At 53.1% G+C, this 273,583-nt stretch overlaps 14 protein-coding genes across 50 annotated transcripts in view; 6 read left to right on the forward strand and 8 right to left on the reverse strand.

The window, feature by feature from the left end:
- Positions 1-4,435: 4,435 nt before the first annotated feature.
- Positions 4,436-31,154, reverse strand: Anks3 (ankyrin repeat and sterile alpha motif domain containing 3). Of its 7 annotated transcripts, none has more exons than XM_046444514.2 (17): positions 31,085-31,154; positions 27,993-28,164; positions 25,033-25,231; positions 24,710-24,831; positions 23,050-23,131; positions 19,666-19,801; positions 14,201-14,359; positions 12,477-12,614; positions 11,967-12,073; positions 11,476-11,652; positions 9,395-9,519; positions 6,928-7,069; positions 6,350-6,522; positions 5,912-5,997; positions 5,277-5,360; positions 4,939-5,030; positions 4,436-4,798 (listed from the first exon to the last, which is right to left on the reverse strand). In XM_046444514.2, exons 2-16 carry the CDS (start codon positions 28,160-28,162, stop codon positions 4,951-4,953), a joined length of 1,980 nt encoding a protein of 659 aa, XP_046300470.1. In that variant the 5' UTR covers positions 28,163-28,164; positions 31,085-31,154; the 3' UTR covers positions 4,436-4,798; positions 4,939-4,950. The 7 variants fall into 7 exon arrangements, 6 of the variants coding, with proteins under 6 accessions (XP_046300470.1, XP_046300467.1, XP_046300480.1 ...); XM_046444511.1 differs by lacking the exon at positions 31,085-31,154 and adding an exon at positions 30,574-30,636; XM_046444524.2 differs by lacking the exons at positions 25,033-25,231; positions 31,085-31,154 and having other exon boundaries at positions 27,993-28,132.
- On the forward strand, positions 30,704-44,019 carry Dnaaf8 (dynein axonemal assembly factor 8). 9 transcript variants are annotated; one of them, XM_046444570.2, is made up of 10 exons: positions 30,707-31,092; positions 32,102-32,260; positions 33,372-33,515; positions 34,882-35,352; positions 37,060-37,177; positions 38,708-38,849; positions 40,336-40,482; positions 40,896-41,003; positions 42,341-42,614; positions 43,171-44,019. In XM_046444570.2, the coding sequence occupies exons 1-9, from the start codon at positions 31,054-31,056 to the stop codon at positions 42,603-42,605; spliced, it is 1,593 nt and encodes a 530-aa protein (XP_046300526.1). In that variant the 5' UTR covers positions 30,707-31,053; the 3' UTR covers positions 42,606-42,614; positions 43,171-44,019. The 9 variants fall into 9 exon arrangements, with proteins under 9 accessions (XP_046300581.1, XP_046300566.1, XP_046300573.1 ...); XM_046444575.2 differs by having other exon boundaries at positions 43,613-44,019; XM_046444610.2 differs by lacking the exon at positions 43,171-44,019 and having other exon boundaries at positions 30,706-31,092; positions 42,277-42,592.
- A 1,959-nt stretch (positions 44,020-45,978) lies between these two features.
- Smim22 (small integral membrane protein 22) lies at positions 45,979-60,624 on the forward strand. 4 transcript variants are annotated; one of them, XM_046444796.2, is made up of 5 exons: positions 45,979-46,442; positions 59,353-59,578; positions 60,053-60,203; positions 60,289-60,368; positions 60,524-60,624. In XM_046444796.2, the coding sequence occupies exons 3-5, from the start codon at positions 60,068-60,070 to the stop codon at positions 60,563-60,565; spliced, it is 258 nt and encodes an 85-aa protein (XP_046300752.1). In that variant the 5' UTR covers positions 45,979-46,442; positions 59,353-59,578; positions 60,053-60,067; the 3' UTR covers positions 60,566-60,624. The 4 variants fall into 4 exon arrangements, with proteins under 4 accessions (XP_046300752.1, XP_058435569.1, XP_046300734.1 ...); XM_058579586.1 differs by lacking the exons at positions 45,979-46,442; positions 59,353-59,578 and adding an exon at positions 59,649-59,803 and having other exon boundaries at positions 60,289-60,362; XM_046444778.2 differs by lacking the exons at positions 45,979-46,442; positions 59,353-59,578 and adding an exon at positions 59,650-59,803.
- Positions 50,292-55,485, reverse strand: Septin12 (septin 12). The gene is made up of 9 exons (XM_058579590.1): positions 55,190-55,485; positions 54,229-54,354; positions 54,083-54,164; positions 53,422-53,559; positions 53,164-53,281; positions 52,977-53,072; positions 51,238-51,334; positions 50,623-50,674; positions 50,292-50,550 (listed from the first exon to the last, which is right to left on the reverse strand). The coding sequence occupies exons 1-9, from the start codon at positions 55,350-55,352 to the stop codon at positions 50,349-50,351; spliced, it is 1,074 nt and encodes a 357-aa protein (XP_058435573.1). The 5' UTR covers positions 55,353-55,485; the 3' UTR covers positions 50,292-50,348.
- Positions 60,625-60,863: 239 nt separating the features above from the next.
- Rogdi (rogdi atypical leucine zipper) lies at positions 60,864-66,334 on the reverse strand. The gene is made up of 11 exons (XM_046444736.2): positions 66,218-66,334; positions 66,071-66,142; positions 65,146-65,228; positions 64,856-64,910; positions 64,087-64,167; positions 63,222-63,317; positions 62,356-62,454; positions 61,879-61,992; positions 61,754-61,803; positions 61,537-61,663; positions 60,864-61,277 (listed from the first exon to the last, which is right to left on the reverse strand). Exons 1-11 carry the CDS (start codon positions 66,260-66,262, stop codon positions 61,236-61,238), a joined length of 864 nt encoding a protein of 287 aa, XP_046300692.1. The 5' UTR covers positions 66,263-66,334; the 3' UTR covers positions 60,864-61,235.
- Positions 66,335-66,680: 346 nt separating this feature from the next.
- On the reverse strand, positions 66,681-99,219 carry Glyr1 (glyoxylate reductase 1 homolog). Of its 5 annotated transcripts, none has more exons than XM_046444690.2 (16): positions 99,101-99,219; positions 98,033-98,069; positions 97,013-97,092; positions 88,441-88,579; positions 87,688-87,930; positions 82,785-82,871; positions 81,872-81,928; positions 80,777-80,827; positions 80,616-80,689; positions 77,795-77,894; positions 74,302-74,394; positions 73,466-73,567; positions 72,428-72,590; positions 72,009-72,188; positions 71,663-71,787; positions 66,681-68,717 (listed from the first exon to the last, which is right to left on the reverse strand). In XM_046444690.2, exons 1-16 carry the CDS (start codon positions 99,136-99,138, stop codon positions 68,643-68,645), a joined length of 1,644 nt encoding a protein of 547 aa, XP_046300646.1. In that variant the 5' UTR covers positions 99,139-99,219; the 3' UTR covers positions 66,681-68,642. The 5 variants fall into 5 exon arrangements, with proteins under 5 accessions (XP_046300646.1, XP_046300637.1, XP_046300656.1 ...); XM_046444681.2 differs by having other exon boundaries at positions 74,302-74,412; XM_046444700.2 differs by lacking the exon at positions 80,777-80,827 and having other exon boundaries at positions 74,302-74,412.
- A 115-nt stretch (positions 99,220-99,334) lies between these two features.
- On the forward strand, positions 99,335-130,027 carry Ubn1 (ubinuclein 1). 4 transcript variants are annotated; one of them, XM_046444655.2, is made up of 18 exons: positions 99,336-100,075; positions 103,720-104,007; positions 107,485-107,571; positions 108,022-108,117; positions 108,636-108,770; positions 109,447-109,550; positions 110,262-110,700; positions 117,112-117,182; positions 118,444-118,573; positions 118,723-118,841; positions 119,045-119,173; positions 119,355-119,498; positions 122,006-122,056; positions 122,155-122,197; positions 123,221-124,441; positions 125,382-125,631; positions 125,861-125,950; positions 127,760-130,027. In XM_046444655.2, the coding sequence occupies exons 2-18, from the start codon at positions 103,759-103,761 to the stop codon at positions 127,807-127,809; spliced, it is 3,408 nt and encodes a 1,135-aa protein (XP_046300611.1). In that variant the 5' UTR covers positions 99,336-100,075; positions 103,720-103,758; the 3' UTR covers positions 127,810-130,027. The 4 variants fall into 4 exon arrangements, with proteins under 4 accessions (XP_046300626.1, XP_046300611.1, XP_046300617.1 ...); XM_046444661.2 differs by lacking the exon at positions 99,336-100,075 and adding an exon at positions 101,349-101,366; XM_046444670.2 differs by lacking the exon at positions 125,861-125,950 and having other exon boundaries at positions 99,335-100,075.
- A 160-nt stretch (positions 130,028-130,187) lies between these two features.
- Positions 130,188-170,131, reverse strand: Ppl (periplakin). The gene is made up of 22 exons (XM_046444645.2): positions 169,959-170,131; positions 153,026-153,125; positions 148,620-148,774; positions 147,865-147,985; positions 147,100-147,225; positions 146,974-147,015; positions 145,846-146,007; positions 145,653-145,760; positions 144,819-144,914; positions 143,077-143,199; positions 142,816-142,962; positions 142,189-142,340; positions 140,941-141,038; positions 140,580-140,737; positions 139,361-139,539; positions 139,145-139,283; positions 138,292-138,485; positions 136,776-136,926; positions 135,954-136,037; positions 135,017-135,133; positions 134,423-134,515; positions 130,188-133,704 (listed from the first exon to the last, which is right to left on the reverse strand). The coding sequence occupies exons 1-22, from the start codon at positions 170,018-170,020 to the stop codon at positions 131,041-131,043; spliced, it is 5,271 nt and encodes a 1,756-aa protein (XP_046300601.1). The 5' UTR covers positions 170,021-170,131; the 3' UTR covers positions 130,188-131,040.
- Positions 170,132-182,617: 12,486 nt separating this feature from the next.
- Sec14l5 (SEC14 like lipid binding 5) lies at positions 182,618-220,100 on the forward strand. The gene is made up of 16 exons (XM_046444821.2): positions 182,618-182,845; positions 183,543-183,647; positions 201,904-202,053; positions 202,301-202,432; positions 204,300-204,428; positions 205,012-205,189; positions 207,921-208,033; positions 208,791-208,980; positions 211,322-211,410; positions 211,498-211,568; positions 212,759-212,930; positions 213,891-214,025; positions 215,017-215,151; positions 215,560-215,787; positions 216,418-216,590; positions 217,837-220,100. The coding sequence occupies exons 2-16, from the start codon at positions 183,585-183,587 to the stop codon at positions 217,946-217,948; spliced, it is 2,070 nt and encodes a 689-aa protein (XP_046300777.1). The 5' UTR covers positions 182,618-182,845; positions 183,543-183,584; the 3' UTR covers positions 217,949-220,100.
- A 4,613-nt stretch (positions 220,101-224,713) lies between these two features.
- Nagpa (N-acetylglucosamine-1-phosphodiester alpha-N-acetylglucosaminidase) lies at positions 224,714-232,675 on the reverse strand. Of its 3 annotated transcripts, none has more exons than XM_046444848.2 (10): positions 232,551-232,675; positions 232,020-232,475; positions 230,939-231,078; positions 229,925-230,033; positions 228,819-228,947; positions 228,243-228,448; positions 228,106-228,153; positions 227,441-227,542; positions 227,296-227,359; positions 224,714-225,369 (listed from the first exon to the last, which is right to left on the reverse strand). In XM_046444848.2, exons 1-10 carry the CDS (start codon positions 232,634-232,636, stop codon positions 225,222-225,224), a joined length of 1,488 nt encoding a protein of 495 aa, XP_046300804.1. In that variant the 5' UTR covers positions 232,637-232,675; the 3' UTR covers positions 224,714-225,221. The 3 variants fall into 3 exon arrangements, with proteins under 3 accessions (XP_046300804.1, XP_046300801.1, XP_046300792.1); XM_046444845.2 differs by having other exon boundaries at positions 224,714-225,508; XM_046444836.2 differs by having other exon boundaries at positions 224,714-225,528.
- CUNH16orf89 (chromosome unknown C16orf89 homolog) lies at positions 230,967-255,615 on the reverse strand. 8 transcript variants are annotated; one of them, XR_006851745.2, is made up of 9 exons: positions 254,531-255,509; positions 252,941-253,090; positions 251,090-251,240; positions 249,952-250,066; positions 248,297-248,432; positions 246,996-247,100; positions 245,888-245,971; positions 240,155-240,292; positions 230,967-231,078 (listed from the first exon to the last, which is right to left on the reverse strand). XR_006851745.2 is itself a non-coding variant. In XM_046444890.2 (8 exons), the coding sequence occupies exons 1-8, from the start codon at positions 254,730-254,732 to the stop codon at positions 244,173-244,175; spliced, it is 1,125 nt and encodes a 374-aa protein (XP_046300846.1). In that variant the 5' UTR covers positions 254,733-255,511; the 3' UTR covers positions 244,009-244,172. The 8 variants fall into 8 exon arrangements, 6 of the variants coding, with proteins under 6 accessions (XP_046300846.1, XP_046300856.1, XP_058435618.1 ...); XR_006851744.2 differs by lacking the exon at positions 230,967-231,078 and adding an exon at positions 232,658-232,772; XM_046444890.2 differs by lacking the exons at positions 230,967-231,078; positions 240,155-240,292 and adding an exon at positions 244,009-244,338 and having other exon boundaries at positions 246,980-247,100; positions 254,531-255,511.
- LOC131423164 (uncharacterized) lies at positions 235,248-237,846 on the forward strand. Its single transcript, XM_058579608.1, is given in 3 exon segments — positions 235,248-236,456; positions 236,458-236,689; positions 237,499-237,846. Coding segments are annotated over 3 exon segments (1,443 nt in total). The 5' UTR covers positions 235,248-235,593.
- Positions 255,616-256,412: 797 nt separating the features above from the next.
- Positions 256,413-265,188, forward strand: Alg1 (ALG1 chitobiosyldiphosphodolichol beta-mannosyltransferase). Of its 3 annotated transcripts, XR_006851740.2 has the most exons (14): positions 256,413-256,657; positions 257,324-257,401; positions 257,518-257,621; positions 258,654-258,802; positions 259,638-259,727; positions 260,053-260,163; positions 260,777-260,898; positions 260,986-261,024; positions 261,272-261,331; positions 261,600-261,710; positions 262,607-262,721; positions 263,046-263,264; positions 263,883-263,958; positions 264,688-264,706. XR_006851740.2 is itself a non-coding variant. In XM_046444861.2 (13 exons), the coding sequence occupies exons 1-13, from the start codon at positions 256,450-256,452 to the stop codon at positions 264,817-264,819; spliced, it is 1,395 nt and encodes a 464-aa protein (XP_046300817.1). In that variant the 5' UTR covers positions 256,415-256,449; the 3' UTR covers positions 264,820-265,188. The 3 variants fall into 3 exon arrangements, 2 of the variants coding, with proteins under 2 accessions (XP_046300817.1, XP_046300833.1); XM_046444861.2 differs by lacking the exon at positions 263,046-263,264 and having other exon boundaries at positions 256,415-256,657; positions 264,688-265,188; XM_046444877.2 differs by lacking the exons at positions 256,413-256,657; positions 257,324-257,401; positions 257,518-257,621; positions 263,046-263,264 and having other exon boundaries at positions 258,701-258,814; positions 264,688-265,188.
- Positions 264,359-273,583, reverse strand: part of Eef2kmt (eukaryotic elongation factor 2 lysine methyltransferase) — a 10,088-nt gene continuing 863 nt past the window's right edge. Inside the window, exons 2-8 of one of the 2 annotated variants that reach the window (XM_046444936.1) lie at positions 272,453-272,515; positions 270,746-270,826; positions 269,626-269,727; positions 268,576-268,709; positions 268,234-268,499; positions 267,046-267,192; positions 264,359-265,526 (exon numbers count right to left, since the gene is read on the reverse strand). In XM_046444936.1, coding sequence (XP_046300892.1) covers positions 265,426-265,526; positions 267,046-267,192; positions 268,234-268,499; positions 268,576-268,709; positions 269,626-269,727; positions 270,746-270,826; positions 272,453-272,515 — 894 coding nt within the window. In that variant the 3' untranslated portion in view covers positions 264,359-265,425. Of the gene's footprint in view, positions 265,527-267,045; positions 267,268-268,233; positions 268,500-268,575; positions 268,710-269,625; positions 269,728-270,745; positions 270,827-272,452; positions 272,516-273,583 lie in introns of those variants that run through there. The other variant, XM_058579636.1, reaches the window with a different exon arrangement.

Raw genomic sequence — 273,583 nt, forward strand, 5'->3', positions numbered from 1 at the left:
TCCAGTGCCCATCCCCATCCCTGATTCATGCCACACATGTTCACTGGACACTCCTTGTGCCAGAGGAGGGCAGTACTGACGTGGCCCGGACCCTGGGGCACTTGCATTTGCCAGATAGGCTTTCAGGGTTTGGTTACTGTTAAGTCAGTGGTGATAGGATGGAGTCACATGGGGAACTGAATTTAACCTGGTGGTCAGGGAGGGCTTCTCTGAGGACACATTTAAACTGAGTCCTTAAGGATGAAGAGATGGCCTGAAATAGTGCTTCAGGCAACAGCACAGCAGGTGCAAAGGCCTGGCAGACAGAGCCTGGTGCAGCTGCTGGGAGAGTCAGGAGATGGGGACAGACACCAAAGACCCTGTGAAATAATTGGAGTTTGTTTTTTTGGTAATAGGGACTGAGCTCTGGTGCTGCAGTACTGATCTACACCCCCAGCCCTTTTTAAAAATTTTGTGAAACAGGGTCTTGCTGAGTTGCCCAACTTGGCTTCAAAGTTGTGATCCTCCTGCCTCAGCCTCCACAGTGCATCACTGTGCCCAGCTGGTTGGAGTTTTTTTTTAATAAGGAACAGTCAGAAAGGGTCTTCATGGTTATTTTTTCTTTTTGGTTGGGTTTGAGTGTGTGTGTGTGTGTGTTGTGTTTGGTATGGGGACTGAATCCAGGTGTGCTGTACCACTGACCTATACCCCAGCCCCTTTTTAAAAATTTTGAGTGTCTTGCTACATTGCCAAGGCTGGCTTGGAACTTGCGATCCTCCTGCCTCTGCCTTCTGAGTCGCCAGGATCACAGGTGTGCACCACTGCACCCGGCTGGGAGTAGTCTGAGTTTTGAGAATGATGAGCTTTTTAAGCAAGGGAGCAATACCCTGCAGCTGTTAGGTGGACTTAATGGATTGGAGCAATAGGTTTGGCTGCCCAGAGAATATGGATTTGGAAGTGGAAGCCTTCCTGAGCCCATGCTCCCCTGCCCAGGAGTGGCCTTCCAGTAGGGGGCGTCTGGTGTTCAGGGAACTGGCCACATACAGCCCACAGCTCCTTAGCTAATACGGTGGAGGCTGCTTCCGGTGTTCCTGGGGGTGCCTATCCCCGTGGCCCTGCAGCTACACCTGGGTCTTACACAGTCCCTGCAGCTACACCTGGGTCTTACACAGTCCCTGTGGGTAGACAGAGGTGTCAGGGGAGTTCTGTGTGGGCCAAACTGGACCCCCTCCTCACTTCCCCACAGACCCAGCTCCTTTTTAATGTCCAGTGTTGGGGAGAGGTGGGGGTAGGGGAGCCTTCTCCCTGTGCCCCTGTGCCCACAGACCTGGGCTCAGGTATGGTGGCTGCCTGCAGGGGGGGCCTCTGGACAGAGGAGTCACCCTTCACTTGCTACCCTGTGCTCTTAAGACATAATCACACACTTGGAGTCTGGCTTCCCTTAAACCTATGGCTGCCTTGTGTGATCCCTGACCCAAGTGATGCCCACAGCAGGGAACAGAGTCCCTTTCTGGGTCCTTATTTCCTCCAATTTCCTGATGCCACCATAAAACTAACGTGATGCTTTTCCATCAGATCCTGCCAACTGTGCCCCCACCCCTTTGCTCAATGCCACCAAGCAATGGCCCTAGCCCGGGGTACTCATCCTGAGAGTGCGGGTGGGGGTTCTTTTCCCCAAAACCCACGCCCACTGTGGGGCGTGGCACTTGGGCCCTGCCGTTGATTGAGTTCGGCGCAGCAGATGGGTGCTGGATGCTTGCTTCCGAGGCCTCGGGACTTCGTTCTGACAACGCAGGGTAAATACTAACGGCTCCACCTCTGCAGGATACTGGGTCGGGGATTCGATTGTTCCCGACTTCGGGCCTCTCGTGGCAAGTCCCGGCCTGCAGGATATTTGGGGCGCTAGGCTGGGAAGCACGCCCCACCCCCTGAATTTAAGCCACTTGCAGCCCCAGAGGCTGAACCCAGGGCTGCATGGGCACCATGCCGGGCCCTGCTGTCCTTGCGCTCCGGAGAGGCGGGGTGCTGTCGCGGGAGGGGTCGGGTCAACCTCTAGGCGAGGTGACGGGATCTCCGCGCGTCCATGGGGGCTGCCTCGGTTCGCCGCGAGGCGCCCGGGAGTCGTAGTTTTCGAGGGTCGCCCGCCCCTACTTTGCACACTTATTAATGTCCAGTGTTGGGGAGAGGTGGGCTCGCTGGAGGCACATCAGCGATTGGTGGCAGCGAGGCCCACGTCCGCGGCTGCCTTTCGATTGGTGGGTCCCGTCGGGGGCGGGCCTGCGCGTGCGCCTAGACGTCAACATCCCAGTGTGCACACTGGTCCGGAGCTGAGGATCTGCCAGGAGGAGGCTGGCGCCGCGCTGTACGCTGCCAACTCCAGGCAGTTCTTGGGCCGCATCCCCATGCGCTTCTTGGTGCTGGTAGGAGGCGGCGGGCGTAGGCTGTGGCGCCGCGCCCCTTGGAGATGCGCTTGGACCGGCCCCTGGCGCTTCTGGTCGCTGTAGGACCGGCCGAACTGGATGCAGGGCCTGGGCCGCCTGCGCTTCACCGAATCTGAGCTCGCACTTGACCGAGGGCCCGCAGCGCGTCGTGGCGCACCTGTAGGGGCAGCTGACGCTGGAGCAGGTGCCCGCAGTGCACCTCCTGGCCTGGAGGTGGGGCTGCGCCCGGCCCGCCTCCGGGTTGGCCGTGGTTCGCAGGGTGGGGAAAGGGGTTCCGAGTCGCGGGATGGGTCTCCCCTCAGGGTTGCGTTCCATCGCCTTGCTGCCTGCTGTTGCCAATCTGGGGAGTGGGATGGGGAAAATTGGATGCAGAAGCAGTGTCTGCTTGGGGAGGTGGAAAATGGAGAAGGGGACTTTTATGCGGGGCCTCTTTGTCGTCCCACAACTTAAACTCTCAAGGTCACTCCAGGTGAACTAGGCTGCACGAAATAATCACTGAGAGGCAGAGAAATAACTTTTTCTTTGGGTCCTGTGTCGGCTTCTCTGACCGGTAAGTGGAAAAAGAGAGGAGCACCTGCTGAATCCTTTTATTAGGAAGAAGCCATTCAATGAGGCAAGAGGTAGGATTACAAAGGAACAGGTGAGTGTAGCTCAACCCTTCTGGCTGCTGCCTACTCCTAGGGCCACACCTTGTTATCCCAACGGAAATGCCCAATCCCAAGTCATGGCACTACTGCGCCAGACTACAGTGATCCTTCAGATCCGTGTGGTGCATCAGGACTTCAAGGTGCGTACATTTGGAGTGACTCCCCACACTTGGTCAACTTATGAAGTCTGAGGGCTCCTGGGACTGTGGTCTGGAAAGGCTCAGAGGCTGAGGAGCATGGGATGTAGGTAAGGAGACACTTCCTGCTGGGAATGAGGCAGAAGGTGGGGGGTGCACAGGATTGGTGGCAAAGCCTGCTTGAGGGGAGAGTGCTGCACTGCTCCAAGGCGGCTGGCCATTCCTGCCTCACCAGACAGACACTGCTCGGCTCCTGTTTTTGGCAAAACCGGCTGCTGTTCCTAATCTAGGGGCTAACAGGTTCATCCTGCTAGGGCTCTATGGCCGACTGCCCATGCAGGTCCTGGGCCTTGTGCAGGTCCCAGAAAGACCAAGTCGGAAGTGTCCCCAACTTTGTTTTTGGTGGTGCTGGGGATTGAATCCAGGGCCTTGGGCATGTGAGGTAAGCACTCTACCAACTGAGCTATATCACCAGCCTGGGACCAGCAGGCAGCTACCCTATCCGGTTGGTCAGTTAAAAGGGGGCCTGCACATGGCTCTTCAGCTCAGGATGTTGTGCCCTGTCCCAAGGCTCAGACCCTCCTGTGGGAGTTGCATCAAGCTCCTTTAACCTCTGCTTTGAAAGGCGGCCTTTCTCCATTCTCAGCACAATGCATGCAGCTCCAGGGAGTGACCTGGAGCACAGGCTTAATGTTCTGAAGGACAACAGCCACCATGGGAAGGAAGGCCACCACTGGCAGTCTCTAGGGCCCCACACCTAGAAAGATTCCAGTGCTACAGCTGGGAAACCCCCAGAGCCCACATCCAGCCTGGCAAGGAAGGCTGCAGCCAGCTTCCACCTTCAAGTGCACTAAGGCTTGTCAGGTGGGGAGTAAAGCACTTTGCTATGTAGTGTCAACTGAGCCACATCCCCAGCCCTTTTTATTTTTGAGACAGGGTCTAAGATGTCCAGGCTGGCCTCAAGCTTGGTGAATCCTCCTGCCTCAGCCTCCTGAGTCGCTGAGATTACAGGTGTGCACCACTGTGCCTGGTTTACGCTTTAGCTTTCCTAGTAGTCTGCTGTAAGCTGGATTCCACGGAACCACTTAGGCTCTTGCTACAAGGGATGGGAACAGGAAGGGACATTCGCCCAGAGCCCCAGTTCACTGGGGCTAGGATTCTGGTAGGGACTGCCCCTCACTGACCTGCTGGTGTGTAGGCCAGTACTGCACACATGACCAGAACTGAGCCCTTATCAGCCAATGTAAATTTTATTCTCCAACAAATGGCACATTTTCTAGGCATCCTGGTCCTCACCTTGAGGTCAGACCTTGGTGAGGTGCCTACTTGTGTGGGATACCGTCTCTCCAGGGCCTGCCTGGTCTGGACATGGCAGCCCATGAGCTCAGGGCCTCACCACCGGATTCTGGGTGAGAAGCCCTCATCCTTTCCTCAGTGCTGACTTTGCTGCCTGGCAGGGGCCACAGCCCCAGTTCCGCCTCTGTCTGCAGATTGCTCCCTGGGGCCTGATTGTCAGCCCCACCTTGGGCCTGGCCTGCCCTCTGGTCTTCCTGGCACACAACTTCAGGGTGGATCGATCACCCAACGTCAGATTCTGAAAAACAGAAAGGCCCTGGTGAGAGAGGAGAGGAAGATTGAGGACCGCAACACCCACTGCACCAAGGTTGCTAGAGCAGGTCCCTGATGCTGCAGGCTTGTGGCCGGGCACAGACGCAGCCCTGGGCAGACTCTCACCATCCTTCCTGGTTAGGGATCCCGCCACTTCTCCTTCCCGTTGAGCACCTGCAGCTTCTCCAGGCTCTGGGTCACTGAGCACAGTGCTCGTCCTAAGGAGGTGACACGACAGTCTGTGCTCTGCAGCAGGGAGGAAGGGAACTGGGAATGGATAATCTTGAGTCTCTCTTCCTGGGCTCAGGCCCTGCCCCAGAGCAGGAATGGCCCCAGCCACAAGGCCAACTTAAGGGTGGAAATACTCAAACCTGCTGTCCCTGGGAAGGGCTCCCCCTGCCTCCCTCCCACCAAAATCTGGTGCCCAGGTGGGGCAAGGCCTTGCTGCCCTTCTGAAGACTCACCCATCTCATGGACACAGTCTTCCAGGGCTCCCGACAGCTCAGGGAGGCTCATGGCCTGCAGGGATGCATGCCAGCCTTTGGAGTCTGTAGTACAGAGGGCTGTGCTGTTCTGGGGTGTTTTCCCGCCTGGGGCCCTACCTTTGTCCTAAGCTCTAATGACCAGGAGACCCTCCTTACCTAACTACTGGTACCACAGCAATCCCCAGAGGCTGAGGCAGGGGTGGCCTGTGCCTGTCCTGACCTCTCTAGTTGGGAGTCTATGAGGCTTTCTAGAAAGACCCATGACCTCCTACTTGCTGACCAAAGTTCTAATTACTGGTTGGGAAGTGGCCCCAGCTTACCACCCAGGTGGAGTGCAAAAGTCACTAGAGGTTTTGAACAGCACAGTTGGCCACAAAGGGGTCTTCTCAACACTGTAGGGACTGTACCTCCCACCACCAGGGATGGCATCTCCCCTCACTGGTGAGAAAGCAAGCTTGGTTCTCTGGGGAACCTTTCCCAGGACCTGAGAATGGTATAGGGACCTGGGTGGGTAAGGTGCTGACGTGAAAGCCACCAAAAGACTCTGGATGAAGCTCGGTTTGGGGGATTCCTTTCCTACCCCTCTGCCCCTCCAGAGGCTACTGTCTCCTTACCTGCCAATGGGTGGCCTGGGCCCAGGGTGGTCGCACTGTAGGGCTGGTCCTGCCTCACTCGGGCTGACAGTTCAGCTTGACAGGCTCTGCCAGATGCAAAACCAAGTGCTAGTGAGGCAGAAGCCTCCCCAAAAGCCTTTCTGCCCATGTCCCCAAGGGTAAGGAGAGCTGTTTTGTCCCCACAGCTGCTGGCAAGCACCCCAGGAAAGCCCCACTGAGAAGCAGGAGAGAAACGGTCCTTACTGCTGCCTGGGTCTACCCTGCTGGAGCCAGGGCCAAGGCAGAACGGGTGGGGCACTGAGAACCAGGCCTGAACCCACACCTTGCTTGAAGAATTGGTGGGGGGTGATGGCAGTGAGTCCCCACAAAAGCAAGTTCCTCTGCAGTTTGGCAGACAGACTAATGCGTCTGCCCCTGGAAAGCTCTGAGCCCACTCACCGTAGCTGCTCCAGGACAAGGGTGGCACCCTGGGCCAGGGCCCAGGTCTCCTGAAGCTGGGTGTGGACGTTCTTGCGAGCGCCATCCTGCTCCAACAGGCAGCTCTCCACCACAGCCCGCAACTCCTGCTCCTGGGACACCTGGCCACGCATGGCCTCCACCTCCTCACAGCGCTGCAGGGAGAGAGGCTGGGCTGGAGGGAGCAAAGCAAGAGGGAGCAGAGTCCCCTGGGGCTGGGCTTCCCTAAGGAGCCTGGAGTCTGCCCCACCTGACACCGTCCCCATCCTTGAGCTGCTGGGTGTTGCTCCCCTGGTCCCCTGTCCTTTACAACCCAGTTCCTCCACAGCTGTTGTTCTCTGGTCCTCACCCTCAGTGGCTCTTCTCTCGCGTCCACCTGACCTCCTGCCTTCCTCATGTCCCCTCTGAGCCTCCCGCCTTGTGTGGCAGCATCCACTTGTGTGTCTGGCTGTTTCCCTGGCTGACTCTGGGTCTTGCCCCGTCCCCTGCCCATGCCGAGGTACAACTCCAGGTACTGCTAAGCCACACTGGCACACACTCCTTCCCTCTCCCCCACTTGCCTTGTGCAGCTGGATGGCAAGCTCCTGCATCTCGGCCTCCAGTCGGTCAGCATAGGCCAGCTCCAGGGCATCACTTGGGGGACGGGCACTGCTGTGCCAGCGGGCAATGGCAGAGGTCATCTTCCTTTTAGGCCCAAACAACCTGCAGGGGTCAGAGAAGGATGCCTGTCAGCATGTGCTACGTGCATAGGGACTCCATGAGCCATCCCGCCACCAAGGCTGTGCCCTGGGGAACCCTTGGCTCTAAAGGATCACCTGGGATCCTGGGGCAAGGACAGAAACAGCTGCTAAAAGCCTCTGCTGCTGGCCCCAGGGCTATGGACAACAGTGTCTGCCTGCTCATGAGTCCACAGAGGATTCCATATCACCAGGAATCTGTCTCCCCACCACCCAGACACCTGCACTGGCAGAATGTGAGTCTGCATTCTAGAGTCTACAGAAGACCTTGGTGGCAGGTGCAGTCAGTCTAAGTTCATCTCCCAGCACAGTGGAATTACCCAGGCCCAGTCTCTCAGCCCTGCAGCTTATGGCAACCAGGGTGGGCAGTGAAGATCTTGTCCTCCAAAGATCAGAGAAACGGAGGCCGTGACCATGCTGCAAGCCCTGACCTGAATGCTGGCTGCAGTGGCTCCTGAGGGGTTTTAAAGGGTGGTGCCTTTTCTTCGTCTTTCTGTTGGCCAGTTATGACCAGGACATTCAAAAGCAACTACAGAAAATCACCACATGCCCAGACAAAGGCACAGGCTCAGAAAAAGCCCGAGAAGCCCACAGCAAAAAATAAAACACAGCCAACCCTGAGGAAGGTAGAGACCCTGATTTCCAAAGTGACTGCGTTATGAGACAAATGTCCTGTTTCCAACACTAAAAAAACTATAGGACAAAGAGTCAATAAAAAACAAGATACCATCCCGGAAGAAAACCTGACACATCTCTACTAGACAAAGACTTTAAAACAACTATCTTAGAAGTGCTCAGAGAACTAAAAGACGTGGAGAAGGTCAAAACCAAGTAGAACTATTAACAGAGAAACTGAAAAAGAAACCAAAGCAACTTGAGCCAAAAAGTACAATAACTAAAAAAAAAAAAAAAAAAAGAAATCACTGGAGAGATTCAAAGGCAGATTTGAGCAATGGAAATTATCTAGTCTGAGAAACAAAAAAGACTGAAGAAGCTGTGGGGCACCACCAGGGTGCCCACTCCACACTGTGGGAATCCCAGGAGACGGACAGGAAGGCGCCAGGAGAGCACTGAAGAACGAATGGCCGAGATAGTCCAAACTTGATCAAAGACGTGAGTAACACCCGCGAACCTCCACACGACGCCCTCAGCGACACCAGGGCACGCCCACCCGACTTCCAGAAGACAGACCCTTGAGGCAGCACAAGGAAAGCAGCTCACCATGCGTGAGAGCACACAGGGAAGGCCAGCAGGGCTCTCGCCACAGGCCCGGGGGCCAGGAGGCCCATCCACCGCAGTGCCCAGGAGAAAGTAGGCAGCAAGAACCCTCTAACTGGAAGTGAGGGAGGCTGGGGCTGGGGCTCAGCGGTAGAGCGCTCGCCCAGCACACATGAGGCACTGGGTTCGATCCTCAGCACCACATAAAAATAAAGATATTGTATCCACCTAAAACTAAAAAATAAATATTAAAAATGAGGGAAAAATTTTAAGACATTCCAAGATAGTAAAAGTGGAGGGACCTTCCTGCAAGGAAGACTCAGGGAGTCGTGCAGAAAACCAAGGATGCGAGGCAGTGTCTGGACGCCTCCTGAGGACACAGGAGCCGGAGCCAGGGCCTGATGGCAGGCAGGGTAAGGAGGGAGAGCCCTTCACTCACAAGGAAGGAGCATTAACGACATTAACTTCAATTGGATGCAAAGGGGATGTTTCAAGACAAAAGACCTATACTTATTTTGTTTTTATGTTAAAACATTTCACATTCAAGCTCTTGAAAAATAAGCCCATGCTGTGAATTACTACCTCTGGTGGAAATGTGACGATTACCTGTACAATTCTTTTTTTTTTTTTTTTTTTAATTTTTTTTTAGTTGTAGTTGGACACAATACCTTTATTTATTTATTTTTATGTGGTGCTGAGGATCAAACCCAGAGCCTTGCACGTGCTAGGCAAGCACTCTACCACTGAACCCCAGCCCCAGCCCAACCTGTACAATTCTTAATGTTCTGATCATGAGAAAAGTAATAGAAGTAATAAAACCCTAAATACAAAAAAAAAAAAAAAAACCCAAAAAACTGGCAGATAACGTCCAAGGGCCTCGAATGTAGTGGTGTCAGAGGGCCATTGAGGGGCCCTCTGTTTGAGCAAGAGGGACAGAGGACGCTGGATAGAGCAAGTCTAGCTGATGGCATTTCTCTGCCTGCTGGGCTGAGTGCCAGGAAACAAGATGTAATCTGGCTCCAGAATGTTTGGTTGAAATGGGGTGAGGCTGGAGGTGGCCCTTGGGACTTACGTGATACCGATTTCCTTCAGGTCACTCTCAGTGAGGGTCAGGAAGATGCGGAGGTCCACATCCTGCTCCTCAAACACCTGCAGGTACTTCAGGCAGCCAATCTGCTCCAGCAGTGTTGCAAGATCCTAGAGGGCCCAAGAGACATGCAGGAGCCGGAAGCTGGGGCAGGAGCGGCGGCTGCCGAGCAGAACCAGGCTCCTCCTCTCCTAACACCCCCTTCCTCAAGGTGCAACCTGGTCTGAGCCCACTGAATCCCCAAGCTCAGCTCTGGGACAATTTGCCTGTGGGTAGAGGCTCCATGCCACCCCTCTGCCTGCAGTACATCAGGCAGAACAGGGAGTCTGGATGTACAACTGGGGCTGAGGAGGCCAAGAAGGGGCACATTCCAAGACTTCTTGCTCACTGCTATTACTTTTTCTCTCATATTCCCTTGGACATTTGACTGCTGCGTGTGGCAACTGCTCAATTCCACAAAGGTGACAATGGAGCCTTTAAGAATCCCTGGTGATGAGTCCTGGCTCTGGTTCCTTTTGGGAGTCTCCTCTTGGAGGGTTTCATGCCTGCTTGTCTACATGCACATCTCCTACTTGCAAAGCACCAAGCCCTGGTGTGCAGACCCATGCTCTTGGTGGGACCTGGGAAGGCCAGGCTGCTCCTTACATGCTTCCTCTGTCCCTCCCTCCTTGCACGTTGGTGTCTGGTGACACATCACAGTTTCTGCTCACATCTCTTCATTCTGTGTTTCTCAGACCAGACACCCTCAGATAGCCCAAGTCAATTTGCTAATTCTTCTGCCTGCTCTAATCAGCTCTTGGACTCAGCTAGTGAAATTTTTATTTCAGTAGCACTTTTCAACTTTGGAATTTCTATTGTGCAAGTTTTTGTTGCTTTGAATGAAGGACCAAATTTTCCAAGGTGGTTGCTTCACAATTCCACAGGACCATAAACTCTCCAATCAACTTGTGTTTGAGGAACTGAAGGTGCACCTGCCCACAGGCCCGAGAGGGGACTCTCAATGGAGCCAGCAATGCTTACATATTTGTACCGTTCATACTGCCACAGGGCAGGAGAGCACCAGAACTACACTGGTAACCCCCAGCTTGCTCCACAGGGTGGCCTGCCACAAGGAAGGGGCTGCTGCACCTTTCATCATGTGCTATCATGCTGTCCCCACTTCATAAGCATCTCATCACTGACTTCTGGAGGCAGCTCTGAAATCTGTTCCCTAAGGCTGAGGAGGCCAACTTGACGTGGACAGTAAGGGGACAGAGTGCAATCCCGTCCATGAGGAGGTGAAAACCGCTCCATCTAGGCCGCTGACTGTTAGGGAGTTCATCTAGAAAACCCACCAGCACTCTGTCCTCAACAGTGCCTGGCCTGTTACACGTACATAAGAAGCGCCTCTCTTAATTACTGTAATAATTCTAATGTATGCAAGCTAAACAAACAAAAACATCCTAATGAAAACATGGGGGGAGGTGTATTTGGTTTCATTCACTTTGTCCTGTCTGTTGTGGAGATGGTTATTTCATTCTTTAATTACTGTTTATTTTATCCTTGGCATCTGAATACCTTTAATTTATTTAATATCCACTGTTTTGAATTCTGCCATTTCTTGAGTACCTGGTAGTATTAGTATTTATGTGTACCAGGAGTGTGGTTAGTATGTTTTATTTGCAGTAAACCGATCTCCAAAGATTTCCTTTTGAAGAGACTTTACCCCTTTCTTAATTTTCACATTCCTGTTTTACTAAATATTAAGTGTTCTTGGTGCTCATGTGTTTTGGGGACAAAAGTGAAATGACTTTGTCGTTACACCAGAATGTTTGTTTTTAACTCATAGATCAAATGTGCCTTAAGTTTTTTTCATTTAGATTTCAAACAGGTAATAGGCTTGCCATTTTAATACACATCATTGGAGATCTGCTTATTTGTAAATAGCCTATTGCTCATTTGGAAAAATAAACCAGTGAACAATATTTTTATATTGTTAAAAAAAAAAAAAAAAAAGAAGTGCCTCTCAAATCACAAAAGCACCATCTTTCCAAGAGTATAATCACCAGATTGACAAGCGGTCTTACCTGGGGTCCTGTGTAGGATGACCTCTCAGCTTGGGGCACACATCTTGGGGAACAGGCTGTTCCACAAGTCCCAGAGCTGGGAGGCCACTGGCCATCACTGGTGCTGGAACGATTCTTGGTCTTCACGTAACTCTTGGTTTGTCTGCGAACGGAGCTTTTACGGACATGATCTGAATCCTGTGGCAAGAGGTGTGTGTTGGGAGAAATGTGACTGCGGGCTGCAGCCCTGCCCTGCTCCCAGCTCCGGGCTTAGCTGTGCTGTTGCCCTTGTAGGACGGTGAGACCTGAAGCACTGATCAAACACCCCCCACCAGCCACGGAGGCCTCCTTGGTAACGCCAGGGCGAGCCCCCAACGGTGCCTCTGGTGTGTTCTGAGCACAGTGTAGACTGCACTAGATACTCATTATCAGACTGGCTCATTCCCAGTGAACTGTGAAGGAGCCCCAAGACATGAAGGGAGGGGAGTGAGACGGGAGAGGGGAGACATCACCTCATTGCTCTCGAGGGAGGCTTCACTGCTGAGCCCCTGGGCTCTCAACAGGCCCTCACTGCTGCTGCTTCGCACAGCCCCGAGGCTGGCACAGAAAACAGGCTCCTCTGGGAACAGAAGACAGGATGCCTGAGAGGCCTCACCGGGGAGGGCAGAGGGGGCGCCCCAGAGCCTGTGCCTGGGCCTGGTTAGCCAGCTTTCCGCAACTCCTTCCAAGCTGAGCGCTGCTTCAGCTTCCTGCTGTATGTCCTAGAGCCCCCCAGTAAGGTGGGCAGGGTACTTGTCCTTTCTGTGCACTGATAAATCCCAAGCACCGAGAACAGCACCAAACTAAACACGTCTCCCTCCACAGAATGGCTGTGAGGGCCTTCTAGACCGGCCTGCATGGGCTCTGGCCCAGAAGCCCTCCTCACCTGCCCCACAGCAGACTCTGGTTTTCCTCCCAAGAACCAGGGCCTTCTGTAATGTCTCCTGCTCAGGGGAGCCCAGCAGGACGGGCAGGAGGCATACCCCGGCTGCTGCTGCTGCTGCTCTCCACGTCCCGCTCATTGATGGGGGAGGTGACGTCCCGGTAGCAGAGGCCTTCACCTTCCAGGGGGTTCTCATCACTGGTGGTGAAGGTCATGTAGCCCCGTGGAGGCAGCTGCTCTGTGTATACAATGGGGCAACAGACCCACAGAATATGAGAGTAAAGACAGGCCCTTGTTCTAGGGGCACCAGCCTCGGGGGTTCTCAGGTGAGGGGACCAGGACGCAGGCAGCAGGCGGGGAACCTTGTGGCCCCTGGCTATGGCTGTCATCTGTAGTTGGCAAGTGAGGAAAGAGGCTGTGAGGGTTTTAGAGACCAGCCTGTCTCAGTAAGAGCCTGGCAGGGCGGAGCCAGCGGCCAGGGCCTCTACAGTCCCCTCACTTTTTAAAAAATTTTTATTTTTATATCTTTTAGTTGTTGATGGACCTTTATTTCACTCACTTATATGCGGTGCTGAAAAATCAAACCCGGGGCCTCACGTGTGCTGGGCAAGTGCACTACCACTGAGCCACAACCCCAGTCCTCACTGCTGCTTCTTCAAGGGGAAAAGTGAGAACAGCCAGCCAGATTTACAGGCACCTAAGCCAAAGAAGCCACCCACAAGGTGCTCCTGCTAGCTGGGAACACCTACTTCCCCCTCATACCCACCCCCGTACACCAGGTGTGTATCCCCTGTGGCTTTTTTAAACATGGGCATTTATGGGCTGGGGATGTGGCTCAAGCGGTAGCGTGCTCGCCTGGCATGCGTGCGGCCCGGGTTCGATCCTCAGCACCACATACAAACAAAGATGTTGTGTCCGCCGAGAACTAAAAAAAAATAAATATTAAAAAATTCTCTCTCTCTTTCACTCTCTCTTTAAAAACAAAACAAAAACAAACAAAAAAAAACCATGGGCATTTAGAAGTCATCAGTTCCCCTGAATCGATCAAGTCCAGCTAAAAGGATACCTGGTTAAAAAAGAAAAAAGCCCTGAGCTAAAAACTAACAGTAGCAATGCAAAACATGACCTTTGAATACACTGGCCCACGGAAAACAAGTACAGCCAGGCCCGCTGGTGCTCACCTGTAGGCCGGAGCACCAGAAGGTCACTTGAGCCCAGGGGCTCAGGGCCAGCCTGGGCAGCATAGCAAGAGCCCATCTCAAAAACCACCACCACAAAAAAAACACCTCAGGGCTGGGGTTGTGGCTCAACGGTACAGCACTCACCTAGCATGTGCGAGGCCCTGGGTTCGACCCTCAGCACCACATACAAATAAATAATATAAAGATATTGTGACAACTACAGCTAAAAAATAAATATTTAAAAAGAAAAAAAAATCAATACCTCAAGAGGAGCAGAGGCAGAGCCTTCGCGGCCTGGAGGCGAATGTGTCTCTGCCCAGGGGATGTGGGCAGAGCCAGGGAAGGCCCTTTACATGTCCCCAATGTGGACCCACCCACTCACTGAAGGAAATCAGGGGCTAGCTTCATTTCCACAGCAGAAGAAAAACTGCTAGTTTTACCCAATGAAAAGGAGATAAACCCACACCCAAGAGCTAACCAGCAACTCACACCCTCATCACTGGGATCAGTTCTGAATCTCCCTGAGCATCAGAGGCTGTCCCACCGCAGCCTGAGGCCAGGGTCTGAGTGTTGTCCCCTCTCTGTCAGGAGAGAATCCTGAGATGCAACACCAAAGGGCCCTCTGGAAGTATGGACTGCTCACCACCGTGGGGCTGCGGGGCCTCGCCTCCAAGTCCAATTGCTGTGATCCTGGCCAAGGCGCGAGGCCCCTCGTGGATGCTGAGGCCCTTCTTGCGACAGGGCCTCTGTCTCTGAGCAACAGGGTAAGACTCATCCGAAGAGCTCAGATCTTCATATTTTTCTGTGGGCCAAACACAAAGTTAAGATGATCTGTTCCATGATGGACTGATTCACTAGTCTTTACAGTAAAATGGGAAAAACAATCATAACTAATATTCCTAAATAAAGAAGGGAAGTGTGTTTACCAGAACTTGACTAGTGACAAATGCCAGGACTGGCCAGTCCCTGCTCGGGCCACAAGGAGCTGTTAAGTTAGCTGTGACAGGGGACTTGAGTTCTTACTCCTCTCTTTGGGTTTACAAAATTTTTTATAACAAGTCTGTATTGTTTGTGATTAGAAATTTTGAGGGTGGACCTCAATGGTGACGGGTTTGCCTAGCATGTAAGAGGTCCTGGGTTTAGTCCCCAGTATTTCAAAAAGGAACAAAATTTCATTCTAAGTTAAAGGGATAAGTAAATACATTTCTTCATAAAAATATACTAATATCAGACACAACTTTTTTATTTTTTTTGGTATCAGGGTTTGAACTCAGGGATACTCAACCACTGAGCCACATCCCCAGCCCTATGTTGTATTTCATTTAGAGACAGGGTCTCACTGAGTTGCTTAGCGACTGGCTTTTGCTGAGGCTGGCTTTGAACTTGTGATCCTCCTGCCTCAGCCTCCTGAGCTGCTGGGACTACAGGTGTACACCACCATGCCCGGTTTAATCATGTACCTTTAACACAAAATTTGGGGATTTAGTTGTATAGGGCTCCCCTTGATCATCGATACTATTTCTTTTTCTTTTAGTACCAGAGATTGAACTTGGGGTGCGTAATCACTAAGCCACATCCCAAACCCATTTTTTTTAATACCTTTTTAAAAAACTTATTTTTTTTTAAATTTTTATTTATTTATTTTTTAGTCATGACAGTAGAATGCATTTTGATATATAATACATACATGGAATGTATATACATCAATCATACTGTCTATTCTATTCTGCTGCCCTTCCTTAAAAACTTATTTTTATGTGGTGCTGAGGATTGAACCCAGGGCCTCACATGTGCTAGGCAAGCACTCTACTGCTGAGCCACAACCCCAGCCCCCAAAACCTGTTTGTTATTTTATTTTTTGGTAGTAGAGATTGAACCTAGGGGTGCTTAATCACTGAGATACATCCTTTTTCATATTTTATTTAGAAACAGGATCTCACTAAGTTGCTAAGTGACTCTAATCTGCTGAGGCTGGCTTTGAACTCACAATCCTCCTTCCTCAGCCCCTCAAGCTGCTGGGATTATAGATATACACCACTGCGCCTGGCCGTTTTTATGTTTTATTTAGAGACAGGGTCTTGCTAAGTTGCTTAGGGCCTCACTAAATTTCTGAGGCTGGCCTTGAACTTGTGATCCTCCCGCCTCAGCCTCCTGAGCCACTAGGATTACAGGTGTGCACTACCACCGCCAGTTTGATTCTTCTTTTGAGAGACAACTGAGGCATGTAAAAGAGGAACTGGCAAGATTATTTGAGCTGGTATTTACTATAAATATGGATATTATAGTATACTATAAATACTCTATGATGTAGTATTTACTATAGATGATCCCGAGCAGGAAAGGTGGCTGGCTGTGTGCCTGGCTCTGGGAGGAGGCAGACCAGCCCCTTCAGATATGAACTGCTGGCGTAAGTGAATCACAGAGCGAGAGACCAGGAAGGCCACTCTTTCCTGTACGTGCAAAGACCTACACTGCGAGGAAAATATGGTTCCATCTGAGCAGATAAAGGAAGTTATGTGAAAACAGAAACAAGGAGGAAGTGAGTGACGTAAAGTGGCTATAGGAAATGGAACATCCCACACATTCTCAGAATGGTTCAAAATAAATGAATGGGCAAGTGGGGAGCAGGCCAATGGAAAAAAGAAGCCAGGGTGGAATCATGCCATCAGATTAAAATTAGGCCAAGTCGGGCCTGCTGGTGCACGCCTATACTCCCAGCTACTCAGGAGGCTGAGGAAGGAGGATCGCAAGTTAAAGACTAGCCGGGGCAACTTAGTTAGACCCTGTCTCAAAATAAAAAATAAAGAAGGGCTAAAGATGTGGCTCGGTGGCTAAGTGTCCCTGGATTCAATACCCAGTTCCAAAAAAATATTTTAAAAAATAAAAAATTTTTTTAAATAAAAAGGTTGTAGGGGCTGGGGATGTGGCTCAAGCAGTAGCACGCTCGCCTGGCATGTGTGCCGCCCAGGTTCGATCCTCAGCACCCCATACAAACAAAGATGTTGTGTCCGCCGAAAACTAAAAAATAAATGTTTAAAAATTAAAAAAAAAAAAAAAAGGTTGTAGAAATAGGGCTGGGGTTGTGGCTCAGTGGTAGAGTGCTCACCTAGTGTGCATGAGGCACTGAGTTTGATCCTCAGCACCACAAAAAATAAAATAAAGGTATTGTGTCCACCTACAACTAAAAAAAAAAAAAAAAAAAGGTGGGGTTGGGGTTGTGGCTCAGTGGTAGAGTGCTTACCTAGCATGCATGAGGCACTGGGTTCAATCCTCAGCACCACATAAATGTAAAATAAAGATATTGTGTCCACCTAAAACTTAAGAATAAATATTTTTTTAAAAAGTTGTGGAAATAGCTCGATGGTAGAACACCCTGGGATCAATCCTCAGTACCAAAAAAAAAAAGGATTTTTTCACCAAGTGGGATTTATGCAAATACTGAGAGAGCTACAGATAAAATTCACAATCATCTCCACAGATGCAGACAAAGGTCCTTGACAGCCAGGCACAGTGGTACACACCTATAATCTCAGAGACTCAGGAATCTGAAGCAGCAGGATCACAAGTTCCAGGCCAGCCTCAGCAATTCAAGTGAGACCCTGTCTCAAATTTTAAAATTTTAAAAAGGGCTGGGAATGTAGCTCAGTGATGGAGACCCCTGGGTTTAATCCCCAGCATCCCAAAACAAAAACCAAGAAAAGAATAAGTCCTTATCAAAATGCAAAGGATATTCCTATTTTTAAAAACAAAACAAAAAACCCTGAAACATACAGGAATGGATGGAGACTTCCCTAACATAGCCAGCCTCTTAATGTGGCATTGTACCAAGACCAGGACCAAGGTGAAGACATGCACTAGTGCTCTGTCATGCTTGAACACTACAGATGAGAGGTGTCACCAAGATCAGGCACGAGAATCAAAGCAGAGGATTATCTTGATTTGTAGTTTGTACTATAGTAAACCTGGAGAGTTCCAGAGAATCAATAATAAACTAATTTGAACAATGAAAGAATTCAGTAAGGGCAGAGTACAAAATTAGCACAGAGACATCAACTGCCTTCATACACACTGACAATAAGCAGTTAAGAATACAATGAGGGGCTGGGGCTCAGTGGCAGAGCGCTCGCCTAGCACGTGGGAGGCCCTGGGTTCACTCCTCAGGACCACATAAAAATAAATAAATAAAACAAAGGTATTGTCCAACTACAACTAAAAGATAAATATTAAAAAAAAAAAATAATACAATGGTAGCAAAAACCCCATTTAGGACAGCAACAAAGACAGTCAAATACTTTAGAATAAACACAGGCAAAATGCATATGAAAAAAAATTTAAAACCTTTCTGAAAGCCCCAAAAGTACAAGAGAACCAAACACATTCTTTTTCTTTTGGATGGGATGATGTAACCACATAAAGATATAGTAAATCTACAAATTTATCACCATCTGAATAAAAATAGTACTTTTCAAGGAGTTGGATAAGTTGATACTCAAATCCACATGGGGGAAAACACACCAAACACACCCAAAACCTAGAGAAACATGAAAAGGTTGAGCTGTGAGGGGAAACAGCCCTAATCCAGAGTGAAACTAGCTACAAAAGGCTTCTGGTCAAACAGTGTGTGGCTCGTGGGCACAAATACAGAGACAGGTGGAACAGAACACAGGTAAAATGGAAATTCAGTAGATAACAAAGATCGCATCTCCAGCCACTAGATCAAAGCTGGCTTTTTACATAAGTGATACTGGTGCAACGTGGAAGAAGAAAATTGTTGGACATGGTGGTGCACAACTATAATCCCAGCTACGTGGGAGGCTGAGGCAAAGTTTAAGGACAGTTTGGACTACTTAGCAAGATCCTATCTCAATACAAAAATTTTACAAAAAAGCTGGAGAAGTAGCTCAGTGATAGAGCTTCCCTGGGTCCAATCCCCAGTGAAAAGGAAAAAAAATAAAAAGATAAAACTGCATCCATACTTCATGACATGCGAAGAAAAAGTATAAATGGATCAGGGATCTAAATGTAAAAAATGAAACCATAGGGTTGGGGCTGTATTCCAGTGGACAAGCACCTTCACAGCACTTCTGAGAGGCCCTGGGTTTGACACCCAGCACCAAACACACAAGGACTAGCAGTAAACCTGGAAAGTCTTGGTATTTTCCTCTTGGTATTAGGGATCAAACCCATTGGCACTGTGCCACTGCACTACATTCCCAGCCCTTTTTATTTTTTGAGAAAGGGTCTAAGCTGCTTAGGGCCCTGCTAATTTCTGAGGCTAACCTTGAGTTCACCATCTTCCTGCCTCAGCTTCCAGAGTTACTGGGATTACAAATACCACAAGGGTACCTCACTCATGGGTGAATTTTTATACAACTAGGGCCTAGGGAGACTGTGTTTTTACAATACCGAGGTTTGGACCCCAGGGAGCTTTACACTGAGCTACAACCCTAGTCCTTTGTGTTTTGGGTTTTGAGACAGGGTACTGCTAAGTTGCCTGGGCTGGCCTTGAACGTATGATCTCTGTCTCAGTCTCCTGAGTAGCTGAGATTACAGATGCGCACAACCATGTCAGACTGGGAAAAATTTTCTGATTCAAAATCCACAGGCAATAAAGATCAATACATATGGCAATGAACACTATCAGCAAAATAAAAAAATAAAAAACAGGACTGGGGATATAGCTCCATGATAGAGCTAGTACATGAAAGGCCCTGAGTTTGATCCCCAGCACCACAAAAATATAAATCAAAAATTAAAAAAAAACAGGGCTGGGGATATACCCCAGTTGTGTTTGCCTTGCATGCACAAAGCCCTGGGTTCAATCCCCAGCACCACAAGGAAAAAAAAAAAAAAAAAAAACCCAGAAAAGAAGCCTTTGTGAGGCTCCCCTCCTACCCCACTTCCCAGGGGCTCCACACTCCCTGTGCTATGCACATTAGCAGGCCGGCAGGGACCACTCTCCACATTAATTGACTGTCTTTCTCTCCTTAGAGCAAGAGCTGGGGGAGAGAGGGCCTCCCAATAGGGAGGCCAGCTGTCTTCTTCTGAATGCCTCCACAGCCAGAGAGAGACCCAGAATGCATAAAGCAGAGCAGCAAATACAGGTACCTGGGCTCCGGTAGAGGTTCTTAGGCAGAGCAGGCGAGTGACTATCTATCAAGGCCACAATCTTCATGTGTCCATATTGCTTGGCCAGCATCCGGGCCGTGGCTCCACTATGATCTCTCATGTCCACTCTGACTCCCTGTGAAGGTCAATGAAAGGAGAGTTAGGAAGCTCCCCCTCAGAGTCCCCACGCTCCCTGGGCCACCCAGGAGGGATGAGAAGACAAGGTTTGTAGGCTCCTGATCATTCCTAGGGTGGGAAAGACACCGTATGACAGGGAGAAAGAGGTACATTTGGCCAACTTAGCAAGTTTTGCTCTCACTCTCCTTTTTTTCTTTTTTTGTAAATATTTTTTAAGTTACACCTGGATACAATATCTTTGCTCTATTTTTTTAATTTTTTATTTTTTAATTGTAGTTGGACACAATACCTTTATTTCACTTATTTTTATGTGGTGCTAAGGATTGAATCCAGGGTCTTGTGCTTGCAAGGCAAGCGCTCTACCACTGAGCCCAGCCCCAGCCCCAGCCCCTCTTTATTCTATTTTTATAGAACCCTCACATGTGGGAGGCAAAGTGCTCCGCCACTGAGCCACAACCCCAGCCCCTCACTCCCCTAATGACAAGAGAGAGGTTTTGTGGCCATGTCCCAGGAGTAGTCACCAAGCCACCTCACATATGCAGCAACTCTCCCTGCCAGGTTCACAGTCGTGCTGGGCAAATGCAGAATGGAGAGGGGCTGCTGCACTTCAGTGGCAAAGCAGAAGGGAGTGGCCGGCAGCTGCCACACAGGACCCCTCCTCCACTCTGCACCTAGCTGTCTGGCTTGCTCCACTTCTCACCACAGAAGCAGCCTTTTAGAGAGTTCTCTGAACAAGGACACCACCCTCTGAAACTGAACTTGGCACTTTTATGCAAAGCTCTAAAATGTACTTAAAGTCTTTCAGTGCAAAGATTTCACGTGTATGACTATCCTAAGGACCCTAAATACAGAGTTTGAAGCACAAAGTGCTCAGCACAAGAGATATGCAATGGGAACCTAGAGACGAGAATGCTCGTCACAACCCTCAGTGGAGACACACACTCACAGCTGGTCTGGCCAAGGTCAGCAAGAACCAGGCCAGGAAACCACACACGCATCACAACCACAGCCTCACACAATGCCAGGGCAAGAAAGCAACACCAGGAGGAAACATGCCGAAAATGTTAACTTTTGTTTTTGTTTTTTACCTTTTTTTTACGTGGTGCTGAGGTTTGAACCCAGGGCATTGCATGTGCTAGGTGAGCGCTCTAGTGCAGAGCCACAACCCCAGCCCAATGTTAACATCTTTAAAGCAGGAAGATGATGGGGATTTTTCCAATCTTCCTAATTTTCTGTATTTTCTAAATGAACTACATAACCTTATTTACTTATGAAACTGAGAAAGTCCAGGCTGAGGCTGTGGCTCAGTGGTAGAGTGCTTGCCAAGCACGAGCAAGGCCCTGGGTTCAATCCTCAGCACCACATAAAAAATAAAAGAAATAAAGGTTTTGTGTCCAACTAAAAAATAATTAAAAAAAGAAAAGAAAAGAAACTGGGAAAGTCCAGTAAATTTTCAACTTTAAAAGCCTGTCAAGGGCTGGGGTTGTGGCTCAGTGGTAGAGTGCTTGCCTAGCATGTATGAGGCACTGGGTTCGATTCTCAGCACCACATACAAGTAAATAAAGATCCATCAACAACTAAAAAATAAATAAATAAAATAAACAAACACATAAAAGCTTGTCAAGACGTGGTGGCACATACTTACAATCCTAGCTACTTAAGAGACTGGGTCAGGAGGATCTCCAGTTTGAGGCAAGCCTGGGCAACATAGTGCAACCCTATCTCAAAAAAAAAAACCACCCAGATGGGTCTGGGGCTGGGGCTCAGTGGTAGAGCGCTTACCTCGCACATGTGAGACCCTGGGTTTGATCCTCAGCACCACATAAAAATAAATAAACAAAATAAAGACACTGTGCCCATGTATAAGTAAAAAAATTTTTAAAAAAACAAAACACCCAGAGCTTCAGCCATAGTCTCACATCTGATGGTGGCAAGCTGACCACCAAGCTGGAGAGCAAAGGAACAGGAGGAATTTAGAACATTAGAAGTCTACAACCCATGACCCAGCAATTCCATTTTGGGAATCCAATCTAAGGGAATAAATAAGGACACATACTAAAATTCAGGATTTTTGCTGCAACATTTAGCATAGTGAGAACCAGAAAGAACATACAGAGGTCAGTGAATTGAATCAGAACAAACAATGGAGCACCTCCTGTCCATTCCCAGGAGGTGGGAGAGCGCAGCAAAATGGACAGGTATGCACGAAACACCACTAAGAAAAAAACCACATAACAAAACACCAGGGTTTCCACTTTGGGCTCCTGTGAGTAACACTGCTCTGGGCACTCCCGATCCCTAGGAGCTCCCTGAAAGAGCTTCCATGCAGATGCAGGTTTCCCATTCTCCCAGGTATGTGTCTCAGGCAGAACTGGCCTGGCCTTGGTTAACTAGGTGTAACTGTCAAGAGGAACTGCCAGCCTGCTCTCCCTCAGCAGCCTCTGGGGCCCCATCTCTCCACACCCCAACCCCTGGTATTGCCCTCTTCATCACAGACATCTTAGAGGTCTAAGGAAGACTACGGATGTCGATCATTTTTTCACGTGCATATCTTCTTTGCCCATCTTTTAACCGTCTCTTCATTTTTTTCTTTTCTTTTTTTGCTGGCTGGGGATCAATCCCAGGTACTTCCCCAGCCCTAATTTGTTTTTTTATTAGAACCTATTAAATTTAAAATGTGAAGCCAAATGTGATGGTATACACCTGTAATCCACGGACTCAGAAAGCTGAGGTAGGAGGAGAGCCTGGGGATGTAGCTCTGTGGTAAAGTGTTCCCCTAACCCCCATCCCGTCCCCAGTACCAAAAAAAAGTTCCAAGTGATAAAATTATGAGTGCTATTCACTTTTTAAAACATTTTCTCTTAATATTTTTTTAAATATATTTTTTAATTGTGTATGGACTCAATGCCTTTGTTTTTATGTGGTGCTAGGATCGAATCCAGTGCCTCACACTTGCAAGGCAAGTGCTCTACCACTGAGCTACAATTCCAGCCCAACTTTCCCTTAATATTTAAAGAGCATACTCAAAATCATTATAGGAACAGGTGTTGATTTTAACTCACCACTGTACCCCTAATGCCCAAGGCACCACTCAATAACTGGCATCAATGGATGTACAAGGAAAATGAATTGACCAAATAAAGAAAAGTTACATCTGTGTAAAAGAAAATTGTTATAGTTCTTATTTCCGTGATGATTCCTCATTTGCTGTGACAAAATTATAAGCTAACAAACTGGATCACTTACGTGATTCAGAAAATACTGCACAATTATCTCATGGCCAGCAGCAGCTGCTTCCATCAAAGGAGTAAATCCATAGACTGGCTCCCTGCAAGATGGCACAGGCAGGTGATTAGTAGAAATATGTTCTCCACGCAGAAGTGCCCCTGCCAAAGACAAAAGCAAGCCAAGACCCCTGATTGTAGAAAGCGGTACATGCTAATGCCCATGCGGCCTCTTGTGCTCACTGGCACACATGCACGCACTTTCTCAAGAATAGGTTGGCTAGGTATGATGGTGCACACCTGTAATCCCAGCAACTCGAGGGGCTGAGGCAGGAAGATCACAAGTTCAAGGTCAGCTTCAGCAACTTAGTGAGGCCCTAAGCAACTTGGTGAGACCCTGTCTCAAAAAAAAAAAAAAAAAAAAAAGAGGCCTGGCATAGTGGTGCACGCTTGTAATCGCAGCAGCTCCGGAAGCTGAGGCAGGAGGATCACAAGTTCGAAGCTAGCCTCAGCAATATAGAGAGGCACTAAGCAACTTAGTGAGACCATGTTCCTAAATAAATATAAAAAAGGGCTGGGATGTGGCTCAGTAGTTAAGCACCCCTGGGTTTAATCCCAGTACCCACACCCCAAAAAACTAATGAGGTGAGATTAAAGAGTGATGCACGAGTTTCATTAACTCTCCTGAGTCTACTGCCTCTCAACTTCCCTCCTCTAAGGCTGTCCTCACTCACTTCTCCTAAACCCCCGCTGTAATCATGGTCACCAAGCAGCTCCTGCTCCTCATTCCTCAGAAAGCTGTCTCCCTCTCATCCACCCAAATCCCATCTTCTGCACTCAGCATCCTCATGAGCTGCTCAAAAGGCTCCCCTACTAATAACCCACCTCTCCTCCCTGAGCTTAGCACCCTCTGGCAGCTCATTCTTCTCCCCACACTTCCTGCTGCTCTAGAAGCCAGGAGACATGCTAAATGCTGCTTCTCATCCATTCTAAAACACACATATATTTTTTTCACCCTTTAACATCTCTGAAGTCAGAATGTGTTTTAAAATCAATAGGCAAGTTAAATTTTAGCACAGTTTTTATTTATTAGAGTCATTAGAAATTATGGTGTGTCTTAAATGGATGACAGCAGCAGCCAGAGGGCTGTGCACAGCATCAGGGGAATGGGTCCTCCTCCTCAGCTCTGGCACTGCTGGGGCCATAGGTATACCGGCTAAGGATAAGCATTTCATTTTTGCCATTTAAATTCCACTCACAGCTGGACTTAGTGGCCCACACCTGTCATCCCAGGAACTTGGGAGACTGAGGCAGGAGGACTGTCAAGTTCAAGGTCAGCTTGGATAACTTGATGCAAACTTGTCTAAAACATAAAGGGCTGGGAGTGTAACTCAGTGGTAAAGTGCTTGCCTAGCATGCACAAAGCCCAGGGTTTAATCCCCTGTACCCACAAAAAAGAAAAAATGAAAAAGAGGTCAGGAGCCTAGAAAGATGCACCAAATGTCCCAATAAATAAGTGTAAAGTCACATATATGGGTAGGCCCACTCATTCTGTCCCTTCATCTTAACCTCTCACACCAAGGCAGGGTGGCCCTGATGTCTGGTTAGCTGCCTCTATGGCTGCCCTCCTTAGAGTGAGGAGACCTGCCTACTCCTATGTTCAGTTAAGATGCCACAATCACCTTACGTTGGCGTTTGCTCCGCTATCCAGGAGGAACTTGACCATCTGCTGGTGCCCGGCACTGGTACAGTGGAAAAGTGCAGTCCAGCCATGAATGTCTTTCATCTCCAGCTCTGCACCTTGCTTTGAGAGAACAGAGTGCAGGTTATGGACCATTTCCCCACGTGGGTGGGCGGACAGCAGCGCCCTTCAGGCTGCAGGCTGAAAGAATTGAAAGTGATTACACACGCGTGCACGAACACTGTGGCCTGCAGTGCCTCATGTCCTGCCAGGGCAGCCTGGGAGCCCCTCGGGTTTCTGGGCCTTTGCCCCCTCGTAGCTCACCTGGAGGAGAAAGTAGGCGATGCTCTCGTTGCCACAGCTGGAGGCCAGCATCAGTGGAGTCTGCCCTTCTGGGGTCGGCACATTCACACTCACCCCTGCCTCGAGCAGCAGGTGCACGATGGTATCGTGTCCAATGTAGGAGGCATACATCAGCGGGGTCCAGCCACCACCATTCTTCTTATTCAAATCTAACTCTCTCCTAAACAAACGCAAGATACGCTAGACACGCCCAGCCGTCTCACATTTGGGGTTCACCAGAGCCAGGGGCCAGGCCAGGCCAGATCAGCTGACATTCCAGAAGCAGAAGTCCTCAACCCCCAGACATCCCCAGGGTTGGGGAAGACAGGCAGGGAAATGTTCCCCGTGGCTTGTATGCACACCGTTATAAAGTCCTCAGTAACTCTCTTCCTTCTCTAACTTCATATTCTCACCTGCCCCTCCTCCTAGCCCAAGACCAACAATTACCTTCTTTCATACCACCAGCTAGACAGATGGTACTTAACCAGGGGACATTCACCAAGGTCAAGAGCCATTTTTGGAATCATGACTGGGGAAGGAGCTACTGACATGTAGAAGGTGGAGGCCAGGAGGCTGCTAACACCCTGTGGTGTACAGGAAACTCTAAGGCAAAGACAAGAGGCCTGGTTTGTCAATACAGCTGAAGCTGAGACACCCTGACCACCTATCAGCAAATCAATAACCAGTCTGTTAGTGCAGAGCTGGGTGCACACAGGGTTTGAGGAAAAAGGGACTTAGACAACAAATAAGAACCACTGCACTTCAACCTACAGAAACATGTGAAAAATCTGTGACCAGAAAATCCTATTTTTCCACTAATATTCTGAAAATGCATTTCCCTATAGGAGAAATAGTGTGGACTTTACCAGTCCAGACTTTATGTGAGTGACGTTTTAAAATACCACCCACTCCCAGTAGCAAGGTGTACCATTAACACGCCATGGGCCTTTCCCCTTCCACAATTTTTTTTCTCTTCGTGGTGCTGGTGATGGAACCCAGGGCCTTGCCCATGCTAGGCAAGCCTCCACCTCTGAGCTACATCCCAGTCACCTCCATTTTTTTTCATTTTTGAGACAGGGTGTTGCTAAATTGCCCTGGCTGTACTGGAACTTGCAAACCTCCTGCCTCAGTCTCCTGAACAGCTGGGAGAACAGGTGTGCACCACTGCACCCAGCCTCTCCCACAACTGTTGCCTCTAGTGACGGGAACAACTCACAATCAGTCCACATGATGTGTGATCCACATACTAAGTTGCACCAGGTGATTATTTCCCACTCACTAGCAACACCTACTGACTGAGGGACACATGCCCAGGCAGACATTCTAGAAGGTCCTGACTGCAGGAATGCAGTGGCAACCCTGCAGGAGAGCCCCGTGGAGCTGCTCTGGGGTGAGACTTAAGTGACCTTTCCAGCCAAGCACTGCCTCCTTTTGGAAGGGGCAATTCCATGGCAAGGGATGAAGCTGCTCCCACAAAGCATCTCATTCCTCCCCTTTGGCTCCTGTTCTCCCTCCAATGCCACCTGCCTGTAGGCCCCAGTCAGGGCATATGGTGAGCAAGCCCCCCTCTCAGCTTGTGTGAAGCACCAGCCAGCACAAACAATGTCCCACCACTGGCCCTCCTCTCCTCTGTGGAGTCATTCTGGAACATACTTTTTAACAGGACACCCAAAGGTTTAAGTGCTTGAGATTTCCAAAGGAGAATTATAACAGGGATCTTTGTGACCCTGTGAGGGGACATGCGGACCACATACCCAACTACCTATCCCTAAGGCCACTCAGTAAAGGAGTCCTACAAATCCTTTGGCCAGCAATTTCTGAGTGATGGCTATGATTTGGGAGCAGAAGACCTAGGGCCATACAAGGCTCTGCTCTGACTCACCAGGAATTAGAGAAGGCATGGGAGGTATGGACAGACATTATTACTTCACCAAGTTGCCAAAGGTGAAATGGCAACAGTCAGCATAAAGTATGGTGGAACCTAAAGGGGTAAACCCTTTTCCAAAAATCACCTTAAGAATCACACTGTGGGGCTGGGGCTGGGGCTGGGGCTGGGGCTCAGTGGTAGAGCGCTCGCCTGGCATGATGAGGCACTGGGTTCAATCCTCAGCACCACATTAAAAATAATAATAATAATAATAAAATAAAGATATTGTGCCCACCTATAACTAAAAAATAAAATGTTAAAAATAATAATAATAATCACACTGTGGCCAGGCGTAGTGGCGCACGCCTGTTATCCCAGAGGCTCGGGAGGCTGAGACAGGAGGATTGTGAGTTCAAAGCCAGCCTCAGCAATGGCAAGGCGCTTAGCAACTCCGTGAGACCCTATCTCTAAATAAAATACTAACTAGGGCTGGGAATGTGGCTCAGTGGTTGAGTGCCCCTGAGTTCAGTCCCTAGTACCAAAAAAAAAAATCACATTGTAATTTGGGGTCACAGCAATCACAGGAAGATACAGGCCTGGGCCTTATAAAGGACTTTCTGTGTTACTAGGATGAAATATTTGTATGCAGTGAAGTCAGGCCATCCTCAACGGGCATCCTAAAGCCTGACCTCTCTCTTCTGTGCAGAAGGGGAGAGGAGGGCCCCATGGATTAAAATGGGAAAAGAAGGCCAAAGGACATTGCTTTCTATCTTTATTCTTATTTATTTGGGCATTTCTGCATTCAGTGAAAACCCCAAGGTTACTCTGGTTCAGGTAAGCTATAAATCAATGTTCATAACCCTACAATAAACTTTTAAACCATCTTCTTCTTCATCGAAATCAAAACTACCTTCTTTGCCAGCTCCCAGCAAAGTTACCACTGACAAAGGCTGGCTGGTGGCCCCCCAAGGATCAGAGGTCTACACCATGTACAAGGCCTCACTTTGAGGGATCCAACACCACTGGGACCCTACTCAAAAGGTGAGGCAAAGGAACACTCCCCAAGACCTCTTACCGCTGCACACACTCCTTCACCACCTCATACTGGCCAATAGAGGCAGCTGTGTGAAGATCCAAGTGGACATCCAGTTCCTCCCGGCTGACCTGTGTGCCCAGCCCATGCCACATGGACAAGCTGCGGTTCAGGAACTCCGGCTCGCTGGCTTCATCACTGAGTTCGGACATGGCTGTGGAGGGAGGCCCAGGGGTTAGGTCTTACTTCTACCTGCAGTAGGCCACCAGCCACATCACTGCCCTGAGAGACCAAGGGCCCTGGCGACCACCCCCAAGACTTAGTTTTCTTTCATTAACCAGCAGCTCCAACATGCTGACACTGGTGAGCCTGCTGTCAGACTGAAAATGAGGTTAACTATAGTGTATTTTCTCTTTAATTCACAGGACTCAGAGTCTAAAAGGGATTCTCCAGCAAGCTCCAGAAAACCTGAAAATCTCATGAATGGGTTATTTAAAAAAAAAAAAAAAAAATTTAGCCGGGTCCTTTGACCCAATCAGTTCCTGGGAGTGATGGGAAAGAACTCTGTATTTGGGGTCACAGCAAAATTTAGCACTGTATGAGGCATCTCCAGTCCCTAATTCCTGTCTAACGAGTACAGGATATGTCAAAGGGCTATTATTAAAATCACATGGGGGCTGGAGATGTGGCTCAAGCGGTAGCGCGATTGCCTGGCATGCGTGCGGCCCGGGGTTCGATCCTCAGCACCACATGCAAAACAAAGATGTTGTGTCTGCCGAGAACTAAGAAATAAATATTAAAATTAAAAAAAAAATAAATAAAAAAATAAAATCACATGGAAGCTGGGTGCAATGGTGCACACTTGTAATCCCAGCAGCTCGGGAGGCTGAGGCAGAAGGATCGCGAGTTCAAAGCCAGCCTCAGCAACTTAGGGAGGCGCTAAGCAACTCAGTGAGGGGGGGAAAAGGATAAAAGGTGGCCATATCACCTTCAGATGTCCTAAAAGTACAATGGCAGCTCACAGAAGCCATTAGAACCTCAGTTTCTAAGACAGGTGCAGTGGCGCAAACCCGTAATCCCAGTGGCTCAGGAAGCTGAGACAGGAGGATCGTAAGTTCAAAGCCAGCCTCACTAAGCAACTCAGTGAGACCCTGTGTCTAAATAAAATACAAAATAGGGCTGAGGGTGCTGGGGTTGTGGTTTGGTGGTAGAACACTTGCCTAGAATGCGTGAGGCACTGGGTTCGACTGCAGCACCACATTTAAAAAAAAAAAAAAAAACTAAATAAACAATGTGGCTCAGTGGTTGAGTGCCCGAGTTCAACTGCCAGTATCAAAAAAAAAAAAAAAAAAAAAAAAAAAGAACCTCAGCTTCTACTGAAGAATACTCCCAAGCATCCTAGCCTTCTTCCAAAAGTCAGTGACTAAACAACAAACAAGCCACCCATCTGGGGTACAAAGACCCTGCATGCCCTTGACAAGAGCACATGCAAAGGTGATGGGGCAATGAGTCCTATCCTGGAACCACCACCTCCCCACACAAGCCAGCATGAAATCACACAGGCCTCTCACAGGCAAGTAAGAATCCTGATCCTGAACAGACCTAGTCAACAGAGCCTGGATAAGAATCCCAAAAAGCTAAGTGCTAGTTCTTTTAATAGATCCCACCAGTCTTCTTTGGGTGTGTTCCTTCTACCTCAAAAGCTTCCTCCAGGCTGGGGGCTGTTGTCTCCCTATTGGATACTCACATCTGACACCTGCGAAGTGCAGAGCACTGATGGACAATAAGAAACAAACAAGGTCTCCAGGAGCCTATGCAGAATTCATAAGCCACAGAACTACAAATCTATTATGATTTATAACATATCACACATAACAGATGCTGCCCAATGTTGAGGAATATATCTCATGAATTATCTGTATGCAGCTAGAAAATCTTTTGCACCTCAATTCCAAAACTTCAGGAAATAGCACTGGGGATGGGACCTCTTTTGAGTGCTGGGGATCAAACCACTCAAGGCCTCTACCATGCTCGCATTCTACCACCTAGCTACATCCTGAGCCCCAAGACCTGAACTCCTGAGCTCAAGCAGATGATCGCGTCCACTCGGCGTTCAGAGAAGCCAGGACTACAGGTGCCCGCCACGCTGGCTTTCACTCTCATTCCGCCTGTCCATTTTGTAAAATTCTTAAATCTGTTACTTTTTTTTTTTTTTTTTTTGTAGATGGACACAATACCTTTATTTATTTTATTTTTACGTGGTGCTGCGGAACGAACCCAGCGCCTCACATGTGCTAGGCAGGCACTCTACCACTAAGTGCAACCCCAGCCCAAATCTATTACTTTTAAAATAAGGAATTTCAAAATCCTGAAGCTGGGGCTGCCACGCCACGGGAGGAGGTCCGTCCAGGAGCCCAGGGGCGACCCGGCGACAGCGCGCGCCCGCGGCCCTGGGGTTGCTCCACGCCTCCCGCAGGCGCGCGAACCCTGCCGCCCCGCGCAGGGCCGTCCCACTCCGCGCCTCAGAGCCAGGCACCGCGCCACCAAGGCCTGCCCGCGGGCGAGCGCACAGCCGCGCCCGAACACCGGGCCCCGAAGCTGCAGGTGCCGCCGCGGAGCCTACCTGCGCCGGCCCCAGCCGCTCCTCGCGGACCGCCGCCCCGGGGCCCGGCTCGCCCCGGAAGTAATTGCGGGAGCGCGCGAGGCATGCCGGGACGCCCCGAGTCCTGGGATGGGCTCCTCCGCCCCCTCCGCCGGCCCAGGAGCCAATCCTGGGGCAGGAAGCAGGGTGGGACGCGGTTAGTCGCCCACCGGCTCTCCGAGTGCCGGCGCGACGGTGCGGATGCGAGGATCTGCCCGCGGGGTCAGGGCCACCGGAGGGCAGGCGCGGGCTGGCCCGACGCGGCTGGGACGGGCCGCGGGTGTCGGAAGGCAAAGGCTGGCGCCGCGGAGCGGCGGCGTCTAGTCGCCGTGGCAACCGGCGCCTCGCGGGTCTAACGGGCTGCCGCTGGGAACCACCTTAGACGCAGCGGGACTTCGACACGGGACCGCACGGTCGGGTCGGTCTTCACAGAGCCCCCCACCTGCCACCTTCCCCCGAAACATGTTGGGCATTTTCCGCTCCTCCGACCCACCTCTGCCGGTAATGCCCCACGCCTTCTGCCTGCCCGTCAGAGGAGCGTGTCGGTCTCTGGTGGCTCCCTTCACCTCGGCGACTCACTTGCCCCGGAAATGCTGAGCCCTGAATGGCCGAGCTGGGGCGTGCTGCAGAAGCCTCCCGCCTCTGCCGCCCCCGGCTCGGGACACACCGAGCACCTGCCCTCTTTTGCAGACGCGGACGAAGCCAGGAGCCCCCAGCCAAGTCTCCTGCCGCTGCCCTGGCCAGTTCTTAGGCTCAGCCGGCTCTCAGCCACAGGGGTTCCCCAGACCTTCACCCACATTCCTAAAGCTCCTTGTCTCCTGAGGAACCCGAGGCCTTTTAGGCTCTAGGATACAAAGAGGCTAATCAGTGTGTGGGTCCAAGGGGCCAATTTGAGCGGCGACACCAAACCAGATCTGTTGGGGATTCCAAAAAGATACAGTAAAGTAATTAGGCTTGAAAATACCCCTAACTTTAAATTTTATTATTTTTATTTATTTATTTATTTTGGTATGGGGATTGAACCCGGGGGTGCTTAACCACTGAACCACATCCCCAGGCCAATTTTATATTTTATTTAGAGACAGGGTCCCACTAAATTACTAAAGCTGGCTTTCAACTTGTGATCCTCCTATCTCAGTCTCCCAAACCTCTGGGATTACAGGCAGATGCCACCGTGCTCACCTGGCAAAATTTTAAAATTTTGATTCAAATTCTCTTTGCCATTTACTAACTTCTCTGTCTATGAAATAGAAAAAACAGTATCTATGTTATAGAGAATATTTCCACGTAGGTGTCTGTATGTGTACATTTTCATATACATACATCATTATGATACACATATCTCTGCAGCCTTTACATGTAGTACACACACATGCACGCAGGCCCTGGCACCCAGTAAATGGGCTTCCTGAACCACAAGGAAACAGGTGGGAGGTGGAGATCTATGAGTGTTTCCATGTCCTGCAGCTGGTGGAAACTTTGGAAAGGCAGCCTCCTGTGTGCTTCATAGGGCTCCTTGGATAATGGCACACAGAAAGGACATCCCATGAGCCTGGCCATCATGACGTCCAAAGACAAAGGTGTGGCACCTACACCAAGCTCCCCCTGGGATGCCATCCTTGAGGCTGCCAAAGACCAGGTCCCATCCCTGGACTCAGACTCCTCCTTGGTAAGCAAGAGCTTTCTTCTGGCGCCAGCAGTCCTTTTTCCCCTGATGGGCATGGTACCAACCAGGGACAGCTTTGGAGCTCCCTCTGCAGACCTCCTTCAAATTTGGGGACTTTGTTTTCACTTTCAATCTAGCCCTATTAAAAGTGTTCTCTGGGTTCCCAGTTCTTTTTTCCATTTCCTTCTATATCCTTCCTTCTGCATTTGTCAGAATTGGTGAATATTGGTGCTCAGCATCCTCAAGGCCACTTCTTGGCCCTTACCCAGAACCCAGGTTGGCTTTTGGCTGAAGCCCTGCTCTTTTCATTCTGCCGCTGTATTGTTAACTCTTTGTTGGGCTGGGATGGGGCTAGCACCACCTCTGAGTGGTCACCTTTCCAGTGCATTATGGTAAGCCCCTGGAGGGATTCTTCAGTGGTGGTTTGGGGTCACTGAGGTGGCCCTGGAAAATGTTTAGCACCAACAGTCATATGCGCACATATAAAACTGGACAGTGACCCTGCAGGGAACACACTGGGAGAGAGCTTCTTAGCATACAGTCTAGCACTGGGAATTTAGAGCAAGGGCAAAGGTTTTAGAATGGTTTGTGCCTGCCTGGGCACCTGCAAAAATGGACATGTCAGAGCTTCTGGGACCTCAGGGATCATCCATTGCACAGTGAGGCCCAGGAGTAGGTGGAGCAGTCCCAGCCTCCGTGCTCCAGTCTTGTCACACCTGCAGTCTCCTTTGCCCCTGTCTTCAAGGCTGTCCCTGAAAGGTGGCGGGAGCATATAAGCTACCTTCATTAGAGGTGGCAAGCCAAGGTTCTTGGTTTAATAGATGCTTAAGGTGGAGAGGGACTAGACTCTGCTCTTAGTGGCTCCCTCATTACTCAGCACCAGGCACAAATGCAGCACTTAATGTGCAAGGTCTCAGGTATGGCACCTCCTGGAATGGGGAGCCCCAAGTTGCACCCCCCTGAGGTAGTGCTGCCAAGCCCACTTCTAAATCAGTCACAGGAGGCAGCACAGGGCAAGCCCTTTAAGAGAGAACTGGGTCTCCTGGATACCCCTGGGCAGGCTGGGCAGCATAGATGCTGCCATATCTCCCAAAGCCCCCTCATTTGTCCACAGTCAGATTGCGGCGAAGAGCCATTCATCTTCCAGCGAAACCAGCCCGTCCTGATTCCAGACCTGGCTGAGGAGCTGGCCGAAGACCCTGCTGATGACAATGATTCTAGGATCTGGGTCCCTCTGGCTGAAACGTCCTTGCCTGAGGTCTGTGGAACACAGACTCTAGGCCCTGCAGGCAGAAGTGTGTGTGTATGTGTGTGTACAGCTCTCAGCTTTCCCTGGGTGCCTTGCACATTTAATTTGTTGTCTCATTTTACCCCCTGTCCTTCCTCCAGATCCCTCCTGCTCTATTTTCTACCAAAACACTCTGCACTGTCTGGCCATTGCCACAGCTGCATGTCATAATTGGTTCTTCCTAATCCAGCTGGCTTCATAGTCACCTGGCTCAGACCTAGCAGGCAAGCAGGAGCTCCTTAAATATTTGTTTAATTACTGATAACTCTAGTGAGAGGCAAGAGGTGCTCCATAAATGGCTGAGCAAATGCACAAGCTGCATCCCTGGCAGGGAGGCCAGGTGGAGACCCAGGACAAAATCAGAAGAGGCCACAGCTCAGTCTCGAGCTTCCTGGTTGTGGTTGTTGCTGAACAGCAGCAAAGCATTTCCATCTCTGTCCCCAGCTAAGACAAATAACTCTATCTAAACCTAATGTCTTTTAAAAAATTTTTTTTTAGTTGTAGATAGACACAATACCTTTATTTATTTATTTTTATGCAGTGCCGAGGGTCAAACCCAGTGCCTCACATGGGCCAGGCAAGTGCCCTACCACTGAGTTACACCCCTAGTCCCTAAGCCTAATGTCTTAATGCTTAAACTTACTGCTGCCTTCACAACGAAAGCCACCTGTCTGCTTTCATCCCTGGGTGTCCTCCACCAACCAGACTGGTTTGGCCCTTCTTGATGTAGTTGTGGTTAAATGTCCTGTTTCCAGTGAAAACACAGTAAAGGCCTTAACCCACTTCCAAAATGGTTGGGCTGGGGTGTGGGAGAGAGGATCCAGTAGGTGCTTTGCTCCAGCTTGACCTCCCTCACCTCAGTTCTGGCCAGCATCATTCACCAAGCAAATGGGGTGCATGAGGGTTGGATTAGATCATCTGACCCATCACAAGAACCATCACCCCCAAGCCCAGCCATGCTGAGAAGTAGGTCTGCCCAATGGGAGAAATTCCAGGGTGCCTAGTCCCTGGGGTTAGTTCCAGTGGCACAATTTCCACATGATTTTACTTTGTGTTTTGTTTCTAGAGTGCCTTTGGCTACTCTTCTATGCAATTTTTCTTCTTTGAGGGGAATGGAGAATGACTGCTAATAGTACAGGTTTCTGTTTGGGGCAACAACAGAGTTTTGGAAATAGTGATGATAGCTGTACAGCATTGTGGGTTGTTATACATGCCAGTGAACTGTACACTTAATGGTTAACATGGGAAATTGTATGTTATGTATATTTTACTATGAAACAAAAAACAAAAGTGCGTTTTTGCAGATGCTAACAGAGGATGCATATTTTCTTGATAGCCAGTTCTGGTGCCTGTGGGACTTGCCACCAAACCTGGGAGTGGACAGAATGCAAGTACACTGGGCCTGGCTTCTCAGGAAGGCTGGTCTCTTAAGAACTGTGCTGAGACCAGCACTTTTCTTCAAATGGCAGAGGAGACCCCCATGTTGCTGGAAGGTGACCTTGGGACCATGTCCTTCAACACCAAACAATTCCAGAGTCCTCCCTGGGACCCACAAGGAGAAGCCACCCTATCCCCTGAAGGAGAGGTGGGGATAGAGCCTCTGAGTGCTGCCTGGCGAGACTCTGCAAAACGCAGAGCCCTCCGGAGAGAGAGGAGAAAGATGATAGAGAAGGAAATGCTCCACAAAGTAACCTGGGATGCCCTGGACCCAGCCTGCAGGGACCAGTGTCAGTCTACTGAGCCAGGTCTCAGGTCAGAGGCACCATCAGAGGGACCTCGGGAAGGACAACTGGTGCTCTCACTCCAGGTGGGCCTCTCCACTGCCCAGCCCTCCCTCTAGCCTGTCCCCTGCAGTGTGGACACCTTTGTAGCACACTGGGGCTAGAATCAGAATGCTAATCCCAAGTACAGGATTCAAATGTGTATAGGTTTTTGTAAAATACAAAATCAGATACTGTCAAAGCAAAATCCTCCAAATGGGAAAGCCCACATTCTCATATAAGAGAAGTACCTATTCAACTTGGATTGGGTGTATTAATGAGAAAACCAGCAGAGTGACAAAGCCAGTTTTGTGGGATTAGGAGAAACATTCCATGAGATTCTGGGGGAGAGAAAGGAAAGTGGAGAAAAGACTGATGCAGCACGTGTGGGGTGGCCAGCACCATTGAGGGCAGCACAGCTGTGATCTTGGGGTACTCTCATCCACTGGACAGAAGAGAAACCACTGAGTCTCCCAGGTTCACAAGGCCGTGAAGTGTGTGGGCCCTAGCCAGGCGCATGCAAGTCACCTCTGGGAGATGCTCCGACATGGCACGGGAAAGCCTTGTAGTCCTCTTTCTGCTATCTCCATAGTTCTGACGATTTTCCTAGTAACTTGGAGGAAACTGGCAGCAAGGTACACACAGAAGCTCTTCATCATTGATGAGCAAGCCCATCCTTCCCTTTTGCTGACCCCTGGCAACATCCTCACTGCAGGACTCCAAGAAGCAAGGTCATGGATAGTAAACACTCACTGTGGCTGGAGCCGGAGCTCGGTGGTAGAGCTCTTGCCTAGTATGCATGAGGCCCTGGGTTCCATCCCCAAAACCATACAAAGCATTAATTCCAGGCTAACTTCCTCCCTCTATCACACCTTGTCCCCAGAACCCTCTTGACCAAGTTCTCCAGTTAGAGCCAAAGAGCAATTTTTTTCTTCTTTTTTTCTCCCCTGCAGTTCTGGGCTTAGCACATGCTAGGCAAGTACTCTGCCACTGAGCTATATCGGAGTCCTTTTTAAATTTTATTTCAAGATGAGGTCTAAGTTGCTCAAGCTGGCCTTGTGATCCTTCTGCTTCAGCCTCCCATATAGCTGAGAATACAGGATGTGCCAAACAAAAAAGAAAAGCTTTTTAAACCTCCAAACATCTTGACCCTTTATAAACCTAAACAATTTTAAAATGACACTGGGTTACCTTGAGATCGAACATCTTTGTGTCAAATGCAGGTCTGTTGACCCACCCAAAAAAGGTTAGGAAGAAGGTGTTGAGGAATGCAGGTTCCTCCTTTTTTAAAAATATTTTTTAGTTGTTGGGGCTGAAGTTGTGGCTCAGTGGTGGAGCATTGTCTTGCACGTGTGAGGCACTGGGTTCGATCCTTAGCACCACATATAAATAAATACATAAAACAAAGGTATTGTGTCCGCTTACAACTAGAAATTATTTTTTTACTTGTTGATGGACCATTATTTTATTTATTTATATGTGGTGCTGAGAAGTGAATGCAGTGCCTCACATATGCTAGGCAAGTGCTCTACTACTGAGCCCCAGCCCTGCAGGTCCCATCTTAATGAAGGGATTTAATCTCTAATCCATTACAGGGAGGGTATGGCCATTAGCAAACGCTGGCATGCATGTAAACCTGTTTCTGCCCTACAGTGTCTCATGACAAGCTGCACTGGTGGTGGCAGCTGTGACCGCAGGAGCTGCTGCCCCTGGGACCCTGAGCAGCCTCATAACCACTGGCTTCGTTGTTTCAGCAACTTGAAGAGTGGGATTTGGATTATATCCTTCAGAGTCTGCCAGGGCGAGAAGACAAGCAGGGAAATGGTGCACCCAGAACTGCATGGTGGGCAGCTGACCTCCAGCAGAGCCAAGGTCTGTCCTTGAACTTCATCAGAGCCCAAGTGAATCCCCACAAGCCCTCCTTCCAGGCGTCTCAGTGACAGAGGACTGCAAGCTGCGCACAGTCAGCCCTGCAGCTGTTGTGCTTGCTCAGCCTGAACACTCGGGTTGCCAGTCCTTCACTCATCATTGAATGAACATATATATGGCTTCCTGCAATGTGTCAGGCATGTCCAGGCCCTGGAGACACAAGTGGGGCCTTCAGACCGGCCCTCGCCCCAAGATCCACAGCTTCCTTCCTTCTCCCTCCACTTCCTCTCTCCCTCTTCTTGGGGGAAAGTTGGTCCTGCTGTGTGTGTGTGTGTGTGTGTGTGTGTGTTTATTGCTGGGGATTGAAGCCAGGGCCCTACACACGTCAGGCAAGCACTCTACCACTGATCATGTCCCCAGTCCCAATCCTGCCTCTTACTCCTCCAGTCAGCTCCTGCTCACACTCATGCTTACACTCCTGCTTACAGAGAAAGCTAAGGATATCATCTTTGTCACAGTACTTGTGGCCTTACTCTGAGAAGTTCTGCAAATAACACAAAAGCTTTCCACCCTCTTGGGCCCAAACAGTGAGTAGAGGCAGGTGTCAGATTTCTAGCCTCTGTTCCAGATCAGACTCCACTAGACCCACAGCCTCTATGCTGTTTTCACACAGCTTTGTTTGTGATTCACACTCTTTATGCAGGATGTGGGGAAAACCTCCTATAGGCTGGGAGTATCTGTGAAATTTGTGCCCTCTGGAGGGCAACATACAGAATCTAGCCTGCTTTATGTATTTACTTGCTCATTTATTCCTTATGGTACTGGGTGTTGAACTCAAGTGCTCTTTACCACTGAACTACATTCGCAGCCCAGGCTGGCCTCAAACTTGTGATTGTTCTGCCTCAGCCTCTCAGCCAGCTGGAATTACAGGCATGTGCTACAGTGCCCAGCTGAATCTAGTCTAGTTTAAAGGCTCACATCCACTGAGCAAGCTATTGCTATTCCATTTTGAAAATCTCTCCTAAGCACACAGTGGGTATTTAAGGATATATGTTGCAGTGCTGTTTAAAACTTGGAAACACCCATATGCAATAAGAGTCTAGCTGAGCTAGTTACACCAGAGTGCTCTGCTTTTTAATGAGGAAAATCCTTACTAATGTAGGAAGATGTAATCTATAAGGCAAGGTAGAAATGGAGTTAATCTATAAGCTGATCCCATTTGCTATTTTAAAAAACACACATGGGCAGTCATTTATCATGATTACCCATGATGTAGCAGATAGAGAGTGGCAAATTTCTATTACTTAGTTGCCCCTACTTTGTGAGACTCAAATATAGTGGTCCCTGCCTCTAAGATGCTGCTCCCCTCATCCCTGCTGAGCTCACTGGAAGCCTGATAAAGGGCTGGGGGCTACCTTCAAGACTAAGGCACACTGCAAGAAGAGGCCCAAGGGGTCCTGAGTTTCAAGCTGCTATTAGCCAAAGGGGACCAAATCCCCACTAAGCAGCCTCCTCTTCTCTGACAATTCACAGCCCATACTGCACCACACTCCCAGGACAGGCTCCTGGAACAGCTGGCTCTCCTGTGTGCTGTACAGTCCGGAGCCCCTGCCCCTGCCCGGAAGCTGCCTGCTGACACACCCCAAGACACAGAGGAGCAGGAGGCCAGAAGCAGGTAGGATTTCTTGCCGGTCATAACCCCGTCATCATTTTTTGTTTTGGGTACTGGGGAATGAACCCAGGGTTGCTTTGTCACTGAGCTATTCCTCCAGCACCTCAGCCTCATGAGTTGCTGGGATTCTAGGCATATGCCTTGCACCCAGCCCCTGTCATCTCTTTAGAACTGGTCCATGATGAGGCAGTACTAATTGGGCCTTTTATGCATGGGGCACTTCATGTGCACTGTCTTATTCTATTTCAAGGATCTCATCAGGCAGGTGCTCCAGTGTCCTCACTTTATAGCTGGGGAACTGAGACTCAGGAAGGCTGCCTCTCCTGGGCCATCTTCCCTGCTCTTTCTCCAATCCCTAGGAAGACCTTCCCTCCACTATCCACATGGCCTTCTTGGGAGTAGGAAGGTTATCACATGATCCTGTCCCTCTGTCACAGTTAATTAGTCCAGCCCTTGGCCTGTGGTCAGCAAGGCCACTCAGAGCCTTTCCCTGCAATTTCCCCATCTGTGTATCAGTAACATTGGAAGACCACCTGCCATGCCATACAGAGAATGGCAATCTGCAGTGACAGAGAGTGCAGATGGAAAGAGGAGGAGGTGGAGACAGCTCAGCAGTCCCCTCAGGCCCAGCGTGTTCCTGCCCTTCTCACACGTTGGTTGTTTCACTCTTTCAGGAATCTGGGTGCTGATGAATCCCCCTTTCCTCCTAACCCAGTTGTAGGTTTCTGTGCCTGGCAAGCAAAAGTATCACATGGCTAGATCTGGACAGTCTAATATGGTAGCCACTGGCCACATGTGCCTCTTTAGCACTTGAAATGTGTCTAGAGTGACTGAAGAACTGAATTTTTTATCTTTTTCTTTTTAAATATTTATTTTTTAGTTGTAGTTGGACACAATACCTTTATTTTATTCGTTTACTTCTATGTGGTGCTAAGGATCAAACCCAGGGCCTCACCCATACTAGGCGAGCCACAACCCAGCCCCTGAATTTTTTATTCACTTGAATTTAATTAGTTTAAATGTAAACAGCTAAGCACATGATACATATCTGAAATCCCAGTTACTCAGGAAGCTGAGGCAGGAGGATTGCAAGTTTGAGGTCCGCCTTAGCAATTTAGCAAGACCCTGTCTCAAAAAATAAAAAGGGCTAGGGATGTAGCTTGGTGGCAGAGCACTTGCCCAGCATGTGTGAGGCCCTGGGTTCCATCCCCCAATCTACAAAACTGTAAATGTGAATAAGCTGTGGTTAAGTGGCCCCACGCTGGACAGCATGGACTCATGGCATCTTATTCATGCCAAGTGCTGTTGGCAGCATGGTCCTTGCTTGGGCTGACTGTGGATAATGAAAGAGCAGAGGGACTAGAAGTGCCTACCTCTGCCTCGTGGGCACGCTTTCAGTGCCTGCCATGGGCGGTGTGACTGGACAAGCCCAAAGGTTGAGTAATCACCTGAGAAAGGAGTCAGCCACCCTGCCTTTCTCTTGTCACAGATGTGCTTCTACGAAGCCAGGCTTCCAGGCTGAGCCCTGCCAGAAGCTGGCTGACGGCATGAGGCTGAGGATGGAGCCTCCCACCATCTTCATGGATCTGCGGCCGGCGGAGTCTCCAGAGCCATCTGACCACCAGTCCTCAGGAAGGTACAGAGAGCAGTGACATTCCTGCAGCAGACTCTGCATTTTGCAGAGTAGCTTGTTGGCTTCATGAGGCTTCTGCAGTTCTTGCTGGAAGAAACGGGGAACTTCACATGGCTTGGGGAGTGACTGGGCTGGGAAGCACTTTTAGCCAGGAATGGGCCTGGCCAGTCCCACCTGGTCTTGGCCTCCTATAGGGAGGGAAGAAAGGGGCAAAGGGCAAGCTTCTCTAGGCTGGCTACATCACCTCTGCCTCCCCAGAAGCTGGCAGGAAGTCCTGTGGCCCTTTTAGCTCAGCTTTTGTACTTTGGCTGCCAGTCCCATCCAGTCCCAGAGGAGCACTTCAAGTCCCTGGTAGGGATGAGGCCTGCCAGAGTGCACTGGGACACATCCAGGGATGGCGTTTCTTCTCTCCCCAGCTCCAGCCACAGCTCCTCTGACAGCGAGGAGGATGAGTCAGAGAGAGAAGCTCTGAAAGCCCCGCATAGCCCAGCACAGCAGGCAGCTACTCTCTCCCAGGATTTTCGGTAACCACCCAAAGACCTTGCACTGCCTGGTGAAGTTCCATCTGTTGATCTGACATAATGGACTTCAGCTCACTACCTGTACCTTAAGAGCCCACACATAGGGCAGGGAGGATGTAGGGGCTGGGGAGGAAGCCAGGGAGAGCCCAGCTAGACCCAGCACACACCTCAGTCTGGCCTGCGGGGCCTGGGACATCACTAAGGATATCCTAGCTCCCTCTTGAGTAGGACTTTGTACATTTTCTATCTGAAAAATAGCTCCCCTGATTGATCTTGATCCCTGCCACTCATGACAGTGGGAGTGAAGAGACCATGTAGGGATGGAGTGAAGTGATGGTGGTTCTCCAGAAACTAAAGGCTTGGTGAATTAAAAAGTGAAGTGTCTTGCAGGGACGTGAGGGAGGCCCCATCCTGTGGTCATGGGCAAATGAGAATTAGGTGCCATGGCATCTGGCAATGCAGGGCCTCATGCAGCTCCTGGGAACATGGCTAGGCACTGTGGGGACAGCACTGGGCCTGAGAAGTGTTGAACAGGCCTCCTGTTGGAAGCCTGTGATAGTACCATGCACCCAGACTGCAGAACTGGAGGTGCAGCCTCCTACTCAGCCCACCCCCCAGCCCTCAGTGGCAAGGCCTTGCTTTGCAAGGCAGGAGTCTCGGTTGGTTGGCTCACTAAGCAAGCTCCCTCCCCTGTTCTGAGAAGCATGGTCCCTCCCAGGAGGATTGAGCACCTCCTGTGTGGTCCTCAGCTCTGGAATCAGGCTGCTTCACTGGCAAATAGCTTTAATATCTTCATGTTTTAATGTCTTCATCCAGAAATGGAGGGATAATTTTAGTTCCTACCTCAAAGTTGGGCATATAAATGATCCTCAGTAACAGATATTTTGTTGGTTCAGGCTTTAAGACATTAAGAACGGGCACATGTATAATCCCAGCTACTCTTGAGACTGCGACAGGAGGATCTCAAGTTCAAGGCCAGTCTAGGCAACTTAGCGAGACCCTTGTCTAGCAGGAATTAGTGCACTCCTCTACAGAGCTCCTTCCATAAGAATGTCACAGACAGGATAGATGGTGACATTTGGTGGGAAGCCTCTGGGGGTGTCCAGAGCCACTGATGGGGCTGAACCCTATCTCCACGTGGTAAAGTCTTACTGTGCCCACCAAGAAGAGAAGGCGAAGCCACGGTACCCGTCACTCCCAACAGGATCCCAGACATTCTCAGAGGTTGCCTGAATCATGTCCTTAATTTAAAGATTCCTTCTTTGCCTGGTTTCAGTGGTGACATGCTGAGAGGACTGGCCTCAGTAGCGCTGACGGAGGTTGGTTTTACTGCATTGCAGGAGCTGTACTTGCAAGAGTCAGCTTCTCCAGCAGCTGAGAGCATTTCGGAAAGGGACAGCTCTGCCCCAAGTACCTGCCAGGAAGAGGCCAGGTGGCCAGAAAGCCCTTGAAGATGCAACTGAGAGGAAGGAACAAGTGAAACTCAGCACTGAGGGGCAGAGCACCCAGACCAGACTCCAAGGAGGACATGCTAGGGCCCTGGGGGACCCTCTTGAGCCAGAGTCAGCTAGGGAGGTCCTGATGCCTCCTCTAGGCCAACTATAGGTGCTTCAGGTAAGGGGATCTGAGGAGCAGGTTGGGGTGGTCTGCTTTTCCATACACTGGTGGGCCCCTTGCTGTCCACGTGTGTCCATTAGCAGGTGGCTTTGTGGGGTAGGGACTCTGACTGTGAACTCACCCTGGCCTTCACCAGAACCGTCCTGACATTTTCATGCACACAGCAAAGACTTAAACACAGATTTATACATGAAGTGTGACAGCAACTCTGGGAAACCACGTGGACCCCAGCTTCTGCAGAGCCAGGAAGGAAACCGCAGGACTCTGTGGGACTGCGAGCCTCTTCCATCCTTTTCCATTTCTATTCTTTTTTCCCTTTATCAAGCATCTATCATTTCCATTTTACAAGTTCTTTTTAGACACTAAGTAAAACGTATTTATATAATTTCAGGGTTGAAAGAGACTTCAGCCTTTTTTCTGGGCCCCTGAGTACTTGCTATTTCAAACTAACCTAAATTAACACAGCTTGTACAAACCCACACATAGGCAGACTTATTATTATTTTTTTTTAAAGGTAACAATTGAAGTTCGCTTTTTTTTTTCTCTACCCAAGATAAAAAAGCTCACATAGGTTCCAGGATCCTTCCAAACTAAAGGTGAACCTAGACAGAACACTGGAATGGAACAGTGCCCACCCACATCGATAACCACCAAGCAGGGTCCAGCTGGTCCCCTGCTGGGCCTGGTCTGGCCTCCATGGAGAAGCCTGTCCCCCCCATCCTGTTACAAGCTTGTCCCCCAGCTCCCCATCTTAGAGCCCTTTACTAACTGCTTTCTAGGCCCTGATCTCTTGCTAACTTGTACCCAGGACAAGGGCCCAGAGCCCCTGCCTGCCCTGTGGAAAAGCAGAGAAACCATGTCAGTCGGGTTCCTCCATGCCATGGCTCAGGAGGCAAAGCTGGCGCTTGGCATCTGGGTAAATGTTCAGACATTCAAACTGAGGGTTTCTGCCAGTTGCCACAACAGAGGGTACACAAGGTTCTCTTTGTATCCAGCCCTGAGCCAGGCCAAGAGCTAGGTAGGCCCTGCCCAGCCACAGCAGCATCACAGACACCAGCTACAGGCAGCCACAACCAGGGCCACAGACTCCTGCTCTTCAGACACCAACTCATCTGGTCACTGGAGGCCCACCACCAGCTCCCACCCCAACATGAGGGACATTTCTATTAGAAGCCAAATGTCAAGCAGGCCTCCACCAAAGCCACCGGAAGCCTCTCCAGCCAGGCCTGGGCTGGACCCCTCCCCCTTGGCTCTGGGGCAAGGCCTAACACCTGGTAGTGGCCAGGCAGCCTCCATCACGGCCACTTAGCTGTCAAGAGCAAAGGCAATTATTTTTTCTATGACTACATTTTCTCCCTTTTAGAATGTCTCACAGTATTTGAAAATAAAGTGTTTGATCCAAGTTCAAATCTGCCTGTGAATTATTGACAGGACAAGCTGGAGGAAGAGGCGGTAGGAGGTTGGAGCTGTAGCTCAGTGGCAAGCGCTTGCCTAGCCTGTGTGAGGCACTGGGTTCGATCCTCAGCGCCACATAAAAATAAAGGCATTGTGTCCATTTACTACTGCAAAAAAAAAGGAGGTGGAGAGTTCAGATCTGTCTAAGCCAGCTCGGCTACCGGGCCCCTCTAGACCTGTTTCCCCACCCATAAAAGGAAAGTCATGGAGGCCCACAGTACACACACCTGGAACTCGAGATTTCCCATCCACATCGTCCTGAGATGATGATGGCTAGGGACACTGAGAAGCAGTGGGAGAGCAGAGGGAGAATGCACGCGTGAGAAGCCACCAAGGTGTGGCACAGGTTGAGGGCAGGAACAGCTGGGGCCAGGAAGAGGGAAGACTGCAGCCCTGGGCCAGATGTGAGAGAAATGAGCCCAGGGCCCGGAGGCTGCCTGGGGAGGAAGGTGGGCAGAACACTGGGCTCTGCCAGCTGGTGGAAGGAGGCCTGGCCACCTCCGGTTGGTTCCATGTGCCCCCAAGGGCTTTCACAACTGGTCTAAAAGGCAAACATCTGGGAACCAGGTAGCTGTGTTCTACAGAGAACATGTGCACAGAATACACAGGCCAGGACAAGCACTGACCTGATCCATTAAGGGATCAAAGAAAGCAGGTCAAACTGTACCAAAAAGAAGCAGGTCCAGTGGCTCGGGAGGCTGAGGCAGGAGGATCGGGAATTCACAACTAGCCTCAGCAATTGCGAGGCACTCAGTAACTCAGACCTTATCTCCAAATAAAATACAATATAGGGATGAGGATGTGGCTCAGTGGTTGAGTGCTCCTGAGTTCAATCCCCAGTACCCGTTCCAAAAAAAAAAAAAAGAAGTAGGAAGTACTCTGCCATCTTCATTTCCAACAGCAAAAGTTGCTCAAAATAAGAAGCTTGAGGGCAGAAGCACAAGCTTGCAGTCCTAACTACTCGGGAGGCTGACTCAGGAGGACCACCTAAACCCAGGAGTTCAAGACCAGCCTGGGCAAAAGAGAAAACAGCAAGACCCCCCCCCCCCAATCTCAAAAAACTAAAAAGGATGGGCTGGGGTTGTGGCTCAGTGATAGAGCACTTGCCTAGCATGTTTGAGGCACTGGGTTCAATTCTTAGCACCGCATGTGAATAAATAAAATAAAGGTCCACTGACAACTAAAAAACATTTAAAAAAATAATAATAAAAGGTGAAGGGAGAAAGAAGAAACATGCCGATGTTTTTGCCTAGGAAAAAAGGGTCTCCCAGGTCGACTCATGCATGCCTTTCCTCCCCAAATAATATCCTTTGCCCTGCTACACCCCCGGACCTTTTTTTTTTTTAATTTTTATTATTGGTTGTTCAAAACATTACATAGTTCCTGACATATCATATTTCATACATTTGATTCAAGTGGGTTATGAACTCCCATTTTTACCCCGTATACAGATTGCACAATCACATCCGTTACACATCCACTTTTTTACATACTGCCATACTAGTGTCTGCTGACGTCTCCCTACAATGCGGAGGCTGGCTTCCAATTTGTGGCCGCCTAAAAGGCGTAGGAGGGGGCTCACTGCCCACGACGGCTTCCGGGGGCGGGGTCTCAAAACGGAAACCTGCTCAGGCCCCGCCCCTTCCACTCGCGCGCCCCTCCCCTTGGCCCAGAGCCACCCTAGCTGTCTCGCGTGTCTTTCTCAAAGCCTCGCGAGGACGGTGCCCCCCCCCCCCGGGAGCGGAAGTCTCGATCGCTGGAGGTGGGGGGTGGGAGGTGGGGGGTGGGAGGCGGGCCGACTACACTTCCCAGGATGCCTCGCGCAGGCCCAGGCGCTCCCGGGCTGAGCACGTGCCGGTTTGGGCGAGAGGCGGGTGTCGTGTCCCCAGAGGACGGCAAGGCTGCCTCCGGTGGCCGCGTCTTTGTCTCCGAGAACGGGCCGGCCCCTTGCACGCCCTGGCCTCGGTGTCCACACAGCGCAGCGCAGGTTGCCCAGGGTGTTGCAGCTCGTTCACCGGCTTAAAAGCTGCTCCTTGTGTTCCCGAATGGGCCGGCCGAGGTGACCCAGCTGTGAGCCTGTGCTTGCTTCAAGTGTTCCAGCAAGACAGACAGACAGTGAACAAAATAGTTGCACGTAATTGTTTACTCGCATCTGTGGTCAGTGCTGGCAAAGGGAGTAGAGTGGGCAGGGGCCGCTTCCTCGGCCTCGGGCCCACCCGGGGAGGCTGCAGAACCGCCTCGTCTCTGTAAGGACCCGGTAGTTTCTGTGCTGTTGAGACGTCCACTTGGTACGACCCGGAGAACGACTTCGCGAAGCTCGGAGGCTCGCTGACCAGGCTACAGCAGGTTTTCAAGCCGGCTTTGAGGAAGGTAGAGGAAATCTTTGTGTCTCAATCCCCAACTCCAGGGCCTCGGGGGGCTCTGAAAGCACCATGACAGAAAAGCGGTGCAGTGGGACACGAGACAGATTTCACAAGGCTCTTGGCTTTTTTCTTCCAAGAAATGTTGTGCTTCCTTGTCTCCCAGTTTCTGTTGCTTCCTTGTCACATCAAAGGGAACAGCAGCTGCTTTTTTTTTGGTACCGGGGATTGAACCAGGGGTGTCTAACCCTGGGCAGCATCCCCAGCCCTTTTTTATATTTCACTGGAGACAGAGTCTTCCTGAGTTGTTCAGGGCTAAGTTGCTGAGGCTGGGTTTTTTTGTTTTTTTTTAAGAGAGAGAGAATTTTTAATTAATTTATTTATTTTAGTTTTCGGTGGACACAACATCTTTATTTTATTTTTAAGTGGTGCTGAGAATCCAACCCAAAGCCCCACGCATGGCAGGCGAGCCGTTACCGCTTGATCGACATCCCCAGCCCCTGAGGCTGGGTTTGAACTCACCTCCTGTGAGTCCCTGGGATTACAGAGTGCACATGTGCTTTTTTTCCCTCCCAGTACTGGGATTGAACTCCGGGGTGCTCTGCCACTGAGCTATACCTCAAGCCCTTTTTTTTTTTTTTTAAGTTGTAGATGCACACAATACCTTTATTTATTTATTTTTATGTGTGCAGAGGATCCAACCCAGTGCTTCACACATGCTAGGCAAATGTTCTACCACTGAGCTACACAACCCCAGGCCCCCTTAAGCCCTTTTCATTGTTTTGAGACAGGGTCTCACTACATTGCCCTGGTTAGCCTTGAATTTCTGATCCTCCTGACTCAGCCTCCCAAGTGGCTGGGATTACAGGTGTGATCACACAACAACTGTTGCATTTTCTTTTTTGATAAACACACTACTATTTAAACTGAGGCTAGGAAAGGCATTGCAGAGGGCCTTTGGAATTCAGCCTACCCCAGAGAGAGGGATGTTAAAGATGTGAAGAGAGATCAGGGTAAGGCTTGGAGCGGAGTAGGAAGTAGCTCCAAGAAAAAAAAAATTTTTTCAAGGAAACATTTTTTTTTTTTTTTAAATATGCCTCCTGGAATCACTGTGTTCTAGTTCTCTAGAATCTAAAGATGTTGTTACCTTATTTGACAAAAGGGATTTGGCAGGATGGAATTCAGGATTTTGAGATGAAAGATTATTTTGGTGGGCCCAATAATCACAAGAGAAGCAGAGGGGGACTTGACCCAGGGGAAGGCAGTGTGGCCCTGGGAACAAGGGGTTAAGCTGCTGGCTTTGAAAGTATAGAAAGGGGGGGGGGGCGCTGAGGCTGTGGCTCAGTGGTAGGGCGCTTGCCTAGCATGTGTGAGGCACTGGGTTCGATTCTCCACGTGTAAGCAAATGAATAAAATCAAGGTCTCCACATCTAAAAAAGTATTAAAAAATAGAGAAAGTGGGCACAAAGTGAGGAACCGAGCTCTAGGAGCTGGGGAAAGAAAGACGTTGTCTCCTCTGGAGCATGTCCTTTCTCAGATTGTGATTTGGGCCCTTTTACTGGAGTTCTAGGGCAAAGACCCTGGCTCTGGGGGTCCTGACAGACCAGTCTCTTCCACCTGTCCCAATATGACAATCAAAGAGACAGGCAGTGGCCAAGAGTGGGACAGGAGCTTTGATCAGTGTGGCCACCGAGGGAAGAGCAGTGCAGTGGCCAGAGCAGTGCAGGGAAGAGGTGCAGTGGCCAAAGATCTGTCTTCAGTAGCTGACGGACACTGTGAGGTTTAAAGACAAAGGGATCAAGGCAGTGCTGGGGGCTGGGGGGCTTGCTTGGCTCTTGCTTGGCTCCGGAGGGAGTTGCATAGCTGACGGAATCTGTCTTGTTTGTGCCACTGTCTGGTCGATCCTTATCTCAGGACTAGTTCTGGGAAGGTCATGGTGGCTTGAGGGCAATTCGCTCCCCTTTGTGGAATGATGGCTCCTGCTTAGGGGGGGCAGCCTCAGCTCCTTCAGAAGCTCCCTCAGCTTCTGTTTAGGGGGCAGACCCATCATGGGGTAATCTGCTGAGACTCACTGTTGCTTGGGGGTAGTTTCAGTCCCTTGTCATAAAGATGCTTATCACTCAGACCTGTGGTTCCTGGAATGCAAAGTGACCACAGAAGAAAGCTGCTCAGAAGAAAAGTTGAAGAGGCAGTTGGAGTCAGAGGGGGGCAACATGGTGGCTAGGTCAGTGCGTGAGCCCTCCTCTGCCCAGTGATACTGATGTTAGACTCTGACAAGCCTCCAGTATGTGCTAATTTGTTACAGCACCCATAGGAAACTAATACAGTGGTATGGGAGTCCGGTGGACAGGTACATTGTTTCCCACCCTTCTCTGGGAACCTTGGTAGGATATTCTGCACACCTGTGCACAGCTATCAGTGATTCCCAGCTGGACATACTGTGTACCCCAGGGGACTTGTTTGGGGTCATTTATAGTTGTCACAGTGGGGGAGTTGCTACTGACATCTAGTGGGTCGAGAACAGTGATGCTGCTGAACCTCCTTCAGTGCACAGGAGAGCCTCCTCCAGCAAAGAATGATCCAGCCTCTAACGTCAGTAGTGCCGAGCAGAGGCTCGCAGGGCTGGTGTAATATCCATCCCTAGAAATGCACTTGCGGTGCCAAAGAGCATGCGGTTTTGAAATACTGTAGCCATTGCCATATTGCCTAAGGCTGATCTCAAACTGGGGAACATGCTATGGCATGGGACAGTGTTTCGTCCTTCGTGTAGCCATGTGCCACCACTAAGACGTTTGTTAGAGAGTGTGTTAGTCCTCCATCGGTGTGACCAAATACTGAGATTAAAAAAAAAAAAATTGAAAGGTTTTTTTATCTTATCGTCTATGTATATAGGGGGGAGTGGGGAAGTACTGGGATGGTCGAGCACCCCTGAGTGCTGTACCACTGAGCTCCGTCAGCCTCCATCATCTGGGGAAGTCAAGGAAGGCTTCATGGAGGAGTTGACCTGTAGCTAGGATAACTGCTCACCGTTGTCACTGAGGAGTGCCTCAGCTCCCATCACGTAAAGTCCATCCCTCCTGGAGGATCTTGGGAGAGGACAACTCGCACACGGCCACAGGTTCTCCTCCCTGGACTGACTCCGTCCGGTTGACTTCCCCTCTGTCCGCGTGCCATTTCTCAGGTTGTGGCAGGCACAACAAGAATTGTGGAGTTTGGTCCGAATACCAACACCACAGAGAGGGACACAGTCACCCCCGACCCCCGTTGTATAGCTGCAGAGCCTGAGGCAGGGGAGGACAAGGGACTCTGCGCTGGGATCTCCTGCTCACCGTGTTGGTCTGCCAGGGCAGGAAGGAAGGCAGGGCCCACACGGCTCAGAGTGGCTTAGGGAGGACAGCCAAAGGTCAGGCCACCAGGGACGCGGGGGAGTCGAGTGCTCATGGCCTAGTCCCAGGCCAAGAGCGAGAGGTCAGGACAAACGGGAGAGCCCAATTTGTGACTGGGCTCTGGCTCAGGACAGTGGGATTGACTTCCTGAGGATCTTGGGTCTCATGCTATTAAAAGAGAAAAACAGAACCATACTTTCCTCTGAGGCTACCTCAAAGAAGTCATTTTCGAGCTGGGCGTGGTGGCACACACCTGTAATCCCAGCGGCTCTGGAGGCTGAGGTAGGAGGATCTCAAGTTCAAAGCCAGCCTCAGCAATGCCGTGGCACTAAGCAACTCAGTGAGACCCTGTCTCTAAATAAAATACAAAATAGGGCTGGGGATGTGGCTCAGTGGTGGAGTACCCTCAGTTCAAGCCCTGGTACCGCCCCCCAAAAAAAGGAACACAGTTTCTAATACAAAGCAATGTCCACCTTTAATAGGTATTGTATTGGGGGTTGGGTGCAAGGACCTGGGGAGCCTGCAAGTGCTTAGAACTCATCCTTGGGATTCTCTTGGACCCGCCTACGGACCTTCAAGGGTGCAGTGGTGGTCAGCTGTTGGGTGGAGGCCGGGCCCAGGTTCACCCAGCCCGGCCCGCTGGGCAATAGGTGGCTCTCGTTGAGCCTGACGACACGGTAGTTCTCATAGTGGACGTTGTGGGTGATGTCCTTCAGGTCTTGGAGGTGGGAGCTGGGTGGTGAGAGGCAGGTCAGCCCTGACCACGGTGGCCCTGCGACCCCTTCCCGGCCTCCCAGGCCTCACCGGATGAGCAGATCTCTCAGGAGAGGAAACTCACAGTGCGCCATATTCTCCACTGCAAGACACGGGCCTGAACGTGGCTCCAGCGGGCACTGAGCGAGCCCTGTGCCCCACCCCGGGCCCATCTTGCCCCTCTGCCCTTCCCTCGGTTCTCTCAGCCATTCGTTCATCCGCTGTCTGGCCTGGGGCCTGGGGCAGTGGCCACTACGGCTAGCTGCTGAGCCAGGGAGTGAGCCCACCTTCACTGCATCAGATTTCGCCCATGGTACCACCGATGGCGGACACACGTTTCTAGCGACAACATGGTAGCTCCTGCTACCCAGCCTGGTCCTTGGCAGGGCCCTTTGGCTCCCTCAGCTAGTGTCCCCCAGTGTCCCTCCCTCCGTGATCGCCTTGTCAGCTGTGTGGGGACTTGCACTCTGTCCCTCCCGGTATTCCAGTGATGCCTATTTGACTAGAGGAGACTGAGGCCAAGTCAGACAGCTCGCCTGGGCCTCCCGCTCAGGTGTGTGTGCTGCTGTCTGTGGACTTTGCCGCCCCAGCCCAGGTCCCTAAGGTGCAGGCCGGGCTCTGGTTCCCGCCCCCTCCTCAGTGTGTCTCCGGGGTCCCCGCACTGACCTTCCACGATGCCCCACTTGGTCTTCCGGCCCAGCACACACCTCCCGTTTACCATGTGCTCTCGGTCTGCACCGACCACGGCAAAAGGGATCCGCTCCTAGGGGAGGGGAGGAGGAGGCACCTGGGAGGAGGCTGGGGCACTGTCCTCCGTGGGAGGGAGCACGGTGTTCGGGGCGTCCAAGGTACAGAGTCTAACCCGTGCCTGCTCTGCCTCAGCTGCACATGAGGGCGCCAGCAGGACGGTCGGAGGCCTCTGGATGTTCGCAAAGCATTTAGCATAGTTCAAGGTTGGCAGAGTAGCCTTGGAAACTGTCCGGTTAATAACCACAGTAATAATATAATCTCGGGGCCAGGGGTGTAGCCCAGCGGCAGAACCATGCTAGGCATGTGCAAGGGTTCCATCCCCAGCACTGCAAAAAAGAAATAAAAGGGGTTGGGTATACAGCTCAGTTGGTAGAGTGCTTGCCTTGCATGCACAAGGCCCTGGGTTCGATCCCCAGCACCAAAAAAAAAAAAAGTATAACATGTGTGATCTATAAACATATATCACATTGCACATGTACCATACATATTCTGAATTCCATGTGTAATCCTTATATACGTAAGTATGCAGTCCTGCTGACATTGAACCTCCAACCTGTGAAACGAAACGGTAATCTCCGCCTGGGGTCATCATGAGGGTTAAAACAGACAGGTGTGCACAGGGTGGTCATGAAGCAACTTGGGCTTCCTCAGCTTTATTCTGGCCTCCTTCTAGCCACGGGATCCCGTTTGGGACACGTCCACCTACCCTTCCTAGTTTCCATCCTGTGTGAGGCAACTTGAGGCCCTCACTAGAGGCCACGCTGATATGGTCACCCTCTCTTGGACTTCTACCCTCTAGGACTGTGATCTAAATAAATCTCATACCTTATAAATTGTCCAGTCTCAGGTGTTGTATTACGGCAAATGAAAACTGACTGAGACACCATCCCAATTGGTGTGGTCTTTCCCTGTGGTTTTGAGACTTGGATTTCCCTAACGACTGATGATGTTAGGCACCTTTGTATATCTTTGTGTGTGTACACGTTTCTGGAGGGTGAACCTAGGGCCTAAACAAGCCCTTTACCACTGAGCTACAGCCCCAGTCCTTTTTATTTTTTATTTTGAGGCAGAGTTTTGTTAAGTTGCACGGGATGGCCTTGAACTTTTCATCCTCCTGCCTCATCCTCTCAATCAGCTGGGGTTACAGGCATTTACCACTACACCCGGCTTTTATGTTTTTTTTTTTTTTTTGGTGGTGCTGGGGATTGAACCCAGGGCCTTGTGCGTGCCAGGCAAGCACTCCACCAACTGAGCTATGTCCCCAGACCCCTTTATATATTCTTGGGGAAATGTCTACTCAGATCTTTGGCCTGCTCTTTTATTTGAGTGCTGGGAGTTGAGCCCAAGTACTCTACCACCGAGTCACACCCCCAGGCTGTCAGCCCGGGCAGTCACGGGCACCACACCCCTAGTCCTTGCCCTTTAGGCTTTTGTTGTTGACTTGTGAGAGTCCTTAGGATACAAGCCCCTTTTTAGAGATGTGACTTGCCAACATTTCTTGCTTTTCTGTGGATTGTCTGATGTGAGCCATTTCTTGCTCACCTTGAATTTGTAGACGGATCAGTTTTGTACCTGCTAGAAGTACACGTGCATTTCCCTGAGTTGCAGAGAGAGAGCCCAGTTCCACCAACGTTCTGCCCCCTGCAGCTTCTTACCCGAATCTTGCTGTTGAGGATCCTGTCATTGATGTCCTCGTCGAAGCATTTCTGTGGGTACACATCAATGCAGTGATTTCTCAGGTCTTCCTGGATCTGCCAACCAAACACAGGCGACCTCAGCCCATCCTGCCCACCCTGCTCTCTGCCACACCAATCCCAGCCCTGCCTGGAGCACCCAGATCACCCTACTCCTGAAGGCCTCTCGCTCCTCAATGGTCAGGCTGTCAGCCCGGGCAATCACGGGCACCACATTCACAGTGCGGCACAGTCTCTGCAGGAACTCGATGTCCAGGGGCCGCAGGCTGCCCAGGCAGGGCAGGGACAGTGGTGGCGGGGATAGGGAATAGTGAGAGGCCACCCAGCCCGAAGCCCACACTGGCACTCCTCCTCCTCATGTCTGCCCTAGGTGGGGGGCCCTCCCTGGCTGGTCCAGCCACCTCACCAGTGACCAGTGGGCGGCACGAAGTACACGCAGCAGTGCACCCGCGTGTCGGGGATGTGGCGCTGCCGGGTGATGAGGATCTCCTCCTGCAGGTACCGTTCGTACTGCTCGTTGATGTAGCCCAGAATCGGGTCCCAGCTGGGCAGAAAAGCCCCCTTAGAACAGACCCCCAGAGCCCGCCTGCCTCCCTGGCCCCCAAGGGCGGCTCAGTCCCCTTATGGCCCTTTGCCAGCCCTTTGCATCATGGGAGACAGACAGACCCCTGCCATTCTCCCCCGAAGCCTTGGCTGGTAGCACCTACTTTGTAGGGAAGGGAACGCACGAGAAAGCTGGCTGCCGTTGTCTGAGCCACCCCTGACTTGGCATCGGGATGGAACCCAGGGGTGTTTTACACTGAGCCGCTTCCCGGCCCTTTTTATTTATTTTTTATTTTGAGACAGAATCTCACTGAGCTGCTTTGGGCCTTGCTAAGTAGCTGAGGCTGGCCTTGAACTTGCGATCCTCCTGCCTCAGCCTCCCGAGCTGCTGAGATCACAGCCTGTGCCACCACGCCTGGCTGGCCTTCAATTTTAGATGGCATGGCCAGGCCTCTCTGGAGCTGGGGTGTCTCCCAGGGGTCGGAGGACCGGGGTGGGAGCTAGTGGCCCACCCGGGGACCCACCACTTGTCGTTGTTGATCTGGTCCCCGAAGCCGGGCGTGTCGGTCACGGTGAGCTTCAGCTTCACGCCCTTCTCCTCGATGACTGTGGGGAGAGCAGAGGGGAGGGATCGGACCCAGCGGGTGGGGGCGGGCCGGGGCTCACTCACCGTGGGTCACCGAGTGCAGCTGCAACGTCTGTGGCATGGGCGTCCCCAGGCCCGGCAGGCTCGACTTCCACACCTTGGACTTGAACAGGGTGTTCACCATGGTGGACTTGCCCAGCCCGCTCTGCCCTGGGAGCGACCAGAGGACAGCAGTCAGGGGCCGGCCCCCCTCAGGCAGCCTCTCCCGCTGGTGACCCCGTGAGATGTTTCAGAAAGCAGACTGTTTTCTGGGCAGAGTGTCAACGCAGCAAGTACCCACGGTCACAAGCGTCCAGCTCAACATTTTCCTCCCCTTTGCTTATTGAGGTAAAATTGACGTGGCAAAAATAACCGTTATCGTTTTCAAGTGCACCGTGAAGTGGCAGTACTCAAGAGGCAGAGGCAGAGGACTCCAGTTCAAGGCCAGCCTCCGGCAACTCAGTGAGACTCTGTCTCAAGATGAAACAATATCTTGCTTTTTTTTGGTACCAGGGATTGAACTCGGGGGCACTCAACCGCCGCTGAGCCACATCCCCAGCTCTTTCTTGTATTTGCTTTTCCTTAGAATAATGTTCAGTCCTACTGTAGCCCATGTCCATGCTTCATTCTTTTTCATGACTGAATAATATTCCACTGTATGAATAAGCCAAGTTTTGCTTGCTCAGCCACCCACTGATGGGCATTTCACCCAGTTTTTACAAATGAAACCCAGCCACATCAGCATCCATGACATCGAATCAAGATTGCACTGGGGTCCCAAGTCCAGGAGTCTGACCCTCCCCGCAGTCCCTCCTTGCCTCTTGGTGGGTGATTTTTGTCTGTAATAACAGGTTCCCAGATTTTCCACTGTAGCACTCCCATGAGGTGCCATGGCCAGGCTCCCTGCCGAACGGGGACCCTGAGACTGAGGGATGAGGCGACACTCCCAGGTCCACAGGCCTTGTCCTTGTCCCTCAGTCCTGCTGTCTGTGAGCCCCTCACTCACCCACCACCATGATGTTGAACTCAAACCCCATCTTCATGGCCTTGATCTTCAGTTGGTCCAGCACAGCCTCGATGCCCACAGAGTCAGAGGCCTCGCAGGGCGGGGTCCTGGGGCTCGAGGGTCGCGACGAGCACGGGGAGAAGGATCGCCTCAGGGGATCCATGGGGCCAAGGCACCGAGATGCCGATGGCGCCTGTCATTGGTGTGGAGGGAGAAGCTGCCTGTTGCTGGGCCTTCTCGTTTCTGAACACAGACGCCGCATTCTGTGCCCCTTGCTCTGCCCGAGGCCCACCGTCCACGGCTGGGGAGACTTGAACCCCCACCCAGAGGCTCCAGCCCAGAGGCCTGCCCTCCCCACCCCCAGCGCAGGTGACTCTGGGTCTAGGGGCTCTGCACTCAGGCAGGCCAAAGCCCAGGGGTACATTGTGGCTGATGGGGTCCTGGAAGGGGCCACAGGAAGTGGGGGATGCAGCAAAGGGCTCCGCCCAGCAGGGACCTCGGAAGGGGGCTCTTGGAGGAGGTGCCCCACTCTCCCCTGGGGGACACATAAGCAGAGTGAGCAGAGCTGGAGAGCAAGAGAGACACCGAGAGCGAAGGGGACACAGACACAGAGGGACTGACCAAAGCCCAGGCTGCGAGGGCCAGGGAAGACGGCCTTGGAGAGAGGACAGTGGCCAGCCCAGCAGAGGAGCAAGAGAAAGAATCAGCCTCTGGTGGCGCCTGGCGGAGTCCCTGTGGGAGCCACCAGGGTCCGGGTGCACGTGGTGGGGGAGGGGAGGGTGGCAGTTGACCACAGAATCCAAGCTCAAGCCTCCGCCCTGCGACCCCCACCTGCAGCAGGAGAGGCCAAGGAAGCGGCCGTCCTCCCGGCCCTACCCTGCAATGCCTGGACGCTGGCCAAAGCCCACTACCACCGCTGTGTGCGCCGAGGTCCCCAAGGTCACCAGCTGGGCTTGTTTCCCAAGTTCATGCCCTTAACCACTCTGCTGGGGAAGCACACCCAGACCCCCAACAGAACATCCATGCATTTTCTTTTCCTTCTGGACTGGGGATTGAAACCAGGCGCCTCACTGTTGAGCCACGTCCCCAGCCCTTTATGCTCTTTGAGGCAGGATCTCCTTAAGTTGCTTAGGGCCTCATCGCTAAGTTGCTGATATTGGCCTCGAACTTGTGGGCCTCCTCCTCAGCCTCCTGAGCTGCTGGGATTACCACACCTGGCCCGTGTATTTTCTTTGGTCCATCAGTTGTTGTCACCATCATGTTTTTAACTGCATCAGTTGGTGGAGAGCTTCCTGGCAGGCACAAGGCCCTGGGTTCAATCCCCACCCAGCACCACACACACACACACACAAAAAAAAAAAAAAAACCCCAAGAGATCAACCTAGAAAAGGGCACTTACCCTGCTCCTGGCATTGCTCTGGGGGCCCTGGGATGCGGCTTTGTTAAATAATCGCCACCTCACAGAACGATCTGGAGTATCACCCCTGATTCACAGATAAGGGAGGTCACGCTGGGTGTGGTGGCTCGGGAGGCCGTCAGAGGATTGTGAGTTAAAAGCCAGCCTCAGCAATTCAGCGAGGCCCGCAGTAACTCAGCGAGACCCTGTCTCTAAATAAAATACCACAAAGGGCTGGGCATGTGGCTCAGTGGCTAAGTGCCCCTGGATTCACTCCCCAGTACCAAAAAAAAAAAAAAGAGAGGGGGGGGGTCACACATAATTGAGGAAGGGGCTGGGCTGGGACTGAAGGCAGCCACTGAGTCCTCCTGCTTATCCCCCCCACCCCGCCCTCTTGCTCATGGAAATGTCTGGATTTCCATGTGCATCTTAGAGATGAGAACCCTGGCCAGTCGTGCCCTCTTTAGGCAGATCATGTGTTACACCAAACCTCTAGAGACCGAGGGATCTCTGACATCAAAGGGTTTATTGAGTAATTACAGGTGCTAGGCAGACAAGGCGCAGGTCCTGGGGCAGGTTCCAGCGGCTGCCAGCATCCCTCTACATGGTGGGTGGAAAAGGTCCCCAGACCTGAGTGGAGGCACTCTTCAAGGTGGTGGGAGGGCCGGGCAAAAGTGGGCGGGGCTCTGAGAGAGGAGGGGCGTCTATGCTCCTGGATCAGTGGAGGTCATCAGCGGAGGTCAACAGCCCAGGAAGCTTATGAGTTGACACATAAAGAGGGTGTGAGGGCCCACAGCTGGCTGTGGTGGACTGAAGCCAAGGTGTCCACCCTCTTGCTTTGTCATTGAGACGGCCTCCACGGTGCTGATGGAGTCCACCTCTGAGCCCCACCCCGCCTGGGACTTCTCTGGCCAGGGTCCAGCCTCCCTGTGTTCTTTCTTTCCTGCTTCCTGGCAGCTGACTTTGGAAGCCCCCAGCAATCCTCTGACCCCGGCGCTGGCAGACTCTCTGTAAAGGGGCAGACAGTCCTTATTTGGGGCTTTGCTGGTCCTCAGGTGTCCGTTGCAAGGACTGCTCAGCTCTTCCCACCGCAGGCGGCTGGGAGGGGCCGCGTGTTGCGTGCGCAAGGCTGCAGCCTGGGGTCTGCCCTCCTGCTCTACCCTTGGACTTGCCCCAGCACTGTCCTCCGTGTCCACTCCGTTCCCTGGCCTCCACTTTCTTGTGCTCAGACACCACAGGCTTGAAGCACAGAAACAGGAAGACCAGGCCAAGCCTGCCTGGGCCAGGGTCCTCTCAGCAGGAAGTCTGGAGGCCCCTCTGCAGGGCTCCTGAAGGAGTGGGTGGGGTGGTCTCCCAAAGCAGAGCAAGTGGGGACTTTGCTAGGGTTAGGGTTAGTTGCTAGCAGAGACCAGATGGATCCAGTCACCTGTGGGCTGAGTCTGGGGATGTCCCCTAAAGAAATGAGCCTCTGGGCAGAGTGTTCCCGGGCAGCCGGCCTTCTCCAGGACTCTCTCACCCCTGTGCATGAAGAGTAATTCGGAAGTCGGGAGGGAAATGTCCTGGTGGCCACCGACAAGGACTGTGCGGTGCTGGCGTAGTCCAAGCCTTCCAGCAAACGCCGCAGACAGCGTGCTGACCTCAGGAAGTGCCTCGAGGGTTGGATGAGCCTGCACAGGAGCCCACAGAAGCTGCAAGTGGGAAGTGACCCCACACAGCCATTTAGTACCCGCCCTCATGTTGAGAATGCTTCTGTGAATCCTGGTAACCCACAGAGGTGGACCTGTTAATGCACTCATCTTACAGATGAGGAAGTAGGTATAGAAGGGTCAGGGAACATGCCCAAGCATGAACGGTACCAGGGATTAAACCTAGGACTGCTTTATCATGGAGCTACATCTCCAACCCTTTTAATTTTTGAGACAGGGTCTCCTTAAATTGCTGAGGCTGGCCTCGAACTTGTGATCTTCCTGCTTCAGTCCCCCCAGTCTCTCAGGATTACAGATATACAATACCAAACCCGGTTTAATTTTTTTCTTCTTTCCTGCTAAACATTAAGAACCACAAGAACAAGAACTAGTGTCCACCTGGTTTTTAGTCCTGCCTCTGGTCCCCAGTGTTCAAGGAAAGCAGGGAGGAGTGAGGGCTACTTCTGCTGGGGAGGGTCATAGGTGTGAAGGTCAGGGGCGGTGCCCTAGGGAAAGACCTCATCTGAGAGCATAACCACTTCCTTGTGTAAGATCAGGCCAGGCAGGCAGGCAGGCGGGCAGCGACCGAAGGAGGCAGGTTTAAAAAGGCCGCCAAAGGAGGCTCTATTGAGATATCACTCCCAGGTGGAACTCGATCAGACCCACAGACTGGACAGGAGAAGGGTCTGAGGAGAAACCGAGTGGAAGCCTGACTGGACTGGACTTTTTTTTTTTTTTTAGTTTTCGGCGGACACAGCATCTTGGTTTGTATGTGGTGCTGAGGATGGAACCCGGGCCGCACGCATGCCAGGCGAGCGCGCTACCGCTTGAGCCACATCCCCGGGCCCCGGACTGGACTTTTATGGGGCTTACAGCAGGAAGGGAAGGGCTTGGGACCAGAAAAGGTGTTTTTAGAGTCTCTTGTCCTGCTGGAGCTGGTCAGGGGAGCTGGCTGAACTCCAGGATTGGCCAGGGGGTCCTGCTGATTGACAGGTGTTAGTCAGGAGATCCCGCTGATTGACGGTCGTTTCTGTCTTGCGCCTGATTGATGTTTCTTTCCTGCTCGGGCTGCTTTGTTCTAGGTCACCACCACAGACCCGACACCTTGCAAGGGTTATTTTTAAGAATGAAAGATGTAGTGTGAGGCCAGCCGCATCACCCCAGCTGCCCAGAGAAGGGAGTGGACCCTGGCCAAGCTCCTGACCCCAGCCCTCTGCCTGTGCTCTCTTCTTCCTCTGGCTCTCTGTCCCCTTCTATCCACCAAATCAAAGGGCACTGAGTGCCCACCTGTTCCAGGTTGCTTGTCTGGTATGTTGAGAAAAGGTAAAAATAAGATCTTGCGAAAGAAGGAGCCAGCAGTACAGAAGCCAGCTGGGGCCTCGGCCCCTGTCCCCAGGGTCTGGCAGCCCCGTCTGGCCCTGGGGAGGGCGGGGCTGGTTGCCAAGGCCTCAGGTGGTGTGGATCCGGAAGCAGGAAACAGTCTGTGCTCTCCAGGCTGGAACTGCCTGGCCAGGGGAGCAAGGCTTCCTGGAGGCAGGTGGCACCTGGGGGCAGCCCTGGGGGAAAGAGGGAGCAGGACAGGGCTTCAGGGGGCTGTCTGGGCTGGAAGGGTGGGGCTAGAAGAGGAGTGGGAGGCACGGGGCCTGAGGCAGGGCCGGCTGAGGGACAGGTGGCGAGAGCTGGGCAGTGGCCCTGGCCGGGGACAGGGGGAGCAGAGGGGCTGGGCCACGGAGGCCGGAGCTGGCCCAGGGTTCTAAGGTCACCCTCTGGGGGCTGGAACAGCTGGTTCCTGCGGAGATGGGCCTGTCTGCGGAGGAGCTGAGGCAGGAGCTGGAGGTCACAGCCCAGGAAGTGCTGGGGAGACTTAAGAGTCGCCACCTGTTCCAGTCCGAGTGGGACACTGCTGCCTTTGTGGTCTTCCTCATCTTCGTGGGTGAGTGTGGCCGGTGCCCTTGGACCCTAAAGGCCCATCCCAGGGCCAGGCCGGAGCCCATATCTGCACACCCGTCCTGCTCCAGGCACCGTCCTGTTCCTGCTGCTGCTGGTCACTGCCCACTGCTGCTGCCACTGCTGCTGCCCCTCCCCCAGGAAGGTGAAGGTGAGGGGGGGGCGCAGCCCAAGTGGGGCAATAGTTGTAGCTCTCCTCCTCCTCGGTGGTCCCATTTCCCAGGACTGATCCAGGAAGGGGCTGGGCAGGGCCTGGAGGGGCGGCTGGGAACCCAGTGATGCCCACAGCACCCCTCTGCCTTACAGGAGAGACCTCAGGGAGTGGACAACTTGGCTCTGGAACCTTAATGCCTCTCCCTTGGTTTGTGTCCTGCTGGTGATGGTAACAAAGCTTATGTCTGCCCAGAGCGTGTGTCTTGATTGTTCCTAGCCCTGCTGCCTTGGGATGCCCGAGCGTTCCTCCAGGTCACTCAGTTCATGGTCTCTGACAGGGGGCCTCAGCTCCCAAGCACAGCTCATCCCCTTCCCACTTGGCTCATGGACAACCAGGGGACGGACCACATGTCCCCAGATGGGTGTGGCGAATGGGGTGGGAACCACTGACCACCAGAACCCCAGCTGGCCCCACGCAGACAGAGACCAGGGCTGCAGGCAGCCTGAGGATCTTTATTTTGTGGAGGCTGCCCGCAGGGCAGAGCGAAGTCAGGGCACTAAGCACATTCCCCGAGCAGCTTCCACCTGCTGAGCCTCCTTCTTTCCTGCCATCCTCTGCCAAATGGGCTGGGCTGCCTCTCATCACCCGGAGGAAGCTGCAGCCCTGGGCCTGGGCTGCGGACACCCCTGGGCCATCTTCCCAGCCCTGCTGCCAGAGTTCATCCCGGTGTGCAAATGGGGGGGCGAGGGGGAGAAACAGCACGAGGTGCTCGCTCCGGGGGCACCACAGAGGAGTGTGTATGGGGAAGGGCCTCCATTGGGCAGGAGCCACCCTCTCGGGGGAGAGGCTCCTGGGGCGGCCTGCTCAGAAGGGTCTGTAGCTCCAGTAGCTGGAGAACACGGAGATCTGCAGAGGGAGTGTGTGGTCAGTGGGTGCTGGGGCTCCCCTCAGCTCCAGCCCCCTGCTGCAACCTCCACGACCAGGTGAGAGTCAGGTCACCTGAGGGCACAGTGTGAAGTGAGGGCCCAGCAGCACTGTGGCCCAGCTGCCTGGTGTGTGGGAACAGTGGGCCACTTAGGAGGTGTGCCACATGCCCTCGGGATGCTCTCTCCCCCAAAAGAAGGGGCTCTGCCCTGCTCCTCTTGCCCCACAGCACCCCACACACCTTGTCCTTGAGCTGCTGGCAGAGCTGCAGGGAGACGGTGAAGTACACCAGGGCGTCATTGAGCCAGGGGACCACACACTCCACCTTGTGTACGTGGCTCACCTCCAGGCGCTGGGCACCCCACTCGCTGGAGAGGAGGTGCGGTTCCTGAGGGCTGGCCAGCCCCCGGCAGAGGGGTGGCAAGGGGGCGCCCCAGGACCCCTCTCCCGGTACTTACAACATGGCCCCGGGGCTATGGAGCACGGAGCCTCCAGCTGGGCGGAAATTCTAGGCAGAAACACCAGGACCTGTGAGGCCAAGGCGAGGCCCAGGGCTGGCGCTCTGGAGGCAAGGTCTGCTCACCTTGGTGGAGTTGGGCTGCAGGGCGTGCAGCTGGTACACCGTGAGGCACAGCTTGTTGAGGTTGATGTAGACGTTGACCAGTAAGTCCGGAGGCAGGCTGGGGGCAAACATCCTCTGGGGAAGAAGGGGGGTGAGGCCCCTCCCACCCAGGCTGCACCCCTGTGGGGTGGGTATAGTTCCTGCTGCCTCCTAGGCACCCAGCACCCAGCCCAAACCCGCACCTGGGACCAGGGTTTCCAGACTTTCCCAGGTGCCCTGGGATCCTCCTGTGCTGTTGGGTTTGGAGCCATGGCCCAGAGCAGAGCAACACATGGGGGGGGGACACAGGGTGACAGTCACGACTGTGTTCCCATAAACCACAGACACACAATTCAGACCCCTGCAATTTGGGGTTGGCGCTTGTGTCCTTTCCAGGGGACAAGCTGGACCTGTCGGTGGGACCCCTCTCTTGGTGTGGGGGCTGCCCGAGGCACTGACCGTGAGGCCGCTGGCGGCGATCTCAGGCAGGGTGAGGGTGGCAGGGGTCGTGAGCCGGTTGCGGGCTCGGGTCAGCTGCAGCATCACAGCGTCCATGAGCTGGGGAAGGTGGCCATGGCTGCTGTGAGGGCCACTGGTCTGGTCCCCACCCTCCCTAACAGCACCAGGGAGCAACAGTCGTAGCCCTGCTCCTCCTAGGTGGTCCCAGTGCCCAGGAGCAGGGCTGGGGACAGCCGCCACTCAGAATCTGCTGTGTGGGGATCTTGGGCACCGGCCCACGGGAGTCAGGGCGCAGGCTTTATGGATGGGGCATAGGCAATGAAGGAGCTGAGAAGAGGAGGGGCTAACCCCACTTGGATGCAAGAGGCCAGTGAAGGCTTCCTGGAGGAGGCTCAGTTGAGATCTTGAGTTTTCCCAGGTGAGGAAACTAACCCTCCAAAGGGGTAAGCCAGGTCATACTGCTGGTGAACAGTAGAGGCACTGGGAGCCCTTTCTTCCCTTGCCAGGGAGCAAAGCCCCACCTTCCATGTCTTCTAATATTCATGGAGCCTGTTGGTCATGGAGGTTCAGAAAGGGTGGATGAACCATCCAAAGACACACAGCAAGTCAGAGGCAGAGCTAAAGCATTTGAGTCAGCTCTTCCCACAAGTAAATCTCTTGCTTTGTCTTTGTCATTAATTAAAAGCTTAACTCTGGGTCCCAGAGAGTGAGCCACTACGTGGTAGGTAGATAAGTGAACACTGAGAGGGGAAGGATCATCTTCGGTTACACCTGAGAATATGGGCCAAGGTCCACAGGCACAGGGCTCCCTGAGAGCCTGGGGGCCAATGCTCTCCAGGGGCCTCGGCTAGATCAGGGCAGCTCACCTTGAGGACTTCAGCGCCTGTCTTGAACTGGTAGTTCTCATCCCGGTTGGCGAGGAGGTAAATAGCTTGGCTCACATGGTTCCTCGCATCCTGGATCTGAGAAGAGCATCCATGAGAGGTTATGGGGCTGGGTGTCATCAGCTTCAGAGCAGCTGCATCTCTGGGAGAGGCTGGGCCAGCACACGGTGGGGACCTGACCTCCCAGGAGACAGCATCAATCTGCTCAGCTGAGTCCTCAAGGGCAAGGCCAGGTGGGCCAGGTTTCTGCCCTTGTGTAGCTCACCTTCTAAAGCACAGACAATTGCAGAGGAAGTCCACAAGGGGACAAGGCTGGGGGACTCCCAGAAGGGCAAGCACAGCAAGGTGGGATGCAGAGGATGGGGGTCAGAGGAGGCCCCTAGAGAGGCAACTCCTGGCTTGAGGCCTATGTGATGGGCAAGGCCAAGGGGGAGGGCTCCCGGCAGGAGATATACACACAGGCCAAAGCACTGAGGTGCAGCCCAGCCTCAGAAAAACAGCCCAGGAAAGAGGCTGGGCCCATGGCTTAGTCCCTGATAGGAAGCGTGATCTTGGTCCCAGAGCCATGAGAAGTTCCCGGAGGAGTGAGTGACTAGTTTAGGGGCACCATTAGCTGACCCCGCTGCGCCAGAGGGCCCCTAGGCAGGACAGGTTCTTTCTCCCTGTGTGGAGCAGGCCCTGGGGCTCAGGCACCGCCCACCCCAGCTCAGCTTCGCTGCTAGGCAACTCCCTCCCAGACTTGCTGTGGCCACAGATCCCCATGGCCAGCCCCAGGGAGGCCCAGCGTGTGGGCCTGTCCCTGCCTGCCCCTGCGGCCTGTGCCCTGGCCAGGCAGGGGCCGGGTCACCTGCTGCAGCTTCCACTGCTTGTCCTCTCTGAAGGCCAAGTGTAGCAGCTGGTTGTTCCGGGGCATCTTCAGATTCACATCCTGATGGGCAAGAGTGGAATAAGCAGGGCAAAGGAACATCCTATTTTGGGCCACCCTGTGCCCCGGAGCCAGGGGCAGGAATGGAGTAGCTGGTGGTTCAGGCCCCACAGGGCGAAGGGCCTCTCAACATCTTCACCATGGGGGCTGAACAGGGAGGCAGAAAACAGGAACTCAGGCCCAGGAGGACTCAAGAGAGAAGGAAAAGGGAAAAGAGAGGTTGAGAAAGGGGAAGAACTGTAGGAGAATGTGGCCTTTGTGTGACAGTGGGCAATGGGGAGCATCTGTCAAGGGCAATAGACTGAAGCCACCGAAGAGAAGGACCTTCCCCCATGGCTTGGTGCCTGGTTCAGGGCGGGGCGTAGACAGGCTCAGACATTTGGCTGATTCACCTTTGATCCAGGGCCAGCCTAATCCTGCCAAGGCTCACGTTTCATAGGATCCAGACACCAGGCAGGGCTGGGGGCAAAGTAGTGCCCTTCCCTGAATCCACATGCCAATCCCAGGAGAAGGTGCAGGGGGTACTGTCATTTTACAAACAAGTAAGCCCAGGCCTAAAGAGGCCAAGAGTCTTGCCCAGAGTCACACAGATGGCTGGGGGATAGCTGAAGAAATCAGGAGCCCCCCCCCCCCCCCCCCGCAGCTTTTCCACACTGACAGTATGGGAGAGGAGAGGGCCCAAGGAACTCACCGCCTGGCTGAGGGCATCTCCTTGCAGAGTCAGCACACCCTTCACCTGGTCTGTGCTACAACACGTGGGGGTCAGCGGGTGGGGGGGTACCCACTGTCCTCCCGACTGTGGAACCCTCCCAGTGGGCCACCCTTTGCTGTTCAGCATTCTCCCTGGCTGTCATACTGTGCATTGCGTACCCAGATTAGCTTGCAGGACAGAGCCATGACCAGGCCTCCTGCCCCTAGGTACCCCAGGAGTCCCCCCAACTAAAGAACCCCTCCTCCAGGTGTCTGCCCACCTCAACTCACCCGCAGCTGCCCAGGATGAAGTTCTCCTGCTTGGCAGGCCCCTCAGTGCCTGAGCCTGGAAGAGTGAAGCGGAGAGAGGCCTCCTGCGGGGGACAAAGAGCACCTGGGTGAAGTCTGCCCAAGTCCAGCCAGGATGCCTTCAGAGTGCCCCCAGGCCCCAGGTCATGAGAAGGGGGCATTGTGGGCTGGCTTGACCTGGAGCCTGGGGCTTAGCTGAGGTAGGATGGCCCTACTCAAGGCTCCAGGGCCCCTTCCTGAACACAGCCTGAGTTTCCAGTCCCAAGGGAGCCCAGACTTGCTCAAACCACACTCTTTGAGCACCTACTGTGTGGTCCCTATGGGGAATACAGGACAAAGGGTGGTCCCCCCAGCTGAGCTGAGGTGCGGGGGTGTGAGAAGCGAGTGGTGGAACAAGACAGTAGTTAACCGGCAGTTCTGGGTCATACTGCCCAGGCACTGCGCTGGACATTTTGGTGAGATAAATGTCTTATTTATCTTCACAATAGTCCTGTGAAGCCTGTACTGTTATCTCCCTCGGCAGACGAGGAAAGAGAGGCTCAAAGAGGTTGAGTAATTTGGCTGAGATCACACTGCAGGGAAGAACCAGGGATCCTTCAGCTTTCAGATTAAATGTCATTGCTTTCAAAGGAAACCTTCTTCGCCCAAGCCCCGAGGGATAACGCCAGGCGCTTGCTTGTCATCCTCTGCCCTTGGCTGTTTGCGTAATCAGGTGCCGATTGCTTGACCCCAAGTTCACTGAGGCGGGGGCCTCGTCAGAGTACCGCCGCGCCCTGTTATCAGCTACGGCACGACCGGCGACAGGGGCCCAGTGGGAGGGGGCGGTCGCCGAGCCTGGCAGGGTCGGGGCGCAGAGGCCGGGGGGGGGCAGGGCCGCAGGTGGATGGGCGGGCGGGCGCACACTTACCTTGAGGATGTCCTGCAGCTGCCTCAGCACGGCGTGCACCTCGGCGTGCAGCAGCCAGCGGAACTCCTCCTCCTGCCGGGACAACGCGGGGTCACTGCCTGGCCCGGCCCGGCCCGCCGCCCGCCGCCCGCCGCCCGCGCGCCTCACCAGCACCGTTCGCTCCGCCGCGGTCGCTGCCATCGCGGTCGCCATCGCCGCCGCCCAGCGCGGGTCGCAGCGGTCCGCCGTCTGTCCGTGAGCAGCGCCCGCCCCGCCCCTTAGCGTCGATTGGCAGAACGGGCTGAGGCCCCGCCCCCTAATAAGCGATTGGCCGGCGACTACTGTCCCGCCTAATGCGACCTGCGGGCGCCCTGAAACCAGGCCGGCTGCAGCGTAAGCCGGTTGTCCCCTGCTCCAGGGACCTAGCTGACCGCCGCACTCGGGTGGGACGTTTTGGCCGCCGGCCCCGCCCCACCTCCGTTTAGGGATTGGCCGGCCGGGCGGCCCGCCCGCGCTCGGCCTCGCCATTGGCCCGCTGTGCGCCGCCCCCGCGAGCGCGGAGCCATCCGCAAGCCTGGTCCCTACTCGGCAGGTCCCCAACCCAAGCTCTGGGGCTAGCGTGGCACAGCTGTTACCAAGAAATGTTTTATTTTTTCTTGCAGTAGCTTTGTTAATTGCACAAAATCATGTTTTTTTTTTTTTTTTGCCATTTAAACATTATCACACAATCCTATTCTGAAAGACAAATGTTCATTAAAAACAAAGCAAAAATAAAAATTCACAACCTTAATCACCTAGATTTGTCATTTAAAGGAGGCTTAAAGGAAAAAAGGGAAGGAGGGCTTTCTTACAAGCTTTTCACAAGTGTCACATTTTCTCCTTAAAAGGGAAGGGTTTCAAAACAGATGAAATAGCTTAAACAGAAATATTCATAAAAAGGAACTATACAGAATTGTCAACAATATTAAGACAACATTGACTAACCGGTTTCATTACAGCATCTTCCCCTACCCCACCCTCTGTGTCCTCCAGGACTAGGACAGGCTGTGTTCAGACAGACAACTGTGCGGAACCGCAGGGCGTCTTCTCTGCCCCCACCCCACGTCCTCCATTCTAGAGTGGAAAAGGGCCAAGGTTGTGAGGGGGAGAGACCCCACACCAGTGTGGCCACCTTATATATATAGTTACATATACTTCACTATAAATGCTGACCTCGGGCAAATTGTGACTTTGGAAAACCCAAACCATGAGGGAGAAAAAGCTGACATCCTGTGGGTGACTTCTCCTTGTTCTCACGCAACATTCTAAGCCCTTCTGGTCCCCATCCAAGGAGAAATGTCAGGGCCTTGAGGATACCCCAGCTCCACCTGAGGGTCAACTAGTCCAGGCTACATTAGACCCAGTTCTCTTCCATCCTAACAGACCCGGGGCCCAGGAAGCACCAAAGACCATGATGCTGGCTGGAACGAAGATACCCGTTCCCTATCAAGAGCTGAGCCCAAGAAAAATGCTCATTGTTGGTCAGGCTGGGTCTGGGCCAAAAGACAGGACAGACAGACCTCTGTGGGAGGAAAAGGGGAGGAAGGAGAGTTCCTCTAGAGAGGTGGGGCATGCAGGGAACTGTGCAGGGAAGGCTGGGGCAGGTGGGCCGGTTCAGAGTGGCTCTGCAGAGCCAGGTGAAGAGACTGTGGCATAACGGAAACAGGAAGAAGCCACCCCTCCTCTTCACTGCTCACTGGCGCCCTCAGGACCCCCTTCCCAAGGGCTGGAATGCAAATCCAAACACTAAAACAGCCTGGTAAGGAGCAAGCTCCCACTGCAGGGCGGCCAGGACCCCAGGCTGGCAGAGGCTTGCGAGTGATGGTGGCATCTGTGGCGGGTGCTGAGCAGCAGTGAGGGGAGCCTGGCAGCTGTGCTCACCTACAGGCTGGCCTCTTGCTGCTCTTCTTGTGGAGCCAAAGCCTGCTGTGTGGGACTGTCAGTCTCGTCTCAGTCCACAAAGGCGTTGACAGAGTTAGCTGCGTGCTGATAGCTGGTCACCTGCGGCTGGAGGGCCCGTGGGAGCCTCCATCAGGAGTCTCTCTGCTGGTTCATCTTGGCCCAGAGCCTTTACCTGCAGGGGTCCAGCGGGGGACACGTAAGCCTCTCTTCTGGGGAAGCTGTGGGAAGGCTTCCAACTCTCACTGTTGATTCTAGTTCCTCAACCGGAAAGGGTCTGAGATAAGACAAGCTTGGAAGAAGAAAAAAGCCAGGCAGCAGTTTCTGGGCAGTTTCTATCCTGGGGTGAGAGCCAGTGTGTGCACGTGTGTGTGTGTGTGTGTGTACATGAGCACACGTGTGAGAACACACGGCCTCCTAGTCTGGGGCCCGTGTCCAGCACAACAGCTTCCTCACGAGCCAACCCTGCTGACACCCCTCCCTCCCCAGGGCCACAGGGGAGGGTGCTGCTGTGTGCTGTGCTGACGGCAAGTCTCAGAGTCTGTATAAAGGAAATGGAGACAGGTGGACTGGTCCAGAGCCACGTCCTGGGACCCTGGCCCCACATCAGGAAGAGGGGCCAGTGGGAAGACGGGAGGGGCGGGATGCCAACGGCTTAGTGTATGTAGGCCCGGTACACGGCAGACATGTCGTTGTCAGACTGGTCCAGTGCCTTGGCTCTTTTGTACACCTAGGAAAAAAAGACAGTGGTTCATCTCTGGCCAGAGCTGCCTTAAAGACTGTTCTAATTCCTGCAGGCAGTTCTAGATGTGGCTAAGCAGGCCACAGCTGGGTGCAATTCCTGGCTTGAACTTGGATAAAGTACCTCAGTTTTTCTGGTCCTTACCCACTGCTTAATATGGAGGCAACAGTGCTGACCTCATGAAGTTATTTTGAAGATTAAATAAGGTATGCAAAGTACTCAGTATTGTTAGTAATTGTGCTATGGTCCCTTGCTGCAGATGACCCTCCAAGGACATCCTGTTATCCTTTGGTTGCTGTCTTTGTTTTCTCTGCAAGAAAGACTTGTCCCTCAAAAAGGCTGGCTCCTTGAGGCTAGGGATATAGCTCAGTTGGTACAGTGCTTGCCTCACGTGCATAGCACAAAGCCATGGGTTCAATTTCCAACACCATCAAAAAAAAAAAAGGGACCTTCCGCCTAAGCAGCAGCTGCACCCAGTTGGCCACCTACGGGGCTGGCTGCCAGTCTATCAGAGCCACCACCATAGAGGGCTCACCACAACTCCCAAGCTACCTTTTCAGATGAAAGAACACTATCACCAGCAGACCTGCACTGTAACGAATTCTAAAGAAAGTCTTCTAGCTGAGAGGAAATAAGACCAGAGAAACTCAGTTCTCAATGGAAATGGTAAATACAGGGAGATATAAAAATTATTTTTTCCTTTTTTTGGAACTAAACTCAGGGGCACTTAACCATTGAGCCACATCCCCATCCTTTTTTTTTTTTTTTTAAATTCTTTTAGTTGTAGATGGACACAATAACTTTATTTTATTTATTTTTATGTGGTGTTGAGGATTGAACCCAGGGCCTTACATGTGCTAGGCGAGCGATCTACCACTGAGCCACAACCCCAAATCTCCCCATCCCTTTTTTATATTTGATTTTGAGTCAGGGTATCACTAAGTTGCTTAGGGCCTCACTACGTTGCTCAGGCTGGCTTTGAACTCATGATTTTCCTGCCTCAGCCTCCCAAGCCACTGGCATTACAGGCATGCACCACTGCACCTGGCTAGTTTTTCTTAGAATGTGTAAAATACTTGTAACTGCTTAAAGCAAAAACTCACAACCCTGACTGATGGGTTTTAAACAAAGGCAGCCAGGCACAGCCCTACCACATGGAATGAGTCTCTGCTCAAGGAAGAGTGGGTAACAACTGGATCTATGGGCTTATGTTTCCATGTGATATGTGAATTGGTACAAGACTAATTCTAAGGAGGCTGTGAAGTGAAGCATATACATTGCAATCCTTAGAACATCCAAAAAAAGCAATGTAAAGAAGCACAACTAAAGCCAACATAAGGGCTGAGGATGTGGCTCAGTGATAGAGTGCTTGCAGATCAAGTGGAAAGCCCAGGATTCAATCCAATCCCAGCACTGCAAAGAAAAAAAAAAAAAGGTGGGGTGAGGTGAGGAGGGAAAAAGAAGGATCACAAGTTCAAGGCCAGCCTCAGTAACATAGTGAGACCCTGTCTCATATAAAATAAGGACTAGGGATGTGGCTTGGTGGTTATGCAATCTGTGTTCAATCCCTGATCAAAAAAAAAAAAAAAAAAAAAGGCTTCACATCATTACTGAAAGATGAATTTGAAAGACCCTGATGGCATGCTCTCTGATCACAAGAGAAATAAATTAGACATTTAATAACCGTTAGATATCTAGGAAAACCCCAAATATTGAACAAAAAATTTTTTTTTTTTTCTGAGGTTGCCTAAGGAATTCTCCTGCCTCAGCCTCCTAAGTGCTGTGATTATAGCTGCATGCCACCATGCCTCGCTGGGCTAACTTTTCTTTTTTTAAATATTATTTTTCAATTGTTTTTATGTTAAGACAGGTTCTTTGGGGCTGGGTTTGTGGCTCAGTGGTAGGAAGCTTGCCTAGCATGCATGAGGCATTGGGTTCGATCCTTGGCACCACTAAAAATAAGCAAATAAAATAAAGGCATTGTGTCCATCTACAACTAAAAAAAAAAATTAAAAACAAACCAAAAAACAGAGTCTTATAAACTTGCTCAGACTTGCCTTGAACTTGTGATCCTCTTGCCTCAATCTCCTGAGTAGCTGAGATTATAGGTGTGTGCTACACATCTGGCTAGACAAACTTTCAAGTAATTCACAGATCAAAGAAGAAATAGCAAGAGAAATTATTGTGGCTCAGAAGAAAATTTGTAGCATTCTTGTTATGAAAAAAAAAAATGTCTAGCAGGCCATGGTAGCACACAAGTGCAATCATAACAACTTGGGAGGCTGAAGCAGGAGGATCTCAAGTTCAAGGCCAGCTTTGGCAACTTAGTGAGATCCCTGTCTCAAAATAAAAATAAAATGGGCCGGGTGTGGTGGTGCATACCTGTAATCCCAGTGGCTTGGGAGGCTGAGGCAGGAGGATTGCAAGTTTAAAGCCAGCCTCAACAAAAGTGAGGTGCTAAGCAACTCAGTGAGACCCTGTCTCTAAATAAAATACAAAATAGTGCTGGGATGTGGCTCAGTAGTCCAGTGCCCCTGAGTTCAATCCCTGGCACCCAAAAAAAAAAACCAAATAAATAAAAAGAGCTTGGAATGTAGATCACCCTTGGTTTCAATCTCTGGTACAGGGGAAACAAAACAGAACAAAAAAAAAAAAACCAATAGTCTTCTAAGTTTCCACCTTAAAGGGTAGGAAAAAAGCAAAGATGATCCACATCCTGAACCTAAAGACAACTAGAAACTAGACTGTTATTATGTATGAAAAGCAAGAGAACAGTGCATCTACACGTATGTGATTCCTTCCTTTCCCAGCCTAATGAAGTGAGAATAAAATGTGCAAAAAAGAAAGAGCAGAGCTAAATAGAGGGACAGAACTAATAAAAGAAAAAGAAACTGAAGAATCCTGGGATTTGGACCCCAGTGCTGTCACATTACCTCGTTGGCTGCAGCTGCCATGGGAGTTGGGTGGTTGACGGCATCGCCCAGTGCGATGGCCAAACGGAGATCCTTCTGAATGTATTTCAGGTAGAAATCAGGCTTAAAGTTTCCTTGCAGGATATCTGAGGAGGGAGAGCTACTTAGAAATCCAAGGACCCTCTAAAACAACCACCTGCCCAAGAGAGAGAACTCCCAGTCTGTGCCCCAAATCCCATCCATCTTGTCTATGGACTGACTGGAGAAAGAACACCTTTCACATCCAATGAACCCCAGAAGAAGTACTATCCTGGGATAGCTGACTGACCTAATTCCCCAGGCTCTAAAGAGGTCAAAGGTGACTCACTTTGGCACTTCTGGTCCAGGAAGATGCTGGCTAACTGTCCCTGATTGAGGATGTCCAAGAGTGTCTGCTGTGACTGGCCTGTCACTTGGGCCAGGGTCAGCCCCTCAGCGATGGTGGCCATGAAGCTCCCTTGGACCATATTCACGATGAGCATCATCTTGGCTGCATTCCCAACTTCACCTGCCCAGGGCAAAGAGTCAAGTTCATGTTCTAAGACTGCCCTCACCCCTATACTCTGGGGGAGCCTCTTTTACCTGCCCCCTACAGAAATGGTCCTTCCTCCTTCCAGGTACTGAATGGGCATGTTAAATGAAAACTTCCCCCAGGGTGCCTAGCAGGCAGGCCATGCAGGACACACTGTCACCAGCGTGCATGGTCCCCCCAAACCTGATACACCGACAGGTTGACAGGCACATTACCTAGAAAGAAGGAGGTCTTTCCCATTGCCTGGAAGCAGCTGCTACAGTCCTCATACAACCCCCTGTCTCCAGCTGCCAAAATCACCAGCATCCCATCATTGGACAGCTGCTGATTCCCTGAGACTGGGGCTTCCAGAAAGCGGCCCCCTCTGGACACAATCACCTGTGAGGAAAAGTCACAGCTTCTGAAGGCCTTGCCTTTCATAGGGGTCTCAAGCAAGGAGCAAGGATGTCTTGGGGGCCATGGTTTCTCATCAGACTAGCCAGAACTAGAGGTGTAGAAGCACACAGCATTCATGCTGAGGTCCCAAACTGACACCTGTAGAACAATTACTGTAGAGGGTCTGGCAGGATAACCTCCAGACGTTAGGAGTCACAAGGCAATAATGAGAGAGCATACAAGGTCCACATTTACTCTGGATTTCTTTATTCTCTTAAAAAAAAAAATTGTAGTTGTAGTGGACAAAATACCTTTATTTATTTTTCTTTATGTGGTGCTAAGGATCAAACCCAGTGCCTCACACGTGCTAGGCAAGCACTCTGCCACTGAGCCCCAGCCCCAGCCCTACTCTGGATTTCTGACAAAGACCGGGGAGTAAATGTGAGCATACCAATGGGGTGGATGAACACACTTCCCCTCTGGACACTACCCATCCCTGACTTCAACCATGTTTAGAACATACATGGGTCCAAAAGTCACTGCTTCCTGCTTGAGCAGAAGACTCAGGTAGAGGGATACTCTGCTAGACTCAAAAGCAGATAGCTGCTTAAACCAAAAAGGCCAAACTGGCAGCCTGGATTACTTCTCACTGTAGGACTGGCAACCATGGACCGTTCAGCCGGCAGCAATGTCTCATGGCTGTTCAGACTAGCTGAGGCTTTGATGGTGGAGAGTGAAGACAGGCTAGTTCCAAGGTACTGGTGTCTCTTCTTCTCTTTGGCTTTGTAACCAAACTGCTTATACTCGTGCATGGCCAACCTGGGATTTGAGCACCCACTGAAAGGATGATCTAGAACCAGTCTGAATAAGGCTGCTACCTGGGCCAGCTCAGTGACTGTGTCAGCATCCACCGTTGACATGTCCACATAGCACTTCCCAGGGCGGATCCCTTGCAGTACACCACTGGGGCCCAGCACCAGCTGTAGGGACACAAGGGAAAAGCAATAGCCCAAGCTCCCGGCTAGATGCTTAGGAGCCTCTGCAGACCTGAGATTAGGTCTGTTGCTTCTTCTGGATCACTTCCTGATTAGGAGTTAACTACCAGGGTTGAAAAAGAAAGAGACCCTGAATAAAATAATCAAGGGATAGAAAGTATATCCAGTACGTTCCCATATATCTGTGACCACTCCCCCCACCATTTAAGACAGAAGACAGAATCTCTTTTTTGAGGGGCTTCTTTGCATTGACTTGGATTAGCCTAGGCATTAGGTTAACAGGATGCCTCCTGCACTTGAACTTTTTTTTTGTGTGTGGTGGTACTGGGGATTAGAACCCAAGGCCTTGTGCATGCAAGGCAAGCACTCTACCAGTTGAGCTATATCCTCAGCCTGTGCACTTGAGCTTTTAACACACAAATTCAGTGATAGCTATACACAGGAAGCTGGCTCCTGGATCAAAGGCACTTAACCACAAGCTTCCAGCTCAAGAGGAATCATTTCAGTTGACTTCAATGATCCCAGTAGTTTTTATTCTTTGTTCTGAATTAAAGGGAGTCTGTATTCAACTTATGCAAGTACCCTTCCCAATGGAAGATAGCGCCTCATGAGAAATTCCATCCCCACATGCAGACACTCATGTGCAAGGGAGAAGGGGAGGAGGCCAGCCAGCTCTCCTGGCTACAACCTGAGATGCTGAGGGGACGGGGGATCCTTACGTCCTTGGCTGCCTTTGGATCCGACACACAGGCGAAAGTGATGTCACAAGTTGAAACGACTTCCGCGGGGGTTCTTCCTAGGCGGGCCCCCTCCTGGATGAACAAATCACACTGCAAAAGTCACAGATCCTACCGTGAGCAGCAGGCAGTGCACAACAAACATGCCAGCAGGCCAGAGGTGCCTGGCCAGTCCTCCTGGACATCTCCAGAACAAGGAAAGTTAGGCAAGAACCCCTACCACTGAGCTTATACCCCAGGCCTCACCTTTCAGTTCTGTTTACTTTTTTTTTTTTTGGGGGGGGGTGGGAGTATTATCAAAAAACTATTTATCTTTTTATTTATCTCTTCTTTTCTTTCTTTCTTTTTGTGGTGGTAGGGATTGAACCCAGGGCCTTGTAAATGCCAGGAAAGTACTTTATCAATGAGCCATACTCCCAGCCTTATCTTTTTCTCTTCTTCTTTTTTTTAAAATATTTTTAGTTGTTGATGGACACAATACCCTAATTTTATTTATTTTTTGTGGTGCTGAGGATTAAACCCAGTGCCTTACATGTGCTAGGCAAGCGCTCTACCACTGAGCCACAACCCCAGTCCCTTATGATCTTTTTCTTTGGTGATTCTTATTGTTTTAGGCTCAGAAAGACCTACATTAATTTTTTTCCCTCTGGTTTATTTTTCCTTTAAAAAAATTAATTCAGGGCTGGGGATGTGGCTCAAGCAGTAGCACGCTTGTTTGGCATGTGCACGGCGCTGGGTTCGATCCTCAGCACCACATAAAATGTTGTGTCCACCGAAAACTAAAAAATAAATATTAAAAAATTCTCTCTCTTTAAAAAAAAAAAATTAATTCAGGCCAGGCACTTTGGTGCACAGCTATAATCCTAGTGACTCAGGAGGCTGAGACGGGAGGATTACAAGTTCAACCAGCCTCAGCAACTTAGTGAGAAAAAAAACAAAAAAACCAAAGGAGTGGGGATGAGACTCTGGTTAAGCCAGGAGAGCTGGCTGGCCTCCTCCCCTTCTCCCTTGCTTCAATACCCAACACCAAAATCAATCAATCAATCAAGTACTTGATTTGGAACATATTTTAGTAAGTGGTAGGATGTGAGATTAGTATTTTCCCACATTTCTTTTTTTTTGGAGGCGAGGGTGGGGGTACTTGGGACTGAACACAGGGGAACTCAACCACTGAGCCACATCCCCAGTCCTATTTTTTGTATTTTATTTAGAGACAGGGTCTCACTGAGTTGTTTAGTGCCTTACTTTTTGCTGAGGCTGGCTTTCAACTCATGATCCTCCTGAGCCACTGGGATTACAGGCGTGTGCCACAACACCCAGCAGCATTTTCCCACATTTCTAACCAGTTGTCCTAAACATATTGTTCTGACCAGTCCCTCAATGTGCCTCCGATTCCCAGTATGCTGCCCTTGTCTGAGGCTGCTGAGTCTACCTGCTGGGCCTGGGTTTCCACAACAGCCTTTTTAGTAATGAAGCTTTGGGAGGGTCCTTCTTATTGCTCTCCCTTTTCTGAAAATTAAAACTATGATTTTTATTTATTATTCCAGGAGAATCAGAGGATCACCTTCATTAAGAGCTTTAAAAAAAAAATTCCACAGGGATTGCCATCTGTATTAAATAAGGCTTTTTAAAGATGACACTCACTAAGCAATTTGTTACAAGCACCATGCTTAGTACTTTTAGACCACTGCACTGACTCCCGGCCGGTGCTCTCCTCATGGTCACCTCACTGTTGAGGATGCCGGGGTTCAGGGAAGGAGAGTTTAGCAGAAGAAGGAAAGCGCAGCTAGGACCCGAACATAGGTTTGCCTGACTCCAGCCTAAATTCACAACTGCTTTGCTCTGCTGCCTGTCTGTAAATCTGGAAAGGTCATGTTGATGACACAAGTTTCCAGTCAGGAAGGCCGGATGGCCAGAGGCACTTCTATCAAGGGAAATATGCTCCCTAGACAAAACTGCTGACTCTCCCATGTCCTTGTGACCACATTCGTCTAGACATCCTGGTTCTCCTCGCCTTCAATAGCAGTAGCAGGGGCTAAGAAGAGTGTCTGAGCCACAAAGTCTCCAGCCAGCAGGCCTGAGATCTTGCTCCTGACTCAGGTCCCCACATAATCTTAAATTATTAAAAAAGAAGAAGAAGAAGAAGAGAAAAAGATAAGGCTGGGAGTATGGCTCATTGATAAAGTACTTTCCTAGCATTTACAAGTCCCTGGGTTCAGGTCCCCACAGTGACTATCCAAGCCCAGCACCTGCAGAGCTGCTACCTGAGATTGGCTTTTGGTGCCCGTTTCCCCAGCCACCCTCGCCAACCCACAACTCTGCTGTTTTTGAAAAGTGCTTTATTCTGTGAAGTTAATTTTTAACTTGCCTAGAACTTTTTTTTTTTTTTTTTTTAAGTGCTAGGAATCAAACCCACAGCCTTGCACTGCTAAGTATGTGCTCTCTCACTGAGCTTCACCCCAACCCTTAGGTAGTTTTTGTTAATTCAGAGCCATCAGTCAGAGCTCCACTATCTCCTTGAGCAGTCACACCCCACCTCAGCCCTCACTGCCACTTAATGCTCATGGGGCTGACAGTGTCTTGTTGTGCACACGTAGGCATGTCACAAATACGTGCCAACTACACCACGTGCCTCAAGAGGATGTACTATTTGAGTTTTTCTTCACTCTGTAAGAAATACAGGGCTTTAGTTTCCTAGTACTCAGAATATAGTTCTTTACCTTTTCTTGAATGAGAACTTGATAGGAGCCATGGCCTCTCTCCATTACAAAAGGTACAAATTCACAGATTTAGAATTTCATTTCTGAGCATGTGTGGGTCCCCTGAAGCAAGAGGCCATCAATTTAAGTTCTAAACCTCTATATTTATATGGTTCAATACAGCAGCCTTAGTTACACAAGGGTATTTAAATTCAAATTACATAAAATTAAAAATTCAATTGTGCTATTGTACTAGACACATTTCAAGTGTTCTATAGCCGACTGTGGTCAGTGGCTCCTACACTGGATAGCAGACACAGCATCTCTCTGCCACTGTAGAATGCTCTGCTGCAGGGCACTGCTCAAGAGGTCCACATGGCAGAACATGGAGTAGCCACTAAAAAGAACAAAGGAGATCTACCTACCTGCTCTACACGAATGACACAATACAGTACTCACCAACCACAAATGTAATACATACACATAGTACCTGCATATGCATGAAATAATGTCTATACAAACCTAACAGGAGTCATCCCAGGTAACAGAAGGGAGTAGGGGAAATTACCCTTTGTTTTATATCCATGGGTATTTTTAAACGTTTAGCTTTGATAATAACATTCTAAGTTTACCTATCTACATTCCACCTGCTGGACTAAGTGTGGCTTCTCCTACTTTACTCCACACGGAATGCTGAGTAAAGATGACAGGAAAGATGTCTGTCTTTAGAGTTACCCCATACTCCAAGGCCCCAAAGCCCCATCCTTGATGCTTACTTTCTCTGCAGTCCGGTTCCAGACAGTCACCGTGTGACCCATTTTTAGTAAGTTGGAGACGATGCCACTTCCCATGAGGCCAAGGCCCAAAAATCCTATCCTGAAAGAGACAAGGACTGATCAGTTCTGGGGAGTGGAAGGAACAGGGCGAGGATGTGTCCTTCCTGCAAGCACAATGTTGGGAATGGGACTTCAGGCTGCTAGAAACACTACTAGCAGGTTGACAGGTGTGCTGTGTTCGTTACACTGACTGCTGGTCTACTGAGTCTAAAAGTGTCCCTAAATGCCAGCAGGCATTTCTAAACCCTGGGCTGCAATAAAAGAAGTATGGCTTGGACAGCTTAGGGCAAGCCCTCCAACTGGGCTCCCCTGCTTCTTTGACAGAGCCTCTGAGCTTATAACCACATCACAGTGGGGAAGCAGTTACCTATCTTCAGCCTTCAAACAACTTCCTGCCCAGCCACCTTGAGTCCTAGGCTTTCCAGTGCCACTTTAGAGTACATTAGGATCCAGGACAAGTCACAGAGGCAATATATCCAGAGCCAGGCAACTTCCTCAGTCACAGGAAGCAGGATCAGTCCACATCTCCCCTTTCTGACTTTAGTTCTCCCAGGCTCTGGCTTTCAGTCTTACCTATCTATTCTTTCTATTGTCAGCAGAGGTGAGCCCTGTCCCTCTATTCCAAAGCAAAGTCCTTGGCCTAAGCTTTAGAACCCATCTTTCCTACTGTACAAATTCTTCCCATGCCTACTTCTCCCCTACATCCCTGCAGCCCATCATGATGCTCTGTGACTGAAGCAAATGGCAGCAGCCACAGTCTGCCTAGCTCCATTTCCTCACCTGCTCTTTCCTGCAAACTAGCACAGCTTGGGTGCTAGTTGCTACTATTGCTATTTCTACATGCTTTTGCAGATGACTTTCATCTTTCCCAAATGTCTTTTCTGGTTCTTGAACTTCATCTCTTCTTGCATGGGACAGGCTCAAACTCATAATTCTCCTGCTTCAACCTACTGAGTCACTGGGATTACAGGCATGTGCCACTGGCCCTGGGTCAAAGCCTCTTTATTTCTGATTCTTTCCCATTCTTATTTGGGTTTCCTCCTAGCTCTAGACATCCTCTACAGCTCTCTACTTTGACTCAGAGTTAGTTGGATAATGTTTTAATATTTTTGGTTTTCTGGAATCATAGCTGCAGTCACCCATGCAAACTAGCTTTCCTACTCAGAGGTCCCCAGTTTCCCTGGAATATTCACTGCTTACACCTCCCTGTCCCAGCTCACTTCATTTGAATCAATGTTGAAGATGGAACCCACTACTATCTTCACTAAAACAAGGCCCCTTACCTGTTAAGTTTCATGCCAAGATTTAAAAACACAATGGTATCTTTTGCCATCTACGCTCTCTGGGTAGTACAACATTCCTTGATTCTAGATCAATTCAGGTTAGTTCTTTTTCCTTTTCTTCATGGTGCAGGAAACCCAATAGACCTATAGACAAAGCTTCTAGTATTTCCCCTGCCCCCCCCCCCCCCACAGTATTATGGATTGAATTCAGGACCATGTGCAGGCAGAGAAGTGCTCTACTGAACTGTATCTCAAGGCCCTGGCCCCCACTCCTTTTGAGACAAGGTCTGATTAAATTGCCAAGACTAAGTAGCTTTGAACCTGTAACCCTGCCTCATTTTCCCAAGTGCTGGGTTTGTGGGTATGGACTATCATACTTGGCAAGCCTCCCTGAGGTGTTGATGTGGACAGCATGGCAACACAACTGGTTTTCTTTGCAATTGGCTTCAAATGCCACATATTGGAAAAAGACTGACTAAAGGGGCAACCAAGGTCTTGAACAAGAGTCCTCAGCCCTGTCCTGGCAGTTTTTACAACTTACCTCACTGTCACTAATGAATGGATGACAGTTATCCCCCCTTTTGCTAGCACACAACAATACTATCTCCTTATTCCACAATGGGAAGTTCACTGCTAAATATAACTTAGAAAATTAGTGATTTCAGCATCACAAAAAAATCATAAAGTAAAAGATGTGCTGTTTTTAGTCCGGGAAAGAACTGGGTGGAAGGAACAAATTGGAAATTCAGACTTGTTATTTTGTGCAGGAGACACAACTGGCTTACAGAGGAGGAGCAAAGGCAAGTCCAGGGGTAAGCTCAGGTTGGGGATGGTCTTGCCCCTGACCTAGGCAGGGCAGTTTAAGAGCAGCAAGCAGGTATAGAGCAATGACCACAGGCAACACCATGGAGAGCTAGGGAAGGCAGAACAACCTGCTTTATTTCAAATATCTTAATCCCTTTCCCACCGCCTGCCCCACCCCAGAGGCCAATCTTGGGGCTTTCGTCAAGGGTCTGCTAAGCAGTGGTTTCCAAAGAGGGGCCACCTGAATGGCAACAGCAACAGCAGTGTATCTGCTACTTGTTAAAAATATGTATTCTCAAGGTTCCACCCCAGACCCAATGACCGAGAAGCCCTGGGCAGGAGTAGATGCCAGCAGCTGGTGCTTTATAAGCCAACTTCTAGTGATTATGAGGCACAGCCAAGTCTGAGAATCTCCTGCTTCAAGACTCAAAAGACAGTTACAGAAACCAACCATTAAGCTTATGCCCAAGGGAGACAGTATGGATTTAAACGACCACTTCTGTCTCCTACAAGTCAAACTGCTCCCAGACAAATCATTGTCAATAAGTATTATAATATTCCCTCTTTCCATTTGATCCCAGTAATGGCTGAGACAGAGTGTTGTTAAGGGTCCCTGAGGAGTCACCTCCCATTCCCCAGCAGAACCTAGGAGGCCTTCTTATCAAAGCTCTTACTTTTTGTCTGTGGGTGTGATGCTGCCATTCACGGCTGTGCTGTCTGCTGCCTGGATGGAGGTGGAACCGGTTTCCTAGGGACAGGAAGCACAAATCATCCAGTCAGCCAGCCCACAGCAAGGCCTCATGTGAAAATCAAAACATGCATGGAACCTACATACCTCTTCACATATTTTCAACTTCTTTGTGATTGCCTGGTAACAGACAGCTGGCTAACAGGGAGGAGAAAGAGCATTTGTTAAGTAGAATGGTTAATAGGTCTTAATTACAATTTCCCTGAAAAGTCAGGCCTAAAGTGGGGAGTTAACATCGAATACTATTTGCTATATAATTTTTTTTCAACACTGGGGATTGACCTCAGGGCACTCTACCACTGAGCTACATCCCCAGTCCTTTTTATTTTTTAGGAATAGGGTCTTGCTGAATTGCCAAGCCTGGCCTGGAACTTGCAATCCTCTGGCCTTAGCCTACTGAGTGGCTGGGATTACAAATGTGCACCACCACCCTGCTTGTTTGTTATATAATTTTACTGAGCTCCAAATGAGATGCTAGACAGTTAACACACGTTACCTTGTTCAATCCTCTGTGCAACTCTACCAGGTTCTGTATCTTGTTAGTAAACTGAGAATCAGAGATCGTGTAGTCTTGTGCCCAGACTTACTGAGCTGGTCAGTGTGACTGTGCTTGGAACTCATACCTGTCCAACTAAAAATCTATACACTATCATCCTAGCAAGGACCAGCCTAATCCATGGCTTTGCAGAATGTGGGAAAGACCAGAGGACTGTCTCCCAGGCAACACAGGCTGCTGCACAGAGGTGGACAGCTTGCAATACTTGGCTTCTCCCTGGCCTCTAAAGGTGACTCTGAATCAATCTCTACCATACAGCTGGCCAAGTTTGAAAAGCTTTATTATGGTTTATTTTTTACTCTTTAAAACATTTTTTTTTTTTTTTAGTTGTAGCTAGACACAATACCCTTATTTTATTTATTTATGTGGTGCTGAGGATCAAACCCAGGGCCCTCATATTTGCTGGGCAAGTGCTCTACCACTGAGCCCCAGCCCAGTCCTATTCTGGTTTATTTTTAATCTCAGCATCACATGACTTCCTCATGGACCTACACTGTGATTTTTTGCCAGTTGCTCTGGGTTAGGCCAGAGCCTAAATTTCACACTGGTCAAGAGGTCCCAGTTGAGTGTATTCCCCAGGAGGATGGCCCCCAAAGAAGGGCTGGGCACCTCACATGGCCACTCACCTTCTCTGTCTGGCTCAGCAGGAAATGATGGAAATGAGGATCTGCATCTTTGACAGGCTGAAACCAGAAGACAATCAATTTTAAGCAAGCTACCTTCCACCAAAGGGTACTTCCTCCTACCTGGACCTGGACTCTATTCAGCTGCAGTGCCTCTGATCTAGTCCCTTTCACAGCTATCTAGAAATTCTTCCCACTTTTGACCTAAGCCTGTTATAAAGAAAAGACTACCGTCCTACCCAGGGGAAAACTAGCTTCAAGTGGAGAAGGACATCTGTTTTTGCCAGGTTGGTATACAAATTATTCCAGTAACACTGTGGGAAAATATTAAACAAGCACACTGGTATTTCAGTGTTCAATATTCATGAGGCACTCAGACAACCCAGTAGGCTAGGCCTCAGTGATTCCTAGGACTCTTCCAGTTTGGGAGTTTGGCCTTCCTGTGTCTGAGGCCAGACCCTTGAGGGCTCATCTTCCCATGTGTAGATTCTGACACAGGAACAGAGTAGCTACAAATACAGACCTCCACAGCTGCTCACAACAGTCCCAGCAGCAGGTGGAGCAATACCAGTCATAAAATCACAGGCTATTAAACTTGAATCAAGAGTTGTATTTATGGACAATGAGAGGATGTTTATAAAATATAAAGTAAAAAAAAAAAAAAAAAATGTGCGGAATGATCCCCCTTTGGTGGCGGAGGGAGCAGACCAATGCTGAGAATCAGTTACTTCAAATGTAATGCACACACCAAAGGTCAGGGTTTTCCTTTTTACCTAATGGACTTCTCTACTGTTTTGCCATTAAACAAAGACAACAACAATAATTAAAAAAAGGGGGGGTGGTGGGGAGGAAAGAGAATCTCAGTAGTGCCAGGAAACCTGCTGACATGGCAATGGGACACAGGAGAGCTCTTTACCTCGCTTGCAGTCGGCTGCCATTTAAACGCGGCCATCGGTCCAGCCATCATTCCCTTCACGGTACTAGACTCAGGGATGGTGAGGTCCTATAGAGGAAAGACAGAGCATCAGGACACTTTGCTTCCTTTTGGTCACATTCAGCCCTGAGCTAAGCCCTGGCAAGCCCATGGTCTACATTTAAGTTTAAGCCCATCCCCAGGCAAGATTCTGAAGACTGTTCCTCTGGAGAAACACAGCATGCTTTTCTGGCAGACACAAAGTGAGCCTTTCTTCTCCACTCCTGAAATGATAAAATGTGTTCTTGTGCCTACATTTCACAAGGAAGGAGGTAATCAGAAAGCCTGATATGGCCTGCAGTGTTGCCAGCAAAGTCATAGGAAAAGTTCCTTATAGCAATAATGAATATTAAATGACCATTAAGAAACAGTAGTGACTTCAGAAGGAACCCCCATATCTTAAAAAAAAAAAAAAGCTGCGGGTGAGGCAGACTGTGCAAACTTTATAGCTGCGACATGGTGAAACTAGAACACACCCAGGGTAGTCACCCTGGAGCTACTCCTCTTCTACACTGCCTGGTGCCCATTCCTCCTGGGCAAAAGGTCACTGTTTCAGCTTTACAGCCCATTCAGCCTCTCCCTCCTGCTCAGTGTTACCTCGTACCTCCTCCCTTTCCACCCCTGTGCTCTCCTGACTTGTCCATCTGGGTGCCAATGTGAATCTGGATGTGCCCCAGGAACTCTCCAGCTCCCCGGCCCACACTTCTTTTTCCACTGATCCACCAGGCCAAGGCCTCTGGCAGTCCTTCTTGGTTCTTCCCTCTTTGACCCACCAGCAACGACTGCTGCTTTATAGCTGGCTATCTACCCGGCCCCTCACCATCCTCACTGATAACTCCCAAACTCTGGCCATCACCACCAGTTACTTGACTGGTTACAAGACAAATTTCCCTGCTTCCATTCTGAGTCTCCACAGTCTAAAACTGCACAGCAGCCGGACAATCTTTTTTAAAATTGAGTCAGTCCACGGCACTTCTCTGCTGAATACCAGCTTCCCACCTCACACAGCACAGCCTACACTTTCTTATGGCAACCTATAGGGAGGGTTCTATGTGGTCTGTAATACCAGCCACAGGATAATCTCTAACCTTGAGTCCCAATTCTTTTCTCTCCCTCAACAGTTGCTCACCCACCAGCACTCCACTGGCTATACCCCTTCCCCAAATGTATCAAGTATGCACCTGCCTCAGTGCCTTTGCACTGCTGGGAATATTTTCCAACAGATGTCTGCTTGGTTCACAGGCTACGTCTCTGCTGAAATGTCCCTGATCAGAAAGGCTCTACCTGACCTACCTGTATTTCCCCCACTGGAATGTCGATTCTGACCCTAATAACAGCATGCTTCCATAGGGCTTCCTATGTGCTATATGCATGGTCTCACATAACCCCTGTCACCTCATGACAGAGAACTGCTATCACCTTCATTTTATGGAAGAGAAAATGGAGATGTGGAGAGTTTAAATAGCCTTGGCTAAGGTCACTGAGCTAGCCATTAGTGCAGTAGATCAAATTTAAACTCAGGAAATTGGCTGTAGGGCTTGTGCTATTAAAAGTATATTCTAGAAAAGCAAGAAGTTTGCCAGTTTTGTTCATTCTCTACCCTATGCCAGAAACCAAGTCTGGCACATAGTTGAGATTCAATACTTATTGAAGAAGTGAGGGGCCTCGTCTGTGTCACACTGCTTTCCTTCCAGACGGCTGGCTCGTGGGGGAGCTGCTCAATACACATTTGGTGAATAATGAGGCTTTGAGGAGAAATAAAAGACCCAGGGCAGTGCTGGCCAGAAGAATTTTCTGCAACGAAGGCCATGCTGGATATCTGTGCTTTTTAACACAGAAGCCTCTAATCATGTGTCATATGGCGTACCTGATACCAGCCTAGCACAACTGAGGAGTAACCAAGAAACTGAATTTTAAATCATACTCTGTATAATTTACATGCTGACAGTTCTCCTGTGAGAGAACCCTTCAATGGTCACACATGGCTAAGGACCGTGCAACTCTAGGGAAGATGGTATGGGAGCAAGATGAACATAGCTCTGGGTCCAGCATGAAGTACAATTCCCAAATTGTTGGTCTTTGCATGAGTTTGAAATATTAGGAGAGCCACAGGCTTGGCCACACTACTTCTGTTGTGCTGGTTGGTGCCCACAGCTGTTGCTCTCAGCTTAGGACTAGGAAAGAAGGACCCTAGCAAGAGCATGGGAGCACACTGCCCAGCACACTCACCAACAGAAGTCTAGACATTGCCCACATCCAGCCTGGCCTGCCGGCATGTAATCTCCCAGATCCAGGTCAACCTTTTGAAATATTACCTATGGGGCAGGAGATGATGCCTGGAATGACTCACCTGTGTTTCTGCCCAGCTATCAGCCTGTGCTCTGCTCTATTTCTGAGAGGAGCTTGCCAGTCAAATGACAACTACTATGGCAAAATACACACACTCTTTTGAGGCTACTGAACAGATCAGGTTGGAAGAATGCATCAAAATACCAGTGCCCTGGCACAGCTCCCCTGTGCGTCTGAAGATGCTGAGCTGAGACTGCTGTCTGACCTGTGCCTCTCCCCACATTCACCCCGTCCTCAGAACACATCCTTGCACCACAGGCTAGGCCAAGCACAAAGGCTATGCAGAAAGGACACTGAAAAGGGTCAACAGCAGGGAGAGCCCCTGGACTGAAATATGACTAAATGTTATTACCCTCCAGATGACCAACTCAGCCCTGAGAAAAATGCCTTTGTACTGGGGGCCTGGGGAAAGCCTTTAGAAGGCGGCCTGGGCAGGGGCCTCTGGCTGCACTAAAGCCACCACCAAGCTCTCAGCGCACAACCATCTCCCACCTTTGAAATACCAACACAAAGCCATGGTCAGATGCCCAGTAAGCCATATACTGCTTAGGGCTCGGCCACTGACTCACTGAATTCTCACAATAATGACCAGATGAGGAAACTGAGGCAAAGGAACTGGCCAAGGTCATGCAGCTATAGGAAGTCACAGGGCCACAATTCATCTCAGGGCCTTAGTCCTAATCTCTCGCTATACATACCCTTATACAAAAAGAAGCCAATTCTCTCCATGGTGACATAGGAGTTGATGAGATACTTGCTTTAGAACAATATGGAATGTGAAAAACAGGATAAAACCTGACAGCCCAGATTCCTTCTGGATCCCTGGGAAGACAACTCAAAAGCCACATGACACCTACTGTGATTAGATCACACTCCCTTGAAGTGTCCTGCATACTGCAATTGGCAGTTTTCTCCACCTCCTGGCTCATGGTCACTGGGGAAAGGGCTTTCCTATTGTTTTAGGCCATTTAACAGTGAGACAGACTGTCTCTAAACAGAGACTACATACACAGTGGCAGCCACAGAGATGCTCCTTTGGACCCAAAAAGTGCTGTTTTTTGTTTTAAATACGTTTATTTTTAATTTATTTTTATATGGTGCTCAGGATCGAACACAGTGCTTCACACATGCTAGGCAAGAGCTCTACCACAGACCTATATTCCCAGCCCCTTTTACTTTTTATTTTGAAACAGGGTCTCCCTAATGTTGCTTAGGGCTTTGCTAAGTTGCTGACTCTGGCCTGGAATTGTGATCCTTCTGCCTCAGCCTCCCAACTTGCTCTCCCTGCATTTCGAACATTTCTTCTTCCAATCAGGCAGCTTCTCTTGCTCTCACTGCCTGCCTGGCCTTACTGGTGTTTGAATCTGCCAACCACGCTCTGATGTCTAGTGGTCTGGTCACCCACTGTTCCTGCTGGTCATTTGGGTTCTGTTTCTTCTATCCCACTGCCGACAGTTCTCCTGTGTGAGAGAACCCTTCATCTAGATATTCTCCCTGGGCTTCAGAGACTGGATCTACGTTTTGTCAGCGAGAATGAGAAAGACACAACATTCCCACTGATTTTACCCTGCTGGCGCCTCAGATGCTACCATCGCAGACCACATCTTCTCCCTGCAGAGCAGCCTATGCCTTTCTTTCTCATTTTCCCAAGGCGAGCTCATCCAGTCTCATGAAGTCAATCATCCTTCCTCCAGGGCTGCCTCCCAAGCCTACATGTCTAGTCCTATCTAGACTGCACCTCAAATTCATTCCATTCAGAATAGAACTAGGGGCTGGGGTGTGGCTCAGTGGTACAGCACTTGCCTAGCCTGTGTGAGGTCCTGGGTTCAATACCTAGCATAACAATAAACAAATCAAAAACCCCAATCCAACATGGAACTGCCCTCTTTTCTTTCCTGGAGGGCCAGCTCCATCTCCTGACTCCTCTGTGTGTAAGGATCTTATCACTATTTTCTCAGAAGCGAAGCTGACAATTACCTTCTTCTCCCTTTTCACATTCATCCTTTATACAACTGGTTGCCAAATTGTAGGGAGGCTTCCTCCATTGAACCTTGAGCATACTCTTTTTTAAGACTTACTATTGCCCCTCACGAATGTGTACCTGGCTTCGAACCTGTAATGCGTGGCGCACACTGCCACCTTCACTTAGCTGCACGGGGTCCCCTGCTTAAGAAGACCACAGGCCCTCCACAATCTACTGAACACTTGCCCCCATCTCTGCTTGCCTAACTGTCCTCCACTGTACCAAGACATCCACGCCATCACCTCTGGGGCATCTTCTCCCTTTGTCACTAGCCCTTCCCAGCCAGCCTGTGTACACTGGCTCAGGTGGACTCAGGCCTGTTCGTCCATCTTTCATCTGGGCTGCGGGCTTCTTCAAGGCAGCACTCAGGACAGGACTCCACACCACTGGTGAGCAGAAGCATGCTGCATGGTCCAGCTCTACCTTACACACAAGGAGGTCACTAAATCCAGAAGCTACGGTGGTAAGACAAACCTTCTCATCCTTTGGGGGCCGACCCCGTTTCCGGGGACTTTGCTCTTGGGCTCTTTTCAGAGGGGGTTTGGAGCCTCTCTCTGCAGAGCCTGAAGACACCCTCTTCTTTCCTTCTCCCACGTTCTTCTTCACCTTCCCTTCAGACAGGCTAAGTTTGCGCTTCTCGTCACCTGAGTTTGGCCTACTCCTCTCCTCACTGGAATTACGCCGACTCTTGTCATCAGCAGAGGTGTGGGATGATGTCTGAAAGTTTAATAATAATAATGATAGCCACACAACAGCTGCTGCTGCCACCAACAGGTGCCGCGCACTGCTACAGGCACTTCTGTGAATCATCCTCACAGCCACCCTATGACACAGGTTCCTTGGTCACCCCCAGTTACATTGGGGGAAGTAGATTAAAAAAAAAAAAAAAAGAACTGAGTCACTTGTCCACAGTGCCAAAGCTAGGAGGTGGGGTTTAAAATCAAGGGTACATATCCAGAGGCTATGCCCCTATGCTCTGTGCTGCACTTGAAAGCTAAGCTATTCCTCTTGGTCCACAAAACTTCCCCAACAACAAGCTACTCTGGAAGGTGAGCCACAGGCACGGAGTTGCAAGCTGATGAGCCAAAGGCTAATACCTTAAAACTGAAGTATTGCCTTCTCCAGGCATCTCTGAATAGAGTTGTGGGACTGGGTGACATTTAATCTTCTAGTAACTATGCAAAATAACAGGCCTAGTGTAAAAGGGAAAATTGGAATTTCTCTCACCTGGTCTTTCCCTTTGGCTCTCCTGAGGAACTCTTCAACAGCATCCACAGCTTGCTGGAATCGTTTACCCTTGTTGATCTTTATCATTTCCTCTTTATGAGCATGATATGGCTTTAGCTGTTCCACTTTGATCCAGGCACTAGCAGAAAACAGAGAAAGGGTATGTGATCCATACTGTGAATGCTGAAAACTACCAAAGATCTCACTAGAGCAGAATGCAAACATCCATTTGGTTTAACTGGAATTTCAAAAAGGCTTGAAATTCAAAAAGGGATTTTTAAAAAACATGTACTCAACCATCCCAAACTTTTGAGGCTATAGTATATTTTCTTGAAATAAGTAAACGAAAACCACCACAGCAGCCTCTATAACAAATCAGAACATACCTCACATGAAATTGTATGTTATACACTATTGTTTCTATTCTCATTTACTAGCTTCAACATTCAACCACACATACCCAGCCACTTGCTCAGAACAAGAGAAAGTTGGAGATGGTCTCACTGTTCAGCACAAAAGCCACACATGCATCCCTGGTAATCAGAGTCCCTGGAAGCATCATAAACCATGGCAGTGTAAGTGTGTAAGAAAACACTTGCTGCCTGTCAACAACTTGAGCCAGATTTATGTTCTGCCCATCAACCAAGAGTCAGGGATGTGGTCAGAGATAAAGAAATCCAGCACCTTCTAAAGTTGGTGGCTCTTACAGATATTTGCAGTTGCTGAGCCTATATTTGATCATAAATGATGGTATCCATGGCTACTAAACCACACAAAACATGGTTTGGGATGAGGGCAGCAGTTACAAAAGGAGGCCTTTACTAATGAGATTGTTCTTGAAAGTCAAGGTAGAATGCATTCCTCTGATATCTAATTTTTAATTTCTAACATCAACATGTAACATTCAAACTGAAAAAAGTAGCGAGTCATCAATTCTGGAATACCTGGCCTACCACACTAACCTGAGTGAGTTTGCAACAACTGGCTTTCTGTGGTTTCCCTGAATGACATTTGGCTTAGAAAATTCAAATATAAAAGAGAATTTATAGGCTGGGCAACATATCAGTTAATTAACATATGTTTTATCTTGCAATACTCATCAGTGTCATAGTGTAACCTTCAGAAAAAAATGGGTCAGGCTAAGGATGTAGAAACTGGGCTATCTCACTACTCAAACGTTCTTTCCTTAGAGAAGGCTGGAGGATATGCACTAATATTGAAAGTGCAAACTTCTGTATACAGAAATAATGCTACAACCCACAATAGCCACTTGTACTTTGGGTGTTGTGTAAAAGCCATGATGGTGGGTCAGAACGACATGACAGCCCTGGGCTGCCAGCCTGCAAATGCAAGTCACCAAATGAGAGTGAGACAATTCCTCTATAGCTAATCCAAACAATTCACAGGGACACAGAGCTCTGGCCTCATAGAACAGATGCTTCCCAGGGACTAACTCAGCTTAAAGTCTGCAATTTGACACAAGAAAGTCAATGAGTCCAATCCCAGGGAGAAGAAAGGAGATCTTACCCCTTATTTTTTGAACTGACTCCCCTGCCTCTCCCTGCATTTACAGTTGACTGTAAGGACAGGCTGGAGCAATCAGATGCAAAGTCAGTTAAGCTGCTATATTAACTGTGTGGTATCAGGATGAAGTTTAAGAGCCATGGCATTCAGGACCCACATCACCCTCCTAGGAGCTGCAGGGTAGATGAGACCTGTACAAGTTTCCAGGAAAAGATCAACAAGGTGGTTTTTGTGGAGCTGGGAAAACAGGCTCCAAGAGCTTTAATCCCACCTACTCCTTCCTGCTACTGCCATCACCACCTCCTACCCAGCCTTGCATCAATCTCTGAATCAGAGAAAATGCAAAGGCAAGGACATCTATGGAGGAAGAACCAATAAATCAACACCCCCCCCCCATTTTTTCTGTTGAAGCATTTTAAATGGATTACTGATTTTTGCCAGAAGCAAGTACACTCAAAATTCCATTTACCCTCAAGATAGGAATTTGAGATACTACAATGAAATTTTCCTCTCTACAATCATCTTTGAAATTATAAAATAATTTTCTAAACAGTCCAAATAAGACTTACAAAAAAGACTTCAAAAGGATAAAGGCAAGAAACATTAATAAACTTAGGAAATTGACCTATTGTTGGAGAGGCATCCTGGGGCATCAGAAAGTCAAACACCAGCTCAGCTGCTCCTAGGATTACCTCTTAAGTGAACCCAGCTTAAATCACTTTGGTAGACTTTTTCTCTAAAGGCTATACCACAAAACCTCCCTCTTTTTAAAGTGGATGTGCTTTCCAGCTAGAACTTTAGCAGAGCACCCCTCTGATTCAGAGGCAATCAATAAATAATCATTGATGCCTTCCAGGCATGTGGCGGGGTGGTCCCCTATCAATGGGTTAAAAGGTGCTGGAAGGCTCACTTGGTAAGGCTTTAGCATTTGTTTTGTTGTTGGTTTTTAAATGATTCCTCACCCCCCTTCTCCCTGTGTTGGGCATAGAACCAAGGGCTTGGTTCATGCTTATCGTGCTCTACCACTGAGCTACACTCCCAGACTTAAAAAAAAGACTATTCAGTTTCTTTCCTTGTAATAAGCTGAAACTTGTGATTTTCCTCATATGCTCCTCCCAATGCCTGGGCGGAGCTTTACCTTTTCAGTCTAATTTGCTGTGGGCTGGGAAATCAGAAAGAACAAACTTACCAGGTTGTCTAAAGTGTGAGGATTTGCTTTTATGTAGAAGGCAGTAATTATACTTTGCTTGTGGTAGTAAGCAACTAAAAAAAAAGTAACTATTAATTGAGAGGCCATTACAGAGAAGGAAAAGGAAGGCCCCTTAAACTATCTAAAGGGAAAAGGCAAGAAAAGCAATGTGTGTAGCTTGCAACCACTCATGTGAAGATGAAAAAAATGAATACACACAACTTCTCAATGCCTCACCCATCTCTCTGGAGGGACATGACACAGGAAACACTATCTATCTGGGCAGCTGAGGGATGGGGATGATTGGATCTGCCTTCTTGTTTACTGCTTAATTTTTTTTTTTTTGGAACCATAAATCTGTATTATACATAAAAAACAAGTCAGGGGCTGGAGATGTAGTTCAGTGCTAGAGTGTTTGCCTAGCATGCATGAGACCCTGGTTTAATCCCCAGCACTACAAAACAAACAAAACCCATCAAATTTGTACTAAAGGATCCTGTGTAGAACTTGGGCTATTCCAACTCCAGATGTTCCCTATGATTTGGAGACTTGCTCTGGAGGGGAGCTCCTGCCTAGCTGATGTAATTGCACATAATGCATCCCAGAGCAGCCAACTCAAACTGGTGTCCTAAAAAGTTCCTTCACATTCAAAACTTACCAACGAATATAAAAACTAGCATTTTCAAACACTCTGATCTGCTCTTCCCTTAAATGAAAATCATGTACATAGATGTTGTATTAGAGATGTCAGTCTATGACGAATCTCAAAGATTCTCACATGTGACTTAACCTTCATCTTGACACAATGACCCGTACTGAAATCTTGAAGCTGGGTGGAGGGGTGTGGGGGGATGACATGGACACAGTGAGAAAAAGAAAATGAACATGGGGCACAAAATCCAAAGGAAATTACAAGGACAGGGTCAGAAGAATATGGGTTCCCTTCTTCATATGGATTTGTGAGTAGTACTCAATAAGCAATTTCTTTTATGTCTTTTTAAAAAAATAATTAAAAGACTGGGGATTACTGTGGTGTTATAGGTCCAAATCTAAACTATCCAGAAATACAGGCATCAGAAAATATGCACAGAAAATGAGGAATTCCTCAGTTAACTTCAAGCAAATGTAATCTTAAAGACATTAACAAAGACTTATATAGATAAGACCTTGTTTCAGAACCCTGAAAACATTCCCAAATGCTGGATGAGAATTTTAGGTTATACTGCCTACATTCATAAATGACTGGCAATTTCTTTTTGGGCCAGTTTCTAAAATTCCATCATATGACACATGCTTATCCATGAAGTCCCCAGTAGGCCAGGAACTGCTCCTGCTGCTGCTGGGACAGCAGCAGCTAACTGACACCCTATAGAAGAGCATTTGTGCCCTGGCATGGGGACACTGCTGTCTGAATCTAGAACAGTGGCCCTCACTATCCACTTGCCTCAACTCTCCAACTGTTACATGGTGCTAGATGTAGGGAAAGTAGGCTAGTTGGTTCCAGGTGAAAAGGGATGCCTGCATGGTTCCAACTGTTAGGCTTCTCAGCATTAACTCAGATATCTGTTTCTAGAAGAGTTACTTGTAGTATTGACTCAGATACCTCACACTCGGCCAGGCCTATCCCACCTTAGATGTGGCTTGATGTACAAAGCACCTCAGGCTGGAATCCTGGACATCTTATCACTAAAACCGGCAACCCCCTGGCCTCTCAGTTTCCTCATCAGGCAGGGTGGGGAGAAGAACCAAGACAAATCCATCCATTTCCTAAAAGGGCAGCAATAAAGATCAGAAGTGAAGATTGCTATGGGAACTCTGAGGTAGTTTGCAAGGTACCTACTATTTGTCAATGGTATTTTTGAATTGGTTTGTTTCTGGTAACTTCTAAGGACCTGCAAACTAAACTAACACACTCTCTGTTGTGCGATCCACTGCCACTGATGAAACTTTTTAAATTCTGAGGTATCTCTTCTTTGATGGGTGACCATCACCCATCAAACTGTCCAAGGTTGACTCTCATACATTTGATGCTTAATATTTGGTTGTGGTCACATGGTGGAACTAGCAATGCTATAATAAGGTGATTTTTCCCCTTTGTATTTACATGAAAATGGTTCTTTAAATGATCACGGGCAATTGTTTTGGCTATGTGGCTTGGCAAGTGAACTCAGCCATCTTAGTAAGTTCTGTCCTCACCAGTGACATCTGATCAGGCAGGTCTGGCTCTCTCTTCCTCACAGTGGGATGCCCACACAATTTGTGAGAAGTTATAGTTGAGAAAGAAAATTCGGGATTCTAAAAGTATTAGAATCACCCTATATATTGTTGCAAGGGGCTAACCATGTTTTTTTAAACGTTTATTTTTTAGTTGTAGTTGGACACAATACCTTTATTTTATTTATTTTTATGTGGTGTGAGGATCAAACCCAGGGCCTTGCACATGCTAGGCAAGCATGCTAGGCAAGCACTCTATCGCTGAGCCACAACCCCAGCCCCAGAGCTAATCACTTTATTCTTAACAAAAGTCCTTGCCAGAAGAATTCTAGTTACATATTTTATCCCATAAGTAGTGTGTTAATTTTGAAACTGAGTATCTCTGACTGAATACTATATTTCTTAGGAATACCACGGGGTCAGGTGGTGAGGGTGGAGGAATCAATGGAGCCCCTACTGCAGGATAGGCCACACTCATCCCCTCCCACATGAAGTGTTAAGGGTAAAGTCCAGCCTCTACCACAGCCACTTAGAGCTTTGTCCTTCAAACATCAGTTCTCATCCCTAAAAATCCACTTATACTACCTGTATTACCTTGAAGTGACTCTCTGTATTTGTCCTGAGCATAGTCACACAATATTCCACGTGCAGTGTCAACTCCTAAAGGCCATCCACTGGTTCAAATGTTCCGATCATGCTGTTTTCAGTCTCTGCTTTCCCATATTGAAGAGTCCTACTCTTTTGTCTGCTAGGTCCCTTTGTCTGGATCTTCACTAGTTCTATCAGATCCCCATGGAAGCACAAACTGAACAGCACATGGTATTCCTGGAGAGGCACACTATAGTTTTACATAAAGGTGGAGCAATACATTATTTCATGTTCAAAGCCTTTTTGGTCAGAAAAGCATACCTGGATAACTTCTTTAGGAATTGCCCACTCAGCTTCCTTTCTTTTCAAACATATATATACACATACTCACTTGCTCTCAGGAGCATAATCTGTGTCTCACATTTTTCTTACATCCACTTGTCTGCTTCTTCTTACCATCTTTTTTTCTGTCCTGTAATAGATCTATATCCTGACGTGATGTTGCTGAACACCTGCTATCTACCAAACCACACCAGACACAATGGCTTAGGAAGGTAAATCAGCTTGCCCAGATCACAGAGTAGGTGAGACCAGGGTCTGAATGCATTTTAGGCTGGTGACAAATCCTGAGTTCTTTCCTCAAAGCAATTTGCTGCCACCAGACAATCTGGATATCTTACCTTCTGATATTATGAAGATACTAAATAAGATCTGCCTTAACACTGATCATTAAGGAAGCATTTCTCTAAATCCTTACCTTTTGTTTCTCCAAGTTAACTGTCTTCCTATTAAAAGTCCCACAGTTATCTTAATTTTTAAATATATATTTTTTGGGGTGTGGTGGTGCAAGGGACTGAACCCAGGGCTTCATGTTAAACATACACTCTACCACTGAGCTACACCCACAGCCCTTTTACATTTTTCTGAGACAGGGTCTTGCTAAGTTGCTGAGGCTGGCCTTGAACTTGCAATCCTCCTGCCTCAGTCTCTAGGTCATTGGAATTAAGGTGTGTGCCATCATGCTCAGCCTTAAGTAGCTTTTTATGTAGAGCTCCATCAAGGGAGTTTAAAAGGTTAAGGTTATTACACCTAGCAGTTGCCTATATCCATTTGCTTACGAACTCTCCAAAGAGCCCTAGTCATGAACTTAGAACTCATATCACTGTCATTAGTAGCAGGTTGTTTGTGTTCAGTGTGCACATCCTTTGTTACTGGCTGCACCTGTGTGCTTGGCTGAGCATTCAAGTTCACTCAACTCCAATTTCCTAGGTTTCATTTCTTACATAGGGATTGTAGTTTATTCATCTAGCATTTCAACAATAAAAAAATTATCAAATCATGGCTTGCAGGTCCTCTATAATCTGGCTGAGTTCCCATTTTGTTTCAGAAACATGTAATTCTTCATTGAGTCAACCAGATTTAGCCAAGTATATTGCCTCAATTACTCCCAAGCTCCAGTTACCCTAGGCAGGGAGCTTCTTCCTTCTCAGGCCAGTCAGCTTAGCAGTATCTCCACTGCCTGAACTACCCTTGTTGTTTCTGCCCACCCAAACACTATTCATCCTACAGAACTGGATTTGTGGCTTGTTTCTTCCATCAGTCTTCCTGGACCTCACTGTTTCCTACTGACCTCTCCCTCTTCCAGAAGCCTTTCATAATTACCTGCATCACTAACTCTGCACATAATTTTATCTGAACTATTTAAGTCTTGTCACAACCAAGCATCTGAAAGGCAGGGACCACAACATTCACTTTCCTTGGAGTTCCTTCAGTGTCAATCTCACCAGGACACTCTTCTTTAGGGAATTAGAATTTTCCCTCTTTCACAGGTTCTCCTCTCACAGCTCAAGGCTAGTAACTCCTGGAAATACTGCCACCAGAAGGCTGGTAAATTGGTTTGTGACAGAGAACTGGGGGCGGAGTTTATCAGTATCATGAAGGTCAACAAACTAGGCAAATGTGAAACCCGGAAGAGCACTGATGTATAAACTCCTGAATGAGGAAAGCATACTGTTCATAAGGAATTTTCATATGTAATATTATATATTGTTTTCTAAGAATAAATATTTTAACCATCAGTGTCAGATTTATCAGAAAAGTCAGACCTTTTTTTTCAAACCCAAAGTTACATTTTCCTGTAAGAATCAAATAGAAATACAACTACTTAAAAAAAATAAAAAATCAAGCAAACTAGCTAGATACAGATAATCAACTTGATGTAGTGTTGACAAAACTAAAAAAAATTGCTGGAAATTCAAGTTAATACACATTGTTCCCTTCAGTGTGACTTCTTATATGACCTTAAGCCAAAGAATCTACAATTAATGGTCCTGGATCCCTTTACTTGAGCTTTACTATTAAAATGTCAGAGTATTACTACTGCAAAAGAGAAAAAAAATTAAACAAGTACATTTATTAAGATAACTGAAATTTTAGCTTTCACTATAGACTTCATGAATAAATTTTAATGCCCACTAAAAGAGAAGCAAACATGGCTCTTATAGAAGAAACTGCAGGGGCTGGGGTTGTGGCTCAGTGGTAGAGTGCTCACCTAGCATGCATAAGGCACTGGGTTTGATCCTCAGTACCACATAAAAATAAAGATATAGTGTCTGGGACTGGGGCTGTAGCTCAGTGGTAGAGCGCTTGGCTTGCATGTGTGAGGCAGTGGGTTCAATCCTCAGTACCATATAAAAATAAATTAATAAAGATATTAAAAAAAAGATATAGTATCCACCTAAAACTAAAAAATAAATATTAAAAAAAAGGAAGTGCCAATGGAGTTGGTAAAGAAAGATGTGAGAAACTATCTTAAGCAGAAGTTCTTACTTCTGATCATGAAGCCTAGTTCTTACCTGACACTGCTTTTGGCCCCAGGACAATTTCTGCAAGATGAGAACAGCACATTTTATTTAGGCATGAAGCCAGATGATGTGCCATTCTTATGTACTACAAGAAGCCTGAACTAAGGATCCTCAGAATATTCTTTTGGCAGTTCAGACTCAGGGAAATGCCCAAAGACAACGACAACATGAATACTTGATGAATACCACTCACTGATCTTCTGTTCCAAAAAACTTCACAAAGAAGCATTTCTTTCCACGTGGTTTCTTCAAGTCCTTGGGTGGATTAACAATCTAGAGAATAAAAGGGGAAAAAAAAAAAAAAAAGACTTGATAGCAATATGGCACCCCACTAGAAAAGTTTCTACAGCTCTAAGTTGTTAAAGGGGCATGGGGAAAGAATAGGAATATAAGGCCTAGAACTTGTTCATCTCTGGCACTTTCCAGTTGAGATATGTGGAAATGTACAAATATTCTGGAAATTCCCTGTAGCTAACATGTAGCATTGCTCAGTGGATACAATATCCCTTTTACTGCAATGGCTCTGTTATACAAGCAGTTAAAACTAAGATCAATATCACTTCCCCTCAATGTGTCAATGTCATTACCGAAGAAATATTCTTCAAAATACTTCTGGTGCACAAAGAGTTGAAACATGAAATGGTGAAAATAAAGAACAACTGAGGCACAGAAAACACCATATTGCAAAGTCTAAAGACATTTCCTGGATTCCAAGCAAGAATATAAAAACAGAACACTTGGAAAGCTATGATGGATCACCTCATGCAAAATGTGGAATGCCAACTTCTGCAAAGATGCACTGGAGCAGCACATATGGTAACAGGGGAAGAAGATTTAAACTTAGTCGGGACAAAAATACTTTGGCTTTTCACTAACCTACATTTAGACTTCTCTCTTCCTGGAGAATTTATTTTCTTCTTTTGTTAGATTTCAGCATAAATCTAAAATATGCTGAAATTAGAATTGATTCCCAGGGTTAACAACAAATTTCATAAACTAACTCTGATTCAAGAAATAAGCAATTACTGCAGATTAAATGATCTGGTTCATATTGTATTGCCTTTTTAAAAAATAACTGAAACTACAGAATATGAGTGTTATCTGAATGGGCCCAGTTTCACTCAGTGTTAGAAACTGAGGGAAATGCACTTTACATTTTCCACCTCCTCAAACCCAACTTTAGATATCATCCTTTGAAGAGCAAAACACTCACCTTTCCCGGCCAAGGAGGATACCGGCCGAGTTTCCCCCTAGAGAAAACACAAAGAGTCAGCACTTGCTCTGGAAAAGCCAGTCCCTCTCCTTCAAGCCACTCAACACGCAATTTATGCTTCTCAATCTCGGCTGGCATCCTCAAGTGCCAGACAAAAGCCGGCAAACCAGGGTTCTTAATCTGGCTTCACAGCTGGGCCGAGACCCCGGACCCGGAATGAAACACCGTGTGTGTGTGTGTGTGTGTGTGTGTGTGTGTGTGTGTGTGTGTGTGTCCCGTGCCTTCTCGGGCAGACAAGGAACACTGAACACCCAAACCGTCGGGAGCGGCTCGAGGGGAGCCTCCTGTGCCCTCCGGTGCCGGGCTGGGGCGGTTTCTCCGTCCACACGGACGTGCCCCCATTCCCCAGGCACACAGCCGGCTCTGACAACCGCCCGCGGGAGCCGGTCTCCGGGTCCACACAAAGTAGGCAGCTCGAGCAGGGCGACCACGGTCAGTCTTGGTTCGGGCGGTTGTCGGGGACACAGAAGCAGACCACGAGAGGCACCGGTCACTACCAAGCCATCGGTTGTAAAGGAGAAGTCCCCTGTCCATTTCCTCACTGGGCAGCGCCAGCAATCGGTTTCGACACCCCGGGCCGAGCCGCCCGCACTGGAAGGTCTCGTCACAACGCGGGACTTGAACCGCCTGCCCCGGCGAGATGGCCCCGCGGGTTCCCTGGCTCTCCCCTCTCCCTGGAGCCCCAGCAAGACCCCGGGGACACAGTGTCCTCGGGAGCCGCGCGGCGCCAGGGGGCTACCTCTGCCGGTCGCTCGGCTCCAAGCGCGGCCCACCCCGGGGCGGCCTCGGGGCTCAGAGCCGGGCCCGCCGCGGCCACCCTCGGCCTCGGTCCCTCGGGGCCGGACTGCCCCTTCCGCCCAGCGTCGTTCGCAGCGCCAGCACCCCGTCTTTCTCTCCCTCCGCCGTCTGGACTGCGCAGAAGGGCAGCTCCGAGGCTGGCCGCAAATCTCGCGCCCCGGGAGGCCACTCCGTGGCGCATCTCGCTTGGCCCCAGCCGCCCGGACTTACCACACCAAGTCGCCGAGCCGCAGACTCACAGCCGCCATCTTACCACCCAACCACCGCCGCCGCACGGGCCGCCGGGAACTTCAGGTCGCCGCGGCGCCGCCCATTGGAGTCGGCCCGACCACGTGACGGGGCCGGCTGTCATCGGCCACGCCGCTGCTCTGACGTCACCGCGCCTGCCCACGGTCATTGGTCGGAAGGGAGGCACGTGACTAGAGTGCCGCGGTCTCCCCGCGCCGGAGCCTGGAGACTCCCGGCTCCTTCCCCCTCCCTCGGGCTCGTGACAACGAAGCGTCCGCGGTTTGAGGCGGCGGCGGCGGCGACAGTGCGGCCGGCGGAGCGCGGGAGGGAGCCGGCCTCGCGATCCGCCCCGCCCCCGGGCGCTGGACTCAGTCCCCCGCCCCTTCGGCGCTTCCGTTACGGCCGTTAGTCGGGCGCGGGCCGCGGGCCATCCCCGAGCCCGCGGCGCCGGCCGATCCCGTCGCTGAGCCCGCGAGCTGCTCTGACGGACCTCGGCGAGGCCTGGAAGTCAGCTTGCGCCAAGCCTGGGGCCCTGCGCCCGGCGGGCTCCGCTGACTGCAGCCCGAGAGGCCCCGGCCCCCGGCGTCCGCGCTCGCCCGCTGCCGCCGCCGGTTTCTGCGAAGTGCTCCTGTGGACGGCCGGCTCCCGGAGCAGCGTCGGAGCTGCGGGTCCGCGCCGCATTCCTGCCGGCGCCCCCGGTGGCCGCCCCCTCGTCGTCCCGCGAGTTGCCTCTGGGACGTGGAGTTGGCATTCCTCCGCGCCTTCTGGCCGGCGCGCGGCGCGGCTGACGAGGCCCCCGGGCGGGGAACCGGCCATGGGCCGCGGCACCGGCCGGCCGGCCGCCCGCAAACAGAGCTCGGGAGCCGGCCGCTAGCCGCGCGGCAGCCCAGAATCTGGGCCGGCATGAGGACCGCCGCGGGGGGACGTCCGCGGCCCGCGTCGGCGCTGGGGACAAAGGTGCGTGTGGTTGTCGGTGCTGGGCTCCCGCGTTAGCCTTGGTGTAGTTTGACACTTTGCAAGAAGTTGTGACAGCAGGAAGTCGGCTGCCTGCGCAGGGGGACTGTTCGCCGCGGTCGAGCCGGGCGCCTGCCTAAACTTCCGTAGACAGGTAGCGGCGTGGCTCTTTACAACAGAGTCCCTGCAGCCCGAGTCCAGGTGGACTGCCATAGAGCCCCACTTTTCCTGAGCCAAATGCCTGCTTGTAAAGGTGGCAGATCCACCCGCATTTCCCGTGGGCCATGTGCTGTGCAGAGGCTTTGATGGTGAGGGTGTTTGAGCTTGCTGGGTTGTCCCGGAACCTGATGTTTCTTTGGAGACCAGTTTCGATGAAGTACCGTGAATTATTTGTAGGGACTGCGATGAATTCACAGTGTGTGTATGTTCTTAACTGATTGTTTAAAGCGTATTTAAGATTGTGGGAAATAATCTAATAAAATCGAGCACGTGTTTTCTTTTTTAGAAACTTGAACTTTTGAAGAATTGAAGATATAGTAATGACAATAAAAATGTGAATCAGTTTTACAATTAAAATATATGCATTCCCATTCCTTTGCAGGAACATTGCAAAAAAAATATGTTGTCTGATACCCTAGAAGTTCTAGCCAATGCAATAAGACATGAAACAAAGATCAGTGCAGTTTTCCAGAAAAGGAAAGACAATGATCATTTCTGTGGATGACAGTACTGCTATTTTGGGGAAAAAAACAAACAAAAACCACACTAAACTCAGTAAAGGGGTTAATTACAAAATTAGCATAAACAAATTAATCTTTCTGTTTTATCAATAACCAGTTTGAAACCAGAATGGTTAAAAAGGATATATTTATAATAACAAAATATATATATATAGTTCCTGGGAATAACCTGAGATGCAAAGGAGGCTACCATTGTTTTGCATAATCAGTTGAAGACTTTTTTTTTTTTCCAGTTGAAATCTTTTAAGAGAAATGATTTTGGGGATAGAATACTAAGAATAATTTTAAACTCATTAAAGTTGAATGTTTTAAAACTTAGCTATTTTTAAGACTAAGTTTTACTTACAAATGTTGGTTTGTTTTATTTATAAATCTAAGAATATTCATGTAAAAGCAAAAATATTTGATTTTTTAGTAAGGTTCAATTAAGGCACCAGTTTAACATTAAATTCCCTTAAGCAATTAACTGTTTTTACCAGGTTAATTAAATTCCCTTATTTTTTTTCTTTTTTGGTGGTATTGGGGATTGAACCCAGGGACACTGTGCCAGTGAGGTATGTCCTCAGTTCTTTCTATTTTGTATTTTGAGACACGGTCTTGCTAAGTTGTCTGTGCTGGCCTTGAATTTGTCATCTTCTTGCCTTAGCCTCCTGAGTTGCTGGGATTATAGTCATGAGCCACTATGCTCCGGTTCCCTTAAATGTTATAAATGGCATTTAATATTTTTATACTTTCAAATATTTCAAATTTCGAAAGAGGTGAACTTGTAAATCTAATAGTACAGTCTTTCCAAGAACTTAACATTTGTTAAGTCTAAACATGTAAGTCAGGTTTTTTAAAACATGTAAATACTTTAGAAGTTTAACAGTTCAAATTAAGATTGTAAATCTAACATGTCCTTCTTTAATATATCTGGTACTTGCCAGGTGCAATAGTGCGTGACTGTAATCCCAGTGACTTAGGAGGCTGAGGCAGGAGAGTCACAAGTTTGGAACTTTAGTGAGACCCTGACTCAAAGAGTTGATGATGTAGCTCAGTGGTAAAGCTCTCCTGGGTTGGATCCCCAGTACTGGGGGATGGGGATATATGTGATTCTCTTAAATGTTTCAAATGACTTAGGACAAATGATAGCATATTATGATTGATTAACCACAAGTCTAACTTGTGTTAATATACAATAGGTTGATTTACTTTGTCCTCTGGTTTTATTTATTTTCTTCTTTCTTTTAATTTTCTTTGCAGGGCTGGGGATCAAACCCACGGCCTTGTGCATGCTGGGCAAGCACTCTATAACTGAGCTACATCCCAGCCCTGTCCTCCAGTATGGTCCTGCTTTTATACTGTCTTACACTTGCACAGTTGCTTTTGCAACTTAAGAGGAGCAGTTTTAAGGTCTAGGTGGATTGAAGTTGCAGTCTCAACTTGGAATGAAATGAGGTTATATTTTTAAATTACCAGCTGTACAGGGACATTAGGATCTGGTTGCCATCTCTAGTATGGCCTTTCTTTTTCTTTTTGGTACTGGGGATTGAACCCAGGGATGGTTAACCACTGAGTCACATCCCCAGCCATATTTATATTTTATTTTGAGATAGGATCTAAGTTGCTTAGGGCCTTGCTAAGTTGCTGAGGCTGGCTTTGAATTCCTGACCCTCTTGTCTTGCCCCCTGAGCTGCTGGGATTACAGTTGTGTGCCCCTGTGCCCAGCTAAGGATGGCCTTTCTTCCTCCTATTGAACATCCTGCTGATTCTCTTCTTACAGTGGGACTGTGTCTGCTCTCTCAGTGGGAGACCTGTAAGCTTTCAGCTGGATTTATTTTCACAGTCCAGTGTGTCACACATATCCCAAGAGCTGTGAATGTTTCTTTGGAAGTGAGTGTGTGGGGGGGATTCTTTTTCAGCATCTTTGTGCACATTAGTTAGTAAGTGGTCTGCATACTGGCCAACCTGTTTCACTGCCAGTCACTTTGCTGCCTGATTAGGAAGATTTTAACTCTTATAGTTTTTAGATATTTTTCTTCCTTGTCTGGTCTTAGATCACAATTTTACGATTATAATGAAAAGATTGGATACTGGATATGTACTAATACATCTACATGTATGAGAATATATACAAATCTCCCTGAATTAATTCATATTTGTGATTCATTTACAATCAAAGTATAGTGAGCCTTCTGGGAGAACTTGCCAAAATGATTCTAAAATTGAACTGAAATAATAAATAGGCTGGAAAAGCCAAATATTATTTTTAAAAGACAATAAGGATGAACTTTTAATTCAAGATATTAAAACATGCCAGAAAACTTTTCGAAACTTTGCTATTGATTTGGTTAAAAATCTCTTAAGTACTAGATTAATATAACAGATGGCTTTCAGAATTAGACCTTACATATCTGAGGCTTTACTCGATGATATATGCCAAATCAGCAAGGGGAAAAGAAGATTATTTAGTGATTGATGCTGGGGAGAAACCAAGTTAGAGCCTGTCCTCTTGCCTTATAGCATAGTAAGTTCAACTTGGGTTAAGGAGTTACATGTGAAAAATGTATATATGAATGACCTTATCAGGGGAATCTTATATAAGATCTGATTGGAGAAGGCATAAAAAGAAATTGTAGGCATAAAAAGAAATGGGAAGAATTGTATGGGATAAAAGTTTTAACTGCATCATTCTATCATCTTTTGACCTGGATCATGGGATTTGAGGTGATTATCATATAGTTATGAAAAAAATTATATTTAGAATGAGTATTACTTAAGCAGAAGAAAAAGCAATAAATAGCAACAGAAATAAATCCAACAATGGATTCTTCTTGATAATGAAATTATTTTAAACTTAAATCTATAAAGGAAGTGTTTGTTTTTATCATCTTGGTTTGACCTGGCCCTTCTTTTCAATGTTAACAGAAGCCATGCAGTGACACCTGCTAAGACTTGTTGGTAGCCATGTCGGAGCCCCACAGGGTCCAGTTCACCTCTCTCCCAGGTTCTCTGAATCCTGCATTTTTGAAGAAGTCCCGGAAAGAGGAGGTTGGGGGAGCAGAACAGCATCAGGACTGTGAGCCAGCTGCGGCAGCTGTTCGAATTACACTCACCCTCTTTGAACCAGATCACAAACGCTGCCCCGAGTTCTTCTACCCAGAGCTGGTGAAGAATATACGAGGAAAGGTGAAAGGCCTTCAGTCTGGAGATAAGGTACGCTCTAGCATCCATAGAGTTGCTCTGCAGACCTAACATGGAAGTGTCACTGTGTGCACATGGGCCTTCACAGCAGGGAAATGAGAAGTGAGGCTAGAGAGATGTGGATAAGGGCACATCAGTCATGGAAAGCACCTACAAGATTAGCTGACCTTACCACTGGTCATGAAGGAAGAGAATTCTTCTAGCATCATTTTCCTGATTGATGCTAGAGAAAAACATATGGTTTATCTAAGGCTAATTTGAATTATGGATAACTAATGTAAATAAAAGAAACAATACATTTTTTTCATAATGAGGTTGTAAATGTAACATGTAAGAGAGACCAGTTCTTTGGCTGTTGTGGTGCTAGAATTCTGTGCTGGACATTTCCCTTTGCCAAGGGACTTTCCCTGTCTAGTGCAAGGACAAAGAAAATACACAGACTGCTGCTTATCTCTTCTGAACAGTAATATTCTGGGTAGTTTCTTTACTTGAATGGGTAGGAATATATTTATACACATACATACACACACGCGCGTGCGCGCACACACACACACACATACCCTTTTTAACTTATTTTTTGCCTTCAGGGTGTTTAAAAATCAATTTGATTTCTTTATGTTTTTTAAATTATCTATTTATTTTCCTAGCAAATTAGTTTACTTTTTAGTATGGAGCTTTAAATTTTTAGTTATGGATAGACACAATATCTTTATTTTGTTTACTTATTTATGTAGTGCTGAGGATTGAACCCACTGCCTCACATGTGTGAAGCAAGCGCTCTGCCACTGAGTCACAACCCCACCCTTAGTATGGAGCTTTTAAACAGGCATAAAAGTGGAGAGCAGAGCCCATCACCTGGCTTCAACTATTATCATGGTTTTGGCAATTCATTGACATTTCAGAAAGTTTTTATAAATTTTATTCGAGTCATGTATTTAAGAACAATGCATATATGATAAATGCACAGCTTGATGGATTTTCACAAACTCAACACTGTGGAACCTGCACCCAGATCACAAGATGTAACATTTACTAGAAACATTTGCTAGAAACCCTCCTGCCTTCAGCAGTGCACCACCCTGACCCTCAAGGGCAACCCCCAGTAGCTAAGGTCACTTTTGCATGTTTTTGTATTTTTTGTGTAGATAGAATCATATAGTATGAGTAGGAGCTTGAGTGAAGAACATTTTAAAACTCCTACAGTATTACCAGTGCACTGTGCTAGGTTCTGAGGAAAAGGTTAGGACTGTACACTTGCATCATTCTGGTCTCTTAAGTGGCTCTTGATAGAATGAAAACAAGGCCAGTGTCTAGTTCACAAAACTAAGAGTGTAATGAGATCATGTTGGTGAAGTTTTAGCCCAGTGCCTCCGTGCTAAGTGCTCACTCAGTCTAATTCATGTTTGGACTGATTGGAGGAAGTACATTTGGTTAGTAGCATCACTCACTTTTTTTTTTTTTTTTTGCTTAAAAAATATATTTCCTTGATTGAGATCTTATTGGCTGAATGGAAGCTAATGAATCTGTACCAAGGGTTATCCTATTATATAAGGGTCAGTGGGCAGAATAAGAGGAAATTACTTGAAATCTGTTCACTGTCTCTTTTCCAAAGTAGGATTGGTATCCTCTTCATTGAGAGGAACAACCAGTGGCAGGAGTTGGTTAACATGGGATCAAACCAGATTGGTAGGTCAACTGAAATTAGAACTCCAGTCCTTAGAGCCCACTTTTTTGGTGGGCTCCAAATGATTTTCTCCATTGCAGAAAAATGTATGGAGCATACACAGAGAAATTTGGATCCAGTTTTAGTGGATTTATTCCTGGACTAAAGTTTTAGGACTTCTGAGTCATTATTGTTCTGTTCTGTAGTGTTAAAGTATAATATAACCTGGGCTGGAGTATGTATGGGTCAGTGGTAGATCAAGCATGTGTGTGTGTGTGTGTGTGTGTGTTTTTCCCAGCACCACAAAAGAAAAAAATGTATAATATAATTTGACACATTTGTTTATGGGTCTAGCTTGTATTCCTTATAACATGAAGCACTCTGCTAGACACTGAGAATTATACAGAGTTAGGGAAGACACTGTCCCAGCTTTAAAGGAACTTGCAATCTTGTAGATGTTTTAGGAGAATTATACCAGCACAGGTAACAAGTTACAATGTGATGATTGTTTAAGCTGGCTACAAACACAGGCCAGAGGGCTTGGGCAGAGAAGAACTCACATCCAGGATGCCATTTTGGACAGAGCTGGATCTTTATTATGCTTGGAAATAGTCACTGGAAGACTGTTATTACAAAGCATTAAGGAGCACACCTTGACTTCATTGGTTTTCAATCAAGATTGGTGGGATTTCTTAAAATTATTTTAACTACCCAAGTTATATTGGATCATTGTAGAAAAAGTTGATGATATAAATAACCACATTTTAATAGCCACCCATTTGTGGTATGTATGTTGTATGTAGTGTAATATTCCATTTTACATAGTTGAAAGTCATTTAACAGATCATTTATTTTATTGTTATTTTTTAGTAGGTTTTAGTTGTGGATGGTCACAGCACCTTCATTTTGTTTATTTATTTTTATGTGGTGCTGAGGATTGAACCCAGTGCTCCACACATGCCAGGCAAGTGCTTTACCACTGAGCTACAACCCCAGCCCCCTTAACAGATCATTTATGAGTGTGTAGGTTTTAGTACGCAGAGATGGGAGGGTAGAATAAGAGTTTTGTTTTCAAACAGCATTAGTGTTTGCAAGTCTTAGTGGTTTGGTTTACTCTGAAGTTTTAAAGCATATATTTAGTACAGGAGTCTTTTATTAAAATTAATATATATTTGCCCAAAACACATAAGACTCAACTGTGGAAAATTTACTTGATGAGAAAAATGCAAGGATAAGCTTATAGAGTAAAAGTATACTGCATGGAAATATTTTGAGTGAGTATTGAATTGAAGGACAAGAAGAGATGATGGACCCTTGCAGATAAGCTTCTAAAGACAGGGGAACCAGGTTTGACTTTGGTATCTCTGGGAAAAGTACATTTCTGACTGCTTTGCTAAACAGCTCTCCAGAACTTGTGCTGCATTCTTGGGCCATTGACTACTTTGAAATTCTGGTGAAGCCTGTGGACCTCTTCTTAGTACATTTTCAAGTGCATAAAATAAACTGTAGGGTTATAAAGATAATCACCTATATTGCATACAGTTCTGTAGAGGTTGAGTATCCCCATCTAAAGGTCCTTTGCTGTGTCTCTAGCGCTAGATGGATGATTGTAGGCACTTAATCAAATTTTGTTGAATTACATGAATAAAAGGTTTCCTTTTTTAAACAAGGTAAACATTGACAAGATGGTAGCATGTATTCTACCTTGTCTTTTCTGAAAAATAGTGTTTGTTATGTATAGGTTTTGAGTAGTCAGTGAAGGTTTTATGAATCAAACTAATAATTTTTTTGCTAATTCTTACTTTTGTGAAATGATCTCTTTGCAGAAGAAAGATCTCTCAGATCCTTTTAATGATGAAGAAAAGGAAAGGCATAAAGTGGAAGCCCTTGCACGGAAATTTGAAGAAAAATATGTAAGATTTCTCTCTTGGACAACCAGACATTCTCATTAGATGGAAACGGCATGTTTCTTTAGTGGATTATGAAATAATCAACAATGATCTGGAAATAAGTATAGAACTCAGAGAAAACAGAATGCAGTTATTAAACAAATGCACTAAGGTATAGAAATCTCATATGACAGGAGCTAGTATGTGAGCTAAATGGGCCAATGAACACTTCCTTAGAGGAAGTGTCTTGGCATGAAGCATAGAAGCCATTTAGTTCATTCTTCTGTCTTAGACTATTTTATGCAAATACAAATTGTCCTATTTTCAGAGGTCTTTGGAGAATGAGGTTTTGAGGGGGGATGAGAAAGACCCAATGCTTTACCACTTTTAATCACCAGCTGATGAAATTCAAAGACAATATTTAATTCTGTGTGCTTATCAAAAAATATGTGATCTATTGCTTTTAAATTTTAGGGCGGAAAGAAACGTAGAAAAGACCGAATACAGGACTTGATTGACATGGGGTATGGTTATGATGAATCTGATTCCTTCATCGATAACTCTGAGGCGGTGAGTTGTTAATGAAAATGCAATATCAAAACCTCCACATCGGGCTGGGATTGTGGCTCAGCGGTAGAGTACTCACCTAGCATGGGCGGGACCCAGGTTTGATCCTCAGCACCACATAAAAATAAAGGCATTGTGTTGTGTCCATCTACACCTAAAATATATATTAAAAAAAAAAAACAAACAACCCTTTACATCTTAGCTTCTTCAGTTTGTGTCTGGGAAGCTGGGGGCAGAGTCAGAACAGCATGCTCTCAGTGAGAGGAATGAGCAGCACTGATGTGAGAGGAAGTGTCCTCTTGGACCTGGGCCTTGGTGCCCTCATCTGAGAAATATGACTACTCTGTCCATCACACTTTGTAGCTCTCACATCTGTGATTGGTGGGAGAGAGAGGGCTATCTTCCCATACTGTCTGAAGTATGACAGAAGAAGAAGCACATGTACATCTCTTCAGACCTGCTTTATGCCTTTGGACTTTAAAAACAGAACTTGGAGCTGACAGTATGTTTTTCCCCTTCAGTATGATGAGCTTGTTCCTGCTTCTTTGACCACAAAGTATGGAGGATTTTACATTAACTCAGGAACTCTGCAATTTAGACAAGCATCCGAATCTGAGGATGATTTCATTAAAGAAAAGAAGAAAAAATCTCCAAAGGTTAGAACATGCTTGCTTTTGTATTTCAGAAATGTTTTTTTACATGACCCTGTAAGATAAGTGGGTGACTCCAAAGTGTGCGACGATTTGGGATGGCTCAGGAGGCTGGTGGAAAGGCTGAACTGTGCCAAGGCGATGTGGAATGGGCTTCCGTCAGCCCTCAGTCATCATGTTTGTCATGGATGCCCCAGCAAGCTCAGCAGAGTTGTGTGTTGAGGTGGCTTTGGGGTGGGGATGGGAGCAGTGAGGGTGTGGAGTGAGGCATGTGTAGCACCCTTGCTTGGCCCTCTTCTGTGGATGTGTAGAGGACTTCAGTTCCCAGGGTGTCACCCACTGAAAACAAGCCACCCTTAGGCTAAGAATATTGTAGGGTCTGTCTGCCATTGCCCATTGTGTAAAACAAGAGATAGGGCTCACCTCAGCCCATTCCAAATGAGCACAGTTTCAGGCTTCAGAGAGACACTGTTGTCTCCCCTCTGGGTGTTTCCAGGACACACTCTGGTGGGAATGCTATGGGTTTGTGGTCCAGGGACTGCTCTGAGAGCTTTTTGTTCATGAAGGAAGAAAGACAGGTCTCAGGATATGCCTGGGCGGAGCAAGGCCAGTGCCATGTAGTGAGTGCACTTGCTCCCTAAGTCAGGGAGCTGTGTAACTGTGCCTTGTCTTTGATTCTCAGAAGCGGAAGTTGAAGGAAGGTGGTGAGAAGATAAAGAAGAAGAAAAAAGATGACACTTATGACAAGGAGAAGAAATCGAAAAAGTCCAAGTTTTCCAAAGCCGGGTGAGAGGCAGCAGCTTTTCGCTAGGATAAAGTCTGACCCGTGAGGGCAGGACACCCAGGAGCTGACTCACCTCCCCCACAGCTTCAGAAGAGGCAGCAGGGCCTGGCCCTCCTGTCCTCCCTCTCACCTCCTACAGGGCTGATCTGGGCATAGTCGTAGATGCTCTCATCTCTTGTGTGTCAGATAGCCAGCGTTCCTCTGTTCCCCTGTCAGTGTCGGCAGCTATTTCTGTGACTATGTTATTGCTGACGTTCCTCGTTCTTTTGGGCACTTTTCTCTCTGCCCCAATTCTTCTGTCTCTGCTGTTTCCCTTTGTCTTCTATGGTCACGCTTCCTTTTCTTCACTTGGTCTTACCCCAGCTGCCTTCAAGTTGCTGCTGTTCTCTGCTGCTCCTGCTTTCTCCCTTTAAATACTTTTCTTGTGCCTCCCCTTTTTTTTGCAACCTTTTATTTCAGCCTGGCAGTGGTTCTTAAAAACCCGTTGGATATTTAGCATTACGTGACTCTGTGTTGCTAACCTGTATTCACTCTTAAGCTTTGGTCCAGCAAGAACGAGCTTCATATGCCAAGAGGAGGGAGGAATAATAACAGGGTGGACTGTGACTGAGGTTCTTCTGGAGACCATTGCCCTGGGATGGGGTGAAGGCCTCTTGAGTTTCCCTGTGGAGTGGTCCTGCAGCTTGGGTAACCAGTTTCTTTCTTGCTTACAGCTTCACAGCCCTCAATGCCAGTAAGGAAAAGAAGAAGAAGAAATATTCTGGGGCTTTAAGTGTTAAAGAGATGCTAAAGAAATTTCAGAAGGAGAAAGAGGCTCAGAAAAAGAGAGAGGAGGAGCATAAGCCTGTAGTGGTCTCATCGGTGGAAGCTCAGGGCCTGCGGGACTTGGAGGGTGCTTCTGACCCCTTGCTCTCACTCTTTGGCTCCACTTCTGACAATGACTTGCTCCAGGTGGCCACTGCCATGGACTCACTGACGGATTTGGACTTGGAGCAGCTGCTCAGTGAGTCTCCAGAAGGAAGCCCTTTCCAAGATATGGATGATGGAAGCGATTCCCTTGGGGTGGGATTGGACCAGGAATTCAGGCAGCCCTCTTCCCTCCCCGAAGGCCTGCCAGCACCCCTGGAGAAGCGCATTAAGGAGCTGGCTCAGGTATGGTGACACAGTGTGGCCGGGCTTTCCTGGAAGCGGTCGGGCAGATTGGTGTTGGTTCTGCACGGCGTGAAGCTCGATGCCCAAAGAAATCCTTAGTGAGTTGGCAGTGAAAGTGTGAGCTTTCCCCAACCTCTCCTCATCCTGAGTGAGGAAAACAGTGTCAGCTTTGCCCATCAGGCTTCACATTTAAGCCTTTCTTGGTTCTTTCTCTTCCAAATAATTTATTTTCTTCCTGGGAGATTTTTCTCTTTCCTTTTTCTGCCTGTTAGTTTCTTTCCCACACAGTATTTCCTTTTGTGCATAGACCAACACTGATGTTGACATCAGGCAGCTGAGAGAGAGATTCATCTTATTAGCTTTTGAAAATGCACTAAAGTTTGTAAACATGTAAGTTACACATAGAGCATATGCTCAATTGTCACTGGGTTTTGGTTGCTCCCTCGAATTGCTTATTGTCAGCATCCGTGTTGGTAGCAATCACAGGAATGCCTCCATGGTGCTAAGTAAAAAGGAGCTTAACTTGAATGTTGTCTGTGCCCCTTAACAACAACAGCAACCTTTAGCATAGATCAGCTGTTGCTGCTCCTGTTCTCTATCGATTTGGAATTCATCCCTAAGTGCTGAGACTGTCAATTCAGTAATACTACCTAGAACCAAGCATGGATCATTAGTTAATGATGACAATACCTTTTAGTTAAAATAACATTTTACCTTAGGCATCGTGGTTTGTACTGCAGTTTCAGTGTCGTTTGTACTCAATAGCTGTAGTTCTGAACTAGTGATTCTCATAGCATATCAGAATCAATGCTATGTAATTATCCTTTATGTTCAGGGCAGGTGAAATGTCAACCACCTCTATAAATGATTTTCTCACTTCCAGAAAATATCTGAACATAGTATACAAAGCAAATAAACATCTTATTGAAATCTCTAGTTCATCCTTTTTAGCTTGCGTGCAGTGTTGGGCATAAGTGTTTTATTTGAATGTAATGATTTTAATGAATTGTGCCATGTCAGGGATTCAGAGTGTATCTTAAATATGACATTGAGGTGGAAGGAGTTGAACCTGAACTTGGCATGTTTGAGTGTACTGTCCTGTATTTGCTCTCAGAATTCATGTTAAAAAAATTACTTTGTTCTTTTCATTCCTATGGTTTGTAATCAAATTGTTTTATAGTTTCTGAAAGTCTTGTTAAATAAGTAAGGACTATGTGATGGTAGCCAGGTGTTTTTTTTAGAGAAAAGTCAAAATAGAATTCTTGGATACGTCCTCATTCCCACCATAGGTTGCGTTCTAGCGTGCTTACTTATTATTTCAATCTCTTGGGAAACACAGAGCACATCAAGTGGAACAAAATGCTGTAACCTGAAACAGCATGGGACTGTGGTGCCAGAAAGCTCCCTTGGTGGATCCCCTGTCTGGCAAGCTTCCTCTTGAGTGATTGCTCTTGGGCATGACAGACAAGGGTTCAGGATTCCGTAGGCAAGGTGGGCCTGGGTCCTAGAGATGCTGAATGTAGAGTTTGATATTCTGGTTTGAAAATACAGTGCTCAAGGGTGAAATTGACACTTTAATCTTCATCTGGCCCGCCCTGCTCCTGCATTAAGAAACTTTGGAAAATGGGGTGGGAAGTGTGTGGGGATTATCTATTACCCCACCAGTTGAAAAACAATTTCACTTTGCATATTCCTTTCTAGCTTCTGTGTATGTTTTTATGCAGTTGTGATTATAGTTGTGAATAATTGTTTCATGATTTTTTTCACTTAATAAATATTATTATAAAGCCCTCATTATTTTTAATGGTTGCATTAAAAAGAAGGCTTATTATAGAAAGTTATTCCAGCAGGGCCCCTGCACTTGGGGCACCTGGAACCCCCACATGTGTACACAAATGCTCTGGACTGCAGGCCCTATTGAGAATTTGCTAGGAAAGGTAATCTTCCCAGGGAAAGAAGGCATTTGTACACAAAAACTGCATACAATTCCAAAAGTTGCATGGGGATATTTGGATCCTTAATAAGGAACTCTGTCCTGGATTTTGAAAGATATTGCGTTTTAAATTAATTTTAAATTAAATTTGATGTGTATAACTATCATTAGCAGTGTTATGTGTTTCTCACTTTATTTTTCACTCCCCTTATTTTTCTTTTTTCCCCTTGTTTATTTTTATAATAGGTTGGTTAGATTTAAAATCTTGACCCTAGGTAATAATGTATCCATTTCTATTGCCTTTTTAAAAAGGACCTCAAAACTTTGACAGTTATTCATTTCTCCTGATTGTGGGCTGGCTGGGTAGTTTCTCTTCTGATCCTGCTTGGGCTCACTCTTGTTTTTTTTAAATACCCCTTTGGTACTGGGGATTGAACCCAGGGTACTTTACAACTGAGCTACATCCCCAGTCCTTTTTCTTCTTTATTTTGAGATAGGGATGTCACTATGTTGCTGAGGGTCTCACTAAATTGTTGAGGATACCCTTGAACTCACAATCTTCTTCGTCAGCTTCTCAAAGTGTTGGGATTACAGGCATGTGCCACCATGCCTGGCATGGCTCAGTCTTGCAGCTGCATTCAGCTGGCAGGTTAACTGGGTGCTGACCAGACCTCCCTTTCCTTTGGGCCTTTTATCCTGGACGTCTTCAGGGCATGGTGATCTTGGTTGTGGCAGCATCTCGTGGAAGTGGAATTCTTAGGGCCATAAGATCTGGCTTTTACAGGTTATATGTGTTACACTGCTTCTGCCACACTCTTAGTCAAAGTGAGTCATAAGAGCAGCCAAGATTAAAGGGTTGGGGAGCCTAGGACCTGCTCTCTGGGGGGCATTTCTCCATGAGAACAATCTGTGCTCCTGTTTGCAATCTACCACAGTGCATAGTAGATTCTACTCTGATGTGTAGTGATCTCTTAGGGAAAAACACACTCTTTATAGAAAGCAAAAAGTAGATTTACTTTCTAAGTGAGAAACTTAAAAAAAAAAATCTTGAAAACTTACGTACATTAAAGAGATACACCAAGAGAGATGCCTTGATTGATGTCCATGTTATATTCACTGTTTTCTCGTGTTAGCTTATTTCTCATTTTCTATTCATTTGTACATTTTGGATCCAGGGAATATAGTGATTTGATGGTCTTGCCCTGTATTAACATGTGTTGATTACAGATGTCTTTTGTATAAATGGTTGGAACATACAGGGTGCTGAGAAAGCTCAACTTTGACACCCCCTCAGATTATTGTCTTGATATAGTTTGGCAGCTATTCAGCCTGGTTCTTACATATGACCCAGGTCTTCTTTGGTCCTCTTTAGTTAGGCATGAAGTGGGAATGATATTAAGAACAGAAAGGAAACAGGTCCCGAGCACCCACACCTTTACCCTCCTACTGAGTTACAACCCTTGCATCCCCAGAAGTCCAGGGAAAGAGGGACTTAAAGACAATAAGGTAGGAAAAAAAACCAACTTGAACCCAGGGGTGCTCTACTGCTGACTAATCCTCATCCTGCATATAAATAAATAAATAAATATAACGGTCTATCAACAACAAAAAAAAATTTTTAAAAAGGCATTTGGAGGCTGGGCACAGTGACATGTGATTATAGCCCAGCTAATTTGGGAGGCTGATGTAGGAAGATTACTTGAGGCCAAGAGTTCAGGGCCAGCCTGGGCAACATAGCAAGATAGAAAGATCCCCATCTCTTTAAAAAATATATATATATATATCTTGGAACTGTTATAAGTCAGCATGACCAAGGTGTTTGCTTTAACCTCATTTCCTAGTTAATTTAGGATTGATTAATTTATACAATATCTCAGGCAAGGGGCCTCACTTATTTCTGATAGACTATCAGATATCTATCCAGTTGCTTTTAATTAAATTTATTTTAAAATGCAGTGTTTTGACTGATTAACTTCAGTATGAAACCAGACCCTCTGAGGACAATCTATGCAATTAAGACAGTTCAGAAAGAAAATCTTTTTAAAGACTATGTAGGCAGAAAACTTCTGAAGTATTGGAGAAAAGGTTGATTGGTACTGAAATATAAACCTTATTTAAAATAAAGACAAATTTTATTTAAAAGACTGTTGATGGGTTTGTCAAACAGTGGGGCATTTTAAAATACATGTTGAAGGAATTAGATTGAATTAATTGAGGATCTGGATCTTAGAACTAGCAGTAGTTGAATCAAAAGAATGCTTTAGTTTTCCTGTTTTCTCAAACTAATGTTGTAATTGCAGTACCTTAAAAGTTCTAAGGTGAAATTCTGAATGCTGAAAGTGTAAGAAATTACACATGGATGTAAAGTTTAAAAGCCATGCCTTTCTTTCTTCCATCATCCATCCATCCTTGTCACACCTTTTATCCAAGGCCTCTGGGCTGTCCTTCAACCAAGTCATCTTTAGAAACTTGAGTTTTGTAGCTCTTCAGGTTAGTTTTGGTTAGACAGCATTAGGCTTTTCCTCATCTAGTTTGCCTTTCTATGGCGGTATCTGTTCATTCCTTTGTTCATCCATATATCCACTTCCCAATGTTTACTAAGTATCTATTATTTGGTAGGCAGCTGTGAGGAATGTATGGGCCAATGAGAGTTAGTTCTTGTCCTCCATGAGCATGTTATGTAAATGGATGATACCTATGCAGACAGTGGGCTGCGGCACAGAGCAGGATGAAACACTCTGCCATTTTAGATGGCTGACTAGATGACTAGGTGGACAATCAGGAGTCAAAAGAGAAACTCTTTGAGGGTACATAAGACTGGGACTGGAGGCTACAACGTTGATCAACCTGTGGGGAAGGCAGGGCAGAGCTGAGGATGGGTGAGCAGCTGGTTGGTGGAATCCCCTAGAGTGTGGTAGGAGATGGGAGTTATAGTGGACGGCTGGGGCCAGATCCTGGAGTGCCCTGCATGCCATGAGAAGGAATTTGGGTTTGGGTCTAGAGTTGGTCAAAGCCACTGAAAGAATATGAAGGAAGGAATGGGAGGATTCAAGAAGGCTGGAGTGCAGATATTAGAAGCAGGGAAGCAGGAGTATGAGCAAAAGCCGGCAGGTCTAGTTTTAGGTAAGCTGAGTTTGCATATCAGAGGATTACCCCTTCACAGGGGTAATTGGAAATCCTGGTCCAGAGCTTAGAAGAGAGGGTACAGGGGTTTTAAGGTATAGATTTTTTTTTTTTTTTTTTAGTTGTAGTTGGACACAATATTTATTCGTATGTGGTACTGAGGATCAAATCCAGTGCCTCACATGTGCAAGGCGGGTGCTCTACCACTGAGCTACAGCCCCAGCCCTAGAGGTTTAGATTTGAGGGACTTTCATGTGTGTATATTATTTTGAAGACATGAGGAGAAAAGAAATGATGGGAAGAAGTGAGTTCTAGATAGAAACTTGGGAGTCCTTCAACAGGGAAGAGCTAGTGGGCAGACAGATGGAGTCAGAGGTTGGAAGGGCCCAGCAGGTGCAATTAGAGGAAGGTGGAAGGCTTGATCAGGATTTATCCCTTTCTCTAGACAGTCACCTTATCACCCATTTGTCATTATTACATATCATGTCTGATTTCAGAAATTGTATTTTGCCTACAACCTGAAAATCAGCATCCCTTTTGTTTAGATCACTGGGTCTCAGAGTTACATTTAAAGAGTTCTAATGGTTGGGCTACTTTTAAAGAATACATATTCCTGAGTCTTGTCTCCAGAGATTGTGGTTTGATGGGTGGTTCCCACATGGAGCTACTTGTGAGGGCCATCTTCTCTGACCAAGGCATGGTTTGCCATTAGGATACTTTAGAGGTCTCCAGGCTGCTCTCCAGGTTATAAACTGTGTTCTCATGGAAAGCAAAAGAAGACAGTCTAGTAAATTCCTGTCATATCAGGCAATATGGCATGTCATTCCAGTGATCTGGATGATGGAGAATTTGTGTCTACCCTAAGTAGAATAGAAGTTTCAAAAGATGATAATGACCTTAGATGCTAAAGCTATACATTATTATTTTTATTGTTATTTTTGGTGGATAAAAGCTTTTATCTTATAGGTTTATTGAAGTTCTTAGTTGTTTTTATACTGTTAATGTATGGAAATCTCAACTAACTGTGTAGTTTATGATAGAGTCTGGACACAGGAGTTAATAGAGTTGGCCTCTGACCAGATGCCTCAGGATTGCTTGTTTCTATGTGGCTTTGTTTTATGTGACTGCTGTTTTAAGTCCTGGGATGTACAGTTCAAGATGCTGCAGCATCTTTGAAAAAAATAGAGCATTGATCACAGGTGACCTTAATCCGGGACTTGGGTAGACTCAGGAAAGTGTTGGGGAGGATTTTATTGACAGGTGCTTTTATGGAGCAGTGACTGGTGCCTGCGGGGGTGTGTATGGGATGCGTGGGTAACAGGTTCTAATGGCTGTTACTGTCTGCTGTGAACCAGGCTGCCAGAGCTGCCGAGGGAGAGAGCAGACAGAAGTTCTTCACCCAGGATATGAATGGCATCCTACTAGAGTGAGTATCATCTGTCTGTCTGTCCATATCTGCTGTTACACACCTGGGTTGGGCAGGCCAGGAGTGCATGGGACTATTGCTGACCAGCAATGAACTAGAGGACTTGGGTTAATATAGTTTTATTGATGTTGTTCATTAAATAAAACAGGGACACTAAATACCTGTCTCCAAGAATGATAGATCTTACTAATCTTTGGCCAAAGGCTTTATTAGATACTATATATACAGTCCTGGACTTTTGGAAGAGGATTTCTTGAGTCAAGGGCAAGATGAGACTAGAGAGAAGGGGTTGCTTGCATGACCCTGAGAATCCAGAAGGTTGAGTGGTGGCCTCAGGGCCTGCTCTGTATTGGAGTGTTCCTCAGTATTTGTTCTCCTTTTCTTCTTTCTCTGCTCTCAATGCCAGAGTACCTCATTCCTGTCACATTTCTTCCAAACCTTGAAACCCCCGAATCATTGCACTGTATGAAATGGATTAAAAAGCAAAAACAAACGTAAATCTAAACATATCTGGCCCTCAGGTTTGCAGCTTTTCACTGGTTGCAGTTGCATTATGTAGCAGGAGAAGGTTATTGCTCAACAACTGAAATTTTTGCTAATATAAGAATAGTTGTCAAGACTTGGGAATGTTCAGCAAATGGCCTTGCCCTGGCCAAGATCTGGACTGGCTACTTGGGTCAGGAATCATGGGCTACAAAGAGTACCTGAGGGTCAGGGTGGATGGGAGGTTTGTGTTTGTGTCAACAAGGAACCCACTTGAGCGTGCCAAATATGGAAAGCTCAAGGCATTGAAGAGAATATTTTTCTGCTTATTCAGCTGGAGAAAGTGGAGGGGGTGAGGATTTCCTTGACCTCATAGTCTTGGAGAGAATTGGGAACTGGAAAAAAGAAACACTGCCAGAAAGTATTTCCTGTCAACCCCAAGTACCTCATTACTTCCCACTTGATAGCTTTTATGTCATATTTGTTTGTGAAATTTTGTACGTGGATCTTGTTCTCTTGGGCTCTGTTTTCTTGACTGCCTTTGACTTTGTCCTGTCCTTGACCTAAAAGCCTTAACCCACTTTACCTAGCCAAGTTTGGGAATTGTTTGTTGATTGCCAAAGATTTGTTGCCTTGGCCACTCAGTTGCAGTGTGGCCCAACAGGATGAGGTTGGACCTGCTTTTGGCCCCTAGCTGGCCTCACCATGTAGGCGGATCTAGTGAAGAGAGACGCTGCAGTGAGCTGCAGGCCGTTGATGACTCTGTTCTGTTCTTCAGCATAGAGGTGCAAACTCGGGAGCTGAGTAGCCAGATCCGTTCTGGGGTATATGCCTATCTCTCTTCATTCCTGCCCTGCAGCAAGGACGCTCTGGTTAAACGTGCTCGAAAACTTCACCTCTATGAACAGGTGTGTGGTTTTGGGGCCCAGCTGAGGGGTGGCTACTCAGTACAGAGCCCTATCTGTAGCTGCACTGCTTCCTTTTGATTACCCTGTTGTGTCTCCTTGGTGTAAGTCTGGTGTGTGAACAAGACTTTGCTGTGTCCTGCTCTCTGCAGGGTGGGCGCCTGAAGGAGCCTCTCCAGAAGCTCAAGGAAGCCATTGGCAGGGCAATGCCTGAGCAGGTGGCCAAGTACCAGGATGAGTGCCAGGCACACACGCAAGCAAAGGTCGCTAAGTAAGTGTCTCTTTGCCCTAGTGCACCATTATCCTGTTGTCTCTTCTCTTCACACCTCTCAGTATTTACTTTCATTTCAAACCAGACTCTTGGCTCTTCAGCATTTTCACTGTCTGATCTTAGAAGTCCCAGTTAAGTAGGGAGGAGGAGGAAGAGGCGAGGAGGAGGACTTCGGAGTCCATTTCTTTCTCTTCCTTGTGTAGGATGCTGGAAGAGGAAAAAGACAAGGAGCAGAGAGAACGGATTTGTTCTGATGAGGAAGATGATGAAGAAAAGGGTGGCAGGAGGATAATGGGACCAAGGAAGAAATTCCAGTGGAATGATGAAATCAGGTGTGCCTAAGCTGGGACCTTGCCTCACTGGAGGGTTTGTGGGCCAGTTTCTGAGCATGTCCCCATACTGCTAGTGAAGGTTAGGATCATTTACTTTCATCAGAACAGCTGAAAGCACATGATTAACAGCTTGAAGAAGAGTTGGGTGGTTGCAAGTTTCTGATTTCTGCCTACTTCTCAGGGAACTGCTGTGCCAAGTGGTGAAGATCAAACTGGAAAGCCATGATCTGGAGAGGAACAAGGCCCAGGCATGGGAGGACTGCGTGAAGGCCTTTCTGGATGCAGAGGTCAAGCCTCTCTGGCCCAAAGGCTGGATGCAGGCCAGGTGAGGGTCAGTGTGATCAGACAGGAAGTTGTGCCATCAAGGAGCCACTGTCCAATTGACTCAAATCTGATGTCACCTGAGTAATTCGGGGAGATAATAGAAGCTAGGAAAGATTGTTGTCAGTCTTGCGTAGAAGAGAGAAAGTTCCCTATGGGGTTTTGTCCTTGTCATTCTTCACCCTTCTGTGGCTCAGGATTGGCTGCATGCTTATTGTGCCCTTTCCTGTTTTGACATAATGGCTCCTGCCAGAGGTTGAGAGATGGATTCATCTTGGGTACTACTTTTTCTGGTTGCTCTTTGCAGTTTTGGGGATTGACCTGAACATACTAGGAAAGTGCTCTACTGCTAAGCTACATGTTATTTTGAGATAAGGTCTCACTAAGTTGCTAAGGCTGGCCTAAAACTTGCCATCTTCCTGCTGCCTCCTGGGTCGCTGGGGTCACAGGCATATACCACTACCCATCATGGGTGCTTCTTTTTGTGGTTTTTATTTTCGTTTTTGTTTTGATACTGGGGATTGAATTCAGGGATGCTTAACCACTGAGCCCTTTTTATTTATTTATTTAAAATTTTTTTTTAGTTGTATATGGACTCAATGCCTTTATTTGTTTTTATGTGGTGCTAGGATTGAACCCAGTGCCTCACACTTGCAAAGTAAGTGCTCTACCACTGAGCTAAAACTCCAGTCCCCTTTTTATTCTTTGAGACAGAGTCTTGCTAAGTTGCTTAGGCCCTTACTCAGTTGCTGAGGCTGGCCTCGAACTTGTGATCCTCTTGCTTCAGCCTCCCATGTTGCTGGGATTACAGGTGTGTGCCACTGGGCCTGGCTTCGTGGGTACTTTTTAAAAAATTTTTTATTCTATTTTGTTTTATATATAACAGCAGAATGCATTATAATTCATATTATGTTGATAAAGCATGATTTTTCATATCTCTGGTTGTATACAAAGTAGTATATTCACATCATTCATGTCTTCATACATGTACTTAGGGTAATGATATTCATCTCATTACACCTTCATTTCTACCTCCATACCGAGTCCCTTCCCCTCCCACACCTTTGCCCTATCTAGACTTTGTCTAATCTTCCCATTCTCCCCCTCCCAACCCCATTATAAATCAGCCTCCTTATATCAGTGAAAACATTCGGCATTTGTTTTTTGGGGATTGGCTAAATTCACTTAGCATTATATACTCTAATTCCATCCATTTACCTGCAAATGCAATGATTTTATTCTCTTTTATTGCTGAGTAATATTCCATTGTGTATATATACCACATTTTCTTTATCCATCCAACTACTGAAAGCCATCTAGGTTGGTTCCACAGTTTAGCTATTGTGAATTGTGCTGCAATAAACATTGATGTAGCTGTGTCCCTGAAGTATGCTGTTTTTAAGTCCTTTGGGTATAGACTGAGGAGTGGGATAGCTGGGTCAAAAGGTGGTTCCATTCCCAGTTTTCCAAGGAATATCCATACTGCTTTCCATATTGGCCGCAGCATTTTGCAGTCCCACCAGCAATGTATGAGTGTACCTTTTTCCCCACATCCTCGCCAACACTTATTGTTGTTTGTATTCTTAATAGCTGCCATTCTGACTGGAGTAAGATGAAATCTTAGAGGAGTTTTGATTTGCATTCCTCTAATTGCTAGAGATAATGAACATTTTTTCGTATATTTGTTGATTGATTATATATCCTCTTCTGAGAAGTGTCTGTTCAGTTCCTTGGCCCACTTATTGTTTTTTTTTTTTTTTTTTTTTTTTTTTAGTGTTTAGCTCTTTGAGTTCTTTATATACCCTAGAGATAAGTGCTCTATCTGATGTGCAAGTGGCAAAAATTTGCTCCCAAGATGTAGGCTCTCTACTCACCTCACTGATTGTTTCTTTTGTTGAGATGAAGCTTTTTAGTTTGAATCCATCCATGGGTGCTTCTTAATGGTCCTCAAAAGTCTCATTTTCAAGTAGCAGGATTGTCATCTTCCTGGAGCTAAATACCAGGCTTCTGTTGTAGAGGTTATTTTGTGTCACTTCCCACAAATGGAATATGTCTGCTGTACACAGGGCAGGGAAAGTTAGCTAGGGCTGATTTTCTGTGTTGGGCCCTATTTATTTGTAATTTGCACAAATCATAAAGCCTTGGGAATTGTTCTGTTCTTATAGGTTGGACTTGTATGAAGAAATTTGTTTTGAGTTTCACCCCACATTTTCTTCTTGGCAGTGTCAAGGATAGGCAGTAAGGAAAGTGCTTCTGCCTAGGAGAAGGTGGCCATGAGGTCAGGGACAGAGCCATAGTCTTTTTTGATAAAGTCCATACTCTTGGCTTTTGATGGGCTTTTGAAAGGCTTCCATCCCACCAGTGTGGCTGCTTTGGACTCTCAACAGGAATTCAGCTCACCAGTCAACTGGATTTAAGAGCAGCCACCAAGTACCAGAGTTGCTAGAAAAGCTCTGGAAATAGAATGGTGGTGTCTAGGGTGAACAGAATGCCATGTGCTATTTCTTTCAGGACTCTGTTTAAGGAGAGTCGACGAGGCCATGGACACCTGACATCAATTTTGTGAGTGTCTTGGCGTTTTTCATTTTTCAGAACACTGTTGTTTTATCTCTTTCTGTGGATCTCCTCTGAACCTTCCCTGTGTTTATTTCTTTGAACAGAGCCAAGAAGAAAGTAATGGCCCCTTCTAAAATCAAGGTGAAGGTGAGTCAGCTTGCTCAGGTCATATGCTGGCTGTCCTTTTCTCCCTGCAAGCAGTGCCCAGGAAACTTCTTAAATGACCATGGCAGCTGTTGAGTTTCACTGGTCTAGGGGAATAGCTATTCTTGAACCAGGGCAGAGACCTGCATGGGCCATTCAATCCTCCTGCCCCAGGCTCAAGTCTATAAAACAGTGCCTAGCTGGCCCAGTTTCTGGGGTTGTTGTGGGGTACATGGGGTCTTTGGAAGCCCTCTGAGGAGTGAAGCACCCCTTCAGTTGTGAAGGTCGTATGCCGAGATACACTCCTGGCCAAGTGCAGTGTAGCCTGGAGCAACAGCAGAAAGGAGAGGCGACTGTTGGGCTACCTGCCAGAGTGCAAGATGCTCAGAGACCTCTCAGTGTAAAGAACATTGCTACTTGCCATATTCTTACCAGTTCCTAAGACTTGGTGGTCCCCTTAGCCATACCTAAAGAGATCGTGAGAATAAGTTGTGCCAGTCATTTGTTCCTGAGTATCTGCCAAGCTTCTACAGTGTCTGAGACATACTGTGGTAAGTATCAGAGGTGCAGGAGTGACAGGATAGATTCCTTTCCTAGTCCTATAAGGACCGAGGAGAGATGGGTGCTGGGAGAAATCAAAGAGAAAAGAAAGCTAATTTAAGATAGTTCTTATGCCATGTGTCAGTCTGCAGCAAGGAACACTTCAAGACAGTGTGAATGCCACTAGGCAGTGTGTCTTCTTGCATAGGTCTTGTACTTTTTAGAAACAGAAAAGAGAAGTTTCCCTGTGACTGGGCATGTCCTTAGCAACAAAACATACTGGGGTAAAGCCAGCCCCAGCCAGCCAGACACATACCAAAGGGTGCCTAAGACAAGGCAGGCTTGACATCTGCTCTGTCCACACCTTGTTTTGTAATTATACAGGAATCTCAGATCTTTGAGTTGTTCCCATTTATGTCCTCACAACAGGCCAGCGCTGGCATCTTTGGACATTTCTAAACAGTCATCATTTCTGTTTTCATTTAGGAGTCATCTGCTAAGCCTGATAAAAAGGCTTCCATCCCATCAGGAGGACAGATGGCTGGCTCCACTGCTTTGCCATCGGAACACCAGGGAGGAGGCCTGAACATTGGGTCCACGAGTAGGGAGCCCCCATCCCAGGTGTCTGGTGGCCTCACTAACCCTGCTCCTGTCAACCTGGAGGACTCATTGGATGAAGACTTGGGCCATGATCCAGCCTCAATGGAAGCCGTGTCCAAGGAGCTGGCCGTGTTGAATAGCAGAGTGGCTGGGAGCTCTGAGTTCACAATGGCTGCACCCTCCAAAGCACCAGCAGAAAAAGTCACAGGTGTTTTGTGTGCGGAAGAGAAAAGGAACTTTGTGAAACCCAACCCCTCGGCACCACCACCCGCTAGCACACTGCAGTCACCCCTAAATTTTCTGGCTGAACAGGCTCTAGCACTGGGGCAATCCTCTCAGGAGAAAAAACCAGAGAGTTCTGGCTACAAAGAGCTGTCCTGCCAGGCTCCCCTCAGCAAGGGCCTGCCAGAAGTACACCAGTCCAAAGCAAAGCACCACAGCTTGCCACGGACGTCTCATGGACCCCAGGCGGCAGCTCCAGTACCTGGCCCCCAAGTCAAAGTCTTTCATGCGGGCACTCAGCAGCAGAAAAATTTCACGCCCCCAGCTCCATTTGTCAGTAAACTCCAAGGCCCAAAGGCTTCCTCCCCACAGTGTCATCGTTCCCTTCTGCAGCTAGTGAAGACAGCAGCCAAAGGCCAGAGCTTCCATCCCCCCACACCAACCTCCTCTGGAGGCTCGCCATCTTCCAGTGGCAGCTCTCATAAGACCCCAGCCTCGTCCTCTACTGCCCTGAGCCACCCAGCAAAACAGCACCCAGCCAACTCTGCGGGGCCATCTTATAAGAATAATCCATTTGCTGGCTCTATCTCCAAACATGGGGTTTCTTCTGGCAGCTCTTCCTCTGGAGGAACCCGAGTGCAGAGCTCTGCTTCTGGGACCCTGCTCCCCAGCATACAGCCTCCTTCCACAGGACAGTCCACCAACCAGCCTGTCCCAAGCTCGGCAGTGAAGAAACCACCTATTTCCCAGAAGCTGACCCTGGTAGCCCCTCCTGGTGGTCCAAATGGAGATTCCGGTGGTGGTACCCAGGGAGTGGCAAAGTTACTGACCTCCTCCCTGAAGCCCGCCACAGTTAGTAGTGTGACATCATCTACCTCCTTGCCAGTGAGTATCCCAGCATGCAGCCTGTCCCACCCCTGGGGACTCAGGGACAAGGCCACTTGCTTTGCCCTGAGTGGAGAATGTGATCTGAAGCTGAAGGTCAGGTGGGAATAGTGAGCTCATACTCTGGATGGAGAACTGAGCTTCCTGCTCAGTCTTCCCTTTTCTGGGAGTAGGAAGGCCCAGGATAACCTGCCTGTCTTCTTAGGAGGGTGAGTGGAGCAAAAACAGCTGTCAGTATTGTGCCTGTAGGGAGGCTGGGTCTGCACCTGCACAATGAGCCACAGAACTTCCCTCCTTCCACCTCTGACCTGTGTATCTCTTCAGAAAAGGGGATGGAAATGCCTTCATCTGTCAGGTGCTAAGGCTTTCATGCCCTGGAAATAGCAATACCTTCTGAGAACGATTCTCTGATTGGTTTTGAAGGATTCTGCAGGTCAGAGGTGATTTATCAGAATTCAGCACTAGTGAATGCTGAGGGTGGGGGATAACTATAAGAAGTTTGGATACAGCTTGGGGAGATGGGGACTGAATCTAAGGACTTACAGTTAGTAGGCAAGTGCTATGCCACTAAGCTACATCCTCAGCCTTCCTATTTCTTTTTAAAAACAAAGACTAACCAAATATACACAAATATATGTGTATTTACATAGTAAACATATGCAAAATAAATGGGTGTCTAAGAAGGTGCATACACATACTTGTGGATATCCACAGTGGTGGTCTTTCCTCTCCTCACCAAAGAGACACCTTTAGTGTCCTATGCCCTGGAACGCACTCCATGCCATTTCATAGACTGTCCTTGTTCTTTTCTCCAGGACTGCAGAATAGAAAAGTGCCTTTTCTGGGGCATTTGATGTGTGTGCCTGTTGTGCACGCTCTTAGGTTTGCTATGAGTTAACAGGACCAGGCTTCTGACCACTTGTCTATGTTTCCTCCCCAGAAAGGACCGGGTGGGGCTGTGCTGCTGACCAGCTCCTCTCCCTTAAACCTGCTGTCTTCATCCTACAAGTCCAGCAACCCCAAGCTGCCTGGGGCCGTGAACTCTAACTCACTGGGGATCCTTGCCCCTGTCCCATTTCCACTCCACGTGCTCTCCTTCAGTGCGGAGTCCTCTGCTAAAGCGGGGGTCTCCAAGGATGCCATCGTCACAGGCCCAGCCCCTGGGACCTTCCACCACGGTCTCAGCCACAGTAAGTACCTGTCTTCTGTCTCTGTCCCTGTGTTGTGGTGTGCTGTGGTTCCTGTGTGTGTCTGGTGTGACCATGGGGAATGTCCCTGGGACAATGCTGAGCCCCTCCCCTTTGGGTTTGGTTCCTAGACTGGTCTGGCCAGTCGTCTGGGGCTCTTGGCTGCCAGGGCTGTTTTTCCCTTCTGTCTTCAATGTTCGTGTTTTGTTCTCTCCCCTCCTGTTTCTCTCAGGTCTTCTGGCTGGCTTGCACTCCAGCCCGCCCCATGCAGCAACTCTCCCACATGCTGCCGTGTCCACCCATGTCCCGCAGAGTCTGCCAGGTAATTGCCAGATGGGCCCCTGCCATGCACTCTGTGCACTACTGCTCTCCATCCTTAGGTGCTTTGTCTACTGCTGGACGTGGAATGTCTGCCTTGTCGTTGCTGTGTTGTCGTCTCGCCTTGTCTTTTAAGGGTCTGGCTGTGTGGGCATCGGAATAACATGGCCTCTAAAGTGAGACTGCTGGGTTCTCGACTGGAACCCTGAGCCTTGGTGAGCACAGAAAGCTATGGGACCTGACCCAGAGACAGGGTCTGTCCTGACTCTTAGCATCTTTTCCCTCTTTGGTTAAGAAAGAAAGTAATGGTAGGACTCTCCCAAGGGCTAGTGGGCACTACCGGCCTTCACAGCGAGGCTGTGCGCTCACTGGTATTTGTCAGTTCACGGAGGCTTTCCATACTTTGCTTCTGTGAATGGGAGAATCCACAGAGTAGTGAGGGGCCACAGTACAAGACTCTGAGGAAGGACTCTGATGGCAGCATGGACCTGAATGAGAAGCCACTTTCAGTCTGGCCAGATGTAAAGCCTTCTTGGAAACAGATTTGGGAGCACACCAGGAATGAGGCAGTGTCCCCACAGAATAGCGATTTTAAGCTAGCCTTTGGTGTGTCGCTGCTTAGTGGCATGAGAAATAGGCATTGGTGCCTTAGGCAGGCACTTGGTAGAAAGTAGATGTGCCACATTCAGTCCTGTTTTGGGGACAGACCTCATAGAATTCTAGTATGAGAAGCCTGATGGAACACTAGGATTTGACTGGTGTTCTTACTGCCTTTAGACCTGTGCCAGACAGGCCCTGGGCTGCATTAGTAAGGGAAGAGCCAGTCTTAGCGAAGCTGAGCCTAGGTTACTACCCTGTGGATTGAGGGCCCCTGGGCTATACATGACTTGACCTGCCAAATGAAGAGGGTAGGACCCTTGACTGTCAAGTGGGTGTCTACCTCCTGGTCTGCTGTGGGTCTCTGAAGGCTGGTTCTGAGGTTGAAGCATTGGTAGTGAGTGCCAGAGGCCAGCTGGGGGCAAGAATGAGTTTGTAGGTCTCTAGATGAAAATTTGGCTTCCTTGGGGGCTAAGCCTATGTCTGTAGTTAGCCCTTTTTCCTCTGGAGAAGCAGTGAGATGCATGGATTTCCCCCACATACCGGTGGCTGCCAGTGGGGATAAGTGTAGTGCAAGCCTCCATGGAGCTACCTAGGTGAGATCTTGGGTGTGTGACAGTGAGATGGCCCACCTCTGCCTGCTTTGGGGAATGTTCCTCTCTAAAAGAAACGAAATAAAGAGCCAATGGAAAGAGATTGAGGGTCTGTGGTATTTTCACCCAAAAAGTAGAAGGAAATGAGAGAGAAAGGATGGAAAAGAAAGACATTGCTTTCTTGTAGCATTTTGCTGTTTTTCTTCTGGGTATTAAAAGGCTCTCCGCAGAGCAGCTGTGCTAACGCCAGTGAGTCTTCCCCTCCTCCTGCGCCGCACTTCAGGTGGTCGTTACCTGAGGGGCTGCCATCAGGCTCTGCGTGGCAGCAACACAGCCGCGTCTGTGTCTGCTTTGCTTTCCCTTCCTCTCTGCCTGGTCTCCACGCTGGTGTCTTTACAGTTGTCCCTATACCTGGTGGTAAGAGAGTGAGCACTGCTACCCTGAGATGTGTTTGAACATCAGGCCTTGCCATAGTGGCGGTTGTCACCTGAGCTGTGAAGTGGCCCAAGTCGCATCTCAGGAGCTGTTCTGGGCACACTGCTCAGTACACTACTGGCCTGCATAATGCCAGTGCCTACGTATGGAGTCAGCTCCTGAAAGACTGTTCTGTTCTTATTCTCCAGATGCTTCTCAGCTTCACGGGAAGGGGCCTAGTGTGCCACGGAAGTTGTGACCACTTCAGAGGACAGGCTCGATTGACTTGGGTCCACTGGAAGCTCAACGTGGAGGTCTCAGATGGCGGGCGTCTCCTGCACACTCTGCATACTGGTTTCCTTCCGAAGCAGGCATGAGTTCCCGGAGCGTGTCCTGGCACTTCTGACAAGCCTCCAACTAAGGAGCAGCTCACGCTGCTGGTGAAGCACTTATTGACCTGGTGCTCTGGGCCTCACAGCTCTGTTGCTGGAAGGTTGTTAGAGGGCAGCTCTGGGTGTGGGAGTGTGCTGGGCTCTTGGGAAGCGGGGAGTCCACAAGCTCTGGTTGCAGATCCATTGGCACAGCTGTTTAGGTCTGCCTGGCCCCCAGCACTCAGTCCAAGTACCTCACAGCACCTGATGGGTCTGGGGCTCCTTCTGGCCACATTAGGATCCCTGGATGGTCAGTGTTATCCCATCCCCAGGCTGTGTGCTCAAAAGGACAAGACCCAGGCCTGAGCCACAGGTGGGAGGCCCATCTTGTCTCCTTGCAAAATATTAAGAACACTTACTGTGTGCTATCTATGGGGGACCAGTTTTTCCTCTGAACATGACAATGAAGCTCTTATAGAGAAGAGACCTTTGTAGATTCAATTATGGTAGGATTTTTAAAGACATCTATCTTGGGCTCAGTTTTCGTCATTACCATTAAATGCATTGGATAGAATGGGACTGCTCTTCACACGTCACATTATAGGAAGACTCAATTCCAGTGCCTTTATGGTGGAGCAGAATTCGACAACACAACGTCCATTCAGCCCCCTGAGTGGATCTGAGATGAAGACCTTTTTTTAAAGAGATGTCTGTATTTAGGACATAGCCAGTTTTATTTAATTGAGATTTTTATGGTTGCACATCATAACCTGCGCCGTCCTGACTTGAAAGTCATCTGGGACCCCAACCCCAGGTCCCAGTTGAGCCAGGGCTCCCAGTTTGTTTTTCCAGAGTTGGTACAGGTAGACTGCACAGGAACCCCAAAGCCCTTTGTGTCTGAGGGCTGAGACAGGGATTCCGAGTCACAGGTGACATTCCAGTTTCTTATTCTTAGAAATCCTTCTTAGGCAGAGTTGCAGGGATAGGCCTCTGTGAAGCGTCTGCTGCCTACAGTGGACCTGGAAGTGTTGAGCTCTCCAGACAGTGGGGTTCTGTGTGGACTGGGGTGCTGCCCAGAGGAACTGGAGAGTGAATCTGAGACAGGTGAGGATAGCAACTGTAGAACTCCTGTCACCAGGCTGGTCACACTCAGCCAGTGGCCATTTCACAAGGACTTCGAGGGCCCTTGCTTATTCTGTGAATCTGTGCCACAAGGTGAGTCTGACTGCCCAGGTGAGCAATTTGACATGTTGAGAGAGCATCCTCAGCATGTGCACCTGGGTGAAACCAGATAGTCTTTCGGTTCCTGACTCCCAGGTGCGATGCTCAGTAACTCCCACTTCTGTGGAGGTTGGTGCCCTTCCCGCTGTGCTGGGAGCAAGACCTGTCAGCTACTCAGCCTGGCCTCTGCTCTGACTCTTTTTGTATGTAAGAACCAATCTGTTTCACATTGGGCCACATGGGTTCCTTATCCCTTTATTATATATATTTTTTGCAACTTGGATTTCCAGTTTGTTTACAGAATAGTCTTAGGTAGTAGCAAAAGAGCCAAAGAAGAGATTTGTATAGCTGAGCTCAAAGCCGAGCCGAGGCCGTCAGCGAAGGCTGAGCAGTGGGAACTCTCCAGGCTCCTCTGCCCATGAACACCCAGGTCCCAGCCCCAGCACCCCTCACCTCCCTCCTCGCCCTTTGGTGCTCCCTCCTCCCCGTGTGCCACTGAGTGTGCAGCTGGAGCAGGATACCCTTGTCCTTAGGAATCTAGTGATGCCTCTTGCCTCAGGGAAATGTTTCTTTGATGGGGAGTTTGAGATTTCTTTTTCTTGTTTATGTTTTGTTTGTGGTAACGAAAGAGTGAATGATAAACAGCCATGGCAAGGCAGATCTACAGCCCAGCTGCAGTGGAGGCGTGGGGCAGAGCACGCTCAAGGGGCTGCAGGGGTTCCCTTGGCGGGCGGAAGTCTCTGAGCACTTACCGGACATGGCCGTTTCTTAGGTGTGAGAGGGGCTGTTACTTTTGTGCAGCGACTATGTTGGTGTTGGGGGTGGTGTGGAAATTGTTAATCTTGTATAAAGCAACTCAATAAATTGTTTCAAGGTTTCCAAAAACCTGTTTCTCATTCTTTCTTTCAGTTGTATTCGCTAGTGGTTCTTCCTTCCGGAGAACCTGGTATATACGTGATACCCATTTTGTCTGAAGGTTGAAAGGGAGGGAGTAGGCAAAGGAAGCTTCCACATGCAAGGGCGGAAAAACACGCTCGCTATGACATTAGAATCAAGCCACCAGTTTTTATTTTCATGCTATAAATAAAGTTCCCTCTTATTTGCCATCTTCTTACATAACACATGAGATACAGAAAATGAGAAATTTGGTGAATGACCAGCAGTTTTCTATACCTATATACCAGTGAGATAATAAACAAGACTCGCAAGGCAACAAAACAGGCTATCAGCAACACCAGCCACCCTTAAGATCTTCCGATTGCAGAGCCATGTCGCTGATAGAATGTCCTCCTTGTACAGCATGGCTGACAGGCTCTGTGGTTCCTTGTGCCTTTCTGGCATAGAGCCTGTCTTGTGGGCAGAGTTACTACTGGGGAGGCCTTACTCACAAAGTTGGTTCCCAGTTAGAAAGCTGGAGGGTGTGCCCATGGGCAGCCTGGCAGCCCTGTCCTTTAGTAAATGGAGTGGGTGGAAGGAGGCCTCTGCCTAGATTTTGCTGGCTGGTGTGCCAAGGCCCACGCTGCCCTGAGTGAGCATGTCTGTTGTGGTTGCGCTGTGCTGTAGTAGTTTTCAGACTGTTTCCAGCCATCATAAGAGGAGTCTGTTGATGGGAGTATATGGGGAAAGGAAAAAAAAAAAAAGAAGAAGGGCATGTAGGTGTCAGATCATCGGAGGCCGGAGCAGGTTGCTCACCCAGGTTGAATGATGGCTGAGACAGGAGCTGCCTGGCTTGAGCCAGTGCCGGTTCTGCTCACGTGAACTGCACTCCAAGCATTCTGAGAGGGCTCAGCACGGATTAGGAGCCTGCACAGGACCAGGGATGAGCTACCTGGGAGGCTGCTGAGGAGGAGCAAGCCAGCTTTCCACCTCCCAAGAAGAGATGGGCGGAAGGGCTGAGCCTACTTCTGCCCAGACACCAGGACCGCCAGCTCCTGAATGGACATATCCTTGTTGACATAGCGATCATACTGAGCAGGGGTCAGCCTGCCGCTCTGCAGAGCTTCCTCAATAGAAAACTTCTTGCCAGACTTCCTATCGTGTATCACTGAGGACTCCCCATTGGGACCCTTTACCGATATCTCCTCCCAGTCGCACTCCTGGCTTCTGAGTTTCACAAACATATTCCAGTCGATGAGCCCAGCCCTGTGGGCCTCCTCAGGGGACAGCTCACGGCCTGTGTCGGGGTCAATCACCACGATGGAGCGCCGCAGGTGATTTTCCCTCTGCTCCCTCTTGACGGACACGGACCCCAGGCGCCTCTGCAGCTCATCAATCTCGAGATCTTTGTCCTTGGACAGCCTCTTGAGATCATCCAGTTCTCTCTCCAAGGACCACAGTCTGGAGTCGAGGTTGGTCCTAGAGTCCACCATGGTTGTGTTCCGCAGGTCTCGTGTTTCGGCTGCTGCCATTTCAATTTCTGATTGGAGCCTTCGGGTCTCCAGCTGCAGGTTTTGTCGCTCTAGCTGAAGTTTGTGGTTCTCTTCCCTTAGGAAGTCCAGCTCCTTGGACGACTTAGAGTTGTGGAATTCCAGCTCTGACAGCTTGGCTTCCAGCTGAGCCACCTCGGCGTCCAGCTCCCTCTTGCTCCTGCTCTCCTCTTCCAGGCTCCTCTTCAGCTTCTGGATCTCCTGTTCCGTGTTGCCCTTCTCCACCTGGACACTCTCAGAGAAGACGACCTTCTCTTTGACCTCCGCCTTCTCGAGGGCAGCCAACCTTCTCCGCAGGGGCTCCAGCTCGCCCTCCAGCAGCTGTCTCCGGTGCCGCTCTTCCTCCAGCTGGGCTTGGAGCAGGGCGTGCTCCCTGGCCTGCTGAGGGTCCTGCTGCAGCACCACCTTCTGTGTGCGGGTCACCTTCTCACCAGCCTTGGCCTCCTCCTGCTCCAGCGCAGCCAGCCGCTGCTGCAGGCGCTGCACCTCCTGCTCGGCTGCCCTGCGCGCCTGCCGCTCACGCTGCAGCTCTTCCAGCTGCCTCTCCAGCTCCCCACGCCGCCGCTGCAGCCTCCGCAGCTCAGCGCGCAGCTTGTCGATCTGGCGCAGCTCAGCATCGATGCTGTCAGTGAAGGCGCTCACCTCCGCCCGCAGGCCTGGCTCCTCCTCGTACTGTACCACCTCCTGGCGCACCACCCTCTCCCTCCCCTGGGCAAGCTCCTCCTCCTTGTCCCTGATCTTCTCTTCCTGTAACACTCGCTCCCCTTCCAGGTCCACCTGCCTCTTCTGCTCTTCTGACAGCTTTGCCCGCAGAGATTCCACCTCCTTTCTGGTTTGGGGGTCTTCCTCGAACTGGAGGATCTCCTGGACCACCTCTCTGGTCTGGACCTGCGGTTTTGTGTCCTTCAGGGACTGGATCTCCTGCTTCAGCTGGTAGATTTCTAGGTCACACCTCTCAATCAGCCTGGTCTTGTCCACGATCTCCTCCCTGAGTCGCTGCAGCTCCTTCTCCGTCTCTGGGTCAGTGGTGTACTTAATGACTTCTTTAGTCACCTCTTTGACTTCCACCTGCGGGCCCCGCCTCCGGAGAGCCTCCAGCTCACCCTGGTAGCTCTTGAGCTGCTCCTCCGACGCCCTGTACTTCCGCTCCTGCTCCACCAGCTCCAGGCGGAGGTTGGCCACTTCGCTCTCTGCCTTGGGGTCTGGCCGCACGATCTCGCGGACTTTCTCCTGCACCACCACTTTGGCATTCTCCTCCTCCAACGCCCATATCTTTCGAAGCAGCTCCGTTTTCTCCCGCTGGCTGGCTCGGGCCTTGGTGGCCTCATCCTCATACTGGCGGGTGAGGTCATTGACCTCCCTCTCTGCAGCTGCATCCTTCTCCACCTTGAGCACCTCCTTGACAGTTACCTTGCCCTCAGCCATGGCCCGCTCCTTCTCCAGCCTCCTGAGCTTGGCCTGTAGGAAGCTCAGCTCCTCCTCCTGCTTCTCCCTGAGCTTGCCCTCCCGCTGGTGCTCCTCCTGCAGCTGCTGGTACTCCGCCTCCAGCTGGGGGTCATTCTGCAGCTTCACCACCTCCTTCTCTGTGACCTTCTCCTGTACCCGGCTTTTTTCAGAGGCCAGGGCTGCCACTCGCTGCTGTAGGAGAAGCACCTCTGCTTCCCGGGCACCCTTCTGCCGCCTCAGTGTCTCCAGCTCCTCCCGCAGCTGCAGGACCTCGTCTGCCTGGGCTCTGTCGGGCTCGATGCGCAGGACCTCTTTGACCACATACTCCTGCCCCCCGTCTCTGGTCTCCTGCTCCAGGGCGCGCAACCGTAGCTGCAGCGCCTCCAGCTCCTCCTGCAGCAGCTGGTTCTTGTGCTGCTCCTCCGCCAGGGTCCGCTGCATCTGCTGGAAGCTCTCCTCCAGCGCGGGGTCTGGCACTTTCTTCAGCACCTCCTTCCTCACCAGCGACTCCTGAGGCCCCTGATTCCGCAGGGTCCGGATTTCCTCCTGGGTGCTCTTGACCTCATTCTCCAGCTGCTGCCTTCGCTCAGCCTCCTCGTCCAGTTCCTTCTTGATCTTCCATGTCTCCTCCGCACTGGAGCCCGGAGTGTTTCCTTGCAGGGTCTCACGGGTCACTTCTGTGTCTGGCTGCTGTGACAGACAAGACAATATGTGATTAAAGCCAGAACAGATCTGCTCACCTTGGAACAGGTCAGACTGTCCTGTGATCCCCAGGATTCCCTTAGAGTTCTTGGGCTAGTTTTTAAAGTGGCCAAAAACAACTAGATTGGCTTTATAAAACGAAATGAGGCAAAATATTTTACAACGGCAGAGGAGTCTGAAGTGAAACCTTCTGTCGTCTGTCCTCAGGGGATGTCAGTCCTCGAAGGCGTTTTCTGTGCTTCCTTCAGCCTGTGCATTTTGGTGTGCCCCACTAAACACGTTTACTTTTTCTGCACAAATGTCCGCCTCATCTCCCGTTCTGTACTCTGCTGTTTATGGCACAATCAGAAGGATCCCACTCTGACCCAGAGCATGCAACTCCCTTCCTTGCAGCAGCCAAGCCCTCTGCCGTGTGAATGGGATTTAACCAGCCCACTGCTGACGACTTGGAGTTGATTCCAGTTTCTTGCTACGACAAACAGTGCTGTCATAAGTATTATGGTCTTCTAAAAATAACTTTTTAGTGGGTCCTTAGCAAACATTTATTGAATTCAATGTCAGTGGAACTGACATTCAGCCAGGGTACTGCCCAGAATTGTTAGCAAGAGACATTCCCTCATTCCTAGGCTGTCTGAGGCAGGAGGAAGTTTTCATTTTTCAGCTGGTAGAATAGTTTTAAGTAGGGTTTCTTACTAAGATCGATTACCTGTCTCAGGAGATTTAGTGCAAACTCCAGATTCTGCAGCCTCTGCCTGTTGATGGCCTGGACTTCTGTGAACTTGGCAGCAAGAGCAGCTTCCTACAGAGAAGTTCAGGAGAGCAGTCGGCAAACAGGAGCCAGCAGTAAGTGAGCGAGAGCCAGAGGGCTTGGACACAGTCTTTGAAAAGTCTGGCAGTTGGGGGCAGAGGGGCGCTTCTTGCCCGCTCCTACCTGCAGCTATTCTATAGTCTCATCATTGGAGAGAAAGGTGGACTCGTGTCACACAATCCAGGTTTCAGCCTGACTCCTGGACTTTGAGCAAGTCTCTTCACCTCCCTGAGCCTTACTCTTCTCAGAAGGTGCCTGGGACTAATGGTACTAGCCCTCCCTGGGGGAGCAGGTGGGAACTTCCCAGAGTCATGGGGCCAGCTCCGACCAAGCTGTCCTCTAGGCATATCGATGTCACTGCCCCCAAACAAGTTCTTCCCAATCTGTGCTGGCTCCCCTCCTGTGTGTGCATCACTGAGGCCTGCGTGCAGCAGCCTGAGGCCGCACTGCCACCTTCCCCTCAGTCCCAGACAGGCCAGTGCCTGAGCTCACCTCCTCCTTCACTTTGGCAGCGGGAGACTGCAGCCTGGCTCTCTTGCTCATGTGGCTGTTACTTCCATTCTCCAAGTCAAGAAGCGACCTGAGTTTCTCTGCTTCTAGCTCGTAGTCCTGGGTGAGAGAACAGGGAAAGTCACTAAGAAGAGACTGAAATGTTTGTGCACCCCTTCCAGTGGACCTAGATCTGCCCTCAGTGGGTGGAGAAGGGGTGCTGGTTCCGAGTCTGCACAGGCCTCTCCTGTGGGATCAGTTGCAGCTACTGGCCTCCAGGGGCCCTGAGACTCATCCACACACGAGCAGGACAGCTGCATGGCCCAACATGTGGGGAAAAGCCCCACTCCTCTCCATCCTCAAAGAGGCAAACCAAGTGACCTTCCAGTCCTTCAGCAGGGAGATTTGACACTCTGCTTCAGTGCACACTGGACCATAAGCTTCCTCTCCTGCCTTCACCAGCTGGTAAGTTCATTACCATCAAGTGGATGTGTGGTGATCCACACCGCTGTTTCTCTCTATTGGACACTTAGGCCATTTGTAAATCATGCTATTACACAATTTTGCTTTTCCTTTTTTTTTTTTTTTGGTACCAGGGATTGAACCCAGGTGCACTTAACCACTGAGCCACATCCCCAACTTTTTTTTTTTTTTTTTTTGAGAAAGGGTCTCACAAAGTTGCTTAGGCTGGCCTCCTGAGTCAGTGGGCTTTTCCTTTAGCATAAATCCCCCCAAAGAGTTGTTTACTGCTTCCAAGAGCATACACCCTTTTATGACATTTGGCACCTGGTACCATAATGTTTTCCAGAAGGCTCTGCAGCTTGCATGGCTGTTCAGTGCCTGACGGTGACCAGTTCCTGGCAGGGCCTGTATGCCTGCCTGGTGTAGGGGGTGGAAGGAGGCATCCTAGTGTCTGCTTGGCAGAAACTTCATGGCTCACCTTCACGGCTTGCTGGTACTGCTGGGAATTGGCGTAGACCTTCTGTACTTCCTCTTCCCTACTTGCTATCTCATCTAGCAGGTTCTGTAAAACAAGAGATCTTAATAACCAAAACCAGAACAAACCCTGTTGGTAAAGGGGCTGGAGTCCTTAGAACCTGAGGTTCTTCTCTAGCACAGCACATAACATAAAGCTTCCTCATCTGCATCTGCCTGTGACAAAAGCCAGTTCTGAGGCCCTGTGAGGAAGGGCCAATAAGATAACTAGCTTTTGCCAGGAAACACATTTTGACTGAGTGCTTTGAAATGCCAGGCACTGCTCTGACATTGTCCTTAGATTAACTCATTTAATCTTCAAATGACCCCGTGACTAAGCATCATGATCTCTGGCTCCCACGTGAGGGAACTGAGGCACTGTGAAGTTCAGTAACTTGAGGGCATGCGGCCTATCAGGTAGAGCCAGGATCTGAACCTCAGCCACAGGGTTCCCTAACCCAACACACTGCCTGGGGCATTGAGGAGGCAAGCAGTAGAACTTGGGGACTGGGGTTTTCCCCAGGAGGGTTCCTTTGGTGTTTCGGTAGCCATTCACCTTAAGGCCAAGCCTCCCTTCTCTGTGCTGGGCAGAGGGGGAGAGGGGAACGAGGCACAAGCTGCTCGTTTGAGTTTGGTGCTGGGAGCTGAGGTCCAGGAGGGGGAGGTCAGCCAGGCCTGTGCCCTACTCTGTTCCCCAAAGACTTGGTTCCCTCCACTGACAGGGGCCTCCTAACTTTTGACTCCCCTAGCTTCCATGTGACCACAGAAGCAGATGCCACTGTCTTGCCTTTTGGTTCTTGAGCTTGGTCTCCATCTGGCTGAGGCTGTCTGTCTCCTGGGGCTCATAACTGGGGGTGCTGGACAAGAACTGGAGCACGCGGTCGTAGTCACGGTGGTACTCCTCATAGGCGGCCTTGGCACCCTGCAGGCTCTGGGCCCTGTGGGGCAAAGCGGGTCAGGCCTCCACACAGCAGGCAGAGGCCTCAGGACGCTTCACGTTTTTAAAGGAGAAGGAGAAAAACAAATGTAATATAATTGGACAAACCCTAAATGTTCACCAGAAGGAGAGTGATTATGGGGCGGAGGGCTGCGTACTGGCAGGCAGAGGTGCCCAGGGTACTGTGGGACCTGAACAAGCCACAATCCAGGAGCAACCACAGGGAGGCAGGAAGTCATACCAAGTCACCAAAAATAGTAACTTCGAACCTACAAGGTGGAGCAAAAGCAGGGCTTGGAAGGAATTGTATAGCACTAAAGGCCTTTATTAGGAAAAACTATCTGAGCGCTGGGGCTGTGGCTCAGCGGTAGAGTGCTTGCCTAGCATCTATAAGGCACTGGGTTCGAATCTCAGCATAACATACAAATAAATAAAGGTCCATCAACAAAAAAATATATATTAAAAAAAAAAGAAGGAAAGAAAAAGCTGTCTGAAAGCCACAGTCTGTCTCACCTGGAGAAAAAGAAGAGCAAAAGAACCCCAAGGTGATGGCTGGAAGGAAGGCGAGAAACGGGAATCACTGGAATCAAAAAGCTAGTTTTCCAAGGTGATTGATCAGCCATTCGGCCTCAGCCGTCCGATTAGAAAGAGGGAGAGGGAAGCCACAGACACAGCAGAAGGAGGCATACTGCGCCAGGAGCCAGCAGAGGTCCCCTCCGACCCTGCTAATGGAGAGGCCAGCCGGAGACAACTGGAGGAGCACCAGTGAGTGCCGCTAAGACACCGGGTCCTGGAAGTGTGAGCCACTGACGTCACTCCAGGAGTGGGTGAAGCACATGGGTCATACAGACTAAAAAAGGTTGAGTTTGTACACAAAAACCTCACACACACACACACACACACAATCAAAAAAAAAAAAATGAGGCCCAGGGCTGGGGCTCAGTGGTAGAGCACTTGCTCGCATGTGTGAAGCCCTGAGTTGGATCCTCAGCACCACATTAACAAATAAAAATAAAGATACTGTGTCCATTAAAAAATATATAAAAAAAAACCATCGAGCCCAGATGCCTTCACTGGTGAAGGCTGGTGCGCCCTTAATCAGGGGAAGAATCGGTTCTACACAAGTGCACAGAAGAGAAGGGACAAGGCAAGGCTGCGGCCTGTAAGGCTGGCAGGGTGCCGGCCAGGAGGACTGGTGACGGCAGCATGACTGGGCGCCGTCACCCTCATCCCTCCTGCCTCACCGTGCAGGTGCCTCGGGAGGTGGCCGCTGCGTCAGTCACTTTCTTACTAGAGACAGCCCTTGGGGCATCAGGGAGCCTGCCCTGGCCAGCCCCCTGCGCTGCCCTCCCTGCGCTGCCCTCACCTGTGCTCCACCTGCTGGCGCAGGTTGTCGAAGCGCTGGCTCAGCTTGTGCGCCTCGGCCTCCTGGCGCTCCAGGTCGGGGCAGTGCTCCTGGAAGCGGCTGGCCAGCGAGCTCGAGCACTGTTTGGCCTCCTGCAGGTTCCGCTCCACCTCTCCCAGGAGGGACTTCTGGGCCTGTAGCTCCGAGGCCATGGCCTGCAGGATGGAGGAGACGAAGCCCTGTGGCCCGAGACCCACCTGGAGCACCAGCTCTGGGGGTGGAGTCATGCCTAGGAGCAGGAGGAGCCTTCGCCTCTAGGCTTGCTCCACCTGAGTCACCTCCTCAGAGTGCCTTTGTGTTACAAAAGCTGGAAAATTTCACTTCACTGGGCAGCTCATGCCCACACGAGGAACGGCTTGCAGCCCTTCAGTCACGGGCCTTCACCAGGCCTGTTTCCTTGGCTGAGGCCAGTCCTGTGGTGCAGAATAAATGAAGGCTGTCCCTGGCCCCTGGCTCAGGACCCCAGTGCTCAGGCAGGCCCAGTGAAATGGTGAGGAGAGCGCTGCAGGCCTAGCCTGCCCGGCCTGCCCATGGAGGTCCTGAAACCTGGCTTGATGCAGATCCCTGATGGTCCAGTCCTGGCCCCCGACCCTCCACAGGCCACGTGGCTGGAGCGGCTGGGATCAGGGCTGTGGCCTCCCTTCTAACTCCCTATTTGGCACACCAAAGGCTTTCCAAACCTGCAGGGACTGGCTGCTGGGCCTCTCTGGCCTCAGTGTCCTTGTCTGGGCAGGACAAAGTGGGCAGAAAAGATATGCCTGAGGCCTTCAGCCAGCTCAGAGAAAGGTTCCCAAGACTTGGGCCAAAAACTCACCTCCAGCTCCTGCCTCTTGCTGTCCAGGACACAGCCACTCTCGGGCACGGTGTCGTCCTGGGCCAACCGGTTCTCGTGTGTGGCCAGCAGCTCTCGGCCCTGCTGCAGGCTCCTCTCCAGGCGATTGGCCACATCAACTCTGAGGACACAGGTCAGGAGTGGGTGGGTGGCTCCTTAACCCCACCCCAGCCTCCCCACTGCCCGTCTGCCACCCACTTCTCCTGGGCCAAGTCCAGTAGCTGCACAAGGCGCTCGTATTTCTTGTTGGTGTCCTCCACCCGGGCTTTCAGCAGGGGCGCAGTGCCGCTGCCCAGGAGGGCCTCCACGAAGGCCGCACACTCGGCTGTGCTCTGCGCCTTCTCAGGCTCGATCCGCAGCAGCTCGTTGGTGATGTTCTGTGAGGATGAGACCCGGGTCAGCCACAGCCTGGCAGCCCTCTTCCCCCAGGGATGAGCTCAGGGTGGGCACAAGGCCCCACGCTCCAGGGCCAGCAGAGACCGCTACGAGGCCCAGCCCACACCACCAAGCCTGACCAGGTCTGGGCAGCCCAGGTTCTGCGTGTTTAGTGAGCATCTCCAGGAGCCCTGACACAGAAGGACCGTGACTGATGATGGTGACACAGTGAGGAGGGAGTCCCCGAGGACCTACTGCTCTAAGCACCCAGATGAGCGAAGGGGTCCTGGGGGCAACCCTTCGGAGTAGATAGGTCTTCTCCCATTCACAGGAGCGGGCAACAGACTATGAGGAGCTCAGGAAGGGGTGTGGCCCCTCCACTCCTCACCCCTGTACCAGGCATCCCCTTGGCCCTAACTCGCCATGAGGCCACCTCAGTGGCCACCCTCTGAGCCCACTTTCCCTGTAAAACCAGGGTGATGGTCCCACCATGGAGAGCTTAGGAAAGCACATGAAAGGATGCAGTGACCGATGGGTGGGGCCTGCAGTGACCCATGGATGGGTGCCTACATCACCCTCCGTCCTTCCAGTAGCCTCAAGTAGGAACCAGCCCATTTGACTCTAGGGACTGCGGCTTGGGGGCTTCAGTGACGTCTCACGGAAGTAGCTAGTGATCTGGCTCTGAACTCGCACAGTCCACCGTGCCACCACACTCATGGTCTCCCGCCAGCATAGACCCACATGAGCCCTGGTGGCTGTCATTACGATGGCTACAATCCCAGGCAGTTGACAGGCCACACTGAAGCAGCACCCGGGTCCCGTTTTCCGGGATGTGTCTGGGAGCACCAGCTGAACACCTTGGAGCCTGGTCCTTGATCCAGACCTGGGGCGGTTACAGGAGAAGCCCAGCACCCCAGTGACTCAGGACGTGATTGCAGTGACAGGCTATCCCAGTGGAGCACCTGCCACAGATGTCTCAAGACTCCGTCCGTGGGGTGAAACCTTGGGCATGAGTCCAGCCGGTGTCCCAGTCCAGCAGTACCTTGAGATCCTTGGCCCGCTCTGCACTATCCTGCACAGCCCGGCCCTGCTCCAGTGGTGGCCGCAGGATCCCTGTGATGGCCTTCTCCTGTCGGTCCAGGTCACTGGCCACCTTGTCCAAGCTGGCCAACAGCTGCCGCCCCTGCAGGTCAGAGGCATCTGTGGAAGGAGGACATAGAGTCAGGGGTGGCAGTGGGGGCATGAGGCCCAGGAGGGCTCTAGAGGCCAGCTGAGACCTCTGGGCTGGCTGAATCTCCCTACCCTTCTAATGCCAGGCCCCTGCCACCCCATGCACGGTGCAGACCCTCGCTGTGGCCCCTCCTACTGGTGCCCTACCCTTGGCAGGCAACCCTGCTACCCACCTCCAGGGTTCTCTGTCTTCAGCACCTCGTGCCGCTGTTGCAGGGCCTGCCGGCTCCCCGCTGCCTTCTGCCGCAAACTCCGGTACTGGCTGTCCAGGCTGGGAGAGCAAGAATGTGCTGGACCTGGGCAGCCCACCTCCCCCTCTGCACAGAGGCAGGACCTGGACTCTAGCTGGACAAAAGCCCAGAGGAGCCAAGTGGCTCAGAGAGTGCTTTGAAAAGTTAAAACTGGGATGGGAGCCAGGTGCGGAACACACCTGCACCTCAGTTACTCAAGAGGCGAGGGGAGGATCCCAAGTTCAAGTCCAGCCTTGGTAACTTAGTAACACTTGGAAACACTGCCTTGAATTAAAATTTTAAAAGGGGGGTGGGCTGAGCATGTAGCTCAGTAACAGAGTACTTGCCTACCCTATGCAAGGCTCTGAGTTCATCCCCAGTGTCGCACAGGACAAAGTGGAAGGGCTGGGCCTGGGGCTGAGCCTGGGCGGGGGGCCTCAGTGGTAGAGGGCTCGCCCAGCACGTGTGAGGCCCTGGGTTTGATCCTCTGCACCACATATGAATAAATAAAAAGTTTTTAAAAATGCTTTAAACACATACACACTGGATGCAGTGACGCAGGTCCTTACACTCTGGGGTTCAGAAAACCCTCCTTCCTCTCTCTCCCAGTTTTTTTCCTTCCCCTCCCTTCCTCCCGCCTGCTCCTTCATTGCAGGTCTTGTGACCTAAAGTGATCGGTTCACTAGTCTTCTCTACCAACATGTCACTTCTGAGGGAGCAGTACACAGTAGGTGTTCAATATTTATGGGCTGTATATATCAAGGCATTCCTGCAATCAGTCTCTGATTCAGCAGAGTTCTTTGCATCAGGTGCTAAACTAGGCCCTCAAAACACTGGCCCCGAGGAGCAAAGGCCCAATGAGACTGATCATCTTGGTAAAATGTGGTGCATGTGGCAGGAAACGGTGTGTGAGAGCCAAGAGGAGGGGCAGGGGCCAGGGCAAAGTCCTTAAGCTGAGGGCCTGAGCCAGCTGGGCCCCAAGCAGGTGCCACAGGCAGAGGGCACAGGTATGCAAAGGCCCTGAGGCACTAAGAGAGCACATGCTTGCCAGACCAACAGCTCTGCCCTTCTCCCCTTGAGCCCCCAAGGGGGTGCAGGTGGGGTGTCAGTCCTCCCTCATCCTGAGTAGGTTGCCAGGGCTGTGAAGGCCAGGGCCAGGGTCAGTGCATGCTGGTCCCTCTGCCCTCATACCTGTCAGCCAGAGCCAGCGCCTCGGGGTCAGTGGGGGGGATCATGAAGCAGACAGCTGGGGCACTCAGCTTGTCCCCTGCAGCGTCAGTGAGCTCCCAGCTCTCCCCATTGTTCTTCTGCAGGGTGTAGCTGTAGCCCCGAGAGATGGGGCCCTGAGGGGGGGGCAGGCCAAACCACCAGGATGTGAGGAACCGCCTGGATCCATGGCCCGGAGCCCCGTCACCCGCTGGCCCCCTGGCCCCCCAATCTTGGACCCGGGGAATCTTAGCCCATCTCCCCGACCCTCCCCAGGACATTTGGCCATAGAAGGAAGGGGGAGGGGCTGGCCCAACGGGAACAGGCTGCCCGCCCAGCCCTCAGTCCAGGGAGTGTCCCCCCTTCCAGGTAGGTGTGTGGCGTGTGACTGGCTTGGGGGCACGTGACTCAGAGCGGGGTCCTGTGGGGCTTCCCTGGGACTGTGCCAGGAGACAGACACGTGGGTGCGTCTCCACCACAGGGGAGGCAGGCGGCAGGGTGACGCCCATGACAGACAGGAGCCGGTTCCTGAAAAGGTGGTCCGGGCCCTGGCTCCCGCTGTGCTCCCCTAAGGCTTTTCAGTGACATGGGTCCCTCCCTGCAGGCGCCCACCTGGTCACCCTCAAAGTCACAGAGCGCCTCCACAGGGATGGGCTTGAGCGGCGTCTCCCGGCGGTACTTGAGGGGCACCACCTGCTGCCCCCGCTTCTGCAGCCCCCGCACCACATCCTCGTACTTGTCCAGAGCCTTCTCCTGGTCCTGCGGAGGGCCGCGCCGCAGGGTGAGACCAAGGGCCTGGAGCTGGTGGGCGGGGCTGGGGACGGGCTGCAGGGGTCACCCTGGCTGGGCTGGCAAGGCCCGGCTGCCACTCACGTCCAGCTCTCGCAGCAGCAGCTCCATCTGGTAGCGGTCCTTGAAGTCGGGGCTGTATTTCTGGTTCAGGTCTGAGTCCACCTTGCGCAGCAGCTCCTGAGCGTCCTGCACGTCTCTGCGGAACTAGAGGGGACCAGGAGGCCCCATCAGACAGGAAGCCACCTGTGACTCCAGACGTGGCTTTGAGCTGGAGCTCCCACTCATCCTGAATCCAGAAGTGAACCCTCTGGGCCGCTGACACCTCCCTCCAGAGCCCCACTCCTGGGGCCACTCAGGGAAGAAGCTAGTCCCTGGCCACCAGTCCTCGAGACGCCTCTGAGACAGGGAGTTCCCCTGAGCCTGCTGTAGGGCTGGGTTCTTTCCTCCATTCGTCTCTGTGCAGAACACCCTGACTTAATACCATAGAGTCATATGCCACAGTCAGGCTGTGGCCATAGACGGGCAAGGTGTACCACGGCAGTCCCCTGGGTGTCACCTAGTGACATCGTAGCCAGCTTAGTTTGGGCAAGCATGCTCTATGATGTTGGCACAATGCCCGAGTCGCCTCAGGCTGCGCCTCTGTTGCTCAGCAGCATGTGCCTGGACTCTCACTCGCAGCCTTGGTGTATGTGTGCCCCCCCTTAGTTCTCGGAAGTCTCTTGCTCTGACTTGGCTCCTTCCGGGGTTGCAGCCATGAACAGGACTTGGGATCCCTGTGACGCTCACAACTGTGGCTCACACACTCAACCAGGAGTTACACAGTGTCACCTGAGGTCACGTGTCAACTTCCAGATCCCCAATCACATGTTCCCACCAGGTGCCCTAGTGCACACCTGTAATCCAGCTCCTCAGGAGGCCGAGGCAGGAGGACCCCATCCTTGAGGCCAACCTCAGCAACTCAGCGAGACCTCGTCTCAAGATAAACAATAAAAAAGGACTGGGGATGTAGCTCAGTGGCAGAGCACCCCTGGGTTCCATCCCTGGTGCAAAAATGAAAAAACAAACAAATTTCCTCTAAAAACAAACAAGGGTCCATCAACAAATGGCCAGGGAAGCAGTTCCGTCCATCTGTTCAGTGGGCACTGCTGGGCCACAGAAAGGGATGAAGCAGGGATACACTGCAACGTGGTGCACAGGGAGACGAGTCAGGACAAAGGACACTCGTGGTACGTCCCACGTGCTCCATCGTCCGAGGTACGAACAGTGCTGTCTATAGAGAGCACACGGATTAGAGGCTGCCCGGGCTGGGAGGTGACGGGAGGGACTGCTGCAGGGTCAGTCTCTGTCTGCGTGATGAGATTTAGGAAATAGAGGGAAAGCTGCTCAGGTCCGTGAGCTTAGTGAATTGCACATTTAAAATGGCTAACAGGAGCCAGGTGCAGTGGCATGCCTGTAGTTCAGCTGCTCTGGAGGCTGAGGCAGGAGGATCCCCTGAGCCCAGGATTCGAGGCCAGCCTGAACTACATGCAAGGCTCATCTCAAGTGCTGGGGGCGGGGCTCAAGCAGTTCTATGTTATATATTTCACCAAAATTAAAACCCCACACACTCGTTCCTGGGCCCCAGCGACCTGCCAATCACACTCTCCTGCCTGTTCCCCGGAAAGACGGACAAGGGCTCAGCAAGCCTGGCCACTCTGCGACTCCTTCAGAAGCCCTGCCAGGCCCCTGGGCGAAGCGCGTGAGGCCTGGTGAGCCAGGCAGGTACTGAGCGCCCCACACGCGGAGACTCTGGGGCTGGTGGGCGCCCGGAGCCGGCTGGGTACCTGGTGGTAGTCCTCCATGAACTTCAGGTGGCTCTCCTCACAGATGAGAAGGTTCAGGTACTCCTTCCAGTCTGCGTGCACAGCCTCCATGTGCGCCTGCCGGGAAAGGAGGGTGGTCACTGCTGACCAGGGACTGCACCAGGCCAGGGATGGGGCGAGGGAGGCCCCTGACTCTGCCCGGGTAGCCAGCTCCTGCTCAGGGATGGGAGGGGGGAGAAGTGGGGCCACCATGTACAGGCGTCCAGGTTGTCTGGGCCCAAGGGCAGGTGGGGCTGTGCACCCCCAAAGCTGTTCCCTGGAGTATTCTTCATAATGTATTTCAGGGGACTGAGTATCTCCCCCGGGCTCCTGTCCAGCTACAAGTGGACCTGTGAACTAGAAGGTGACCTTATCTGGAAGCAGGGTCTTTGCAGATGGATTAGTTAAGGAATTGGGGTGGCCCTGGAATCAAACGGGGTGTCCTAAGAAGCAAAGACAGACATGCAGGGGAGAAGGCCCTGGGAAGATGCGAGCCGGGACGGAGCGAGCGGCCCAGCCCAGGCCTGGGCTCCAGCTGTTGGCCTCAGAACCGCGAGCATGTGCTTCTGTGTGGTTTAAAGCTACCGGGGTGACGGTAACTTGGCATGGAAGCCTCAGGAACTAACGCAGGTGACACATTGGCTTCTGAAGCCCAGGGCTGGTGGCAGGACGTGATTAAAGGACTGAGGTAACAGAGGAGGCAGAGTCAGACACAGCAGGAGCAAAGACCCCGTCAGGCCCTCCGCCCCCAGGGCTGCTGGGCAGAGGCCACGCTGTGTCCAGCCCCGAGGGGACGTCCCCTGCCTGGCACACCACCTCAATGGCGTTCCTCCCGGGGTGCTCGGCAGCCAGCAGCTGGTCTCCCTCGCCGTGAAGCTTGTTAATCCTCTCTTCTTTGGCCTCCAAGTTCCGGTTGATGAAATTCTGCAGTGGGGTAGGGGAGAGGACTCAGTGCCCAGCCGGCAGCCCCATGCCCTCCCAGGCCCTGGCCCTGGGCCCTGGCGCCCACCTCATACTGGCGCCGGCGGCTGGGGTAGTCGAGGTTGCGGTCGCTCCAGTCGTACTGCACGCGGTCCCGGGCCTGCTGGTCCAGCCAGTAGAGCTCATTGGTGCAGCGCTGCATGTAGTCCTGCAGGGAGCTCAGGTGCTGCTGCCGAGCCTGTGACGCCGCCTGCAAGGACGAGGACAGTGCCGGGCCCCGCTGGCCTCCCTCCCCTCTCCTGCAGGGACCTCCCGGACAAGCCACCCACTCTCCAAACCCCATTTACTCAACAGGTGTTTACAGAGATCTACACTTGCCGGGCACAGCCCTAGAGAACAGGCTGACCGTGTCCTGAAGCCTCTGTTTATCCATCTGTAAGAAAGGGTTCACAGCCACAGACTGCCATGCCCCGGGGCCTCCATAACATCAGTCACAAGTTCTACTCTGACCACCTTGAAGAGGGCTTGGAAGAAAAGGAGCCACTAACGGCTAGGGAGCAGAAGGACAGGGCAGGACAGGAGGGGAGACAGGCTCACATTTTGCCTTGAAGAATAAGAACTGCAGCTGACAGGTGACAGGGGCCCCTGCATGCCAGGACTGTGCTGAGGACACCTCAACTTTAACCAGTTTAGTCCTCAAGGAGCCCTGTGAGTCAGGGTCATGCAGAAACTCCATTTTCAGAGGAGGAAACGGGGGCTCCTAGCGGCTAAGCAACTCCCTCAAGGGGTCAGCTCCAACAAGCCAGGGTGCAGCAGGCCAGCTCCTGACCACTAGGCCAGGCCGCCTGTGTTCAGAGCCTGCGGGTGTGAAAGGTTTGCAGCAAGAAAGTGTTTATGCAAGCAAGCTCAAGGAGAACACTTCTGAAAAGAGAAAGAGGAGGACTTCGTCCAGAAAACATGCAGTGTGATGTGCAGCATACAGCAGGTGCTTAATAAATGAGCAGCCCATTGCAGAGGATGGGCGGTACCCCTGGGTCTATCAGGGTTCCCATGAGCCAACAGGAAGGGGCTGAAGTACTGTCTCTCCTCACAGAAGCCCCTTCCGTTCTGATGGGAACACTTATCGTGTGTCCACGTCACGTGGGGTGGGCGCTGTCCCCTCCACCCCAGGCTTCTCATCCCCGGGAAGCAACAGTCTTTCCCCAGAGCTTCTCACCAGCAGCTTCTGGTACTTGGCCTGGAGCTCACTGTTCTGCTCCTGAGGGTGGAACCGAGGGTTCAGGTGAGGGCGGGGTGCAGACCCGCCCCATCCCAGGCCCCCACATCACCAGCACTGGCCCACCTTGTCCCCGTCCTTGGCCAGGTGGGGCCCGATGGCCTTGACCTCATTGTGGAAGATGTTGTGCTGCTCCACCTGGCTGTCCACCAGCGGCAGGTCCGTCCCAAAGCTCTGGCCGTTCAGCTTGTCCTGGTGGGCGGGGGGGGGGGGACAGTGCAGGAGGGGGTGGGCCAGCGGGACTCACAGCCGCCCCGTTGGCCTTGGCTCTCTGCCCTGGGTGGGGGATGACGCTCCCTTCCTACAGGACAGCTGGGGAGTGGCTGTGGACCTGGTGGAGATGCAGGCCAAGGCTGTGACGACGGCTGGCCAACAGTTAGAACTGTCAGTCGCAGCAGCCGCAGAGGCCTGCACAGGTCACGGTTTCTATTTCACAGATGGGGAAACCCAGGCTGAGCCAGGGGAGGGCACCTGTCCAGGGTCGCGCCACCGACAGCGGAGGAGACAAGACCCCAAACTAGATGTGTGCCGGCAGCAGCCATGAACCGGGCCCCAGCAGTGACAGACTGATGAGGACACGGTGGCCAGGCATCTGAGCGTCCCCCGCCTGCCCACAGCAGCCTGCCAGGGCCCCAGCGAGCCCAGCTTGGGGAATGAGGTGCACTGGTCGGGGACAGAGCCCCGATCACCACCTGTGCTGCACGACCCAGGATGGCATTGTCCCTCTCATTTTTCTCATGGGCACAACGTCAGGAGACATGGGGCCTCCAGCCCCCTCCCGGGAAGGACGGTGGGCTCTCCCAGCACACATGCAGCCCCGCCAGGCCATACCAGCTTCTCCTCCACCAGAGCCGCCCAGTTGACCTCCGGGGCCACCTCCTTCACTGCCAGGTTGTAGATCTGCTTGTGCTTCTCACGGAGGTTGGCCACACGCTCCTTCAGCTGACGGATGCTGACCAGGGAGAGGCCACCAGGTTAGTGGGGCCCGTTGGCATGAGCACTACCCAGGCCCAGGGCGGGGGACCCTCTCAGACCCCAGTGTGGGCTTTCTGCCTACAGCCTGGAAGGACAGGGTGACAGTGGCCACTGATACAGCCTCCTCCCCCTCCCCACCCACTTCCCCTCAGCCTCCTTCCTCCAGCAACATTTCCTGGGGCCTACTCTATGCCCAGGGCCACAGGAGGTTCCTGGAGACACAGGCAGGACCACTGGAGCCCACTGTCCAGCAGCGACCACGGTGGACAAGCGCAGAGGCTGTGGGCCAGGGCAGGGTCCCAGGGCCACTCGCCCACACTGAGCTGGGGCGTGGGTGGTGAGCCTGGGACGAGGCGGGGCTTCAGGCCACAAGGACCATCCAACGCTGAGTCCACACGGGAACTCAGGGGGCTCCGACCAGAACAAGGGCACGGACTCCCTGAGCCTCGGTTTCCCCAAATGCAGGGTAGGATTGTCATGGGGGTGACATAAAGCACCTGGCCAAGCCCAACATCCAGTTAGCCCTCTGCAAACCCCATCTGGGACTCCCTCGGGTGGCCTGGCCCACCATGTCAAATGATTCCCTGGGGATGGAGGCAGAGGGGACCTACTCCTCAGCAATCATGTCCCCCTGGGGGTGCTTCATGTGCTTGGCAATGGCCGCGTCCGCCTCCAGCACGTACAGCAGCTTCTCTGAGTCTGACACCCTCTGCAGAGCCACGTCCCGATGCTCGGGCTGCTGACCCTCCTGCAGCCGAGCCAAGTCCTATGAGTGTCATGAGAGAATGGGACAATGGATGGGGACTCAGAGTGGGCGCTCTGGCCATGGGAGGTTGCAGGAGCAACAGGACCAACAGGAGGCTCCCCAGCTCCTTCCCGCCTCTCCTCTGGCCACGCCTAAACACCTACTATGACGTGCTGGTCACTGGGACACAGCTGTGGGGAGGTGGAGCCCTGCCTGCCTGGAGCTCACGGGCCAGTCTGGGGGATGACTTGCAAGACCCGCCCGTCAACGGGAACCTCACGATGGCGACTTCAAGTCCCTACAAGCCAGTGCTTGTGAAGAGCGTGCGCCAGAGAGGGAAGGAGGGAGGCCCACTTCAGCCCCTGTGAACAGGGAGGCCCCTCTGCGGCCATTATGCAAACCAAGGATGAAGGATGAAGGGAAGTGTGTTCTGGACAGAGGAACAGCCCACGCGGAGGTTCCCAGGTGGGAGCAAGTCATGCTAAGGTGCAGCGAGAAGCTCTTGGGCTGGGAGGCGGGGGCGGGAGGGGGGGGGCGGACCGACGAGGGCCAGAGTACACAGGACCTGTGGGACACAGAGCAGGGGATGGCCCCGAGGGAGGACATGGTGACAAAGGCCAGTTATGCTTCAAAGCAGAGCCTCCAGGGGCTCTGCAGGGAGAGGATGTTGGCATGGAGGTGTGGTCTGGGATGGCACTGTGGGAGCAGAGGGTGGCCGGGCTGGCAGCACCGTGGAGATGGTGGGAGGAGCAGAATGGGGGCCGTGCAGGTAGGACCACTGCAGTCGGCTGGGAGCTCAGGACCTGCTTGGGAACAAGCCGAGTTGGGTCGGAGAGCAGGAGAGCAGCCCGCCCGCCAGTTCTTTGGCGGCACCGGAGATACAGGGCCTCTGGGATGAATCCCCAAGGGACCCCAGGTGCAGTGGGAGGGGACAGGGCCGATGCTGGGTGCCCGTCTCTACAGAGGGAGTAGAGAAGCCCTGTCTTCAGAAGAGGTGGAGTGGGCCTGGGATGTGGCTCAGCGGCAGAGCTTGCCTGGCACACGAGGCCCCGGGTTCCACCCGTGGAGCCACCAAGAGCAAATGGGAAGAGTCGAGGTGGCCTGGGGAACACAGCTCAGTGGGAACAATGGAAGGCACCTCAGAACGTGAGGTGGGAGAAGCCAGACACAGACCTCTGGGACGGGGGATTCTGCCGGTGGCCCTGACAGGCAGATGGGAGCCGATGGGTGGCTGCCGGGGGCAGGGGCAGCACCGATGGCAACGCTAAGATCACCTTAATGCAAGATGGAAACACTCCAGGACAGATTCCTGGCCAGGGTTGGGCCACTTGCTAAAGGGACTAAGAACCATCACGTCGCACATTTGAGATGGCAGCGTTTTATGAAAGAAAGGAAGAAACGGCCAAAGGTAAAGAAATGACAGAGGTGACGTGGCACCCGGGACAGTGAGACGTGCCTTCTCCTCGGGGAAGAGAAGGTGTCCAGGTGGCACTGGCCTGACCACTCAGCAGGGGCAGAGCAGTGGGGGCTCCCGGGGCTGAGGTGAGGCCAAGAGGAAAGACCCGTGGAGCTGAGCGCCCACACCTGGGGGTCAGCCTGGCCAGTGAATTAACCCTAAGCAGCAGGCTTCTCCGCGCGCATGGCATTTGATCTGGGAGCCCTACTGGCCCCTGCAGCATCAGAGACTGACTGTGCCGAGAGAGGAAGCCAATTAATGATGACCTGGCTCACGGGGGTGGGTCAGCACACTGGCTGAGCCGAGGCAGGAAAGAGCCAGGGACACTGTGTGGACATTCCAGAGTTCAAAGTCAGCCAAACTGATCAATGGCAAGAGGTCAGCAGAGGGGTCACCTCTGAGGGACATGGACTGGGACAACCACCGGGAGCTTTCTGGAACATGTCCTCTGTTCTGCCTGGGCAGCGGACACGTGGCTGCCTACCAAAGCAAACAGTTACCAGGTGACCTCCTAAACGGGATGTATCTAACCAGGTGCAGCGGCCACTGTACTCCCAGCAACCCGGGAGGCTGGGCAGGAGGACGACAAGTTCCAGGACAACCTCAGCCACTTCCTGAGGCCCTGTCTCAAGATAAAAAAAAAAAAAAAACAATAATAATAATAATAAAGGAAAAGGACTAGGGAGATAACTCAGTGGTAAAGTGTCCTTCAATGCAATCCCAGTACCAAAAAAAATGTCACAGGAACTGACACATCTAATCTCACACACACACACGACAGCAAGAGAACAAGTCAGAGGAGTGGACGTCACTGGTAAATCAGGTGGTGGAGACGTCGATGTCTGCTGTACAATTCCTCCAACTTTTCTTCCTGTTTGAACATCTGGGCAAGACACAGGGTTGCCTGAGGCAGGGTCCTGTTTATTTGAGATATCCACACTAAGAAAATTCATGCAGACCCAGAGCTGCTTAGTGGCTCTGGGGACTGGGCAGGAAGGAGCGACCCATGCCCAGGGGGGTGTGGGGTTTCCTCCAGGGACAGGGAAATGTCAAGCTGTGGATATGCTAAGCACCACCGAACCGCACCTTTCAGATGGTTAAGTTATATTATGTGGAGCTCACTGACTGAAAGATGGAACATTCTGGAGAATTAATAAGATTAATAAATAACGAGATCTTTTAGAAAAAAGAAAGAGACCCTCCGACCCATGCAGCCTTCAGAGGGAGGCTTCTTCTTTCCAGGGTATTCAGTCAACATTAAAAACCAGGGGCTGGGGCTGGGGCTGGGGCTGGGGCTCAGCCGTAAAGTGCTCGCCTAGCCCGAGCGAGCTGCTGGGCTCCAGCCTCAGCACCACATAAAAATAAATAAATCAATAAAATAAAGGTCCAACTACAATTATATATCTCTATCTCTATCTATATATATCTCCTTCATTTAGGAAGGAAAAACACCAGTGCAGGAGGTCCTCAGAGAGGAGAATAATAAAAAGTTACAGAGGAGCTCAGTGGGAGCCGTGGGAGGGGACAGGTGTGTGGGTTGTAGGGCACAGGGCAGGGGCAGGGCCAGTGGGCAGGGTCCCAGGCAGGAGGAAAGGGCCGCTGCAGGCCCCAGGCCACCCCACATGCTCACCTGTACCCGTCACCTGTACCTGTGGACAGGCGCACACCCAGGCTGCCGGGGTGGCTGCATAGGGAGGAGCTGCCACACTGAGCCTGGACAGCAATGGGTTCAGGACCTCCCTACTTCAGTGCCCCACTCCTCTGGGCCCTCCTCTCAGTCTCCCAGTGACTAAGAAGCCAGGGGACATACAGGCTGCCCAGTTACCCCGGATCCCAGACACACAACAGAGAACTCCGTGGCATAAGTATATCCCAAACGGTACCTGGGCCCTACTCATGTTAAGAAATCATTAGGGTCCTGAGATTCAAATGGGATGGACCTCCTGTGTTATCCCTTGCTAAATATGGCAGCCCCTTCTGGGACCAACTCGGTCATTGGCCAGTTGCCCCTGCTCCTCAGTTTCTCCAGCTCTCCAATGGGCCCAAGCTCAGCGGTGTCCAGCTGGGCTGACCGAGAGTTCAAAGGCGACTGTAAGAGACAGTGAGCAGCAATGAGAGACAGTGAGCTGTTCAGGCCTCAGGAGACCCTGCAGGCTCAGGACAGTTGTTCTCCCTGTGTTTCAACAGGGGAGACCAAGGCACAGGGTGGGGAAGTGTTGTGCTCGGCTCTTTCCTCCGTCTTCTCTGGCTGAGGAGGAGACAGGCTGCACTCTGGGTCCTGGCCACAGAGGTACAAGAGGGAAGGATGCTACCGGTGAGCGTCAGATCGCTCCGCACCGGCAGAATCTCCTCCAATCTCCCCACAACCCAGACAGACGGGGGATCATCACTCAGCCTTTCAGGGGCAGCCAGGCACATGGGGAGGGAAGGTGACTCACTTGTGCTCAAGGTCACACAGTGGGTATCAGGGCCAGAACCCACCCAGGGCTGGCTCCCGAGACTGGTTGTCCTCTGGATCAGGGAGGCTTCCCCCAGGGCCCAGGAAGAGGCAGGAACTCAGCCCCCGGGAGCTCCCTCTTCCCTCGGGCAACACCCCATGCCGAGAGGGGCTTCCGGACCTCTGCACCACTGGCATTTGGGGCTAGACTGCCCTGTGGTGGGGCTGTCCTTGTCCCCACCAGCTGGGGGCCGGAAGCTCTGCCCATGCACACTTGTGCAGCCACAGATGCCTCCTGATGTGGCCATGGGCCCCCTGGGGAGCAGAATCACCCCGGTGACAACCACGGACCTAGGCGAGACAGGGGCGGGGGACTCACGCTCTGCATCTTGGCCCCGGTGTCCACGATGTTCCTCTCCACTTGGTCGGCATTTTTCTGCAGCTGTTCGATCAGCTCCGAGAGCTCCTTGTTGGAGATGCTGTGGACAGGAGCCAGGAGGTGGGTTCAGCACCCCTTCCTTCCCGCCTGTCCCCTGCCCTGGGCTCTGAGCAGGAACAGCCCGCTGTGCTTCTCAGGAGCTTGGCTGTCCCACAGGGTGACACTGCTGAAGCCAGAGGTAAGGCAGCAGCTACCGTGGCAGCGTCAGCCCCACCCTGGTGACTCAAGACGGCGCTGCCATTCTGCCCTGTTGGCAAAACACAGATTTTCTTTTTCTTTTTTGAAGACGGGGTCTTGCCCAGACTGGTCTCAAACTCCTGGGCTCCAGAGGTCCTCCTGCCTCAGCCTCCTGAGTAGCTGGCACTACAGTGTGTACCGACCATGACCAGCACTACGTTCTGTTTAATTGAGATACAACTCACATACCTTCAAGTCTGCCCCTACACTCAGCGCTGTTGGGATATTCAGTTTTGCGACCATCACCAACATCTACCTGCAGAACACTGTCTTCACCCCAAATCTTGTACCCCTTAGCAGCCACTTCCTGTCCCTTTCCTTCCAGCCTCCGGCGAGTGCTGGTCCACTTCCCGTCACTGTGGAGTTGCTTGTTCTTGGCATTTTATGCCAATGGAATCATAAAGCATGGCCCTTGTGTCTGGAATCCCTTAGTGTCACGTCTGCATTGTGCTGAGGGGACTTCTTCCTTTTACGGCTGAATAACTTTCAATCATATGGATGGGTTCTGAAGGATGGGCAGGAGTCTGGGGGCCACAGACAGGCAGATCCTGGGTGTGTCCAGTGGGGTGGGCCGGGGCGGGGCTCTCGGCCCTCTGCCACCACTGCAGAGGGATATTCCAGGACCCTCTTGGGCAGCAAGAGCATCTCAGATCCCAACCCTCTGAGCCGGGTGCCTAGAGCTGGGCCCAGGAAGCTGTATGCTGCCGTCATTGTCTTCTAGGTTCTCCAGGACCCTGATGCCCTGTGGGTGCCGCTGAGATGGGCAAGTTGGGGACACAGATGGTGACAGCAAACAGGCTGTGAGCCCATCCATCCATGCCCTAAACCTTGCCCAGGGGCCTGCTCCAGGCCAGGCCTGGCCACTTGGGACTGGGGCTCCCTGAGAACAAGACCAGGCTGCACCTTCTCCCAAAGTGTGCGTCGGGAACTCCGCCTGCCCGCCACTCGGGGCAGAGCTTTGCTTGCTAAGGCAGCTGGGACCCCCCCACACACACACACACACACACAAGTTCACGAGTCAGTAAGGCCTCGGAGTCCTGCAGTGGACAGAGTTGGGGAGCGGCCGGCAAGGCTCAGAGGGGGGCTCTGGGTGGAGGAGGGGGATAAGCTGAGCTTCCAGAGCAGCCGCCACAGGCTCACCCCCACTTGCCCCACGCCCCCTAATCCCCACTCCTTGCTGGGCAGACCACACGGGAATGAGTCCTTCTGGGCCCTCAGCCACCAGAATGACCATCAGTCACCTGCTGTACCCACAGACGGTGAGTCTCAACCCGCACCCTCAGCCCAGGACTGTGGCCACCCTAGGACCTGCGGGGGATGGGGGAGACTGTCTCTCTTGGCCCAGCACCACCTCAGGCACAGCCCACTCCCCACCAGCCCTCCTGTGGGGTGGGGCGGTTCAGGGTCACCTGGTGGACCCCACACTGTTGCGGCCGGTTTTCTAGCTGACCCAGCACTCAGCACAGGACACAGAACAGGGGGGTGATCACCAATCCTGGGGACCTTGGGCTCCTGGGGGGACAGTGTAGTGGCCTGCTGGGCTTTGTGGGTCACTGCACCTTCTCTGCGTGCTAGGCCAGATGTCACATTCACAGGCACCACGTCACTCACTGGAGACTGGGAGGCTGTGAGCCCCTTTGCAGGTGAGGAAACCAAGGCTCAGAGACAGCAAAGCACTTGCCCAGCTCACAGGGCCTGTGAACAGGGGGCCTGGGTTCTGCCCTGGGCACTAATGGCTACTCACAGGGATGCCAGGGAAATCACATGTGCCAACAGATAGCAGCGGCAACCTCACAACACTGCGGGCTGACGCTGACTGTCCATGTACCAGGCTGCCACTCGTTGCTAACTTAATCTCCATCACAGCCCTGTGTGACGGGAAACCATAACATCATTGCTATTTTATAGTTGTGGACACTGAGGACCAGAGAGGTTGAGTAACTTCCCCAAAGTCACACTGTAATTAGACAGCAAAGCCAGGACGCCAACCCAGGCAGGCGCTGCAGTCCGGGCTCTAACAACTCCATGTGGCAATCTCTCAGGGCTCCCAGCCCTGGGATTCTTGCAGACAGATTTAAAATGCCAGGTGCTCAAAACCAGAACAGGAGCCTAGTGGCCACTGGACCCCCGTGCATGCTGGTGGGAATGGAAAATGGGGCTCAATTGTGGGACACAGCCTGGCAGCTCAGAATTCAACTTTGAAAAGTTGATCACTGCTGGACACCGTGGCACACGCCTGTCATCCCAGCAACTTGGAGGCGGGAGGATGGCAAGTTCAAGGGCAACCTAGGCAACGTAGTGGACCCCGTCTCAAAATAAAAATTAATGTAGCTCAGTGGTCAAGAGCCCCTGGATTCAATCCCCAGTGCCAAAAACAAGTAAAGTTGGACTAGTTACCGTAGGACGCACAAGTGCTCCAAGGCACCTCTGTCACACAGAAACGCTCACAGGCTCACAGCGCTAGGGCCAGACAGAAGACAAAGGGCCACCCACTGGCGAGTGAGTAAACAAGGTGTGGTCTGTCCCACTCTCCAGCCAAGACAGAGCGCAGCCCTGGACAGCACAGCGGGGCCCTGAGCTCAGGTACGGAGGGAAGGAGGTCAGACGCAAGGACAGAGCCCAAGGTTCCATTTACGAAATGCCCTGAGCACGAGGACAGGTGGCCCCAGGGGGAATGAGGGCCGGGAGTGAGCGCGACAGGCACACAGAGTCTTCTTGGGGTGATGCTAACACTGATCATGGCGATGCCAGCACACATCCGTGAACACACTAAAATCTGCACACACCAGAGGAACGCGTTGTTGTGGCAGGCACATTGTGTCACAATAGAACTGTGACCAGGAGGGTCGGCACGTGTCATCGGCAGCTGCTGGGCTTTGTGTCTTCTTCCGTCACGCTGCATCCTACGCTGGGCTCTCCGAGGCCGGAGCAGAGGTGACTCCCAGCCTCCTGAAGAAGTTAGGGCCGACTGTCCCCAGCCCAGGGCCAAGTGAGTCACATGGTAGTTTATGAGTAACTCCCCCCGCCGCCCCCCCCCCAGGTAGGCAGCTCTGCTGTCCCTGCTTACAAACAGAAACGGATGTGCAAACGATTGATCACGTGGCCACAGTCCTGCTACCAGGGCGGAGCTGCATTGGCCCCTGGAGGCCTCGGCACTTTTGCCCTATGAGTGGGTCCTCAGAGGGTCCTGCTTCCTCCCTCCTGCTCAGCTGGCCACAGGAGCCAACCACAGGTGTCCCAGGGGGAGCTGCAGAGACACAGGAATGTGGGCAGGCAGGAGGGTGGGACCCGCCAGGAGGGCATGGCTCCCAGGAGTGCTGGGAACGGGCCAGGCTGGTCCAGCTGCACAAGGGCAGCCACGTGTGGAAGCCAGCACCATGGCCCCTCGCTGGAGGCCGAGGCACAGCCACAGGGTGAGCCAGAGAAGCCGAGGCACCCAGCCACCCAACCAAGAAAAGGGGAAGGCCGACTGCCACACCCAAGGGACAGGTCCGGCTGCCTTCCTTGCTCAGAGGTCAGCATGGACACTTGCATTGAGGCCACTGGCCACTGGCCTTTGAAGGTACCTGGGAAACCATGTGGCCTCATCTGCTCATCACCCTGGTCAGCAAACAGGTGCCAAAGGCACCTGCCCAGGTCACACAAGGCAGCCCACGTCGGGGGAGACTTTGGTATCTGGATTCAGATGGGGGTCACACCCTGACAGCACAGGCCAACGTGCGCTGTGGAGAGGCCAGTTAGGGCCCAAGGGGCAGTTTCCATAAAACGGGAGCAAGAAATCCTACCACCCAGTTAAGTGTGTTGGGGGTTCAGGGTCACTGCTGGAGACCCGAGTCACGTTTCAGTGACAGCCTTGGGGTTCAAAGACTGAGGGGGGTGGTTCAGAGTAGCTTGAGGGCCTGAAAGCAGACCCAAGTCACGCTGGCCCTGTGTGCCACCTGTGGCCTGACCAGTACCTGAGGCACAAGCGTCAGGGAGCAGGGCGACCGACATATTTTCGCAGGCTGTCACTCCCACAGGGTTGCCACTGGCAGGGACCCAGAGCCCTTCCGTCCCCCCTACTCCCTGGTCCCCTTTCTGCCAGGTCCCCTGCTTGCCCACCCCACTCGGTCCTATGAACTGGGCTTCTCCTAAAAACCCGGAAACTTCCCAGTGGAGAAGAGGTCGGAGCTCAGTCCCCAGGATGGGACGCCTCGAAGCTGAGGGCTCCTGATACGGTCACCGAGGAGAGCACAGCGTCGCTTCTGTGGACCCCTGTCCAGGGGCTCGGCCCTCTGCCTCAACACTAGAACCCAGCAGGCAGACCCAGACCGAGGCTGTGCGACACCACGGCTGACAGGCGACCTCAAAAGTGTCAAGGTCATGAAAGACCCAGGAAGGCAGAGGGACTGCACAGGCTGGAGGAGACCCAGGGCCACAGAAAGGGACACGGGGGAGGAAACCGGAGAGGATGAAAGAGTTTAAAGGTGTGAAGGAATTCCTTCTGGACCTCTGGGATGCTGAAGGAGCTGTGTCTCCCCGTGATGGGGAACAGGAAGGGAGGAGGGGGGTGCTGAGCTCCGGGAGATGCCCCTGCCCTGGCCCAGACCCACCTGATGAACAGGAGCAGGGCCTGGAGGGGAGCCCAGGCTCAGTGGGCCTCAGAAACAGTCCCCTCCAGCAGAGGGACTGTTCCTCTAGAGGATCAGCCCTGGTTCTCCTCCCCTGGGGCCAGGCAGGGAGTGGGGCGGGGCTGGCTGCCAGGATGCTGGTGGCTGCTCAGAGCCCCACGGCGGATTCTGAGGACAGAGGCCCAGACAAGTGCTTCCTGGGGCTGAGCCTGCAGCCAGGAACCTGGAACAGGTACCTCTTTGTGTCCCCAGGATGGATCTGGGGCAGAGCAGCTACAGGGAGAGGACCTGGGAGCTGCAAATGGCATCGAGTCCCCTGCTTTGTCCCGAACAGGCTCAAGGACCACAGGGTGGCCGACACACAGGCCATGCCTGTCCTCCCAGCCACTTGGGAGGCTGAGGCAGAAGGATGGCAAGTTAAAGGCCAGCCTCAGCAACTTCGTGAGACCCTGCCTCAAAATCAGAAATAAAGAGGGCTGGGGACGCAGTTCGCTGTAGAGCACCCTAGGTTCAATTCCCAGGACCCCCCGCCCCCGAAAAAAAAGAACTTGCTGGGAGCGAGGGGGCAGTCTGTTGGGGACACATTGCTGAGGTTCTCATGAAAGGGTAACCAAGAAGCGACCGGCAGGAGGTGGCTTCCCCTCCAGGATTGGGCTCCTTCTGAGGAGCAGAAAGCAGTCAGTAGCCAAGGTCTGAAGCTGGAACCCGCTGATTTGTTTAGTGGACGGCTAAAGACGCAGGGCCACCCACGCTGTTCATGGGGTGCCAGACGGACACACTCTGGTTCAACCTTGGGCATATCACTTGCCTGGGTGCTGGGGGTTTGCAGATGACCTCAACATGCAGAACTGTCTCCCCAACACCTGCAGCAGAGGCTGACATACCTGGGACCCCCAAGCGCAGACCCTCCAGGTCCAACACACAGCCTGCATTCACTGCCTTGGGCTTGGACTAGGGATAGGGGTCAGTGGGTTGGGGGATGGAAGGGGCAGGTGTCCACGCTGCTCTGTCTACAGGGGAGAAATCATGGAAGGGAGAGTGGGAAGTCTTGTCCACAAGGCTGTTCCAGCAGAATCTGGGAAATCATCCCGATCCCTGCCTGCTCATCTTCCTGCATCTGCCTTGTGACTCCACCTTGGCCAAGGCCACTACCTCCCAGGTGACCTGTGCCACAGCCACTCTACTCTCTGACAGTGTTGGACATAGGTAAGTTTTAGGCTGGACAATGGTGTGATCCAGTTCCTTGTAGGAAGATCTGGGAGCCAGGGAGAACTGCTGACCAGCCTCTAGTCCCTGGAGAGACCCCAACTAGCCAGGACACGTGAGTGTCCAACCCCCAGTCAGCAGTGTCCACCCTCAGGAGGGGAAGGCAGGTGGGCAGCTTTGAGAGCCATGCTTGCTGCTTTCAGCAACACCTGTCCGAGTCGACCTTCTCCCCTCTACCTGGCCCACAGGGGACAGCGAGGGACAGCGAGACACTTCACTCAGGGCTGTAGGCTCCGTAGGTTCCTTAGACTCTCTGAGCCTCGGTTTCCTCATCTGTGAGATGGAACAGGCTGTGACAATTCAAGGAGACCACCCTCGAGAGCGCTTTGGACCTGGCCACTGGTTATGTCCTCCCTGCCGTCACTGGGGTGCAGTGGCTCTGCCAGGGCAGGGGTCTCCGTCTCGGCTCCTGTCATGTCCCCCACACGCTGCACAAAGCGCGTCCCAGAAACAGTCCAACCACCTGTCTGTCTGTCTGGAGTAACAGCATTCACGACGACATCACGGTCGCATCCTTAACTCCCGCCTGTGTCTGCTCACTGTGTCTGACAGAAAGCCACGGGCAGCAGCTGGGAGGACCCCCAGGTCGGGGTTTGGCACTACATGGCCCTGGTGAAATTCCAGTGCTGTCCAATAGAAACAGACGCAAACCACGCGTGTCGTTTAAATCACCCAAGAAGCCACGTGAAGAACAGCGAAAAGAGACAGACTTAATTTTCATACTTTATTTAACCTAATATTCCCCAAACACGACCCAGAGGACAGAACAGCATCGAGCCCTTTATGCCTTTTGTCTCACTGCCTTTGAGGCCGGGCCTCACGCTGGCTGCAAACCCCAGCTGTTCCATGCACATCTGGTAGCCACCCAGGAGGATGGTGGGCTCCAGGTGACCCTGGGGACACTGGGCCTGCTCATTCTAGGCCCTGCCGACCCTGGTGTGTCAGATGGCAAGTGTCGGCCCGCCTCACTGCTCCGTGCCTGGTGCCTCCGGCTGCTCTTCCCTTTCCTCCCCCAGACCTCCCGCAGCCGGCCCCACTGCAGCCCGAGTCCACAACAACCAGGGCTCTGGAGACCGGGTGAAGACGGCCGCTCGCACCCTTCCTCTCGGCCCGGGGCAGAGGGGGCACGTGCTTGCTCCCCAGCTGTCTGCAGGGCAGCAGCTTCTTCCCTGAGCGGCCACTCTGGGGATGGACCATGCTCTGGTGACCCTGGAGAGGCGCTGTCCCTCCATCACCCGGCTTAGCTGTCCCTGCCGCCCTCTGTCGGGTGCTGGCCGTCCTTCCTGTGTGGGGCTCCGTGGCTCTTCCTTGCAGGGCCACCTGGTTCTCCAGGCCGGTTCCTTGGTCACCGGCTGTGGTTCCTCCCTCTTGGGGTTAACCCTGTCTCAGTGGTGGGGGCGGGGTGGGGTGCCTCAGCGGAGGAATGTCTGGAATGCACCAAAGACACGCCCCTTCCCAGGAACAGCCTCGCCCCTAGGGCCCCAGAAGGGCCGTCCTCCTGCCAGCCCCTGTCCTCCTCCTCTGGCGCCCCACCTGCCTCCAGGGCCAGCGGGGCTTCAGTGGCTCCCTGGGGCCCCCCGGGGTCTGTGGAGGCTCACCTCAGGTGCCAGGCGGCCCCCACCCTCACCTTCAAGCACAGGCACCCAGATGGGCAACCAGGAAACCACCCTGAATAGAAACAGTGAGCGCACCTACTGGGTGCTGCCTGCCCAGCCCTTCCGCACATCATCCACCGAAATCCTGCACCCCAGGAGGAAGGTGCTCTCGGGGTTTCCAGGGGCCTTGTCCCAGCCCCACTGATGAGGCTGCGAACTTCTAGACGGTATCAGGCATCTTTTATGGAAGTGGAGGCCTTCCACAGCCCTTAATTCCAGGGCTTGCCCCGGGGCTCGGTAAACAGGCGTTGAACCAAGCAGGTGTTTTACAGCACAGCACAGCAGCAACTCCCACACCCTCATTTTCCAGGTGAAGATCACTGAGGCTCAGGTGGGTTAAGAAACCTGTCTGAGGTCACACAGCTGGGAAACAGTGATACCAAGGCCCAGCCCAAACATCCAGGTGCCAAGGCCACGTCCTGGCCACAAGACAGAGGGATGTGGATACCAGCCCACCCCACCCCACCACGGACAGAGTGACAGGGGGATGGAGGCAGCCAGGAGACGGGGTGGCAGGGCGAGGCGTTCACCCCCAGGGGAGGCCTGCTGAGCCACATCTCCTTGGCATCTTCATCAGTACAATTAATCCCGCTGTTGGGTAATCGCTATGGGTGGTAAACTGAGGCTGACTCACTCTCCGGAGATGGTACCACAAGGAACTCCCAGCCCTGTCCCTCTAAGCCGGCCTGTCAGGCCCAAGGAACTGACCCTGAGTGAACCCGGCCACACTGCAGCCCCACACGACTCCCCTCTGACGCTCAGACACTCTGCTGAGGTGGGTGTTGTTAACTCCTGCGGCTGAGGAGGACCCAGAGCTGAGGACAGACCCAGAGCTGGGGACAGACAACGGCCTGCTTGGGGTTAGGGCTAACCGACCGCCGGGTTCCTAACCCGCTGCAGCTCCAGCGGCACTTTCTAGATTCACTAAGTGGTGCTCACATTTCCACTCACACGCCAACTCCTGACCACCTGTCCCTGCTTCAGGCCCTCGGGACAGACCTCCTCCAAGCCCCTGGAGACACGGACTATCGGCATGGGTAAAAAGCAGGCTTGAATAACGCTGTCCACCAACTCCTGAGCTGATGCAAGGCCTGGAATTAAGGCCACACAAGGGCCCCTCAAAAGATGAGTAAGTCCCTATTGTCCAAAAGTTCACAGGTTAATGGGCAGGGTTAGGGGAACACCTCAGTGACTATAATTAGGAAGATGGCAGAGCGCCCGGGTCAGGGTATGTTCAGCCACTCTGTCCCCTTCAGGCCTTGTAACCTAAGTTTGATTATGAAAATACAGCTCAATAAAAGAGAAGAAGGAAACACCATCAATGGATGATACAGCCGGAGGAGGTCCCAAGCACCCTCATTACAATAAACGTGAATGGGTTAAACTCACCCATCAAAAGACAGACACTCGGTGAGAATGTGAAGGACCCACCCCCAGCAATATGCCAGTTTAAGATGCACCTGGGACTAAAGGACACGGGAAGGTTGGGAATAAAGGGATGGAGCAGGTGGACCAGAAAACCGCCACTGAAAGAGGAAGTACGGGCCGGGCACCCCTAAGACAAGGCGCAGTTACTCCTGGCTGCTGGTGGAGGTTCTGACCTCAGTGATCCAAGGCAGGGCTGTGACCTGCAGTTAAGCCCTTAGGGGACTCTAACGGGCAGCTGGCGTCGAGAACAAGGAACCGCAGCAAGGGTTAAAGGGGAGAGGCGGGGGAGGACTCCTGGGTGTCAACCAGGAGGAAGTCTTTCCAGAAAGCAGTCCCCAGGTGGTGCCCAATAAATACCAGATTGATTGGTCCACTGATGGACACACTCGCTACTGGAAACTTCTATGGTAATTAGATAGTCAGTTCCCCCACACCCAGTTATTAATCCTGGGGAGGTAAGTCCTAAACCAGACCGGCTGTTGGAAGGGCAGCTCTGGCTGTTTTCAAGGCCTAATTTGTTTCCGGCCAGGGAAGGCCACCCCGTCATGGGCCTCTGAGCCAGGCCTAGGCCCCCGTGTCAGGTAAGTGCTTTCCGGCTCTCCTGACAGACACACAGAAGGCCAAGTCCAGGGAAGGCCAAGACGGTCTTGAAGGCTTTTGCAATATTTAAACAGGGCTCAAGCCAACCCTGGTACCCCAGGCCCGAGGCCATTAGAGACCAAGGAGTACCAGCCTTGCCACTTAAGACCTACTAAGTGCTTGATGCTCTTCCTATCGGCACAGTCCTCTCCACAATCCCGCACCCTCCAACAGACAGGGTTTAAGAGAACTTCAACCCCTGTGTACTGAGTCCCTTCTATGTGCCAGCCACTGTTTCTGGGTTCAGGGTGTGAAAGTGGACAGAGGCCCAGAAGGGACCGGGACTGGCCCTGTTGATGACAGGCAGCCCAGCTGGGCCTGCAGCTCACCCACCAGGCTCTTTCTGTCTGCCTCCCGGGCCATGGTCCCTGCCCATGGGCCTCGGCTTCCCCTCTGTAACCTGGGGTCTGCCTGCCTGTTTAAGAGTTGGGGAGAGTCAAGCTTCTCAGCTGGGTGCAGGAGAAGATCTCCTCCTGCCATGGCCAAGAGGAAGAGGTCAAGATCCTAAAAGGGGCTAGCCTGGTTTCCAAGCTGATCCTGCTTTCCTGCGGCCCCACTGCCTGCCAGGCTGGGCCAGCAGTGGCCAGCTGGGTCACCTGCCAGCCTGCCCCCAGCTCAAAAGGCTGGGTTAGAACCGCTGAGCATCCTGGGCTAAGTCCCTCGGACTCCCCGAGCCTCCCCTGGAGGACAGATGTGGTAGAGTTTATCTAAGACAGACCACAGAAGCAGGACTTCAGATGGTCATTTGGGTGAGGTCCTAGCCCCAGGGCTTCCTGTGTCCACACCTTCCCCATGCTGGGCCCCTCCCTCCTACTTCCTTACTGAGGCTTCCCACTAGCATCTCCCCATCTAGAACCTGCCCTCCATCCTCGCTCCTAAAGCCCTTCTTTTGCTAGGACTGGGCTCCCAGACATGGGCTCAGGGCTGCCCGCCAGGCTCTGCCCATGGTGGCTTTCCTTCCCCATTCCAACCCTCAGGGAAAAAAAGTTTGGAAACTCATGACCTCGTCCAGCATGCACAATGCGCTACAAGGAAACGGCCACCTTCCCTACAGCAGTGCTTACTAACGTCCTCACACTGAGGTTATTGTGGGTCACCCTGTCTGCTCCCTCCCTGAGGTACATGGTTTTAGACTTGCTGGTTTCTGCCTAAACTGGTTTATATATATATTTTGATACCAGGGACTGAACCCAGGGGTGCTTAACCACTGAGCCACCTCCCCAGCCCTTTCTCTCTCTCTCTTTTTTCCCAGTTGTAGGTGGACACAATACCTTTATTTTGTTTGTTTATTTTTATGTGGTGCCAGGGATCGAACCCAGTACCTCATGCATGCTAGGCAAATGCTCTACCACTGAGCCACAAGTCCAGTCCCAATCCCCAGCCCTTTTTATATTTTATTTAGAGACAGGGTCTCACTAAGTTGCTTAGGGCCTCGCTAAGTTGCTGAGGCTGGCTTTGAACTTGCGATCCTCCTGCCTCGGCCTCCAGAGCGGCTGGGATCACAGTGCACCCCTGGCCTGGCTGGTTTATACTTTTAAAACATATGCACACCTGCTCCTAGGAACGGTGGGACTTGCTCTGGACACGGGGTTCTCGTTTTCCATCAGCTCGCTTTGTTTGCTGAGGGTTTCTCGGGTTGTGTGCGCCCGGGCACGTGCGTGGCCTGAGCGTCCCCTTTGATGTCCTCTGTATCTCCTCATCTCCTGCGGGTTCTCGGCTCTGCTCGGCTCTTTCCCTCCTCGATCTTGGGACTTATCACCGGGCCTTGCTGCCGGTTGTTTACCCAGCCCACTCCCTGACCACTGCCCTGCAGACACCGCCAACAGGGGACGGGAGGCTGCCCAGACCTGGCTGTCCCGTCTCGACACAGAATCGCCTCTATCCTCTTAGTTCCCCTGGGCCCCGGGGTGGGTGCACCTGCAGGGGATACTGAAGGGGAAGAAAATCTTGGCAGTCCTCCCAAGATCCACGCAGCACACGTACACACGTACGGCCCCAGCCCTGCCACACCAGCCCTCTCCCAGGGAGACAGACATCCACCCCATCTGGCCACCACCGAGTCAAACGGTCACTGAGACAATAGCGATCAAGGAAAGGCCTAGCAGGGCGGTTGGGGAGGGCTCCCAGGATCAGAGGTGGTGAAGGAGGAAGGGGAGGGCATTCCAGGAAGGAGGCCCATCCTGGGCAAAGGCTGGGAGGCTGGCTGAAGGCCAGGTGGAGACCGAATAAGGGCAGGCATCCATGCTGTGCAGGCAGCAGCTCCCAGGGCCCAGGAGCAACACGGAACCTGAGGCCAGAGTTATCCCGGGACATGGTCACTGCACGCAGCCCTGCCTGCCATGGGGAAGGGACGGGAGTGTGGCCAGGGACAGTGGTGAGATGGATGTGAGCATCCAGGCAGGAGGGGCCACCCTGGTGCAAACTCTGGGGGGAGAGGGGAGCAGGGAGCTGACCTGAAGCCGGCTCTGCCCAGTAGCCTCCCCAGCTCAGGAGGCTGCAGCGCTGAGGCCCAGGCAGAAGCAGAGAGAACACAGACCACAGGTTTTCTGCCTGAGACAGGCTGGGACAGGCAGGCTGGAGGGCACAGATGGTGCCAGTGAGCCCCTGCACGGCCCTGCCCAGAGCGGAGCAGGAAGAGCTGCACTCTGGGAACCCTGGTTCCGAAGGCAGCTTCTCCCCAGCCCCCAGATCCCTCGCCCCCGCCCACCCGCAGTGTTGCCTAAGAGGTGGGAATGGAGCTTTGCCTTCCAGAAAACTGCCTCTCTCCAAATAAGGGCCCCTGAAATGCCCATAGCAGCCTCTCTTCCAGGTTGAGCCCAAATCTGTCCTGAATCTACGTTATCTGGTCTTGTACCTTCTGCTGAGAGGCCTGGGTGGGAGGCAGAGGGAGCAGAGGCTCAAAGGGCTACCGCAGGTGGAGTCCAGAGCAGGAAGTCAGTGTCAGTGCACCCCCTGGCCCACTCCCCAGGGGCTCCCAAACCCCTAGCATGGGCCGTTGGTGAGCCCAAGGTGGGTACCTTGATGCTCCGCCTTGGGATTGCCCTCTGGGGAATAGACAGCCCCCCCCCCCCACGGCCCCTAGGGCTCACCATCAGGAGATGCTGGGGCACCTTCAGCCTGGGGCGCAGGCAGTAGGTGCTGGGGAAATGGCTGGGCTGTTCACTATGGCTGTCACCAGGGTGACTGGAGACCGTGGGCTTTCCTGACAGGCCCTCCCCCAGATCATTCCACTTTCCCACCGTCACTGATCAAGTCTGCCTGGAGGGAGCCAGCCCAGCTCCGCAGTTCTCATCCCTAACAGCAGCATGCGACTGCCGGCTCTGAGGTACAGAGCGCACCCTGAGCGGGCTCCAGGTTGGGGCCGTCACGTGCATGCTCTTGCTGATCCCCTTCACCAGCGGGGGCTTGCTATCATCACCCTCATTTCACAGATGATAAAACAGCCTCAGAGACATTGAATGACCTGTCCAGGGTCACACAGCTCAGGAGGGGCAGAGCGGGGGCTTGAACTCATGCAGGGTGGACAAATGCAGTGCTTTTAACCAGCAAGAGGCTCAGGGTACCCCGATGGCTTCCAGTAGAACAGCTTCCCTTTCACCCACCCACAAAGCCTTGGGCCCTGCCACCCATGCAGGAGCCCCCATTAGGGCTGAGCCATTCTTGCAAGACCCTGTGTGGGTGGGGTTGGGAAGTGTGGTCAGGCTGCCAAGTTTACTGGGATGGAGGTCTGGGTGGAGGGGGATGGGGCTCCCTGAGGCCCAGTGTCTGTCCCAAATCAGAGACAGAGTCCAGTCCGACCCCAGAGCTGGATCTGAATTAACCACACCACTCAGACACCTCCCCTGAGAAGCCCTCCTGACCACTGCTCTGACCTGGACAGCTTCACCTCACATGGTCCCAGAGCAGCTGGGCTGGAGACCCAGTCTGACAGTCCCCGCCCCGCCCGCTGTCACCCTGGGAGTTTCGTAATCACACGTGCTCAGGCTTAACCCCATCCTATCTCCCTGATGGAGGGCCAGCAACCTGTGCGGGGAGGTTGTCATCTCCACATCTGCCCCTACCATCTGGGAATGGGGTCCTCAGGCAGTGCACAGCCTGTCCATCACGGCCTCCAGCTCACCCCGGGTACATAGTGGGTACCTTATCTGCACTTGTCAATAATTCTAATCATCACAGCAGCCTTGCGTGAAACCTCCCATCTTTTCCCGGAGTTATTTCATTCAGTCCTCAGCCGACACACTACCAGGCAAGCACTACACTTATCCCCAGTCTCCAGGTACAAAACAGGCTCAGAGAGCCCAAGCAGCTTTCCCAAGGTTGCGCAGCCAGGAAGGTGGGAATGGATCCTCAACAGAGCCTCCCCACTGGGCTGGATGCTGTCCTCCGGGACCTGCACCATCAGGCCTGACCCTGTCATTAACTCAGGTGTGAACACCAGCTCCCACACCTGTCATTAGGAACTAGGGCGACGGGAGCAGCGGGGTTCACACCCTGTCCGGCCCCTCCCCAATTTCATCTGCTAAAGGGTGGACAAACAGGAAGGGGTGGCTCCCTGGATGTGCTCTGTTCCCCAATTGGACTTGTGCAGTTCAAAGCTCCAGGGCCGCTGTGAAGGTCCAAACTCAGGGCTCCTGATCCCCTGGGCTCAGGAATGTGCTGACACCCCTCACCTGGGCACTTCCTGTGTGCCAGGTCACTGCTGCCCCTACAGCCTCACGTGGGAGATACCTATTGCCACCCCCACTTGGCAGACTAGGAAACTGGGGCTCAGAGCCTGAGTGCCAACATGGCCAAACCAGGATCAGAAGGGAGGCACCTGCTCTGGGGTGGGAGTTCCCACGGCCCTCCCCCGCTGCACCCCACAGGCAGCCCTCTCCTCCCCGCACATGGAGAGGGGCCCCTACAAAACTCAGGTGAAAGAACAACTTGGGGGAAGCTCCCTGTGACCAGCAACCACAGCTTAGACCCTAAGTACCTGCCGTGATGCCCACTGCAGGGCCATCAGGTAAGGTTCACGAGAGTCTTGTCAGAACAGGGCACAGGGCTGCCCCACCCCACAATCAAGACCGTCACCCAGATCCCACCAGGGGAACGGCAGAGGGGCCTGCTGGGCTGGGAGACCATGCAGGAAGCATGGGCCCCGACTCAGGGCTGTGGCTATACTCATGCTTAGTGCTGGGGTAACAGCAAGGACAGGTGACCCCAGGTCCCTCACCCCTCCTGGACAATGAATCAGGAATGTGTGCTGGAGAAAGAGACCTCTAAGCCGAGATCGTTGGCCAAAGGCTGTCAGCCACGGCCAGGGGGGCTGCGTCATCTGGGAGGCAGGCAGTGCCAGGCATCCTTGCTCCTAGACCCTCAGAGTCCCCCATCTGCAAAGGTGGGGGCTGCCTTCCTCCCCTCCTGGCTCGCCTGGGTTCCCTGGAACCTCGCTCGGTCCAAGCCAGGAGGGGGCAGTGGAAGATAGGCAGGCCTGGCCCCCCTCCTGGTGTGGGAGTCTGCGTGTGTGCAGGACTGGGGTGGGGTGACTAGAGGGGAAGGCCACAACAGTCGTGTGGGACTGGCACCGAGCTTCTGATTGTGCAACGCCAAGGAACAGTGCACAGACTGGACGGGACCCCAGCTGGATCCCGAGAGCCAGCTGGACCCGCAGCAGAGAACAGGGAGGAACAGCATGCAGGGCCCTGCCCAGTCTCTGGGGTTGTGAAAGACTGCGGAGGGGAGGGATGGGGACCTCCGGAGGGGAAAGAGATGCCTCTGGGCTTAAACAGCCCCAAGTGCAGGCAGGAGTACAGTGGACCTTCTGTGGGGATGAGTCTCCAGGGACGCCAGTGTCCATGCCCCGGCCTGAGGTGGGCGGGGGCTGGACCTAAGGTGGGGGTGCCAGCCAGGCTCACAGTCCTCCCCTGCCTCCCGCTGGGGCCTGGGGGAGTGAGGAGAGCTCAAGGGTGCAAGGACGTCCCACCCAGGGAGCCTGGGCCCAGCCAGGTGAGCTGAGCCACTTGTCTAGTCCTCACCAGCCTGAAGTTCCTTCTTGGGAACCCGCACCCCATTGTCCCCAGCGGGTAGGTGGGGAATAAGGCAGGGGCCAAAGTCCGGCCCCTTCCCCAATCTCAGCATCTCCAGGAGGCTCCCCGAAACCGGTTATTAAGTGAATACATTAGGCTTATCAAAACGGACGTGGGCTGCCTCTCAACGCAAACACATCGAGACATGTCATTCCCTTCCCAGGCGGTCCTGGGAACCTGCGGCTCAGAGACGCCGCCAGTTTCGGGCTGGGGGGGTGGCGGTGGAAGAAGCCACACCCCTGAGAAATCGTGCCGCACGAAAGAGGCCCGACGCCGCCCAGCCAGCGCGCAGAACCCGGCGTCTGGGGGGCAGCGGGTGCCAGGGCTGGTTCCTCCCTCGACTCGCACCCACCACTGCCTCTGGGCGCCGCCAGAGCCCGCAGGCAGGTGCGGGAACCGCTGTGTCAGGTGCCCCCTCCCCCCCTCGCCCCTCGCCACCCAGCTTCTCGCCTCCTGGACACCAGAAGCACCTGCGCGCTCTCCAAGCGTCGCTGGGGAGCGCCCCCCGCCCAGCTCAGTGACCGGCCCCTGTGTGGTCCCTACGCCAGGCTCCCGGGGCTCCCCGCGACGCCACAACCCTGGGTATCGCCTATTCCAGACTTGCCACTCCTGCATCCCGGCGATGATTCCTGGCCCTAGGAGACCCACAGCCAATGGCGACCCTGGGACACGGAACTGCCTTGTACCCCCAATTCAGTTCCCCGACGTCTAGGCCCCCCAAAGATTACTGGGTTTCTAGGACCCCCTTCGTCTCACATGATGGCCCCTTAGGCTCCCCTTCCCCGTCCCATCCACCTAGGCGTGCTTCCCAGCTCCAGGGGACCTTGGCCCCGCGTCCCCCACCCCCGCCTGGGTTCCTGGCCCTCTGCGTCCCGTGCAGCCACCGGGCCCCACGTCCCGGGCGGTTCTCCGGCGCAGGGCGCCCCCCGCGCGACGGCCTCCCGAGCGCAGCCGGCCGGCGCCTCCTCACCTGCGGGTCTGCACCTTGGGGCTGTATTTGCCTTTGTTTCTCTTCCTGAAGAGCGAGTTCATGGTGGCGCTCCGCGGCGCGGCGGCGGGCCGGGCGCGCACTGAGGCGGGCGGCGGGCGGCGGGCGCAGGTGAGCGAGCGGCGGCGCGGGGAGCCCCGAGTGCGGGCGCGGGCGCCTGGTCACTACTCGCGGGGGGCGGGGCGCCCGCCGGCCACTCGCTCCGCGGCCGCTCCCCGAGAAGGTGGCGCTTACCTTCCGAGGAGGGGCCACCGCGGGCGGGGCTTGGGGCTCCTGGGGTCCCCGCCCCGGGCCAGCCCCAGGGAGCTCGGGGGCGCTGTGCCGGGCCGGTCGCCGCCCCCGCGCCTGCCTTTCCTCCCGCAGTCCCCAGGCGCGGGGGCGCAAAGGCCACCTTCGCCAGCACTGCCGCGCCCGCTGGCTGGAGGCCCGCACCTGGTGCTGCGCTGCCCCGGGCACTCTGCGCTCCGCCTTCTTTGGCGGACACCCAGCTGGGCCCCGGGACAGGTGTGGCCGAGACCCAACGGGTCTCCGTGCCTCTCGGGTGGCTAGAGAGCTGCCCCCGCGGTAGCAGCGTGGGTGGTGGTTGAGAGAACAGGACTCGGGAGCGCACGCCCGAGCTGAAGTCCTGCTGCGGCCCTGGGTCGACGGGCACTCAGTTTCGTTTTGTTGTTAAAGGTTGATAAAAACTCCCCGCATCCCAAAGGGTAGTGAGAAGATTCCTACAGATAACTCACACAAAGCGCTTGGCGCGGCGTCCTGCCTCCAATGTTCAGGAAGCTTTGCCCCTATCAATCAGGCCATCCAGAGAGGACAAAAAATCTTTTGAAACGTTCATAACTCCAGGTCCTGGCGAGATGGAAATACTTTACAAAAATTGCTCGGTTTCGGTGCAGAATGCACAATTCTGCCAACAGGTCCTGCACTAGACCGGGTGCCAGTGGAGAAGGCTGCGGTTGGATATCCAGAAACCAGCTGGATGTGGGTAGGGCTCACAGCTGGGAGGGCTCAGGGCCACTGGGGAGGGCCTGGGGGTCCGATTCCAGCTGGGAAGGAAGAGCCCACCGTCTCCAGGGAGACTCCCGAGGAGTGAGGTTAGTTATGGCCAAAAGGCTCTTAGAGGTCAGCTAGGGAGTGAAGATGGGGGCGGGGGGGGGGTTCCTGAGTCCTGGGTTCAAGTTCCACCGTCTGGAGTCTTCAGGCCAGTCCCTCCCCCACATATTTTCTATTTATAACTGAGGTTGGGGTAGAATTGATCCCCAGGGATTTTTCCTGCCCTGGACCCCAGCACATCTGATGTCACCCAGTGTCCTTCAGGTCATCTCTTGTTACTGACACTGAAGGGCAGGGATTTCCAAGGGTTATAAAGGACTCTAGGAAGCCCCTATCCTTAACAGGGAACCCGTGGGTGGCTTTAAGAGGTTGTGATTCTCCTAAAGTTGCTTTCAAAAGATGTGTTCACATGTCCAATTTCATTTGTTCGTTCACTCAACCTGTTCCCTACGTCTGCCAGCCCCGCTGCACCTGGCTCTCTCTGCTCCTGGTGTGTTGAATAAGAGGGAAAAGCCAAAGCACAGCAAAGGCCTTTCATCTGAGGGGCTGTCAGTCCTGAGGAGGGAGCACATATTAATAAAAAACACAACACTTGCAGGTGGCGCACACTTGTAATCACAGAGGCTGGGGAGGCTGAGGCAGGAGGACCTCCAGTTCAAGACCAGCCTGGGCACCTTAGTGAGACCTTGTCCTAAAAATAAAAATGAAGGGGCTGGTGTTGTGGCTCAGTGTTAAAGCGCTCACCTAGCATGCATGAGGCCCTGGGTTCGATCCTCAGCACCACATTAAAAATAAAATAAAGATATGGTATCCCACTAAAAAATAAATATTTTTTAAAAAAATTAAAATTAAAAAAGGCTGCTGATGTAGCTTCATGGTAGAGCCCTTGCCTGGCATGCTTGAAGCCCTGGGTTTAATCCCCAGTACTTCAAAAGCAAAAACACAACTCAAATTGTTGGCTCTTCAAAGGGGCCAGGTGCCGATAAAGGGCTGCGTGGGAGCTCCAAACGGGGTCAAAACTCTGGACTTCTCCAAACTTCTGAATCCCCTTCCCCTGCAACTCCTAGGAAGGTGGAGGTGGGTTTGGGGCAGGAACTGGACCGGGGATCCCGGGTCAGCGGGCTGGGAGCTCAGCTGATGCACACCATGGCTCTTGTTGGAAGTGGTGCCAGGTTTTGTTTATCAAGGGCTGACTCTGCGCCAGGCAACATGGCACGTGGCCAACGCATCTCTGCTGCTTGGTTCTCTGCAGCTAGCCTGGCGGGGTGAGGCAGGCCAGGGCTCCCTGCCTGGGAGGTGGGCAGTTCTGGGCTTACTCTCCAGGGAAGGGAACAGCCCTGAGAGGTACAGAGCTCAGCTGGGCTGGAACCAGCCGGCCTGCCCCGTGCCTGCGCTCTTGGACCCCCACCGTCCACACGCTCCCTGGCTCCCACTCCCAGCTCAGGGCAGCTGGCCCAGGAGTGGGGCAGAGGACCAGCAGATTCAGGGAGGACTTCCCCTAGTGCTCTTCCCTCTTCTCTGCACACGCTCTCAGCGGGCCGGAGCTGGCCTGGTGGGGTGGGCACGTGGGTGTGAACATGTGTGTGCTTTCCTTTGTGGGCAGGCCGGATGGGGTGGGAGGTCTACTCTCCCCTCGTGCATCCTCCCCTGGGCACGTGGGATTTGTTTGGCTCCTCGGAGCCCTCTTAGGCCAAGTGACTCATCCCCTCCGCTGCAGAAGGGGTGGAGGGGAGGACCTGCCGCAGAGGTCTGCGGAGGCTGTTTGCTTTCCTGGGCTTTGCAGGACGATGGTTAAGTGGGTGCACCTGCGGGGCCACCCAGGTGCCTGGCAACCAGGTGACCCTCACCCCCAACACCTGGCCTCTTTCTGCAGCCAGACAAGGCCACTGGCTGGAAGGATGCCACCACCTTCACAAGGGTCACCTGCGCCCTTCTTGCCGCCACCATCCTGTCCCTGCTGCAGCTGCAGCGCTGCCCCCTGGGTGCTCATCTGTGAGCCAGGGTGAAACAAGGTGGGCGGCACCGCCCCACCCACCGTTGCCGGAGAACAGTGGCCTGCTCCTCACAGTGGAGTCCAGCCTCTCCTCCCAGGGCGAGGCCCAGGTCCATCCTCCCACGGATGCCCCCCGTTCTCTGCTCTCTGACTCTGTGGCCTCACCCTCACCTGGGGAGCACTTAAAAAGCATATTCTAAGGGCCTCCTCCCAAATTATAGCTAAGTAGGTCTTGGCAGGGCCCAGGAATCTGCATTTTAAAACCACCTATGCCCTTGGACACTGAAGCAGGTGGTTTGGGGCCACCCTGAGAATCACAGCCGAGGTCAGAGACAGATGTGCACAAGTCCATACGTGGCTGGGAAAAGCCAAAGCTTTAGTTCAAAGCCAGCCTGTGTTTGAATCCTGGTTTTGCTATAAACCCAGCTGTGTGACCTCAGATAGGTGGTTTAACCTCTCTGGACCTAGTTTTCCCCATCTGCGAAAGGAGGAACAGCCCGTGTACAGAGTGCAGAGCTCCTGGTGTGGAGGCCCCTTTCCTCCCAGTTCTCCAAGGGCCAGGAGGGGAGTGGCCCAGCTCACCCGTGGTGACTTCCTCGCAGGAAAATGGAAAATCCTGCTGGCCCTCCAACCCACAAGGGCTGACTCACTCCGCCCTGGGCTGGGGGCCTGGTGAGCTCCCCACACCATCCCCTGGGGAGAGTGGAGGCCCGGGGCCTGGCAGCAGGGACAGGAGAGGGTCCACAGTGACTCACAGGCGCTGCCTGCCCCTGACTCATCCCTGGAGAATGCACCTCAGGCCCCCACCCTTGGCCGCCTGCCCAGTCCTGGCCACCTCCCCCTGGCCTGCAGCCCCCACCGTTGCTGCGGGGAGATGCCCTCCCATGACCCCCCGTGGCCCTCCACAGATCCACCTGTACAGTCTGGCTGCTGTCAGAAGACCAAACAAGTCCCAGGGGGTTGGACAGCTGCTGCTCTGAGCCCCCCGCTGCCCTGGCCCTTCCCCTGGGACCAGGCCTTGGAGGGGTTAACTGAAAGGGGCCTCTCTCGGACGCAGTGCTGGAGTCCACCCTGACCAGCCACATCGCCCCTCTGCCTGTTCTGCAGACCCAGGCCTTGGGGTTACAGACACCTCGTCACGAACCCTGGGCCACTTCCCATCCCTGGGTACCTCCCTGGGCCTGGGCCAGGGCTTCTCAGGCTATGAGGCTGCCCTGCGAGGTCACCCTGTCAGGGCGGAGAGTGGAGCTGGGTGGGGCTGGACAGGCTCTGCCAGGCCTGGATCCTGCAGGACAGGCTGCCCAACCCACCCCAAAGGCCTGTCCTCCCTCCTCACCCAGGCCTGCTTCCTCTATCTGCCTCGCAGGGGCCTGCTGGGCTCGGGCTGCCAGACCTGTGGGGCTGCATTCTAGGCCAGTGTCCAGGGTATGACTGACCCTGGGGCCTGCCCAGGTCAGAAGGTCAGGACCCTGTTCCCTCTAGAGCCGTCAGGCCTAAGTGATGGAAAGAACTGGCTGTGGGCAGGCAGAACACAAACTCAAGTCAAGTATTCTCTTGAAGCAGTGGGTTTGAATTGTGGCTCAGCCATGATCCTGGCTGTGTGACCTTGGCCAGGTGGCTTAACCGCTCTGTAAAACAGAACCAGTGAGCCGAGATGTCAAATTCCAGTTCCTCCATTTCATAGTTCTGTGACCCTGGGCAAATGTCTTCACCTCTCTGAGCCTTGGTTTCTCCATTGTAAAATGGGGACACCAGACCACAGCTCTCTAGGGTTTTGAAGAGAGTCAAGGAAGTAAGACAGGTAACAATTGAAATAACAACTTTGGTTCAGTGCTTACTGTGTGCCAAGTACTGAGTACTTGGCTGAATACTAAGTGCTAAGTACTTGATTGGCATTGTCAAGTAGTTAGCACTTAGTACTTGACCCCAGTCAAAAAAGCACTTGGCACTATTTTTCCAGCTTTGCTGAGGTTTCTTGGGCATGACTAAGCGCATGTACTTAAAGCACTGGAGCTAATGAGTTTGACGGAAGCACCCACCAGGAGATCACTTCTGTAATGGAGACGAGGAACTGGCCGCTGTCTCTTCAGTTTGCTGACCTGTATGTTGAATTCCCAAGACCCGAAATGCCTGCCCAAGGCCAAGGCCATCGTCCGTCCATGGGACTCAGGATTCTAACCCAGCGGCCAGAGCCAGTGCCCCAGCCCCCATTGCTGCAGCACTAGCTGGTGCCTGAATCACAGTGTGCACTTGGTGACCTGTCCAGTGAGTGACTGGGAGAGCTGGAGCACGGGAGTGGCCCCTGGACAGCCCCCAGAGGAGGACTGGGCAAGAGGTCCTGAGTCGGAGTGGTGGAGGGCCTGGAGACCACAGTCTGACGTTTCCATGGCAACCAGGCTCCTCCCCACCCCCCAGGAGAATCTCCATCCTTACCCCACAGAGCCTCCTCCACGGGCACTCGTCCAGTTATGGAGCCCCTGCTGTATGCCCAGCCGTGGGGCAGCAGCAGCAGATAAGCTGTAACCCCCATATCAGGGCACTTGTGCCTGTGAAGGGGAAACGGGTGGAAAAACGACACTGTGTTTAAGAAAGTGAAACAGCGGAAGTGGCCGTGGAGGTGGGAGTGCAGGGCTCCGCAGGCCTCTCCAGAGGAGGCCAGGGTGAGGGGAGTCGCCCACCGTGTCCTCGCTGTTTATGATTGAAACAGAGCGGCCCTGTCCCACCGGTGGCCCCCACGCGATGGCCCCCATCTGGGATCAGCCCCAGCGGCCTGTCCACTCTGCCTGCTGAGCTCCAGCATTCCTGCCTGGGCCCCGGTGGCCAGACCCTGTCTGCTGCCCGCCCAGGCCATTCTCTGGTCACAGGCTCAGGCTTAATCCCCTGCCTGGGCCCCAGCCCCAGGGACTGATGAGTCAGTGCCCATCAGGACAAACACTCCCTCCTCCCCGCCCTGGGGTCCCTGCCCCGCCCTGCCTGCCGCCCTGTCCATCCTGTTCCCCACAAAGGGCCTGGCCTCTGCTGGCCTGGGGAGGCTCTGGGCCAGGCCGTTCAGCGCTTCCTGGACCCGCGGAATGTTCTGCACACAGGGAGCTACAGGAATGAGCCACCTGCTGCCTGCGGCCGCTGGCCCCCCAGAAGGAGTGGACCCCATTGCTGTGTCAGTGTGACTTACGCGAGTGACTGTGTAGTCCTGTTTTTAATTAAAGCAAACGTGTGCAGCCGTGTGTGTCTGGTGGCCACTTACTGAGCAGGACCCAGGCACACAGCGGAAGCACAGGAGCTGGCCCTCCCGGGGCAGGGGCTGGGAAGGCAGCCGGGCCCCTCCCACCCGCCCAATCCCTGGGTGGGACCCCAGCTGGTGGTGAGGACCTCACACCCAGAGGGGGCCTACGCTGACATGTGCGTGGGGGGGTGGGGGCTCCATCACTTCCCAGCTCCTGTCTGGCCCTCAGGGTGGGCCCACCTAGGCTCAGGGCTCCCTGCTGGTTCTCCAGGTCTTCCCGCAGCCTCTTCACAGGCACACTACCTGGATCTTGACCTTCTACCAGGTCTAGACCCCCACTTCCCCCCACACCAGGGGCCTTCAGTTCTCCCGGATACTGCAGCCCCTCCTCCCTCCTCCTTGGCCTCCCTCCTCCCTCCTCCCCCCTCCTTGGCCTCCCTCCTCCCTTCTCCCCCCTCCTTGGCCTCCCTTCTCCCTCCTCCTCCTTCTTCTACTACAGTTCTTCTTAACACAGCCGCCAAAGGCTAAATCGAAATCACCGGGCTCTCCTATCCCACACCTCTCAGCTACTCCAAGTCCCTCAGCTCAAATCAAACTGACAACCCTCTGCATGTCCTGCCTGCTCTCCCTGGCACCTGCCCTAGCCACCTCCCTCTTGCTCACTGTGCCCTGCACACACTGATGGCCTCCCAAGGCCTCAGATACAGGGAGTGCACAGAGGGCCCCACGGCCTCAGGGCCTTTGCACTAGCTGCCCCAGTCTCTTCTCTAAGCCTTTGTGGCTCAGGTCCCCTTCTCAGTGGGGCCGTCCACACCTGTCTGCACTCCCCATCCTCTTTCCTGCCAGCACAATTGGATCCCCTGGTAGAATCCACCAGGTTTGGTGGTCAGCTGCCACTTCTCCAGGGTGTGAACTCCACAGGGCTGGGGTGGGCCTGGTTTCTCTTTTACCAGAACATTCTCAGTGCCCAGGGCACTCCTGGACCACAGCCACACTTCACAGGTTGTCTGTAGCTCAGTGGTCCCGTGGGGCATGGCAGGGGTGAGGCCCACGAGCAACGGCAGGCCTCCCTGCTCCCCCTGGGCTTGGCCAAGGAGAATGGATGACCAGGGAGCACCGTGGACTGGGACCCCTCCCCCGACACTGTGCCCCTCTGTGGGGTGCCGAGAGGAGTAGGGAAGGACTCAGGGCAGGCTGAGCCCCCATTCCCCAGGGTGCTCCCCATTTGGGGCCAGGGTGCTCATCCCACCAGTGACTAGGAGCAGTGGCTGCCGCTGACCCCACTGGGCCCTCCTGAAGGTGCTCCGTCTCCCTGTCCCCGTGTCCTCTGCCAGTAGCCGGGCAGTGCAGGGCTGCAGGGCCCTTTGCCCGGGCCGGGCTGGCTCTGCAGGCTCAGCTCTGCCTCTCCTGCTCCGGGCCGGGTGGAGGTCTCCCTGGGAAGCTGCCGCTGGCCTCCCCTGCAGGGGCCTCCAACCCCGGATCAGGCCTGAGACACTCCTTTCTGTGTCTTTGGTCCAGCGAGGCCGGTTTCAGATTCCTGACCTTGGACTTGTGAGATGATGGACTCCGGCTGTTTTTCAAGACACAAGTTGACAGTGGCTGGTTGCGGTGACACAGCACCCTCCACACTCAGGGGGCCTCGTCTCTGGGCCACCAAGGCTGCAGGAGAGAGGGAATGGGACCCCCTCCACCCTCTGGTACTCCACCCTGGACACCCTCCAAGTCTTGTCACCCAGAGGCTGGGGCAGTGTACCGGAGGCTGCCCAGTGGCGAGGCTCCCAGGTCACGCCTGCCTCAGCACCTCTCGGAGCATCTTCTAAACTCAAGGGGATTGCGGGATCCAGATTTGAAACTGACCCGAGACACCTATGGGAGAGTGGCCATGAGAACTCCAGTTCTGCTCGTCCAGCCTACGGTCCAGCCGTGGGGCTCTGGCCTGGCAGGTTCCTGGGTGGGTCATTTCCCCCTGACCCAGAAGCAGGCAGAGCTACCAACTCCCACACCTCTCACCACCAGGACTGGGTGAATCCAGGTGGCATCCACAGGGGGAGGTGACTCAGTCCAAACAGGAATGAAGGGCAGTCCTCGCTCAGTGGAGGGCACTGGCTGAGCCCGGGCAGGCCCTGGGTTCAACTCCCTGCACCACAAAAGAAGAAGGAGGGAGCCCTGGCACCTGGCTGGCCGTGGATAGATCTAGAACCACCGTGCTGAGGGAAAGAGGCCCCGTGGTGCAGAGTCCACCCACAGGAGAGGCCAGGCCAGGCACAGGCAGGGGGACAGAGAGCAGGTGAGTGGCCGTGGGGCTGGAGGAGGCTGCATGGGGCTTCTCAAGGGCTCTGCCAATGTCCTGCCAGGGCTGGGGGCAGCTCAGCCGCAGGGTGGACGTTGGCAAGGACGAGGCGCATCCCCAGAAGGGAAAGGGGGGGGGGAGAGGGAGAGAGAGAGACAAGGAGAGAGAGAGAGAGAGAGAGAGAGAGAGAGAGAGAGAAGAGAAGAGAAGAGAAGAGAAGAGAAGAGAAGAGAAGAGAAGAGAAGAGGGGAGGGGAGAACAGGGGAAAAAGGAAGGAAGGAGAAAAAGAATGAAAGGGAGAGAAAGAAGAAAGAAAAGAACATGTCCAGTTGTTTGTGGGGAGAGCTGGACAACTCTGAATACACTGAAGCCACCACCCCACACACTTCCAGGGTGGAGTAGACCGCGTGGGGGTCAGAAGCTCAAGAAAGCAGGCTCCCGCTCTCCTTAACTGCTGGCCACCACTGCAAATGCTGCCCCTCAGGACGTCCCCTGGGGCTGGCCCCTGCCACCAGGCCAGCCCAGCCTCTGCTGTGCGTGGAGCTCCTCCGGGATCCCTGACAGCCCTGTGACCCGGGTGTGCACAGAGCTCCCAGTGCTGCGCTTCCATCCAGGTGAGACACACGGTCACATTAAGCCGCAGTGAGCGCACAGCTCTGTGCAAGAGAAGCACCCCTATTTCTATGTGCTTGCATCTTGTAAGACTGAGACCCTCTGACCATGAACCAGCTCCTGGTCACCCTCCCCAAGCCGCAAGACTCTCGCGCTGTTCTGTCTCCATGCCCCAGACTGGGCCTCTGCCCATGGAGGCTGCTCAGTGACCGGACCACTGCATGCAGTTGTGCAGGTCACAACCTGTACACACAGCCCTGCCTTGACCCTGAGGGCCCTCGAGGTTCCCAAATCCACGGGGCCCCCAGGTGTGCTCTGCGAATCCCCAAGAAAGAACACAATTTAGAGGCAGCCGCGGACTAAGGCGGTATCCTCCAGGGAGCGGATGCAGATTGCCTGGGGAGGAGGAAGGCTGCTTAAAGGCGCCTGTTTCCCTTGGGGTGGGGGGCGTGAAAGTGCTCCTGATTAGACAGGGTGCTGAGGCCCAGCCCCTGGACCGCACACTGGGACACAGTGGAGATGGTGACTTTCATGCTCCGTGTATTTCACCCCAGTCAACGAGGTGGGCGCCCTGGCCTGCTTGCCCGGCTCTGGGCAGCCTCAGCCCCCAGGGCCCTCCTGTATTCCAAGAGCAGATCAGGACCACTTGCGCCCCGCACCCTGGGCCTGGACCTGGCTCCTCTGGCTCCCACCCTCCTCCTCACCCTGGGTCTGGGCCACCCAGCTGAGGACACTTCGTTCCAGGGGCATCGGCACCTGGTGTTTTACTCAAATAAATGGTTACTGGTGGCTGAAGTTCCCGTGGCAGCCGCTCTTCTGCCGGGAAGACGTTCAGATGAATGGGGTGGGGTGGGTCCCCCAAGCTGCCTCCCCACAGGCAGCTATGCAAGCTCATCCCTGCAGGACAAGCCGGACTGGGCAGAGGCTGAAGTCCTGCCCTGGATCCCTGGGTCCCGCCCCAGCATCCCCAGGGGACTGGTGTGGGCTTCCAGGACCTCCTCATCTGGGGCCTGGGTACGCGGATCTTGCAACGAAGGCTAGGAAATCACAGCTTCCAGGCACTTTGCCGCATCCCTGGGGAAAGAAGGCATTAGAGGACCAGTCCTGGGTTCAAGTCTCTTACCAGCTGTTCTCTTGGGCGGGTTACTTAACTTCTCTGTGCCTGTTTCCTTCTGTGTAAAATGCAGATTAAAATACCTTTCAGGGGCTGGGGTTATGGCTCAGTGGTAGAGCACTTGCCTAGGTTGAGTGAGGCCCTGGGTTCAATCCTCAGCACCACATAAACAACAACCAAACAGGCTGGGGATATAGTCAGTTGGTGGAGTGCCTGTCTTGCATCACAAGGACCTGGGTTCAATCCCCAGCACCACACAAAAAATAAAATAATATAATAAAATAAATAAAATAAAATAATAATTTTAAAAAACCTGAAAACTAGTCATGGAACATAAAATTAAGCATTTTTAAGATTTTTTTTTTTTTTTTTTTTTTTTACTGAGGATTGAACCCAGGGGACTTTACCACTGACCCACACCCCTAGTGCTTTTTAATTTTTATTTCAACACAGGGTCTTGCTAAATTGCTGAGGCTGGCATCTAATTTGTGACCTCCTGCCTCTCAGCCTCTGCACCCCTGAGCTGGGCTTAAAACGAACCATTTTAGTGTATTCAGTCTGGTCGTATTTAGTAGAAACACCATGCACAACCACCACCTCTATCAAGTTCAAAAACGTGTTCATAACTATAGGAGCTGTTTTGATGATTAAATGAATTAGTGCTTCTAAAACGGCGCCTGGAACAGTAAATGCAAATGAGGACTCGGTCGAAGGTGGGCCGCTGGGGGTGGTGCAGCGCTGGCTTAGACCGCAGGAAGATCTGGGTTTGGTCCTCAACACCACGAAAAGGGGGACGGGGAGGATTAATTAACTGTAGAAGCGGGTAAGAATAGGAGACACACGTGGTAGGTGCAGGTGACATTATTTATTTGTTCCCTTGGTCTGGAGGAAGAGGAAGTGAAGTTCTCCTCCCCCCTGCGGGTCCCATTTTCTGCGTGGAGCGCTCGGTGTCCAGTCCCCGCACCAGCCCCCGCTCCCGCCCGGCAGAGTCAATCCTCCCGTGTTGGGGCAGAGGAGGCGCCCACTCGCCTTTTGTGCTCGCGACACCAGCTAACACTGTTGATGTACACCGCGAGCCTTGCACCGAGCCCTCCCGCAGAGCACGGGGAGGAGCCCCGCCAGCCAAGTCACCTGTGGCTGCTCCCGACGCCATGGGCTGTCATTTGCCGCCACCTTGTGGCGGCGAGGGGAACTCTGCGTCCCATTTCCATCCCTGATAACCCAGAGGGCACGGAGCACCTGCTGCCTGCACGGTCCCCAGTTAAGATCCTGAAGACTCGCTTGCAAATGAGGCAGCCACAGCCCTGCCTTCAGGGAGCTCACAGTCTCCGGAGAGAGACCGCCAGAAACCAAGACGAATGAGTGGACACAAGGACTAGAATGGGATGCCGGCTGGGCAGGGAACAGGAGCAGCTCACTGCAGGGACAGTGGGAGGCAGGTCTGATTCCCCCACAGGGACGGACCAGTTCATCCAGGGCCGGCGCAGAGGAGCTGCTGGGTGACACAGCGATCCAGAGCCAGCGTCTGGGCTCCTGCAGGCCAAACAGATGAGGAGTGGAGAGGCAGGACTCAGCAGGGGAGAGCTGGGCCTCCGCGAGTCCCGGTGGGCTGAAGGGTTCGGATGTGAGCTAAAATGAGGGGGTGGGCAGATGTCGCCTTCCTAGGATGGTCCTGATCCGCCTTGTTCTAAACCTCCCTCCGCTGGTTTCTTGAAGCCCCTCCCCACTTATTTTTCTCCCTTTGGCATTTTTCACCACCTACTTCTGTGCCTTATTTATTTAATGTCTGTCTCCCCTATGGAATGAAGACCCACGAGGGCAAGGAAGTCTGGTGTGTTCTCTGGTGACTCTTCAGCGCCTGCAGGGCCCGACGCAGAGCGGGGGCTTTGTGGACACGTGCAGAACGCCTGGAGGGGCCTCCTGGGCACGGCCAGGTGGAGGAAGGAGCGGGGCTCCAGCCCAGGGCTGCGGGACGAAGCCGAGGTTAACCTGAGCGAGGGACGATGCACCTGCACTGATGGGCTGAAGTACACTGCGCCGGAGGCACTGGCCCGGCGGGGCGCAGAGCCCACCTGGGGGCAGGGACCTCCCAGCCGCACGGCGGTTCCCGAGGCTGGGCGCCTTAGGGGCGGGACGAGAACACAGGGCCGTCCGGAGGCGTGGCCAATCCGGAGGAAGGGTCGGGATGAGGGCGTGGTCAAGCAAGGGACATACAAAGTGAGGGGGGGGCTAAGAGGGGAGGGAGTAACCCGTCCGGGGCGGGGCCAGTAAGTGAGCAAGGTAAACCTGGGCGGGGCCCTGGCAGGCGGCGTGGGCGGGGCCAGCCCGATCTCCGCTGTCCCGGGTCCTGGAGCGCTCCGGGCCCGGCAGGTCTCTCTCCAGCCTCTCGGGCTCCTCCCCTGCTGGCCGGACCGCCGGGTTGTGCTGGACTTAACGCCCCTGGCCTGGCAGCCGCGGTCGGGCTCCGCCCCAGGCGCTGTGCTCCCGCTCGGCGACCGCTGGAGGCGCGGCGAGCTCAGCTCCTGGGCCAGGCGAGTGCCAGGACACTGCCCCCCAGGCTGTGTCCCCAGAGACTCCAAGAGCTGAGGTGAGCAGGGTTGCGGGGGCCTGTGCGTGCCTATGCGTGTGTGCCTGCTTCTGTGTGGGTGTGCAAGTGCGTGTGCGCATGAGTGTGTGTGCACGTCTGTGTACATCAGGGAAAATCTGTGTGCGTGGATTTGGGTAGGTGTGTGCTTCAGAGAGCTGCGTGAGTGTGCAAAGTTGTGTACCTGTGCATGGTGGTCCTGTGTGGGAGGGGAGTCATGCATGTGTGTGGCAGAGACAGTGCGGGTGAAATTTGGTGACCCTTGTGTGTATGTGAGAGTGTCTTGGGGGGAAATAGGAGCGCAGGATACTTGGGGGGCTATCCGTCAGGATGTCTGTGGCAAGCTGTGGGAGCATGTGTGAAGAGAATGGTGGGAGTGTAGGAATTGCGTGTGTGCGCGCTTGCGTGTGTGTGCGCGTGCATGTGACGGTGAAGGGTGATTCTGGGGACCCTCCCTGTGAAGGGGTGGGAATGGAGGAAGGTTTGGAGGTGCTAACTGCTCTTGGAAGGGTGAGTGTAGTCTGGGGTCTTGGGTAGTGGACAGGACAGGTGTTTGAAGCCTGGCCTGGACTAACTTGGAAATCGTATCAGGTGCCTCACTTTGAGGGCTGGAGAGAAGTGTGGGTGGGCCAGAGGGGTTGGGGAGTGTCCCTGCTTGGTGTGAAAGGAGCTACTGTCTCACCAGTCACCCCTCACCCAGGCTCTGTGCTGGCCACCATCTGGGTGGCTTCCAAGTGTGAGCATGGTGCAGAAGTACCAGTCTCCTGTCCGTGTCTACAAGTACCCTTTCGAGCTGGTCATGGCGGTGAGTGACCCTGGATTTTCGGGCCCCTCGTGGGATAGTTGGAAGGACTCAGGAAACCAGCTATGGTGGGAAGAAGAGGGAGCTCCCTGGACCCCCAGATGAGAAAGCATTATTGAGTTATTCAGCTACCCTGGTCAGTCAGGCTTCTGACCAGTCACCCTCCTACCTGACTGTCCCTTCCCACCTTTTCAGAACTTCTGGAATCCCTGCCCAGTGACCAGAACTTAAGAACTGTTTGTCTTCCCCTAGTTGAAAGCTTACCTTGCTCTTACTTCAGACCCTTTGGCTGGGAAACAAGGATATCGGGGCTAAATGACTGGTTTCCTTTTTGTAATAATAATAGGTGCAAATTATTACAAAATATTATTTTGTAATAATAATAAAGCATTGAACATTTGCATTGCTAACTCTTCACATGCAAGGTTTCCTTCAATTTATTAATCCCATTTACTTCTACTAGATAGAAGCTCATACAGGTTGAGGGGTGGTCCCAAATTCCGTCCCAGGGAGAGGTGGAGTCAGGACTCAGATCAACTCAGAGGGGACTCCAGAGTCCTGATTTTAACCACTGTGTCCCCAGACCCTTGTGTGTGCCCTTCAATGAAGCTGAGACCAGGAGGTGAGAGGGGGTGAATGAACAGGTGGGAAGGGTCTGGCCCAGGGCGTTCAGGACACGTCACAGAAGCTGTGCCACCTATCAGTGTTGTGTGGCCAGCTAACGTTGGTTGCCTCCTGGATCCGTGGCCTTTGTGCTGTGGGACAGGCACTGGGGACGGGCTGTCATAGGATTCCTTCTTAGTGTCATTGTTCTGTCTCTTGGAGCTTCTCTTTCCTGCTTGGAAAAATGAGGGCAGCGCTATGGGGTTGGGGTGAGGAGTCAATGAGATGGTTCATGGTGCCCTCAGAGGCAAGGCCTTGTGCTGGTGGGAGCCCCCAGTGCAGGCTGCTCCCAGTTACTACACCAGGCCTTATAGAGGCTTGTCTCCAAAGTGTGGAGACAACTGAGTCCACCCCTGTCTGCCCCACCTGCCCCTGAATCCTGGGGAATCCCAGCTCCACAGCTGCCTGGCCGGGTGACCTCTCAGAGCCACCACTCTCCACGTCTACAGGGGGATCATCTGCTTTTCAAATCCGGTCAACACTAGGAGGATCAATTTATGGAAGGCTCCAGTGCAGGGTCTGCTTGCGGCGAGGGGGGGGGCTGCTGCAGGAGGCCGCGTGATTGCTGTTGTCGTCTGTCTTTCCTTCTTTGTCATGGGGGTGGGACTCCAGGTGGGCGATGAAGAGACCCAGGGGCACAGAGTCGGAGGGGCTAGGTCCCCACTGCTGCTCTGCGGTGTTCTGGCTGCGTGTCTTTGGAAGGTTTCTGAACTTCCCTGAGCCTCGGTTTCTTCATTTCTGAAATGGGGAGGGTTCAACGCACCTCATGAAGTTGTCACAAGGATTAAAAGTGGTCGTTGCCCGGCACAGGGCCCAGTCCTACCAAGCAGACAAAAAATGGCAGATCAATATAAATAACTATGCTTGGTCCAAGCCTCCTGGCAGCACATGTATTCTAAAGACCTGAAAACTCACCGACTCATTCAGTAGAAGAGAGAGAGAAGTAACCTTCTGGGATGGTCCAGGGAGCTGTGAATCTTGGCCACTGAGCTAAGACACGTCACCATAGAATGAAAAACCAACTATGGCACAGGCTTAAAAAATGTGAACTCAGTTTTGCATGTTCAGGGTTCCCAAAAATATTTACAGTCACTGTACTTTAAAAAATCACATGCCGGTGCACTTGCTGGGCCTGTGTGAGGCACTGGGTTAGATTCTCAGCACTGCATATAAGTAAATAAAATAAAGGTCTATCAACAACTAAAAAGATAAATAAATAAATAAAAGAATATATATTTAAAAAATCACATGCCTGTGGATGTCTTAATATGACTGGCACCACGGATCACCTGCCTTTGCTGGAGCAGGTTAAACCTGCACTGAAAGACTTCATCCTGAAAATGCAGGATGGCTCAGTTACCCCCCATCTGTAATTGCCTCCAGGTGTTAATGGATCTGAGCACCTACAGTAGAGGCTTGTGGATAGGTATATTTATTTATTTGTTTATTTTTTTGTATTAAATATGGACACAATACCTTTGTTTTACTTACTTATTTATATGGTGCTGAGGATAGAATCAGGGCCTCACGTGTGCAAGGTAAGTACTCTACCACTGGGCCCCAGCCCCAGCCCCAGCCCTGTGGATAGACATTTTTTTTTTTTTTTAAGAGAGAGAGAGAATTTTTTTAATGTTTATTTCTTTTAGTTTTTGGCGGATACAACATCTTTGTTTGTATGTGGTGCTGAGGATCAAACCCGGGCCGCACGCATGCCAGGCAAGTGCGCTACCACTTGAGCCACATCCCCAGCCCAGATAGACATTTTTTAAAAGGTGTTTTCAGGGCTGGGGTTGTGGCTCAGTGGTGGAGCACTTGCCCCGCACGTGTGAGGCACTGGGTTCGATTCTCAGCACTGCATACAAACAAGTAAATAAAATAAAGGTCCATCAACAAGTAAAAAAATAATTTTTTTAAGTATTTTCTATTACTTATTATCCATACCAGTGTTAATTTATTTGTACTTTTCAAAGGGACTGTCACAACCATGTCTTATCTTCTGTATGGTCCTTGTTGGCGAAACGGTCCCAAGCCACAGAAACACTGCCCACAAAGCCACTTTGCCGACTGTTTACAAAACATTATTGTCCCCAAAATAGCTGCATAACTGCACATAACTTGCAGGCGGTGTGGGCACAAAAGGGGTTTTTCTGCACTTAAGGTCCCTCTTTGTCTCCCAGCTAAACACTTGCCCTCAGTTTGGATCAGATGCCGGGGAAGTTCCAGATGGACTCAGCTGTTTCCACTGCATCCAAGTGACCAAGGAGCTGGTCTTCTGGGTTTTGTTTAACAAAACCAACTTGAGATTCAAAGTGTCCCTTGCTTCTTCAAAAGTCCACCAACAGTGACATAAATAACTGAAATTGGGCTCATGGAATTGGTTATAATTCCACTGTGAGGGGTCCTTTTCAAATCCCTCTCCAAAAAAACATATTTTTTCTTTGACTTCCAAAGTGTATCTAGGGCTGGGATTGTGGCTCAGTGGCAGAGCGCTCACCTACGTGCATGAGGCACAGTGTTTGATCCCCAGCACCACATAAAGATAAACAAACAAACAAAAAAATGAAATAAACAAAATAAAGGTATTGTGTCCATCTACAACTAAAAATATATATATATTTTTTAAAAAAGGTGTATCTAACCAAGGCCAGGCGCGGTGGTGCACACCTAAAATCCCAGCAGCTTGGGAGGCTGAGGCAGGAGGATTGTGAGTTCAAACCTAGCCTCAGCAGCTCAGTGAGGCCCTAAGCAACTCAGCGAGACGAATAAATAAAATTCAAAACAGGGCTGGGGATGTGACTTAGTGGTTAAGCACCGCTGGGTTCAATCCCCAATGAAAGAAAGGAAGGAAGGAAGAAAAGGAGGGAGGGAGAGAGGAAGGAAGGAAGGAAGGAAGGAAGGAATCTAATCAAAGGAATGGATATCTCTTTCCAAATTCCTGCATGGGAGTTGGACTCCTGAAGGCGGGATTCCAGGGCCTCTGCTTCTTTCTTGATGGCATTCTATATGGACGTCCCAGAGAGTGGGCTGGTGTTGCCTTGGCGAGCAGAGAAAGGAATCCAGAGTGCCTGGGGAGGGTCCTTGTCCTTTGAATGCCTGGTCCTAGCAGGTGGGCGGAGGGGGTGCTGTCTCTGTGGAATCTAGGTTCTCCTCTTTCCCAGATGGTGCTGGTGAAGAGCCAGAACCACCCTGCTGGGTCCCTGCCCTGGCCTGGGCACACTCCCTTCTTCCTCTGAGCTTCGGGGTCTCTGGGAAACGGGGGCCATTGAAGCTCCTGGGGAGGAGCAGGCAGCGTTGAAGTGAGGATTCAGTCGAGGGCTTGGTGCATGGACGGGGCTCACTGGCAAATGTGTGTGAACCACGGCTTGTCCTCGTCCTCGGCTGGGGCTTGAATGGCTGCGTGGGAATCATTCACACACAGTTTGCTCACCCGTTTAAAGGATGGGAGTCCACAGTGTTAGTGGAGTCATGGACCCCGCAACCCTCGCCACATCCATTTTGGTGCTGGGGATTGAGCGCACAGCCCACGTGTGCTAAGCCCACTCTCTGCCAGGAGGCGCAAGACCCCCAGCCCTTGAGCACTTTGATCACCCTCAAAAGCAGCTCCCTCCCACCCCTTGGCCATGTGCCCCTCATCTCTCTCCTTCTCTGGACCTGGCAGCCTGCCCCCCAACCCTAGGTCACCGCCCATCACTTCTGTCTCTGTGGATTTGTTTTTTCTGGACATTTGGTATCAAGGGCATCTGACAATACATGGAGCTTTGTGTCTGCCTTCTCACACTTAGTGTAATATTTCTTTAAATAAATCTCTTCATTGAGATATGACTGACATGTAAAAAGCTGAGTTTTTGTGTTGATGGGCCTGGGGATGAGGATCCGCCCAGGTGTATGATGTTCTCAAGGCTCGTCCACCGAGCAGCAAGGATGGTACTGCACTCCTCTTCATGATCAACGATGCTTGGCTGCGTGGCTACAGCACGTTTGTTTATCCATCAACCAGTTGACAGACATAGAGGTTGTTTTCAATTTGGCGCTTTTGTGAATGATAATGCTTCTCGTAAACGTCTTTGCACAAGTCTTTGCATGGATATATTTCTTCCAAAGAGATCTCTGCTGTGTTTGGTGTTGTTGTTTTTTTTTTTTAATGGATTTAAACAGGTTCTTTTTTCTTTCTTTCTTGTTTAAGGAGGATTTATTTTGGCTCACGGTTTCAGACCACGGTCAGCTCTCTCCATTGCTCTGGACTTGTGTTCTATATTATTTTTATTTTTGAGATAGGGTCTCTCTAAGTCACCGTGACTGGCCTTGAACTTGCGATCCTGAGGCCGGCATGCTAAGGAGACTGTCCCTTAATGCTGCGTTTGCCAGGGCTGCCATAACTGGGTGGCCCAGAATGACAGGCATGTATTGCCCACAGTCCTGGAGGCCTGGAATCTGATCTCAGCGGGGCCGTGCTCCCCCTGAAGTCGAGGGGAGGTCCTCTCTCCTGGCTACTGGTGGTTCCTGGGTTTGCGGTATCATAAGCCTAGCCTACACAGGGGTATTCTCTGCATCCAAGCGTCCTGCTTTGATAAGGACACCAGCCACGTTGGATTTATAAGGACACTCTAATGACCCCATTCTAAACTGATTACCTCTGTACAGACGCTGTCTCCAAATAATGTCACATTTATAGGTGGCAGGGGTTAGGATGCCAGCCCATCATTTTAGGGGATAGAGTCCAGCCCATAATAGTCAGCAACTGGCAGAGCTGGTACTGAGAGAATCTGACCCCGTGGACTGCACCCTCACCAGATGCTCTGGATTCCGGCTCCGACATTCCGTGAACATTTAGGCACCAGCCTCAGTGGAGTGGCTTCAGGAATGCCCTCTCCTCTCTTGTCCAGCCAGCACTCTGGGGGCCTTGGGGACTCCAAATCCCGGTGGCTTCAGGTCATCTCTGATTCTGCAAACCCTAATAAGGGAGCTGCCTAGGCTAGGGTTTCGTAAGCAGTAGGCGTTTTGTGTGCAGAAAGGTTACGGAGGTGAGGTTCTGTCGCTCAGCAATTAAGTGTTAAAATATTTAAAGACCTGGCCGTGTCGCATTGATAACCAGCCTGTAATTCAGCAAATGGATTGTTAATAAAGAGCGACCTGGAAAGATAAATTTTTTTTCAGCCCAGGCCCAAACGAATTGGAATTGTTGTTATGGACAGTTGGAATCTTGTTGTGAACGCAGTTTTAATAAAGCGGCAGGGGCCTTATTTAAATGTTTAAATGAGTTCCCTGGGGCCAGCCTCCGATCTGCTGCTGGCAGATTGAGGGAAGCACCGGCCACCACCTCGCTGTGCTCTGATTTGGGCTGAGAGAACAGACACAGTCTGCTGCCCAGCAGAGGGATCTTCTGGTTCCCAGAGCCCTGAAGTGAACTGGGGGCCCTCACGCGTTACTTCCCATGTGCATTGCTTCAAGCCTGTGTGCACGTTGCACCCCATATTTACAGGGTTCCCTTGGCACAGAGTTCTCCCTGTGCCAAGTGCTGTGCTAGACAAGTGGCTACCAATCCTTGTTTCCTAGCACTTTTTGAAAGGCATCCTTATTCAGCTACTTTGTTTACTTGTTCCGATGGATCTTTTCATTGAGGCTCCAGGAAGGTGCACTCTGTCTGTCTTGTTCAAGCCCCCACCCCACCCGCCTTTTTGTCGTTGGAGCTCTGGGGATGGAGCCCAGGGCCTCCTGCATGCGAGGCCAGTGTTCTGCCACCGAGCCATGCTTGGGCCTTGTCATCTTGACATGGTTAGTCATTGCAGGAACACAGAGAAGGGCCACTGGTGGACACCAGAGGGTCATTTAAGTTAGCCTGGCTGACTCAAAGGGAGGGGTGCAAGGCACACGAAGGCCCGCTGGGTAGGACTCATCTCTCTGAAGAAAGTCGAGGCCCAGCTGGGCACCAGGGTGAGCTGGAAAGTAGCAGCACGTGTGGGCTCCATGGGTATGGGGGCGGATTTGGGATTAGGAGGGTCTCTGGCTGCTGAGCAGAGAGTGGACTGAATAAGGGTTTCCCTCCTGGAGGCTGGGGTGCAGCCAGGAAGCAGAGGTGAGGTCCCAAGGCATTCCCGAGACACCTAGGAAGTCTGAGACAGCGTCCTCCTCTGAGTAAGACCCCGACGCACCAGGTCACCGTCAGGCTGCTCTGGCTTTGCCGATCGATCATGGCTCTCCCCGAGCTGCCGGGGCCCCTGCTGGCCCTGGAGGTCCTGAGCCATTCCAGAGGTGCTGGTGATGCTCAGAAGCAGGTCTGTGTGCAGAGGGTGGGAACAGGCAGCTCGGCTGGCACATTCTCCAGGTGCGGAGAAGCCAGGTGCTCAGAAGGTGTCTCCCTCCAGCTAACTGTTACCCTGTCTGCAGCTGCAGTTCTAGGGACCTGTCAAAACCAGGAGAAGTCTTCCTCTCCACCTCGTTCATGCACTCTGCCTCGACAACAGAGGAGACATTTTGAGATGTTAGTCTCTTGCCTAAAGGAGAACCCTCCAGAGCTCAGCCTCTGCAGGTGGCATGTGGGCAGCATCAGACAGGCACCGGCTACCCTTTGAGCTGTGAGTGTGGACACAGGCCTGCTCCCTCTGAGGCCAGGGCACCTGTGCCTCTGCCACCTCCTCCTCCAGGTGCGGACAGGAGGACAGTTCAGTTTCCTGTCCTTTCCCGGGCACCTGCCCCTTCCCTCCTCCCTCCTCCTGTTTCCTTGCTTCTCCTTTCCAGGCTGAGACACTCCTTGGCTGAGTGTCTACACTGTCCCAGGTGTCCTTCAGGCCTCAGGGAATTCAGTGGTGAGCCAAGCAGACGTGGAGACAGAGGCGCCTTGGAGACAGAGGTGCCGAGGTGACAAACACACACACAGACGTGACCTCCTGATCCACATCAGGACGAGCTCGTTGACTTTTTCTTCATGTTGGCAAAATACACATAAGATGAACGGCTCCCCTGTAACCATGTCAAGTGTGTCCTCAGGGACACTGAGGAAGTGATATCACTGTGCAACTGTCACCACCATCCACCTATGAAGTCTTTTGCCGCCCCCAATTGAAACTCTGTCCCTATTAGACACCACCCCCCCACCGCCTTTCCTCCCTCCTGGGAACATCTGTTCTACTTCCTGTCTCTTCCAACAGAGCCAGAGCCGAGCCAGGTACCTCATAGAGGACTCCTATGGTTGCTTCCTGTTTAGTTTGGGTTATTTTACAGAGCACCGTGCTTTCAAGTTCTTCCTTCTTTCTTTATGGCTGGGTAATACTCCATGGTGTGGTGTCCACTTGAGTCATCTCTACCTTTCGGCAGCTGTGGACATTGGTGTGAACGATCTGCTCAAGTCCCTCCTGGTCTGCTGTGCTCTTGTCCATTAAAACCTACTCTATAGCGGCCGTGGCAGCGCACACCTGCAATCCCAGCAGCTCTGAAGGCTGAGACAGGAGGACTGCACTCAGCTAGTGAATTAGCTAAGTGTGAGGCCAGCCTCAGCAACTTAGCAAGACCCTGTTTAAAAAAAAAAAAAAATTAAAAAGGGCTGGGGGTGCAGCTTAGTGGTAAAGAGCCCCTGGGTTCAGTCCTTGGTACAAAAAAAAATGTATTAAAAAAAAAAAAAAAACCTAATATAAGTGACATTCAGCAGCTGCGGAGGCCTTCAGGTCCTCCAGTAACCCCAGGGCAGCCCCTAGGAAGCCTGTCCTCCTTCCCCCCGCCTCATTCCTCCTCCTCTTCTCTGGGAGGTGGCAGCGTCAGAGGTCGCTTCAGGGCACAGCTGACAGGTGGCAGAGGCAGGGCACCAGCTGACAGGTGGCAGTGCCTGTGCTCTCTCTGACACCCCCTGACGCCCCTCCACCCCCGACGCCCCTCCCTCCCTCACCCCTCCTTCCTCTGGTGCCCCACCCTCGCCCCGCCCCTCCCTCAAGCGCCCCTCCCTCCTCCCCTTCTTCCCCTGGCGCCCCTCCCTCGCCCCCTCCGCCCCCCTCCGCCCCCCTCCGCCCCCCTCCCCCCCCTCCGCCCCTCCCTCGCCCCCTCCGCCCCCTGGCGCCCCTCCCTCCTCCCCTTCTTCCCCTGACGCCCCTCCCTCACCCCCTCCGCCCCCTGGTGCCCCTCCCTCACCCCCTCCGCCCCCTGGTGCCCCTCCCTCGCCCCCTCCGCCCCCTGGTGCCCCTCCCTCGTCCCCTCAGCCCCCCTCCGCCCCTCCCTCGCCCCCTCCGCCCCCCTCCGCCCCCCTCCGCCCCCCTCCTCCCCCTCCGCCCCCCTCCGCCCCCCTCCGCCCCCCTCCTCCCCCTCCGCCCCCCTCCGCCCCCCTCCGCCCCCCTCCGCCCCTCCCTCGCCCCCTCCGCCCCCTGGCGCCCCAAGGCGCATGGCGTGGGACCCGGTGGCTCCGCCCCGCTCCGTAGAACAGCTGCAGGCCTTCGGCAGCGGGCCCCACGGCGGAGCTTGCCCTGGGCCTGGCCCAGCCACCTCAGACCTCGCCGCCTCCCTTCACCAGTGGGATGGCCCTGCTGCCTTTGGGTCTGCCGTGGCCCTGGGGGCATGCACCAGCAGCGCCGCTGCCCAGGAGTGACGCGCTGACCGTGCGGCGACCCCGAGGACCCTCGAAAGCATGTGCTGGGTGAAGGAGGCCGGGCGCAGGAGGCCAGGCCCTGCGTGGTTCCACTTCCAAGAACAGTCCAGGGAGGGGAGGCCTGGAGGCGGGAAGTGATGAGTGGACATCCCGGGAGCGGAGGGCCACAGTGTCGGAGTTAGTGAGCGTTGGCACTTTGTGGGTGCTCTAAAGCACGCGGAGCTGTGTACTGTGAGGCCAGGCCCTGGTGACCAGAGGAGGCAGAGGAAAGGCAGCTGAACAGGCTTTACTGAGATTCCTCCGGGGACCCTCCCGTCCAACAGAGCGGTCAGGGGAGTCCCACCCGGGCTCGGCCGGACTGGAATTTTATCAGGCTTAGGGCAGGTAGGGAGGTTTCTAGGGCTCCTTGTCCTCCTGGGGTTGGTCGGGGGATCTTGCAGTTCTAGGGTCCTTCCAGGACCGGTCAGGAGACCCCGCTGATTGACAGGTGTCTATCACTGCTTGTCTGGCTGCGCCTGATTGGTGCTTCTTTCCCTGCGGGTTGCCTGGTGCTTTGTTCCCTTGGCCACCTCACCCCGACCTAACACATACCTTATGTTTTCAGTGCGGGAGGGCAAACCTAGGGCTTCCCAAATGCCATCCCCATGTCCCTGAGCTACATCCCCAGCCCTGAACTGTATGCTCTAAGAGGGTGAATGACATGGTACGAGGATTGTATTTCCATGGAAAAAAGAGCTGGAGGGGAGCCGGGTGCAGCAGCGGTGCACACCTGTGATCCCAGCTCTGTGGGAGGCTGAGGCAGGAGGATCTTACTTGGAGGTCAGCCTGGAAAACTTAGCAAGACCCTGTCTCATAATAAATTAAAAGGGGCTGGGGAGTAGCTCAGTGGTGGGGAGCTTGCCTAGTATGCAAGAGACCCTCGGTTCAATCCCCAGTACATTAAAAATAAATTTTTTTTGAGAGAGAGAATTTTAATATTTATTTTTTAGTTTTTTTTTTTTCCAGCAGACCCAACATCTTTGTTTGTACGTGGTGCTGAGGATCGAACCCGGGCCGCACGCATGCCAGGCGAGCGCGCTACCGCTTGAGCCACATCCCCAGCCCTCCCCAGTACATTAAAAAAAAATGAAGAAGAAGAAGTAGAAAGAAAAGAAAAAGTTGGTCCGTGAGAAACATGATGCGCATCTGTCCTGGGGTCCTGGGTCCCCCGCGGCCACAGCTGGCAGGGGCAGGGGTTGCCCTGAGTCCTGTCTGCAGGGGGAGGAGGGCGGTGGAGTCCTGGGCTGGTACAGGAGGTGCACTCGGGGAGTTCTTGCCACTTTGGGTGGAAATCTGGTGGTACAGCCTATTCCAGCTTCCTTTGCCTTTGGACAGGGAGGAGCAGGAAGGAGGGAGGGAGGGCCGGCAGGGAATCAGCTGTCAAGTGACTAGCAGGAATAGCTCTTCTGCACTTCATAGAATCTTGTTCTTTTTTAAAATTTAAATTTAACAAATGCGCGTGTAGAAGGAGCCTAGTGCCAGGACCGTTCTGAGCCCTTTATGGAAGCCGACTCCTTTATTCCTCTGACAACCCGGCTCTGCTCGCTGGGTCCTTGTCTTGCTCCCCTTTTTACAAAGGCTGATAAGGGACTGAGAATTCCTGGGCGTGGTCAAGGCCACACGGCTGGCTCCCCACCTGGAAGGCTGGGCTATCCTGCCACCCACCCCTTCATCATAGGAGTGTCTGCTGGGCATTTTGGAAAGCGCCGGGGCCTTGGGAGTGCCCAACGGTGGTGCCTTCCTACTTCATCACCCGCGGTGCCTGAGGGAGGGACACAGGTGCCACCGCGTGCCAGCCGGAGGTTCTGGGCTTACTCCACGCCACAGACATGTGCTGGCTTTCTGCTGCTGCAACACACACCTGAGGTGGCTGGCGAGTGAAGACAAAGGGTTTATTTTGACTCACAGGTTTGGAGATTTCAGTCTGCCAACACTTGGCCTTGTTGCTCTGGGTGGGCAGCTCACCTCAGGGTGGACACGTGTCGTGGAGCAAAACCCACCTGCCCGGTGTCCAGGAAGCACGAGAGAGGAGGGGCTGGGGTCCCACTACCCTCCATGCCTGAGGACTGCCCACCCGCCCTGGGTCTCAAAGCTTCACCACCTCCCAGAGTGCCACACTGTGGCTGAGCCCTCCGCATGGACTTGGGCACAGGCAGATCGAACCACCGTGACAGTGTTGGGGTCACCAGCCTGAGGTGGACGAGCCTGGGTGGGGGTCCAGGAATACACAACCCCAGGCTCAGGGTGTCCATACGGATTCTGCAGGACAGAGCCCCGTAGGAGGCAGCTGACCAGTCCCTGCCTGCCCCACTATGGCCTCTCAGGGACGGGCTCTGGGCCTGGGGTCAGTGCCCTGTCTGAAGCGCAAGCTCGGAGCACCTCCCCACCTGGCAGCGGCACTGTAACTGGATCCTTTCACTGCCCTGTGTCCCTGGGAGGCCGGACCACGTGCTTGTCCGTGGGGAGAGGCTTGGGCCTTGCTTGTGGGCGGTCAGGACAACTGTGGGGACTGGAGCCAGCAGCCAAGGCTCTGAGGCAGGGGCAGAACTGTCACATGAGCTGGTACCACACAGGAGGGGACCTTGAGCTCTTTGACTTTGCCAATGGCAAAGGGTCCGCTTGGTCTTAGAATCTCTTCCAGGTTTCCCCCCTGGGCAGGGTACCCAGGTCTCCCAGATCTCAAAGGCTGCAGCCATGTCTGACAGGAAATAAGTGTAATAACTCCTGAGCACCCAAAGAGGCTTTCAGTTAAAATGAATCAACGGTGAGTAGAACGTCTATCAAACGCTCGCTTGCCGGGACCGCCACCCTGCTGAGGTCTGTGAACATGACCCTGGGGGTGAGAGCACTTTCATGTCTGATGAGATGGCTGTGGGCAGGGCCCAGTCCTCTTGTGGGTGGTGCTCAACAACCTTCTGGGGCTCCCTATTCCCTCACCTCCCAGGTAAAGTCCCTATCCACTCAGCAAGGATTTGGATTGCATCCAGTCAGAGTTTATTAAGTGCTTTCTCTGAGTCAGGAACAGGAAAGGGAGACCAGGTGATAAGCTGGCCCCTCAGAGGGGCTCACAGCTGAGTTGGGGAGACAGACACATTCCCAGACATTTTGGGGACAGTCCAAGGAGTAGGGTCAGAGGAGGGCCAGGGCTGGGCTGAGCGTGCATGACCCTACCACCCGTGTGAGAGCCACACCTCTTGGCTTGAGAGGCAACATCAGAAAGAGCTCGTAGCTGGACTGCCGGGGCACACACCCAGCTTGGCCCCTCCCGGGCTGTGCAGCTGTAGGCAGGTGGCTCATCCTCTCTGAGCTTTGGTTTCTCCGCCTGTCAAATGGGGAGATGAATAGGACCCACTTCCCTGGATTGCGGGAGGATGCAGGGGGCGGTGCTCAGGAGGGTACACACCCCAGCGACCCCGCCAAGCGCCAGCTAGTCCTGTTACTGCCATGATGATTAGGCGTGGACGCCGGGCAAAGGCACTCCTGCGGCACCCGTGGGCCACATGCAACCAGCACCCGACTGATGTGTCGGGCTGCAGAAGGGCGAGGCCAGGTTGTCCCACAGCCTCCAGGGAAGGGAGCTGGACCCTCGTCTCCTGTTCCCCAGCCCCACCCTGATCCTCCTCCTCCCCTGAGGGCGCAGCCCAGTGGGACCTTGCAGTGCCCCGAGCAGGTCGGGCTGGTGCTCTGCCCCCCCAGCCTCCACGGCTGCTCATCCGTGGGTGGGACGCTCCAGCTCCCGTCTCACCAGGGCCTGGGGGGACTCGGGGTGCTGCTTGCCCTCTGTGAACGCCAGGAGCATCAGCACCCTCCAGGCTGCCGGTCCCAGGTCCCCGCATGCCGGACCGTGGCTCTGGGGTGGCTCTTTCCTGGTGGTGCCTGGGCTCTGGGCCTACAGATGTGAGCCTCTGTGGCCGGAGCAGCCACGGGGCAGCCGCCGGTGCCCACAGAAGGCAGTGGCCCCTTCAGTCGGGGAACTCGTGCCCCCCACGCCTGTTGTCCGGGGCTGCAGGCTGAGCGCCCTGGAGAGCCTCGTTGCCACGGGAAGTGAGTGAGGGCAGCTCTTGAAGGCGGCTGCGGGCGCTGAGCGTGGGGCCTCCTCCCTCGCTGGACACCTTTCCTGGGGCTGTTTGGGCCGTGGCCAGCTGATGCCCTTGCCTAGGTGGCCGGCTGGCATTTCTGTGCGGAGCAGGGAGCCCGACTGTGAGGTGGTTTGGTGGAAAGGCCGGGGCCTCCGGGCCTCCCCACACCACCCGCTAGCTGGCTGGGGGGGTGGGCGGTGGACGGGCAGGTCAAGGAGTGAGCAGGCGGAAGGCGGGCTGTGCAGGGGGCTGGGGAGGGCCCCGAAGAAGGGCCCAGGCTGCCTGCCAGGTGCCAGTGACTCCCTGCCACCCGATCACTGTCACGTGAGTGGACTGGTGTTAGACCACTGGGAACAGCAAGCCTAAAGGCCCCTGAGGGAGATGGGGTGCACTCCAGAGGTGGCCAGGCCGGTGCGGCTGGAGCAGAGGGGCCACAGAAAGGAGCGTGGGGTTTGCACTGGGCATGAGGCTGTTCTGAGTATGCCCCCCATCTGCAAAACAGCAGGAGGAGAGGGACAGCCGGGAGCGGGGAGACTCGTGGGCCTGGGTCCACTGCCTGACAGAGCAGAACAGCTGAGGGCAGAAAGGGAGAAGATGTGATGTACAGCCCTGGAGACAGCGGCCGGCTCTGTTTCTGAGCTGCCCACGAGAGCAAGCCCAGCTGCTGAGCCAGGGGTTCCTGGCGCAAGGGAGGGAGGCCTGGGCCCAACCAGAACTCAAATCCAGCTTCACCATTCCATGCTGTGTGACCTTGGGTAAATTAGTAAGTCTCTCTGCGCTTGGGTTTCCTCATCTGTCAAACGAGGAACTCTATTCAGAGGATGAAGTGGAACAGCCACAGCTGGAGGAGGGCAGTCTGGACTGGTCAGGCTGACCCCACCAAGACTCCATCTGGCAAGGTCCTCATCGCCACCCCATTGAACAGCAGCAAATGGAAGCTCAGAGAGGGCAAGCAGCTTGCCCAGAGTCGCCCAGTTAGAAAGAGGCAGAGGCTCGTACAGAGGCTGACGAACTCTTCTCCCCTTGGACTTCCCACGTGGGCCTCTCCCCGGGTCAGGGAGGTGGAGCCTGAGCCAGCTCAGCTCCTGCACCTGCTGGGCCACCCTGAGCCCTGGTCCCTGTGGCGCGCACGTCCTGGGTTCTGGCTGAGATGTCCAACCTGGCTTCGTCCCTTGTGAGACTCCTGTGCCCGTTTTCCAGCTTAGAGGAATGAAGGGACTCGCCTTGTCTGGGGGCCGGTAGACCTGGGCTCCAAGCCAGGCGGTGGCCCGCTCTGCTCTCAGAGAAATGCTGCCTCCGCGAGGTCCAGGGCAGCCTTGGGGGTCTCAGGAGCCCTCCCTTGCTGGCTGCCCACCCCGTGCCAGGCCCTGGGAGGCTCCTGGTGCACCTTGCAGGGGCCAGAGCTCCACACTGCTGTGTTCGTCAAAGCAGCGGCTCTGGTAGGCAGCGGCTCTGAGCTCCCCACCCCGGGGGACAGGAGCTGGGTTGGCCCGTGGGCCCAGGGCTTCCCCAGGGGCACTACCATTTCTCCCTCAGTGCCCTTCCTGCTCTGCCCATCTGAGCTGGGTGGGTGAAGCTCTCCTCCCAGAGCATGGAGGGAAGAGGGGGAGGAGTCTGTCCTCAGACAACCCACTGCACTATTCTGGGAGCTTGCACTGATCCTAATTCCGGGGCACGTGGGCGGCTCCAGGCTAAGAGCAGACCCCGCGATGCCACGGAGGCCGCCAGCCCCGACCTGGCACTTCCAGAACTGGGCGGACTCATCCTCCTCGAGTGTGGCTCATGGGCTCGGGGGTCCCCTCCGGTCACTTTCACCCAGGTCTGCAGGCCCCTAGGAGGACCCCACACTTGCAGAAGGGACAGAGTCTGCTGTGCACCCACGGTGGCTCTGGGGACAGCAAGGCTCAGGGAGACACCGTGGCCTGTGGACCCTGGCATCAGGGCCTGGGCCTCCCTTCTGACGGGCACTTACCCTCCTGGCTCAGGACAAGCCCTGAGTGACCCAAGGGGAAGCCAGGAGGGAGCAGCCCCAGATGCCTCCTCTGTGCCCATCCTTTAGTTCCCATGGAGACCCTGAGCAGCAGGCAGAGGGCTCAGGTGAAGTGTGCAAGGTCACACTCACAAATGGGGGGCTGGGCTTGGCACGCTGGCCGGGGCCCAAAATATGTAAAATCTATGCATATGTAAAATGAGCGCCTTCTTTAAACGGCCTGTATGTTTACATATGAAACATCTTCTGAATCTATATGTACAATTACATGTTTAAAGCCGCAAAGATAAACATTCTGTCTAAGCAGGTGATAAATATATAAATATAGGCCATCTATGCTTAGAAAAAAATCACATATTTGTGTTCACACGTATCTTATATGCATCATACATGTTCTTGTACATATGTGGGTATATGTACATACGTGTACATACGTACACATATTGGCATGTGTTTTTCAGAACAGTTTCATTGGGCTGGGGGTGGGGCTCAGAGGTAGAGCACTCTCCTGGGATGTGTGAGGGGCCCACAAAACCCAAAGCCAAGCCCCTCCAGCTGCGCTGACGCCTGAGTCATACCACACGATTCATCCCTGGGAAGCGTGCGACTGCGTGGCTTCCGCATAGTCTCAGCTGTGTGCAGCCATCGCCACAGTCTCAAGTTGTCCTCGCGACCCCCAGTGAAGCTGCAAGGCCCTTGGCCCTCATCTCAGCCCCACTCACCCCCCCACCAGCCCCTGGCAACCAACCACTAGTCCTCTTTGCCTCCGTGGATTGGCCTGTTCTGGACTTTTCATGGAAGCCAACTCTCATAACTTGCAGGCTTTTGTGTCTGGCCTCTTTCCCTCGGCACAGGGTTTTCAAGGTCCGTCCACGTGCAGCATGTGTCAGTGCTTCATTCCTTTTTATAGCTGAGTAATATTCCACCATAGGGCTGGACCACAATTCCTTTATCCTCTCCACAGTTTAAAGGACATTGGGTTGTTTCTACTTCGGGGCTCTTCTGAATACAGCTGCTACAAACACGAATGCACACATTTCTGTGTGCACATTTGTGTTCATTGTCTTGAGTGTGTGCCTGGGAGCAGGCTCGCTGGGTTGCAGACAGTTCGCTGTAGGAGGAAAGGCCAGGCTGGTTTCCAAGGGGCTGCATCGTGGCAGGTCCCGCGGCAGGCAAGGCAGGAGGCCCAGCTCCTCCACGTCTCCCAGCGCTCGCTACCGCCTGCCCTTTTGCTGTTGCCACCCTGGTGTGCGTGAAGTGGCATTGCCCTGTGGTTGTTTGCACTTCTGTAATGACGGGCCATGTTGAACGCCTTCCCACGTGCCTCTCCGCCACCGGTGGTGAACCGTGCCTGGACAACGTCTGCCCAGATCCTCTGCCCACTTTTAAATTTATTTATCTCTTCAATATTGAGCTTTAGTAGATTTTTGTAGATTCCAGACACAAGTCCCCTATTTGATACAGATGTCATATATATACTGTCTACGTACAAATAGATCTAAACACGTGCAAAAATTCCCTCCTGATCCCTCAGTCACCTTTTCTTTCCCTTGATGGTGTCCTTTGTGATTTTGATGTCACCGCTAAGAGATGACTGCCTCATCCACGGTCATAAAGGTTTACTCCTGGGGGTTTTGTGTTTTGTGTTGATTTTTGAAGTATGAGGATTGAACCCACGGGTTTGGGCGGGCTGGGTGGGTGCTGTACCACTGAATGTCACCCCCAGCCCCTCCCGTGTTTTCCTGTAAGTTTTATAGTTTGAGTTCTTACAGTCAAACCTTTGCTCCATTTTGAGTTGGATTTTGTACGCGTCCTGAGGTTGAAGTTCAACCAGCACCATTTGTGAAGAGACTATTTCTTCCTCACGGATCTGTCTCCACTCCCGGTCAAATGTCAATCAACTGCACGTGTGATGTTTATTTGTGGAATTCCAATTTTACTCCTTCCATCTCTATGGCTGCCCTCGTGTGCGACGACCATTCTGGTTTGATTACTGTGGCCTTCTAAGAGGTTTTGAAATGACGAAGTGTGCATCTCCCGCTTTTACTCTTCTTCAAGATTCTTCCTGCTCTTCTAGGTCCTTTGCGTTTCCTCACGGATTTTAGCCTCAGTCTGTCAATTTCTGCAAACACACACCTGGGATGTGACTGGGTTTCGTTGAGTTTGTGGTTCGTTTTGGGGAGCCCTGCCGTCTTGGCAAGATCACGCCTTCCAGTCCGCGAACAGGGACAGCCTTCCATCTATTTAGGTCTTCTTTACTTTCCTTCAGCCACGTTCAGAGTATAAGTTTTGCACTCCCTTTCCTGGGTGCATTCCTAAGTCATGGTTCTTTTTGGTGTTACTGTAAACTGCACTGCTGTGTGTACAGCAGAACTAGTTTGTAAATCGCGCCTATTTACGCCTTGCCACCGCGCGCAGCTTACTTACAGTCCGACTGTGTGTGTATTGGGGATTTTCTGTATGTAGCATCTTGGGTCTGATTTGGGGAATGCACTTGGTCTTTCACCCTTGAGTTGGTGTTGGTGTGGGTTTTTGTTGAGGTCGGTTATTAGGCTGAGGAACTGCCCTTCCGCGTGGGGAGTGGTTTTCTCGTGAATGGGCGTTGGAGTTTGTCAAATGCTTTTTTGGATAAATGCTTTCTTTTAAAATGTCCCAGGAGACCCGTCCTTCTTTCTGAGGGGGAAAGGTCCAATGCAAAGCCACAAACGCTATTTGCCAAATCACTGCTTGGGTCCGTCCCCATCGCCTCCGAGAAGGCGTCTGTTAAGATGCTGGTGGTGTCTGCAGTCGCCACCGCTGCCCCTTCCCGGCTGGGGGTGCCTATCTCTGTCCTGGATACCCCCTCCCAGGAAGGAGACCACAGCCCTGCGAGGGCAGCAAGGGATGCGCTGGCCCCGGCCCTGACCCCTGCTCTGTCCCCAGGCCTACGAGAAGCGCTTCCCCACCTGCCCGCAGATCCCAGTCTTCCTGGGCAGCGAGGTCCTGGGCGAGTCCCGCAGCGCGGACGGGGCAGTGCACGTGGTGGAGCGCAGCTGCCGGCTGCGCGTGGACGCCCCTCGGCTGCTGAGGAAGGTGGGCGGCTGGGGCTGGGCTGGGGGTGTGGATGGGCTGCGTGGGGGGTGGTCTTAGGGTGCAGAGTGGGGCCCAGACTGGTGGAGGTGGACGGGTGGGCGGCAGGGTGGGTCCGCAGGTCCAGGTTGGCGAGGGATCTAGGAGCAGGCACCGGGTGTCCGGGAGCTGCCTGGGTGGTGTGCGCCACTCGGGACTCGCGCCTCTCTTCCTCTCGTCCTCCTCCTCGGGCTGCCGGTCCCCCCTGCAGATCGCAGGCGTGGAGCACGTGGTCTTCGTGCAGAAAAACGTCTTGAACTGGAGGGAGAGGACGCTCCTCATCGAGGCGCACAACGAGACCTTCGCCAGCCGCGTCGTGGTGAAGGAGAACTGCAGCTACTCGGTGAGCCGCCCGGCCTCCCCTCCTGCTCCCTCCCGCGCCGGCAGGTAAGACAGGTGCCCGGCGCGTGTCCAGCTCAGATAAAAAACCCATTTTTTTTCTTCAGTGTAAGTATGCTTCAGGTATTGTTTGGGATATATTTACACCAAGGCCTTGAAATTTCAAGGTGACTGGGGTCTTGTATTTTATCCCCTAAAACTGGCAACCTTCAGGGATCTGTGCCTCGGTTTCTGCATCTGCAGGGTGGGGTTGATAAGTGGCCCACCACATAGGGGTGGTGAGGGCTACAGCAGGTGAATCGTCACTCTCCAAACCCCCAGACCAGTGCCTGGCACTGCTGAGACCCATGTAAAGATGGTCAGTTTTAGCAATCATAGGTATTACTCTGTGAGCGGCTGTGGAGTGCCGGGCACCCTGCCCAGTGCTGGCACCCGGAGGTAGACGGGTCTGCAACTCACTGTCCTCATGCGGCTTCCACTCCAGTGGGCCCTGCAGGTGGGAGAAAGCCAGACCCCTGGTAGGAAGGGCTCCAGCAGATGGCAAGAGGGGTGCCCAGGGTCCCTCGGCTGCTCAGGAGGTGTCACCGAGGCTGAGAGCTGAATGTGGAAGGAGCAGGCTCCTGAAGGCTGGGAACAGAGTTCTGGGCTGGGAGGGGCCTGGGTGATGACCTGAAGGGGTTGAGGCGAGGCTGTGGGGCCAGGTCCTGCTGCCACAGGGCTGGAGTGAGGAGTCTGGAAGGCGTGGCTGGAGGGGACCCGCTCTGCCACTCCCGTGCAGTCTGGGGGAGTAGCTGCCCTTCCTAGGCCACATCATCCACATCTGTGAAATGGGCATAGGCAGATCCTGTCCGGTGGGTCCTCGGGTTGCTGGGAGGACCCAGTAGTTAAGGTGGGTCAGGTCCCTCAGCCCAGGCTGGATCCCAAGTGGCAGTTCTCAGGATGGCCACTCCTGCGTGGCAATTGCAGAGCACGCGGGTGTTTACCACAGTCTTCGCCCAGCCTTCGGGCAGAGGGGCTCTGCCCATTCATCTGCCACTTGGTGCTTCACATGAGCAGGCACCCACTAGATGCCTGTTGCTTTTCCTTTATGCACCTCCAGCCCCTCTTGGGACCTCCTGGAGACAGGGCCCAGGAAGTTGAGGCTCCTGTAGGCACCTGTTGTTGTTAAGCCCCTCCCACAGTGAGCTCTGCCACGGCAGGCCACCTGGACCGAGGCTGCCTGTGCATGTGGATTCCCCAGCCCTGGCCTGCTCCGAGTCGGGCAGCCCAGGACCTGCACATTCTGCAGCCTCCTGGGGAGTTCTCTCGGAGCACTAGGTCTGGGTCCCCGTAGTGTCCACCAGTGTGTTTTCTTTATTGACATCTGTGCACCTGTGGATATACAAGGATATACTTAGTAAGTATATCCTTGTATATAAAATATGCATATAAATGTCTAACATACAACATGTAACTATTTAAAATATCTTAAACTCATATTTAATGTAGATATATAATTTATTCATACACTTATGTAAGTGATGTATTATACGAAACATCATTTACATATAATTTTTTGGAGGTGCTGGAGATGGAATCAGGGCCTCACGTGTGCTGGGTGAGTGCTCAATCCCCAGCTCTGTTTGCACATAATTTTATAGTCTGTGTGTATTTTTAGAGGGCAGGGGCCCAGCTATCAGACCACACTCTCTGGGCCCCCATGAGCCAGCTCTCTGCTCCCTAACAGCTCAGACTTTGCATGGTTCCGGGAGGGGGCCCCTGGGTGTGGCTAGGTGGGACGTGCTGTCCACTGCAGGTGTGCCTGGGGAGAGCCCCTGGGGAGGCCAGCACGCCCCACAATGAGACCTGGCATTCCCGCGCCTGGCTTCCAGGTCCACCCCGAGAATGAAGACTGGACTTGCTTCGAGCAGTCGGCCTCGCTGGACATCCGGTCCTTCTTTGGCTTTGAAAACACCTTGGAGAAGATCGCTATGAAGCAGTACACGGCCAACGTCAAGAGGGTGAGAGGGCCGGAGGTCCCGGGAGGAAGGCGCAGACCCACCCCGCCCCTGGCGACCCCTGTGACACTGGGGAGAGCCGTAACCTTCCTGGACCTGTCTTCTCACCTGCCAACGGGGTGCCCTATTGCCGCCTTCTCACTGAGACAATGGGCAGAGAACTGGCTGCAGTAGGACACCCTGGTCATTGTCCCCATACCCGGGGATATGGGGGCCCCTGCAGTGAGCTCAGTGCGCACAGGAGGGACATTCTGCGGAGCCTCTTCCTGGCTAAAATTGTCACTGCTTGGTCGGAGACCTCAGGCCCACCCCTGAAATCGCCTATTACATGATGACATAGGTGACCTTCACTTTGTTAATATGTTTTATCTGCGTGGTACATAAAACCGTGCTAGTTGGGGCCGCTGCTCCGTACCGAGAGGTGAAGCCCCGCGGTGTCGGGCAGCACCTCTCCGTCCCTACCTGCCGCGTTTCGGCCCCCAGTAGGCCACTGTCCGCAGAGGGACCCAGCCAGGTGCAGGTGGCTCGGCGCCAGTGCGGTGACCCCGCCGTCGCGTCCCGTGACTCGGGTCTCTCGGGCTTCCAGGGGAAGGAGGTGATCGAGCACTACCTGAACGAGCTCATCTCCCAGGGCACCTCTCACATCCCCCGCTGGACGCCCGCCCCGGTCCGGGAGGAGGACGCCCGCAGCCAGCCCGGATCCCAGCAGGCGGAGGGGACCCTCAGGGCCCTGGGCCCAGCCGCGGAGGCGGTGGGAACTGACGGTAGGTGGCCGCTGGTCCGCCCTGGCCCCGGTGCTGGGAAGCGCCCCGCCGGGTGGGAGGAAGAGGGAGGAGCAGCGCGGAGGGTCTGGGTCCTGCGTGACCGCCGACTCCTCCTCTGCGCCCCCTCCACCCCCGGCTCCACCCCCGGCTCCGCCCCTCAGCTGACCCGGGCGCACAGCGCTGCCTGCGATTCTGGTTTTATTACTATTTTAAATTACCCGAGTAATGCCTGATCATGGTAGAAAAAATTAAGACTCCTCAGAAGATGGGCAGTAGGAATTATGCCTTCCTGCTCCCTGGAGGCCGAGCGGAGGCCTGGGTTTCTATTCGGCGAGCTGCTGAGGTAGGTGTGGGGACCTTCGTGATGGTGGACACCCGCACACACGTGGGCACCGTTGCCCATGCCTGTGTAACACGCCGAACTTAACTCGTTGGGCGCATTCTGCATTCCCCTTGATGTTTTGATGTTTCTCATCTGCGCTGGATGTGGCTGGTTACTTTTCACATCAGCGGGAAGACCTTAATAGTTCACGGTGTCGTGATGTGGTTCCGTAACTTGTTAATAAACATTTACTATTTGCTATTTTAATTTGGCCTAATTAGATGGTCCCCTATGGATGGACATCTAGGTTGTTTCAGTTTTTTTTAAAGAATACAAATAGTGATCTGGGTGTGGTGGTGCTCACCTGTGATCCCAGCAACTGGGGGAGAGGCGGAGGATCACAGCCTTGGGAGGAGGACCCCGCGTTCCAGGCCAGCCCCGGCAGCTTGGTGAAGCCCTAAGCAACGCAGTGAGACCCTGTCTCAAAATCGCATAAAAAGACCTGGGAGGCAGCTCAGTGGTAGGGCACCTGCCTAGTGTGCGTGAGGCCCTCCTGGGTTTGCTAGGCCCCAAGTTTGATCCCCAGCATCTCTCTCCACACACACACACACACACACACACACACACAAATAGTAAAAATTAAAAATATACAAAGAATGTGCCATACATCTTTGGACTTAAGAGATTTTACTTTTTTCATTTAAAAAACCTGGGGGCAGGGTGTTACTAGGGATGGAACTGGGGGTGGAGCACTCTGCCACTAGCTACCTCTCCCGCCCATTTTATTTCTTATTTTGAGACAGGGCCTCACTAAGTCTCCCAGGCTGTCCTGGAATTTGCAATCCTCCTGCCTCAGCCCCCTGAGTAGCTGGGATTGCAGGCAGGCGCCAGTGGATCCAGTTTCTACATAAGCATTTAAAAATTTTTGTAGAAACATACATAGCATAACATTTAAAACGTGAAGTTACTGGGAGGTTTTGTGCCACTGAGGTTTAGGTACATTTACCAATTAGGCCTCTGAAGAGGCTGATGATCATCACTCCCACCTACAGTGTGAAGCTGTGTCTATTCACCCTGACTTTCCACCAGAATCTTACTAAATGTTTCAAACTTCTGAAAGGCAATAAGAATGACCATTTGTTTTGTTTTCGTGTTTAGTGACTATTTTCCTTTCTTTGGTTAATTCCTGTTCTTGAATTCTTATTGGTTTGTAAGAGCTCTTTGTATATTACAGCAATTAGCCCTTTGTCGCAGTTCAGTCTTCTATTCATGTGGAAATTGTTCACAATAGAATGTGAAGGCAAATTAAAAAGAAAAGAAAAAATTCTAACAAACTGGTATACAGAACAGTACAAACACGGAGTCCAATTTCCTTTTGGGCCACTGACACGTGGAGGCCTGCCTGATTCCAAGATACTTGAGTGACAATACCGTGAATTAATACTACGTCTCGAGCTGTGTTTAGAGGGAACAAAATCCATTCATGCAACAAGAATTTATTCTGCACCGACTGTGTGCACTGGCTGGCTGCTGTTGTACGTGCCCTTTTATATTTTTACACCCTCCTGTGTGTGCTCTGTGGTTTGTGCCTGTACCTTGCCTGTCCACCCAGGCCTGGCCTCCACTCTCATCTGTCCTGTCCACCAGCACACTGGCACTCGGGGTGGCTGGCAGAGGGCAACGTCAGGCCCTTCCACCCTGTTCTGAATCACTGGGCCTTTGTGCTCAGAGGGAGAGAAGGGCCTCACATCTGCCTGGGGCCGGAAGGACGTGGCGCCCCGCCTGCCTCATGTCTTCCGATGCCCCTTTGCTGCCGTTGCCCACATGAGTTCAGCCCCCATCCCTCCTGTGGTTTACCCAGATGCCTCCTCGCACAGCCGGCGTGACCCCCGTGCCCAGGGTTTGTTTGGGGAACGGCTGAGAGGTTTTGCTGGGGGGGCATTCAGTTTGCTTTCTCACTGTGCCATCTGTCCACAGAGAAGTGGCGGTGCCCACAGGCTGCTGCTTGGCTGAGATACCAGGAGGCCGTGGGCACCCGCCTCTGCTGCATAGTGGCTAGGAGCCGGGCACCGGACCTGGACTGAGCCAGGCTCTGTGTGCTGGCCATGGGCTGATGGGTTGCCCAGCAGGCTGATCCACGTGGTCCCCAGGCCCCCACACATGGCTCGGCCACCCTGGAGGGTGGGGATCATCCTGGACTAAGCTTTCAGAACCACCTGGACCCGGGTGGGAAAAATGAAGGACTTTGGGGCCTGCGGGGCTGTGTTTGGAGCCGGAGCCCTAGCCTGGCTTGGAACCATGTTCCAGAGCAGAGGTGGCCAGTAGCACAGGAGGGCAGAGAAAGGTCAGCCACCAGGCGAGGGACGCAGGGTCTCCCTTGTCCTGAAGACCCCGTCCTCCTCCTCCAAGGGGACAAGCTGGACGCAGACTACATCCAGAGGTGCCTGGGCCAGCTCACGCCCATGCAGGAGAGCTGCCTGATCCAGCTGCGGCACTGGTTGCAGGAGACCCACAGAGGCAAGGTGGGTGGGCCTGGGGGCGGACAGGGCAGTTCACGTGATCAGCAACGGGAAGACCTCCCACTATCCCTGGCCTCAGCAAATAGATGTCATTAGCGACTCCCCCACGCCCCGCCCCCAGTTATGACAACCTGGGACAGCTTCCGAGATGTCATGTGTCCCCGGGGGCCTGGTGACCCCCCAGTGGAGACGCTGCTGCATAGCACCACATTCCTGATACCCTTCTGTCCTTTCCTGTGGGACTCGGAGACCCTGCGAAGGTGCGTGTTGACTGCCCGTGGGTGGGTTTTGCCTTGTCACCCCCGTAACCAGGATGCACCAGGGTCCCACGGGGACTTTGTCCTCAGCTCTGTTGAGTAAGAACTTCCTGCTGCGGCTGCCAGCTGAGTGGCTGGTCTTTCTCTCCTCCACCTTAGGGGACAGGCGGGGTGTGACTTTAGTGTCAGTTTACACCTCCAGGAGCCCTACTGAGCCTCTTGGCCAGCCCACACCCTGCTCCTCCTGCTGGAGAGAGGGCAGCTCCTGGGGCTGGTCTTGCAGGACTGGCTCACTGGGGCGGGGGGGGGGGGCGTGAAGGAGGACCAGTTGCCCCCAAGAGAGACCCAGGTCCCAGCAGGAGCAGGGAGGGGTGAGAGCAGAGCGTCCTGAGCCCGGGCTCTCCCTCAGGGTTGGGGACGCTCTGCAGGTGAGCCAGGGGCTCCTTCTGGTACCTAACCTGTGGGCAGGGTGTCCTTCTCCGCTCTCTTTCTCTGTGTCTCAGATTCCCAAAGATGAACACATCCTGCGCTTCCTGCGCGCCCGCGACTTCCACCTGGACAAGGCCCGGGAGATGCTGTGCCAGTCCTTGAGCTGGCGGAAGCAGCACCAGGTGGACGTGCTCCTGCAGACCTGGCGGCCCCCCGCCCTGCTGGAGGAGTTCTACGCGGGAGGCTGGCACTACCAGGACATAGGTGAGGGTCAGGGGGCTGCCAAGGCACTTGGAGGAACCTGCCGGGTGCCAACATCTGGTTTTCCCTTGGCTCTCGGACACCTCTGGTGTGACACCCAGCTGGGAAGAAGGCGGAGATGGGATAGTTTGGGGCCTGCCCCAGGCTGTTGGTCCCCCTTTGCTGGGGTCCCCGAGGGTGTAGGTGATGGTTGTAGGAATGTCCCACGGGCTTCTTAGGGCAGCCGCAGAAGACGGCCACAAACCTGGTGGCGAAGACAGCAGAAATGTGTTCTCTGGAAGTTCTGAGGCTGAGAGTCTGGAGTCAAGGTGTCGGCAGGGCCGCGCTCCCCCAAGGCTACAGGGGAGGGTCCGCCCCTGCCTGTCCCAGCCTCCGGGGGCCCTGGGCTCCTGGCTTGTGGCCACACCCCTCCAATTTCTGCCTGTCTTCGGTGGCATCTTGGCATCTCTCTGTGTCCCGTCTTCTCCTCTAAGGACCCCAGGGGCTGAATGTAGAGCCCACCCCAGATCCAGAATGATTTCCCCCCCTTTTTTGGTATTGGGGGTTGAACCCAGGGGTGCTCTATAACTGAGCCACATCCCCAGCTCTTTTTTATTTTGAGGCAGGGTCTCACTACGTTGCTGAGGTGGCCTTGAGCTTGCCACCCTCCTGCCTCCGTCTACCCGAGCCACTGGGATCCTAGGCCCTGTGCCCCCAACCTGGTCAGGAGGCCAAGGCTTCCTCTTGATGTCCTTAACTAAATGCGTCTGCAAAGACTGTTTTCAAATAAGGGTCACACTTTGGGTTTTGTGTGTGAGTGTGAGAGTGTGTGTGTGTGTGTGTGTGTGTGTAGATGACATTCCACCTGCCACAGATATTGTGTCTAGATTTATTTATTTATTTATTTTGAGAATTTTAATATTTATTTTTTAGTTCTTGGTGGACACAGCATCTTTGTTTGTATGTGGTGCTGAGGATCGAACCCAGGCCGCACACATGCCAGGCGAGCGCGCTACCGCTTGAGCCACATCCCCAGCCCATAGATTTTTTTAAAAATTAAAGCCAACAACTACTGGGCTTTTCATGGTCCTTTACATAAAAACTCATGTATGCTGTTTAGGGGAAATGCCGGGCTCTCTTGAGCCCCGGTTGGCACACTGGTTGGCACAGTGTCTTAACGCAGTCCTCGGTATTCATGGATCCCCCTGCTTGCTAAAATGTATTTATAACCTCCAAATCAACAGTCACAGCTCCGTGGCAGCCCTGTCAAGGTTATCCAAGGACACATTCAGAGGGGTGAAAGTTTTGGGTGGCCGGGTGTGCACGTCCCAGCTGGTGCTGAACAAGGCGGTGCAGCCTCCAGGGTTTGGCACTTGTGCGACACATGAGCCATTAGGTGGCTTCTAGAGGGCACTGATTTTGCAGTTTTGGATTTTTCATGGGCAACTTTGCTGTTCGTGGGGCCAGAGGGCCGTGCTGCCCTTGAGTGGCCCAGAGCACAGGGTCCTGTGGTGCAGTCGGGGAGGATCCCGGGGCTGTGGGCTCCTGTGTGCCCGTGGCCTTGGGTTCAGTGCTGATGACATCAACCCATCGAGTCCCATCGTCCTACACAGGACACCTGTCAGTAATGAGGACAGCACTAGGAAGCTGAAATGGACGTGGTGCGCGCAGAGTTCTGTTCTCTGGAGAGAGCAGGGCTGAGCAGAGCCTCTGGAGTCTTGTTAGGCCCCGTGGAAATGGCCCAGCTCTGCTGCAGGAGTTGGTTCTGCTAAGTGCCCAGTGGAACCAACGGGGACGTGGGGAGTGTCCTTGAACAGGCTCCCCCAACAAGGCCGCTGATGTGGACAGAAGGGCCGAGTCTCCAGGCTCCTGCCGCCTGGCCCGCTCCTGCCTGGACGCGGCCGATCGTGTTCTGGGACTTTGTAGGTGACATGAGTGACGGCACTGCCAGTGTTAGCAGGTCCCTCTCCGTGGCTTTCTTCTGAGGCTGAAGAGCGTGTGCTCGGGGCTCAGTGTTCTTGGGGCTCAGTGTCCCCTCCTGGGGTGGCTCGCGTCTTGTTCTGAGCAAACGAGAGGCGGGAGAAAGGCTTCAGTTGGCAAAGAGCCGCCAACATGGAGCGGGAGTTGCTGAGGCTCCCGCCTGGTGTCTCGCGGGCGTGTCCCTTGTCCTTATTAGAACACGCCTGTTGTTGGGGTCTTTGGTGGGGGGTCCGCCTCCTGGAGGCAGCAGGTGCTGGCCAGGACATGCGCCCACTGGGCCTGGGTGTGCCGGGCCCGGTGTCTCCTCCCTGAGGATGCCGCATTCCAGCGGAGGCGTGGACCTGCCCGGGTCACCAGTGACCCTTCTCTTTGCTTGCCCCCGAAGATGGACGTCCCCTGTACATCCTCCGCCTGGGCCAGATGGACACCAAGGGCTTGATGAAGGCGGTGGGGGAGGAGGCGCTGCTGCAGCACGTGAGTGTCCCCCCCCCCGCCCGGGCTCCGGGACGGCCCGCGGGTGGGACAGCAGAGCGGTGGCTCAGCACGCTGTCCTCCCTGCAGGTCCTTTCTGTCAACGAGGAAGGACAGAAGAGGTGTGAGGGGAACACCAAGCAGTTTGGCCGTCCCATCAGGCAAGGACCCGGGCTGGTGACTCCCCGGTGGACGGGGCCGCTAACACATTGCACTGAGTGTCACTGTCCCCACCTAGCTCCTGCGGTGATCTTGTGAGGGGCTGCAGTCACCCTGACTTATAAGGAGACAGCCCGGGTGGCGGTGCTCCCTGGGGTCACGGAGGGCTCGGTGGCCGAGCTGCTCTGACCTGCCCCTGTCTGGGTCCGGCCCCGTCTGGCTCCCGACTTTGGATCCTGAGAGCAGCTCTCTGGCCCGAGGTCTCCCTCCATGTCCCACGACAGTCCCACTCCCTGGTGACAAAGCCCAGCAGCGGCCCGCTGCCCCTTCACTCCCTGGACCCCACCCCTGGGCCGAGGTCCTGGGCCAGTGTATGCGGCCAGCTGTGTGTGGCCCGGGCTCCTCCGGCCCCCCAGCCCTCGGCCCTCCTGGTGGCAGCCGTGACAGGACCTGACACCTGCACATTTTACCCCCAGGAGTCTTCTCTTTGTGATGATTAAGTTCCTTTTCTGTCTGGAGATTTTGTAAGGACGGGGACATCGGGTGGGGGTGGCAATCAGTCAGCCAGGGTCCTGGCCGGAGGCAGAGTCCACCCCAGATGGTTTGAATGGGGAGTGTCATAAAGGACCCCCTTGCAGACGTGTGAGCAGGGCTAAGGGACATCCAGGATGCAGAGGCTCCCAGGGACCGGCCACTGCAGTAAGATGGTCATTTTCCTAATGACTCACTACTGATGGAATGGAGGCACAGAGGGGTTAAGAACTTGGCCCAGGCCACACAGCAAGTGGCAGAGCAGGTATCTGAGCCTGGGCCACCCGACGCTGCAGGGCAAGCTTCCAGAGCCGGGTGGGCTGTATGCAGTGGAGAGCATCTTCTCTCAACTAGTAGGGACGAGAGCTCCTGCAGAGAGCGCTCCAGCCCCCACCTCATTTAGAGCTGACCACCTTTGCTGACTCCGTGAGCCGCAGGTCCCTGCCCAGTCTCTCAGCTCTCCAGGTGGAGGGGAGGCCTGGGCTCCGGGGCTCCGGGGCTCAGCCTGGGCATCCAGGCTCTGGGCCTCTTCAGCACGCAGCCTCCCTACCGCGGAGGGATCCGCAGAAGTGTCCGGCGGCCCCTCTGCTCCCACCCGCCTCCCTGTCCATCCTGCGACGAGGCAGAGCCAGGTGGAGTGAGGGGTGCGTGTCCACCACAGCTCCTGGACCTGCCTGCTGGACCTGGAGGGTCTCAACATGCGGCACCTCTGGCGGCCAGGGGTGAAGGCCCTGCTGCGCATGATCGAGGTCGTCGAAGATAACTACCCTGAGACCCTGGGCCGGCTGCTCATCGTGCGAGCCCCCCGAGTCTTTCCCGTGCTCTGGACGCTGGTAAGAGCAGGAGCCTGGTCAGGCCCCCCAGGGACGCTGGGATGGGAGGCCGAGATGGGAAGGTTCCTCTGCTCCTCCCACTGAGTGGCCCTGTTTGAACTTTTGTAAATGGCAGCTTTATCCAGATAAGACTCCTATGCCACAGCCTTCGCCTTCTTCAAGTACAGGATTCAGCAGTTTCACTATATTCACAGAATTATACAACTGCTACCCCGCCCAGTCCCAGAACGTTTCCTGGAACCCCCCTGCCCATTTCTCCTCCTGGCCCTGGGGGCCACCCTCCGCCTGCCGTCCCTGTGGGATTTGCCTGTTGGGAGCTTCATGTCAACAGGCTCATCCACTGTGAGGCGCTTGCTGTCCGGCTTCCTTCACTGAGCACAGTGTTGTGGAGTCCAGCCGCGGTGCAGCCCGCCCTGGCTCTCCATTCCTTTCTACAGCTGCATAATATTCCAGCATGTGGATGGAGCACATTTGTGTATCCCTTGCCTATTTCTTTAATGGGACAGCAACCCTCAGCATTGTACAGTGTTCCCAGGCCTCCTGTGAGCTGATTCCAAGGACAGTTTGGACCTTGGACTGTTGGGATTTTAAACTTTTGGCCAGGACCCACAATTGTAGCCCAGAGCACCTGCGTGCACACACATGTGCACACGCACACCCTGAACAAGAGACCTGTGAAATGGTGTCTATACCAGCTTCTTTACTAGTCTCTTCTGTTCTTTTCCACTGAAAACAGGCTAGTCGAGCGGGTGTGCTGTGCTCCTCTGTGATCCCAGATACTCAGGAGGCTGAGGCAGGAGGACGGAAAGTTTGAGGCCAGCTGAGCAATCTAGGGAGTCCCTGTCTCAAGATGAAAACTAAAATGGGCCGGGGTGCGGGTCAGTGGCTGAGAGCCTCGGTGTTCAGTTCCTAGTGCCAATAATTGATCAATCCATGCCCTCTGCCTCACCCCCACTGCAGGTCAGCCCCTTCATCAACGAGAACACCAGGCAGAAGTTCCTCATCTACAGCGGCAGCAACTACCAGGGCCCGGGGGGCCTGGTGGACTACCTGGACAAGGAAGTGATCCCCGACTTCCTGGGGGGAGAGAGTGTGGTGAGGCCGGTGGCCTGGGCTGGGCTGCAGGGTGAGGGCAGTGGCCCGGGAGGCCAGGAGTCCTGGCTGGGGGGGAAGGGCCCCTGGGCGGCCGCCGTGCTGTCCCCTGGAAGCCAGGCTGCCGAGTGGGCACGGGGCGTGTTTCAGAAGCTGCCCCAGAGAGGCGACGCCTGCCTCTGGCTGTTTCACACAGTGAGGCAGCATCTTCCAGAAGCCCAGGGACCAGGCCAAGTCCCCAGACCCTCCGTGTCCCCAGAGGTTGCTCAGCAGCCGTGCTCCTCCGAGCCCTTCCACGCAGGGCAGTGGCGCCCGGTGCCCACGGCCCTGGCCCTGGTGCGCCCAGACCTGCCCTGACCAGGCTGCTGCCCCGCTGTGGTGGGCTGACGGGCAGGGAGACCCCGAGTCCCAGCCCCTTCCTGCAGCCGGGCGGGCTCGCGCTCTCTGTTCACCCAGCAGCGCACAGGAGGCCTCCTGGGCTTGGCCGGCCTGCCTGACCCCGCCTCCTGCTGTGGCCTCCCCTGGCTTTGCCAGTGAGATGGGCATCACAGTTTGGGATGGCAGAGGGTCTGCCGAGGCCCAGCCGCCCGGGGGCCTTTGGCTTTGGGAATCTTCAGAACCCACCGTACCTTGATGGGTCCACCTGACAGCTGAAGGGGTGCTGGGGGAGGGTCCCCTTTCCCCGCCAGCCGGGGGGGGGGGGACCTGAGCGTGACTCTCAGGAGCGAGCCCTGTGCCCTGAGCAGCACCCTGTGCTCTGTGATCTTGGACAACTGGTCTTCCCTCTCTGAGCTGCCATTTCCCTCCTCTGTGACGCGGGAAAACCGTCCCTACCCTGCGGGGGTTCTGGGGGGCAAACGGGGTCGCGGGAGCCACCGTCCAGCTCAGCGGGGGTCACTGTTCTAGGCCGTCTCGGGGCTCACAGGACTCCGTGGCTCAGGCCGGCCAACCTCCAGGACCCTGACCTGTCACCCATTTTGTCTGTGACCCCCAGTGTAGTGTCCCCGAAGGAGGACTGGTCCCCAAGTCCCTCTATCTGACGGAGGAGGAGCAGGAGCAGGCCGACCAGCTGCGGCTGTGGAGCGAGACCTACCACTCGGCCAGCGTGCTCCGTGGGGCGCCCCACGAGGTGCTGGGGCCTGGCAGGGAGGGCCCCGGGCTGTCACCCTAGGCCAGGTCCTCGCTGGTGGGCGTGGGGGGATCGAAACCCAGAGGTGACGTCAGCCGTTGGGCCTCAGCCTGACCCAGGGAGCTCCGGAAGGGGAAGAGGTCAGGAATGGCCTGCTGAGAGGCAAGGGGCCAGGCCTGAGTGCCGTCCCCCCCGGGCCCCCTGGTCACCCCAGGGTGGAACCTCCCAGGCCTTTCCGAGAGAGGTTCCCAGGCGAGGGACGGCAGGAGCCTTAGCAGCCCCTTCTGCCCTCCAGGAGGCGCACCTCGTGACTGGGGGCGAGACCCCTGCAGCACCCACCACACCTCCCATGCCCCTCCCAGCTGTCCTGTCCCCTGGGACTCCCAGAGCTGCTCTGTCCCCACACAGGTCGCGCTGGAGATCCTGGAAGGGGAGTCGGTCATAACCTGGGACTTCGACATCCTGCGAGGGGACGTGGTCTTTAGCTTGTACCACACCAAGCAGGCGCTCAAGCCGGGCCCGCGGGAGCCTGGGGCCAAGGCCAGCGGGCAGCTGATGGACAAAGGCTGGGTCCTGGGCACGGATTACAGCCGCGTGGAGGCTCCGCTGGTCTGCCGGGAGGGGGAGAGCATCCAGGTTGGCACTCCGTGGGTCACCTGCTCCTTCATCCCGCCGTACTGGACGGCCACCCCTGCTGGGCTGCGGGAACACAGCAGGACAAACCAGACGTGCCCCTGGCCTCAGGGACCTGGCAGGACAGCAGGGGAGAGATCATGGTGTCCACGTAATGGGTGCTTGACCACCATCGCAGCCAGGCGGCAGGGAGAACAAGGGCACAGGCCAGCTCCACAAGCCTAGGGCCTGGCTGCAGGGCCCGGGGTGCTGGGCTGCCCGTCGTCACACTTGCCCCCTGCCACGCCCCCCACCACCCCGTGATCCCCGTAACACTCTACCCCTCCTCAGAGTCGCCCTCCTAACAACTAACACCGCCCTCCACACTTCCCCCCAGCCACCTGTTGGAAGCACCCGTGAGCCCCCACTCAGCCCTTCTCTAAATCCTCCTGGTCTGCAGACCCCACTGAGCTGGTCCCAGGTTGTGGGGCAGCCGCAGGGACGGCCTCGGGAGGTCCTAGTAGGACAGTTTGCTGGTGCACTGCAGAGGGGGACAGAGGGCAAGAGCCTCTCTCTCCAGGCCTGGCCACAGGAAGGCTCGGCCCCTTTCCCCCTCCCCAGGGGACCTCACAGAGCATGGCTGCTGTGTTTCAGGGCTCCCATGTGACCAGGTGGCCTGGGGTCTACCTGCTCCAGTGGCAAGTGCACAGCCCCCCTGGCAGCATGGCCTGCAGCCTCCCGGGCGATGTCCTGACCGCTCTGCACAGCCCGGGCCCCAAGTGCAAGCTCCTCTACTACTGCGAGGTGCTAGCCTCCGAGGACTTCAGGTGGGTTGGGGCCTGGGCAGGGCGGGGCGTGGCGTCCTCCTTGGGCTCCCGGGCTCTGCCCTAGCGGTGGGCCAGTTCCTCCAGGGTAGGCCCAGCAGGGATTTGGGGGAGCCCTGGTCAGACCCGCTCAGCAGCAGAGCCTGCCCTCCTCACGAAGCCCTGCAGGAAGCCGGGTGCACCTGGCCCTGGGAAGGAGGTGCAGGGGGGGGCCCTCCAGGGGGACGCGTGGAGACGGGGTGGGCTGGGCGCTCTGCACCAACCTGTTTGGTCTGGCCAGTGTAAGAGTCCTTGCCACCTCTCCTTCAGTGACCTCATGAGAAGTCAGTTCAGGGCTATTTCCTGCTGCCCTCCTGGTCTGCCACTGGGGCACTCCCACCGCGTGGAAGTGTGGCACAGATGGAAGACAGGAAGCCATGCTCAGCCTGGGCTCTGGGCCCAAAGCCACATGGCTAAGAAGTGCTGGGGGCTTAGCAGAGAGAACTGTCGGCTCAGAGCAGGGACCTGGCAGAGGGTGTGGGGGGGGCCTCTGGGAAATGACACTGGGTGGAGAGCCACGGGGTGTGGTATCGGTCACCAGGGGCCTGTTCAGCCCGTAGATTCTGGTTCAGAACCCTAGCAAGCCCCAGGTGCCAGGGTGCGGCTGGTCCCCACACACTTTGAGGAGCAAATCCCTCCGGCTGCCCAGGGACAGCCCCGTAGCGGCTAGCCCCTGTGGCAACGCAGAAGTAGCAGATAGAGTGGAACACACGAGCCACGTGCCGGCCACTCTGTGGCCTCAGTGGCAGCGGCTGCTGCCGTGGACAGCACACTGGTAGGACATTTCAGTCAGGCAGAGGGTTCTCCAGATGGCTCTGACCTGAAGTCCACGTGAACCAGGTAGCTGGGGACAGAGGGAAGGTGCTGCCCGGAGGCTTGGCACCCACAAAGGTGTGTCCAGGGTGCTGGAAGGAGGCCAGGCTCGACTTCCAGGAGTGAGGGGTGAGAGGCGAGGGCCGGAGCCTCCCCGGGCTGTGGGGGCCCCAGGACCGTGGTAGGGATCCAGGCCAGGGAAGCCCCTGGATTGTCTGTGGTAGGCCGGGCTGTGTCCTGAGGGAGTGGGGCGCAGGGAACTGGGGGGCACTCATGGTGTCACTTGCTTTTCCCTCTGCACTTGGCCCGGGCCCTGGGCAGTCAGCAGCCTTGAGGAAGGAGCCCTGGGGCCTCACCTGCAGCATCAACAGAGGGTAACTTGTGCCCTTCCCCCCAGGGGCTCCATGTCCAGCCTGGAATCCTGCACCAGTGGCTTCTCCCAGCTCAGTGCCGCCACCTCCTCCTCCTCCTCCGGCCAGTCCCAGGGCAGCTCCTTGGTCTCCAGATAGCCAGGCGTGGACCCTCAGGGCAGCCCGCTGGCCTCGGCCACCCGGAAGAGTGCAGAATGAGAAGCAGCTTGCCAAGGCCTGGGACCACGTGGGCTGGAGCGTCTGGTCCCAAAAGTTGGGGTGTCTGGACGGGATGGCGAGGACCTCGTCCTTGGCCAGTGTGGCCCGCATGCAGCTCAGGGCTCTTGTGGTGGCAAGGACAGAACTCCCCTCTGGACACAAAAGGCCTGTCCATCTCAGCGCAGTGGGTCTCGCAGGATCTGGGACTCAGCCATGGCCCCAGGCTCAGCCCCTCACCACCACTTGCTTGCTTGCCCCGCGGGCTTCCTTCTGAGGAGGGCCACCCCCTGCAGGGTCTCCGTCACTGCTAGGCACACTGTCCCTTCCCCCAGAAGGGACCCGCTCACTCCCAGAAGTTCCAGTCCACCTCCCAGGACTGCCTCTCACCGCCCAGCTGGGGACCCGCACCCATTCCTGAACCCGTGATAGTTACTGCGGGTTTGAGAAGGCTGGTCCTGGGTCATGTGCCCAACCTAGACCAATCACTGTGACTTAGCTGGGGTGCGGCGCATTGATTGGCCAGCCTGGATCACATGCACAGTGCGGGAGCCAATCACACGGTCTGAAAAGGCAAGTGCTTCAAGGAATACTGGCCCGTCCCCCAAGAATGGGAAGACGCTGGGCATCGGGAAGGGACGGTCCCCTTAGTGTCTGAGGGACAGCAGCACTCTGAGTCCCCACTGGGCTCTGGAGCGGTATCCAGGGTTCGCCATAACCATATCCAGGTTTGCTGGGGGCCTAACCCTGACCACCAGTGCCTTGAAGAGGGTGAGGAAGCCCAGGGCTTCTGCCAAGTTTCAGGAAGTGATGGGGTGACACACTGTGGAGGCCCCTTTCTGTCCTGGGGAGCTGTTTGATTATGACCTTTTTTAATTGTAAGTCAGAGAAACCCACTGCTCAGTGACTTAAACACAAAAGGGTGACCATTCATGGATTCAAAGTACCTGTCCAGTCCAGGTCTAACTTCAGGTAAGGCTGGATCCAGGGTCTCCACATGGCATTTGGACTCCCCTTGGTAGGGAGGCTATTGTCTGCCCTGGGGCAGATCTGACTCAGGAACCAGCTCCAAAATTGACATGGCTTTCCCCAGTTACTGCATTGGGACTCCTTGGGACCTGAGGACATTTTTCCTTTCGTTTCCTGGGTCCCCAAAAGGCAACAGGTCACGGGCGTCTGAGTGCTAGGCAAGTGCTCTACCTCTGAGCTACAACCCCACTCCCAGCAAGGGCGAGCGTCTCAGATTCTTGGTTGTCCCTCTGAACCCAGCTAAAACTGGCTTAAGCAACAAGGGGAATTCCCTGGGTCTCCTGTTTGGGAATTGGCTCCAGGAATGGCTGGATGCGGGAGCCCCAGGCCTCTCGACTGCACCCAGGCCTCCTGACCCTGACCTCTTTGCACCCTGGCTGCCTCCTTTCTTCCACCTGGTGAGGAAGGGGCTGCCAGAGCCCAGACCTGTTAACGGCTCCCGACCCCGAGGGAGATGCCGTCCCATCTCAGCTCTCGTGGAAGAGTCTGGCTGTCCCTGCTCAAGTGGCAGGTTCACTTCTTGGCCATGCTGGCCAAGACACAGGGGGTCCTGTGACTGGCATTCCCTCTAGACGCAACGGGGCTGCGTGGCACCATCCTTCCCTGCACCAGCCGACGTCCATGGTGGTGTCCTGCGTAGAAGTCTCTGGAACCTGCGCTGAAGCCTCTGCAGCAGGCTGCTCCTGCCTTGGGGAGGCCTGTAATTAAAAGTAGCCCAAGGAAGGGACTGTCCAGCTTCTGGCTTTTAAACTTCCCCAGGCCCGCCAGGGCTGGACTTGGCTTAGGCTTCTTGCTCCTCCTTGCTCATCAGCCCCTTGCCATCAGGACAGAAGTGACCTGTAGCAACGTGGCCATTAGACCAGGGTGCAAAGCCCAGCCTTCCTTTCATAGCTGTGTAACCTCAAGCAGGTGACTTAACCTCTCTGTGCCTCAGTGTCCTCATCTGTTAAATGGGGACAGCAGTGCCTACCTCATGGGGTTGTAGTGGGACAAAAGTGGTCACAAAGTCCCCAGCACGGCGTCTGGAACACAGAAAACACTCAATAAATGTGTGCGGTAGTTCTGATTTCTTCATGCTTCTTGTCCAAGTCGGGGCTCCTTCCCGAGGACGCCCTCACGGGTGTTCATGAGGCAGCCGGCCTCCAGGGGACAGAGAGGTCAGGGTGCCGCTGCCTTCTGCCGTGTGTGCAGCCGGCTCTTCCCTTTTCTGGGCAGAACCACAGCTCTGAAAGGGCACCTTTAGTCCCTGCGCAGCTTTCCTGAGCCGGGAGGTCTTCCCCAGCATGATGGCACACACCTGTAATCCCAGTGACTGGGGAGGCCGAGGCAGGAGGATCGCAAGAGCTAGGCCAGCCTCAGCAACTTGGCGAGGCCCTCAGGATTAAATTTTTAAAAAAAGGCTGAACGTAGCTCAGTGGTAAAGCGCCCCTGGGTTCATCCCCAGCACCACCCAAAACAGCAACCAATGTGCAACAACAGAAGGAAATAAGTGGTGTTGTTCCTCTCCGACCCGCCCTCTCAGGAAGCTCCTCTCCTCTGTAAAACTGATTGCTCCTTTTCAATGGAGTCCGTTTTGGCGGGCGAGGTGCCTGTTCTTGTGCCTGGTCATTCCAGCCAGAAACACTGGCCATTTTAGGCGCGGATCAACTTCCACTGTCTTCTCCCTGAGCCTGGCGTTTGCCCAGGGATTGTTGAGGGATTCCTTGGCTCTTGTTTGCAAGACTAGATAGAGCGCTCTGGAAAGAGTGGCGTCACCGAGGGCTTGCACACTGGTGCGCAGGGACCAGCTTCTTAGGTGTGAAGCTCAGGCACACTGCATTAGCTTCCTGGGGCTTCTGGAACAAATTACCCCCCCCCAAAATGAGGCTTAAGACCACAGACCTTTATTATGCCCAAGGTCTAGAGGCCAGAGTCTGGAGTCTGAGTGTCCACAGAGCAGCACTCCAGGGCAGGGTCCTTCCTTGCCTCCCCTGGTGGCCACATCACTCCACCTGCCTCCTCAGGTGCCTTCTTCCCTCGGCATCTCTCAGGAGGACACTGGTCATTGAGGCAGGGCGTCATCTCAACAGCTGAAGCCACCACACCTGCTGAGACCCTCACTACAAATGAGGTCTCAGCCAGGCGCTGGGTGAACTTGGGTTGGGGGTGCTGGTCGACCCATCAGAACGTGTGGACCCTACAGAAACGGGCGCGGGGTTTATCCATGCTGCTAGCACCCAGGTTTCCCAGGCTCGCTCAGCACCGCCACCTGGGATGTTGCGGGCAGGGTTCCTGAATTCCACCTGCCACTCTTCAGCTACTCAGGGGACAGCGAGGACGTGCAGTCCTTGTATTTATTTATTTTGGTGCTAGGAATTGAAACTTTACCACTGAGATACATTCCCAGCTCTTCATTTTTATTTATTTATTCGGTACTGGGATCAAACTCAGGAGCACTCGACCACTGAGCCCCATCCCCAGCCCTATTTTTTTTTGTATCTTATTTAGAGAGAGGGTCTCACTGAGTTGCTTAGCGCCTCTTTTGCTGAGGCTGGCTTTGAACTTGCGATCCTCCTGCCTCAGCCTCCCTAGCGGCTGGGATTATAGGTGTGGACCACTGTGCGCGCCTGACTCCTTTTAATTATTCATTTTGAGACAGCTGTACCTAAGCTGAGGGCACTGCCTGCCCTTCCCTGGGGGGGTCTCCCAGGCACTGGACCAAGGGCGCTGGCTGCTGTATACCTCATGGGACTGAAAAGCCTCCCTCATGTTGGAGCTGGAGGCCGGGACTGTCACTGGGGGAGTGGGAGGTGCGGTGGCCTTGGGTCACTGTCTGCCCAGCTCTGGACCTGCCCTGCCCTACACGTGCAGTGAGGGGAGGAGACAGCCGTCGCCTGCTGCCATAACGTGCTCATCCACTCGCGGTGACTTCTCCATGGTGTCTCCTGCACTGTGGGCCACCGATCTCAAAAGGGCAGCCAGCTGACCTGTGGGTGCTGCAGTATTGGGAAAGGACAGTGGCACTGGGGACAGCTCCCGAGGGCGGGCAGAGCTGGGATCAGGGCTGAGCTGTGTGTCACCGCTGACGTCTCTGGGCCTTTGCTCCTCCCGGGAGGCCTCCTGGGGCCTGGGCCTGAGAGGCCAAAACACACCCAGGGCTCCCGTGAGGCCCAGAGGCTGTCCCTGGGGCACAAATCCTTGGGACCTGGTGGATCTGGGAAGGGCGGAAGGCCCGGGAGGCTGTGCCTTTCTCCTGCCCTCCCTGCCCAGGCAGGACCCGCGGGACCGTTAGGGAAGCAGAGTTTCAGAGCTCTGAGTTCGTTTTACGGAGTCAAGGCTTTTACAACGTGGTCCCCGAGGACCTGGGGGAGGTGCAGAGGCTCCTGCTTTCACCCGTCTCAGGGCTCTGGGGGACCCTCAGCGCTGCCCAGTGACCGCCCATCAGCGACTCTGTGGGGTCTCCGCTGAGGTGAGGTTCTGTGAGGGCTCAGCCACTGGCATGTCACCAAGGTCACCATCCTGGGGCTCTGAGGCAGTCTGTGCCTCTGCTCTGGGGTCTTCCTAACTGCCAAGATCACAGAGGGGTCCTTGGTGTCAGTGACTCCCAGCGTCCTGCCTTGTGTGTCTGTGCCCTGTGTCCCCCCCCCCCACACACACAGGTGCCAGGATCCCAGACACTGCTTTGCCTCCTGCTCATGCTCCAATGACGCTCTACAAATGCCTGTGTCAAAAAATGTGCCTGTCCTGTGACAGCATGAGTGTCACACTTTTTGGGTTGCAAGAGCACCCAACACAAACTGCCCCAAACAAAAACGAAACTTTATTGGTCCACATTCCGTATTGGAAGTCAGGTATGGCTGCACCCAGGGGCTCACATCTTGCCCCCGCCCCCCTCGGTTCCTCTCCACACTGCCTGGCTCTCCCCATTTTGTGGTTCGTCTTCTTCACACTGGGGAGAGCTGGTTTGCTCTTCTCCGTGCGGCTCACACCCTGGAGGTTGGACGAGTCCAGCAGAAGTTCCAGGGGGGGGGGCTCTGACTGGCTGACCTGGGCAGAGGCCGCCTCTGATCCCCAAGACCTGCCTTGAACGAGTGGTGCCCACGACACCACCTGGTGGCCAAGGGGGAGAGGCAGCGCCGGCTTCCGGTGCAGGGGACCGCTGCACCTCTTCTGCTCCCTCTGGCTGGAGCTCGCAGCTCTGGGGAGGGCAGCCGGAAGCACCCAGGCGGAGACCCCCAGGAGCAGCCCTGCTGGAAGACAGTGCTCCCCTGCCCTGGAGTGGACCCCAAGGCACGAGGCAGCTCTGTTCTGTGGAGGGTCCCAGCAGGACTGCGCCTGCTCCCCACCGTGCCCTCCCCACCAGAGCTTCCTGGTGACCTGAACCAAACCACTCGTTCCCATCTCCTGGGGCTTGATATCAAATCAGAGACTCTGCGTCTGATAGAAGAAAAAGTTGGCTCCGATCTACAAAGAAGAGGAACTGGAAGTGGGGCAGGTAAAGGCAATAGATGTCCCTGTGACAAAGTGTTTAAAGTTCTGCAGGGACAACCCAGGGAGCTCGGACGCCCAGTGTGTCCTCACTTAACCGGGGGCCACTCCAGCTCACCATGACTGGCTCTGTTCAGGGGCTGCTGTTTCCCTCTGGGCCTGGGTCCCACAAAGCACAGCACTGTCCCTCGCCCAAGAGCTGGTGGCCCAGCGAGGACCAAGAGGTGTCCCCTGCAGGCCAAGGGTCATTCGGGGCTGCCCATCACTACTGCTGCTGCCCCTCGCACCTGGGGCTGCTCCTGGGACTTCACATCCTCTCTTTCCCACTTCTGTATTTGGACTCAGTGGGTCTGGACAGAGTCGAGAGCCTGCAACTGCAGAGCATTCCAGAAGAGGACATCCCAACCTGCAGCCAGGTCTGGGAACTGCTCTTAGGAACGCGCCAAGATCCCGACTCACAGCAACTCATTGTGAAGTCCCTTAGCCCTGAGCTTGGGCCAGCCTGGTGACCTGCTCTATCCGACTCCATGTGGCCAGGAGAGGTCAGAGCAGCTCTGGACACCTCTCCTCCCTCTGGGACCTGCCTCCTCTGACCCGAGCCTGAGCTACCTCTGGAGGACCAGGTGCCCTGCAGAGCCCAGCTGCGTACCCCTGCCTTGGCAGCCCCCGCCAGTGACCCTGCAATCAGCAGTGACGTCAGAGGACAGCAGCAGCCCCTGGCCGGTCTGTGACTCGGGCCATGCTTGGGGGCTTGGGAAGCACAGGGACACTGACAGGGCCCTGGGAAAGACCTACTCACGGCTGCGCAGACACCGCTGCTGGTGCTGTGGCCGGCGGGCAGGGCAGCCCAGCCCAGACCTGTGGGGCCTGTCACCACTCCAAATCCTCACCTGTGCATTGGCCAGGGTTGCTGGTGCCCTCTCGTAAGAGAAACCAGAGTCTGGGGTTCCTGACCTTGACATGGGCGACTAAAGTAAATCCCACAAGACAGAGCAGGGCCGGGCCAAACCCCACGTCAACCAGGTCCGCAGCACCAGCACCACCTGGGCCCACCCAGCCCGGGGTCTAGTTTTACCAAGCCCCCAGCCACCGCGTGCACAGTAGGCATGCAGGGTCAACACCGCCCATCAGGGGGCGGCAGGCTAAGAATCCCCGTCTGCTCAGACCCTGGGGCCAACTCCGGGAGTCAGACCTCAGACGCCCCCTGGTGGCTCCCTTCAGGATACCCGTTTATTCAAGAGAGAACCTTCCTGAGGCAGGATGACCGCGGCCTGGCTCCACCTCACCCCTCCCAGCTCTCCCCGAGGGCTCCTAGGACAGGACCAGAGTTCCAGCTGGCAAATCCGGAGTCTGCAGAAAGGGGATCTGTGCCGTGGCCAGAAAGGCAGGCTGAGCCCTTTACTCCATCCTGTGGGGACGTGGTTGGGACCCGCCACACAGGAACTGAACACAGGTTCACCAGGGCCCTGTCCCCAGGATGCTGGGGACTCTGGCAGTGCACAGGCCCTCCAGGAGGTCAGGCCTCGCGGGCAGCAGACACAGGCAGGCGGGGGAGGAGAAGCAGTCTTCCGGGCAGCCCTGGATTGCGGGGGTCGCACGTGCTGTGGCAGGCGGACAGGTGGGCGCAGGCCAGGGCCAGGTGGGAGGTGGCACAGGTGCCACTGGAAGCTTGGCCATAGTGCTGGGGCTGAGGCCATCTGCAGGGTCCACGTCGGTGGCCTCAGAATCCCTCTTGCAGAAGCTGGTCCGGGTGGACAACACAATCCTTCAGGACAGGCCACCGGGGCAGCTCAGGGTCAGTCCTTGAAGGGGTCATGGGTGTCCCCAGCCTGCTCCTTCTCCGAGGCCAGGAGCTCCCCGTTGATCTCCTGCAGTGGGTGGTACATGTAGTCCCCGTCCAGGTGCCGTTTCCTCTCTGCTCTGGAGCCAAGCAGCAAGGACACGTTGGCCACAATACTGAGCAGCAGCAGGAAGACCAAGGCCAGGGTGAGGGCCAGCCAGGTGGTCCTGGGTGGAGAGAAGAGGGGCTGCCGGGGGTTCAGGCCAGGGAAGCAGGGGGGGGGTTCCCCACACCCCAGACCTGGGAGCACTGAGCCAAACAGGGGTGGGGTGGGGGAGTACGGGGACATGAAGACTTGTGCCCAAGCAACAGGGGCCGAGGCTGTGGGCCCACATCCCGATACTTCAAACCATTAAAACTTTTGAATGATGGGCTGGGGCTGTGGCTCAGTGGCAGAGCACCTGCCTAGCATGTGTCAGGCACTGGGTTCGATTCCCAGCACCACATATAAACAAAATAAAAATAAAGAGTCCATTAACAACTAAAAAACAATTAAAAAAAAAAACTTTTGGAAGAAAACATGAGGAGCTGTAGCTCAGTGGCAGAAGCATGTGTGAAGCACGGAGTTTTGATTCTCAGCACCACATAAAAATAAATAAAGAAAAGCATGAATGTTACTCATTTTCAGATTCTATCTATCTACACACACACACACACACACACACACACTATTATTTTCGTACTGGGGATTGGAACCAGGGGCACTTATCACTGAGCCACACCCCCAGCCCTTTATCTTATTGAGACAGGGCCTTGCTAAATTGCTGAGGCTGGCTTGTGATCCTCTTGCCTCAGCCTCCCAGGCTGCTGTGATTACAGGAGTACACCACTGTGTCTGGTCAGGTATTGCTTATATCTTAGATGCCAAGTTGTGTGCCAAATAGAACCAGGGAGGACACTTCCTGCCCGAGAGGCCTCAGTCTGCAAGCTGTGCTCCAGGGGACACTGGCAATCAAGGCTGGGCTGTGCAGGCAGAGCAGGGAGAGCGGTCCCCTTCTTCCAAGTCAGGGAGCTGGCAAAGAACAGGCTGGGTCTTTGGATGACAGTCTTTCAGGTCTTAGGCCGCAGCCCTCAGGGCAGAAGCATCCACATGCAGATGCTCAGGGGACTGCAGCCTCGCCCACCAGTCCTCCATCTCCCTTCCCTGGCTGCCGGGTGCTGCTGGGTTTCAGGTCGGCAGGGCAGTGGGGCTTGGAGTCTCACTTCTGCAGGAGCCTGGACCTGCAGCCGGGACTCCAGGGACTCCACCTGTCCCTGCCCTGGTGCATTTCAGACTGCACCTCCAGTGATGTGATCCTGGGCCCCCAGGTCTGGACCCTCAGACTCACCAAGTCAGGACTCCAGGGGGACCTGCCATCTGCCCTTCTGAGGAGCTCCCGGGCTCCCTCTAGGACAAGGCCGGGGGAGCTCTGCTTTCACACCAACGCCACCTCCAGTCCAGGGAGCACCAGTGCCTAGGACTGGGCTATCAAGGTGACAACCACCTCCAGAGTTGGGGGGCCCACGAGCCCAGGACTGGGCTATCAAGGTGACAGCCACCAGGAGACAGGGCCTCAAGGAGAGGAGAGCAGCGTCCAGGATCATGGGGAAATGAGGCCTCAGTGGGGGCGGGGCAGAAGTCTCTGGACCAAGCCCTCGGGGTTCGAGTCTGAGGCCAGGACAGAACAGAGAAAGGCAGCAGCAGCTCGGCCTGAGCACTGAGGCCCAGAGGGACAGGACCTCGTGTGCAGCAGAGTCTGAGCTGGGAAAAAGAGTCCCCAGTCTTTGCAGCCAGGGAGACGGGAGCCACAGGCCTCCTCCACTCCCACCAGCGTGGGGGCCCCGTTCTCACAGCTCTCTGGACTGTCGAGTGGCTGCGGTCAGCTGCCACCGCCCTGTGCTTGCAATGGAGACATACCACCTGGGTGAGCGGACACCATGTCCTGGCCTCCCTCAGTCCCACCGAAGCACTCACCTGGTGAAAAAGGAGAGCTCTCCTGCCTTCTGGGTGGCCTCGGGTGGCCGGAGACACTGCTTCACTGTAAGAAACCAGAGACAGGCTGCAGGGCCGAGGGATGAAGGGCTGCCCTCCCATCTGGGGGTCCCGGGAGGCCCTGTACCTCGGGAGACACTGCAGTTGCCAGTCTGTGGGTCACAGGGACACTGGTGCTCACACTGGCAAGGCCTCTGGCAGCCTGGCCCGTGCCAGCCAAGGGGACACGCTGCAGAGAGGAGACGGGAGGACAAAGATCAGGCTTTCAGGTGCCAGGGCCTCCTTCTGCAGGACACAGTGTGGTCAGCCCCCTGCCGCTCCCAGGCCAGTCCCTGAAGGTGACCTTATCTGGAAACAGAGTCTTTGCAGAGTCACTAAGAGTCTCAAGAAGACATCATCCTGGATTTAAGGTGGGTCCCAAAGCTGAGAACCCCGGGTTCTTGAGAGAGCAGACTGGACAGAACAGGGAAGTGGCCGTGGGCAAGGGAGGCTGAGACAGGTGCTACTGCCCCAGGCCCAGGGACCAGGAGCCCCCAGCAGCTGCTTCACAGGGACAGGAGGAGGGGGTGTGGCTCTGCCCACACCTGGGTTTTGAGTCCCGGTCTCCAGAACTGTGAGAGGACACATTTCTGCTTGGTGGTGTCCAACAGCCACAGGGAAACCAGACAGGGATTCACACTTGCGGCGAGAGCAGTTTCCCAGGTGGAGGGCGGGGCAAAGGCAGCGGAGCAGCTCCCTCTCCCCGAGGGCCAGCGGGCAGGGCCAGCGGGCAGGGGCGGCCGGTGGCCTCACCTTCACTGCAGTTGGACCCCATCCATCCAGCATCGCAGTGGCAGCCGGCTGCCAAGACAAGACCCAGGAGGCCAGGTGAGAGGTCAGGCCAGGCACCGGGAAGACGGACCCCGTCAGGCCCCCAGGCCCCCACTCACTCTCCGTGCACAGCCCGTGGCCGCTGCAGTTGGAGGGGCCGCAGTCCAGCTCGCTGCAGGCAGAGCCCCGCCAGAAGTGCCCCGTGCACACGCAGCGGCCCTCCACACAGGTCCCGTGGCCGCTGCAGTCCGGTGGCTGGCAGGAGGGCGCATGCACACACACCACGGTGGACACATGCCGGGGACAACGCCACATGTTGTCCTGGCTGGGGGGGGATGAAGGGGATGAGAAGGGGCCACAGTGCTGGCCCAGCAGGTCCCTCAAGTCCCCAGCCAACGAGGGCTCCCCCCACCCCCAGTCTCACCTTCTGGCTGTTTACAGGCTCCTCCTCAATCCCTGCCAACCTTCCCACCCCGCGCCTTGGTGTATGCTGTGCCCTCTGCCTGGAAGCCCCGCCCCCACCCCCAGCCACCTCCTCACCCTCAATCTCTGCTCCTATTCACCATTTGCAGGGAGGTCTTTCCCAACCGGCCCCTGCTCAAGGGCATGGGCAGATCCCAGGGTGAGGATCTCGAGTCTTCCGCTCACACTCACTGGCTGAATGAGACAGTCAGAGGCAGGCTCTGTGCCCTCACCAATGATCTGACGGGTAACTGGCCAAGGTCCCGTTGAGCACAAAGGTAGCAGAGCCACCTCCATCCAGGTTGATGGCGTTGACCACGTCGAGTTTCAGCAGGAATTCGGCCACCTCCCACAGGTTGACGCTGCGGCACAAGAGCAGTGCCACTGAGCGCGACTCCTCTTGCTTTTGACAGTGCACGGTATCGTGCCCGCTAGGGCAGGTACATCTCTGAACAGGCCCCCAGCAATGCCCGCCCGAATCCTGGGCAGCTTGAATATGAGGCATCACGCCCGTGACCATCTGTCAGGTGGCCCAAGTGTCCTTGCGGGGGACATCCTGGCTTCCCTGGGTGAGCCCAGAGGAACCACAGGAGCCCTTACAAGCAGAGAGCTCTCCGGCTGGCAGCAGAGGAGGAAGGGAAAGCCATGTGACATACAGGGGGACGAGAGGGACTGGACACACCTCTGTGGCCTGGAGACCTGGGAGGGTTCTCATAAGAAGGACAATTCAGGAAGCTGAAGGATCCCAGCTGGGGACCAGCAAGGGACAAAGGCTCAGTCCTGCACAGAAGGATTCTGCCAAGCACCCAATGTGCCTGGAAGAGGACTCTTCCCAGAAGTTCCAGATGAAAGCCCCCACATCTTTGATTTGGTCTTGGGACGCAGAATATTCTCAGTCTAGCGTTTCTGATTTCTAACCTACAGAAAGAACTGGGATCACTGCTTAGGCTGCTATGCTTGTGCTAATTTGCTACGCAGCAGTAGTAATGCTACACTTTATCTGTGGAGGACAAACCTGCAGCTCAGAGTGGCTGAGTGACTTACCTAAAGCCACAGAGTTGGCCACACTGAGCTGGAACCGGAGCCAAGGTCTTCACCTGCTAATCCTGTGGCCAACTGGGGCTTGGAAGGGACCCTAGCACTGAGGGACTGAGATGAAGTGTGTAGAGGAGAGAAGTTCTGGGAACTGGGGAGACCTAGGGTCCCTCCTCCTGTCTGAAGGCAGGACAGAGGGTGTGGACGTGTCTGAAAGTGGTTGTGTCAGGATGACTGCTAGTGTGCTGAGGTTTCTCAAAGCAGACTCCGCCTAGGTCTGGAGGCCCTAGTTTCTGGAACTTACCCACGCTGCTCTGTCTGTCCGTCTGCATGGAAGAGCACCAGCTGCCCCTTACGGTCATGGCCCACAGCTGTCCTGGCCGACATCACATTTATAAATTTGCTAAAGGAACCTGGGGGAGAGGCAGCCTGGCTGACCACCCAGCCCCTCAGAGGCCTCCTGGGCTCTGTTCCTACTTCTTGCCACTCTCCACCTCCAGGTCCAGGCCGCCTGGCCTGTCCCCTGGATGCATGATGGCTGCCTCCCATCTGCCCTGTCCCAGTCAGTGTCCATGCCACAGCCTGAAGGCCTGTCTTCAGGGCACCCCAGGAGGGGTGAGCTCCAGCAGGAACTCCTGAATGACTTCCACCAATCAGAACAAAACCCCAGGCTGCCTGACCTCTCCACTGCTGTCCTGCCTCATCTCCTGGGACGACCTTCGCCACCCCGGTCACTTCTCCTCAGGAACACTGCACTTCCTGTTCCCCGCTCACTGAGAACCTCCTCCTCCTGAGTTCCTCCCATGGCTTGCCCTTCTGTTCCAAGACCACCTCCTCAGTGAAGCCTTCCCTGACTGCCCGCCCTAAGATAGCCCATAAGTCAGGGCCAGGGCACCCCCTTCTCCATGCCAGTAGTCTGCTCTCCAGTGGCTCCCAAACCTGAGTATCCATTAGAATCACCAAGGTGGGGGGGGTGGTCCTTAAAGCACAGACCCTTGGACATCACCTCCAGGGATCCTGAGGCCGTAGGTATGAGGTGGGTGGGCTCACGGCTTTGCATTTAAACAAGCTCCTGGATGATGCTGAGGTTGCTGATCCATGAATATCCTGCCCCTTTCTCCCAACTTTTTCTTTCTTAGCTAATTATGACAATTACAATTTTATCATAATTGTCTCTTTAAAATATCATGAAGCACAAACTAGCTGCTGTATAAACACTTGTCTAAAGACTTAAAAATAGATCCTCCCATGTCTGGTTCTCAAGAGAGCTGCTGCGCAGCCTCCCCTTCCCCACACTGTCCGCCTCCTCGCCCCTCACCTGTCTCCTGGGTCTCATCGCACTCGGTGGCCTGGCTCTCATTGATGTAGATGCTTCCATTGCGAATCAGCCACACGACCCCACTCAGCAGCTGCACAAATGGATTCTCAGTGTCCAGCACCTCCTCCTCAGACAGATACCTGGACCCAGGGAAGGCGTGAGGCTCACTCACCAACTGGCTAACCGTGTGGGTGGTGGGGCTGCTTTTCCCTTCCCTCCTCATCCCGGCTTCCTGATTCTTCCTCCTGCCCCAGGAAGGGCCTGCACCTGAGAATAGCTATGGTGCTCTGCAACTCTGTGGAATCTTCCTGTTCTAACAGCCAAGACCAACAGGACTGAAGTTGGCAGGGTTCTGTCACAACTCTGCAAACAGTCTATACTTCATTTAACAGAAAAAGCCACCCCATCGATCTCAAATCCACGTGTGGCCTTCACTCTCTAGGCTGTCACTCCAGCAAAGCTACCCCTCGTGCCTGTAACAGGCTCAACCGGCCTCCTTGTTTCCCCCATCCAGCCTCTGCCCAGCTCCCCCAGAGTTACGGCAGACTCTTAATCAGTCTGTCACCCTCTGATAACAGGCTCCTTTTGTGGGTCCCTCACACACAGGCACCTCTCAGCCTTTGTGCCTGCTGCTCCCTCTGCCTGGAATGCTTTTTCTTGAGTTCTGACCTTGGCTGATTAATCCTCAGGTCTCAAGTCCAGGGTCACTTTCTCAGGCCTATTCCTCACCATCCTACCTAAAAAACCCAATTTCCAACTATGGTGGGTTCACCCTGATCGTTTGAATCTGAATTCATCTTCACTATTTACCTGACCTTGGTTTACTTTTCTTAGTAATGGGGATGGTCTGTTAAGGAAGGCAAATGCGTGCTCTTCACCGCTATCCCCCCCAGGGGACGTCACACTGCCTGACATGAAACAAGCACTCAAAGACACAGCGTGAACCGCTTTACTATCCCCATTCTGCAGAGGAGGAAAAGGAGGCTCAGTCCGGTTAGGTGACTTGAACACAGCTGCAGAACTGCAACCCAAATCTCAGGCCCTCTGCCCTCGACAGCCGCGGAGCTCCGCGCCTCCTCACCCAGTGACCAGGGTCCCGTCGCGGCGGATCCCGAACTGCGCGTTCTGCAGCCCCCCGGAGCTGCTCACCCGCCGCCCGTCGCTCACCACGTTCCCCAGGCACTCGCCCGTGTTCATGCGGAAGAACCCGCCGTTCTGGGCGACGCGGCAGCCGGCGGACCGCGCCGTCTCCTCCACCGTGGCGCGGCGCCTCTCGGAACAGCCTCCGGACCCGCCGGGCTCCAGCACGGAGAAGGTGCGCAGGGGCGCGGCGACCCGCGTCAGGTGGCCGGCCACCGGGCGCCCGCCGAAGTGCGAGACGAAGGCGCGCACGCTCGGGCTGCCGGCGCCGGGGCTCGCGGCGGGCGGGGGCCAGCTCTCGTGCTCGCGGCTGCCGGAGCGGACCCGCGTGCAGTCCCGGGCGAGGCGCGCGCGCGCGCGGGGATAGGGCAACAGCAGGTCGTCGTCGCGGGAGGCCCTGCGGGCACGCGCAGGTGAGCACGGAGGGCAGGGGTCCCCGCGCCGCGCCCGCCCGCCCGGCCAGCCCACTCACCCAGCGCCCAGGCCGCCGGACGCAGCCCCGAGGAAGCCGAGCAGCGCGACCAGGAAGAGAAGCCCTCGACCCGTGGGCGTCGCCATGTTGGGGGTCGGGCCTCCGGTCACGTGGGCCCGCCTCACGTGACTCGAGACCCTCCGGTGGCGGCTTCCCCCTCGGAACGGCTCAGCTCCTTCCCGGTCTCGCGAGAACTCTCTTCCCAAGGACGCGCGGGCTCTTCTTTTAAAATCCGCGCGGGTCGGGCCGAGTCGCCGGTGGAAAGGCACTTCTTACCCTGACGTGGTGGCAGGCCGTGGGGGCCCGCCCCGCCCCGGGCCGCAGCCCCTGCCGCAGGAGCCGGCGCCGGCGGACCCCCCGGGTCTGGTTCCCGAGGAGCCTGGTTCCCGAGGAGCCTGGTTCCCGAGGAGCCTGGTTCCCGAGGAGCCTGGTTCCCGAGGAGCCTGGTTCCCGAGGAGCCTGGTTCCCGAGGAGCCTGTTCCCCGCGCCGCGTCCTTTCCTGCGTCTCAGTCCCGCCCTCAGCGTCTCTGCACCCGCGTGGGAGACCCCAGCGCCCCTACCCTGCACCCGTGGACCTGGCAAGTGCTTAAACACGAGTGAGGAGGGGCTGGGGTGCTCAGTGGTAGAGCGTGGCCTGGCCCATGTGAGGCACCGGGTTCGGTTCTCAGCACCACCTCTAAGTAAGTAAAACAAAGGTCCATGGACAACTAAATACATACATATATATATATAAAATGAGTGATGATGGTGGCTCTCTGGAAATCCCTGGTTGGAGTCTGATTTAAGGTCTTCCTTAGGTAGTGACATCAGTGATAAAAGTCAGTAAAACATTACCTCTCCACTTCTTTGAAAACTAAGCTCTATTCTTTAAAATAGCCGAATAAGTTGATGTTTCCTCTTTAAAAAAAATTATAAAGAACTCCCTTATACAGTTTGCTCAGATTTCTCGATTGTTAACATTTGCCCTATTTAATAGTGTTACTTTATTCATACACCTTTTTTCCTGAGCAAATTGCAGCTATGTTGCAGACACGGTCCTTTACCTCAATACTTCACTATGACCTTCCAGGACAATAGGACAATGACATTTTCCTTTTTTTTTTTTTTCCTTTGGTACTTACGATTGAACCCAGGGGTGCTTAACCACACTGAGCCACATCCCCAACCCTTCTTTACATTTTATTTAGAGAAAGGGTCTCACTGAGTTGCTAAGTGCTCCGCTAAGTTTCTCAGGCTGGCTTTGAAATTAACAATCCTCCTGCCTCAGCCTCCCAAACTGCTGGGATTACAGGCGTGTGCTGCTGGACAAGTGAAATTAGGACGTGTTGCATTGATAATACTTATACTGTTTAATCCCTAGTTCATCTTCAAATTTTGCCAGTTTTCCCTGTAATGTCCTTTGTAACTCCCTCCATCCCAATCCAGGATCCAGGTGGGAGCTGCATTTAGTTATCCTCTTTGGTCTCCCTTAACGTAGAACACTGCCTCATCCTGGCTTTGACTTATGACCTAGGCATTTTTGATGAGAGACAGGCAAGGTCAGCTACATTATTTGTGGAACCTTGTGTACCACAAAAACATGGGGTCCTTTCTATGAAAAATATTTAGAATTTCAGGAGGGCATGGTGATGCACACCTATAATCCCAGAAGCTGAGACAGGAGGTTCACAAGTTTGAGCACCTTAGCAAGAGCCTGTCTCAAAAAATAAAAAGTACTGTGGAGGTAGCTCAGTGGAAAAATGCCCTGTGTTCTGTCCCCACCCTGGGTTTACTCCCCAGCACCCCCCCCCAAAAAAAAAAGGAAAAGTAAAATGAATGTGAAAGTGCAACTCTTATGTGTAGAACAGTGGCCTTCAGCTGTGCCTAAACCTTTGTATTTCATTTTGTAAAACACGAGTTTGCCATGAGCTCCTCCATTGAGAACGAGCTAAGGTAGGATGACTCCACACTTTTTTTCTACAAGTAAAGAACCACCATCTGCCTGTACAATCACAAGTGCAAATTGATGAATAACCTCTATGTACCAACTTATCAAACTAAACCAAGGAGTAGCTGCACACAGGGACCTCCCAAATCAGGAACCCACACAAGTTGAGCTTTTCGCCATCAGCAGATGTGAATCCCTCACTAAGACCCTTAAGCTGATCACAGTGAAAGACCCCAGCCCAGTAACCTAAGGCCTTGTTGCGAAAGCATGCAGGTATGTCACAAACAAGTCTAAGCACCGGATGAACTTTCCACATAACCGGTTGAGAAAGAGCAGTTTAACTGCTCTTCGACATGCCTGAGCAAACAGGAACAGATAAGCAAAAACGGAATGTAAGCCTGTGGGTTTTCCGGGAACTTAAGTGAAAAACAAGTTTACCCTTTAGGTAACCTATATGCTGGGTTCAAAAGAGCCAATGAGATACCTGCTATTATGCTAGGCGGGAAACTGACCCCTGTACCCTATAAAAGATCTGTGCCCCAAAGCCCGGTGTGCCAGTCACCAAAGCTTCGGCTGAGGTTTTGCTGTGCACCCACAGGCGCCTGTGTAGCAATAAACTGCCTCTTGCTTTTGCAGCCAGTGTTTTGTTCGTGTGGTTCGTTCTTGGACGGGGAGTCTAAGTCTTTCATTTGGAGGTCCCACCGAGATTCTTCTTCTCTTCCGGACCCCTGTCCGGGGGAACACCCGGCATCACTGGGAGGTAAGCTGGCCAGCTCGAGCTTTTGTATTATTTTTGTCCATGGTCTAGCGCAGCGACTGTACGACTACGCGTGATCGCTCTGTATTCTGAGGCAGCTTGAGAAGGAGTTGACGAACTCAGACTTCTCCCCTGCCACCCTGGAAGACGTCCCAGGGATCAGAGGGGTCCATTTTTTTGGGACCCCCAGTGTTTCCGAAGGATACACTGTCCTTTTTGTGGGTGACGGTGGAGTTTCCACTCCCCCTAAGCCATTAGATAGTTTCGGTTTGTGCCGAAGCCGCGCAGCGCTTTTTCTGCTTTGTGTGACTTGCGTGTCTATCTTTCTGTCACTCTGTCTTCCTCTTACTGAAACTAACATGGGCCAATCTCTAGTAACTCCTCTGAGTCTCACTCTTGACCATTGGCAGGACGTCCGGAACCGAGCGGACAACCGATCGGTGGAAATTAAGAAGAGAAAGTGGGTCACACTCTGTACCACGGAATGGCCAACGCTTGACGTTGGCTGGCCCAAAGAAGGGACATTTAACCTTGATCTTATCTTACAGGTGAAATCACGAGTCTTTATCCAAGGTCCTCAGGGACACCCTGATCAAATACCCTATATTGTTACTTGGGAAGATTTAGCCTTCGACCCACCTCCTTGGGTCGCCCCCTTCTCCCTGCCTAAACTCCCTCTCCGCCCTCTCGAAGCTTCACTTTCGCCTTCCGCCCCACTTAGTCCGGTACCTGCTCCCCCTCCCAAGACTTCTAGACTCTATCCTATTCTAAGTAAACCTGAAACTTCAGCACTATCAGGTGCCAAATCAAAGAAGGTCTTGCCGCCAGAAGACTCAACTCTAATAGACCTGATGACTGAAGAACCCCCACCCTATCAGCCCCAACCTTTACCAGCCCCTGACCCTGTCCAGGCATCCTCAGAAGAAGAAGATCAAGAAGATCCAACCACCAACACTCCTCTAGGTCCTTCTCCAATGGTGGGAAGACTCCGGGGGCGACGGGAGCTCTTCACCTCAGGGGACACCTCTAAAGCTTTCCCCCTACGACAGACGGGGGGCCCTAATGGCCAATACCAGTACTGGCCTTTCTCTGCCTCCGATCTCTACAATTGGAAAACCCATAACCCCTCTTTTTCTAATGACCCTGTAGCCCTAACTTCTCTGATTGAATCTATCCTAGTGACTCATCAGCCAACCTGGGATGATTGCCAGCAGCTTTTGCAGACTCCTCACTTCAGAGGAGAAGCAAAAGGTTCTCTTAGAGGCTCGTAAAAATGTGCCGGGGGATGACGGGCGTCCAACCCAACTCCCAAATTTGATAAATGAAGCTTTTCCCTTGACTCGACCAGACTGGGATTATACCACTGGTGCAGGTAGGAACCACCTACGCCTCTATCGCCAGTTACTCATAGCGGGTCTCCATGGAGCAGGGCGGCGGCCCACCAATTTGGCTCAGGTAAGACAAACTATTCAGGGGTCAGAAGAAACTCTGACCGCATTCTTAGAGAGATTAAAGGAAGCCTATCGAAGGTATACTCCCTTTAATCCTGATAGTGAGGACCAAAAGGGAAATGTTTCTATGGCCTTCATTTGGCAATCTGCTCCCGATATTAGAGCTAAGTTACAAAGGTTAGACAACCTGCAAGACTATACTCTAGCAGACTTACTGAAGGAAGCTGAAAAGATATTCAATAAGAGGGAGACCCCAGAGGAGCGAGAAGAAAGACATAGAAAAATACAAGAAGAAAGAGAAGTTCAGAGAGGAATTAGACAAAAGAGAGAGAGAAAAAGACCGGAAGCGCAACAGAGAGCTGAGTAAGATCCTGGCCACCGTAGCTCGGACAGGGCAACAAAGAGATAGAGCAGATAAGGAAAAGGAGCGAAGCAGACCCCATGTAAACCGAGACCAGTGTGCCTACTGCAAGGACTCTTGGGTCAGACAACGGGCCTGCCTTCGTCTCCCAGGTAAGTCAGTTGGTGGCCAGATCACTGGGGATTAATTGAAAATTACATTGTGCTTATAGACCCCAAAGCTCAGGGCAGGTAGAAAGGATGAATAGAACCATCAAGGAGACTTTAACTAAATTAACGCTTGAAACTGGCACTAGAGACTGGGTACTACTCCTGCCTTTAGCTTTATATAGGGCCCGAAATACCCCAGGCCCTCAGGGATTAACCCCCTTTGAGATCCTATATGGTGCTCCGCCACCTGCTATAAATTTTTATGAAACTGAAATCTCTGCTTTAATTACCCCATCTGTACAGACTCACTCACGTGCACTGCAACTGGTCCAGAACGAGGTCTGGAAGCCTTTAGCAGCAGCATATAAGGAAGAACTCAAAAACTCCTTGCTACCACATCCCTTCAAAATTGGAGACATCATCTGGGTACGCAGACACCAGAACAAAAACCTTGAACCGCGATGGAAAGGACCCTACACTGTCCTGCTGACTACTCCTACTGCAATCAAGGTGGACGGTATCGCTGCTTGGGTCCATGCCTCCCATGTAAAAGCTGCACATCCACAAGATCAGATGACCACACCCCAGGATTCAAAATGGAAGCTGCAGCGCACTCAGAACCCGTTAAAGATAAGACTTACCCGTTGCTGATTTTCCTTACCCTTTGCTTTGCTCCCCTCGCCTCAGGAGATAGCCCCCATGTCCCATTAACCTTAACCTGGACAGTTCAAAATGTGGAAACAGCTAAAACAATAACCCTATTTCAAGGCCTAGGGCACTACCCCTCACCCAGCGGGTGGCCAAATATGACCTTTGACCTTTGTGAACTAGCCGAGGGATCATGGCCTAACACGGGAAGAACCCCATCAGACTCATACCCCCCTTGCCGATTTCGATCATGGTACACATGCCCAGGGCGACAACGCACCTGGAAATGTGGGGGACCTGAGGCTTATTACTGTGCCTCATGGGGATGTGAAACTAGTTCTAGTGGCTATTGGCTCCCATCACCCAAGGACGATTTTGCCCAGTTTTTTCAAACGACCCCAGGGGAATCTAATATAACCATCCGGATTCCCCGGCTGGGACATCTGCAAACAGGCTGGACCCACGGGTATCTATGGGGAATCCGTCTTTATACCCCGGGGCAACATAATCCAGGCCTGCTCTTCCGGCTTCAGTTAACTATGGATAGAAATCCCTCAATTTTTGTAAGGCCCAATCCGGTACTCGGAGACCAGAGGGTCCCCTCATCACCCAACCGGCCTGAAGTCCCTATAAAGGCTTCCTCCAGCAGACCACCCATAACTAAGAATTACCGAACCTCTGACTATTTCCTTGAGCCCACTCACCCCGGGACCTGATTCAAGGAGCTTTTTACGCCCTTAATGCTACTAACCCTAACCGTACTCAAGATTGTTGGCTATGTTTAACCTCAAGCCCACCCTATTATGAAGGGATAGCAATACTGTCTAATTGGTACGACAACAGCATCCCTGACCCTAAATGTGTATCTTTACCCAGTTATAAGCTTACTATCACTGAAGTTACAGGAGAAGGGGTCTGCATAGGACATGTACCTCCCCCATACCAACATCTCTGTAATATTACCCTCCAAGTGACTAGCTCCCAAAATGAATACTGGTGGGGCCCCAATGGAACCTATTGGGCTTGTAATACTGGACTAACCCCCTGTGTTTCTATATCAGTCCTGAATGCATCCACTGATTTTTGCGTGCTGATACAATTGTGGCCTAAGATATCTTATTTAGAGTCAAAATATGTTCTAGGACATTTTGAGGGAAGAACGCGATTCCACAGAGAGCCCATTACCATGACCATCGCCCTCCTCCTAGGCATAGGTGGAATAGCAGCTGGAATAGGAACTGGGACAGCCGCCTACATCCAAGGGGGTCAACTGCTGCACCTCCAGATGGCAATGAATGAGGATTTAACTGCCATGGCCAAGTCTATCATGGCCTTAGAGAAATCTCTCTCTTCCCTCTCAGAAGTCGTGCTACAAAATAGGAGAGGATTAGATCTGTTATTCCTTAGGGAAGGTGGTCTCTGCGTGGCTTTAAAGGAACAATGTTGTTTTTATGCTGACCATACGGGGGTGGTCCGGGAAACTATGGAAAAAGTCACTGAAAGGTTGGCCAAAAGGCAAAAAGAATTTGAAGCACAACAAGGATGGTTTGAACATTGGTTTAACAAATCCCCATGGTTAACTACTTTGCTATCCACCATAGCGGGACCTTTAGTTATTCTGCTGATAATCCTAACGTTTGGACCCTGCATACTCAATAGATTGGTGCAATTCATGAAGGAGAGGCTTTCTGTGATTCAAACTATGGTTCTTACTCAACAATACCAGTTGCTCCAGCAACAGGCAGGGTCCCAAACAAGTCTAGCCCAAGAACCTGAGCAATCAGAATAGTGGATATAAGATTTTATCCATGTTATAGAAAAAGGGGGGAATGAAAGACCCCAGCCCAGTAACCTAAGGCCTTGTTGTGAAAGCATGCAGGTATGTCACAAACAAGTCTAAGCACCGGATGAACTTTCCACATAACCAGCTGAGAAAGAGCAGTTTAACTGCTCTTCGACATGCCTGAGCAAACAGGAACAGATAAGCAAAAACGGAATGTAAGCCTGTGGGTTTTCCGGGAACTTAAGTGAAAAACAAGTTTACCCTTTAGGTAACCTATATGCTGGGTTCAAAAGAGCCAATGAGATACCTGCTATTGTGCTAGGCGGGAAACTGACCCCTGTACCCTATAAAAGATCTGTACCCCAAAGCCCGGTGTGCCAGTCACCAAAGCTTCGGCTGAGGTTTTGCTGTGCACCTGCAGGCGCCTGTGTAGCAATAAACTGCTTCTTGCTTTTGCAGCCAGTGTTTTGTTCGTGTGGTTCGTTCTTGGACGGGGAGTCTAAGTCTTTCAACAGCATCCCCTGTTACCTGGTCACTCCTTATGAGACTTGCCCAGGATAATCGCCACAGGGATGAACTTCTGATTTCTTGTCCCCATCAGGCTTTAGCAGAACGTGCTTTCTCCTGCCTGTGATGACCACGCGTGACCCGCTTCAAATTGACTCTCTGAAACGGAAACTGCCATCTGTCAGGACCCTCTGCTTTGAGCACTCTGAGGACCTGCCTTGTTAAAACCCTTATCTGGCCACCTACAGTGACTCTGCACTCATATCCTCTCTGCCTGTGCTCAGCATCCTGTCACCCTGCGGCTGCCTTAACCCTTTCTTAGTGTTTCTGTGACCCATTTATATGTTACCGTGTGAAGTACGATGTGTGACTTGAACGTTGCACATATTAGAAATTAAGATTGGAGGCCAGGCGTGGTGGCGCACACCTGTAATCCCAGCTGCTCTGGAGGAGAGGCAGGAGAATCGCAAGTTCAAAGCCAGTCTCAGCAATTTAGTGAGTCGCTAAGCAACTCAGTGAGACCCTGTCTCTAATAAAACACAAAAATGGGCTGGGGATGTGGCTCAGTGGTTGAGTGCCCTTGAGTTCAATCCTTGGAACCACACAAAAATAATAATAATAATAATAATAAGATTGGAATAAAAGACCTGTTTGTCTAGTTTATGACTACCAGCTGACCCACACCTGCTTCCCACCTGTGAATTTGTCATTTGATAAACTCTGACATTGTGGAAAGACACGTTTTGCCTAAGTTAATGGCATAGTTAGCTCACAACAGGTGGCGAGAACAGAGGGTTAAAGCAGCCCAGGACCCTCTGCAGGGTCCTGAGTGAAGCCTTGGAGCTGGCCCTGGGGGCAAGAGCCTCTCAGGGCTCTTGTCCCATGACAGTGTCCAGGTTAGACAGTGCCTGGGTGCCTGTGCCATGTGTGGCCGTCCTAGGAGCCCTGGCGAGCCTAGTTGGCCATCAATGCCAGGCCCCTCTGGGGGCCACTGTTGTGATTCAGTGTGTGACAGGGTCAGATGCCAGAACCTCAGGGTAAGACCTTATTTGAATATTGGAACTTTGCAGACATAATCAGTTAAGATGAGGTCACACTGGGATGGAGCGAACACCAATCTGATTGGTGTCCTTAGGAGAAGAGATGGAGACACAGAGAGAAAAAGGCCACATGAAGACATGGCAGAGGCTGGAGTGGGGGGTGCAAGCCAAGCACAGCCTCCCTCTCCCCTCCCCCTCCCTCCCCCAGGGACCCCGGAAGATTTTTTTTTTTTGTACCTGGGATTGAACCCAGAGTACTGAGCCACATCCCCAGCCCTTATTTATTTATTTTTAAATACTTTTTTAGTTGTAGATGGACACAATATCTTTATTTTTTGTGTGTGGTGTTGAGGATCAGTACCAGGGCCTCATGCATGGGAGGCAAGTGCTCTACCTCTGAGCCACAAGCTCAGCCCCTATTTATTTATTTATTGAAATACGGCCTTGCTAAATTGCTAAGGCTGGCCTTGAATTTGCATCCTCCTGCCTCAGCCTCCTGAGCTTTGGGATTACAGGCGTGCACCACCATGCCCAGCTAGCGTCAGTCATTTTAACAAAGGCCAGACTGTGAACAATCAGAGGGGGCTTTGCTTTGCATCAGGTGTGAGCTGCAGGGACCTAGCTGCTCCTGATGCCTGGTGAGTTTGCTGAGGCTGCTGTACCAGGGACCGCCATAGCCTGTACGGCCTCAGCCACAGCGTTGTGTGGCCTCAGAGTCCTGGGGGCTAGAAGTCAGAGATGAAGCGGTTGCCATGTTGGCTCCTCCTGGGAGCTGGGGAGGGTCTTTCCCATCCTGCCTCTCAAGGATCCCTGGCGATCCCGGCACCCCTGGCTGGCAGAAGCGCTGCCGAGCTCCACCTGCTCCCCGCCGGCTTCTCCTGGGGCTTTCTCTGTGTGTCGCTTCTGTGCCCAAATGCCCCCCTTTCCTAAATCCAGCGGTCACACTGGATTAGGGGTCTCCTACCTCAGTGCGACCTCATCTTAACTAATGATCTCTGCCAAAACCCTGTTTTCAAATGCAGACCCCCTGTCCTGGGGGTCAGGACCTGAGCATATGAATTTGGGGGGACACAGTGCAGTCGTAACAGGCACGCTCCATAAAGGAGTGTGAGGAGGGTGTGAAGGGGAAGGCTGTTCAGTGACCGGGCCACCGCCCCATGCCAAGTGGAGGTGTTCTGTCTGTGTGCCACATCCTGTCATACAGCTCCACGCCCTGGGGACCCTGCAGTTCTCAACCTTGGTGAGCCCCAGCATTCTGTGGAGCCTGCCAGACATGCACGTCCCGGGTCCTTCCTGGCTGGTTAGAAGAGGGCCCAGGAATGTGCACGTCTTGCTCGACCCCCAGGTGATTCTGATGGAGGTGGCCACAGGCCACACACTGAGAAACCCACGTAGGGAGGGGTGGTGGCAGGAAGGACGAGCACATGTGAACACAGGACAGGAAGCCTCAGGTCTACGCGGTGTTCAAGGAGAGGTGAGAGGACTCCTCTGCCTCTGTCTGTGCCCTTTCAGCACCACTGGTGACAAAGGTGGTTCAAGGGGAAGTGGTCATCCAGGTGGGTGTGTCTCCGGCATTTTTCTTCCATTAGGACTCCCTTTTCCTGAAGGTGACTTAAGCACAGGTTTGCCTGTGGTCACTTCCTGCCCTGTTTGGTAACTAAAGCCTCCTGAAGTGCAGCAGTCAGGCCCCAGGGACGTCCACGCCCCATTCAGGAAGGATGGGGTGGGCGTGGTTGCCCCCTAATCCCGTTGTGTGCAGCTGACTCCTGGCAGGGTCACATCTCTGCTTGCAAGGCAATGGAGAGAAATCCTCCAAGCACTGGGGGGCCAAGGGGCGTGCATTCTGGCTTCCGGTTCCCTAAGACAACAAGCGCCTCAAAAGAAGGCAGTCTTCAGGAGCAGGATGCTCTGGGCCCAACGGCTTAAACACCACTGTGGGACAGTGTCCAGGGCAGACTGCTGAGGTTTAGGAGAGCCTCTCCCTGCCTCCACCACCGGCTGTGGAGCTGGGTGTGGCAGGAGTGGGGTTGTCACAGGGTGGCCAGCACAGGACAATGCACTAAAGCCTTCCAGCCCGAGGACAGGGCTGTTGACTAGGTGTCCCCCTGGTGTCGAAGTGCCACACGTTCTGTGCACCACCCGTCGCAGCTCCCAGATGGCGGCTGGGCCACAGTCCTGAGTTCTGCTCTCAAAGGCTAAGCCAGGTCTGAGCTCTGGCTCACGTGCTGAGTCAGAAGACGGAAGAACCCGGGGCTGGGAGTGGGAGGCTGAGGAGCCCTGTCACTTGGCCCTCTGTGCAGCAGGTAGCACCTGGCTCCCAGCATGGGGTGGGCGCTACTCTCAGTCTGCTACTCACATCATCTTTGCCGCAAGGTGGGGCTGTTCCAATGTCACTGAGGAGGAGACCGAGTCACAGAGAAGCTCGTGACTTTCTCAAGCACACAGAGCTGGGGTTTGAAGCCAGGCAGCCTGGGCACAGAGCCACACTGCTGCCCACTGCTGGTGTATGATGCATGATGATGTGGTGTCGTGACCTGGCGGTGTTAGTCCCCCCCTCTGTCCCTCTCACACATGCCCCCTTGCCTTCTGCTGTGTTATGACGTGGCACTAGATGCCCACTCCATTCCCTTGGATTTTCTAGCCTCCAGAACTATAGAACAAATAGACTTCTGTGGTTTATAAATCACCCTGTCTCGGGTATTCTGTTAGAGTAGCAGAAAGCAGACTGAAGCGATGACTCCCTAGAATTCGCCTTGAGTGAAACTGGAGACTAGAAACAGAGGCCAGAGACCAAGAGGCTGCCGGAGACTTAGAACAACAAGACTCAACTCGGGATGGTGCTCTAAATGTGTTCATGTGCCCTGCCTTCCCTGCCCTGCTCACTCAGGGCTTCAGACAACCCCAGATAGTGACAGTTTCCTGCTGTCGGTTTCCTCAGCTGCCTCCTTCTCAGGATGTGGCCTCGGCCCCAAGACCTACGAAAGGCCGAAGGGGCCTGCTCATCCTGCAGGAAGCAGGGGTGGGAGCGTCCATCCTAGGAGCCGCTCAGCGGGGGTCTTGTGGACAGACGCAGCTCTTCCTTTGCGGGTGGGGATTCCGCCAGGACATACAGGAAGCCCCCCAGGGCTGCGACCGCCACGGCTGTGCTGTGGCAGGAGCAGCCATCTGCAGGAGAGGGGCCCTGGTGAGTGCTGGCCCTTTCTTCAACACGCCAGCATGAGCGCTGCCCACACGTCCCCCAGCCAGCTCGCCTGGCGCCCTGAGGAGGCTTGGTGCCCTGTCAGACCCGCCTTGCTGGGCTGGCACCCACCCATCCCCCTGCTGCGGACTGGGGGCTGCCAGTGGCCCTTGCAATGACGGGCCAGCTCATCTGGGAGTTGTGTCCCTCCCTCCCAGCTGACCTAAGAGTACAGGAAGTGAATTCTGGCTGCTCGTCTTGGGAGGACTCTCCGTTTGTGGGGGAACCTCCTTCTCAGCCAGGTGGGATCTGACCTGAGGCCCCACCCTGGTCCAGATCCCGCTCCAGGGAGACCTTTCTGGTTTGGGTACTGGGGACAGAACCCAGGGGTGCTATGCCACCCAGCCATGCCCCCAGCCCTTTTTAGTTTTTATTTTGTAACTGGCTAAATTGCTGGGGTGCCCCTGAACTCGCAACCTGTCCTCCTGCCTCAGCCTCCTGAGCCACTGGGAGCACACACTCCTGGGCCTTTCCTAGGCCGCTGGAAAGGCCTGGGGCTTTGGGATTTCTGTTGCTCTTTCTGGCCCTCAGGACAGTGCCACAGTCAGGCTGTCAGTCTCTGGGGACAAGCAGCTATTTGGGGAGGGACCACAGCCCCCTGCTAGCCTGGACACAGGCAGCCCCAGTGTCCTCTGTCAGGCAGGCCTGGCCAGGGAACCTCTCTCTTCCTGTGCGACTTTGATGGTGGCCACAAAATGGGCTCTTTGGGTTTGCGTCTCGCTTCCCCCCTTGGCTACCTGTGGGCAGATGCGGAGGCCGCGTCAGGGCTGATGGACAGGCATTTGGTGGCTGGAATCCTTTACCAGGGTCCACTGGAGGCCTAGCTGGGGCTGACTAGTCCACCTCCCCCTCTGGATTTGCCTCGCAAACTTTGCAGTTTTTATTCCTACCCCTCTTTCCTCTACGGTTTTCCTTGTCTTCTCCCCGAGCACATTCTGCTCAGTCTCCACACTGCTGGGCCACCCTACGATCTCATCACAGCAGCACACTGGTGGGAGAGGGGCACTGTTCCTCACAGCCGGGACAACAGGCGTAACTTGGGGCAGCTCTGGGGTCGCCAGGCTCCAGGGCCACCAGGCCTGCCCAGCCCCTTGGCCACTGGCCCTCAGGCCCTCTGTGCCTTTCCTTGCTCAACCCCAGCACACAGAACCCCTCTGTTGAGGTGGCTGATGCAGTTCTAGTCTCCTGCGCAGACCTGACCAAGTGGGGAACTTCTGTGGTCTTCAACAGGCCGTGAATGCCCCTCACGTTCTTCTAACTGCACACAGTATCTCTGGACCCCCACTTCCTGAGAGGAGACGATGAGAGATGCCCACCCTTCCCTTTGCCTCCCAGACACGGAGGCCTGGCGCCCAGGGCCTCAGTGTGCAGGGGCCTTTTCCCACCGAGGGCACCTGTGCCAGAGGAGAACGAACGTCTGCCTCGTCTTTCTAGGGTGCCCTGTCTTCACGCCAAGGCCTGTGGGTGCTTCGTTACCTATGAATTGCTTCTCTCTCCTCTTCACTCTTAGAACATGCGGGCGGTGTGGAGGGGCCGTGGGGGGGTCCTCCTCCTTGGCAGCTGGAGAAGAGACACAGTTTTAAACATTACTTAATAAACTTCATCCCCTCTTAACAACGCAAGCTGTTCAGATCTTCTCTGGAATTCTGAGGCTATGCTAGAAGCTTCTTCCTGCACCTGTCTGCAGATCCTTTCATGTGGCCTCGACTGATGATTTCTCGAACTGTAATTCCCAACCCGTTCCCAGGGAACCATGGACGTGCTTATGAAAAACACAAGTTCCTGCCCCAACCTGCTCCCTGTGGAGGTCTGGGGCGTGGGGACTTCTCAGTCCATCAACTCCGTCCTAAAAACCACATCCCCTTAATTCAAAAGTGTTTGCTTCTTTGAGGATCCCAAGCTTCTCAGGAGGACACCAGCATTTCCTGGGAGCCTCAGTGTGGGTCCTGTCTGTCCTTTCACACTTGGGAAGGTGGCTGATTATCGCATTTATTTACAGAGGAAGAAGTTTGGGCCTAGAGCAAAATGACCTACTCCAAAGGCCGAGGGGCTGGCAGGGGCCACCTACAGCCTGAGCCCTGGGCCGCTCAGCTCTGAGGTGCGCCGCCTCCTCCCAGGAGCTTCCCCTGCCCCCGCTGCCCACAGAACCTTCCCGGGTTCCTCTCTTTCCTCACCCTCTCGAGAACTGGTCACTGCTTCACTTACTGGATGCTTAGGAGGTTTCTGCCTCTTTCCCTCAGGCCTCAACGTCCCCCGGAGCCCAGGGTGGGGCACACGAGCAGGTGCTCAGTAAGCACTGGTTACCTGGTTGACTTTGCTGATGCCACAAAACCCTCAGGCCCTCTGTGCCTTTCCTTGCTCAACCCCAGCACACAGAACCCCCTCTGTTGAGGTGGCTGATGCAGTTCTAGTCTCCTGAGCAGACCCGACCAAGTGGGGTACGCCTCACAACCTGCAAAATTTTCGCTTCCAAAGCTCCAAGCCCATTTCTGCCTGTGTGTGAGCCCACGCCTGCACAGGCATGCCACGACCTCTCCGGTGCCCCAACACCAACACGTCCTTTCCCACCTGAGACGCAGCTCACCAGGCTTCCCGAAGCATCCCTCCCAAGGCCTCTGCCAGCTGAGAATGGCCTCCAGCCACCGGAGCTTGTAGAAGTCAGAGAAGCCGCTGATTCCACAGAGCATGACTGGAAGCGAACAGGGGGCCCTCTGCAGGCCTGTCCCCCAGGCCAGCTCCTTCCCCTCTCCAGGGCCACCACAGGGGAGGAAGAGCAGGAGGTATGCAGGCCACACGGGGCGGGAAGGAGGCAGCCAGAGACCCCCCTGGAGGGGCTCCCAGGCCCGTGTCCTGCTCCACTTAGGGTCTTGATCACAGGGAGGGAGTTGGACAACTAAGCCAACGAGTGGCCACCCAGGGGCTCCTCTCTGCCTCATCTCTAGGCTTTGGGGTCTGTTTTCTTTTTTTTCTTTTCTCTCTCCCCCCTCCCTCCCCATCTCTTTTTTATTTTACTGGGATTGAACCCAGGGGAGCTTTACCTGTGGAATACATCCCCAGCCCTTTCCCTTTTTTTTATTTTGAGACAGGGTTTCACTAGTTTGCTTACTGCCTTGCTAAATTGCTGAGGTTGACCTGAAAAGTAATCTTCCTGCCTCAGTCTCCTGAGTCACTGGGATTACATAGTGAGCTCTGTCACTGGGACAGCTCTTGGGGGAAGGAAGTGGTCACGCAGTGAGATAAGATGTTCAGCTACATCTGAGTTTCCGATAAACAATGAACACATTTTTAGTATAAGTATATCCCATGTGATATTTAGGATATACTTATACCAAAGTTTTATCCACTGCTTATTTGAAGTGCATATTTAACTGGGCACTTTGTATTTTTATTTGTTTAACTTGGCAATCCTACTCGTGTGTGTGTGTGTGTGTGTGAGAGAGAGAGAGAGGGAGAGAGAGAGAGAGAGAGAGAGAACATGTGTGTATGTGTGAGTCTGACCACTGTGTGTGTGTGTGTGTGTGTGAGAGAGAGAGAGAGAGAGAGAGAGAGAGAGAACGTGTGTATGTGTGAGTCTGACCACTGTGTGTGTGTGTGTGTGTGTGTGAGAGAGAGAGAGAGAGAGAGAGAGAGAGAGAGAGAACATGTGTGTATGTGTGAGTCTGACCACTGTGTGTGTGTGTGAGAGAGAGAGAGAGAAAGAGAGAGAGAACATGTGTGTATGTGTGAGTCTGACCACTGTGTGTGTGTGTGTGTGTGTGTGTGTGTGTGTGTGAGAGAGAGAGAGAGAGAGAGAGAGAGAGAGAGAGAGAGAGAACATGTGTGTATGTGTGAGTCTGACCACTCATGAACACCCTGCTTTATCCTGAGGGCAGAAGGCCAGCGCACTGTTTTCCATGAAGAGGTCCCTGGTTGGGTAGGCGTATCCGATGGCCTCAGCTCTCCGGGTCAGCTCCATCATGTTGGCACAGAAGACACTGATGTAGTGCTGACTCTGGTGGAACAGTCCTTCTGTGCATCCTTGCTGGGGACAAACACCAGGGACAGGGAACACACACACACTCAACTCGCAGTTCTGAGATGGTCTTGGGGGCTGTGTCTGGGCCAGGACTTCTCCTTCCACCACTTTTCTCCTTCTCCACCCACTCTCTCAGCCTGCTCCATCACTGAGGCCTGAAAGCGCTGGGCTGGGGCCTGGCTCTGCCCTAAGGTCATCAGAAAGGAAGAGGTCACTAGGAACGGCACTAGAGGGTCTCTGGCTTGGGTGGACAACACCCCAGAAGGCACTCTGCAAACGCTCCCTTGTGGTGCAATCAGGGACTAACCCCTAGGGCAGCTTCAGGGCTACTCAAATATGGGCCCTGGACCTGGCTGATGATTCTCCAGCACAGGAAGAGAAGAACAGGAATTGAGAACAGGCTTTAGAACCTTCTGTTGCAATGGTGAGACTAACTTTTTACCTGTTGAATCTAATAACATTGATCTGCAGCAGCTTGCAAAGAAATGTTAATTTAAAAAATCCCCATCAAACCAAGGACTACTGGGCACTAACATTTTCGGAATGAAGATCATGAGCTCTAATTTTCCACATCAATGTGTGCTGAACCCAGGGGTCACACATATTAAGCACACAGCCTACTACTGAATCGTGACCCCAGGCCCTTAAAGAAACATTTTTTTTTAGCATTTTTATCATTATTATGATTATAATTCTGAGGTTTGGAAGGATGTTGGGTGTGGAAGAGGTGGAGCTGGATGTCCCTTCTCCCAGGTTTCAGTCCTCAGGACCCCAAGGACAGGAGCCCCCCCAGACCTAGAACACGTCTGCCTAGCTCCATGACCATAGGGGCTGCTGTGCATCCCGGAGGCCCAAGACACCAGGGGAGCTGCTGGGGTTGCTGGGCACCTTCCCCCCGCCCAAGCCTTGGGTTACACTCTTTAAAACCCGCTCTCCTTTCCTCCAAGTTCAAGTGTTTTGAAAAACAGGCTAAAACAAACAAACGAATATAAAAGCCTTAGCCTCGTTGGTGTTTCAAGTTGTTCCCTAGCGTCATTTTACCATAGAATTGTCAAGGAATTTCCAGGGTGGGGCATACCAGAACCACAGCAAGGCCACCTTGGGCTTTGACTCCTCCCTTCCCTCCTCTCCCGGCTCCCTCTCCCTGCTGGCCCTGGTGAAGGACACCTGCTGCCACTCACCAGGGGCCTGGCTTGGTCTCTCCTCTTCCACTCATTTGTCCTTTGCAGGGTTCCTCCCCGCCTCCTCTATTTTATTCTCTCTCTCTCTGTTTTTCTGAGGTCCTGAGATCCAGCTCAGCATGCAAGGCTGTCTCTCTGTCAGGCCAGCAGAGCCCCCAGTCCATCCCCACCCATCACCATCTAATCGGCTCAGCGATGGAGCCGAAGGTGGCAGCTGACTCTCACCTCTCCCTCCTGAGGGCTCAGGCACAAATCCAAAAAGCCACTTAATTTCCTGGCATGTGGCAGACACACTACCTGCCGTGAGCCCTTCTTGTCTTCCCCCCGTTCCCCCTGACCCTCACCATTCTGGCCCAGAGGAAGAAGAGCAGCTGGTGGGACAGCCTGTAGCCTGAGCAGTTGGGCTGGGTCATGAGTGTCCTGCAGAAGTCTGGGATCCTGCAGGGCTGGCTGCTGTTCCTGGGGAGTGCAGTTGCGTCTGTTAAGGGTGGTGCTCCACTGCCACCAGGTCTGCCCTGGCCGATCCCCCCACCTATTGTATGAGCCTTAGTAGGCTCCAGGCTGGGCACAGCGGGTGCCAAATAAAATACAGGTGTGCAGTGTCTTGGTCTCCTAAATCTGTACCTCTACCTCAGGGAACAGCATGTTGGAGCTGTCTTGAGTTTGGGAAGCCACCAAGGCCTGAGACTTCTATGACTCTGTGGAGTCCTCAAATGACATCTTTCCCATCATGGCCCTAAACAACGGACTCTCGGATCTAGGCAGCCTGGGAGTCTGGGCCCCAAATGCTCCTGCACCCTATGACAAACCTGCCTCATAAAGACAGGTAGCAGGCGTGGGACTCTCACCAGAGCACTGCTCCTGGGTGGACCCAGCTGTGGCCTGTCCCAAACCCCTCTCTGAAGGATGCTGAGAGGAGGGGGACACTCGCTGCCCATTCTGCTCTGCGACCCTGCACTGGAGGGAGTGCTGCCCTAAGTCCACCTTACAGCAGAATAAAATGGCTAGTGAGCTAAGGCTCAGCCCTGCCTTCCCAGACCCGCAGACCCGCAGACCCGCAGCCCCTCGGGGAGACAGGACTGTAAAACACCTACAGAGGTTCTGGGAGCCCGCAGCCCAGGTACGAAGTGTGCAGTGTGCAGGGGCAGGGTGGGCCCTGAGGACAGGTCTGAGTGAGGGGGCGCACAGCAGTTGGAGCAAAAGCTTTGCAGTGGAGTGGATGGTGCCTTTGAGAGCCTGCAAAGAGGACTCTGAGGTTGGATCCTAGGGGACTGGGACCTGGCAGGGCGGTAGGAGCTGCTGGATGCTTTGTCCTGGAGCAGTGGGACTCAGGGAAACTTCAGGCTGGGGAAGGAGTCCCCAGGCATTGTGGGGCTGACTCTTGGATGAGCTGTGTGTGTTTTTGCATAAATTCCCTGGATGCAGCCTGGGGGTGTCGGGAGTGAGTGAAATTTTCATCCAGCGGGGTCCTCGGGCACCCACCCGGTTCCCAGCAGCTGCACCAGGCATGCGTCGCTGCTTTCCTCTGAGAACGAGTCCTCGGGCTCCAGCACGGGGTAGACCAGCGAGGTGTTGGTGTGCGTCCAGGTGCAGGGCAGCTTCCAAAATCCGGGCTGGAGACTCGGCAGGAACTCTGGCAGACAGGAGAGGTGGGAGGTGTGAGCCACCAGAGCGCTGCCACCTGGGCCACCCAGACCACCGCAGGGGGACCTGGGTAGCCCCAGGCACTGCCCGTAGTAGCTGCCAGTTCAGCTCTGAGCCCGCCTTCTGCTCCACCAGTGTTTGAATCCCCCAGAAGCTCCTGGGTGGACTCAGCTATGATCTGGCCCAAATCTCTTTTTAAACAAAACACACACACACACCACACACATACCACACACTACACACACAATCACTCCCATACAGACACACAAAACCCCCAGGACATTTTTTCCCTAAACAATGGGTGCAGTGTTGGGATAGGCTTTGATTGACACCAGGGCATCCCTCTGCAGCTTAGACACACTGAAAGTGCTGGCAGACTCCTTGGATCCCATCACACAGTGGAGCTCTTATAACACAGGTGGCAGCCCGGGTCGTCTTTAGGAAGACAGGCTGGGCTGGCGTTAGGACCCAGATCTCCCATCTCGCTTTCTTCATCTGTAATGTGGCGACAGCTCTTATTTCTGAGGGGTGTGTGCATAAGGATTAAAAGAGGATGGAGAACTCAGCTGCAGAGGGGCCAGGAAGGCTAGGTCTCCTGCAGCTGGCTGGGCTGCCCTACAGAATGGGGAGCGCAGTGGCGCATGACCCCCATCACCCTGGCAAGTGAGAGTGAGGAAGGGGGCCCCTGGAAAGGAACTGGTTTTACAAGTGCCCCGCCCCCAACAAACAACTTCTTTTTTGGGTTCTGGGGATTGAATCTAAGGACACTTTTACTACTGAGCTACATCCCAGCCTTTTTAATTTTTTTTTGTTTGGAGACAGGGTCTTGGTAAGTTGCTTAGGGACTCAGTAAGTTGCTGAAGCTAGCCCTGAAGTTTTGACCCTCCTGCCTCAGTCTCCCAAGCGGCTGGGATTGCAGGAGTGCCCCACTGTGCTCAGTCCCTAGTTAAGACATAAGAAAGCATAGAACTGGTGCATGCAGATCCGACTGCTGCCCCTTGCAGCAGACCTAACATAATTTTAGACACATTTTTGACTGTGTGCCAACTGATGCAGCTGCAAGGAGAGATGGCACATAGTTTATGGGAACATTAACTTCTAGCCCCAAGACTTTGATCCTGACCTTGCTTCTCTGCCTATGGGGCAGCCACCCTGCTGTATGAACTGATGCAAGAAGTCATTCTTACCTTCTCTTTGTTAGCCGTGTTTGGCTTCTATCCTGTCTGAGCTAAGGATCCACTGATCTGGAGACAGAACAACTGAGGCCAGGCTCTAGGATAGGTCCCTCTGTAAGGGCCCTCAAGCCTGGTGAGGACAGCACTTGGCATTAGGAGGCAGAAGACCTTGTTGTGTGGCTGGCACAGCACTAAGGTTTCAGGGGCAAAGGAGCACCCTCCCTTTTAGAAATTGCACCCGGGGAACAGTCCAGACCAGACCTCCCCTCTGGTGCAGGATGAAGGGCCCATGCCTGGGCCTGTGCTGACCCTGCCTATGTCCTGCCTGTCTGTGTGGGTGGGAGAAGGCCCTGGACCCTGGATCCCTGTCAGGGGTGACTGGGACACTCCCAGCTCTGCCTGCAGTTTGCTGGGCAAAAAGGGGCAGTCCCCACCAGGAGGAGCCCGCCCAGGGGTATTGAAGCAAACACCCCAGCACCGCCTTCCTGACGCACTGGGCCCGCTCCGCTGTTACCTCTAAGGTATCTGGGGTCACTCAGCTCCAGGTAGAAGACGGATCTGCGCAGGAGAGCCGCCAGCTTGTCCGCCAGCCGCCTGGTGCGCAGGCTCAGGGGCCGCAGCCGGGGGTCGGCTGCCCACTCTTCCTGCACACCCCGAAGCTGCGCTGCCAGGGAGAAGAGGGGAGAAGAGGCGTGGGCGGCGCTAATGCTGGCCGCTGGCCGTGAATCCCTCTGCCTTGGGCGCTTAGAGGCTATGGCAGGGCCAGTATTGGCCATGGATCTGAGTGATGGGTAGGGCTCCAAGGGATAGAAGGTTGTTTCAGACAAGAGCCTGGTCTCTGAGGCAGTGCCCCACTGTCTCAAGGTTCAAGTCCTGATTGAACGTTTTTGCATCGGGTGACCAGAAATAGTCATTTGATTTCTCTCTGCTTCGCTTTTCTCATTTGTGAAATGGGGACAGTGACGGTTATTACTTCTTGGGGAGAAGTGTTAAGAATTAAATGATCTAATGTGTAGCGAGGATGTAGCACTACCCACCTGCAAAGTAAGCACTTAATAAAATTTAGCCATTGGTATTAACTAAGGAACTTGGGTCTGCTGCCTACCGGGAAACCAGGGAGGGCTCAGGACTGGTGGGGCAGCTGAGGGACCCTTTGCTTTTAGGTCAGTGTGGGCTCCTTTACCACCTAAGACATGTTCGTGGTCCCTAAACGTTCTGTTCAGGTCCTGCACCTCCTGTGCTTGCTGCGGAAGCCAGCCCTGGGGGTCAATTCATTGATTTCTACAGGAGTTTGAGACAGGGCTGGGGTCAGATGAAGGAGTCCCTGGGTATGTCTCTTTCCTGGCTTGGAGGGGAGGGGACAGGGTCTTGGGTCTCCTCAGGGTCCTACCTAGAGGAGCAGGGGTGGGCTGTGAGGAGGCGCACTGCCCGGGCTGCACCTCCTGCCTGGGTCTGGTGGGCAGAGAGCTGCACCCTTAAACAGAGGAGACTGACTGGGGGTGCCTCCCCCCAGCCTTGGCTGCCGCCAAGCCCGGGCTCTTTGTTGCTTTGGTCGGGGTGGCCTGCAGGGAGGAGCTCGCTGCAGTGGATATGTGTGTCCCTGCTGGCCCTGGCCTGTCTCCAGCCCTCTCCTTAAGGATTTTATATCTCGAAACTGAACAAACACTTGGCTGTTTTCCCAGGACCTTCAGGTGGCTTTGGCTGGAAGTGGAGGAAGCTGAGAGGAAACCTGAGAGAGTTCCTGCTTAGCCTCATGCAGGGGAGTGGCCTTCTTGGTAAAAGGGCTTTCTCTGCACGCCCCCGCCCCCGCCCTGTGTTCGCGGTATGGCAGGAAGAGCGGTCAAATGGATCATTTCCTTCTGAGAATATAATTTCCAAATCTTTGCTCATGTTGCCTTTAAATCCTTCCTCCTTCCCAAAGACTCGACAACAGCGGGCTGAGCCCCAAAACCAAGAAAAGCAGCTCCTACCCCTCCCCTTTCTTTATAGCCACAGCAGGCTATTCCCATGCCAGGTGGTCACCAGGTCCTAGGGGTCAGAGCAAGGCAGGTGACAAGGAGAACTGGTTTCCCAGTGACCATCCTGGGGAATGGGGCTCACGCACCTTCTAGCACCCGGAACCCCACCACACCGTCTAGGTTGACTCCAGGTAGCCTCTCCTCCAGGAACAAGGTGGCTCTCTCCAGTGCAGACAGGATCAGGCCCACGATGGTGACCTTGCCCTCTGTGGTGTCCGGCCTGGGCAGTGGGGAGGGCTGTAGTGGCCGCAGAGCCAGGAGCAGGAGCAGCAGCCCTGGCCTCGCCATGACTGGCCTTCTGCGTGTAGCCGGTCACACCTGTGGCACTCTCACCCAGGTACCTCTGCACGCCTTCCTCCGCCTCCAGCTCCACCGCCTTCCCCAGCAGACCCGTGGACAAGTGGCCGGGCGGGACTGATCTGCAGCTTGGGTGGCCTGGGCACAGGGCTCTGGGCAGGAGGCAGCAGGAGACAGATGGTGGGGGTGGGGGGCAAACCTTATGTGGAGCCCCCTGGCTGTCCCCTGGGGAGAGGAGCCCTTCTGGTTCTTCTTGCACCTGAGCCTCCAGCCCACACGCTAGGTCCTTGATTGAGCAATGGCAATAGCAACTCAGAAATCAAAAGCCCTGCAAGGCAGAATTTGTTTGTTTTAAAAAGTTTGGAATGAGTTAGTGGGAGGGCACATCCGGCTCTGAAAGCTCCCTCATGGGGGCACTGTTTGAGGAAAGTAGAATTCCAGCTGCAAAGGCGAGCCACGTGGGCACTTCAAAATGTTGTCATAGCCACGTTAGAACAGCAAAATGCAGGTAAATCCACGCTCTACCTCGTTTGAGTCAATCATTCTAGTATATTGTTATTTCAACATGTAGTCAATATAAAAATGGCTGACATCATTTTTCTTGTACTGAATATTTGCAATCTGGTATTTACACTCACATTCCAATTCCACCTCTGCTGAGTCCTGAGCTGAGCTCTGGGGACACGGGAACCACATCAGCACAAGCCATCTTGTCCAGGGGCTACTGCCGACATTCAAAGGTGCTGTCCGTTGGACTGGAGGGAGGGTGGCTTCACCAGTGTGTTCTCGGTGTTTCTCAGCAAGAGGACAGTTTTCTGAGTAATAAGGCTATCACATGGACACGATAAACTACTGTGGTTACTTTGGGAGGTGAAATTGAAGGGCCAACAGGGAAATTTCCCTTCTTCCTAGGGATACTTAAAAATCATTATGGCTTTTACCGCCTTTATATACTTACCTCTCTCTCTCTCTCTCTCTCTCTTTATATTTGAAAGGTTTTCTTCAAATACTACATACATCCTGACAAATAAAGAGACACATTTTCTGCTGGATGAGTTTCCCCAGATGGAGCTGCTTTGGCTCACTCTCCTGACTTCTAACAGCAAAGACTGATTGGTGTGAGAGCACCCTGCACTATGTACTTTCAGCACTTGGTTCCTTTCTCATTATCACCTTATGAGATTCCTGCAAGTTCTTGTCTCATTTACCCCCTCCACTACTGGATTGGACCCAGGAGTGCTCTACCACTGAGCTTCATCCCTAGCCCCCCCCCCTTTTTTTAATAGCCCTTTTTAAAAAAAAAATTCAAGACAGGGCCTCGCTAAGTTGCTGAGGCTGCCCTCGAACTTGCCATTCTCCTGCCTCAGCTTCCCCGTGGCTGAGATTATAAATGTGCATCACCTCGCTTGGCTTCTAACTGTAGTTTGAAATTATCCTAGAACGCTGAAGAAAAGTTCCTAGAGCCCCATAAGGAAAGATTTACTTTGATAGGAGAAATACAGAGTTCGGGAACCGCGCAGGTGTGTACGCGCCATTAACTCTTGGCCCCCAGGGGCTTCTTGGCAGTTCCCCGGGACCCACTTAGGGACCACCTCCCCTCCCCGCCCCTCCTCTCTTCGCCTCCCGCCTCCCGGGAGCGAGCCTCGGACGGCGCCTGCGCAAAGCGTGCCTGGGGGCTCCGTCACATGACCGCTGCCTAGCGGCCAAGATGGCGCCGCCCAGCGTGGCTCTCCTGGCGCTGTGCCTGCTGCTGCCGCTGCTGCTTCTGGGCGGGTGGAAGCGCTGGCGGCGGGGGCGCGCGGCCCAGCACGTGGTCATTGTGGTGCTGGGCGACGTGGGCCGCAGCCCCCGCATGCAGTACCACGCGCTGTCCTTGGCCAAGCGCGGCTTCTCGGTGACCCTCTTGGGGTTCTGCAGTGAGTGTCCGGGGGCCTGGGAGGGAGGCTGGTCTCCCAGTCTGTCCCCTCGGCCCCGAGCGCCCTGGGGGGCCGAGGTGGGAGCGGCGCTTCTGTCACTGCTCCCTTGGGTAGTCCTCAGACTGGAGGAGTCCGGTTCCTGGTTGCCATATGTTGTGACTGTGGTAAGCGACTCCGTCGCAGGGTCTGATTCTTCTAGTGAAGTGGAAAGACTGGAACTGGACTGCGGTTTCTGTGACATCTGCGTGCAGCTGTCCTGGTCCAGCTGTGTGCAGGCGGAGGTGTCTGCACCTTCACTATGCTCCTTGTGGACGATTCTAGAGGTTGACTTCACCCCATCTCACGGAACAGTGGAAACAGCACCACTGCTTTAGGTCCCTGTGTGAAAGTGCGGGTGGAGTGGACTTCCTTGACATGTCTCTGCGGTGGGAAGATTCCCCCAACCCCAAGCCTAGATCAGTTTAATTGAGTACTTACTATGTGCCAGGCATCATATTAAGTAAAGGTGGGTAAGATTTGGGACTTCCCACTGGCCATTCTAGTGGACCGGATTTGGCCCCATTCTCTGGCTACTGAGGAACAGAGAAGGGTTTTGAAAAGGTCTTTTTCCAAAACCTGACTTTAAATTAGATTGCTTCATCCAGTAAAGGGGACATTCTCTTTCAGATTCCAGACCCCACCATGAGCTCTTGCAGAGCGACAGAATACAGATTGTGAAGTTGATGGAACTTCAGAGTCCCGCAGGTAGGGTGCTGTCACCTCCAGGTTGCGTTACATTGGTCGGGGTTGGGTGTGGGGAACCTGCAGATGGCCAGGAGCTCCTTCAGTAGTGATTTTTTTTTTTTTTTTTGGACTTACAGTTGGGCCCCCAGTTCTGCGGTATGGAGTCAAAGTTGTTTTTCAGACAGTGTACTTGCTGTGGAAGTTGATGTGGAGGGAACCAGCAGCCTATATATTTCTTCAGGTGTGTGTCAGCGCTTGCCTCCCTCTGTGAGAACAACTGTTAACAGATTACTTTCTACCCTTTTAAAAACGCACAAATTGGGCTGGCATTATAGCTCAGTGGTAGGGTGCATGCTAAGCATTGGCAAGATGCTGGTTTGATTCCCAGCACCAAACATAAAAAATATGCACTAATTGTTAAAGTGCACATTTATGTGGGCACAAACATTATAAAACCATGGGCAGGACCCTGTAAATAGGCTTCTATAGCATGTGTCTGTTATTTCTGGTATCCGTCCATGCTATTTTTCTGGTCACAACAGAGTCTTACATTGCATTTCGTACTTATCTAAGTGTTTCACTAGGGTTCTGTCTCCTTTAATCCTCTCAAGAACCCTAAGAAGTGGATTCTGGTATCACGTACATAATGATGAGGAAACTTAAAATTTCTGTAAGTAGCCCACTGTCACACAGATAGGAAGTAATAGAGTCAGGACTTGAACAGAGGTGGTCAGTTTGGTTCTAGAGTTAAACTTTTAACTTCTTCCCTTTACCAGTTTTTAAAGTCCAGAAGTACCTTCTGTTAGTGGGCTGCACTCACTTCCAATATGTGATGAACCGCAAGCTATTTAGTTTCATCTTGAGGGACATCTGGATCCTTCCTGATTTTTTTGCCTGAACACATAGTATGGCTAGAGCACAGTGAGCACGCGTCTGTGACTGGGCCTTAGAATACATTGCTGGCAGTGGAATTGCTTGTTCAAAGTTGATGTGCTTGTAAGATGCTGTGGTATGATCCTGGCTGGGTCCCCACTGATGGGGGACCCCCCCCCCCCACTGTGTTTACCATCACCCACCGATGTTGCACTTCCTCAGAGTTTGCATTCTGACAGGAAAATGGTATTTCTTTGAGAAGCTTGGAGTTTTTCTAGTCTGCAGTTCTGTTCCATTGGTGGTAGAGAGCTGCTCATTTGTTATCAAGAATTCTGAAGATCACTGACGCTCTGCCATGAATGTCTGGGTTTCCTTCTCTTTGTCTGCTTCTCTTTCCTAGAACCCCCCAGGCCTGCCAAGCATTGCCGTCTGCTGGTTTGTGGGCTGCCTTTGTGGGAGCAAACTGGTCATCGATTGGCACAACTATGGCTACTCCATCATGGGCCTGGTGCATGGCCCTAAGCACCCTCTTGTTCTGCTGGCCAAGTGGTGAGAGTCTGGGTGAGGTGTGAATGCTTTCCCCAAACTCCATCAGGGTGGGCGGGACGAAGGCGGGGGAGCAGGTTGGACCTGGAGCAGGGAGAATCCTTGTCCTACGCTGAGCCCCGCTGTAATGTCCACTTTGGTGTGTTTTTCCAGCCTCGGGGGCCTTGTTTATCGCCAGTGGTGAAAGCAGCTATGGCAGCTCTAATAATCACTGCTGTGTGCCAGGCCTCGGGCTGGGCCTTTTATGCACTTTATTCCATTTGGTTTCCACCACATCGCAGTAGAGGTGCCTGGTGGTCATTGTCCTTTTACAAGTCAGGGAGGCTGGGCTGTAAATGATGATGCCTTCTTGTCAGGCAGTCCCACTCCAGAGCTTTCTCTGGTGGTGCTCAGTAATCCTAAATTGCTGCTCCTCTTTCCAGCTCTCTCCTGTGACTAGGGCTTCCATCTTGGTTTGCGGTCCGCATGTTTTTCATGCCTAGCATTTGCTAAACTCCTTTGTACACTCAGAGAGCAAGCTGCAGCCTTGCAGCAGTAGCACGGGGTGGTGAGATGCAGCCTTTTTATTTCTGCTTTTTTGCCCAAGATACTGGATCTCCACTCCTGTAGGGGTATGTGGCTTCCTTTAAAGTGATTGCATTAAGCTGCACAGTGACAGCACTTAGGAAGATGTGACGATGAGAGGGCATGAGGAGCTCAGGGGGTGCAAACCTGTGGGTTTGTGAGCCCCTAGCTCTGCAGCCTCTTCTCTGTGAGGGTGTCAGGTCGTGTGGACACTGGCATCTGGGCCCAGCCCAGGGCTGTCTGTTAGCTCCCTGACCCCCATACGTCCCTGCAGGTATGAGAGGCTCTTTGGGCGCCTGTCCCACCTGAACCTGTGTGTGACCAATGCAATGCGGGAAGACCTGGCTGAGAACTGGCACATCAAGTACGAAGGGCCTGGGACACCTTTCAGCCTGTGGGTGGTGCCGGGTCCCAGGAAAGGCCAAAAGCTTCAGTGTCTACCGTATCATGTTGGAAAGGCATTTTGAAGTACCCTGGGCCTTGGAGATAGTTGCTGGTTTGGGGAGCTAAGTGGGGTGTGGTGTCTGAAGAATCCCTGGAAGTTCTGGTGTCAGAACGTCTGTTTCCCAAGGAATTCTAAAGCTTTTGTCATAGAGACCTGGATTCCCGAAGTGCCCTTGTTTTTCTGGATCCTTTTGGGTTCTCTGTTCCTTAGCCTTTCTCTGCCCTGCCCCTTCCTCTCCTTGCAGGGCTGTGACTGTCTACGACAAGCCGGCTTCGTTCTTTAAGGAGACTCCGCTGGACCTGCAACACGAGCTCTTCATGAGGCTGGGCTGCACATACTCTCCGTTCAGGGCCTGGTGTGTCTGTCCTGCTGCCTTCTCCGACGCTTTCTGCTGCCCTGGCCCTTCCATCCGCTCCTGCAGACCTGATCCAGGGGTGGGGATGGAGGCAGAGACCTGCTGCCTGTTTCTGTGAACTGAGTCTGACTGGCATTGTCTGTGGCTGTGGTGAGCCACGCAGCAGAACGGGTTTCGCCACCAGGAGTCTGGGGCCCACAAAGCCTGAAGAATCCAGCCTCTGGCTCCTTAGGAGATATCTACTACCTTCCCCTCCTGCCAGTGGGTTCCTGGGCCTGTGAGGGGTCTGTGGACCTCTGTGTCTTCTGGGTGTCCCTCAGGGCTAAGGAGGGGACCCGTGTAGTTCTCAACATGTCCTGTCTGTGCTCTTCAGTAACTGGGGGTGGCATCTGGGGGTGGCATAGTGTCCTTGTAATGGTGAGGAAGGGTGGAGCAGTGAGCCCAGGGGCAAGCACTGGTGGCTTGTTTTGTGGCACCTAGCTGCCAGCAGTGGTTCTGTAGGGTCACCTGGATGCCAGCCTTTGGGGGCCTGTGGTCCTTGCTGTGAGGGAGTGGCTGTCCTGACCCCTGGCCTTCCCTGCAGCGACTCACTGCCTTTTCTCTGCTCCTGCAGCTCAGAACCCTCGGGCCCTGCCATAGAGAGGTCGGCCTTCACGGAGAAGGATGCTCGCACTGGGGTGGTGACACGTCTTTGCAGGCGGCCGGCACTGCTGGTCAGCAGCACGAGCTGGACAGGTCTGTCTGACCTGGCCTGTGTTCTGGCCCACCACGGGAGGGGGGTGTCTGGAGACAGGCCTGACACCTGATCTGTTGTCTTTGCAGAGGATGAGGACTTCTCCATCCTGCTGGCAGCATTGGAAGGTAGGTGCCGCTGCATCAGCAGCTCTGGGCTTGTTGGGGCAGGGGCCGTGCAGCTGGCTGGGCATGGCAGGTCTGCAGCCTGCTTCTGCCCCAAGGACCACAGGGTGGACCTGCTTGCGGACAGTAGGAAGGGGGATGTGGGCAGCTCTGTGGCCTCCCTGAGGGAGCAGCCCCTCCCCCCTCCCCACCCCTCCCCCCCACTCATGTGAAAGGACACCAGTTCATGTTTCTTCTATTTTTAAAATAGAGTTTGAACAGCGGGCATCTGACGGAGACAGCCTTCCTTCTGTAGTCTGTGTGATAACAGGTACCACCTGGGACCCTCGGACCCTGGACTCCACTTGCAGCCCCAGGCCAGCTGGCCCCAAGCCAGGGCTGGGTCTTGGTGATGAGGGCACATGCCCCGTGGGGACTCAGGGTGCTGAGGTCAGCTCTGGAAGAGGTCTGGGGCCCTGACTGGGGCTGCTGAGGGGTGCAGCTTCCTGGAACTGGCTGCCGAGTCCCAGTGGGAACCTCTGGGGCTAATGGTGTGGCAGGGACCAAAATGGGTCCAGTGCCATGGGTGTCCTCTGCAGGCAAAGGGCCGCTGAAGGAGCACTACAGCCGCCTCATTGGCCAGAAGCAGTTCCAGCACATCAAGGTGTGCATGCCGTGGCTGGAGGCCGAGGACTACCCGTTGCTTCTAGGTGAGAGCTGAGGGCAACAGAGGGGCTCCAGAAGATGACCCAGGCTTCTTCTAAAAAGGGACACTGAAGATTTTAGTTGCTTCTGTGGCATAGTCTTTTTTTTTTTCTTTGAAACAACTTAAGAAATGTAAAAGCCATTCCCAGCTCAGAGGCTCTAATATCGACAGGCCTCAGGCTGGACTGGGTGGCCACAAGGGACTCCAGCCGAGCTCCTGAGATGAGTTTCCTGTTGTGCCAGCTCCTCCTGCCTGATCAGGCTCAAGGGTCATGTGTGCTCAGTCCCCAGCCCTGGCTGCTGTGGGGCCCACTTTCCCTACATGTTGGGTCTCAGAACAGGCTTCTGTCTCTGCTCCAGGAGGGGGCGGGGCCTGGTGCTGGAAGGTCCCTCCTGCCTTCTTTTCCCATGGCAAGTGGGTGGTCTTGCTGAGGTCAGTTGTTTATTTGGCTTTATTTTTACAGTGTTTCTTGTTGGATCTGCTGTGGATTCCTTTAAACAATTTATTTTTTTATATAAAAAATTTTATCATGGGTTTTAAAAACTGAGGTCGAATACGTATAACTAGGCTGCGTTCACTACATTCACCCTGTTGGACAACCTTCCCCCATGTCCAGAGCACAATACTGCCACGCTGCACAATAACTACTTCTTTTTAAAGTAAATGGTGGTTAAATAGAAAAAGCAAGTCAAAGAGTAAATAAAAACACTAAGATCATGGCAGTTTTAGACAGGGTGATGGCTGCCAGCAGCAGCCCTGCTATGTCTCTGCCCTTCGCCCTGGCACTTGGCTAGAGTAAGCCACTTGTTTTCTGGGACATTGTTGTGGGGACATTCTTAATTTCCACTCCGGGAGGATATGTTCCCCAAACCCTGACTGCCCCCCCCCTCTTCCGTGCAGGGTCGGCGGACCTGGGTGTCTGTCTGCACAAGTCCTCCAGTGGCCTGGACCTGCCCATGAAGGTGGTGGACATGTTTGGGTGCTGCCTGCCTGTGTGTGCCGTGAACTTTAAGTGGTAGGGGCAGAAACCCAATCTCCTGGGGTCGGGTTCTCAGGTCAGCTGCACAGGGTGGGCAGTGTGGCCAGGACTGCTGTGAAGTGCCCCGTCAGGGCCAGCTCCTGTGCAGTGCAGGGAGGCTCAGAGGGGCCGTGGCTGTTGGGGTCAGGCTGAGCCCCACTCAGTACAGTTGGCTCTCTGTACCTACGGATGGAACCAAGCGTGGGTCATTGTAGCTAGGTTGGCAGTGGTGAGGCCTGTACGGAGCATACAGATTTTTCTTGTCCTTATTCCCTGCACAATACAGTGTAATGACTGTTCACGTGGCTTGCATTGCTTTAGGTGTCCAAGCAACCTGGAGGGGACTTAGAGTATGAGATCCGTGCAGGATACAGATACCACACCATTTCACAGAAGGAGCTGGGGCACCTGGGGGAGGGGCTCTGGGAATGAATCCCCTGCAGATGCTGAGGCGTGACAAGTTGGCTTTGGTTTGGGCTCATGCTGAATAAAGCACCGAATCTTGAGCATTCGCCCTCCTCCCCCTCAGTCTCGCTCATAGTAAGGAATGTGGCTGCAATCGCCACCTGCTTTACGTGGTTCTCTCCCTCCCCTCCTCCTCCTCGTCCCTTGGCTGAGCTCTTGTAGCTGGGGTGGGATTACTGCAGGGAGTGTAATTCTGTGACCCCTCTCTCCCTGGCCAAGGTGGGTGCTGGAAAGGGCAGCTCCAGACCAGGTCCTGGAGGCAGTGGCCCTGCATGGGCCAGGTCCTCGCCTCTGTGGGGACCAGCCTCTGGATGGGAAGTTCAGGGGCCAGACCCTCTGTGAGCTAAGCTGGGTCTCTTGGGAACAGACCTCCTGGTGGCCCGTCCCTAATGTGCTGAGCCCAGCACCAGGGCCTTGCCTGTACCCTGGTTCTTGGGCATGGAGCATAGGAAATGATCCTTGAGTACATGGTCCTCAGAGGGCGTGTGACACCCAAGAGCACCTCCCCTGGGGCCTCCTCCACATCTGCCTGGCATTGAGATGTGTCCTCCCACTTCCTTCTGAAGCTCTGTTTCAGAACAGGCTGAGGCCAAACCCTGCCCCTGCCCCCAGCCTCGCCTGAGTGGGGTGGGCCAGCTGGGCACTGCTGGGCACCGCGGCTGGGTCTCAGGCCTCCCCTGGTTCTCTCTGCAGCCTGCATGAGCTTGTGAAGCACGGGGAGAACGGCCTGGTCTTTGAGGATGCGGAGGCGCTGGCAGCTCAACTGCAGGTAGGTGTCCCCTGAGCAGCCGGGGGCACAACACTGAGCTAGCTCTGCTCTCTGCCCGCCCACAGGACCTGGCGGGCGCAGGGCTCTGGAGGGAAGGCTGAGGGAGGCAGTGGGTGGCGGAGTCAGGGCCTGCTTGCCTGTCTTTGGGGATATGGAGGCTGCACCTTAGAAGGTGGGAACCGTGCTGCCACGTGGGGAGGAGCAGACGAGGTGAGGGTTTGTGTGCCGCCTGGGACGTGGTGGTTCTGCAGGGGACACTGTTTCTCCTTACAGAAGTTAACCACTGTCATTCTTGGAAGGTGAACAGCTTTCCCTGAACAGGTCTAGGTAGGATCTAGGCCTTGTCATGTTCAGGGGAACTGCTTTGTGAACAGCTGCAGACCATCTGTACACAGAGGGCTGAGTTCCAGAGCAACTGTTTACAAAGTCAGGTGGGCTGGATCGGGTCTGCAGCTGTAGGGTGCCAGTCCCCTCGGGAACATTTGGGTAAAGCCAGAACCCGGGATCATCTGCCTGCCTCCTAGCAGTCAGGTGGGACTGTGCCCTGTGCAGGACACTAGGCCACATGTGCTCCAGGGCACAGGTGTGGGAAAGTGGGGGATAGCCCTGGGGAGGGGCAAGTGGGGGACGGGTGCTGCTGGGTGAGCAGCCTGCAGCTGGCAGGCTCAGGGAGGGCTGGCATGGGTGGGTGCCACCATGGGCTCAGTTCTGGTCTTCACTGTTCTGTAGATGCTTTTCTCAAAGTTTCCTGATCCTGCTGGAAAACTAAACCAGTTTCGGAAGAATCTTCGGGAGTCGGAGCAGCTTCGATGGGACGAGAGCTGGCAGCGGACTGTGCTCCCTTTGGTCATGGACACATGACCCTGCAGGCCCAAGGCCAACGTCCCTGATCAGTTGAGGGGTGGTGCACCATCCTGGGGACGGAGAGACACTGCCTGTTCTTCCCTGTCCCTGCCTGCTGCCCCGCAGCCACCCGGGCTTTTATGTAGTGACCCCAGTGGTCAAGCCAGAAGGACGGCTGGGGACTGATGGGAAGCTGGCTCTTCCTGGTTTCTCAGGCACGCAGAACCTGTCTTGTCTTCTGTCTGAGCGTGCTGCTCTCCTGGCACCCCCTGTCCCCTCTTCATCCTCCCAGCTTCTGCCCGTCACGCTCCTCATCTGGGTTCCTGCGGCCTCTGGGGTGAGCGCCCAGCTGTGGAGCCCTATTTGTTAAAGATGTTTTATTTTTTATGAAGGTAGTTCTTGCTTTTGAGCCAAAGCCTGGTTTCGGGCAGATGGGGATTCCCTTACAAACCAGAGCTGAGGACAGAGGGGCACCCACACTCAGTCTTACTCCGTCAGGATAGTTTGTTTCCCGACTTGGCATGTGGCATTCTTCCCTCAAGTCCAAAGGAAGTTTTATCAGCTTTCTCTGTGAAAGCTCTTCCCACTGCAGTGGCTTCATCTTCACGTATGCAAATGGCGAAGCTACAGCATGAGTCTCAGGACTGCCATCTCCGAGTGCTCTTCATAGGGGAACAGTTTCTGGCTGTGAGGAGGCACTGCTTCCCAGCGGATCGCGGCCCGGCCTGCAACAGAGCACACACCTCAGGACGGCAGCGCTGGGCCTGGGGCTGTGTCTGTTTTCCTTGGCTCATGGCCCCCCGGGCTCACCCAGGTGCCCAGGCTACCTCCAGGCACTCTGGGTTCCCTGTCACTGCACATGTGCACATCAGTCTGCGAGGGTGGGGGGCGCTGACTGACCCCACGTCTGCCTGGCTGCTCTACCAGCACCACTCCTCACACGGGCCAGAAGAGGCGCGTTGTCTTTGTGAGCAGGGTGGCTGGCGCTGCGAGCCAGGTGGCTTCTTAGTCATAGTTATAAGTGAAAAGTCACTATTTATAAAGTGAAATAAGGAAATCTGTAATTCTATCATCTAAGTATAATAATTTTTGGTGTATGTTCTAGAAATTCCCTAGGCAATAAGATATATAAAATAACAAGCCCAGGTGTGGCGGTGCACACCTGTAATCCCAGGTATTCAGGAGGCTAAGGCACGAGGATCGCAAGTTTGAGGCTGGCCTGGGCAACTCAGACCCTGTCTTAAAAAAAAAAACAGCTGGGGTGTGGCTTGGTGGTATAGCATCTCTGGGTTCAATCTGCAATTCCCAAAAACCTAATGACAAACTACCACAGTGGGGCTTGTGCTGTGTGCCGATTGGCACTTTGCTGCTTTCACTTGAAACACATTAGAGGTGTCTTTCTTCCTCTCTCTTGGGGCTGCACAGCCTCCCTCAGTACTGAGTGCTCCTGTCTGCCTGCTCGTGGAGGGGCATCTGCGTGTCTTTCTGCACAGAGGTTGGGCAGGGGAGTCTGGACAGCTCCTAGGAGGGGCCTTGCTGGGGGGGCAGTTGGTAGATGGTCCCCCCTGCACCAGCTTTTGTGTGGAATGCTCTGGCTGGGCCTGGCATGCTGGGGCTGTGGGGAAGTGGCAGGGGGACACAGGCTGGGTGATCTGGCTGAGTCCACGGAAACTGGAGTCTGCCCAGTGTCTTCACAGCTGAGACAAGGTCTAGGCTGATCCATGCTGGCCCACAGGGCATTACCCGAGGCTTGGAACAGCAGTCCCTAGGCCACCTCTGCAGCCAGGTCCTTCTCTTACTTGCACTGGGTGCCCGTGACCATGGCTGCCACACTGCTGAGGGCTCTGTGTGCCAGGTACTGTCCTCAGTGTGTTCAGGCTGCCTCTCCATGGTGCAGATGGGGGGACAAGTGACAGTCCTGCTCCACGAGGGTGGAAGTGGGACTACCTTGAGCTGACACTCAGTTGTCATGCGGTTCAGAACCCAGCTGGCATCTCTCTGCCTGCATTTTACAGGGAATGAGGCTCTAAGGCTTATGGAACCTGCCTGAAGCACACAGTAGGGCTGTGGTCTCCGACCTCTGGGGTCACTGTGTTGGACTGCCTTGGCCTGAGTGCCCAGGCCTGGTGTGTGGGACGGGGCTTCCTGGCTTTTCCCAGGGCTCCATTCTCTTACTTTCCTGGTTTCTGCCTCCCTTGATCCCTCACGGGAATAGCTTGGTGGCCTGTGGCCTGGGGGACTCACCTAGCTCGGTGGTGAACAGCTGGCAGGTCTCTGGGTTGCGCATGGTGCAGGCCACATAGACGTCAGGAACCCGGTCCCGCTGGCAGGCAGAGAGCCTCTGCAGGACCCCAACCAGTGCGAGGGTCACTTCTGGGCAGTATAGCACGTCTGTGATGCAGAGCTCTGGTTACTCAGGGGCCTCAGGACTCAGAACCAAGTGGCATGGCCAGGCTGCTGCTGAACCTGGGGAAGGGTGAGGGCCTGCAGTGGCTGTTAGATTAGATCTATGCTGTTCTGCAGAAAGATTGCTCAGGTGACAGGAAAACCCTCAGGACACTAGCCAGCGGAGACTCCCTGGGCTCGTGGGAGTACTGCTGGGAATGCCGGCTGTGCCTGTTCAGAGGCTGCTTGCTTAGTGACGCTGTCTGGGCTCTGCTTTGGGCTTCTGTGTCCTGAGCTCTAACCTGACAGCTGTAGTGGGCATGATGTCAAGTCGGAAAGGGGACGTAGGGCCTTTGGTGGCCTAACCACTCTGCCTTCTCTTAAGGCCACTGTCCTTGTACCAGAAGTGGTTAGCCTCTTCCTGTGGCCTCGGAAGGCCTGGGGCCTGGACCCATGCAGAGAGGTGTAGGCAGAGACAGGCAGGTCGCCCAGCATGGTGGTGGCAGTGAATCCCCAGGACAACCCTGCACAGAGAAGACAGCCGGCACTGACAGGTGGGGCTGCTCAGCTCTTGTTCCCCGACTGCCCTGGGATCCCCCTCAAGGCCTGGTGTGGGACTGGGTGCTGGTGACAGGCGGGAGACTGCTGTGGCCCTGGAATGACCGAGGGCTGCCATGGCTGGCTCTCCCGTCTGAAGACCTGGGGCATGGTGCTCAGAGCACTGGATGCCTGGCAGTGAAGTGGCAGCATCTCTGAGGGGCAGAGCATGTGGGCTCGTGTGCAGCCCCCCTGAATGGAGGAACTGCATGGTAACTGAGGCCTCCTGGGCGTCCTCTGCAGGGCGAGCCTGGCAGAGGGCTCTTCTGCTCAGCTCAAGCCCTGGTGGACAGCCAGGGCACTCCTGATGGAACCACCCCAGCGGCAGCACCTGGAAGGGGCTCCGGGTGCTCTGATGCCTCCCGGAGGCCCGGGCGCCCCTGCTCCCCACCTGCAGCACCCTGCTCCCTAGCCCTCAGCAGAGCGCTGGCGGGGCTGGCCCGGGCTTACCTGCTGCGATGACAATGTCTGGCTGGAAGGCGGATAGCTGAGGGACTGTTGCCTCATCCCAGTCCAGCTGGGCCACCGTCACCAGGGGGCACTCTGAGTCAGCCGTGGCCTCCGGCTCCAGTGGGAGGCCGTTGAGAAGCACGTTTCCTCGGAGCTGCTTGAGGACACGGCTGTGACAGTCACTGAAGATGTATGCTCGGGGGTGGCATGTCTTGCAGATGACCACACCTGTGAGGCCAGCGCCACTGCCCAGCTCTAGCACAGTCCTGGGTGGGCGAAAGGGAGCCTGTCAGTCTGTGCCAGGGCCAACCCGCCTGGTGCCTGCCCTGTGCCTGCGGTCACCTGCGCCTGAAGGCTGCTGGGTTCTCTATGGCCCACTCTGCGAGGTAGAGGGCTGCATCCCACGTGACCAGGCCCGTGGTGCCGTGGGAAACGATGGCTGTGCTCTCCGAGAGGGTGACTGAATCTCCTGAAGGCTGCACGAAGAGACGGGGGGGGGGGGGGGGGGGAATGAAGCCAGCCATCTGGACACGGTGCTAGTGTTAAGTCACAGTGGCGGCCACACCACAGCCACCACCCGGCAAGGGAAAAGAAACTTCCCACACAGCAACCGTGGTGCAGCTCGGGGCCAGTCAGCATGCGGGAAGTGGAGGGGCCGGCTGGACGCCCCCACAGGTGCCCCCAGGCCCAGCTCTGACGGCCAGGGCCATTCAGCAGAGGGGTGGCAAGGATAGAGTGTGGGAGGGAGGCCTTGGGTTGTGCCCAGTTAATGGACAGGACTAATGCTGGTGTCTGCGGGCCCATAGCAGAGTGAGGTACACAAACTCAGGGACATGACCAACAGGCAGGATGGCGGTTACTGGTGCTGGGACTGGCTGGGTCAGGTGGAGGGCCTCAGGGGCTGCGGCCAGGGTTCTGTCCCACCACCAGAGTGGCGGTCACTGTGGCTGCTGCCGTGCAGTGACTCTGTGAGCTCTGTATTTCTTGCGTGTGGTTTTCTGTAGCTGTTTTATAATAGCAGCTTAAAGCAAACCAGTGAAGCAACCCAACCTCCTTCCGGCTATTGTGTGCAGAAGGGGTTTCCATGTGACAGTAGGAGGGGCAGTCGGGCCAGTGACGGTGGTGGCAGCAGAGTGAGAAGAGACTGCTGTAGAGACTGCTGTCCTGTGAGGTCCACACAGTCAGGTGTGAACTGAAGGCTGGACACCAGGTCCTTGCTAACGAGTAACTGAGTGGCTGCCTGAGACAGGTTCTGTTGTTTATTGGAGTGCTTGGTTTTGGGCGAGGCAAAGGAGGTTGCAGAGCTGAGGGGTCAGGATCAACCCTGTGCTGTTGTCACCCCCTGCTGTCACCCCCTGGAGCACAGCTGTTTGGCCTGTGCACATCTCCTACCAGCACATAGCTTCGGTGGCACTGGGTGGGCTCCTCTGTGGTCAGGACCTCTGCCAGTGCCTCGTACAGCTCGTCCAAAGGCTCTGCGTGGACAACCTCGTGCTGTGGGGTAAAGAGTGACAGCTTCAGTGGAGGGCATCAGTGTGACCCTCAGAAAGAACTCCAGATTCTGTTTGCCTCTGCGCCAACCTGCGGCTGTGTTAGACGGGACCTGCACCTAAGTTAGGAGATTTGGAGTGAAGTGACTTAATAGAGAACATCTAGTATGTGGGTAGCAAGGTGCAGAGTGAGGGTGGCACAGTCTAGGAGAGCAAATTCCACTGAGAGGAAGCTCTGCCATTTTCACATGGAGGAGATCTGAAGGGAGTGCAGCAGAAGCCACAGTAAGGTGCCCACAGGGCAGCGTGGCTTCCAAGCTGCTTCCCAGTGGCAACCCCAGGCCCGGGCTTCCCAGGTCAGCGCAGGGTCCGCTGGAGGGCAGACACACTTCAGGAGGTGCTGAGACCACCACAGAAGCACCATGTGATGAGGCCCGGGGACAGGGGTGATGAGAAGCAAGGGTTACTTGTGTGCTAAGCTCAGTGAGGTGTGGCCCTGTCAGTTGGTGGCAGCTGAGGCATGTACTACTGCTGTGGAGGAACCGCTTCTAATGCTGTCGAGCACTGAGCCCGATGGGCACACATCCTGTGCCCGTCAGGAAGCCCACTCAGCTCAATGGGGAGAATTCAGTGAGGAACCAGCTCTGAAGGCACTTCCAATAGAGGCTGGCGGGCCACCCAGGGCTGGCAAGGGCAGGGCGCTGTCGGAGCCTGCCACACTGGCAGGATGGAGGGAGGAGGGGCTTCCAGCACTCAGGGCCAGGGCTGCCTGGCAGGATGAGGACCTGCCTGGTGAGAGGGGCCCAGAGGAGACACAGCTGCTGCCAATACCCTGCAAGCAGGTGAGGGAGAAATGAAATCCTGCTGGCAGCCCACTGTCCAGGAGGCCCCTGCCTAGCAGGTATGAAGAGCAGGGAGGGATGTGAGCTCCAAGAGGCAAAGCCCTGGCGGGGAGTCCCCTCTGCATAGCCAGCCTAGTTCCACTTGTGGTCTGGTTACAGGAGACACTGCCCACCACTGACCTTTTTGATGAGCTCCAAGAGGAAGCTCTGGGTGTACTTCACCGACGGTGGGTGCCTTATACACACAGGATGTTTCACTGTCTATGAAAAAAGAAAAAAAAAAGGTTGGTTGCTGGAGACACCCTGTATTAAGTGTCCTGTGAGCTTCAGGCAATTAGAGGGTGAGCCCAGTTACCCACTGCCTTGACAAGGGTGTGCAGGGACACAGGGTTATGGCAAGATGTACCGCAGGCACCTGCAAGACTGAGCCTGAAGATTTAAGCTCTCTCCTAAAAATGCTCCGACCCTAGTCACACAAGTGAGGTTTCTAACACCCACTCTGGGCAGGGACACAGGCACAGTGACTGGCTCCCTTCCTTCCAGGGTAACCAGTAAGAACTGGAGTCTGAAGGGAGGACAGTGGTCAGATTTTCTGGCTTCACAGAAGAGGCGAGAGTACAGCAGTATGAACCAGACCCGGGCACCTGTGCTCCTGGAGGGAGAGTCCTAGCCAAGCAGCAGGCCTGGAGACCAAAGAGGGAAGAGGCCAGGGCGGAGCCTGGACCAGGGTAGGCGGAGGAAGGTTCTCTGGGCTGATGCCTCAGAGGCAGCCTCGAGAAGGCAGGAGCAGGAGGAGCAGCAGCAGCCTGTACAATTCCAGGCAGCACAGCTGGCACTGTGGGAAGGAGCAGGAAGCGACTGGCGCTTGGGGAAAGGCAGGTGGGGAAGTGGGCCTGGGGGAGAGGCAGGGCTGCTGCGAGGAGGGACCCAGAGCTTCACAAGGGCCACAGGATACTCACACAAGCCCTAGGGGCTTTCTAGGAGATCCATGTTAAGATTGATTTATTCGATTTAATGGACAGCCACAGTAGGTTTTTTCCTTTGCTTTGCTAGGAACTGAACCCAGGGCTCGCAAATGCTGGGCAAGTGCTCTAGCACTGAGCTGCCCTTGGCCCCATAGTAGGCTTTTAAAGCAGCTGTTTGTTTATGCTCTACTGCCTGTAGGTGTGACACTGGGTGGAAGCGAACAAAGCCCCAACCACTGCACCACCCTCAAGGTCTTCCCCTGCTCTGGCTTCGTCTTTCCCACACTCACCCCCAGCACAGGAATTTCTGACCTGGGCTCCTTGGATGGGTTTTGTTGTTGGGGGTGAATGTCTGTGTCACCCCTGAATTTGTATGAAGAACATATGTTTCAGATATGTCTTTCCAGAAAGGGAGACTCTAACTTTGGCCTTTGAGAAGCCTCATGACCCCTGAGAAGTTTGTGAACTGCCCTTGACCCACATGGCCAGGGTCAGGGTGGGGCACACCTCTACCCTGTGTGGAGATGCACTTCAGAGTCCAAACACCACTTCAGCAGAGCAAGGGTCCCTGCATGTGTGTGAGAGACAGGAGTTGGTAAGACGGGGTCTTTACTTTGCTTTAAATGCAAAGAAGAAAGTCTCTGAGCAACTACCATTTGCTGGGGGCTGTCCCTGTACCTGTCAGGTCTGTTTTCACTGCGGATGGTTTAAAAACATCCCCCAGCTTCCCTCCTCTCGAGCAGAGTTTTGTATATTCTGATGTCTTCAACCAAGAAAACAAAGGAGCCAGAGCCGTCGGAGGCTCTGACATGACGTGCAGCGCTGGATGGTTTTGTTCTTTGAACATGGTGTTTTCTAAGGGTACGTGTGCACTTGTGGCTCTTCTGTCCCGATATGTGCCCAGTGATCCTGGGGTTCTTACCTTCTGCAGAATATCCAGCAGCAGCTCGGAATCTGATGACGTCCTTAGTTTCTCTTCTAGGCTCTATTTGGAGGGGAAAGAGAAATCTCAAGGGCATTTTCGTAGGAACATTAAACATGCAGTAGAACATGCTGGCAAAGCACTAAGTGATCTCTCCCCTGGGACCTGGAGTCACTTGGAAATGGAAGCTATGAGGCTAAGGCCTGACCTTCAGATGTCAGAGGTCACACCCGGATGAGTCACGGAAAATGTCAGGGGCTGACTCTTGGTTCCCATTAGCCCCGGCTGTTCAGTGGTCACCTGGGTCACAGAGCAGCTCCACAGCCGAACTGGAAAGCCATGGCTTCAGGTTGGATGGGCTTGTCTGGGACCTGACATCTGAGTTAAAATGAGATTCAGAATGTGCAGATGCCAGGTCCAGTCATGCTGGCCTCTTTCTCCAGGGACTCAAGCCCACCAGTGAGCTCAGGCTTCAGTCAGGCAGATGGCTTCCGCCAGCCTCGGTAACCCCAGGGCCCCTGGCCATGCCCTAAAAGGCCCTCCCGGCCTGGCTGCTCTGACTCCATCTCCCACCACCCTGCCCCATCTGTGCTCAGGTGGTCCCAACACAGGACATTCCTTGAGCCTTCTTACTGTCCACTGCGTCACCGTTCAGGGCCCAGGTCAAATGATGATTTTTGGGGAGGCCTCCCCCGAGTCCCCTACTTTGATGAATCCTCCTCCCAGTTCTCCATTTTCCTGTTCTATTGGCTTTCTGGCCACTCTCATCTCCTGGCTGCTTCTTACTAGTTGTTTATTTATCCTCGGGCTCTCTCATCTGAGCAGGTCCTCATGTCTAATGTGTACTGCTGACCCCTGGCTCACAGAAAGCATTCAAAAAACATTTGGATGCTGAATAAAAACACCAGGTAACACGTGTGTGCATTTACCATAATCTAAGCATTGCTTCAAGGGCTTTGGTACTCAAGTGATTCTGAATACAAAATAATATATGGTTGTTATCATTATATCCCCCATTTTACTAACTAAAACTATGGCACTGAGAGATGTAGTCACTTTTCCATGGTCACACGGTGCACTGGGGGTTAGGTCAGGGTTCAGGTGTCTCTCTGGCCTGCCTCTCATCTACCG

Source organism: Marmota monax, unplaced genomic scaffold (genome assembly GCF_021218885.2).
Source record: "Marmota monax isolate L192 unplaced genomic scaffold, Marmota_monax_Labrador192_F-V1.1 WCK01_AAM20220418_F8-fsc00035, whole genome shotgun sequence".
Taxonomy (NCBI): Eukaryota; Metazoa; Chordata; class Mammalia; order Rodentia; family Sciuridae; genus Marmota; species Marmota monax.

Bases quoted from the DNA above. Each gene is read 5' to 3' on its own strand.
- Nagpa (XM_046444836.2), bottom strand. From the start codon at position 232,636: ATGGCGACGCCCACGGGTCGAGGGCTTCTCTTCCTGGTCGCGCTGCTC. The intron at 230,034-230,938 runs GTGAGGGGCGAG...CCTCTCCCCCAG, and splicing joins CGATGAGACCCAGGAGACAG to GTTCCTTTAGCAAATTTATA. The intron at 227,543-228,105 runs GTGAGGCCACCG...TCCTCTCTGCAG, and splicing joins GGGGTCCAACTGCAGTGAAG to CGTGTCCCCTTGGCTGGCAC.
- CUNH16orf89 (XM_046444928.2), bottom strand. From the start codon at position 254,732: ATGGCGAGGCCAGGGCTGCTGCTCCTGCTCCTGGCTCTGCGGCCACTA. The intron at 251,241-252,940 runs GTAACAGCGGAG...CCTGTCTGCCAG, and splicing joins TGACCCCAGATACCTTAGAG to AGTTCCTGCCGAGTCTCCAG. The intron at 248,433-249,951 runs GTGAGGGTCAGG...GTTTGTCCCCAG, and splicing joins TCTTCCTCTGGGCCAGAATG to CAAGGATGCACAGAAGGACT.
- Rogdi (XM_046444736.2), bottom strand. From the start codon at position 66,262: ATGGCGACCGCGATGGCAGCGACCGCGGCGGAGCGAACGGTGCTG. The intron at 64,911-65,145 runs GTGAGTTGAGGT...CACGTGTTGTAG, and splicing joins TTCATCCTGGGCAGCTGCGG to CACAGACCAGGTGAAGGGTG. The intron at 64,168-64,855 runs GTGAGTTCCTTG...CTTGCCCATCAG, and splicing joins GAGATGCCCTCAGCCAGGCG to GATGTGAATCTGAAGATGCC.
- Ubn1 (XM_046444655.2), top strand. From the start codon at position 103,759: ATGTCGGAGCCCCACAGGGTCCAGTTCACCTCTCTCCCAGGTTCTCTG. The intron at 117,183-118,443 runs GTGAGTATCATC...TCTGTTCTTCAG, and splicing joins ATGAATGGCATCCTACTAGA to CATAGAGGTGCAAACTCGGG. The intron at 122,057-122,154 runs GTGAGTGTCTTG...TTCTTTGAACAG, and splicing joins GGACACCTGACATCAATTTT to AGCCAAGAAGAAAGTAATGG.
- Glyr1 (XM_046444681.2), bottom strand. From the start codon at position 99,138: ATGGCGGCTGTGAGTCTGCGGCTCGGCGACTTGGTGTG. The intron at 88,580-97,012 runs GTGAGTGGTATT...GTTTTCTGCTAG, and splicing joins TTTTTTGGAACAGAAGATCA to TGCCTGGATCAAAGTGGAAC. The intron at 81,929-82,784 runs GTAAAGAGCTCT...TTCTGGTTTCAG, and splicing joins GGCAGCCGACTGCAAGCGAG to CCTGTCAAAGATGCAGATCC.
- Sec14l5 (XM_046444821.2), top strand. From the start codon at position 183,585: ATGGTGCAGAAGTACCAGTCTCCTGTCCGTGTCTACAAGTACCCTTTC. The intron at 202,054-202,300 runs GTGGGCGGCTGG...TCCCCCCTGCAG, and splicing joins CCCCTCGGCTGCTGAGGAAG to ATCGCAGGCGTGGAGCACGT. The intron at 211,569-212,758 runs GCAAGGACCCGG...TGTCCACCACAG, and splicing joins CAGTTTGGCCGTCCCATCAG to CTCCTGGACCTGCCTGCTGG.
- Ppl (XM_046444645.2), bottom strand. From the start codon at position 170,020: ATGAACTCGCTCTTCAGGAAGAGAAACAAAGGCAAATACAGCCCCAAG. The intron at 147,986-148,619 runs GTAGGTCCCCTC...CTCCCTGGTCAG, and splicing joins GGGGACATGATTGCTGAGGA to CATCCGTCAGCTGAAGGAGC. The intron at 146,008-146,973 runs GTGAGAAGCTCT...TCGTCCTTGCAG, and splicing joins CCAAGTACCAGAAGCTGCTG to GCGGCGTCACAGGCTCGGCA.
- Dnaaf8 (XM_046444570.2), top strand. From the start codon at position 31,054: ATGTTGGGCATTTTCCGCTCCTCCGACCCACCTCTGCCG. The intron at 32,261-33,371 runs GTAAGCAAGAGC...ATTTGTCCACAG, and splicing joins TGGACTCAGACTCCTCCTTG to TCAGATTGCGGCGAAGAGCC. The intron at 33,516-34,881 runs GTCTGTGGAACA...TTTTCTTGATAG, and splicing joins CTGAAACGTCCTTGCCTGAG to CCAGTTCTGGTGCCTGTGGG.
- Anks3 (XM_046444514.2), bottom strand. From the start codon at position 28,162: ATGTCCGAACTCAGTGATGAAGCCAGCGAGCCGGAGTTCCTGAACCGC. The intron at 25,232-27,992 runs GTAAGAGGTCTT...GCGTTTGTTTAG, and splicing joins GTGAAGGAGTGTGTGCAGCG to GAGAGAGTTAGATTTGAATA. The intron at 7,070-9,394 runs GTAAGTCCCAAG...TGACCCCTGCAG, and splicing joins CTGAAGGAAATCGGTATCAC to GTTGTTTGGGCCTAAAAGGA.
- Smim22 (XM_046444796.2), top strand. From the start codon at position 60,068: ATGGGCCTGTCTGCGGAGGAGCTGAGGCAGGAGCTGGAGGTCACAGCC. The intron at 60,204-60,288 runs GTGAGTGTGGCC...GTCCTGCTCCAG, and splicing joins GGTCTTCCTCATCTTCGTGG to GCACCGTCCTGTTCCTGCTG. The intron at 60,369-60,523 runs GTGAGGGGGGGG...TCTGCCTTACAG, and splicing joins CCTCCCCCAGGAAGGTGAAG to GAGAGACCTCAGGGAGTGGA.
- Septin12 (XM_058579590.1), bottom strand. From the start codon at position 55,352: ATGGATCCCCTGAGGCGATCCTTCTCCCCGTGCTCGTCGCGACCCTCG. The intron at 54,355-55,189 runs GTGAGTGAGGGG...GGTCGCTCCCAG, and splicing joins GTTCAACATCATGGTGGTGG to GGCAGAGCGGGCTGGGCAAG. The intron at 53,073-53,163 runs GTGATCTGGGTG...TTTGGTTGGCAG, and splicing joins GAGAGGCCTTCAGGAGTAGG to ATCCAGGAAGACCTGAGAAA.
- Alg1 (XM_046444861.2), top strand. From the start codon at position 256,450: ATGGCGCCGCCCAGCGTGGCTCTCCTGGCGCTGTGCCTGCTGCTGCCG. The intron at 257,622-258,653 runs GTGTGTGTCAGC...TCTCTTTCCTAG, and splicing joins CAGCCTATATATTTCTTCAG to AACCCCCCAGGCCTGCCAAG. The intron at 261,332-261,599 runs GTACCACCTGGG...TGTCCTCTGCAG, and splicing joins TGTAGTCTGTGTGATAACAG to GCAAAGGGCCGCTGAAGGAG.